The following is a 288358-nucleotide window of genomic DNA, read 5'->3' on the forward strand; positions in this document are numbered from 1 at the left end:
TAAAATGCATATAACACAATATTCTTTTAACTGTTGCCTTATGTAATATATGTACAGAAAGTAATTACTGATCTTTTTCATGAAATATAATGAACACGTGAATCTGTTTCTGGCGGTTTGTTTCCCCAATTGATCGCTGGAAAAGAAGGGCATTCTCATGAATTGCGTATAAATAACACGCGCGTTGCATTATCGTGAAATACGTACGCCAAAGTTCGATTTTGCGTGCATAAATACGCCTATTTTTGCGTGCATATGATACGCCAATTTAGCGCGCGTGCATTAACCGGCAATTTGTCTTATTAACCTGTCCCCTAACTCAAACCTTAAACCTAATGTTTGCGTGCATATTATAACCTCTACCCAAACCCTAAACCTAACAGTATTATTTGAATGATTTCAGCGTTTCCTCTTCATGTATGTTTCAAAATGGCTGCTCTCCAGCGAGGTGCACCCATATATTGGCGTATTTATGCACGCAAAATCGAACTTTGGCGTACGTATTTCACGATAATGCAACAGCGTGTTATTTATACGCAAATCGATGAGAACGGGAAAAGAGAGCATTTATTTCTCTTATTCCTGCTATGTCAGTAGGTCATATTCATTTTTCTCTGTAGTCAGTAAATGTGCAAAAGTTCGTCCTGTCCATCACTGTGTCAAGGTTCAGTGACGGGAAGGTGTTTCGATTTATTTCTAACTCTTCCTTCCTCTCTGTTGGACAAAAACAAGCACCCTGTTCTGGCACATGAGTACAGCAACCAGATATTATTTGTGATGCACAGCGTATAAATCACACCGCCCTGTAACATCCGCCTGTAATGACATTACTTATTTCGATTATATGCCGTATTCGCTCGTATGGTTAAAGTGTGAGTGTCTAATATGGGGGGGGGGGGGATGTGGGCGCACCTGGGGTGGCATCCCGGATGCAGACAACAGTAAGGATGGGACTGCCATTATCTGTTGGAGCAGGCAAGTGCATCAACATCCTCTTTCCTCCTGCCCCCTGCGAGGGGTCACACAAACAGAATGCCCTCAAACCAGTTTATTGTCATCTGGGGACCAGGGCTTTTTGGCTGCTGGAAATAGGAGCAGCCCTCCTCCACAGGGTCAGGTTGCCTTTAAACACCGTGGCGATTTAAACAGGCTGTTAACATTCCAGCCTTCTGGCTTTGTCCAAAGCGTTTAACACACGGTTGAAGCATCCAGTATCTTCATTTCTAAAGCTCGACTGCTGTGTCCTGTTTTTATCGACCTGTGCTCAAGATGCATATACTTGATATCCAGTGCATTCTTTCACATTCAATCACTACAAAGTCACTCCATTATTTATTGTCATGGGTTACTGAATGTTGAATTTTCAATACTGCACTAATGGTGTCTCATGGCCAGACTGTAGAACAGCAAGGCCATTTCTCTGACAAGGAAAGTGTTTCTCCCATTAGAATCGCTTACTTGAACTTGATGTTTTACTGTTAAATCTACTCGTTTTGCAAAACACAGCGGCCATTATTACTGAAATGTTAGTAAATATGCATTCCGTTTATTCAGTTGTACCTTGTTCTTGGCAGTGTTGTTTAGTTCCTGGTGATGAGTGACATGCTCTCATTTCCTTCTGATGAGCGGTAGAGCTGAGTAATGTGTTTCCTGACCCCAGGATGTGCAAGACGAAATCGTGGCACTTCAAGGTCTTGTCCTTGAGCTGGACTATAAAGAAACAGTGCTAGAGGAAACACATCGCTTTTCATGTGGACCACCTTGAAAAAGTTAATAATAATGATGATATTATGTTGATAACATTAACAATATAAAAACAAATTCGATATGTATTGCATATAATTTTACAAAAATATATATAGTTTTTAATTGGTTTACAAAAGCTCTGTTGATAGTTGAGACGTTTAGGGTCACTTACCAAAGTCTGAAATTGTCCTGGTTAATGTTTCATATTTATGTAATCATGACAACAAATGAATTTCTATTAATACAAAATAGAAATTGTATTACAAAAGGTTTTGAAATGCATGACTTGTACTAAATAATTAAGAAACCGCCGCTGCCAAAAAATGTCAGAATAGATGTGAACCCCTTAACTTTGCTTTAAAATGCATTTCAGGGTGAGACCTTAACAAGGACATTTCTACAAATTCCACAAAGGGTAACTACACTAAAGACGATCAATTGTTTTATTTATTTTGGATTGTTTTAGTTACAGTGTAATTGACAAAGTTACATTAGTGTTATTCCACAGTTTTCATGTGTTTACTATTATAAACATTAATAAAGAATGAGTAAGGGACCCTAAACATTTGAAGTTGGTTTTTATAGTGAGTGGTTTGCATGCTTTCAAATGAATGTTTCTACAGGACACTTTCATTCAAGGAGGATTTAATCAGCTTGTGACCCATCAGAGTACTAAATTTGTAACCCCTATTCCATGTAGTCTAGATCATATTTTCTTTTAGCTTGTGTAATTTTGTTCATGCTTTCCAGTGCTTTTATAAGAAATATCTGAACTCTTGGTTGCCGCTTGTCCAAGCAAATTAGCCATCCAGAACAAGCAGTTGTATAAACATAATTATTGGCATTTAGGTTCTGCAAATGAAACAAATACAACCCCAGCTGTCAGTCATGAAAACGCATTTGATTGTTGTTTTATGGGTGGCTGTGAAAAATCAGTTCATTAGTAAGTTGCGTAGTATTTGTACACTGTAAAACCTTGCTGTAGTTTTTGCAGCAGGTTTGCAAGTAACTTGCTGTAGATTTAATTACTACTTTTTTCCAATTAGTACTGTTTTAAATTACTTTAATCAAAATTAAAACACTTTGAATTTTGAGATTCAAAACGATCAAGAAGAGACTGGCATTAGCACAGCAACAATGCAAAAAATGAAATTCTTCCTAAGCATTTTACTCTTGTTTTCTGTAAAAATACAACTTCTTAAAATACGATACATTTACATAACAAGAAAAGTGACCCAGGATATTTAGTCTTGTTTTATGAAAGAAAAATATGTAAACTAGGTAAGTTTATGCTTAAAACAAAATTGTACATTAAATCTACAGTAAGTTACTGGCAAACCTGCTGCGAAATTACAGCAAAGTTTTAAAGTGTACATGCTCCAGGTAACACTATGATTTGAGAATCCCCCGCCCATCATAACATCATAAATGTTTCAAGAGCCAAATCAAACACAGAACATGCCTGGGATAACACACACACACATTCTGACTCTATTGCTGGAATTTTACTGCATGCTGTAGGTCTGATCGTTGAGCGTCCCTGGTTATGCTTTAGCACACGTCTGCTGTTTCATTTCATTACTGTTTCACATGGTCTCCTCTCTTTCAAAATGCTGTTATTTTTTAAAACATCATTTAAAGCAATTCAGTCCAACACTCCCCTGTGTGGTGTTTCAAATCTTTAAGGTGGGAGTAGTCTGATTACATTAGAATTTTTGGAATTTTCAGGTGGGATGTGAGCTTACAGTCTGTGCTCTGTTCGACACTGAGCATTTACCATTTATCACGCTTTGATAGATTTATAATTGGGTGTAATGGATACGAGGGCATATCCCAATAGAAAAAGCACAGACGAAGTTTCTTTATTATATCAATATCTTTAAGTGTAGACCTAATTGAATCCTCTTCTTCTTGGATATTTCTCCTCAGAAATGTCACAAACTGAGCTTAGAAATCAATTTCTCACAAAATGCACCCAAAAATCATAATCACGATTATTTTGGCCAATGAGATCCCGATTATTTAACACGATTACTCATTACCTTTTAAAACAACATAGAAACTTAAACTGGCCTTTTAAACTGTGTATTCAACTGAAAAATAAATGTAAAGAAATAGCACAGCTGAACAACTGTAGCCTAAGGGTTGCGCTTATAGGCTATATAAATATAAATAAATACGGTGGATTTATACCACAAGAAAGCAAAATGGAATGCGGCACAATAATTGTTTTACGTCGATTATTTTGTAGGCCAAAATTGACGACTACGATTAATTGTTTGACCTAATCTAGGTCCCTACACCGTCATACATATTTGAACAATTTCTCCGAGCAACTTGAGGAGAAACATCTGAGATACTGAAATGAAACACAACCGCGCAATCTCCTGAGCTATAAAAGAGCAATAATATTTGTTTGGGGGGGGGTTGAAGATTCAGTGTTTTGAGATCACAACAAACATCCTTCTGTAGATTCATCAGAAAGACCATTTATATTTAGACAGCCCCGAGGCGACATTTGGCATCGCAGAAAAGCCAAGGATGTCGTCTGTAGGAGCAGGAGTTATTAACAGAAAACATATGCCCGTTACAGTGGACACATGCTGTGTGTCAGTTTAAGGTTTCCAGCGCAGGGGGCTATATACATTTCACGCTATGTGACACTTCAGACTGCATTATCACGGAGGACACGGGCGTTTATGAACGAAAGGAGGCAGATGAGTGAGTCAGAGGAAAAGGAAATGATTGTAAATCCATTCAGAACTTCAGGATTGTCTTTTCAACAGGAAAACGAGCGTTTTATTCCCCTCGTCCTGTGGCACATCCTCTTTGGAGAGACTTGTCTGCGCTTCACCTGATTCTGCTCAAGTTCTTCTGCTCGTGTTATTAAATGACACCAGAAAACTAGGCAGTTTGTTAGAAGATCTAAAACCCCGGAGGACTGGAGACCTGGAAATGAAGAGAGATTTTACGCTTTTCTGTCGGATTTGGATTGGGATTCCCTTGTTCTCAGGTGAGAGCGCGTTTTCAAACTACAGTAGACACGCCGGTGAAAAGAACGCGGCGACGTCTAACGTTCACATTATAGAAGAACGTCACAGAAATAACAACGCGCTGTAAAGTGATAATCAACACAACTGTCATGACTGAAAGCGCGCGAAAACTTATTTTCTGTTACCGACAGAGCGCTGAAGATTCTGTTATTCAGTCGCTTTTCTGTTACACTGCGCACGTTGGGATTTTCTTCACTGCACTTTTTGAAAGTTTTCATAGTTTGTGGAGAAAGTTTTCGTCGAAAATTTCTGCCTGTGCTTCTTAATAAATATTTAGCTCAGTTTCTCCAGCAAAAAGCTTTTGGATGTATGTCTTAACGTTATTATTTTTTAATGTATTCACAATTTTTTTATAAAAGTTTGTCTGTTTGTATTGAATTGAGGTTATGCATAATTAATTTAATTAATTTGGTCTTTATGACTAACTTGAAATGCATTGCTGCATTTGATGGGCGAACATTATAATGAATGAGTTGTGATGTGTACCCTATTGTTTTCTTTTTACAAGTGGATATGTCACTAGAGGGAGCCTTGTCTTTATTCTTGCAATCGGGGTTAATTGATGTTATTAATGTGTTATTAGTGATTCAGAAATTTGAATAAATGCATTTATAAAGTTACACCGAGTGTCAAGAATGCGAGGAGAAAGAACCCAAGTGCAGGCAACGGCAGGTAAGGGGTTAACAGGGGTATTTTATTAAATAACTAAACAAACAAAAACACCCACGAGGGGGTAACGAGGACACGACTAATATAAATGAAAACACTGAAAAAAAAACACTTCCCTCGATGGGGCAAAACACTGACAGGACCAACAAAAACCAGGCAGGATAATAAACAGACGGGAAACAGGAACAATGTACAGGAACACGAAAACAGGCAGAATCTAAACTTACGAACACAACGAACAATGTGGTATCACAGGGCACAGGCATACAAGCACATACACAGTACAGAGAGCTTAAGACAATCCACTAGCACAGGACAAAGAAACAAGAGGGTATTTAAAGGGAAGACAAACGAGGGATAACGACACAGGGCAGGTGTGGGTAATCAAACACCAAGCAACAGGATAACAAGGAAACGAGAGGGGCGGGGCCAATGACGAGACACTGGAGAGAACGCATATTATTGTCAAAAGGACAATAATATGTTTCTCTCCACACATAACCAAAGACTTTGTCATGGCTCTGCTACAGGACCAAGAAAAACATGACTAAATGAAGCAGAGCCATGACACGTTATCTAGTTTAAATCTAAGGCAGATTTGTATGTAGCTATTTATCGAGTTGCATCTCATGAAGCATTGCAATAAGTTTAGTCAAAATTTTTTCTTAGTATAATATTCTTAATACTTGTTTAAGATGGAAAGATTTCTTTCTTTCTTTCTTTCTTTCTTTCTTTCTTTCTTTCTTTCTTTCTTTCTTTCTTTCTTTCTTTCTTTCTTTCTTTCTCTTCTCTCTCTCTCTCTCTCTCTCTCTCTCTCTCTCTCTCTCTCTCTCTCTCTCTCTCTCTCTCTCTCTCTCTCTCTCTCTCTCTCTCTCTCTCTCTCTCTCTCTCTCTCTCTCTCTCTCTCTCTCTCTCTCTCTCTCTCTCTCTCTCTCTCTCTCTCTCTCTCTCTCTCTCTCTCTCTTCTCTCTCTCTCTCTCTCTCTCTCTCTCTCTCTCTCTCTCTCTCTCTCTCTCTCTCTCTTCTCTTCTTCTTTCTTTCTTTCTTTCTTTCTTCCTTTCTTTCTCTCTCTCCCCCCCTCTCTCTCTCTCTCTTTGTTTCTTTCTTTCTCTCTCTCCCCCGCTCTCTCTCTCTCTCTCTTTGTTTCTTTCTTTCTCTCTTTCTCTCTCTCCCCCCTCTCTCTCTTTGTTTCTTTCTTTCTCTCTTTCTCTCTCTCCCCCCTCTCTCTCTCTATCTCTTTCTTTCTTTCTTTCTTTCTTTCTTTCTTTCTTTCTTTCTTCCTTTCTTTCTCTCTCTCCCCCCCTCTCTCTCTCTCTCTTTGTTTCTTTCTTTCTCTCTCTCCCCCGCTCTCTCTCTCTCTCTCTTTGTTTCTTTCTTTCTCTCTTTCTCTCTCTCCCCCCTCTCTCTTTCTTTCTTTCTTTCTTTCTTTCTTTCTTTCTTTCTTTCTTTCTTTCTTTCTTTCTTTCTAATGCAAATTCAGATATTTGTTTGAGTTTATTCTGCATGTCATTTCCTGGTGTTCTTCAGTATGGATATCCTGCACTGTGGTATTTCTTATGTACACAGTTTTATTCTAGCACCTTTGAAATCAGAACCTCGGTATGGGGTACAACATTCGCCAATCATAACAGTAAGAAAACCATATAAAACAACAAAAACACACTACTTATTTGCAAGAATTTCACTTTTTTTAGGGAATGCGCCTCGGAAGTGTTGCAGGTTTTCATTGCTGTGATTTCTGAACGTAGAGGAAGTGAAGAAGTTCAGTTAGGGCAGGTGTTGTTGAGTGAGATTCGAGGGTCAAACTCATTCCTTCAGTGTGTTGCCAGGTTGCACATCAAACAGCAGCACCTCATGAAGACTTTAGCAGAAGGATGGACCTTCTCAACGCTAGGAATCCGCAGCTATGAGAAAGCCACTTGTATATGTCTGCGTTAAAACATCATACAAATGAAAACCACATGGCAGCTCGGTGACCCTGAGTGTTTGCCTACTTTGTCATAACTAAAGCCGTGCCTGTGCTACAGTCCAAAACCTGTGGGTTATGTAGGCTGGCAGCCTTCCATGTGACTCTTTTTTTGTTTTGTCAATTTTTAAGCTAAAAAGTTGTTGTAGTGTAGTGGGGCTGTGTTTTAGAATGAATAACTCTTTATGTTAGCAACATGAATGATCAGGCAATTTGTTGTGGGTAGCCGTGCAATCAGTCTTCTAAGCAGGCCTGCAGTTTTCACCTGTTGAAGCTAAAAAAGATTTGAAATATCAGAGCGGTTGGCGTAGGCTCTTTTCATCTGGGTAATGCCATACAATATTGGCCGTAAAACCAATGTTGCAAATGACTGCAAATCTTGTTTGTTTGCTGTAAGCAGACAACACGACAGCTTAGAGAGTGAAAAGTGATTAGTGTCTACAGATCACATTGATTAAACCCCATTATAGTTTGGCAAAGCATATGTTTCATCATCAGCTCTGCAGAATGTTCCCAAAATGAAATATGACTGAAGCTTAATGTTGTAAAGGGTGTAATTGCAAATCCATATGAAAAAATGTCTAGCTCCCTTTGAAAAAAAGACGTACCGTCCTTACGTGCAGATCTCACTCATGGCAGTGTGTTTCAAATTACCATCCTGGTGATTAAAAACAGCTTAGGATGTACAGTGCTTATGTCTTGTATGTGCAAGTCTCAGTAAAGATCATTCTGTCTATTAGATGCTCCTGAGGCAAATCTTACCATTGCTGTTGCTCTTTGAGTTTCTTAGAGATTTGAACAAACCTCAAACCTCATGGACATCAAAGACATATAAAAAAACACCCTGGCAACCACTCAGAACACCTTAGCGACTGCCTAGAAACACCCCTAGCCACACCGCCTTCTAGAAAATATGTTGAACACATAGCAGTGGTTTATACTGGGAAAATTGTCAAACCATTTCCAATATAAATGTTTTTTATATAAATGTACAAACATTTTATATAATAGTCTTTATATAATGTTCTTAATAATAAGGATTTCAAAACTTTTAGCAATGATGACAATGCTTTTAAAAAACATCAGTTTTTGGTACATGGCTTGCTTAGCAGAAATCACTGAGACTTTCAGTCTGCAGGTTTGTGTTTAACGGGCTTGTCATCACTGTGTTTTTACTTTAAATGGAGACCCCTCATGAGGGACCTCAGAAGAGAAAAATGTGAAGCTTATTGGTTTAAGCACCCCGTAACTGGAATGATCTCCATGGCCTATGGCAATATTTCATGCTATACTGTGAGGCGTAACAAGTGTTAGGTTTCTCTGGTCAGTGATATGGCATGGCCTGTCGTCCGAGGTCAAGCTGGTTCATGGGAAACTGACTGTGTGTCTTTCAAATCCCAGTTTCAAATCCATGTCTCCTCCTTTTCACTTTTTTGTACAGATGCTACACTGCATCCTAACCACCGGGGACACCTTGTTTTTCGAACCGTAAGACAAACTTGCTGTTGAAGTATTGGTTGAACAAGCTGTCAGAGATGCTATACTGAAGGGTGATTCAGTGGTGGCAGAAAATGTGACGGCGCTGTGGAAAGAAGACAGTGTCCTGTTGGCAGGCTGCACAGGTACAGGAAAGACTTGTAGGGGACATGTAGGAAACCCACACAGATGTCACCCCCCGCCCCTCCTACAACATCCTGACCTCACCCCAAATCCCAGCCAGGAAATAGGAAGGCCACGAGTGGGCAGATATACATTCATGAAAGGACATGCAAGCGCATTTTTGGATCTCATCCTCTCCCGTCGGGTGACGGCGGAATCAAAGCGTGTCGCTGGCCTTGAGTCTGGAGAACAGAGGAACTGTATCCAGCTCTTTCGCTCTCACTCACATTTTAATGTGCATGCACATCCCCTCCCGAGGCTTGACAGACGTCCTCCGTGGGGAATCCAGCGATGCTGACTCCTCAGTCCAGGGAAGAGGTCTGTTCCGTGGCCTGACTGCCCTCCGGTTGTAGGCCGGACGCACGGCTATTTCAAGCCCCGTGGCCTACTGTCAGACGGGGTTGATGTGATCTGACCCTGTTAATGTCCGTTCTACCCGGAAAAAGAGCATTGATTTAGTGTATTTGATTCATGCAAAAAAAGTGAAAATGTGCTTCAAGTTGGCGTCTTATTACATTTGAAATGAAGATAATTAATTAAGGCAATATTTTTGTGGAATACAGATTGACTGTATTACTTCGAGATAGATGGATGGATGGAAAGGATGGGAAAATGAACATTTGGCTGTACACTCAATGCGATAGAAGAACCTTTTTTATCTAAATGGTTCCATAAAGAACCTTTAACAACTGAAGAACCTTTTTGTTTCACAAAAGGTTTTTTGTGGCGAAAAAAGGTTCTTCAGGTTATAAAAAAGTAAGATAGAGATGGTTCTTTGTGGAACTAAAAATGGTTCTTCTATGGCATCGCTGTGAGTGTATCCTACACTAAAGGAAATTGTGAAATGAAAAGTCGAGCAGGAAAACAGGAAATTTACTGGATGGGACCAAAGATACATTTGACTATCAAAGGCTCCGTGTTTCCGTTCACAGAGCAAAAGGGAAAGGTTTCTTACCACTTGACAACTTTTGAAGGCCTTATGTCACACTGTAATACGTCCCACAGCGACTAACAATTCAGCAGCTTTTCACATTTAAAAGGCAAGGTAATTCCTACAGATTTACAGAGAACCAGGAAAAAGCGTGGTTAAGATTTCCTGATTCCTTCACTCTTAAACTTTGCTGTAATTTCGCAGCAGGTTTGCCAGTAACTTACTGTAGATTTAATTTACAAGTTTGTTTTAAGCATAAACGTACCTAGTTTATATATTTTTCTTTCATAAAACAAGACTAAATATCTTGGGTCACCTTTCTTGTTATGTAAATGTATCGTAATTCAAGAAGTTTTAAATATTTTTACTTGAAAGCAAGACAAAAATGCTCAGGAAGAATGTCATTTTGCTGCATATGAGGAAAAACTCCAGTAATGTCATACTGTTTGTAGAGATTACTCCTCTGCAGTTTCAGAAGAGATAACAACTTCTCCAACAGTGCTTAGATTTCCCAGGATACCAAAACCGACAATCAAAATAAAGAGATTAAACTGTAGCTAAACCGAAACTTTTAGCAGAATATCTTCCGAAACCAAATATTGTATTCTGCAGAAATCTGCTATTTACAGTGATTTTATGACTATTCTTTTTAATTATTTGCTTTTATTCCTTTTTTATACAGTTTTGTAAAGTTGATATTAAATAAAACATGAGGTGAAACTGAGATCTCTGTTACTTCTCCTCAACTGTAAAAGCACAAACTCTGTGCTCACATTACAGAAGTAAGTGTCCTCTTGGTCTATATATTAGACACGATGTAGTTTACATTTGATAGGATCTGGCACAACTTTTACTGTAGTTTCTGTAATTATATTGACTGTTTTGGTTTGCTTTGTTTATAGTTAAGTTATACTTCATCCTAATTTATCATTTTTCGTCATAACCTTTTCTCTGTTATTTATTGTTGAATCAATTGCCCAAGAAAAGTCCCAGATCATTTCTCTGAAACTCAAATTTCTGGTTGAATGATCATTGAGTTGCTCAGGGAATATCATGTTCACTCCACCAGATCTGGTTCATAAGAACAGCAAAACTATCATCTTACAAGTTCCACGTTCCAAAAATCCACCTTAATTGACACAACCATTTTTATACTAGAATCCATATAAATATTTTGCCTCCTATGGTTCTTTCTACGTATCGTAATAGAAAACAGGACGGCAAAGAGGTTTTTGAATTACAAAGAAGCCGTACAGCACAGTACATGCCATCATTGGTTTCAGCCTATAAGCCCTTACCGGTTACGTATTACTGTAGTCATATATTACAGTGACAGCACTCCTCCCAGCCGCATACAGCATCTTTATGAAACAATGTATATTCATATGGAAATGATCTGTCATGCACAGCTTCACTGTATCATGCCAATTTAGCCCTGAATCTTTGGCTTACTTTGGATGATTTCAAAACGTTACCCTAATATCATCTAAGCCCGATGTAAGACTGTTGTCAAATACCTTCCACATACCTCAATGTAGTCCAACTGTGTCTACAGGCTGCGTTTTGGCACAAAAGACATTGAAACGAGTCAAACATCCTTCTAAATGTTTAGCCGTGTGCAGTGGAGAGTTGCGAGCCTGTGGAGCACAGTTCTGTGCGTTTTGATTGATGTTATTGGTTTTAGGCGGTATCATCTCATCTGGAGAGAATGAGATGATACGGGGCGGTTCACACTGTGATCCGCTTAATGTTTGTCATAAATCTTTATAAAGTCAGCATGCAGGCAACTCAATCGTTCGATTTCATAGTGAGCGATCCATGTGGAGATAGACCATCTCAATCCGCGAATAAGACAATTTGACATGTCTGGCAAAATGCCTGGGGTGGATTGTGCGCTTGTGCGTTTTAATCTGTCATTTTGTAAGCATCTCGTGTGCTTGGTAGAAATGTTTTACATGTAAATGTAAAATGTTACATGTACATTTATGCATATACAGTTTTACATTAAAATCACCTCGCAATGCGTGCGTGAAGACCGAGACTTTGCTTATTCAGCCATTTATTCACTTTAGTCATTAATGATATAATACTCTAAAAAAATGGTGCTATATAGCACTAAAAGTGGTTCTTTGCTCGTAATCATTGGGGAACCACTTTTAGTGCTATATAACACCATATCTTGGGGCTTCAGTGGTTCTTTGAGGTGACCGAGGTGCTATATAGCACCGTTTCTGTAGAAAGAATCTTTTAAGCCCCTGTATGGTTATTCAGCGATTCCGCTGAAGAACCTCTGATGAACCAAGATATGGTGTTATATAGCACTAAAAGTGGTTCCCCTATGATTACGAGCCAAGAACCACTCTTAGTGCTATATAGCACCATTTTTTTTAGAGTGTATATATAATCATATTTTTAAACTATGCCACAACTGTGCTCACAAAACTGGACTTAAGACTTAGTCTCAGTTTAGTAAACACTAATCCGATTGGCTGATTTTATCCAGCTGCCACGAGTAAGGGAATTGTATGCCTTCCCTGGTCGCCCTTTCCCTATTAGTTTAGTGACCACACGGACACTTGGCCATACCGCAGTTTATACCCCAGCATCATTTCACTTAAATGCCTGATGTCACTTTATGGACACCTTTTGGCAAACATTCTTTTTAAGATACTGTACTTAAAGTTTGGACATATTTGCTGTGCATGAATGAACTATTTTTTTAAGTACACAGTTTTTATTAAAATGCTTTTTTGTTATTGTTGCTAAAGACAATATCTTGTTGAATAGCTAAAGAAATAACATGCTCTATATTTTATTTTTTATATAAATATTTATTTTTTACTGTGCAGATGTTTTGGCCCAAAGCATTTATCAGTACAGTTCATCATATAATTGCACAGGCCACCCTGTAAAAGGCATACTGCTACACAATATGTACAAAAAGGGACAAACACATTGACCCAGAAATGTTATTTGACCCAACAAGGGGCTAAAACAACCCAGCATGGGCTACTTTATAACCCATAACAGTTTGGTTTACCAAGCCATGGGTTGAAAATAATCTAGCATTTTAATGATAAGCAAGCATAAAAGGCAAAGACACAGTAAGGCAAATCATTGAAATTACATGCCAAATTTGCATTGCTGATTGTTCAAAATTGTCTGTACTATCCCGGCAGTTAATATAAAATACAAAGTATATAAAAGTATTTATTTGTGCTGCCCATTCTTTATTTATTGGCAGTTCATTGTATACACTGGATGTTACGACTGAATATTACATTTACTATATCTAAATAAAGAAATTGCTTACATTGAAGAACAGACACAAGCCATGTTTGAAGACCACAGATAGTAGTGGAGTTAGTGCTTTTAACATGCCCAGTAAGCAACCACCTAGCAACCAATCTTGAACACCTTAGCAACCATATACCAGGCAACCACTGGCACCTGGCATTGGGTACTGCAGCTTCTGCACTCACAGAGAAAGTCAGAGAAAATATATTATTATGTCATTTTTTTATGAAATTTGTAACTGGTATTGTGAATTCATGTGTCACTACAGTATGTTGTGTTAAAGAATCAGAATCAGAAGGAGCTTTATTGCCAAGTATATTTACACACACAAGGAATTTGACTTGGCGACAGGAGCTTAGTGCAGAAGAGAGTGTACACATGATGCAAACATAGTGCAAATATACATTAAGATAAATAAAAACAATAATGCACTATATACAAAAAGTGAAAAAATAGAGACAAAAAACAACATATAATTTTTTTTAAGTGCACAGATGTGTTATTTACAGGTTTAACCTATTGTTTCTTACAATGTACAGTTTCCAGATGCTATGTGCAATGTGCAAGTGTGCAATGTGATGGACAGTGGGTAATAAGTGCTTTTAATTGGTCAGGCTGAGTATAGCCTGCAGGAAAAAACTGTTATTGTGTCTGGCTGTTCTGGTGGTCAGTGCTCTGTAGAGCCGGCCAGATGGCAACAGTTGGAAGAGGGAGTGAGCCGGGTGAGTGGGGTCCAAGATGATTTTCTTAGCCCTTTTTCTCTTTCTGGAGGTGTTAAGATCTTGGAGGTTCTCTCAGCAGGATTATTGGGTGAAGGGATACTTCACCCAAAAATGAAAATTCTGTCATCATTTACTCACCCCCAAGTTGTTCCACAACTGTATACATTTCTTTGTTCTGTTGAAGACGGAGAAAGATATTTGTGAGCAATTTTCAGTTCTGGAACATCATTCACTAATATGTATACCATAGTAGAAAAAAATGTTTTTTTTGTTCTGTTGAAAACAAGATGAGAGATTTTGATGCATTTAGGAAAACAAACAGTTCTGGGGCACCTTTGAGTACTCTTTATGGTGTCCCAGAACTGAAAATTGCTCACATTCTTCCAAATATCTTTCTATCTTTTCAGCAGAAAAAAGAAATGTATACAGATTTGGAACAACTTGAGTGAACGATGCCAGAATTTTCATTTTTGGGTGAAGTATCCCTTTAAGGATAGACGGTAAACATGATCATCATGATACATGCAGTAAACTGCCTGTTATCGCGACATTTCTCTATGTCTGTATATAGACACAGTATTCTGCAATTACTTTACATAAAATGTCTGATCTAATGAGACCACACCTTTAAAAGTTGTGGGATGAAATTTGTTTATGCTTTCTTGGAGAAATATTTAGAAGATAAGTCATGAATATGAGGGCATTGCATCAGACAAGCATTTACTGAAGTCAACTGTGTAAGACCGAAATACTGCAGTTTCAGTATTACAAAAAATGAAGTTATGAAGGTGTTAAAACATGTTTCATACAAATCCATTGACATAATAGATTTAAGAACGATTTGACTTAACTATATGTCCTTTGTATTAGACAGTTAAACGAAACTAATAAACACAATAATACATACAGTATTATTAATAAAGTGCTAGGGTATCACCCGATAGTTTCAGAAGTGCCTGGTCAACTGTGCTGGTTCCAGCAGCCTTGCTTCAATGGGAAATATCTTTATTAAGAGGAGTCAAGGGTCAAAGGTCTCAAGTCTTCTACAATTGAGATATGCGAAGAACGCAGTTGTTGTTTTTCTAATAAACCCACCATTCCTGAGGTCGTCACGGTGCGAGGTTTTGAGATGTGACTTGTACCAGCCATTGGTTGTGACTTGAATTTTAACATGCAAGAAAGGAGGAAGGAGACATATATATACCCTGAATCTACAGCTCAAGCAATCCTCAGATCTGCAGGTCTTAACCGAGGGTTTAGATCCACACATCTGCTGCTCATAAATCTATATTCATGTGAGATTGTCCTGGTACTTCACATTCATCCAACATACAGTTTGTTATTTTAATCCCGGTGGTATCAATAAATCCCTGAATCTTAAAATACTTGTGCAGAAAAGCCACCAGGATGTTGGTGTTGAACTGTAAACAGGTTATTGACTCCACATCAAATATTTATAAAATTCTATTGTGGTCTGTTCAGAGCGGATGTGTCTGAGACAGATGGGTTGTGCTCATGATGTGAACTGCTTCATAAATATTGTTTTTGATTGACGTGTTTAGGTGTTTAGGTGTATGGAGATGCAGGAAAATGTTTTTACTCTGCTAGTCTGAGAAGAAAGAGGAGATTCACATTTACTGTGTGTGGCTCAGGACACACACCATTAATCATAATGTAAGGTGAAATGTTTATAAAGTTGGTCATGTCTATTTCATTTAGGTAAAGTTTTTACTTGTTATTCATCAGTGAACGCTACTGTAATGGACATTTGATGTTTTGTTATTTAGAATCCTGTATCATATCCAGCTGAATGTTGCTTTGACAGGACACTCCTCATTTCCAAAGATCTGTCCTCCCTGTGTGGTTGTCATAGTAAAGTAAGACTTGTTAAAAGTGATTTGCAGTATATTTGCAGTGATTCTCGTGTATCTTCTTGTCATCGTCTGGTGTTAATACGCTCCAGGTGGATCTCGTAACTCCTTATGATCCGCGTCCTCTGACCACGTTCATACCATCAACATTCAGAGACCATTTAACATGTGCACACACAGTGACCTCATGACCCCTCTGTCCTGCTGTCAGCCAAACACAAACCAGATTAAGGACCTTTTAACGGGCTCAAGCTACTTCTAGTTGAAACGTAAAAAATCACGGGGCCCCGCACTAGACGCTAAATCACATCTGTTGATAGTCGTCTCCGCGATCCCATGGAACACCTGGCGATTTCAAGCCAATTCCTGGTTCTAAATCACAGCAAATATACATCTGAGGATCATGGGGGGAGTTAGACATCTCAACGGCTTTGCTTTCAGAGGGCAGAATATATTAAGGATACTGATGGATAAATACTGACAAAACGGACATCGTGAAAGCAATGTAAGTTGCTTTGGATAAAAGTGTGAAAAGGTGATGTTGATTTTCTCATTCTGTAGGTCTGGTGACTGGGTTTTCTATGAGTCCACCCGCCCTTGACGACACCAGAGACCAGATCGTGCTTGACGCAAACGACACCTTGACCATTACATGCAGGTACGAGCAAAGTATCTGTTGTTTTTCTCTTGAATGAGAACAGACCCGCGAGCTAGCAGAAGTACGGCTAGCTGGCATGAAATGCTATATTGGGCGGTCGAAATGTCCTGCAGCGTTTTGTACTGTAAAACTAAGTGGATTTTGTTCATTCATTTTTAATGCAGTTGTAATTATTTTGCCTGTCACTTTATGACCTCGTGTTAATTGAAAAATCACTGTATATGCAATATTTGTGCTTTCATTTTCCACATCGCTGGACCATTTAAAACAAAAAAGCGAACTACATAAAACCAGATGATTGAGAATGATGGTAAACTTACAAGATATGGTGGTATGATGTTCATTATACATTGATATAAATGTAAACCTAAAGGTTTGTCATGGATGTTCCATTACACAACAGTATTTGTTGAGTACAAGTACTGTATGAAATAAAGATGCAGAGACTTTCATTTTGAATGTAATAATTAGAAACGCATGTGGGTCTTTACAAAAACAAGAGACTGGATTTGGAAGTCAAGGGATTTAGAAATGAATGTGGGTTGAAGAAACAATCCAGCATATTTAGCTCTAATCCCCACATTTCTTTGGCAGGAATTCTCTGAATAAAACATACACCTTTGAGAGAAAATTGTGTTCTTGGGACCATCTCTCAGTGTGATCAATGGATTACACAAAGTCATGGCCGGTGTTCAAAAATCATTAAACATCTCGAGAAAGACATGAGTGTCATTGCTTTTGCATCTCAACACCTGTCTGTTCCAAGAAGCTCAAACAAAAGGGAGTCAAGGACATTATAGATGTGTGTTGAGCTATTCCAGTATAACAGCGTTGTTTGTGCTGTGGCCGTGAATGATTCCTGAAACGGTGCAACTTGTTGTACTTGTTAGATTACGATTTTTTAGATATTATAAAACAAGCAAAAAAAGTTACGGTAAAGGGAATATCTGTAATGTGATTATGTGACCCGCTCCACCAGGGGACAGCGGATTCTGGACTGGAGCTGGCCTGAAGAGTCTTTGAGTAAAGTGGACTTTACAGATCGCCAGGAGCAGCAGCCGCCCGCTGACACCCCGGGTGACAGAGCAGTGAGGGTGAAGGAGTGCCAGGGAGAGGCTGGGAAACCCTACTGCAAAACATTAATACTGCCCAACAGCGAGGCCGATGACTCAGGGTACTACCGCTGTTTCTACCAGGACATCAGAGCTGTCATCGATGGCACCACGGCTGCCAGCATATACGTCTTTGTGCGAGGTGAGAAGCGTATAGTCTTATTGTGAGTGTCATCATACGAGATCACCATCAATCCTCCGTACAATTGCACTTTAATGGCTGTATCACGGCATCTTACAGCAACAGTTTTTTATTGCTAGTGACCTCAAGCGTAAACAATTCTTCACTTTCAAAAGACACTAGTTGTTCCCTGTGGTTTTAGGCCACAGTTAACCTTTGAAAAAATAGATGTTATTTACGAGGGAAAACATTTCACTCACAAGAATCATTTATATCTTTGCAGCTAAACAGCAATGTACTTTCGCAATCCGCGGCTTCTTCCCCAGGCAAACCGAATCACAAATCCCTTTTTGATTTGATTCCTCTTAAAGAATGCTTGGCCGGGGAATTCTTGTCTAATGTTTCTCTTTTCTTTGGGGAGCCGACAAGATCATCCTAAACATTTCTTCAGAAGATCACAGAAGATTATACATGAACACGGTTAGAGCATGTTTGCTTTGCCCCTGCGACGGCCTGAGGTGAAGAAAGAGCGTCGTACTGAATAAACCAATGATAAGGAAGTTTTGAAGAGAGTTAAATCTGCTGAAATCTGAATAACAGAGAAAGGTCTTTCCTCCTGCCAAAGTTGCCTCGTATCATATTTAAAGCAAAATAGTCATCATTTCGATGGTTTAAGTATATTATCACCTCAGTCATGTGGATGAGTGTTTGTAACTGTAGTTTAATTGTCATTGATATTACATTTGGAAGTCAAGACTGGATTTGTATCACTAAATGAGCCTTTTCAGTCAAATGTTTTATTCGTCACTGGATAAGTTAAATCACTTTTCTGGGAAAAAAACGTTTTGGATCCGGGCCTATAAGTATAGTCCTGCTTTAAAGAATTGCTCATGTTTTCAAGCCTGCATTAAAGGAAGTTTAAAGAAATCCTAGAGAGAAAATCGTGATCTTTGATGGATTTCCATTGTATTTCATTCAGTCTCAGATGCTTCTCTTAAAATTGATTAGGAGAAATAAAATTGGAAACATTCACCATTAATGATCATTTGATAAAAAAAAGCCGCATAGCAATTTCGTTTTGTGTAAAAAGGCATCTCATGCGAGTGAGTACAGTAAATAATAGTGTCATTTTTGAGTGAACTATTCCTTTTAGACTCCAGATGGGAACTGTTTATCCTTGCAACACAATCCAGCTCATATTGGTAACCGTTTGGCTTTTAAACCGATTGATCAAACAGTCGCCTACAGTGGACAGCTTGCCTGGTGTTACTCTCCTTCTTTGACAGCAGTTTAGGAGCGTGGATGAAACGGAGCCAGGTCAGGTACGAACGTCCCGCTGACTTGCTCGCTCGTGTGAAATGTTGCCTGATTTCTACTGACAAACAGTTTTCACAAATCTTAGCGGGGGGCTGATCAGAAGCAGCTGAAATCACAGCTATAAATTAGCAGAGAGCGTAAAGCAGAATGGCACCTGGCTGCATGTGGCTTCAGTTAACCACTTACCGGTCCATATACCACCGCCTGTGGCCCCCAGGAGCCGTCGGCATTGAGCGCTCCGTTATGGCTACATATGCCTCAAAGCGCCTCCCGTCCTCTGCCGAAGAAAATCGGTTTCACTTCGCAAAAGTGATTTATCATGAAACACTGTAGCTTTGAGGATTTGCGTATTTTTCCTATTACATCTGTGTATGCAGAACACCACGGGACAGAAACGTAAACCTCAAGATACGAAGGATTTGTTTGGACTCCGAAAGCTTTGAGACGCGTGAGGAAAATTCACGCTCCTTTATAATGCTGCCTTTAGAGAAACAGCCATCACCAGGTGATGTTCAAATAAAAGCTCAGAAACAGCCTCGCGACCTCCTGTGGAAAGCAAGAGCCAGAGGTTTGTTTTAGCAGCCCCCCACATATGGATTCTGTCAAATACAAAAGTCTGTTATTACGTGGATTTAGGAACGGCGCTGAAGTTTTCCCCTTTTGGATTTTGCAGATCGACGACTGTTTATATTCAGTCAGAGAACTTAAGGTGGAATGTTGAGCCTTATGACCGCAGGATTTTAAATGAATAATCCGAGGTGAATACGATGACAGGGCCGCAAGCTTGAAATTGTCTGCATACTTGCATATGATTGTTTCTGGACATCCTGAACCCATACGATATGGGCAGCGGCGGACTGGGAAGCAAATTCGGCCCTGGATAATTCGGCCCACATCGGCCCTCCACCAATTCTGTTGACGGGGGGTGGGATGTTTGGGTGGCAACTGTTTGGGTGGCAACTGTGTGTTTCATGGCATCGGCCCTCCACTGATTCTGTCGACGGGGGGGGGGATGGGCTGGGGGGTTGGTGGGATGTGTTATATGTAACGTGTGCATTGCGTTACATGCATACGTGTCCGACTCGCTAGTGCCTTCGTGTTGCTTGCATTCGCGTTTATAATATGTCCGCCAGTCCTCCCCTGGTCATGGCCGTTCTGGACTTTGACAGAATGTCCTACTGGTCAGTCCGCCCCTGGATATGGGTCACTTGCCTCAAATACGACTCAAGCAGTTCCTAGCTTTGGTTGTCATAGAAACATTTTTAAACAAACCCTGCAGAAACAGGCGGGAGATGGATGACATGGGCTCCGCTGCTGTACTCCTATTGGTAGTCGCTCCCGAAAGTCGAGTTTGTGGAGTCGCTAAACACACCCACTTCCTGTCGGCAATGGTCTCTGTCGCTCGTGTCGCTAGGCCACCATCGAAATGAATGACATTGCTGGCGGTCTGAACGGGCTTTAGTAGTGCCTCGATGCCACAGAAACTTTCTCCCTAATGTTTTTTATGGTTTAATCTGCGCGCTAATCAGAAATTCCCATATCTCAGTTGGTAGAACATTGTGTTAAAAGCATAAAGATTACGGGTTTGATCCTATGGGAACACACATACTGATTAAAAAGTACACTTCGAATGCTTTGTACATCACTTATCCAAAGCATTTGCCAAATACATATACATAAAAGCTTATTTTGCGTATTAAATATTGGAAAATGGCGGGTAGGTGACCGCGTACAAAGTTCACACATTACGTACAGTATAACAAACCAACATTTTGATTTGTCAAAACGGTCAAAAGCCATTTGACGACTAAAGCAACAGTTAGAGGATAGAGCATGCTGCTTAATTTTAAAACATCAAATAATTATTACATCAATACAAATATGTATTAAAACTGTTTGAACATATTTGTCAGCATGCTTACTAACCAAGCCCGTGCAAAGTTATCAAATCTTTTAACTAATTTATATCAATTAATATAAATGATGTAAACCTAACTTTCGCATTAAATCTGAACAAGGACACCAGGTAGGAATGTGATGTAGCTCTGTGGAAAAAAGCTGTTTACAAACTCCACCCACATGAATCACGTTGGTAACATATAAATACAATTTTACCTACCCAAAAACAGAACTCCATGACAAATGTTGTTCAACAAAACTGTACATAATCAACATTTATTGAAGAAATTGCATTGCCTTGGGGCTGGTTTTACTTTGAAAATGTCTAACTGACCCGATGTCACATTTTTTTCCACACAGACCCAAACCATCCTTTCATCAGGACAAATGAGAACAGCATGGAGACCATCTTCATAACAGACTCTCAAACACACATTGAAGTGCCATGTCTGGTGTCAGATCCAGAGCTGAAAGTGTCTCTCTTCTCGGTAGGTCCAACAGTAGCTTATCTGATCCCTCTGCTAAACAGATTTGGTCTTGTATGTTTCTAGAAAATTCACTTGTATAGCTGCGGTTACAGTGGATACGTTTACTGGAGTTTCAGCAACTTTACCCAGGGAGACAGGTAGACGATCAGGGTCATGGGCAGGTCCCAAGGGCCAGTGTTGGGATCATTGTGTCATCGCAAGATTGCAACAACGGATGCGTCCCTCACAGGTTGTGGGGACAGTGATGGAAGACTGCTCAGCGAGAGCCTGCTCTCTTTGCAGACTGGTGCATCAGGATTTAGTTTCACACATTTTCACACATTACAGTTTGATTCAACTTTTCTTGCTTTGTGATGTAATTTTAGCACATTTCAGTAAGTTATGATGTAAGATTCCTGCAGAGAGAGAGAGATAAGATATTTAAATTCCTGAAAGTTATTTCCTGGCCAAACCCAGGCAGATAGGGTGTCTAAGGTTGTGTAATATATAAAAAATGTAATGAAAAAGAATGTTGTGAGAAGTGTTATCTCAAGGCAAAAACTGTCTGGTGTCATATCACAATCATCTGTCTGTATTCACGGCTGCCATTGATTTCAGATCAGTACATCGAGTTTTAACTTTTATCCCGGGAGGTTTGAATGTAGCCTATTTAATATTCTGTGCTTGAGCAGTTGGAATCGTCTCCAGTGCTGCTGGAAGGCGACGACATCACCTGGAATAACAAAAGAGGCTGGTCTGTTCCCAGACACATCCTTAAGAACACTTCCATCTTCATTGGCTTCTTCTGCTCCATCTCCGTCCAGAACAAAGACTACAGATCATCTATGTACCTTGTGCAGGCCACAGGTGAGATGTTACTCAGTTTTAATAAAATAAATGGGTTTTTTTTGCCTGACCTTTTTATGATGTCACCTCATCAGAATCAGAATCAGAATTTGCTTTATTAGACAAGTGTGTGCAAGCACACGAGGAATTTGTTGTGGTTTTTTATAAGCTCTTGGTACATAAAAAACATATACACATGACATGAGAAGAGGAAGAACAATAAGTAAGTAAAAAATAAATAGGTAGTACTAAGGAAAAGAAAAGAGAAAAAAATAATGTTGTATACAGTTGGAAGATCTATGTACAGATTTGTGCATTTACAGTATATACAGCTGTAAAAATAAAAACTATGCATATGTATTTACATACTCATCTGGTAAATGCTGTCAATAGCCAAAGAGATCTCCTTTGAATGTATTTGTGAAACCTTTTTAAAAATGTACAGATGGCTACAATAAATGGAAAAGATATCATAACAGTGGTTAGCTACTATTTGGGAAACATCAGGATGCTCTCGAGAGGTTTAAAATATAGAGTGTTTCATATTACTCAGGTAAAATGGGTTTCAAAGTGGTTTGTTTTAATGTGATTAGACATTCAAGCAACTTAAAAGTCCTCGGATCATTTACATCAAGGCATTTTAGAAAAGTCCCATGTCCAGTGACTGGAATGACAAACATCTAGCCAACCACAGTCAATGACAACACTGCAATCAACCTATCTCTGACCTTAGATTTTAATTTTAGGGACTAGAGTAACAGACTAGAGTATTCTTCTGGATATTTTTACTGTGTTGGTTTAAGACTGCGACTGGTTTTTGGTTTGTTATTCTAGGACCACCAAAGAATGAACCAGGAACACGTTTTACTAAAACACATTGAATGAATGCTCTCTCTGTGAGTTCACCCGTTCTGTTTTGTCATTACACTGCTAAGATCCTCGTTCTTTTTTGATAAAAACACAAAACATCTGCCAGTATCAACAGTCTATTTTTCTCTGAGGGTTAAAAGAAAACTGACATGATGCTTTTTAGAGCTATAGAGTGTGATTGTACGTACCAGCGGACCTCCTTAACAAATATTTGAGCATTACTTTTGTTACTTTATTAATGCTAGTAATTGTGAAATAGCATCTGTTGGATGTTTTTGGATGAATGAGATCATTGGTGAGTGTACTGAACACAAACACAGACGTCCAGACCACTTTTTTTTCATCTTTGTCCTGGAGAACCACAGCACTACACATTTGTCTCTGTTATCTCCTTGGAATTTGTATCTACAAGGTGTCTAATGTGTACGTGTTCTTACAAACTGCCAGTGATGGTTAGGTTTAGGGGTACAGATTCATTATTGTTTTTTATGATGTGGCTAAATCATATGGCCCCGGTTTCACAGAGAAGGCTTAAGACTAGTCCCAGACTAAAATGAATTTTGAGCTGTCTTAACTGAAACTAACTCGCCCTGACATATATTAGAATATGTCAGTGCCATTGTTTTATCTCAAGGTGCACATCAGTAATGCATTTTAATAAAAGCGACTTAAATAGCCTAAATTAACTAAGGCATAGTCCTGGCTTAAGCTTAAGTCTTGTCTATGAAACCGGGCCATGAATTTGTACGATCTAATTGTAGTATGGGTTGTGCTAATAATCATACAATTCACATCATACAAATTCACACATTAGCCACTTCGTAAAATAGTTAAGAATTCCAGTGAGATCAGGCTGAGCCTCCTAATAGCGATGCACTAAAAAGGAGCGCCTTAGCAACCACATAGCATCTCCCTGGCAACACCTTTGTATGCACAAACACCGCTCTACTTTCTACATATGCCCAAAAAATGATCTTCCAGAAGTGGCATAAAGTTATACGCAGTATGTCGGCAGCCCTAAAAGCTTAACACTCCATGTTTATAACACTCAACAGGGTTTAAGTTTTACGAGCTCAAGCTGTTTCCTGAGGACTCACCCGTGGAGCTCATGCAGGGGGAGGTTCTGGTGCTCAACTGCACGGCTCTGGTCGAGTTCAACGCCGCTGTGGAATTCAAGTGGGACTATCCGGGCCAAAAGGTAATGAGCGGACCAGCCTGTGTGATGTGCTTATCGATGTAATGAACTGCAAGACCTGTCCAATCCAGAATAAACAACCTTAATCTCATTAAAGAGGAGGTATTGGCCTATGGACAAATGACCGGTGGCTTTCGTGCGATTGCTTTCTGTAGTAATAAATCTGTGCAAATGCAAACCGTCATATTTATTATCCTCCCGCACATCTGTTTTTATCAGATCAGTGACTTCTAATCTGTTCAAGGCATTATTTACACTCTCCAATATTTCATTTCTGCACCAGTGTTAGTTAGTTTTATCTAGGTTTCTTGTATTATCTGAAGATTATGGGTGAAATGTGTCATTTTATCCAGAAATGCAATGTATTTTACATACATACATACATACATACATACATACATACATACATACATACATACATAAAATGATGAGCATTTGAAAACGAACTTTACTTTCATTTTAGTTAAGCAGCTCATTTCCACCACATCTTCTCATTACCATAATGTGTTTTCTTCAATGGTGAGATTCCCATTGTCGAAACTGTTCTGTATCAGGAAAAAAGGCTGGCGAGTTTTCAACCCGTGCGCAACGTCCTGGAAAAAAACACCATGGTGTCCAGCATCCTCACCATCCGTAACGTTCACGTGGGTGATACCGGTTACTACACCTGCTCTGCCGGGAGTGTGGAGATAACACGAGATCTCACTACTGTAGTCATAGTTCACGGTAGGTCACAGCGGATTAGTGCTACCTGTGCGTCTATAAAACTGCATATCTGAACGTCTGTCATGTAACAGCTGTTTGTACTCCACAGAAAAGCCGTTCATCAGTTTGGACTACAGGAATGGATCTGTTATAGAGGCTAAAGATGGCCAAATATCTGTCCGGCTCTCAGTGAAATTGTCAGCGTACCCTTTACCGGAAACTCAGTGGTAAATCAATGAAGAAAGATGCTATGATGCTATGGGCTTTTCTCAATGAATGCCACTGTAAAAAATCACTTTCTTACTTAGTATTTTTGTCTTTTTTACCTCCATTCAAGATTATTTTTCTTACCCCATTGGCAGATTTTTTGCTAGTTTTAAGCAAATATTCACTGAAATGTCATATTTTTTTGTCTAAAAACAAGACTTGTTTTCTTAGGTCATTTTACTCATCAAGAAAATGCATCTTGATTGACATTTCTATTGGTAAACAAGACAAAAATACTAAGTAAGAAAGTCATTTTTTGCAGTGGTTTGCTCAAGTAAAATAGGTTGCAAACACTATTTCATGTTGACTCTAAAATAAAGATTGTCTATATATATTTTAAATAATGGAGACAGTATTATTAGGTTGTGTGTGTGTGTGTGTGCAGGTATAAGAATGGGAAATTCATCAGCAGACGGCCGGAGTTCAGCAGATTTAAGGTCCTGCATCAGGCTCTGGAGATCAGAGATATGTGTAAGCAGGACGCTGGTGAATACACAGTGATAGTGAAAAACACAGCAGCTTCCCTGGAGAAAAGACTCAACTTTACCCTCATAGTTAATGGTAAAGCTCTAATTCTAATAGATTGTATATTTGTTTCATCCATTACTATCATGTCAGTAAACTTACTAGTGCATGCTAGCATATACAGTAGGTGGCCTCAAAGTTTACAGATATGGACTAAAAGACCATCGTCATGTGCAGTTCCTCCCCAGATCCACGAGAAGGAGGCAGCAGCGCCTACCAACCCCTACAGGAAGAGCAGTCGCCAGACCCTGACCTGCACCGCCACCGGCAACCCCCCGGCCACCATCACCTGGCAGTGGAGGCCGTGGAGCCCCTGCGGTCTCAACAGCACCCGCAGAACCCTGTAAGCGACGAATGACGGGTTCTGAGCTGCTCGGCAGTCTTTGTTCGGATGTTAAAAACATCAGCAGGATGTTCAGGCACTGATGGGATTTTGTGCTTGGCAACAGTACGGATTCAATGGGAATATTAGCTGTCAAATTATTATTGAATGTTAAATGTGATAGCTCACGGTTCACACGGAGTTCAGAGCGGATAATCTCTGTCCCTTTTGGCGATGTACCTGTGGTCACTCACTTGATGGAGATGCTACTTTCCCGTTTTTTTCAGTCGTGTTGTGTTTATTTTCTCGCGGCGCTGTGGCAGCGCTGAAGATAAGGCAGCTGGGGAGGGTGGAGAGGTTAGGGGCGCTGGGGATATTTATAGTGCTCTGTTAGCATGTAGAGTTTTGTGTCTGAAGAACAGGAAGATCAGACCGGTTTGAGTCTCGTCTATAGTCCGCTTTGGATGTACTGTGGATGGGTGTCACGTTCAGACGTACCGCAGTACGCACCAACAGCTGAAGTCTGCTGGGATACCTATTTTGTAGAAATAGCCAAACTATTGATGTGCCTATATAGCGTTTAAAGGTATGCTTCTGCCATTATATTTTTTGAGAGCCAGTTTGTGGCCTTTATTTGTATCCTCAGTTAGCTCTCATCACACACAGGAAGGTAGACACATCTGAAAGCTCTTCCTGGTGTAGGAACTGCCCACGTGTGCATCCTGATATTCCTCAACTCCCTGCCCGTTTACCTTTATTCCCACGCACATACATCATTTACGTTCTTAGATTTTTCAGCGTATTTTTTATTGAGAATAAAATGCTTCATCTACATATTATATTTTCAAAGTCTGACTTTCTACTGACGTTTGACAGGGGTCGAAGGGGCCAGCGAGATAAGATTCCCGTATGTCAAGACTGGATAGATTTGGATCCGGACCACACTGTCAATCCTATCGAGAGTATCGAAACTTTGACTGAGATGGTGGATGGGAAAGAAAAGGTTTGCCTTCCTGTTTTAATTCCTTCCTGCACATTTCCCATAAATGTCTGAATCAAATTTAAACCAAGTGCCCCCTGCTTGAACCCCGAGTGTTTTCATACCACACCAGACATCTGAAACGTGACATTTAGGGGCGGCAGGGTGCAAACGCGTTACAGTTTCCACTTTCGAAATATTTGACTCAATCTTGCAGTGCTCGCATCCTGGACGGAGAGGGAATAAACACACGACACTCTCTTCCTGTTTTATGTCGCACCTGTGAGGTCATATCCTGTGTGTGGCTCTGGAATGGAGTGATGGAGGGAAGAGAGAGTCTTGCTGTGATCCAAATGAAGCATCTGGATTTGCTGTTTTTCAGGCCGTAGGTCGTGTGGTGATTCAAAATGCCAACGTGTCCGCCATGTACAAGTGCTCAGCTGAGAACAAAGTGGGAAAAGATGAACGCTTGATCTATTTCTATGTAACAAGTGAGTGATCACCAACAATTGCTAGCAATGCCAGAGACATGGGTTCGATTCCTAGAGGGGGAACGGACTGAATTGATCTCAAAACGTTTTTGATAAAAGCATCTCCTCAAATGCGTAAACATAATAGAAACCTGCTAAAGATGACTCCAAACACTTGAGTAAATACAAAGCAATACCCTGGCAAAACCCGTGGCACACTGGCATAATGGCGGCAACGTCACATGTTTTCATTAATCAATAAAAAAATGTGATTCATTTTTCTTATCACATTTCTGTGTCTGCAAATCCTGATTTACGGTTACTGTTTGTTATTGGCTTAGCTATCCCAGAAGGCTTTGGTATCGAGATGGAGCCGTCAGAGGAACCGCTGGAGAAGGATATGGTGCGACTGAAGTGTAATGCAGACAACTACACGTATGAGAACCTGCAGTGGTACCGTCTGGACCCGCAGGCTGTTCCACCAGAGCTGGACTGTAAGAGTCTGCACCAGTACGCTGAGTCTCTGGGGGGGAAGCTCTCCTTCCAGACCTCCAGCAACAACTGGGTCCTAGAGCTCGCCATCGCCAACATCCAGCTCCAGGATGAGGGCAACTACGTGTGCGAGGTGCAGAACCGGCGCAGCGGGGAGAAACACTGTCACCGCAAGTACATCCCGGTCAAAGGTGAATGTCATTTAATAACACTTCTGTTACTGGCCAATTACCAAGTATTTTCTGGCCCAACAGTGGCGGTTAATCGGTCTTGGTCATTATGTATTGATCTGCTATGTGATATATCTCATTGGACCTAACCAAAATGAAAGGTCTTTTTCTCTTGCAGCGCTGGAGGCACCTCGCTACCGTCACAACCCCACCAATCAGACAGTGAACGTGAGCGAGTCGCTGCAGATGGAGTGTGATGTGGAGGGTACTCCGTCACCCCAGCTCTCCTGGTCCAAAGACAACCAGCCCCTCCAACATATATCAGGTTTGTTGATCGTGTCTGTCCTACAGCACAGTTAAAGGGATAGTTCACCCAAAAATGTCATCACTTACTCACCATCTCTTCATTTTAAACCTGTATGACTTTCTTTCTTCCGCAGAACACAAAAGGACATGTTTTGAAGAATGTTGGTAACCGAACAATGGCAGTACACATTCACTTCTATTGTATGGACACAAAACCAATGCATGTCGATGGGTACCGCCGTTGTTCATTCACCAACAACATTCTTTAAAATATCTTCTCTTGTGTTCTGCAGAAGAAAGAAGGTCATGAAGGTTTGAATTGACAATTTGGGGAGAACTATCCGTTTAATAGCGGTGTTTGCATCACTATCATTCAAACAGTACTTTATAGGGATGTAACACTATTATCGATATTGTGTTATCGCGATAGCAAAATTGTCTCAATATTAAGGTGGTCACGTCACTGTATGAAACGATAGGTCTTCCGGGCCTAACGTAGAGAATGTTAAAAAAAATAGATGTTACCTTTGGCAAGGTCCATCTGGTGCAATTGTTTTTTGGATTAAAATTAGTCATTTTAAATATTGCAACAAATATCGTACCATGGACTTTATATCGAAGTATTATCGTACAGTGAGATTTTGATATTGTTACATCCCTAGTACTTCAGGTTAGGGATTTGAACTGTGAACTCTCATGAATATTGAACTAAAGTCACAGATATTAAAGATTTGTTAGATTGATACAATAAAAAAAGTTGAACTGACTTACATTGAAGGAGCAGTCTGACTCATATCAGCTCTGGAATACCACAGAGACTTACAGAGCCTGAAAATGACATGACCAACTTACATGTTTCACATTCTTTCTGATGGTTGATCGTTTTACATACATCAGAACACACGCATGCACACACAGACACTAACATGTGCCTGTATCTTTGCGATCTGCATCCACCTAAAACTCTCACTATCGCTTCCGTTGCAATATGCACATATCTTCAGCCACCATCCATAAAGTGAGGCCTGGAGACCTTACGTTTCTAGTCAAACTGTACACTGTTTTTCTTTATTTTGATTCCCTCTTCATTTTTCTGCATGTTCTTCAGTCCCCCGTCGCATTAACACAATGGCCCCATCTAAAATGATCCCATTACAGTTTACATTATACACCACACAGCTGTCCCAGCCAAACCAGCACATATTTGAAAAGGAACACACATATTCACACACATACACACACTATTACTATCTGTCACACGCAAAATGTAATTCCAGGTCTGAAATATTCACACTAATGCACTCTCAATCTCCATGATGAATATGTTCATTACTATATTGCATGTAGAGGGAGTAAAACGACACACCTCGAGGGATGGATGTGGGTTGATAGCGGCTCATAAGTGAATTCACATGCAGTAAAATTCAAGCAGACCTCTGTGTGTGTGTGTGTGTGTGTGTGTGTGTGTGCGTGCGTGCGTGCGTGCGTGCGTGCGCATGTGTGTGTTGAGGGGTTATTATAAGGGGTGCAAATTCAGTTCAAGCGTTAGAGAATAGCAGGAGGTCTGCACAGAATTTGTGTTAACACTTTTGCTGAGCTAATTGTATTCATAGAGAAACCGCAGTCGATTTTAAAGCCTATAAAATGCACTGAAGTCGTGAATTACGTACGGTTTTCATCAACACTTGGCCATTAAATGTATCTGATGGTTGTTTTGAAGTGATGGTGGGCTGTTTCTCCTAGAGTCCAGAATAAAAAAGAGAGTTGTTTTTGTTTGAGTTCTAGCTGTCATCTTTTAGTAAATTAGACATGACGGATCAAGAGGCAGCAGATTTATTATAATGAGAGGACAAAAGCTCGGAAACAATTATGTCTTAAGATCTATTTTAAATGTGGCACCCTGTCATTGAAGCAGAAACAGTCCTGGTAAATATTTGACTTTTGATTATTAGTTTAGATAGCAAAGAACAAAACTCAAAAGTTTGAAAAATTGTTTCAAACAATAAATAAAAAAAATCCATCAAAAAAGTCGAAACTAAAGGCTGGAATACACTACAAGACGTTTGCTCAGATTTTCATTCTGGACTTGTTGCAGAATGTGCTACTCTGCAGACTTTGTGTGATGCCCTGTTTTTCTCTGCAAACTTTCAAAAAGTCTGCAAGTGTGAAGTGATGTCTAGTTTTTAGGGCTTTCAAACGATTAATCGCGATTAATCGCATCCAGAATAAAATTTTGTATTTACATATTATATGTCTGTGTATTGTGCATATTGATGTTGTACTTATAAACACTTACACATGCATGTAAACATATTAAGGAATTTTTATTATATTTACCAATATTTTAAATTATATATAAATGTTTGTTAATTTTATATGTACTATTTATTCTAAATATATGCATGTATGTGTATATGTTTTCATAAATACAAAATGAATATGCACAGTACACAGACATATATTACGTAAACACAAAACTTTATTCCGGATGCGATTAATCGCAATTAAACATTTAAAGTTTTAAACATTTAGTTTTTAAAAAATCTCTTCAGATTTTAAAAGTCGTGTAGTGTATTCCAGCCTTAAAACTATAACTTTAAAGACACAGAGGAACGATTTTTTCCAGTCAAAATCCATTTAAATTTCAAGAGCTTGTTGTGCATTTTCATTGTGAAACTTCAGCGCAGAATAAACGGACCTTACGGCTTCAGTATGTGAAGTGATGTAGTCAGAAATCCGGTTGTGTGATTGTGTGATTTTGTGGATGTGTGCAGGGATCCTCCTGCAGGACTCTAATCGGACTCTGAGCATTCAGCGAGTGAGAGAGGAGGACGCCGGTCTGTACACGTGCACCGCCTGCAACCAGAGGGGCTGTGTTCAATCCTCCGCCACTGTGTCTGTCATTGGTGAGCACATCTCTTTTGTGACAGGCCGTTGTGGTGTACAGTGTTCTCTTTATCATCTCTTATATTGTTAAATTTTAGATTTATGCCAGGGGTAGAACCACATGTAGGTTATAAGCTTATGCACACACACACATGCACGCACGCACACACACACACACACACGCACACACACACGCACGCACACACACACACACACACACACACACCATTGTTTTACTCCATTATGACACAAGGACATCTCATAGACCTCCACTGCTTTCATACCAGGCTAATGATGTTTTCTATCCCCTGCTTTTATCTCTTAAATAACCTTGTTACAGACCGTTATTAGACTGACATAATTAGATTTAAAATGAAACATGTTTAGTGTGCTCCTTAAGATTTTTTGTTACATTTGTGAGGACATTTTCAGAAATTTGGCCATCACAGGAACCCTCAAACCTGTACACAGACACCTGTTTCATATGTACCTCTAACTCTAGTCATTACAGACACATTTTTGACACTGGACTACAAAACCAGTCAGAAGTCGCATGAGTATATCTGTAGCAATAGCCAACAAAACATTGTATGGGTCAAAATGATCGATTTTTATTTTATGCCAAAAATCATTATGATATTAAATTAAAATCCTGTTCCATGAAGATATTTAGTAAAATTCCTAAAATATATAAAAACTTTATTTTTGTGAGTGGATGCAGCAAAATCGCTAACAAAAATGGCCGGAAACACGCCTACAAAAATCGCGAAAAAATATCTATGTAAAGTTTAGATTAGAATTTCAGCTTTCGGGTTCATCTACTCTCCACAACGTCATTACAGTGGTAAGTCAATAGAGAGCATTAAAACAAACCTATTTCTTCTTCGAAACGGCCTGCTACAGCGTCTCTGATATACAAACGTAAAGGTGAATTTCTCAATTTATTGATTTTTTTGCAACATCAGATTCCATATTTTTAAATCGTTGTATCTCGACCAAATATTGGCCTATCCTAACAAACCATACATCAAGATTTCAACCAACCATTTCAGATGCTGTATAAATCTCAATTTTGAAAAATTGACCTTTATGACTGGTTTTGTGGTCCAGGGTCACATTTGTACTGTTTTGGTGGTAATGTCATTTCTTTTAAACCTGACCATCACACACACACCTTTCCGTTGTTCATGCTCTATCTTCTCTATTCTCAGTTAATCTTAAAATCGGGTTGGATATTAGACAAATGACTATTATCACACTAAAGAAGTCGACATACGCTGCACTAGCTTATTATCCCCACCAAGATTTGCACCAGCTCACCAGAAGGACTGTTTCTCAGTACTGTAATAATGAATATAGTCGAATATTGTAATGAAGATAATGAGCGGTTCAGAACTGACATGTTGTGTGAATGGATTTTGTGATAAATATGGGGTTATACAGACAGTTTTAACACACACGGCATTTGTTTTCATCCGCCAGGTTCTGATGACAGGACCAGCGTAGAGATAGTCATTCTCATCGGCACGGGCGTCATCGCCATCTTCTTCTGGGTTCTTCTTCTCGTCATCTTTTGCAATGTTAAGCGGGTCAGTACAAACAGTTCGCCTTACACTCAACTCATGAATTTCACCCTTTTAGTCTCTGTAATAAATAATTCAGTCATTCAGGAAACTTCCGTCGCCTATACATCCGGTCGAAATGTCCGCAGGGCTCCAAAGTAATTATCTGCTTTTTTTCAAGCCACATTAGCATTCTAACTGTAAATTGAACGTGGCCAGCCAAGTCAGCATTTCTTCAAGACTCTTTCTACATTCAATCAGCGGTAGTCATTGTTTTGTTGTCCCGCAGGTGAACCCAGCTGATATCAAGACAGGTTATCTGTCAATCATCATGGACCCAGGGGAGGTGCCACTGGAGGATCAGTGTGAATACCTGCCCTATGACTCCAGCCAATGGGAGAGACCCCGAGACAGACTGTGTCTCGGTACTTTCACACACTGCACATTTAACTTTACTACAATACTAGACGTATTGTATTTGACTAACAATGAACTCTTTCTCCATGTTTGTAGGGAAGGTGCTCGGACACGGAGCGTTTGGAAAGGTGATTGAGGCCTCTATCAGTGCACATGACAAGAAAACCTGCTCTAACACGGTGGCCGTCAAGATGTTGAAAGGTACGTTCTCGTCTGTAAACCGCAGTCAGTGGACATCTTGATGCTTACATTCACTGGAACTGTTTTTGTGGTGTTTGGGACAGAGGGAGCTACCGCCAGCGAACACAAAGCGCTCATGTCAGAACTGAAAATCCTCATTCACATCGGAAACCACCTCAATGTCGTCAATCTGCTCGGAGCATGTACCAAACCAAATGGTGTGTGTGTACCAATCACTCTATTTCACATACAAAATGTAGAAAACAAAACAGGTAAACGTCTAAATATGTAGTTAACCCGGTTTCAGTGGGGTTTGCAGTTTACTTCTGATTTTCGGTGAATAAAGTGTGAGATTAAAAGATAAAATTTCATTTTCTGACCTCCGTCTAACCGTCTCTGATGTCTAGGTCCTCTGATGGTCATAGTGGAATACTGTAAATATGGAAATCTCTCCAACTTCCTGCGTGCCAAGAGGGAATTCTTCTTACCGTACAGGGTGAGAGAGAATATCTGACTGATTTAACATAACATGCAGTCATTCTTTATTCATATTTTATATGAAAACTAATGCAACTAGTGCCCATCTATTCTGGTTTCTTGTCGGTTGCCTTTTCTTTATTATTGAGTCCAAGTCGGTATATTTCAAACACATTTTTATTCAATGTCATTTTAGTTTTGCAATGAAAAAAAGCAATATGTTGGCACTCTTTTATTTATATCTGCATCTGAAGGATATTGGGATCATGAAAAACTATTTAGTCAAGTGACCCTAAACGTTGACCATTATTGTATATCCATCATGCAGCATTACACTGTAATCGGTTGTAACTAGGGATGCGGCCCGATACCAAGCTCATGTACTCATACTCGTAATGTATGGGAGGCAAATCCTGCCAAATTTAAATAAATTAATTAAACGATGAAAATGAAAACCAGATTAGCAATTTCATTATACACAACTGCGTGCACAATATGTGCCAAAATGAAAAATAAAATGAAATTATTTTCATTTTCATTTTTACACTGACAATGCGTTGTACCTGTCAAATTGAAAACGAAAATGCAATTGGTGATTTTACATTTCATTTTCACTAAAATCTCGAGGCAAGACTGCCAATATGAAAATGAAAAGGCAAATGTGAAAAAGAAATTGTAAAAACATTTTTTACAAAGGTTTTATTAATGTTCACGCAATAATACTGACACAATTCAAATTAAAATGTAAACTTTGATTTTCATTTTATTTTCTCTTCTCTTTTATTTCATTTTCGTTTTCATTTTATATTTCTTGTTCACAGTCATGCAAATTACATGTTAGGGTGTGGACGAGCGTCTGCATTACTGGGAATGCCCACAAAAACGCCATATCCGTTTATTCGAACGAACGTGTAGACCTTGTCAGGCGCTAATGTTCGGTTTGAGGTTGATAAGGTGTGTTCAACTTAACGCGCGTGGTGGGTACTTCATTCATTATGATTATGAGCCAATCGTTATACGAAGCGCTGCACTATGTTATGAATGCATGTTTTAAATGATGCGCCTGTTTAAATTCCTTGAAGTTCAGCTGTCATACCAAAAAAACATCTAATACCTACAACACTTATAAGTGCAGGCCTGTGTCATCGCGCCGTGGGACAAAAAAAACATTCGAATGAATTAATAGTGCTGTGCGTATTAGATGTTCCCTATCGAGAGCGGTCTCTCGACATTGCGGAAGCTTCCGCATATGGGAACTCCTCCCTTCTCACCTCTCCCGAAGTCTTATTGGATAACGCCAGTGAAACTGGCCAATTGTCGCGCTCGCAACCGAATGTAATTACTGGCGACCAGACAGTATAAATATAGTGCACAGCGACAATACCTCAGAATCTTCTCTTTCACGCTGCCATCGTTGATATCGTCAGAAGCTTCTTCATCCGATGGCCACCTTCTGTTGTCTTTGCGCGGGTCCCATGGACCCACAGGATACACATGAGCATTGCATCACCTGCCTGGGCCTAGCCCACGCTGAGGCGGCATTCGGAGAGTCTGATTGCGCGTACTGTGCTGACCCGCCGGCGCGTGTCTTGAGGACTCGCAGGAACGTTGCTCGAGGATTATTCGGGTCGAGGCCCACTGCCGCCAAAGGGCCGCTGGTGGGCCCACCCATGCCACGTGGTGGCGACGACGACGACCCGGCTCAGGGTCGCCGTCCTCTGCTGTCGCCTCGTTCCCCGGTCATTTTCACTGAGGAGAGCCTTCGTCCCCCTCGCCCGTTGCGGATGCCATTTCCTTCAGCCTCGACGAGGAAGACGACGACTTTATGTCCATCTCGGCCTCGGTGAAGGACTGGGCGGAGTCGGAGCGGGACCGCACCGACTCGGAGAGCACCCCAGACCTCCAGGAGGAGTTCATGAGGGTGCTGGAAAAGGCCGTTAAGGAGCTCGACCTTAGCTGGAGCGCCCCGGAGGAGCTAGCTAAAAGTAAGCTTGATTCCTGGTAGTGTCAAGTGGGCCACCGCCAGGCTGCACCGAAGAGGAGTACTCCTTTTTTCCCTGATGTGCACGAGCACGTGGTTAAGTCGTGGACGGCCCCTCAATCGGCGCGAGTCCACGCTGCCACACAGGCTATGTTCGCCCACGTGGACGGGGCGGAGGCCCATGGTTATACCCGCATGCCGCCCGTGGAGGAGACCCTCGCTGTACATCTGTGCCCCTCCTCCTCTTCGCTGAGCGCGGGACAAGGTCTGCCGTTGAAGCCGTGCAGGTTTACCGCCCACCTCGCCGACAAGGCGTACACCTCCGCCGGGGAGGCAGCCTCCACGCTGCACTCGATGGCGGTTCTACAGGTCTTTCAGGCGAAGATTCTGCAGGCGCTGGATGGGGGCGCCTTGGATGCGGACGCTGTGAAGGACCTGAGGGCGGCGACGGACTTCGCGCTGATGGCGACGAAGCGCACCGCACAGGCTATCGGCAGGTCAATGGGCTTCATGGTCGTCATTCACCGCCATTTGTGGCTGATGCTGGCGGACCTCAAGGAGGCTGACCGGAAGTCGCTGCTCAACGCTCCCATTACTCCCTCTGGTCTCTTCGGGGATGTCATGGAGTCCGTGTCGGAACGCTTCGCGGAGGCGCAGAAGCGCGCAAAAGCCATGAGCCACATGCTTCCTCGCCGTTCGTTGCAGCCGGCGCCGAGAGCGAGATCCTCGTCTGCTTCGCGCTCTTCCCACAGGCCGGCTAAGCAGCCCGCTGCCGCGGCTTCGGCTCCCCGAGACCCTGGGCCGGACGTCTGGCCTAAGCAGTGGTCTGCCCCAGCTAGGAAGAAGTACGGGCAGAAGAGAGGTCATCGAGGCAATAGCGGATCGTCTTCGGGTGCCAAGCCGCCTTCCTGACGGGTCTGCAGAGAGGAGGGGAGAGTTTGTGAGCGGACCGGTGCTCAAGCGGCGCCGTTTGCATCTTGTTTCCCCTGCTGTTGCGGGCGATTGTTGCAATGCTCAAAATTGTGTGTGTACATGTATTAAAAGCACTTACCTCCTCACAAAAGGAGCTCTCTCCCCTTCACTCACACCACACTGTGTCCCCTGCCCTGCCACGGTGCAGCGCGAAGCCACAGTTAGAATATGTTATAACCGTCATCCCCTCGCCCACGGTAGCTCCCGTGGGAGAGCGGCGGCCGGAGCCTCACGCGCTTCACATTCCCCCGCCAGTGCAATTAGCCTCGCGAGGGCAGAGCGCGTCTCCGGAATATCAGCAAGCTGTTGCCGTGCAACGCTCCGGTGCTGAGACAAGAGATTCACAGCGTGCTCGGGAAAAGAGCGATAGAGCGGGTTCCTCCAAGCGAGGTAGAGTGCGGTTTCTACAGCCGGTATTTTGTGGTGCCCAAGAGAGATGGCTGACTCCGTCCTATTTTGGATTTGAGACCCATCAACCGAGCACTTCACAAGAGGGCGTTCAGAATGATCACGCTAAAACAGATCCTGGCGCAAGTTCGTCCAGGGGACTGGTTTGCGTCCGTGGATCTGAAGGATGCATATTTTCACGTTCAGATAGCCCAGAGCCACCGGCGCTTCTTGTGGTTCGCGTTCGACGGAGCGGCGTACCAGTTTGCTGTGCTGCCGTTCGGACTGGCATTGGCTCCACACACGTTCTCGAAATGCGTGGACGCAGCGCTTTCCCCTCTCAGAGCGAGTGGTATGCACATTCTGAACTATCTGGACGACTGGCTGCTTCTAGCCCATTCATGAGATGTGCTTGTCAGTCATACGCAGACACTGCTTCGTCACTTGTCATCCCTGGGGCTGCAGGTGAACGTGCCGAAGAGCAAGCTTCTGCCGAGTCGATCCATAACATATCTAGGGGTATGTTTCTACTCAGTGGAGATGTGCGCCCGCCTCTCTCATGAGCGCTTGGAGTCCATCTACACCGCACTGCGCGCCTTCAGCCTGGACTGGTCCGTTCCACTGAGGGTATTTCAGAGACTTCTGGGACTGATGGCAGTCTGCCACCTGGGTCTTTTGCACATGCGTCCTCTGCAGCTGTGGCTAAAGACTCAAGTTTCGCGGAGAGCATGGTCCTTGGGTCGTGCGCACGTGAGGATAACTCACAGATGCCTCCGCGCTTTGGAACCGTGGCGCGACAGGAGCATGTTCAGCAAGGGGGTTCCCTTGGGGCTTGTGACAACGCGCATGGTGGTAACGACGGATGCGTCTTCCTCGGGCTGGGGTGCAGTGTGCGAAGGCAGGCCGGCGTTGGGTCTGTGGTCGCCGTCTCTGAGCAGTTGGCACATAAATTGGCTGGAGCTGATGGCGGTGTTCTTAGCTCTGCAGACTTTTCGGCCTCAGCTGATGCAGCGTCATGTATTGATTCACACCGACAACACGTCAGTGGTTTCGTACATCAATCGCCAAGGAGGGGTCCACTCCAGAGCCCTTTTCGAGCTGGCTGCGAGGCTGCTGCTGTGGGCAGACCAGCACCTGCTTTCCATCAGGGCAGCGCATATCCCCGGTCATTTGAACTGCGGAGCGGATATGCTCTCGAGGGGAGGTCTTTCCCAAGGGGAATGGAGATTTCACCCTGACTCAGTACGGATGATCTGGGATCGCTTCGGGAAGGCGGAGGTGGATCTGTTCGCGACGAGCGAGAATGCACACTGTCCGCTGTTCTTCTCGCTGCCGCGCTCCCCCAGGGACACGGACGCTCTGACGACGCGCTAGCCAGATGCCTGGCTTTACGCTTTTCCTCCGGTGAAGATTCTGCCCCTTGTGCTGGGCAAGATCAGAGAAGAAAGAGCGTCGGTGATCGTTTTGGGGCCGGCGACTGCAGCGTCACTCTACGGCCGAAGGCGGGTTATGTGCCTAAGTTCCTGTCTACCCCGTTCAGAGAGCAGGTTATTTCGTTGCCCGCTTTGTCTTCCGAGTCGTCTGCCTCGTGTGATGCTCAGAGGGCTGTGTGTCCGGTTAGAGCTTTGAGGGCTTACATTGATCGTACGGCCGGGTTTCGGCTGTCTGATCAGCTCTTCGTGTGCTACGGCGGGGGGACTAAAGGTCAGGCTGTCTCTAAACAGAGGCTCTCTCACTGGATGGTGGACGCTATCAACCTGGCGTATGAGAGTCAAGGGCAGGCCTGCCCTTTCGGCGTCAGGGCTCACTCAACTAGGGCTGTTGCCTCTTCGTGGGCTTGGGCTAGAGGCGTTTATTATTAAGGACATCTGTTGTGCGGCTGGCTGGTCTTCACAGAACACCTTCGCCAGAATCTACAGGTTGGATGTATCCTCATTAGCCTCGCATGTCCTCTCGGTGAGTACGGACAGCTCAATGTTACCTAGTTGCTGATCTCCTATATTGTGCAGTTGTTACCGTGTTACTGTTAACTCTGTGCTTGGTGTTACTGGACTTGCATTATATCTGCCCGGATTTCCACGCTGACTTTTACTATTGTGGTGTCTGCCCTGTCTCAGCGCAGCCCGCTCATTTCTTTGGCTGAGATATGCAAATTTTGTAGAAGACTGTTCTTGCAGCTCATTGGTCTGTCTCATCCAATCAGCTGCGGGCTCTTCAAGGCGACTTCGCGATTGGTTCATCTGTGTGCTTAACACTGGTGAGTGTATGCGGTCGGTTACGGCTGTCTTGCTACTCTTACGGCGGGATTGTATACAGTTCCCATATGCGGAAGCTTCCGCAATGTCAAGAGACCGCTCTCGATAGGGAACGTCTCCGGTTACTATTGTAACCTTGGTTCCCTGAGAAGCGGGAATGAGACATTGCGCTAGCCGCCGTGTTCGTCGCGTGTCAGCGTTGGAGGCGTTCTTTCGCAGATTCTGAGGTATTGTCGCTGTGCACTGTATTTATACTGTCTGGTCGCCAGTAATTACATTCGGTTGCGAGCGCGACAATTGGCCATTCACTGGCGTTATCCAGACTTCAGGAGAGGTGAGAAGGGAGGAGTTCCCATATGCGGAAGCTTCCGCAATGTCTCGTTCCCGCTTCTCAGGGAACCGAGGTTACGATAGTAACCGGAGACGTTTTTAGCGGGGTAAAGTTAGTTTTGTTTTCGATATTCCCGACACATTCAGCGATTAAACGCCAATACCTCCACAACGACTTGCCCTTCTAATATCTTAATAATCTTACCGCTAATAGGACAAAGCTGATAATGTTTCACAACCTTCTTTTATATTGTTTTCGCTCGATATGACAAACACTGACCCACTAAAGCCGTCGCAATGTGCATTAACAGCTGAACTTCAAGGAATTTAAACAGGCGCATCATTTAAAACATGCATTCATAACATAGTGCAGCACTTCGTATAACGATTGGCTCATAATCATAATGAATGAAGTACGCGGGGCTGATTTAAACACATATGAGCCGCTCTCGTGATACCACAAGCAAATTGGTCTGCGCACCGCGCGTGAAGTTTAACACACCTTATCAACCTCAAACCGAACATTACGATGGATTCTATTGTGCTGAGAATGATCGCTTTGTTTATGTTTTCTTAAAAGCAGTCACAGTGTAATGATGATAGCGTGCTCGGGTGCGGATGGTACTGTACAGTGTAAGAGCAGGTCAGCGGCGGAGTGGGGACAATCGTGCTCCGGCATGTTTCAGGGCACGCTAGAGATACAGGCTCTCCAATGCTTTAGTTTGTTCGTCTGTTAACTTATCAGAGATGCAGAACACCACACAACCACTTTTCGGTATTGCACCAGGCACAGTCATCGTCATCATTACAAAGCGCTAAGGCCAAGCGCCTGACAACGTCTACATGTTCGTTCGAATAAACGGATATGACTTTTTGTGGGCGTTCCCAGTAATGCAGACGCTCGTCCACACCCAATAATTAACATGTAATTTGCATGACTGTGAAAAAGAAAATGAAAACGAAAATGAAATAAAAGAGAAGAGAAAATAAAATGAAAATCAAAGTTTACATTTTAATTTGAATTGTGTCAGTATTATTGCGTGAACATTAATAAAACCTTTGTAAAAAATGTTTTTACAATTTCTTTTTCACATTTGCCTTTTCATTTTCATATTGGCAGTCTTGCCTCGAGAGTTTAGTGAAAATGAACCAATCAAATCACCAATTGCATTTTCTTTTTCAATTTGACAGGTACAACGCATTGTCAGTGTAAAAATGAAAATGAAAATAATTTCATTTTATTTTTCATTTTGGCACATATTGTGCACGCAGTTGTGTATAATGAAATTGCTAATCTGGTTTTCATTTTCATCGTTTAATTTATTTATTTAAATTTGGCAGGATTTGCCTCCCATAAATGACACACCGATACCAAAGACCGATACCTCACGTGACATACATAGAGCCCTGGAACGGACGGAATCGAGGAATCCAGGCATTTCCTAACAAGAAATTAGCGCTGAACAGCTAACAGCTAACGTAACAGTTAACGAAATATTCAGATACTGTTTAAATATGTATTCTGCTTGTTTTGCGTTACCGTGTGTGAAAGAGTGGTGCGGTTGCGTGTATTGAACGCATTGTGCTTGTGAAGCTTTCAGCGCCAGCGTTTCACTGCACGAGGACACGAACACGTAAACAAACACCATTTGCGGCGATCCGTCAAAATAAAAGTCCGGTTAACTTAAACGCTATTTGCGGCGTCCCGTCAAAATAAAAGTCCGGTTGACTTGAACAAGTTATAATACACTCACATTTTACCACACCACCCCCCTTAAATTTTTTATAATTTGACCACAGAGTATATTGTTTACTTTAGTAAACTGAAGTAAATGTGCTAGTAAAATTGTGCTACTTATCATAAAAAATAGAACTTGATTAAAAATAGTACTTAAATTTAAGTAGACCTAAAAACAAAAGAAAATGTACCAGTAAGATACTGGTTTATTAACATTATTGTACATTATACAGGCATCGGTTATAGGTATCGGTATGTACCAGAAAAAAATATCGGTACTCGTACTCTGTCTTTAAAAAATGGTATCGGTGCATCCCTAGTTGTAACTCATGTATGATACTTGTTTGGTTTATATTAACGTGAGCTTGTGTTGGTCGGCAGGATCGTTCTCCTAAAACTCAGAGTCAGATGCGGCGAATGATAGAAGCGGGTCAGGTCGACCAGCGTGGACATCAACCATCCACCTCCTCCAACATTACCCCCCCGATGCAGTCTCGGGGTAAGAGCTCTCCATCACTGGAGAAACGTAAGCAGATTCATGAAGTGAAATTCACAGAAACATTTCAACTGTAACATTTGTAACATGTACTGTATATTCACATCACCTCTGTTCCATTACAAAGGAACACAAACTGCTTATTTCATGGACTTGTAAACATTACATCAGCACAACATCATTTAGAGAGGTGAACATTTAGCGGGGTTTGCTTAGACAAACTTTTGTCTGTGCTTGTATGGACGTAAATGATACCTGGGAATTGTTGAGATATATAATATATATACGTATAGATATATAATGATATACTATATAGCTGAGTAATATTTGTGTTTTCTCTGACCGCAGTGGATGATCTGTGGAAGACTCCGCTCACTATAGAGGATCTGATATGCTACAGCTTTCAGGTTGCACGAGGGATGGAGTTCCTGGTGTCTCGAAAGGTTCGATTATAAATGTGTGACCTGTATCTCAATAACTCAACCTCTCTGATGAATCCTCGGTGATGTTTTAGGGCTGTGCTTCATGCTGATTATGTCACGATGAAGCAATGTATTATGTCAGATTTACTGCTTTCCTGTGAAATACAACACTGATGTGGATTATTGTCTGATTGTGGCAGTGTATCCATCGAGACCTGGCGGCCCGAAACATCCTCCTGTCTGAGAATAACGTGGTGAAGATCTGTGACTTTGGTTTGGCACGCGACATCTACAAAGATCCTGACTATGTGCGCAAAGGAAATGTAAGAATTCAATTTTGAGTTACTGAACTAAAGGTTTATATACTGTGAACCGTTTTGCCAGTAAACTGCTTACCTACTAACAGTAAACTAATGACATTATGATGTTAAACATGAGTCGTTTGTTGTTGTCTAACATTTTTACAGAGCACTATTTTATACATTTCTTAAATATATTAATTATATTATATCTATATTATATCAATAAAAACATGTATGGCCTTCATGTTATAAAGATATCAGCAAACAAATCAAAATAGTGAATAAAATGATTCTAAACAAAATAGTGATGAAGAAGTTTATTTGTGAAAGTCAAAAAGAGAAAATAATATTGGTTGACATGGTTATGTTTATGCATCTCTGATCATGGCTAAAGTATGATGTGTTATCTGTAGGCCAGACTGCCTCTGAAGTGGATGGCTCCAGAGAGCATCTTTGACAAGGTTTACACCAGTCAGAGTGACGTGTGGTCATTTGGAGTGTTGCTCTGGGAGATTTTCTCTTTAGGTAAAATATCTTCATCAGTTTGTGGCAGCATTAAACACAGAAATGACACATTTTTGATGTAAATGTGTCACCTTCTGTCAGGTGCATCTCCATACCCGGGCCTTCAGATTGATGAAGACTTTTGCAAACGACTCAAAGATGGTACCAGGATGAGGTCACCAGATAATGCTTCCCCTGAGATGTGAGTGTTTGCCTTTTGATCTGATGTGATCTGACTCTGAGCTGGTCTGATGTGTATTATATGCTGGTCTGATATGTAATGTGATACATGCTAATTTGTAATGTGATGTGTCTAAAGTGTGATATATGATGACTTGATGTGTGATATGTGTAATATGTGATACATGATGGTCTGATGTAATGTGTGAAATATGATGGCCTGATGTGATGTGTGATATGCGATGGTCTAATGTGGTGTGTGATATACTGTGGTCTGCTGTGATGTGTGATATATACGATGGCCTGAGGTGATGAGTGGTATACAATGGTCTGATGTGATGTGTGATATGTGAAACAGTATATGATGATCTCATGTGATGTGTGATATAGGATGGCCTGATGTGATGTGTGATATATGATGATCTGATGTGATGTGTGATATAGGATGGCCTGATGTGATGTGTGATATAAGATGATCTCATGTGATGTGTGAAATACAATGGCCTGATGTGTGATATATGATGATCTCATGTCATGTGTGATATATGATGGCATGATGTGATGTGTGATATATGATAATCTTACGTGATGTGTGATATACGATGGCCTGATGTGATGTGTGATATATGATGGCCTGATGTGATGTGTGATATATGATGGCCTGATGTGATGTGTGATATACGATGGCCTGATGTGATGTGTGATATACGATGGCCTGATGTGATGTGTGATATACAATGGCCTGATGTGTGATATATAATGATCTCATGTGATGTGTGATATATGATGTGATGTGTGATATACGATGATATCATGTGATGTGTGATATACGATGGCCTGGTGTGATGTGTGATATATAATGATCTCATGTGATGTGTGATATACGATGATATCATGTGATGTGTGATATACGATGATATCATGTGATCTGTGATATATGATGTGATGTGTGATATATGATGATATCATGTGATGTGTGATATACGATAATCTTATGTGATGTGTGATATATGATGGCCTGATGTGATGTGTGATATACGATGGTCTGATGTGATGTGTGATATATGATGGTCTGATGTGTGATATATGATGGCCTGATGTGTGATATATGATGGTCTGATGTGATGTGTGATATACGATGGTCTGATGTGATGTGTGATATATGAGGGTCTGATGTGATGTGTGATATACGATGGTCTGATGTGATGTGTGATATACGATGGTCTGATGTGATGTGTGATATATGATGGTCTGATGTGATGTGTGATATACGATGGATCGTATATCACACATCACATCAGACGCTCGTATATCACACATCACATCAGGCCATCATACAGCAGACCATCATATATCACACATGACATCAGGCCATCATATATCACACTTAACAGCAGACCACAGTATATCACACATCACATCAGACTATCATATATCACACATCACATCAGACCATCGTATATCACACATCACATCAGGCCATCATATATCACATCAGACCATCATATATCACACATCACATGAGATCATCATATATCAAATATGACATCAGGCCATCATATATCACACATCACAGCAGACCATAGTATATCACACATCACATCAGACCATCATATATCACACATCACATCAGACCATCGTATATCACACATCACATCAGACCATCATATATCACACATCACATCAGACCATCGTATATCACACATCACATCAGACCATCATATATCACACATCACATCAGACCATCGTATATCACACATCACATCAGACCATCATATATCACACATCACATCAGACCATCGTATATCACACATCACATCAGACCATCATATATCACACATCACATCAGACCATCGTATATCACACATCACATCAGACCATCATATATCACACATCACATCAGACCATCGTATATCACACATCACATCAGACCATCATATATCACACATCACATCAGACCATCGTATATCACACATCACATCAGACCATCATATATCACACATCACATCAGACCATCATATATCACATCACATCAGGCCATCATACAGCAGACCATCATATATCACACATGACATCAGGCCATCATATATCACACATCACAGCAGACCACAGTATATCACACATCACATGAGATCATCATATATCACACATCACATCAGACCATCATATCACACATCACATATCACACATGACATCAGGCCATCATATATCACACATCACATGAGATCATCATATATCACACATCACATCAGACCATCATATATCACACATCAGACCATCGTATATCACACATCACATCAAACCATCGTATATCACACATCACATCAGACGCTCGTATATCACACATCACATCAGGCCATCATACAGCAGACCATCATATATCACACATGACATCAGGCCATCATATATCACACTTAACAGCAGACCACAGTATATCACACATCACATCAGACTATCATATATCACACATCACATCAGACCATCGTATATCACACATCACATCAGGCCATCATATATCACATCAGACCATCATATATCACACATCACATGAGATCATCATATATCAAATATGACATCAGGCCATCATATATCACACATCACAGCAGACCATCGTATATCACACATCACATCAGGCCATCATATATCACACATCACATCAGACCATCATATATCACATCACATCAGGCCATCATACAGCAGACCATCATATATCACACATGACATCAGGCCATCATATATCACACATCACAGCAGACCACAGTATATCACACATCACATCAGACTATCATATATCACACATCACATCAGACCATCGTATATCACACATCACATCAGGCCATCATATATCACACATCACATCAGACCATCATATATCACACATCACATCAGACCATCGTATATCACACATCACATCAGACCATCATATATCACACATCACATCAGACCATCATATATCACACATCACATCAGACCATCGTATATCACACATCACATCAGACCATCATATATCACACATCACATCAGACCATCATATATCACACATCACATCAGACCATCGTATATCACACATCACATCAGACCATCATATATCACACATCACATCAGACCATCATATATCACACATCACATCAGACCATCGTATATCACACATCACATCAGACCATCATATATCACACATCACATCAGACCATCATATATCACACATCACATCAGACCATCGTATATCACACATCACATCAGACCATCATATATCACACATCACATCAGACCATCATATATCACACATCACATCAGACCATCGTATATCACACATCACATCAGACCATCATATATCACACATCACATCAGACCATCATATATCACACATCACATCAGACCATCGTATATCACACATCACATCAGACCATCATATATCACACATCACATCAGACCATCATATATCACACATCACATCAGACCATCGTATATCACACATCACATCAGACCATCATATATCACACATCACATCAGACCATCATATATCACACATCACATCAGACCATCGTATATCACACATCACATCAGACCATCANTGTGATATATGATGGCCTGATGTGATGTGTGACATATGATGGTCTGATGTGATATACGATGGTCTGATGTGATGTGTGATATACGATGATCTGATGTGATGTGCGAGATACGATGGTCTGATGTGATGTGGGATATACGATGGTCTTATGTGATGTGTAATATGTGATATATGATGGTATGATGTGTGATATTTAATGGTCTGATGTGATATATGATGTGATCTGTGTGATATGTCTGATGTGATGTATGTCTGATCTGTGATGATCTGATGCGTGATAAACAATGGTCTGATATGTGATGTATGATGATCTGATGTGTGATATTTGATGATATTTTGTGTGATATAGAATGGTGTAAGATAATATGTGATATATATAATGATTTGATGTGGGATACTGTATATGTTGGTCTGACATGATAAGTGATGGCCTCATGATATATGATGTACAGTATGATGGTATGATCTGATGTGTGATATCTGATGATATGATGTGTGATATTTGTTGTTCTCATGATATCTGATATACAGTATGATGGTCTGAGGGGATGTGATATATGATGTGTGATATTTGATGATATGATCTGATGATATGTGATATACTTTATGGTGGTCTAATGTGATGTGTGATATTTGATGATCTAATCATATGTATCATATGTACTGGTAGATATGGGATCATGTTGGCCTGCTGGCAAGGCGAACCCAGGGAAAGACCCACATTTCCAGCTCTGGTGGAAATACTCGGAGATCTGCTGCAGGAAAACAGTCTGCCTGTGAGAAATAAGAGAGCACATGATGACAAGAAATTAACTGAGATTCTTTTCTGGTCATATTGTAAGGATATTTTAGCGTATAACAGTCTCTTTCTGTAAACTAGGAATTGCCCCTGAATCTGTCTGAGAGCTCAGAGGATGATGGCTTCTCACAAGCTTCATCAAGACCGCCATCACAAGAGGAGATCAGACTTGCCTGTAACACATTGTCCACAGGGTACACACACTTTTTATTTATTTTACCAGTAGGATTCTCACATTTACTTATTTTTAAGCCAATAATAATTACAGATGACTATCCATATGTTAATGTATGTGTTTTATAGCTCGTAAATAAAGTGTTTTCAGAGAAAAAACAATGCTACATTAAAATTCAATTCAATTTTATTTATATAGCGCTTTTCACAATGTGCATTGTTCCAAAGCAGCTTTACAGGAGCAAGTAAGAAAAACACAGAAAGGTAAAACACAGCACAGTGCATGGTGTTTATAGACCAAGCAAGATCATTATAATAAATAAATGAATAAATAAATGCAGTCTCCCGGTGAGCAAGCCAACACTGCACTGCTCTGCTGTGGCGGGGAAAACAATACATTAACTGTATAATTCACCGTTGTCAAATACATGGGCTTATAAACTTAAAATGAAAAACAATTGCAGTGCTTTGGTGGTTGATGTCAAAGGCTGTGTAGTCAAATTAGGCAGGTGCTTAATATGGACATCATCATTTTTTGGGGAGACAGGTATACATACATCTTTGAAAATTGCAATGTAAACTCTTGCATGCATATGCTTATGTTTGGCAGATATTACAACTGTGTGCCGTTTGCTGGGTGTATCATGGTCGGACCCTCCAATACGTGTCACTCTCGAGTGAAGACTTTTGAGGAACTTCCTCTGGAAATAACATCACACAAGACACATCATGTATGGCTAACAAACTTTCACAAAACACAGTATTTGTCCTCGCATTAAAATATTGACATGAATTTTGTTTCAAACCTTTATTTGTCCCTGCAGGACAGCCAGACAGACAGCGGGATGGTTCTGGCATCAGACGAATTGGAGAGATTTGAGCACAAGCACAGAGGCATATTGAAAAAGTAGGTGAAATTGAAAATAAAAAATCACTTCAACTAAAATGTAGCATAGTTAATTCTGTAGTGTCACTTTGAACGTTTTATAATTGAAAGCCTTTACAATGCATCTCTTGCGTGTGTGTTTAGTCCATCAGCAGGCCGCAGTACAGAACGGCTCATCAGTTCTCCGTCTGTGAGCAGCAGTGGCAGCATCAGCACGTTACGTCCAGCGTTCTTCAGCCAACTCTCCGGCCAGACCTTCTACAACAATGAATACGGCCAGCTGTCAGAGGAGGGCGTCTGTGACTTTTTCTCCTCAGATCAGGCTGTTTATGACGGAGCCTTCCTGGCAACGTCCAACCTGTAACGCCACTGATTGGCCGTTATATACAACTTGACCCCGCCCCCTTTACAAACTGAACTGATGTCTGTTTTTCTAAAGTTCTCTCAATAGCCACTGAGTGGCGCCATTACATCATTTTCATACCAAAAAGTATTTTATCATCTTAAGTTACATTTATCTTTATATATAAAGAGTAAACTGTTTTATTTGTACAAAAATAGAGGAAAATTGTAGGAAAATAAAACAATATATCTTGTAACGAGACTCATTTCTTATTTTACAAGTGACAAAAAAACTTTTAAAAAACTGGGTTTTTGTTAAATTAACATTTTAAATTGATATTTAAGCTATATTTCACACGGTGTACAGTATTTTAATCTTTTACCTAAAATATGGCCTAAACACAGCTTTTCACCCTTTATTTTTTTAAATATATCAAAACATTGTTAAATAATCAAAAGACAATAACCCTAAAGTGTAGGTTTTTGTTAACCTGATACTGGATTTATTTCAGAGGCTTCGTTCACTTAATGGTAAAATTGTGTTAAACGATACTTAAAACAATAAACAACACAATTACAAAAACAAAGGAAAAACAAGCAGGTTGTTGGTGTGGTGTCACCTGCTAACAGAGTAAACAAACATGAAAAGAGTGGTAACCCACAGTAGTGATTTTATTGTAATGCTGCTAAGACTAACAGAGACTTAAATGAGTTTTAACTGAAAGAATAACTGTACAAAGAATATGATTTTCAATCAAATTCAGATTTCAATAGAGAAACTGCTGAAATGTAGGTTGCGGTTGCATGTTGTCGCTGTAGTGATGATAAACATCTGTTGCCATGTAAACTGTAATACTCGCTCGCATCAACACATCCCGTATCTGAAACTGAAAACACTCAGTGTAACCCGTGTAACAGGTTCAACCAGATTCATCAAATACTCAAAAACTGATCCGAAATAAACACTTGATAGGGAGATTAAACATTATGTCAACTTACTTTCCAAAACAAAAGGTTAACAATTAAACAATAAAGACAGAGGAAGTAAAAAAAACATTAAAAAAAACCTTCATTCAAGACTGTTTTGGTAGAAAAACACAGAACATTCCCAGAATATCCCTTTAACTGAATACCAAGTAAAACTACATAAACTAAAGTATACATATAAAAAACAAACATAAGAGCGCAAGAAAAACAAATGTACCATGGAAAGAAACGAAACCCAGCTCATCGAGTTACCATAAATCCACTACATGATTAAATCTGAATGATTACAAGCCCATCATACACCGCTTTAAAAACCAACAGATGAATCCTATGAAAACATGTCCTGCTCAAAAAACCTAATTGTTCATTGCTTATGGGCTAAAAGACATGACCTGGAGTTCCTGTTGATAGTTGATTCATTTTAACAAGAGATGAAGAAAACCCTTGTTTCCTATGAAGGCACATATCACATCAGTTATCTAAATACTAATAATTGGTATTTCCATGTCATGTAAAATAACGATTAGTTGTAAAAAGCCCAGAGAAACTGGTTGGAGAATTGATTGTGAAATTTCATCATTCTAAAGTGACATAATTTTCCTCGTATAACACTATACACCGTTCCTTTAAACCTCTCTGCTCGCGTGCACGGGAACGAGGAAACCCTGAAGTCCTTCATATGAGCAGAAAAGTAGGTCGTTTCCACATAAACACTGCCTCATGTTTGTGAATGAAATGTGTCAGACAAGCAGAGAAATCACCTACATCTCAAATAAAATCCTGGTCATTTACTGTTGTAAAAGCAGGGTGTAGTGAACGGGGACAGAGGTTTGGCTGGAATAAATAAAACACACGGTAGATCTTGAGTCAAACTCATGACATTTTCCCGATCTGGATTTTTTTCCAGGCTTCCGATGCTGTAAATATGCAGGAGTCAATGATGCCCGCTACCGTAAATGTGCCGCCGATAATAGCGCAAATCTGACCATGGAAGTAAAAAACAGCGTCAATACAAAATACAGAGAGAGAGAGAGAGAGAGAGAGAGAGAGAGAGAGAGAGAGAGAGAGAGAGAGAGAGAGAGAGAGAGAGAGAGAGAGAGAGAGAGAGAGAGAGAGAGAGAGAGAGAGAGAGAGAGAGAGAGAGAGAGAGAGAGAGAGAGAGAGAGAGAGAGAGAGAGAGAGAGAGAGAGAGAGAGAGAGAGAGAGAGAGAGAGAGAGAGAGAGAGAGAGAGAGAGAGAGAGAGAGAGAGAGAGAGAGAGAGAGAGAGAGAGAGAGAGAGAGAGAGAGAGAGAGAGTGAGAGAGAGAGAGAGAGGAGAGAGAGAGAGAGAGAGAGAGAGAGAGAGAGAGAGAGAGAGAGAGAGAGAGAGAGAGAGAGAGAGAGAGAGAGAGAGAGAGAGAGAGAGAGAGAGAGAGAGAGAGAGAGACTCACAGTAGTAATGAAGCGGTAGAGCGGCTGTCTCCTCTCAGTGTACTTCACTGTGATGGGACTGAGGTCATAGCGAAACCAGATAGCAGGGATGATACGTCCTGTATGGCTATACGCCACATACTCCTAGTAAACAACAAAATACCGTGGAAAGATTTCATTCGCATGTCAGATAGCATCGTGCAGATCCATGAACACGAATATTACCCACAACTCACTGTGAGAGGGCAGAGTTGAATGAAATCGCACTTGTATTAACAAATCAACTACAGTAAACATTGCATAAGAAATAATGAATGAAGAACAGCTGAAATGCAAGGAGGTGTAATTTCATGTGTGATTGTTAACAATCACAGTGTTGTGTTGGCAACATTTCTTATATCTGAAATTTGTATAAGCCATAAATCACTTGCTGGTTATATCGACAATTTTATGCAACAGATATCAGTGATATTAAACATCCTACAGCCTTTCAAGGTCATCATGATGAGTCGAGTCTCAGAGTCTTATGTTTTGTCATTTTGAAATGTTGTTGTTCGTTTTTGATTGTCCCACAGTATGAACATTCTGCAAAACTTCTGCTTTTGTGCTTCAGAGACCAAAAAACAACACACAGATCTGTAAGGTCATGACGCCAGTGTTTTTCCTCTGTACCTTTTACACCTGTGCATGGGAACATCCCCACTGCGAACGGTCGGTCAGTCACGTACACACACAATGCCTGCAGCTGTCACTGCAAAAGCCGGCCAAGGGGTTTGCAGATGTGATAAACGCTTGATGGCACTTAATAAAGGCCATCACCTCACCGGGCACATTTAGAAGACACTTAAATTTAGATTCTCACCAGAGTTTCACATTACCTTGTTTGCCACGGTGTACTGGTAAGAAAATCTCTGCTTTCCTGACAGATCCTCGTAAACCGTTGGGACGATCTTGAGAATGTAATCGTGGGAGGCCAAACCTGACAAGAGACATTTGCATTCAGATTTAATGTCTGTAATAGAGCAGTTTGATGGGTGCAAGTGACGCATTTCCTTTCTCCAGTTACTTATTCTATTAATGGGCTGTTTTGTAACACAATCTGTGTGACTTACGTTCTCATTTGCTTAGACGGCTGTACGTGTCGCCGTTTGGTGTCTCTTAACAGCACGTGTTGACAAACGGACAAGCACACATAATGTGTTCAGGAGTACTGCACTTCTAAGAATAATGACACGCGATATTTACTAAAGATGCTAAGGCAAACATCACTATTGCTCTCAATGAGGGTTAATGATTGATATCAACCCCTGGGGTAAATTTGACATCTTTATTAATTTTAGGAGCATTTTTTAACATGCTCTAAAGAACTGAATGTCACTAGGATTCAGCTCTTTTTTATTCACCATCTATTAACCACCTGGGTCATTCTCACGAAACCACTGAAACATCATGGATTTCAATTATAAAACATATACTTCGGACGGTAACACACAAAAATTATCATAATAAACATAATTGTGTTCTCTATGTTGCACAAAGAATCATCTTAACACAGGAATGTATTTTATTGCATTTCTCTACTGAAATTCTCATTACCGTAATGCGTCCTACTTGTCTGAATGTTGCAAAAAAAAACTATTTGATATTTTTTGATGGTTAAACAAACATTGACATAATATTCATGTATAATGAAATAGTGGAAAAAAAGAAGTGTCCATGACTGATATTCTCATGCTCCGTAACATTTTTAAAGGATTGTTTACACACACAAAGACATTTTTACATTAAGTTCAATTTTATGTAAAGAAACGCATGTGGCTAACAGGTTAACAGATTACTTTATATTTTTCTAGTTAAATCTTAATATTCTCTTGTCACAGTGTGTACACAACTTTTTCCATTCTCATTACCGATACAGGTAATTTTCCACCTTTAAAAATATTACATGTATAATTTTTTACGAAAATATACTTCATTAATGTCTTATTATGTACGATTACTAAAACTTGCATAGGCATCATGGCTTCGCTTTCTTTTAGCAAAACATGCTATTGGATTGGATTGGTTTTAAATGGTTACGGTAATGAGAATTTTAACATTGTTTAGTAAAACATGTTCAAAATTGTGCTAAACTGTCAGTGAAAGTTTTCAAATGAATACTTTTAAACATGTCATACCTTGTTTTTAATGAATAAAAAGGGAATTTGTTGATGCGAGGTCTAATGTTCGACACTAAATGTAAAGACCTACCATTGGACTCCAGTTTGTTGGCTCCACCCAAAGCATTAAAAGCACCCTGGACATTCTGCACCTGTAATGGATGCCATTCATAACATTACTGTGATACACAACACATAAGAGAAATGTAACTGAATGTATTTCTTATTGACTGCATGATAAAAAGCACAACCTGCAGCTTCTCCCCGAAGGCCAGTTTGTGGATGAAGTGTGTCATATCAGGATTCTGAGGCTGAGCGGTGGCGCTGTGTGTCGACACGTGAAAGTTTCCAGGAACCTACATGAAATGGTCCAGCCCAGGGTAAATGATCAAATGTGATAAGCAACCTCAACTTTACATCCTCCAAAACTGTACGAAAACAATCATATTACCAACTTCAAGTCATTTAAAGGTACAAATAAACACTGTGATTTCATGACGCTTTTAACGCTGCATCTGGTAAGCTCATTCAACACAGATTTCCCGCATGGCCTCTTTTGTCTTTAAGATGAGCAGTATAGCTTACTTTATTAATACTGAATTCTCCTTCAAAGCGGCAGCCGTAACCATTGTTGAGGGGCACCTTCATTGAATTTTCAATGTGTCCCACTTCATGACGGCCCATCTCATCTTGAATGTCCAAACCCACCACTGTTTACGTAACGTATAGACAGAGAAATAGAGAGACAGACAAACAATATAAGTTACAAAGAGTACATTAATATATGACATTCTGTAATCCATTTAAGATATATCAACAAGGGCTGTGGTTTATTTGGTGGGATTAAGTCAAAAACACTGATAAACGGCATTGCTGCGGACTGTAGGCCAGTGACAGGCTTAGGACTTGATATGTAAATCCAACAAAAAATATAATCTTTTGCTCTTCATGGTTTTTTCATTAAATCCAATTCATTTGATTCATTAATTAGCATATCCTGACTTGGCTTTATTTCTTGTTGGTTGACAACCATAATAATACTAAACATAACAAATTATGACAGTGTTTAGATTGACCCTTTTGTCATTCTTAACACATTTTCCACCATAAAACACAAATAAAAAGATCTTCCTGACACACATACATTCCTAAAATATATGCATCCAATATATATTACACTTTATCTCGCTTCTCTTGCACACCACAGAAAACGTTATGCTATATATATATATATATATATATATATATATATATACTGTATATACTGTATATATACACACATATATATTATCTACTGTATACATATAAAAGTCATATTCGCTGGTATTATTTTAAACCATCAGATAAAGGCACTGAGAAACCTCAAATGAGTAAATGAAATCATTCATGTCGTCTGTTATTTTTTTAGAGTTCTCTAGTGTACTTGAGACAAAATGACAAACTACATGTTCGTTTAGAGTTAATGTGGGAATGGAAACACTGAATTGCCCGTTAAAATGCAATCCGATGTGCGCAGAACACTAAAAGTCTTGCGTTGCTTTCCATGCGAGCTCAGAAAGCAAAGCGTGTCTTCCACATTTTCCACATAATCACACGACGAGTGTCGAAAAGTGACGCCACTGCAAAGGTCATTTGAAAGGAAACGATGTGAATGTCTCCATAAATCACACGTTTAGCAGCATGGAAAAGACCATTTTCCTAATGAAATGATTTTAGAGCTCAGGTGATGACGTGCATCATCAATTATTATTTAATACAGAATTAACTTAAAGTCTGAATGATGCCGTGCAAATCCATTACCAAAGCCAGTCCAATGTCTGAAGACATTTATACACGGCTTGAACGGAGATAATTTCACCAAACCCTTAAATGTTTCTAATTTCTGAACATTGGAGGGGGACACAATCCATCATGTAAGACCCTAGTTGCAGTGAAGTCCGCGTGGGCGAGCACCAGCTTTTTTCAGAAAATGCAAAAACGCTCTGCTTGTGCCTGTAAAGACAGTTTGACATTGCAGTAAATGAGGTCACTATGAGTGAGCTTGTCTTCGTGACTCATAACGCAAGCTCAACAGTGATCTTATTAAAAATAATAATAATCGCCATGACCTCTGTTTTCCTTTCTCGCCCATGAGAGCTGCCCAAGATGTTCCTCTCGACGTAGTTTGGCTCTTGTGTAATGTGTGTGAAAGTTACAAATGTCTTTGCAAAGTTTCGGGATCAGCCTGTAGTGACATCAGAGGTGACCACACACTTCCTCTGGGTGCGCTGTTGTGCAGTCACACAATCTCTTGGCAAATCTTTTAATAAGGCCCAAAAACGTATTATTGGATTCATAAAATCTCAGAGCCAAAGATATACTGTAGCTGATGTGCGTTCATCTCAATCCCAGTATTTTTCAGCCCCTTTTAAAATGTAGAATTTTGGCGTTACCAAAAAGTCAAATCTTGTGAGCGTCTGCTTGGTGGTAGAGATCGAGTATGACTGGAAGTGAAGTCTTTTTCTAATCTTCCCTTAAGAAACACCACCCGATGTGTGTCTCAAACCGAGACTTTCAGTGATGGTAAGTGGTGCTTTTGTGTAGGAGGTTATTATTGTGCATCGTTTCCTTTCATAATCTAAAACGCACATGTGGGGAAGCTCACCAGTAACCCTTAAAAACATGTTACACACGTCAACACTCGCCGATTTTATGCATGTGGATGGAAAATCATTGATAGGTGTATTTATGTATTTTATGTATATACTCACAATCACAGTGTAAGTTTGGCAAACTGATGTTTACACTCACATCTATCTTCCCACCACTGTCCTTATCAGGGTCATCGACATACAGTTCATTTACTCTGTAAACGCAAACAAAAACACATTAAAAATGTAAAATTGACATGTATTAACAAGCATTAGCCGTCTGTAAAGGTCATCTGCCTTCTAAGTAAATGCGCCAAGTCTGACATCAAAACACCAAAGTTGCAGTAACGTGCCATTTTTGCTTTTTCACTTCCCATGTTAGAAGAAGTTGACTTGATAGAAGTTGACAAATAGGCAGTAATGTGTTAATGCCACGTGAAACCCATTTTGTCACCGAGGCTACAACAGTGCGACTGCGATCGGGTCATGAAGTCATCCATCTCTAACGCAGATTTCTGTTTTTAATGAGGTGCAGGTTTAGCTATTCAAAAACAAGTAAATTCCTCACAGAATTTGAGATCCATGCCACCACTGATCTGCGTGCATGTTGAAATATGAAGGCTCGTGCGCATGACATGTTTGGTTACTGTGGTTTAAAGTGTGCCTTAGGTACTTATCTTCAAACACATCTACAGTTTACACCGATGTAGTACATGAGAGCGTCAACACATACATTTCTGTGGCTATGAATCCCGTCAGCTCTGAGAGAAACAGGAACATCATGAAGATGCAGCAGCATATCGAAACTGAGGAGACAAAAACAGGTCAAGACGACGTTAGTGAGCGCTTCAAACCTTTGCCATGACAACAGATGACCTATCACCACATAGAGACGTGGGTTCCCGTTTATGACTCATGTAACAACCCTGCTGAAAATAAACAACACAAATTCTCTCCATCAATCGTTTGCCCTTAAAACCATTGAAGAATACCTTTACATAGCCTTTGGATCTTATTCCAATAGGTTTTATGGTGTTCAATTGGTTCACACGACACAAATAGAACACAACACATTACCAGAACTAGAGACCATTATAGTTTCCATTAAAACCAATTATACACATGAATTTCTGTCATTTCTTTTTATTTACAAATTAAAGGTGACATTTGTTTCAGCACGTGCGTTGAAAATAACAAAAAAGAGCATGTTCAAGCAAACATTTAGCTATGACGTCATTGTTTCGTTGCCATCTGACTATGCAAATGAATTTAACAGTGTGCTGTATTTCGTTTACAGTCAAATAATCGTTAGGTAAGATCATTCGACAGGCCGATGACTGTGCATAGCTTTTATCATGCAGGTTAGCGTAATCGCTGCAGTTGACCATGTGACCGAATGAGTCAAAAAAAAAAAAACAGGGCCAGCATCAGAAGCTAGTGCATATTTACATAGAGACGGTCTCCAGTGACTCTGTGGTCACATGACTTCGTGGTTGACACGTCATACTCCGACTTGCAGTTCGTTCCGGTTTACAAAGCTAATGTTTAACAGAACACAAACAATGAGGCGTGTCGCTATGACACATAGTTTAAAGCTTCAGGTTCAAGAAGGGTTAGATCACTTCTTCCACTTATTGGAGATTATACTGGGAAGAATTATGAACACTTACATTAATAGAGTTCAATGTAAATGACTCAAATATAAACGACTGAACCTTTTGATCGACTACAGTCAGCTGTTAACCGCACGACAAAACGTAAAAACACTGGTAGTTTATAGCAGACCGCTTTAATCTTGGAAAGAAAATAAGCTCAGCTCAATTATTTACATTTTCTTTATCTCTTTCTTCTTACCTCTAAAAGAAAGTTATAAACACAGACTTGACGAAATCAGAAAGATACTGTTGTTATTATTATGAAGGTCTGGTCCATATCAGGGTGTGGCTCTCTTTCATGTATTTTATGTCCCAAGGGTTCATTTTTATTAACAATCATTTTTTTAATATTTTCCCCATTGCGATAATGAGGTCTGTTCTGCCATGCCATCCCTCATTTGTTCTACGGTTCAGAAGTCTTTTACGTTCGGATTTTACCATTTTACACTCCTAAAATCCATCATAAAATCCACAGAACTATAACAATACACTCATATGAAACATTTTAGTCTTATTATTAATTCTGTAATACAAATGTGTAAGTTTACAACACATTTCCTCTAAAGGAATGACGACGTAATCACCAAACCCGTTTAAAAGCAAAATATTAGCTAGGCAAGTGTTTATGGTTGGATTTAGCAAACATGACTAAACGTGAGGTAAGTCACTCAAGACCAAAAAAAAAAAACACTACGTTTCATGCCATCGTGAGTCAAGCGGCAACACCTATAACATTACAAACATCCATTCTTCCGTGTCACGAGGGCTGGAATCCCAAAGACAACGCTAATGAAACTAAAACGGAAATCGCACATGGCAGAACGTTCATGTAAAAACCCAGCGTCAGATGAGGGTTTATGATGAGACATAGACACCGGCACTTACTGAAAGCTCCAGTATATGTGGGCTGGGTGAGGTCTTTGGGCACTTTCCTGTAGATATCGAACCTGGAAAAAAAGAAAGAAGGAAAAGAGGGGAAAAGGTAAATATTGTGTTCTCCTGGGAAGAGGACTTGTGAAAGCACATTCTGTTCCCAGCGCAGTGTAAGGAATGACAGGGGAGCTGAGGAATGTGAAGTATGGCCGTGCTCCATGAAACACCAGTCCAGACGCAACAATCTGGAGAAAACACACACACACGCTCCACATCCGCTAGGATTCCTGCTTCACGATCACAACATCGGAATGCCACTCCACATGTCTTCATACAATGAGCGCTGAGTGAATTCCCATCAATCAGAGCAAACAATGACCATTTCAGAATGACACCTACATTAACGGATTTAAATGGACCTCGTATAGAATTTTAGAGAAACTCGAGGGTTACGTCACTGGATTTTGAAGCTCTTATGAGGTATTAAGGAAGTTACGTTTTCTATTCGTTAAAGGGACAGTTCACCCAATATTATACATATTCTGTCATCATTTATTCACCCTCATGATATTTCATACGTGTTTGACTAGGTTCTGCAGAATACAATAGAAGATATTTCGAAGAACGTTGATAACCAAACAATATTGAACCCCATTGTGTTGACACAAAACCACCGAGACATTTCTCAAAATATCTTCTTTTGGGTTCCTCTGATTCTTCTTTTGGGTTCCTCTGAAAAAATGTTTATAAAACATCTAGTCTTTTATATATTTTATATAGTAGATGAAGTGTCGAGTTTTTGCAAACTGTCAGAGCGCTTATTCCCATGAAAGATGAGTGGAAAACAACAACACGTGACTTATTTGAGCAGACGCCAAGAATGAAACTCCAAGTCCATGAGTAACAAAACCTCTTTAGGAATAAATCCCGTCCCTGGCTTTTTAAGGAGCTCTCAAACTGTGCAGCTCCAAAGCCAAACTATCCACCTCACAGTTGTAAACTTGCCCTTTTTCGGCTTTGAAAGTTTCCTTCAGTGCTCCGGTCCAGCCCTTCGTGGCCTCTGCCCTCCAAAAGCACTCACATCTGTGAACATTTCTGACAGTGGAATGACCCAAGCTGACGCAGTACAGCCGGGGCGGGGCTGACTTCCTGTTACATCAAACGCCCTGTGGTGTTTCTCTACCACCAGACCCCTCCCCTCCTCCCATTACAGGAACCATACAGTTCACGGTGTTCTGACAGATGAGCTCGCAGGATGTGGAAGGCAACTCAGAAGGACACACTGTCCTCCAAGCACTGACCACCCGAGATGATGCCATAACTGACTGTGAGAGATTGCAACAGGTCAGGGACCGGAAAACAGACTCATAAGCGGCATCAATGGAGTTTTAAAAAAAAGTGACGAGAGACAGAATTGCACATCAAAATCTCTCCTTTCCAGGTATAAAAGAAACTTGGTTTCGAAAAGTCAACCAATGTGTGACCGATGACTATATGCTTTTAACAAATCAGTCTCTGAATAAGTATAATTGTCTTCTCAAAAGGCTTCAGCGCGTTTTAAAATGGTCCAGAAAATCAAACATAGTTCACTTCTTAAAATCTGTCGGTTCAAATATTAGAACTAAAAACATCAATGACTTCACCAAGTAACTGCTGGCTAAGAAATAAATTATTATGATCTTACCATTTTCATCTGAATTCAAATTCATACAGATTCATTTCTAAAACATGAACCATTTCCAACAATATATTTATTTTGTTAAAGAATTGAGAACAGTCAAGATTTTATTGAGGCATATGACGCTATAAAATAAACCTAAATTTTAAAAAAGCGAACGCTAATATATTTAACATTATATATGTTGACGCAGGTCTCGTGTCAGCACATCAGCCAACAGGATTAAACAGTAAAACAATCTTACCTTTTTTTATATATCATCATAATATTGTTGTTACACAAATAATCTTTATGATAACAATTTTGTATGTGTACGGGAGAGACAAACAGTTAATAAAAGCAACAGCTTTTCAGACAATAAACATTTTAATCTCTTGTCTTGTAAAAACACACGTTGTCACCTCATACACGCCCAAGTTCTTATCTACATCTAGTATTGCCTTCATCGTAGATGACTGGAACAAACAATGACAAACGCAGAGGACACAGCTGATTTGTTGCAAGCTTTAGGCAGAAGTGTACAACATTTTTTGGCATGTTGCACAAGTGGGAGACGATTCACACGTGCCCCGAGCTGTTAAAGAGTACACTGCGTATTTCTCTCAGATAGTTCCCGCTTTACAACAGTAACAAACAATCCAGACTGTTCTGAGTCACGGCTGTGAATCCACCACACGTACGGCACAAATGTGATAATGATCTGAAACAACACTTCAATTAACTAATAATAACCCAGCTACTATCAAGTAACGGCTATTTCATAGAACATGCAGGAATTGTTTGGATTATTTTGGTCAAGAAATGAAACCAGACACATACACAAGTCAAACAGCACAGACAAGGAGCAATTACAATAAAGCGCAAAACAGCATCACTCTCGGGACGCCCGGGACTGTCTTAATAAAATGACTGCTGTAATTGTGTGTTAAACTGCAGGACGTTTTTGAGTCTGGGCTCGGGTAAACTGCACTGTTCTCGTCAAGTCTAAGTACTCTTTGTGTTTGTTTTTCATAGGAAATTATGGGCCGTGTTTCCCTTTCCAGCGTTTCCCATACAATGCATTTACTTGGGCGGTCTTCCCAGGTATATTTATGGCCGCCCAGGTATATTTGGCGTTGTAGCGAGGAAGGCGGGACGAGAGCCGTGGGGCAGGAAGGCGGGGCCGGTGGCGTGAGTGATAATGAGTATCAGCTGTATGCGCACCGGTCCCGCATGCCTCACGGGGAACTAGGGAGCATAAGAGGACGAGCGACGGGACTGCCGACGAGAGAGGACCGGGCCCGGAAATGTTAAGTTTTATTTATGTTTGTGTGGCCGGCAGTCGACCGTGAGGTGGCTGCCGGCCTTTTACTTCCGTGTTATTGTATGTTTATTTTTTATTAAAGTTTATTGTTTAAATGTTCGCCGGTTCCCGCCTACTTCCTTCCCTACATTGAACTTTGCTACAGGCGTCAAAAAAAATTATCCATCTGTGCTAATGACTGTATCTGTGATCGAATAACTAGTGGATAAACAGCGCTTATGTGTCTTCTCGCCTTCCTGACTTGTTGTTGAGTTAGAGCATGGATCATGAGATATTGATCTCACGTTTGAAGCAGTGGGTGGGCATCAGGGGCATAGCACTGGAGTGGTTCAGGTCGTACTTGACTGATCGAACTTTCTGTGTCAGCCTTGGTGACTGTGTATCCTCCTCTGCTCCTCTCTCGTGTGGGGTACCACAGGGCTCAGTTCTTGGCCCTCTCCTTTTCTCTCTCTATTTGCTCCCACTTGGTTCTATACTTAGGAAGCACGGCATTTCATTCCACTGTTATGCAGATGAGTCAGATGTGCCTCTTAAAAAGAAAGATGCATACTCTGTCAGACTGCTACTTAAGTGTCTCGACGACATGAAGGCCTGGATGGCTCTGAACTTTTTAAATTTCAATGATGAAAAGACGGAAGTGATGGTTTTTGGTGGCACCACTGGGACCCCCCTGTAGATCTGGGTTCCTTGGCCCAGTATATTAAACCTAGCATCAAAAACCTAGGGGTTAAAGTGGACCCTGAGCTTAAGTTTAGTGGTCAGAACAAGGCGGTTGTCAAATCAAGCTTCTTCCACTTGAGGCAGCTGGCTAAAATAAAGCCAATACTGTCATTTTGAAATGGTAATCCACGCCTTTGTTACCACTAGGCTGGATTACTGTAATGCACTTTATGTGGAGGTAAGTGGGTCCTCCATCGCCCGTCTCCAGTTGGTACAGAATGCTGCTGCATGTCTTTTAACTGGCACATGTAAACATGAGCACATTTCCCCCATTTTGGCCTCACTCCATGGATGCCTATTCAATTTAGGATCCATTTTAAAATGATTTTATTTGCTTTTAAAGCCCTGAATGGTCTTGCCCCGCCCTACCTCTCTGAGCTTCTACGCCCTTATATACCCACCCGCTCTCTCAGGTCAGATGATCAGCTGCTCCTGAGTGTGCCTAAAACTAAGCGGAAGCTCAGAGGGGACCGTGCCTTTGCTGTGACGGCTCCTAAATTATGGAATGATCTGCCTCTGCACGTTAAACAGGCCTCTTCTTTGTCTGTTTTTAAATCCCGTCTTAAAACCCATCTCTTCGCTGTGGTCTTTGACACCTTTTAAGATGTTGACTTTATTTACTCCAGTTATTTTTTATTTTTTATTGCGCGGTTATTGCGCGGTTATTTTTTTTTTGTCTTTTAAATTTTATTGTTGTATTATATATGTAATTGTGCACCTCGTGTGAGCTGTTATGTTTTTATTACGATGTCTTATTTATTCTTCTGTACAGCACTTTGGTCAGCTTTGGTTGTTTTAAAGCGCTTAACAAATAAAGTTGGATTGGATTGGATGTGAGCTTTTTCAGAGTAACTTACCCAACACTGCCAACAGTAAGACTTTATGACGCAATATTACCATTTCCACAGTTCTACATCTACCGCTTCTGGGAATGGACAGTTTAGATTGAGATTTTAACATGATCAGTTTCCCAAACATTTGCTTATAATTTTGTGTAATATTTGTCACTTTTCTTCTCATTCTGAACCAAACACAATTTTATGTTTCTAATATTTTTGTTGAGGCAGTGAATATCTTAAATGGCCAATTCAAGTACCTTTAAAGCCTTATATAACCAAAAGGCCTAAACCTCACAGTGATCAAAACAACCTCAGATCTTTCTGACAAGATCAAAGTTCAAAGACAGGAAATATGCTGGCACTAAAACACCTGAAATTCGCTCACACAATCAGTACAGTCTACAGATATTTCACGTATGATTCCTGGCTCTCCAGTATTCTTCATTATGATTGGTCAATCGCATCCTTCTACAGTTCAACACAGGTGTGTGCTAGATGTGCTAGTTTCTTACTCTTAATGTATATTACTCTGCACTCTCTTCTCATACATTACAATAACAACTTCAATATTCCACATCTATTTATTTAGTTTTTTGGTAACTGCGCAATAAGGGGGATCATTTATAGTGATTTACCGCAAAGAAACACTGGTCCTTTTACCTACATACACTATTTTGAAGTCGGGCTAGAACAGTGATTCGACCTATAATCGATTAATTACCCAACAGACGCGGCACAACATTGCAACACATTAGGAAAAAATGTTCTTTATAGTATATCCATATATTTATTTATATGCTTATGTTATATTCGTGTTTTTAATTTATTACAGCTTGCCAGGACTGATTGGGACCAAACCTGTAAATAACATGGAAGAGATTCCTGCATCTGTCGATGTAATCAGTTATAAGGTTGACGTGTTGTTCCAACTCGATTTTGAAGGGATTAAAAACTGTTAGGGAAAACAGTGCTTGATGTGCTGTATACTATTTACACTCATACCAGAATTTGCATGAGGATTGTGAAACATATCAACATTAAACTACAGAATAATAATTACACATTGATAAAACACTGCAAAACAGAAACAGATGTGGTCTGGTACAGCATAACACTTTTATACTACTTTCCTGGTATGAAATATAGACAACCAGACAGTAGTAGACAATCACTCCAGGTTACCTGAACAGATCAATTACATTCATTTTAACTACAGATCTCATTTGTGAGATATCTTTCCAGATTCAGTGCGGAAAAGCACAACTCACTGCTACTGATAATAACCTAATAATATCAGCACTTGTAAGTAGACTTCAGACAGGTGGACAACGTCCTGTTTAAACAGGAAAACCCTGTCAATGATAAACAAGATAACATTTCAATCTGAACCTGTTCTTTGTTGACAACACTGGTCTTTCCAACAGCAGTAGGTAATTTAAGGAATGTTATTTTAACATTCTGTTGGTCCTGTTTTATATTTGACTAACGTAACTGTGATCAGTGTGGGTTTAAAACAGGATTAAGACCGTTTGCTTAAAGATGGAGGACACACTTGCGTTACATCTGTGAAGGACTGGATTGCTAATAAAATGGGCATGCATATACACTTGTAGCATGTATCAGACAAGTTGACAGCACCCTGTTCGATTTCTCAACGGCCAATTCACAACTATTTATAATTTAATAAGAGAAGTATTACGTTAGGTTTGCAAAACGTTTTGTCATAAAGGGAATGGATGTACAGTACAAACAGAGTAAAAAAGTCGTCCTTTTTAAGTACAGTAAAGTTAGTTAAAGTACTATTTGTCTCAACCCCCCCCCCGTGTAATGTAGTCTACTTCAGCACAATAGGTTGTGGACACAGTCATTTTGTGTATTATATTAGCTGGTGGTCGTGTTTCATTCATGCAAACCAAACGCAAGCAAAGACCGAGCGCTTTAAAGCTATAGGCTACTCACCTGCGCACATCGAAAGTCATTGTCACGACACGAATTAAAACAAAAGTAGGACTAATAAGCAGCAACTCTTGAGTTCAGTGAGTCTTCAATCCTGCCGGCTGTTCACACCGGACGTGACGTCCGCTAAGGACGCTTTGCACACTTCTATTGGTCGGCTGAGAGCGTGTTTCCGGTTGTGAAATCTCTTACGTGTTGTCCGTTGCAGTTACCATTTTCCTGGTTTCGCTTCCATCTAAGTGGTTAAAAAATAACAAAATGCTTATTACAGCGTAAAAGTTTTGGGGTTTATTTTTTTTCAAAAAGTTTATTTATGTGTAATCTATAAATAAATAGACGTGAACATTTTGGAATTTTCTAGAATTGTCTTTCAATATCCCAAAAGGGCTCATGTGACACCCCTTTTCATCTCTCTCCACTGGCTACCGACTGAAGCTCGTATCAGATTCAAGTCACTAATGCTTGCCTACAGGACTATCACTGGATGTGCACCGGCATACTTTCACACCCTCCTACACTCCTACACCCCATCAATATCAAGAACCCTGCGTTCGAACCCGTGTATTGCCTTCTCATAAGGGCAGTAAATCGCTTTCCCGCTCATTCTACTTCACAATATTCTTCCTAACTCAGTCCAGTCAACCACATCTCTCACAACATTAAAAAAACGACTTAAAACCCATCTCTTCTGTGAATCCTTGACAGGCAAATGAAAAAAAAACACACCCTCTCTTTCTCTCAACAGGTATTGTTTTGGCTTTTGTGGAAACTAGTTACTTGGAATTAGCATCTATTGTATTATTGCTCCTGTATGACATATCGCTTTATTGCTCCCCGAACTCTCTGTAAGTCGCTTTGGATAAAAGCGTCTGCTAAATGACTAAATGTAAATGTACACGGCCTCTTGATCTATCTATCTCTAATGTTAATAATTAGTTGAAAAGTTTTATAGTGGTGGCATACTGTGTAAAAGCAATAAATAAAAATGGACCATAGCTCTTTTACAGTTACCATAGTTTAACTATGGTATTTAATAAAACCATATGGTAACCACAAATGTATAATGGTCTGAATACAATAATCATAGTTTAACCATGATATTTGTAGTAAAGCTATGATAATAAAATGGTGATTCTGCCAAAATCATGGTTACACTTATGATAAAACAATGGTTATAGAAAACTGGTGATACTTATGAAACAGGGATGGCTCAATCCGAAATATTGTTCAAGAGACTAGTCAGTATGATCTAATGTGGGGGTATGCCAAAATTGCCCACTGGGTTTCCACACATTTTGACCAGTCCGTTTTCAAATAGCTAGATTTATGTTGTTACACTTCTCAGTTCTGTTGGTACAAATTCCAAACATGAATACTACTACTACTACTAAATAATAATAATAATAATAATAATAAGACAAATACCAGGATAAATGTATTTTTTTTAAACATTTGCCTTACAACACAGAAAGTCTTGTTTGAATGCATTACGTAATGTATTTCACTATGTCATAAATGGGTGGAGTCAACAAAGTTTATCACTACAAAATTACTATAAATGATACATGGAAAACAGAAAAGGGTTTACTGAGTATTTCCCAGGCTCAACAGCTGTTGTCCCAAGGCACCTCTGTCCGTAAAGGGGCTGTGATGAAAGTTTTGTATTCTGGTTGTATTTACTATACCAAGGAAATGCCTCATTTATCACACTCTTTCACTTCCCTTTATGAAATTGAGGGCATGCACGTGTGAGTAATTCCTATAATATACGTTTTAAAAATATTTTTTTTCATTATCACAGGGGACAACCAAGTTCATTCTGGGATCGGTGACAAGGGGAACCCACTAAACTGTAGGTCTGCAATCATAGCATCCTGGAAAGAATGGGGGTCATTATTCTACCAAAAAATCCCTTAAACATTAAAACTGTGAAACTTTATGAAGACTAAATTTTTTTTTTTTTTTTTGTTTAGTACAAGTATATCAACTTTTAAAATGTTAGTAAACAATAGCAATCATTTAGCACATAAATGGCACACATTGTTCTCTGTGGGGCATTACACTTGTGGTTTGCCTTTTTGTCCTGACTCATCAGTGTTTTTAACAGTAAAATCCACCCCACTGGCTGCTCTCATTTTGTTTCAGTCTCTGTTCTGTCAAACAGGACCAAAAATGATTCCTCCACTGCCCTGATTGTCCTGTCTGACTCAAGTTTCAGAAATGCAGTGCTGACGTCATGACCCAAATAGAATATGTTTTGTTTCTTTTAAGTAGTGTGGTTGTCAGATGTCACACAAATAACTTATTATTATAAACTAGATATTTGCTAAAATGTATATTGTATTGTTGTACATATTATATTTACGTACTAAGCACTTAAAGCAATTTTCTTCAGTTTAGGAGGTTTAAGACAGGCTACTCATATCTGCTTCTCCAGCAATGTGTGTTAGCATTGCATTAACTAAGGCTACTGAATATGAAAATAATTACAGACATTTAAATTCAGTTGTAGCCTACATGTGCAATGTGTTCACACTCTTATGGAATTTGAACCGCACACTGAACTACAGTTTCATACGTGATAATGCATTGTTAACTGAGGACTGCGACTTCAAAACACACCTTAATCCAAACAAATAAACATTTACTTTCACTGTGAAAACAATAAAAAACCAACAGATAGACACAAGAGAAATGAACAAACAAAATGTGGGATTATACTGTTTTATAGAAAATGATAAAATACACATCACCCATGGGTCATATATACCGGAGCTGGTTTTGTTTTTCAGACGGATGGAAATTTACCAGACCGCCAAGTTTCTATACAGTAATTAACTTTTATGGTTCGCCTTTGCTCTCGCGGCTTTGCACACTATGTACTCCTGTACAATAAAAACAAAGTATAAACTTTTATGAGTGTCGTGACAGCTCCACCAATGATCATCTTGTTATTTATCCGAGGAAAGCGAATAAAAACATATCATAAAATAATAAGACCGTGGAAAAATTCTAAACATTTTTTGATTTTAAACAACTTCTGTTAGTAAAAAAAGAAATGATTACATATAAAGTCGATAAAATCCCAAAAGAGAATTTTCAATAGTGTTTTTAAAACAACAGCAAGATTAAATGTAAAATGGCGTTTTAATGTGACATATTCTGAGAACCCTCCCTAGTAATCTCACGTGTGAATTTTGAAGAGTTTCAGATGTGATCTCAAAGACTGCGATAAAATATGTCAACTCTAACATCATTAAATCTTATTCATTAATAAAAATGTCGGACGAAAAAAAAACGAATTTACAAAAAAAAAAAACATAATAACAAACATTATTGTGACAGCACTCGAATTCTGGATAACCCTCTCGCGGTTTCGTAGGTTTCAGATTATGCTCCTTGCTTGGTCGAGATCCGACCGGCTTCACACATATGACGTAGGTGCGAATGCACACTGGACGCCCGCCAAAAGGGGCGGGAAGTGTGACATCACGCCGTATACATATAACCGACACCGAGCGCTTGCAGTCAGAAGAAGAGCAAGAGTTTTTACAGCGTAACGTACTGTCATTCGGAAACAAAAGATTAAGAATTAAACGGACTGTAACGGGATCATAAGATATAAGGAACAGCGGTGAGACGCGAACAGCAGTAAAGTTCGTCACTTTATGTATTTAAATCTATCGTTCTCTACTATGGTCATTATGGAAGTGTCCACCATTGACTGCGCCTCGCTTCGGGATCTGCTGGACGGAGACGATCCGGGCTGTCTTATTTTGGACTGTCGCTCTTTTTTCTCCTTCAACACGTCTCATATATCGGGCTCCAGTAATGTGCGCTTCAGTACGATAGTGCGCCGGAGGGCCAGAGGTGGGCTGGGATTGGAACACATTGTGCCAAACGAGGACACCAGGAACAGACTTTTGTCCGGGGAATACCAGAGTGTCGTGTTCATGGATGACCGGAGTCCAGATATCAAAGAAGTGAAGAAAGATGGGACTTTGACTCTTGCCGTGAACGCTTTGTGTCGCAATCCGTGTGGAGCAAGCGTGTTCTTTCTTAAAGGTACGAGGATGTCTCAATAACTTTGTCTGTTGACTTTGTATTGTATAGTGGTGGTTACCCCCGTAACAACCACATGAAGCAAAGTACATTATGTCTAGGCTAACTACATGTATTGTGTGAGTGTGAATTCAGTCATTGTGAATGGCCGTGTTTAATAGCCCGTCTGCCACCAAATGTTTTCCTCAGCTGTTGTGAAGTGTGTGTGTCTGAACGGTTGTTTCAGCTGACGCCTGTAAATTCCAGCGTTACTAAAAATAACGACTTCTGTTTTACGCTTTAGGTGGATTTGACACGTTTTCCTCCGAGTTTCCTGACATGTGTACTAAGCCAGTTCTTCCACAAGACTTGAGTTTACCTCTGAGCTCAAGCTGTCGTCCCAACACGGCTGAGACCTCGTGTACGACCCCTCTGTATGATCAGGTAAGATCTACAACCTCTGCAGGTGCTTTTTTACTATAAAAGAAGTCGTTTGTTTACATAAATTTGAACAGAACCTGTCTGTTTTGCTTTCAGGGTGGTCCTGTAGAAATCTTGCCCTTCCTGTATTTAGGCAGTGCCTACCATGCCTCCAGAAAAGACATGCTGGACATGATGGGAATCACGGCCCTTATAAACGTCTCTTCCAACTGCCCCAACCACTTTGAAGACCACTACCAGTACAAAAGTATTCCTGTTGAGGACAACCACAAGGCCAATATCAGCTCCTGGTTCAACGAAGCCATCGAATTTATCGGTGAGTGTCTTTTTTTCCGGGGCTTTTTTGATCCCTTGTTATGAAACGAGGGAACAGATGTTACCATACGAGGGGCTTTGGCAGGCAAGCCGGCTCTTGGCCCAACCCCCATTCAAATGAAGCCCGAATTGAATTTTTCAAAAGTTCCCTCCAAAACGACCAGCTGTACGGCCCAAGCCACCGAGGCTTACGTCATCCTCTCATCCTGTTTAAAGAGGTGCCCCCTTTTCAAATAACACCAAGCCGTGACCTGATCTTCTTTTCACGAGGCAACTGGCTCTGTTTGAATGCTTTGCCTCCTTTGTTTGGCCTGAACAAAAGGCAGTGTCTCTAGCTCTTTGGTTGCCCCCCTATCAGAACAGTGCTCTTAGCAGGGGTGCCGCAACCCCCCATTGTGTATTCAAGACTGTTGGGGGAGGGGGGATATTTCCTCTCTTCCTCGCACCCCTGCCTGATTGAACTGTTTTCCTGTTTCCCTAATGAGACGACTGCCTTCATTAGCAACACTGGAATAACATTTGCATTTGAATGTGTGGTTAGAGAATCAATACAATTGAGCTGAAATGTTCTTAGGGTCTGTGACGGACGTTTAACCAATATGCTCTTGTTTCACACAGATTCGGTACGGAATAAAGGTGGACGCGTCTTCGTTCATTGTCAAGCTGGGATCTCACGCTCCGCCACCATCTGTTTGGCTTACCTGATGCGCACCAACCGCGTGAGGCTCGAAGAGGCCTTCGAGTTTGTCAAACAGCGGCGCAGCATCATCTCGCCCAACTTCAGCTTCATGGGGCAGCTCTTGCAGTTCGAATCCCAGGTGCTGGCCTCGTCCACGTGCTCCTCGGAAGCCGGGAGCCCCGCCATTGGCAAAGGCACCACAGTGTTCAACTTCCCAGTTTCCATCCCTGTCCACACGGCGGCTAGTCCTCTTTCCTTCCTGCAGAGTCCCATCACTACCTCGCCGTCCTGCTGAGATAAAGCAGTCAGTTTTATTTATGTGCAGACTATATGATCCCCGGGGTGATCTTTTCAGTATTAGACTTTGGAACTTTTGGTTCCTTTGTTGCTATAGTTATTCCACACTTGCTCGCTATGTTGGAGCACCAGCTCCCGCAGACATTTTTAACATGTGACATTTTAACCCAGTGGTCCATACTTGATTAAACCGAAGACTCAAAGTGACAAGACCTAGTGAAACACTCAATTGTCCATCAACGAGTCTTTGTGTATGTGTGTTTTTATTCTAATTTTTAATGTTTGTGAGCGTCTGACCTTGTTAAAGTTGATAATCAGAAGTTGTTTTGTTTTTATTTGCTAGAATTGAAAGAAACCCCACGTCTTTCAGGTTACTCAGGGATTGTTTTTTTTTTTAACGTTGATGTCATTAGATTTACAGGTGCTAATCTCGACGAATATTCCTGGTTTCTTTTATCTGTTTGAACAATGAATGTAGTTAACACAAGTCTGTGTGAGCTCTGCCTTAAGACAGTGGAACTTTAAATGATCATTCTCGAGCCTTTCACAAAGCAATCCATTTCATCAAGACGTTTGTTCTTCTGTAAACAAACGAGGAATACCTCATGTGTCTGTACTGTTGTCAGTCCACTAAGAGTCCTCCCACAAGCACTACTAACAGGAGCGGCTTTTATGGGATTGTTTTTGATATGTGACTATTTATTGACTAAAGTAATATATTTCTTATGCTATATTTTTTCATGTTTGTGATACCGGATACCGACAAATAAACTTTTCATACATAATTCAATCGTATGTGCTGTTGATGTGGTAAACATTGCATTGCAACAAATGCAAACTAGAAAAGCATAACAAACCAGAAAAGATACCAACAGGCATGGACTTGAATAAGGATTATTGCTCCCAATATCTCCACTGACCTCAACGTCGAAATGTCAGACATCGTATTTTTAGCAGCATCTGTTTTTAAACCCTGATGTCAGAAAATATATCAACACTTTCACCGACACATTGTTTCATTTACGAAAAATGACTTTGTTAAATATAAAAAAGAATATAAAAAATATATAAACACAAAAAACATACTCCACTAACAACTTCCAACCTAACTGACACATCCAAGACTAATCCCACATAATTTTTCTAATCGTAAAACTCGTGATTTTGTGACATTCAAATCCGCAACACTCCCAAGGTCATCTACACTGTTAAGCCCTGGCCTGGAGTAAAGCAAACACATGACAGAAACAAAAGACCCAAAGCAAAAATGAGTTGGAGAAATGTACAATAAAGATTGGCATGTGATGAGCCCAAGAGAAAAGTAGGAAATCAGTCTGCAAATAGAAGTGGTTTCAAACATGGTGTAATTATTCCAAAACCTGTGGTACTAATAACCATGATTATCAATATTGTGTTGATGTTGTAATTAATAAAGTGACAGTATTTGGTGTAGGTGTGGGGGTTTTACACCAACGGTTTCCATTGCATGTCTCTCTTTGCTTCCCTAAACTTACACTTTGAGTGCGATTCAAAAGCCAAAAAGAGGAAAGAAGTGTACAATTGACCGATAATGTAATTTGAACCATAACTAACTGCACAGAAAAAAATGATTCTTTAAACTAACTTAATTTAATTATGGATAGTGGTTCCACACAAAAGAAATATGTACTCAAATACTTAATGTATGATTAACTTAACTGAACTGAGTAAATTTAAACAAACATGTCCAAATAATGTCCAAATAACTTGAATCAATTAAGTTCATCAAATATCCCCGTTTCATCATTTTTATAAAAGATGTATAAAATAACATTTTATTACAACTTTTACTCTCCCTATTCATCCCCGTGCAAAGCATGATGGGAAGTGGAAATCCTGTTTCTAGTTTCTATAACGCTACTTTAATACAACTAAAGTAATTTATGTTGTGTTAACTTCATTTTTTGAAGTAAATTGAACAAGCATCAAATATTATTTTGATCTACTTGATTGAAACATGTACATTTAAAATGTAAACATTTAGTTAAGCCAAAACATTACTGCTTTTAGTCCGTTTAACAAAATGCTATTGTGTTTACATAAAACCTAATATAATGGTGTTCAAACAAAATGAATTGTTTAAATAAAGTGAACAGTATCGTAAAATCATTTTTTTAGTGTGTCTTACAGTTAATAGATATTACTGCCCTACAATCATAGATGAAGGAAAAATATTACACACACCATTTTGAGACATAAATCACTGATGTAAATATGAGCCTTCGAATCAAATGACATCATCTTTCTATGTAGAAACTGATTACAATCTTACAGACAATCATTTTAATATCTTAATATGCATCCCATTAAAAGTTTGACACACACAGCGCTTATGCACTACTAATATAACAGTCTGGTTACAAATAGTAATGAATTGACAAACGTAGGCACAGTTTGACTCTGGATGACCTGAAGATGATAGCAAGAATAGTTTTGGTGTATGTCCTGTATAGGACTAGTTGAAGTCAGTTACAGTAATCTAAACCACACTGTAAACGTTTTTGCTGTAGTTATGCAGCTAGTTGCCAGTAACTTACTGTAGATTTATATTTATCTAATTTATTGGCAACAGTTTGTTCAAAGATAAATTAATATTAAACATTAACAAGTCTTTATCTTTACAGAAAAAACGATAAAATAACAGCCTCATGCAAAGCATTCTGGGAACCAGAAATCCATATAAACCTTTTTCTGTTTTTTTTCTAATTTTGGTTCCCAGAATGCTTTGCATGAGGCTGTTTTTTATAGTTTTTTTCTGTAAGGATAAAGACTTGTTAATATTTAATGATAATTTATTTTTGAACAAACTGTTGCCAGTAAATTTCATAAATGTAAATCTACAGTAAGTTACTGGCAAACTGCTGCGAGTAATACTGTAATTTCTACAGAAATCTTTTACAGTGCAGGCTTGGATATTTTAGAATAGGTTTCATCCAGTTATTAGGTTTTTCCGTACAGGGCCCAGATTTGTTTACCAAACACTGCACCAAAATCGAATATGATACAAAGGTAACAAAATGTCCTTAAAATTAAGCCTTGAATATATTAATTAGTATTGTAATATGTGTTAATTAGTCTTGTATTTTCATTTTCTTCTCCCGCTATTGCATCTGTGGGATTTTATAGAACTGTACATAGGAAAGTTGATATTGACCAAATGATATTCGACATGATATTTTGACATTCTTCCTCTCTTTCCTTGACTCGTAGCAATTCAAATGCATGTGGTTGTGTTGTCTTTTTCTGTCATAAACATTTTACATTTTTGGAAAAACCTGACATACTGAATTGAACATAAATATGAAAATCATTACCAGATGAAGCAAAATTACCAGAAGTCATATAAATAACAAAGTTGAATTTGAGGACACACAGCCGTAAAATAAATTAAAGCATTTTCTACCTCACAGTTAATGCGTGTCTATTCATTTTGCACATTGTTTGTTGCATTTTATCAACAAAGCAGACCTGACTAGCCTACTAATTTTGGAGACTTAATAAGGACATCATTTATGCTATGATTCTAAAAGTGCTTAAGGGGCATGTCGGTTCTCGACAGATGAGCATCTTTATGCAAACACAGCTGACTGCATCGGCTTTCATTGTTAGAAGTTGAACTCAGGCCCGTGTGAACATTTAAATGATCGCTGGGAAAATATCTGAACAATCCCCTTTTCACACTGACCCGACCACATGTTAGGGCATTCTGACCCGTGTTCGCGTGTGCGTCGGAATCCTACGCTGGGAATGCCGTGTGATCGCACTGCAGTGTGTTCAATTGTCACCGCACGGGGGTCTCAATGAGATCATTTAAACGCTGTCAGACGGCAGAAGGGCTGATCAGAAGACCACGGGCTCCGCCGGACCCCCTCAGAGGGGACAATAGGAGCAGCTGCAAGGCGTTTGGGAAAAGTGTGATGACTATAGGCCACTCAGCATCGGGCCAAGGACAGGGTGTTCTGCGCCCTCATCCTTTGTAGCACGTAAGATGGCAGAGCAGTGTGTTTTCACGAGACTCAATCACGGTGGCTTCATAATTAGCACAACATTGGCATACCCGCCTTGAATGAAAGGCAGTTCTGCTTTTAATGCCTCAGTGGGTCTGGGCACAAACACATGTGTCTGTAGACTTTGAATGCGAAGGATTTGGGTGGAAAGTCACAGACATGACTTTCTTTGTCAACACCAGGATTTAGGTCAAAATGTGAAAATATAATGGAGCGTGTGTATTGAATGTGCTTTAACCGGCCCGTATTTTTATGATTTTCATTGATTTTTGTATTGTTCACTTCTATAGTCCTTAGTGGGACAACAAAATGGGTCACTGTATGAAAAGTCTATTTAAAGTAGATTCTTTTGTATGTCATTGTGTAAACTAAATTAATAAATGTGAATATATATAGTGAGATGTAATTCAGTGATTTAACTTGTTTACTCATAAAATCCTGCTGATTTGGGTGGCATATGCTCTCTCTGCGGCCCAGACTGATCTTTTGTGGCTGTGAAAAAAGGGGGGTCTGCTTGTTGTTGTCCATTAAGTCTTTCATTGGGAGAAAGCAGCGGACACCCCCCCCCCTTCATAGATTGATCTCCCAGGAAATTAGCCTTCTGTGTAGTGCTCCTCTCACACTTTTCTTCAGGCACATGCAAAAAATGTGTAACTTAAGGCCCGGTTTCACAGACACAGTTTAGCTTAAGCCAGGACTATGCCATAAATGCCCGAAGAAGATCTTCAGATCGAAACGTTGCCTTGTTTAATACATTTTTCTTGTAAATAAAGGGAGAATTACAGTGTGCAGATCTTCTCTATTATCAGAACATATTTTTTGGTCTAGCACCTTACTAAACCACTTTGGATGTGCGTACTTCGTTCTCTACTCTAAGTCATAGTTGTCACAACATAGTCAAGTTTACCTAATGAACAACAGAGCAAAATATTTTTGTTGGCTGAACATAAATAGAGAATATAGATTGTTTTTTTAAAAAATAGACAAATTTATTTGTCTTTTACTACAATTGTACATGTTTTCTGCCTCAAACAGACCAAAACTTTGATCAAATAACTGTTTAAATAGTTTTTGTTGAGTGCGTTTGAACCGGTTTTGCTGTTGTATCATGCACTTACGCCTCAACATTGAACACACAAACCTAACCATGGTAACAAAAACCATCAATCATTAAAAAAAACTGAACAAAACTTTCTGACGCATTTTGGCCAAACACTTGAGAATCTAAGTCCAGTCAACAAAATAATCTTTGTTAAAGACATGTTTAGGCTAATTTTGTTCAGTATATGCAAAACAATCATTTGACTCCTTTAACAAAAAATTATATGTTCAAGTTACTTTTTTATCTTTGTAGGGAGAACACTTTGCAAGTTGGATTTTTTACAGTGAGTTAATCTGCCCATGTGTGTTATTTAAAGCAGTTTAGGGTGCTGCTCTGATATCATGGCTGATATGACATGATGATTCACACACCACACTCTTTCTTTACTCTCTAATGTTAATGTCCATACACCTTCCAAGATCTACATAAAACAAATAATTTGGAAACATACATTAAAATATATATTCAAAATTTACCTTAATATTGCTTATAAAAGAGCTGTTTGATCTTTTCAAGGTAACACACTTGTTTTATGTTGTTTTATTTTATCATACATTTGTAAACAAATTCATAGCAACATACTCTGAATGTGTTTATAGTTTTTATAGTATCACATATTTGCAATTGTTCGATATTAATAGTTAGTAGTTATATAAAGGATGCTCATTTACTACATAATATGATATTTTTTTTCAGAGAGAGAATGATTTTAATGTTTTTAAAATACTAAAATCGTGTATGAAACTATGAATAAAGAGCGCCCTCTGGTGATTTTTCAGGTTACATCTCAGAATACCTTCCCTATTTTTATAGGGGTTGACTGTGTTTAATTATTATTTACTAAAATTATCTTTTTGTTTTAAAATGTCTTAAAAGTTTGTTTATATGATTTCACCTTAAGTAGAATCAGATTCATATAATAGCAATAGGTGAACAAACTTTTAAAACCCAAATTAATATATAACTTCAGATGTTGGAAGGTAAGTCACGTGTATGAATAATACAGCAGTGTGAGGAGTAAAGAGCACATCTGCCAGTAAGGTTTGATTAATTATTCACCTTATCCAGTTCATAAATGTATTTTTAAAACGGTTGCAGACATGTGCTTTATAAAAAAGCTTTCATTTGTCATTAAAAAAATCTAACATTATAGGCTGGATGTGCATTTATGTTAATTGGAATATGTTATTAATAGAAATAAACTTTGTGAAAAATATGTCCAACCTTTATCATAATAAATGCCTACAAGTGGAATCAAGGGCATTTTTTTTTTATTTGAACTGAAAGGGCACTGCCAAAGCAAACAATGGCAAGATCAAAAGAATTCAGAGAGAAGATTGCTGATGAAAGGAAAATGTTATATTACAATTTCAAAGAAGACAACTCTGTAGTAAATCTCTCCATGGATCAGAAGGGCATCTATACAAGAAGAAAATGTCAAACCAGACCAGATCATTTCACCAAAATTCAAAGACATATTTTCAAGAGCAACAGGTTGGCAAAATCCTAATTTGATGTTGCCCCACGGCCAGAGGTGGGTAGCAGAGGTGGACAGTAACGAAGTAAATTTGCCTGAGTAGGCTACTGTACTTAAGTACACTTTTTGAGTATCTGTACTTTACTTGAGTATTATTTTTTCTGAGTACTTGTACTTTAACTTCACTACATTTGAAAGACAAATATCATACTTTTTACTCCACTACATTTATAAAAAGGTCCAAAAGTAGAAAATGGTTTCTATGCAGCGGGGTTTCCTGTGTGCGCAATTTATCTGGCTTGCGATCTGCCAGGACCTTTTATTGTTGCCAAGTATTTCAGTTTTTCTAAACTTGCGGTTTTCCGGCAAGCTTTGAATAGCCATTTGGCAGATTTTTTTAACGCAAATCTGGCAACTCTGGGATCTTCCCCGCTAAACTAATGTAAACGTTGGCGCTGCTACACCATTGATAGCGCTCTAAAAAGGCAAATAGACCATTAAAAGACGAAAAAGGCACATGTTAAAGTGTGGTGTAATCATCTGTGGGTTACAATCAGTCAAAGATCGTAGAAACATTGTCATGAAAATGATCGGCATAACGGCTAAACGGTAAATAAGCATCACATAGGCTACACCTTGAGCTACGTGTGCGTGTTAACTTCTGATCTGCTGCTATATAATTTAAAGCGATTTGGAAAATGAATGATGTTTTTACTGAAGTAACTATAGTTGAAGTATTCCTGTTGAAATAAAAACAATAGAACCCTGCTTCAAAATACAACAGAAAATGTAATGGATTTAATGGTTATAATGGGAATTGTACTATGGATACTTGTTGTCTACTTGTATGTGATGGATTCTATTGGTGGGATGGTAAATCCTATTGGAATAAAACCCAAAAACACACTACAAAGAGGAATTTAATTTAAAAATCTCATTCTAATTAAAAAAATTCATTGTTTTTTTTCAGCAGGGATGGTATTTGCAGTAAAACCACAGTATCCACAAATTTACCATTTTCTAAATATAGGAACCATACTCCAATTAATAATCTTTAGTAAAACCACAGCAACTAAAAATACCATAGTTTCATTATACTAGCTATAGTTTATGTTTGTAGTTAAATTATGGTAATACAAATGGTAATAAATCCAACAAACACGTGGCTTCTACACTTTACAAGAACCTTACTACTTACTGGTAAATTGCTGCTAAAACTGGTAAAGGGAATATACAAAATAAAAGATCACTGCTCATAAATACATATAGGCCTAGGGGGCTAATGATGATAATTAGGCTAAATGATCATACAGGATTATATCTAAACTAAACATATGTGTGCTAAACATATAAAGCTCTTAAAGGAGTTGCTCACTGCAAAATTTGCCCCCATTGACTTTCCATGGTAGGAATAAAAATGACTATGGAAAGTCAATGGGGGCAAATTTTGAAGTGAACTACTCCTTTAATACAACTGATACTGTGCGCTACTCAGTGTATTCAGTAGGTTGCTTCAGAGGCATAAGGTATACGACAATAAAACAATGCACAACTGACATAAAGGAAATGTACTTTTAATACTTGAGTACTTTTAAAAGCACGTACTTCTGTACTTTTACTCAAGTAAGAATCTGTCTTTACAACTTTTACTTGTAGTGGAGTAATATTTGACCAGTAGTATCTGTACTTTCACTCAAGTAAGGAAGTTGTGTACTTCTCTCCTGATTTTTAGGGCAACACCATGTTGACCATGGGACAACATTTAAATCAACCAATCAGATATCAGAAATAAGTTTACAATTTATTTTAAGTTTAATCTTACAACCAGGGTTAGGTGCTTCCAGACCAGGGCTAGTCAACTGGCGGCCCGCCAATCATCTTTACGTGGCCCGCCTTAACATTTCAAATAATTGGAGAGACTTTAAGAATGGTGCTTTAAGAACTGCGCATCCTCAGACGCCACGCCTTTGAAAGTCCAAAACGCTGCTACATTCAATACGAAAGCAATTCCCGCGGCTCGATTGGAGTTAGGGCGTTTTCACACATAAGGGTTTGTTTCGAAACCTGGTGCGTTTTCTCTCTTTGTTCGATTCGTTTACGCATATGTGAACACGGCAATCGCGCTAGGATCCGCCCTAAAACAATCGCTCCGAGACCGCCTGAACAAGGTGGTCTCGACCCGATTGCAAACGAACTCTGGAGCGGTTCGGTAGACGTGTGAAAGCCATCCGACCCAACGGACCAACGAACCAGACTGTATCACAATGTATGATGGGTAATTATGTAAAGTTGCGTGACGCGAAAGGGATTGTTTTGCTAATGGCTCCCTGTAACAATGTTCAAAGTAAGGAAGGAAGGAGGCGGGAACCGGCGAACGTTAAACCAAACTTTTAATAAAATAAACAAACAACAAAACGAAAGTAAAGTGCTGACAGCTCCCTCACAGTCGACTGAAAGCCACACAAACACAATAAAACATAACATAAAATCCAGGCCTGGTTCTCTCTCGTCCTTCTCCTCCATTTATGCTTCCCGAGCTCCGCCGTGAGAGACGCGAGACAACGCGCAGCTGACGCTCATTATCACCCGCGTTACCGGCCGGAAAATAAACAGATGCACTCTGACCAATCGAATGAGAGTTTACTCGCACGTGACTTTTATTAACAAAGTTTGGTCCGTTTGGAAATATTGCCTTGTGAATGCGAACCGAACTAAAATAAAATTAAATATTGTAGCGATTTAACCCCCAGTTTCGGAACAAAGCAATCGATACACAGGTGTGAAAACGCCCACCGGTCTGTTCTAGAAACTTAATGTTATTTGCAATGTTGTAATCGGCAATCCACAGCCACAGGCAGTCGGTTTGCGCACGCGATAGATCGCGTTACAAAACGCGTCTTGTGCACTCGAAAGTAACTGCAGGAAGAGTACAGATAAGGAAAAAACGATGTTGTTTTTATTACTGCATTCATTATGTATGATTTAAACAGCTATAGTTACTAAAACAGCTGTTCATCTTCCTCCAGAACGTGCACTTCAAACAGAGGCGTATTAAGACCTCATGGTGCCCCTGGGCAACAGCCCCAGAGGTGCCCCCCATCAACCCACCTACCCACACGCAAGAATCCACTCATTAAAACATTTATATATTCAAAGATTTTATAAGAATGAAACTCAGCTATTTACAATATACTCTTTTACAAGAATTACACATTAACATGACACGTTTGTAGAATAGAACACAAAAAACAACTCTTTTCCATTAAGTATTTTTAACAGTTAGGCCTACTGTAGTTAAGGGGCACCTGCTTTCTGTTGTACTGTTACATTTCAGGTTTTGATGTAGTGAAAAAAATCACGAGTTGTGTCGAAAAAGTGCGGAGGACAGAACCATTTTTATCTGAAGTGGGGGTATACCCGCACATGGTGCCACGCCTATTTACCGCAGATGCGTGACTTAAGTCTTAAAAACCAAGTGCTTATGTACATTTATATTAAAAAAATTGTATTGCGGGTTTATTTGGTGCCCCTAAAGTCTTGGTACCCCTGGGCACTCGCCCAATTGCCCATATGGTTAATCCGCCTCTGACTTCAAAGGATCTGCCCTTATACGTAAGTGCGTGGGGCACATGAATGCGATTGGCATTCACCCGAAGATTCGATAATAGCGTTCAGTTTCTTGCACAGACCGATTGATTCGCTTTATTAGACGTCAGTTTAACCTCAAGGGGCAGGCATTACTTTTGTGCTGAATGTATTAGCGTTTTTGACTTTTTAAAATTAGACTTTCATTAATTTAATATAATAAAAACATCTTCTTGAAAAAAAAAACAATACCACCCACATCTTGGAAGTACTGGGGGACTGGTTGTGAGTAAATTAACAGCAATTTCAATCACCGTATTAGGGAATATAAAATACAATTAAAAAGACAATATCCCTTTTAATTAAATACCATGAATAGGTATATACTGGATGCAATATTTGTGTGCATGCTTTAATATATGACCTGTAAGTAACAGTAACAAAAACAGTATAAAAGGAACAGAATGCAACAAATAACGGAAAGACAAAATAACAAGAAATTATGATATGGGAAAAAACTGGCCCATCCTATTCATACGTTTGGAATCCAGCCCTCAAAGAAGACCCCTGTTCTAGACCATTGTTTTTCACTCATCATTTCCCTCTGATTTTAGGGGTAAGTTAGGGTTAGGGTTGGGGTTTGTTGTGGGTTTAGGTTTTGTTTATAAAAATGTTGTCCTTAGGTCAACAAAATATGTTGCCCTGAGGACATCAACCACTTCAGGTCGAGCGTTATTATATATAAGAGTTGGTATATGTTGTTGCAAATCAAGTTGTTGATCTATACTTGACATGTGTGAAAAACATAAGGGCATTAAATAATGATATGATAGGCTACTATTGTGATACTTTTTTTATAAATTATATATTTATGTGCCACTTTAAATGTTTTCGATTCATTTCATTTGAAATTTTCACTTTCGTTGCTGCCTTGGACTCCAGACATACTACAAAAAATATGATAAAGTTAGGTTGTCGAAATGAATTAACAAATCGCATCTCAGATTAAATTTGGATAGCAACATAGACCCCAAATTCTGGAAAAAAACGGTAAAACTTTTAGTCTTTGGGATAAATGTGTTAAATAAACGTCTACCTAATCTTGACGCTTAAAACACAGTCGTATTTGTCACCTACGCAAGTTGTTTTTGCCAGCACACAGCGCGGCAAGACCGTTGGAAAGTTCATAGATGGGAGGTGTGGCGGACTCCACGTGGCGCTGCGAAAATCGATCAACGTATGGCATCATATTAGCGCGAGAGCGATTCGAGACATACCCTCTCGCGGTACTGTGATATCATACGCTGGTCAGTCTGGGCAGCACCGAGTGAAGTTGCGCACATGTCTTTTGACTCTCCCCAAAACTGCGATTGGACAGCTCGCGGGAGATAAAGCGTGCACGTGTTGGGTGTTTTTATATTTCAAATGGAATTTAGGCGGGGTTTTCAGTTCGCTGCAGTCTTTCTCGAGGTCACCGCTTTTCGAAATGGATCAGACGTATTAATGTTTGTCATTTTACATTATCTGTCATTTTAATGTAAGTTATAATATTAGCTTCAATGGGGAATAACGAATCCTCCTCACTGTTTTTCTCTGAAGCGGCAGTCAAGAGGAGACTTAAGTGTCAAAACACTGTTCTGCAAGGTAAGCCCGTTATGTGCCAAATAATACTAAATAAGTTATTCATATAACTAGTCATATTTATACACAATGTGGGCCCATGACGTATTTATTAAATGCCATTGCGTTACATGTCATTCTGTCAATGTCAGAGCTTTTCTCAGAGCAAACTTTAGTTTGTATTTTTGTTCTTTTAACAACTTTTTGGTGGACGTAAAGTCACTTTACATATGTGTCCAGTAGCAGTCACAGCAAGTTCTTCATGTGGTAACTTTGGACATGTCTCACTAAACAATACAAGCAGATATGTCCAAAAGCCTCTTTCCTGATATGCTGTGTGAAGTATGTTTGAGATATAACGTTAGTTCTTTCAAATAAATGCCACTTTGTTTGTTTGTACGCACTTTGAAGTGTCAAAGTACTTTTTGAACTGCCGTTGTACAGAAAATAAATGATGCTAATAATAAATCTAATAACATATAGCCTATATGTCGGAGCTGTAGTCCAGCGGTTGGTTTAGCGCTCCAGACACGTATGTATGAGCTGTTGGGTCCCGATCCCACATTCTGTCTCTACTCTCATGGTCCCGTCTGCCTCCATTGTCCTGTGCATATACAATTATATGAGCCCCCCAAAAAATTTTTTTAGTATATATTATCATATTAAAATTATGATTTAAGAAAAGGTTGCAGTTGGTTTTTTAAAAGGAAAAGGACTACTTTAATTTGCACAAAACTGTTTATAATAACTTTTTCAAGAACTCTTGTTGTTATATTTTTGGGAACGCCATGAGTGCACTGTTGCAGAGTTTAACAGGAAATGTAACTCCCACGATGAGAGAGGGGTGGCCACTGACTTCTGAGCTATGCAGAGTTGGCAAGGTTGTGGCTTTCCCAGGACCTTGATGAGAAAAGCAGAGAAGCTGGAATTATCCATAAATATAGAGTCCAAACATTGACACCATCGTATTAACAAATGCTGGCATCATGTTGCATGCTACGCTTATGTAAAATTTAGAGACAGTTACGCACTTGCATAATGTAACCAGCAGGCGGCAGCTAAAATCTTTCAACCTTGTAGTTGTTTGCATTGTGACAAGACAGTTTCCATCATAATTCTCATTATTTAAATAAGGCGTCTGAATGTGTAAATCTCATTAATCAATGGCAGTTCTCATAATACATGGATTTTTTAATCCCCACAAATCATACAATAAGTTTTACCATGATAAACATTGTAATTAAGTCATGCTTTTATTTTATTTGATCATAACAGTAATGAAAGGGAGCTGGTTTTGCACTATGAGAATTGGAAACGAGATTTAGGACTGTCATGATGTCATAACGAAAAAGCTTTAAAAATTATAATAAATAGATTTAACTTTTCTTATGCAAATATAGCCAAATGTTTCTCTCACATGGGGTGAAATTTAGTCTACAGAATCTCACACGACCAAAATTTTTATTTTTTATTTTCACTTTTTTAAATTGATTATAAAACTAACACTCATGCATATTGTAGTGCTTATGAAGCCTGTTTCCTATGTCCTCTCCAACTTTATAAAACTTCCTGTTGACAGCCGCAGGTGCTGGCGATCTAACATACAATTCTCTGGAATATCATTATGCTGTAGCATTAAGATTTGTGCTCTGCTCACAGAAAATGACAAACTTGTTCATTAGAAGAGGGTGCCCCAATACTTTTGTCCATATAGTGTATGTAGTTTGTCTGCTATCCATCATCCACTCAGTCACAGCTGACTGCAAGAAAAAAAAAACTATGATTCAAGACACTGTTTATACAGATTTATTGCATATCTGAGGGAATATATATATATATATATAAACTGTACTTGGAGGGACAATTATGCAAAATGTTAGATTGTTCAAACAAACAACTGAAATAAATCACCCAAGGCTTTGGCAAGCTTTCCTTTAAAGCTTCACACAGGAGACAGTGACCTAACAAACAGATCTGGATTCTAACAACCATTGTATGATAGCCAAGCAAACAGACACATTGTGCAGTAAGGATTAACACACATCCTAGAGCATGTCCAAGGGCCAAAAAAGTGTAGTAAAGTGACTGATGGAGACCAGAAGTTTGTTGTAGACAACACAATGTGGGCAACATCAAGAAACAATGCAGTGACATAATCGTTCGATTATTAAAAACGTCTATTGGCAAGTGTACTACAAATGTTTTTCAGAGTCTCGGAGTCAGTCATGTTCTGTTCTAATATAATTCATCAAGGCATCTCTGTAAACGAGTACAAAGTCAAGCATATGGTGGCACGTCTTACTTACATTTAGTTAATAATGCAAAAAGATCCTTTGGGATATGAGATACCCTTACACAGAGGAAGTTCCCATATTTACGGCATCTTAAAATAGCCTCTGTGCACGGCGCTTGGCGTGTATCAGTGTCCCGCTCAGCAGCGAGGGGCCCCGAGTTTTCCCACACATGGCTGAAACTGATGTCATGATGAGCAGGGAAAACCAGCATGAGCCGAAGGGAAAAGAAGGGCACAGACGCACAGAAGACGGGACAGGGCAGAGGAGCAAAAGGTGACCAGAAACTCTGAAACAAAAGGCTTGTTTCCTGTCATCATTTAACCAGTCTGCAGGGGAAATCATTACATAATGTAAAAGAATCAGTGACCCTTCCATTAACATCTTTTCTGCCTTTAATCTTTGCCGTTTTGTCAGTGAAAATGGGTGGACTTCGAACATTATCTTGGTGTTAAGATTTAGGAATTAAAATATGAGATTACATTGATATAACAGTACTGTCATTTAAGATTTTGATCATACTGGCCACCCCAAAGGTTTAAAGCTAATGTCCCTCAGAACAGTCAAACATCTACGTGACTAGCATGACTTGGAAGCCATGTTCTAAAATGGAGAAAACAGAGTACTGTATCTAAAACGATCCTTCCTCTCCCTTTTTGTGTCCGTTTGTAAAAAATCCCCTTCACAATACATTTGTGTTAGGGAGGCTGCCAAAACAAGCAGATTGAATCGCAAGAAAACAAGCAAGTTATCTGCAGACTTCCACTGCAGCACATGCCGCAGCTGTTTCTGCGAGTCAGCGACAGCGATGCACCTTGGAAACCACCAAAACAGTAACGCTGACATGCACAGTCCTTTTGTTGGCTACTTGTGTTCACCTCTCCAGGAGGCATGTTCTACAAATGGAGAGGCCTTACATGTATTTGTAAGTCTATGCTGAAGGTGGCCATTTTTAGCTAAAGAGTACTTTAGCTTTCCTGTGGCTCAGTGGTTAGAGCATTGCGTTAGCAACGCCAAGGTCATGGGTTCGATCCCATGGGATTGCACATGCTTAGAAACCAATGTATAGTACAATGCAATGTAAGTCGCTATGGATACAAGCGTCTGCTAAATGCGTAAATGGAATGTTTACAGAGAGTGTTTGATACCATTAAGGTGCTATTATTAAGGTTTACGTTTAGCTGGCTCTTATTCGTTCCGTTTGTTTCAGTGGTTTTGGGCTTCATGCATCCATGCCGATACGTGTCAGTATAAAGTTTCTTTTATAAACTACTGCCGCTTTCTATGAGAGCTGCTTGTTTGTCTTTTGCTTTGTCCAGTTTTCATGATTTGATAGACCATATTAAAGGAGGACGACACACCCCCATTCCCTACCATTGTAGAAAAATGAAACCAAAATGTCAGCGAAACAAAAAAAAACAGTATTTTTACGTTTTAATTTGGCGTGATTCTGTTCGTGTACATAGAGAGGGTGGGGTTATGACCTATACTGCAGCCAGCCACCAGGAGGCGATCAAATTGATTTGCCTTCACGTTTTATGCTGTGTGCAGCAAGCCTGATTTGAATGAAATCGCAAACGGTGGCGAGGAACCCAAAACTCTAATCGAGAAAAAAAACCTCAGGAGAACCCAGGCCCAACCAGGGGATTCCAGTTCCCCTCTGGCAAAAGCTGCTGCCTCTGCACAAGCTCCAGAGAACTTGCACAACAAGGCTAAATAAAATAAATAAACTTAATAATAAAATAAATTATAGTTTAAGATTATCATTAATAATCTAATAGCATTTGAAATTTTGTGGTGAAGACATGTCAAGAGACCGCGTCCTTCTTTATCCAGCTCTATCATCTCAGCTCTTGTCAGGTCCCCACTTCCCATTCTCCGCTCTACCATCAGGTCAGGCCATGAACTGCATCCTGCTCGCTGTGGTAACCTTGGAACAATGAGACAAGACTGGCTGAGAGTAGAGTACTGTTCTGTACTCTTTGATGCAACAAGTACATCAGTTGTGTTTTTGGTTCCGGTTGATCTAACTAATGCAGCCTAAACCCTCTGAAGATTTATATTATGGAAGAGTAGTGTATGCAAGATTAAAAAGATGCGTCTTTAGTCTAGATTTAAACTGACAGAGTGTGTCTGCCTCCCGGACAGTGCAGGGAAGACTATTCCAAAGTTTAGGCGCTAGATAGGAAAAGGATCTACCACCTGCACTTGATTTTGAAATTCTAGGTATTACCAACTGACAGGACGCCTGAGAGCGTAATGCACGTGAAGGACTGTAATACAAAAGGAGTTCATTCAAGTACTGAGGAGCTAAACCATGTAAGGCTTTATAGGTAATAAGCAAGATTTTAAAGTTAACGCGATGCTTTATAGGTAACCAGTGCAAGGTTGACAGAACCGGGCTAATATGTTCATACTTTTTTGTACGTGTAAGAACTCGAGCTGCCGCGTTTTGGACCAATTGGAGTTTTTGTAATAAGCCTGCAGGGCAACCACCTAACAGTGCATTACAGTAATCTAGTCTTGATGTCATGAATGCATGAATTAACTTCTCTGCATCTGAGATTGACAGCATATGACGTAGTTTAGATATATTCTTAAGATGGAAAAACGCAATTTTACAGGTGTTGGCGACGTGGCTCTCAAATGACAGATTACTATCGAATAGAACGCCAAGATTCTTTGCTGACGACGAGGGTTTTATGGAACATCCGTCAATAGTTAAACAGTATTCTTGGTTGTTACTTATAGCAGTTTTCGGTCCAATAAGTAACACTTCCGTTTTGTCCGAGTTCAGTAATAAAAAGTTGTTACTCATCCAGTTTTTTATATCGACTATGCATTCCATTATTCGATGGAACTGCTGTGTTTCATGAGGCTTCGAGGAAATATAAAGTTGAGTATCATCAGCATAACAGTGAAAGCTAACTCCGTGTCGCTTTATTATATCTCCTAGAGGTAGCATGTATAATGCGAAGAGCAGAGGCCCTAAGACTGAGCCCTGTGGTACACCGTACTGGACTTGCGATTTGCGTGACACCTCATTGTTCTATGGGTATGCATTAACTTTCAGTAAATGCACACCTATGAAGGTGTTCCAGGTCTGTTGACCGCATTACAGTTCCAAATCACTTCGCAAGTTTAAATAACAGAAAGGTTATAGTGTAGCCTACAGGCCATTACCTCACACAGCACCCTGCTCTTGAGCTGACATTGTCAATCTTTACTGTTAATGGAAACGTGCGCACAGTTTCGTTTCAATAAACAAAGCATTTCAAAAACAATATAGAAATACATATACTGAAATCGAATACATAAAATAACTAAATAGAAAAACAACAGGGTTTTGGCGCGATAAAGGACCAGATTTTGTATATTGAAGCGATCGCAATGCCAAAGTGGCCCAAATATATGTTGCACGGTATAGAGAGTAACTCAAATCTCACAATGTGGATTACACATGTGGTGACAGACGACTCGAAGACTTTGTAAATATAACTATAATTGAATTCACAGCAGTTGAATGATTTAATAAAAATCAAACTGAATATGGGATTCTACTAACGTTACTTCTGTTCATCATACTCGTCCTTGACAGCTGCTGGACTTGCTAAATTTTTTATTATATGTTCTGCAATATATACTTCACGAAAGATGTCAGATGTTAAGGCAACTCTCAAAGGTAAGCGCATTATTGTTGCTGCTGTTCTTTTTTTGTTCTGTTGTATGTATCAATGAATTGCACATTTTTGGCTGTGTGAATGAAGTTAATGAACGAGTGGAAAATGCCTACTCAGCTTTCTGAATCCGATTAATTATAGTGGGCACTTTTTGCACAAAATGTGTTTTTTTGAGGGTTAAAGTCATTGGTTAATTTCTTGATTGTCGCTTTGAAGTGGTTTCTGGACATATTAGTCATATTTTCTAACTCTCTTTAATGCTATGTTTGATCCGTTTGACCTGTTTTCCTGGTTTAATTATATTTTTCATCTTGTCATAGTTCGTTTTAAGGATATAAAATTGTCATTATCATCGTTGATTGACATTGCAATACATTTCTATCACATTATTTTGGCAGTTAAAATTTGGGCTGGTTTTTGTTGGAGTGAGCACTGAGCGGGTTTTATTGAGCCTTTGAGCTGGAAATTGTCCACCCAATCTGGCAACACTGGCTCAAGACTCTGAGTCCGTGCAGTCTTCGGATGCTTGAAATGAGATGCGCAAGAAAGTAGTCCTACCATCAACAGCATTTTAAAGACGATAACATGACAAACGTTGAAATTAAACATTTGAACAATGTCCTGTGGTGTGGTAACTGTGGTATAAGTGGAATAATTGACTCCGGTCCGTTCAATTATTCGAAAGTTAATGCACACCCGCTTCGCATCGTGGCCACATTACCACCTCGGGGTGTGCATTAACTTCTGAATAATTGAACGGCCCGTCGTCAATTATTCCTTATATATATTCACAGCTGCACAATTTAACACTTATTATTTTAACACAAAGGGTACTGATTGATCTATATGCTTTTATACTTAATAATGTCTGGGAATTGTTTAATCCCCTAAATGTCCAAACAGCCCTTACCCTTCTTCTGTAATGTCCCCGTCTGACATTGGTCTGAGAATCTATTAGTCCTGCCTCTGTCATGGATCGGGGTGAGAGACACGGACAGAGGACCCAAGTACAGACGGGAGGTAAGGGGTTAAACATACTTTAATATAATAAAACAAGGACAAAACAAAAACCCACGACGGGGAACATAACAAAACATGGCAACAGGAACAAGGACTAACTAGAGTAAGATAATAACAACACTTGACATTATTCACAATAAACTAGACTGACTACAACACAGTAACTCACCACAATGACACAAACACAACAATGATCCAGCACAAGACAGAGGAGGCAGGGGCATTAAATAAGGGGACAAATCAAGAGGGAACAGGTGTGGGGCATGAAACCAATAACAAGCAATTAAGGAGATGAAAGGGTGGGAACAGAGACGCGACACCGGAGAGTGGAAGGCCAACAGGGCCAAAACGCCTCTCTCCACGTAAAACAAGAGGTTCTGTCATGATTCTGCCACTAGGTCAAGAAAAGCAAGACAAGTTGGGGCAGAACCATGACAGAAGCCCCTCCTTAAGGAGTGGCATCCTGACACTCCCTAAGGAACAAACAAGACTAGACAGACTGTGACAAAAACCATAACTATACAAGACATGACCAAAAAATGTCATACGTAAAAAAAAGTCCAAACAAAGACATGGCACTGGCTCGAAGGCCAGCTGGACAGGACATGGCGCCGGCTGGAAGGCCGGCTGGACAGTACATGGCGCCAGCTGGAAGGCCGGATGGACAGGACATGGTGCCGGCTGGAAGGCCGGCTGGACTGGACATGGCGCCGGCTGGAAGGCTGGCTGGACTGGACATGGTGCCGGCTGGGAGGCCGGCAGGACAGTACATGGCGCCGGCTAGAAGGCCGGCTGGACAATACAATGGCGCCGGCTGGACTGGACATTGCACCGGCTGGATGGCTGGCTGGACAGTACATGGCGCCGGCTGGAAGGCCGGCTGGACAGTACGTGGCTGGGAGACCGGCTATCACCGGCTGGGCAGGCCTGGATGTCGACGAGACGGGGCGGGAAGTCGGTGCCTGGGCAGCGCTCTCTGGCAGCTGGGCAGCAAACAAGGACACCGGCTGGATTGCCGGCGGGACAGGAACAACACATAGACAAGGTGTCGATTCGACAGGCCTGGGTACCAGCTGGGATGCCGGCAGGGATCTGTGGCGGGAACAGGACACCGGCGGTCTCGACCCTGGAGGGAAACCCGAAGACCTCAACCCTGGAAGGGAGCCCGGTGGTCTCGATCCCGGACGGGGTTCCGGCGGCCTCGACCCTGGAAGGGAGCCCGGCGGGCCCCCACTCTGGACTAGAGCCCGGTGGCCTCAACCCTGGAAGGGAGTCCGGTGGCTTCGACCCTGGAGGGGAGCCCGGTGGCTTCGACCCTGGAGGGGAGCCCGGCGGCATCGACCCCTCCCGCTGAGATCCCTCTGTCTGCTGGGTCCGACGTTGGCTGGATCATTCTGTCATGGATTGGGGTGAGAGACACGGACAGAGGACCCAAGTGCAGACGGGAGGTAAGGGATTAAACAATACTTTAAAATAATAAAACAAGGACAAAACAAAAACCCACGATGGGGAACATAACAAAACATGGAAACAGGAACAAGAACTAACTAGACTAAGATAATAACAACACTTGACATTAATCACAATAAACTAGACTGACTACAGCACAGTAACTCACCACAATGACACAAACACAACAATGATCCAGCACAAGACAGAGGACACAGGGGCATTAAATAAGGGGACAAATCAAGAGGGAACAGGTGTGGGGCATGAAACCAATAACAAGCAATTAAGGAGACGAAAGGGTGGGAACAGAGATGACACCGGAGAGTGGAAGGCCAACAGGGCCAAAACACCTCTCTCCACGTAAAAAGCAAGACAAGATGGGGCAGAACCGTGACAGCCTCAATTAGAGATGCACCGATTGCAATTTTCTTTGCCGATTCTGATTTCCGATTTTATTACAAGTGAAACCTGCCGATTCCGATTTTCTATCCACAAACTATAATTGACAGTATACTGTAAATAAAACCATATTAACTTTTCTTCAATACACATTTTTTTTATTTTCATTGAATAAATGATTGAACATTACAATTTCCCCAAATTTCCCTAAATGCAGTTCTCCAAGCTGCATTAAATTACAGAATCTTCTCTTTCCCAAACAACTCTTAAATTGAACAACTCTGTGACTGAAAAGAAGTACAAATAATAAAATATAACTAAACATGTCACTTAATTTACCTTTTTCATTTTTGTACTCATCTCACAAAAGTCTAATAACAATAAAATACTTCAACTTTATTCTCGTCTGTTTCCATTTATGAAACTAACATTGCTTTATTTCATTTTTTCTGAAATGTAAAATAAATAGTCTTATCTTGTGTGTAGGATTGAAAGAAGTGGGTTGATTTTTGCTGCAACTTCAATAAAAAAGTTAAAAAATCTTATGAGTGAATTCTACTCTAAAGATGTATATGTATTTGCAGTTTTGACTGTTAGTAAAGAACTCAATCAGATATATATCACATATATTGGTTGATTTATTCATTGTTTTATATTTTGGATTTTAAAAAAAGTAGAATTCGTGTTGAATGTCATTTTACCTAGGTGAAATGACCACAGTTTTAACGTAAGACAAGGAATCAGGTTGAATGGAATTTACGTTTGTTTTACACAGAGTGAACGACTTCAACATGAGTTTAGCATGTGTCAGAGTTTAGCATGATGCTAATAGCATCACTGTTGGCATACATACCCCATGCAGACGGAGCAGCGAGAGATGAACTACATGATGCGTGTGCACGCGCGTGCAGTCAGCGGATACGAGAGATGCGCGTCATTCAGCAGAGACTCGCGGTCCGGTGGACCCACATGCGAGTATAAACGAGCCGTGAAAGACAGGCTGTGCGCGGTCCACGGTCACACTAGACTTTCAGAAAGTAAAATTTCTACCAGAAAACCAGAAAAAACTTTGAAAAATGATGGGTTTTATTTAGACATTATGAATTCTGACAATTGCACTGTTGTTGTTATTTTACAGCTGTAAATGGGACACAATACTATTATTTTCAGGGTTTCCTTCACCTGAAAAGGTCATGCTATGAAGCATGGATCTTCTATTGGTCAAACATTATCACGTGATATAAATTTGCAGGTCAGAATTTACCAAACTAGCTTTACTGGTTTTTGCAACTGCTACTGTTATTAAAATTGTACACAACCTTGTAATTTACACATGTATCTGACATGCACACTACCGTCATGGCACTGAACTGTGGTGGTGCTGTTGCTATGGAGACCATCACAGCCATTGTATTTTGACGTTAAACAGATTGTACACATCACCAGAAACTTTTAATATAAAAAACAGGGATTAACCGTTTCAGTTTAGATGTTTTCATATTCCATTCCAACTATTTAGGCATGTGTATTTTGGTAAGCAGGGGTAAAATGGATCTCTGTTGTGGAGTCACGGTTCTTAAACACTGAGATTTTTGATATATAAGCAGAGTCAGACATAAGCAGAATGGAGTCACTCACACGCTCTATGGTAGGATCACCAGTCATACATCCTTCATGTCTGAGACCCAAGGTCAGCAAAACAACTTTGTAATCGGTGCTTTACCCCAAAATACCTTGAAATGTCTCTATCCCTAATCCCATGGAGAGAGCCCTTGCCCACCTCCCTTAAGGGCCTCTGTGGTGACAGCTCTTAGGGTGTTGTTAACCTTGTGCAGGAGAGGTGACACAAGGCCCCCAGAGGCCAGTTTGGGGTTGCTTTAAAGGGTATTAAAATAGCATTCAAAGACAGCAGGACAGGACAGTTGTGTTATCTGAAGCTTTTGAGACAGTTTTATGTGATTGACTGATTGCTCCTTGAAGGCAAATACAGAGAGAATGAGGAGGAGCTGCCTTCTTCCCTCAGGCTATCGGGGCCATCAACCAGAACTCTCCTGCGTAACACACACTCATATGACAATAGGACTGTTTTTGCACACACATATGCAGTGCTCGAATTGAATCAAGTCTTAAGGGGGTCCCCACCATAAGACTCTTTTTTGGTGGGGTTATTCTCGCAATATACAATTTATACAAAATACACAATATATTTGATCAACAGAATAATTCTAGCATTATTTACCAATGTAGTATTTACTATTTTCCCTAAAAACAACTGTATGATTGATGCTTTGTGATAATAATGGTTGTTCCTAAAGACTTGTTTAAATGCAAGAAACTTGTTTATTAGATATTAAAAATATAAATTGTGACAAGACCGGCTGTCAGTCTGTGTGTTAGTGTTGTGGGGATTTTTTTAACGGTTTCAGTGCAGTTTACATCCATACAGGTTACGTCCAGTAGGTGGCGGCAAGGGACTGTTATGAGTGAGTCTGTCAGTCAGCAGAATATTCAACCATTTCAGTCCAAAAGTCTGCTTTATTCAGGAATTAACTATGGCTATCAATATGTCAATCATAGCTATTTCAAGAGTGAATTCCGCATTAATATGCTGATGTAATTCCCGAAACTTTGCAGCGTGTATGTGGCCGCTGGTCTTAGCAGCATGAAAAACAAGTTTTATACAATTCTGAATGGATTATATATAGCACAGAAACCGCAAAACAAGCACTCCCTTTATAATTACTAAAAAGCTGTCACTCATCTTCATCCAGATCTCTAGCACCCCAGAACCAGACCTAATAATAATTTACGCAAGGAATACAAAAGCCCTGACATGGAGTTGATAAATATAGTGGAAAGATATATATAGAGAAAATTACCCCTCAAAAAAGTAGAAGCTTCCTCTTACAGACCTGAGAAAAATAAACCTCCAGTGGAGGTTTATTATTCTCCATTTTTTAGCTGACGTTAGCTTCACTGGAGCGACGCCAATCAAGCAGTCATGTCAACTATGTCCTGCGCGCTTAGTGGTCTTCCCCACTCCCCTACACTATTTATATATAGTTTGTATATAGTTTAACCTTCTTTCCTTTCCTATCTCTTTTCAATTCTTATTCGGACAGTCAAAAAAGCATTTCACTGCATGTCGTACTATGTATGGTTGTATGTGACGAATAAACTTTGAACTTGACTGATATGTCAGGGCTCGACATAAAGGACTGCCTAATGGCTTGGGGCCAGCTGTCACATGCCCGATCGGGCCAGTGCTGTATCGTCATGGAATTTTATCATTTGTATGTTTTTAAGACTTCCCTATTTAAATATTCCCAAGAAGATGCAAAAGAGGACTGGATTCGGTTCTCACGTGCTGTTTGAGATATGCGCACAGCCGGAATGCCGCATCAGACAACGAGCAAAATACTGAATTGAGTTCTCTTTCACATCTTCTTACTCTTAATCCAACATATCGACACAAAATTATACCAAAATGCCAATATTACCAAGTATCCTTGTAAAAAGTAATCAGTTACTGTATCTCACAGAAAGATGTCTTTTCATGGGACAACACTGAAGAAATGACACTTTGCTATGTATAGTAGAAGTAGTGAGTGTACAGCTTGTATAAAAGTGTAAATTTGCTGTCCCCTCAAAATAACTCAACACACAGCCATTAATATCTAAACCGCTGGCAACAAAAGTGAGTACTAAGTGAAAATGTCCAAATTGGTCCCAAAGTGTCAATTTTTTGTGTGGCCACCATTATTTTCCAGCACTGCCTTAACTCTCTTGGGCATGGAGTTCACTAGAGCTTCACAGGTTGCCACTGGAGTCCTCTTCCACTCCTCCATGACGACATCACGGAGCTGGTGGATGTTAGAGACCTTGCGCTCCTCCTCCGCCTTCCGTTTGAGGATGCCCCATAGGGGTGGGAATCTTTTGGTACCTCACGATTCGATTCATATCGATTCTTGGGGTCACGATTCGATTAAAAATCGATTCACGATTTTTCAATTATTAATAACGATTCTTTCTCAAAATTAGATGTGATATATGTTTAGCCCCTTAACTGGCACCGTCCCGTACTTAAAGATTTTGTATGTGAATTCTTATCTTATTGTGACAAGCATTATATCATTGGAAAGTCTCTAGAAAACATATTTCAACTCCGTTTTATAGAATAATATGTGTAGGAAGAGTAATTGTTTCTTTTTTTAAAAGAGTGCTTAAAAATGTTTATGTCCTTTCCCTTCTCACAGTATAGTTTCATACAAATTTATTGTTTTTATTTTGTTTCTGTGCTTGTGTATTTTTTCATTGTGTCTGTTAATTGGAAAAGTAAAAAAAAGCATCTCAATGTCTGGTCAAATTTCAGATCAAGTATTAAAACCAATGGAAAGCATATGGGTGTCATGCTTGTTGTTTTGGTTTTTGGTTGTTTAAGTTTTCTTTTCTCATGTGCTGGTTTTCTCCACTGTTTCCCCATTAGACTACTCACCAGGCTGATTTGCTCATTACCCACACCTGGTTATTGTTTCCCCACGCAGCTATTTAACCTGCCCCTTTTCTTTCAGTCCCCGCGGCGATGTATTGTTTGTTACTCGTGTCTGGATCTCTAGCTGTGTGTGCTTCTCTACATTTTCTTCCAGAACACGGAGAATCAGATTTAATCTCCATACTTACGGACAGTGGGGACTATTCATAAGTGCTGGCTTTGGACTCTTCACTGGCTCGGCTTTTCCTCGCCATAGCTCGCTCCCTTTCCAGACTAGGATTACACACGGACTTTTGTTTGCTTACTGCGCTGTGTCCAGGAATTCTCTGACACTTTTGTTTGCTTGGTTTACCATGTACCAATAAACGCTATTTTTGATTCTCTCCCGCATCTGAGTCATATATATACCGTGACAGAACATCGCTGCCAAAGATTGATTCAGCGGGAGACCAAGACCTTCGCCATGCGGTCGCCCAACAGGGAATTCTACTGGGTTGTCAGCAACAGGACGTTGAGGAAGCTCGACAGGGCATCACTACTCTTTCCCAGCAATTAGCGACCATCGCTCAGCACCTCGACCAACTGCGGTCGGCTCAACCGAGCGCATCTGCCAGTACGGTGCCACAGGCGGCGGAGACACCCACTCTTCGCTAGACAGAACCACGCCTCGCCCCTCCGGCTTCCTACACCGGCGATCCAACCTCATGCTGTGCCTTCCTCTCACAATGCTCTCTCACCTTCACACTGCAACCCTCCTGTTTTCCCACCGAGCGCTCGAAGGTAGCCTTTGTGGTCATGTATCTGACGAGCGTCACCAGGGAATGGGGGACAGCAGTTTAGGACAGCAACCAGACCTGCTGCAACTCTTTTCACACGTTCTCTCAGGAATTACAAAGGCGTTTGACCGGTCAGCGCTTAGAGCTGGCCAGAAGCTGGAATATTCCCGTGGTTCCCCTAACTCATACCATCATGGCCAAGACTCTCTGCGATACCCCCCTCACTAATATCACGTCCACCACTGGACCTTTGCTACTCACCACTTCTGGCAACCACACTGAAACTATTTGTTTCCACCTCATCCACTCTCCCTCCACTCCAGTGGTATTGGGCAATACTTGGCTCGCCAGGCACAACCCCCACATTGACTGGAGGACTCATGAGGAATGGAGTGTTTGCTCTGCTAATTGTTTGACTTCTGCTTTTTCACCATTGTCTTCTGCTCCTTTGTTAAAGGAGATCCCCATTAATCTCACGGGGGTTCCTGCAGTCTATCATTATCTGGGAGCGGTATTTAGTAAGTCTCGAGCATCGTCTCTTCCTCCTAACCGCCCGTACGACTGTGACATAGAACTGTTACCTGGCGCTTCTCTACCTAAGGGGCGCCTTTACTCACTCTCCGGTCCAGAGAGGGAAGCCATGGAGAGGTATGTGGCCGATTCTCTTTTGGCTGGTATAATCCGTCCCTCCTCCTCTCCTGCTGGGGCGTGGTTTTTCTTTGTGGAGAAGAAAGATGGTTCCCTTCGTCCCTGCATAGATTATCGGGGTCTGAATGACATCACGGTCAAGAATAGCCATCCCTTGCCATTGATGTCTTCAGCCTTCGAACTCTTGCAGGGGGCTACCATCTTTACGAAGCTTGACCTACGCAATGCTTATCACCTGGTCAGGATTAGAGAGGGGGACGACGGCCACTTCGAGTATCTTGTGATGCCTTTTGGCCTATCGAATGCCCCGGAGGTCTTCCAAAGACTCGTCAATGACGTGCTCAGGGACATGGTCGATCGTTTCGTTTTTGTCTATCTCGACGACATTTTGATCTTTTCCCGCAACGAACACCATCATGTCCAGCACGTCAGGCGGGTCTTAAAGAGGCTACTTGAGAATCGCCTATATGCCAAGGTGGAGAAGTGCGAGTTTCATGCACACTCGGTTCCGTTCCTGGGGTTTATCCTGTCACCAGAGGGCGTGTGAATGGATCCAGCCAAGGTAGATGCGGTTGCGAATTGGCCCACCCCAGAGAGTCATAAAGCGGTCCAACGATTCCTGGGGTCTGCCAATTTCTACCGGCGGTTCATTCAGGGTTTTAGCCAAATCGCTCTCCCTCTGTCCAGCCTCACCTCCACTTTGAGACATTTTAGTTGTTCACAACAGGCTCAGGAGGCTTTTTCCAAATTAAAGAGACTTTTTACGTCTGCACCCATTCTGATTAATCCTGATCCGTCTCGCCAGTTCATAGTGGAGGTGGATGCTTCTGAGGCAGGGGTGGGGGCGATTTTGTCCCAACGTTCTCCCTCTGACGACAAGGCACATCCTTGCGTGTTCTTCTCCCACCAACTCGCCCCATCGGAGCGGAATTACGACGTCGGCAATAAGGAGTTGTTGGCCGTGAAACTCTCGCTGGAGGAATGGCGTCACTGGCTGGAGGGGTCCAAAGTCCCGTTTTTGGTTTGGACCGACCATAAGAATTTGGAATATATCCGCTCCGTAAAACGATTAAATTCTCGGCAGGTCCGTTGGGGCTCTTTTTTTTGGTCGTTTCAATTTTGTGATCTCTTACCGTCCGGGGAGCAAGAACGGGAAACCGGACGCGCTCTCGCAGCTGTTCGAAGTCCAGACCGCCTCCCCGGGGCCCATGGTGCCTTCCGACCTTCTGGTCACTGCGGTCTCTTGGGAGGTGGAGTCTAAGGTCCGCGAGGCACTCGACGGCGTTACACCTCTGGCCGGTTGCCCAGAAGGGTTACTTTTTGTTCTGCGGTCGGTTCGAACCAGCGTCCTCCAGTGGGGTCATTCCTCCAGTCTTGCTTGTCACCCTGGAGCTACTCGTACCCTCTTGCTAGTCAGACAGCGGTTTTGGTGGCCGTCTATAGCGCGGGACTCGCAGGACTCTCGGTCGCTTGTTGTTTTGGTTTTTGGTTGTTTTAGTTTTCTTTTCTCATTTGCTGGTTTTCTCCCCTGTTTCCCCGTTAGGCTACTCATGAGGCTGATTTGCTCATTACCCACACCTGGTTATTTTTTTGCCACGCCGCTATTTAACCTTCCCTTTTCTTTCAGTTCCTGCGGCGATGTATTGTTTGTTACTCGTGTCTGGATCTCTAGCTGTGTGAGCTTCTCTACATTTTCTTCCAGAACACGGAGAATCGGATTTAATCTCCATACTTACGGACAGTGGGGACTATTCATAAGTGCTGGCTTTGGACTCTTCACTGGCTCTGCTTTTCCTCGCCATAGCTCGCTCCCTTTCCAGACTAGGATTACAAACGGACTTTTGTTTGCTTACTGAGCTATGTCCAGGAATTCCCTGACACTTTTGTTTGCTTGGTTTACCGTGTACCAATAAACGCTATTTTTGATTCTCTCCCGCATCTGAGTCATATATATACCGTGACAATGGGCCACCTAGTGGATTTTTGCAATATTGGAGCTAAAAAACTGAGAGGGGTATCTGCAGGTCGGAGAACTGGGCGTACCGAAAGGTGGGGGCGTGCCAAAAGGTAGGGGAGTGCCGAAAGGTCTTTTCAATTGGACACGAAAGCTGCCTGTTCAACATCAGCTTAAATGCTATTGGCCTACATCTAAAGACACTTTTTCACTGTGCTGTTTTTGTATCGAAGATTTTAAATATGAAACCAAGAATCTGCAGTTGATTTATAAAGATACTAGTGCCTACTTTAAAATTGGGCCCTATGCGAATCTAATGTGTGAGTTCTCTGTAATCACCGGGCTGTTAGTGCCGCCAAGAACAGCTTGATGGCAGCAAATACACCTCAAATTGGCCGCTGCCTCTAATATCACTTAAGTGGTAATAGGATTATTAGCCTAGTTTTGGTTACGTTTCATAATGGTCAATCATTGGTCTGATGAATCTATTAGTTTCGAGACTAATCATTTTGACTGAGGTCAGTCAGAGTTTCATAACTATACACAGCCTGGCTGTATGTATTTATTAGTTAAACGTAGTCTTGGAGCATTGCCTGTGTACTTTTGACTGAATTGTTTTTCCCTGTGTTTTGTATTTGATTAAAAATGAAAATAATCACATTTACCTTAACTAAAAAGTAACACCTGCTACTTAAAAAGTAGCAGGTGTTAATGTCATATTGCGTTTTATTGCAAATGTAAAATGAAGGTACAGGGCATAGGCGCCGATCCTGTGGGTGCTCCGGGGCTAAAGCACCCACGGAAATTGCCGAGCACCCACGGAAAAACGGCATGTGTTTCTCAATCAATTTTAACCAATCAAAATGCTTTTAAAAATAGGGTGCCTCTCTGATTGGTTGATCTTACGAGTCGTAATTCAGATAGAGTGGTTGTCCTTGCAAACAGCAGTGGACATTGTTAATCATTGCAAGAATGTCAGTTTGTCTTTAAATTTCGTGTACAAATGGACAGGTTCGTGATTAAAAGAAAAACTTCAATTGACCCTAGCGTCTCTTCAGTAAGTAGCAGTGTTGCTATTTCTTCAAGTGAACAGCCGTTGTCGTCGACATCATCAAGTAATGACAGCAGAAGTAACGTTAAAGGCGGGAGGCAGAAGCAGTCTCGAACATATCAAGAAAACTGGAAAAAAAACATTTCCCTGGATAGCATACAATGCTATCAAAAACAAGGTATTTTGTGTGAAGTGAACATTTAAGTGAAAATGTTTAGTGTGCATTATTTATACAATACAAAATTTACAGAAGCTGTTAAAATGTTTTACACTTTCTTGTGTATGCTCTGCTGTAAAGTAAGTAGCCTAATATACAGAATGAATTGTTCGTTGTGAGTTTGAAAATATTTTAAGTTATAATTTGCTTATGAAAGAATACATATTTGGTGACGGTGGTTGGGGCCTGTGGGGGTGGGGTTTGGTTTCGGCGATGTGAGCACCCACTGGCGAAAAAAGAAATCGGCGCCTATGGTACAGGGGATGCACATATTGGATTTGAACTATTTAGAAATAACTGATATTTAAGGCGATAAGTGTCACAATCAAATGTGAATTACAAATATTATTTAAAGGGTGGTACAATGTCTCTAAAATAAAACTTACAACTGCACTAGCGTTTTACACGTTCAAAATAATTGACTTTCCTTGGTGTCATGATAGAATAACAACATGTCATACTGTAAAAGATATTTCTACCATTTTAGTACAACTATGATTTAGTATATGTAAACAAAAACATGCAGAAAAGACTGAAATACTCATAAAACATAACGACAGCTGCTTCTAGATGAGTGAGAGCTATTTACTTAGGCCTACCTTCTGTAATTTTTTATTAAGCAATTTAGCAAAAACACAGACTTCTCTTATACATTTACATTTATGCATTTGGCAGACGCTTTTATCCAAAGTGACTTACATTGCATTATCCTATACATTTATACCAACCCACAACCTTGCATTGTTAACGCAATGCTCTTATCACTGAGCTACAGGAAAGCTGATAAAATTTTGTTTCGTTTTTAAGGGCTTATGATCACAAATTCACAATTTGAAACCTTAGCATTACACACCTTATTGCGATCTTCCTGTTTAAAAGAAATGACGTATGTGTGTGGTTAACACTGATTGGTCAACAGAGGTGGGTAGAGTAGCCAAAATCTTTACTCAAGTAAAAGTACAAGTAACTAGAGAAATTGTTACAAAAGCAAAAGTCACTATTTTAAAAATTACTTAAGTGAAAGTAAAAAAGTATGCAATGAAAAAACTACTCAAGTAGCTAGTTACTTAGTTACTTTGTATCTGATTATATAGGCCTACTACATAAAGTTAATATTAACGCCAATATTTTAATATTACATTTTAATCAATATTTTTAATTATCATAAGCAGATATCTTTGCAATATCCTAGAGAGACTAAAGAATAGACAAACACAGAAGAGACAAGCATTTCTGTAAATTTAATCTAGTCCTGATGTCAATGTAGTTTACACAACTTATTTAGAATAATAGACCATGTCAAACTAAAGCATGAACTAAACTCAGAGCATTTCCTAAGATGATCTAGAACATCTGCAGTGCTCTCTTAAATGAAATACACATTTTTGAACAAAGCTCATGTTTTTTCGTGTTGTGTCACGTGTGTGTTGTGAAACGCTCTTACTTGTAAACAAACAGTAAACAGTGAACCACACGCCCATCAACAAGTTTTCTTCCTTCTGTTCTTCAAATGTATATTTCTGCAAGCCCACGTCTCTGTGTCTGACAGGTAACGCGCATGTTGCTGTGTCTGACGAACAGGTCGCGCGGGTGCGCGCATATGGCGGGCATTTATCATTGCTGGCAAACAATATGACACATTTGCAGTTTTGATTGTATAGATATATCCACTTCATCCAACGCTCTTTGTGTTCTGCGTGTTTTTAAGTTTCGCGCTACGAGGAGTGAGTAATCCTGCTTCAGATGATTCAGATCGTGCTGCGAACTGAACAAATTATTTGAACTGATTCATTAGCCTATTCAAATGGTTTTGCCCATTGTTCAATTAATGCTTTCAAAAGAATCGACTCAAAAGAATCGATCACTCGGGAATGCCCGTAAAAAGAGACGACAACCTTGAAATAAACAACGCGTTTTAAAAAGCATATTTTAAAATGAAGGAACGTCAAGCAATGTAAGTTATGTAACGAAGTAAAGGTACCGATTTTCTATTAGAAATTTACTCAAGTAAGAGTAAAAGTACACACTTTTAATTTTACTTAAAAAGTACATATTTTCCAAAATGTTACTTAAGTAAATGTAACAAAGTAAATGTAGCGCGTTACTACCCACCTCTGTTGGTCAACTAAGTTGGGCAGAAAGTGCACCTTTGACCAATGAAAAACCTTTCGGCACGCCCATTTCTCCGACCTGCAGAGACCCCTACTTGAAAAAACTCACAGACACATCAAAATTTGATGTATCAAGACCAAACTTGACACAACAATTGGTGATCCTTGAGACGTTGACTTATGAAATTTTCGGGCTGATCCGTAATTATTTTAAATGTATTTTTTTATAAAAGAAAAACAAAGCTTTTATAGTTTTTTATTACAATAAACATAGCAAAATCACTTACATTTTTTTGTGATTTCTTTTTTTTTAGCAATAATTTCCTAATTTTCTTCTTTCAAAAAAGAATTCATGAGTTACAGCCATTTTAGTGCCAACAGTGGGTTTTCACGTGTAGGCTCAAAAAGGGCTGCACCAGTGAAGAGGTTAGATTTTATTCCATTTTGCTGGAATGATGGCATTCGATGTGAGTCTTGACGTTTAGTGTTCTGAAATTACTTCACCTATCACTTTACAAAGCTTGCATATTGCATACGTCTTGTCAAGCTCCTTCTTACCCTAGAGTTGATAAAATCCGAAGTATTTCCAAAAACTTGTCCTTGCTAAAAATGGGACAGGGTGTATTTATTTTAGCCCCGCCATCGCTGTTGCTGAGCTTAAGGTGTGCGGTCTCTCGACTGTCCGGGTGCCGCACCGCTCTCGCAAAAAAGTTCCGCCGTTTTTGTTTCCGACAACATCACCAATTGTTATTTTAACTAGAAAATCGATTTTTGGAAATCTGTGAATCGATAATAATCGCTAGAGGACTGAATCGCAATTCATATGTGAATCGATTTTTTCACCCACCACTAATGCCCCACAGATGCTCAATAGGGTTTAGGTCTTCACCTTTACCCTCAGCTTCTTTAGCAAGGCAGTGGTTGTCTTGGAGGTGTGTTTGGGGTCGTTATCATGTTGGAATACTGCCCTGTGGCCCAGTCTCTGAAGGGAGGGGATCATGCTCTGCTTCAGTATGTCACAGTACATGTTGGCATTCATGGTTCCCTCAATGAACTGTAGCTCCCCAGTGCTGGCAGCACTCATGCAGCCCCAGACCATGACACTCCCACCACCATGCTTGACTGTAGGCAAGACACACTTGTCTTTGTACTGCTCACCTGGTTGCCACCACACACGCTTGACTCCATCTGAACCAAATAAGTTTATCTTGGTCTCATCAGACCACAGGACATGGTTCCAGTAACCCATGTCCTTAGTCTGCTTGTCTTCAGCAAACTGTTTGCGAGCTTTCTTGTGCATCATCTTTAGAAGAGGCTTCCCTCTGGGACGACAACCATGCAGACCAATTTGATGCGGTGTGCGGCGTATGGTCTGAGCACTGACAGGCTGACCCCCCACCCCTTCAACCTCTGCAGCAATGCTGGCAGCACTCATCTGTCTATTTCCCAAAGACAACCTCTGGATATGACGCTGAGCACGTGCACTCAACTTCTTTGGTCGACCATGGTTGAGGCCTGTTCTGAGTGGAATCTGTCCTGTTAAACCACTGTATGGTCTTGGCCACTGTGCTGCAGCTCAGTTTCAGGGTCTTGGCAATCTTCTTATAGGCTAAGCCATCTTTATGTAGAGCAACAATTCTTTTTTTCAGATTCTCAGAGAGTTCTTTGCCATGAGGTGCCATGTTGAACTTTCAGTGACCAGTATGAGAGAGTGAGAGCGATAACACCAAATTTAAACACCTGCTCCTCATTCACACCTGAGACCTTGTAACACTAACAAATCACATGACACCGGGGGAGGGAAAATGGCTAATTGGGCCCAATTTGGACATTTTCACTTAGGGGTGTACTCACTTTTGTTGCCAGCGGTTTAGACATTAATGGCTGTGTGTTGAGTTATTTTGAGGGGACAGCAAATTTACACTGTTATACAAGCTGTACACTCACTACTTTACATTGTAGCAAAGTTTCATTTCTTCAGTGTTGTCACATGAAAAGAAGATATAATAAAATATTTACAATAATGTGATGGGTGTACTCAATTCTGTGAGAATGTATGTCTAAGACCTGATTCACATCAAAAAACGCATGTGGAAACAAAACGCGTGTTTTACATTATATTAGAATGACTGACATGTGATGTTATTGGTGTTACTGACATGAATTGTGATTGTTGTCTCTGACGTGTTATGTGATAGTGATTGACCAACATGTTATGTAAATTTGTTACTGACGTGTTATGTGATTGACTGGCATGTTATGTTGTTATTGACATGTGATTGTGGTTAACTGACATGTTATGTGATTGTTGTTACTGGCATGTTACATGATTGTTGTTATTGACAGGCTACACGATTGTTGTTACTGACATGTTACGCGAATGTTGTTACTGACATGTTATTTAATTGACTGACATGTGATGTCATTGCTGTTACTGACATGTGATAGGGATTGACTGACATGTAATGTGATTGTCGTCACTGACGTGTTATGTGATTGACTGACGTGTTATGTGATTGACTGGCATGTTATGTTGTCATTACTGACATGTCGTTATGTTTAACTAACATGTTATGCATTTGTTGTTACTGGCATGTTACATGATTGTTGTTATTGACAGGTTACACGATTGTTGTTACTGACATGTTACGCGAATGTTGTTACTGACATGTTATTTAATTGACTGACATATGATGTCATTGCTGTTACTGACATGTGATAGGGATTGACTGACATGTAATGTGATTGTTGTCACTGACGTGTTATGTGATTGACTGGCATGTTATGTTGTCGTTACTGACATGTCGTTGTGGTTAACTAACTTGTTATGCATTTGTTGTTACTGACATGTTACATGATTTTTGTTAGTGACATGTTACGTAATTGACCGACATGTAATGTGATTGTTGTTACTGAGCTGTTTTCTGATTGCGGTTGACAGACATGCAACGAAATTTCGACTGCCAAAAATGTTTGCCTGATAATGGCATTATCGGTTTTTAGCTGAAAAAAATAAAGGCTGAAAATGTAAGCCAAAAATATCTGGAAACCCGTCTCTCAATCTCAACGATTTTACTCTCACTCTAGCCATTATTAAATGGCGATCATGTCACTAACATGTCATAACAACGAAAAAAAACCCAAATCAAAACATTTCCCCTAGTTAATGAAGCAGCCTTGCATAAACATGTGATGTGATGTTTTTATTATTTATGCTTTTATTTATTATTTATATATTTTTATCAATTTAAATAGAACAAATTGAATTCAGTTTAAAATGAAATGCATCTAACAGCCAGACATGCGGTTTACAATTAACATTATAACGCAGTGCTGTTTGCTTTATTTTCATTAGTTGCACCATCCTCTAGGCTTAAAAGACAATGATGGTTTAAAGAAAACTGGTGATCAATAAAGTCTTGTAGTTTTTTCCTTTAACTGAAATAATGACTTAATTAAGCCCTCGTAATCAGCCATCTAGCAATCAGACATAACGTCCTCATAACTACCTGGTTAACAACCACCCGAAACACTGTAGGATCGTGAGAGGGACATTTGCAGGGCCAAGCAGCATTCAACCAGATTTTTTTTTAGCAAACTTTGAAGTAAGTCTTTTTAAATAGCCTCTGGTCACATATACTGTTGCAAACATGGTTAATAGGTCTCCCTTAAATCTCAGCAGAATCAAATTCACCTCTCATTAATCTCAAATTCACATGGCTCCCATTAAATCTTACGATGTGTAAGCCCTATTTAGAACACAGGCTACATTCCATTGGTTTTCAAAAGCAGAAATCTCTGGAATAACAGCATTGTGCCATGTCAATAGGAGAGAGACCTACGTGTCATTCAGGAGGACCGATTTTTTTCACTTTGTAAATAACCCCTTTGCAAAATGAAAGATACTTTGAAATTGAATCGCTGTATTTGACTTTTAAGAACAATTTACAACCTGCAGTTGCACTTTTCCAGCTGCTAAACCTAACACCAATAAAGAAAATTGAGTTGAAACTTATAAATTGGCAGAAACTATCATTACAAGTTATATAGATAAAACTGTTTTTAAAGTTGTTAATGATAGAAACTGTGCGGCTTCCACAGAGCTTTGTGACCTGTTTTGCACTTAGACTGTCATTCACACTGGTTCCCACGTTTAACTGGCCTTTGACCTCAAGAGATCATGTTATTAGTTCCCGTGCGAGACAGTCTCTGAGACCAAATAAAACCACAGTGATGAACTCCTGTTGTTGCACAGCACTAACGCTCCACATCTACAACACAGCCAATATGTGTGCTTCGTAGGAGTTTGATCAACAGAAAGTTTTCTTTTTTGCAGATCTTGGTGAAAAGTCAGTGCAATCAAACATTTGTGTCTGGGATCCATATGTGCATACTAACTACCTCATGCTGATTTCTTGTACTCACGACATTTTGAAGTCACTAACAGTGCTCTCATGTAGCTTGCATACTCCTTTATAACAATAAACAGCGAGAGGCCACGCATTGCTATTCCTAAGTGTCACGCAGTGGAGTGCCTCTAACTGCTGTACAATCTGTGTATCACTGAAACCCAGTAAGTTGGCAATGGCTTTGAATGTGGCTTATCCAATTACAGTTGTTCTATAATTGTCCATTTGTTGTCAAGGTAAATTGGTTATGTAACTTCACGAGGTGGCCAACCACAGGCTGTTCTAGCTGATTCAGGTCAGTTACATATTCCACAACATGTAATAAGATGTCTCTCTGTCTTTTTCCGTGTACAGTAAATGTCTCTTACTGAGTCACTGAAATATTCTAGTGGTATTTGACCCTTGTTGATCACTGGGGTTTGTCCAGCAGGTTGACCTCTGTTGTCAAGGTTCACGCTATCTTGTGCCTGTTTATGTGTTACAGCACTTCAGAGAACATGACACTGAACAACCTTCCACTGCTTGTCAAATGTATTGTCTGATACTCCAGATACACTTAACCTGAAATTTAAGACTTTAAAGACTTTGATGTTTGAGGTCAGTTTCTTACCTTGTTTGTTGTATTTAGAACTCAGTATAACTATGTACTTAAATGTGTATTTTAGCTCAATTTGAATGTATTACTGATACGAGCTTTATAAAAACTTGCAAATTTAGCATCTTGCAGTTATGGAGTAGCATTGAAGTTGGTTGTCCAAGTGCAGGATTGGTTAATAGAAACAGTCGTTTTTCGCCCATCAGATAGGTATGGGTATTCTATACTTGATTGACTGTATTTAGAAGAAAACCAAGGGAGATGCATTAGGAGCGAAATACAAAGAGGTGAATAGAAATGTTTGCATGTTTAACTACAAAGCACAGAAAACAAAGTGGCGCTTTTTAGATCTAGGCTTTAGGATGTTGTGATTTATCTAAAGGTCATATCATGAAAGTCTTAGACCATTTCCCAAATTAGGCTGTAAATTTTAATGATGTGATCTGGTTAATGTGAAACTTTTCATTAAAAAAATACCTTATTTGATGTTTACCACTAAACAAAGCCCACAGCAACACTGTTTTGAATTAATTGTGCTGACATTGTGTCTTCACATACACACATCGCACTTACATGGCATACGGTCACTCATATAATACCTTTAGTGTTTCGCTTATTATTTTACTACGCCACTGCCCCAAAGTAACTACTCAACCACATGCGACTCTAGCCTGGGAGAACATGTGTGATTTCATGCGATGAGAAACATGACATGAATCTACCCTGACAGCTGTAAGATCCCCAATAACAGGCTGAAACCAGCTATGCTTAAAATAGTTGTATAAGCAGCATGCATTTTTTTGGTGTCAGACAATCAAAGGATTGTCTTGCTAGAGCATGTGTCCACTCATCTATCCATATTTATAAAGGTCAAAAGGCCATAGTGAGATAAAGGGGTTCTTAAAGGGGATTATTTACTGTAGTATCTGCTAAAAGTCCACAACGTCCCAGAATGTCCCACAGAGATTTCAATGGATAGTCCCAAAATAAACATTCTCTCATCATTTTTTCACCCCAAGTTTCTTCTGCAGAACATCCCTTTAACATGGTCAATATCACATATTTGCTTACAATTGATTAGTGACCTAGAAATGCGAAATGATTATAAATCATGATTCTAGGCTTTGCACATGCATTTAATGGTGACGTTGTGTCCGCTTAGACATGACTCATTTTGTCATTAGATCCGTGATTTGGGGTTTGGACAAGATTCCCCTGCTGCTCAGACAACCACATGCATTATTCCCAGTTGGCCATCTGCTTAGCATTTCTCCAGCGTCTTTGAATCTTGACGGGAATTATGCTAACGTAACACTTCACAGCCCTAGAAGCAGTCCACCGCATGGCAGCAATTCTGAAACCATAGTCCAAGTCTCACCACACAGTGTGAAAGCATCATCTGTCAAAGAACACAATGCTTCTACGCTGACTTAAGAGCTGTGTTCTCTCTGTGCCATTTCTCTGCACTTTTAAACATATTCCTAATGCTCATGCAAATTTCCTTGCCAAACCCAGTCCTATATTTACCTATTCCAATACGGTCTTGCAAAAATGTAATGCCATGCATGGTCCTTTTGTCAAGTCCCATCGTTCTGATGGCCATCCCTGACCGTGCCGACGGTTTACAGAAATCAAACTGACACATTTGCGTTAGCCGTTCCCAGAGGATAGGTCTGCAGAGCCTTACATTATAATTTCATTAAGGAAACCGAGAAATATATGCAGTGTTTGTTTGTTCTTAGTAAGCCTTGTAAATAATGAGGAAATGAAGGCACGAATGTGCTTGAGATTGAATTACACAATGTCTGATACAAATATTTCTAAACTTGTTTCATCCCAAAACCTTAAAAAAGAATACCATTTTGCCCAAGGTAATAATGAAATAATGAAAAAGAACTACATATACTCTACAAATTCAAGGTTTTTCCAAAAAGCCATTTTTGTTGCATATGCAGACGCTTTAGGTATTTATTGATGAAAATAGATATCATTTTTTCCAAACAAAGAGCTTGTATTCATGTGTTATACTGTTTACAGTGCAAATAGTCTCCGCATCATACATTCTTCCTGTGTAAACCACAGTTGCTGTCGTCTTTTCTTCTACAACTATGACGGACATGTTAAAGAATGTCATTGTCCATTCACTGTCCATTCAGAAGGGTCATGTTTTCTTCTTTGAATATTAAATATATTAAGCTGCATTGCTGGGTAGATTGCTTTGTTTTATAAATCTGCCATTTTACAACACATTCCTACATAGATCTTTTTCATAGTTCATTGTCTTTAATGGAAAAGGCCAAAGAATTCCTATTGCATCAACCGAAGCTAAAAGGCAATCCTAAATGATTGGACATTTTCACATGCACGGCTATGAAATGAACATGCTACCATCTGAACGGTCACAGCAGGTGACACATTGTGTATAATGTGAGGATGAACTCATTGGAGTAGATTTGGGCAGATTTGATAGACGTTGGTTGGCCGGCAGCCAGCAATCATGGGCTGGGTCTGTTTGGACAGAGCTCCTCAGAGACAGCTACAGTTCATAAGACAGGAAGCAGCTTGCTGAAGGATCCCAGCGGTCAAGGTTGTGAAGAAAGAGGATGGGGGCTGGGCCGGACAGGGGATTTCCTCATAAGGGCTTGTGTCATATTCAAAAATACCCACAATTATTCCAAATGGTTTACTGTAGTCATGACATATGAAGCTAATGGTTCACTTTTAATGATTTGTTTTGTCTTTAATGCCTCGAGAAAGTCTACTTTTTTACAATTTACATGTTATTGTAATTAACTAAAAAATAAAACTATAAAATACGAAATCACAATAGTCTTCTGATTTAAGCAAACAATCTGTTTTCCTGTAGTAATTTGCATTTTTACCTTATTTAGTTGCAACATATAACACACTTTCAAAATGTACCATGGTACACATAGGTACCACATGAAGGGTATTTTAGGGTATTTTAGAGTATCATGTTAATACACAGGAATGTAGTAAATATGCAGTACCATAGTGTCATGGTGGTACAGCGACAGAAAAATTATAGTAGTGTGGTAAACATGTTTTTAAACAAGACCAGAAGGAATTTGTGGTTCTACTATGTTTTTACTACAAATAAAACCATTAAAATTATGGCTACCATGGTTACATTAAAATGAAATAAGCATGGTTACATTTCAATAAAGACTATAGTTTTGTATTGCTTGCTTCATATGGGTAGTATTGTGAGTTTTCTCGAAGAAAGCTGTCTACGCTGCAAAATCCAGTTTGTGGCATCGCGTCACATAATTTCATTCTTGTTATAACACAATAAAGGGCGCGCACACCGGTGGACGCGTTCTTGCGTACTGGATGCGCGGTTTTAATTGTGGCTATAGGAACACTTGCGTCGGGAGAGCGTCTGTAGCTGTCTCGCTGCTTTTTCTTTCAGCGACATCAGCGTTGCGTTTATAACTTTCGCTCCGTGACGTCCAGCTGTTTGTAAACGAGAGACTCCGCGCTAGGCACTACTATTTTCACATCCCGCGCGCCCGGCTCCGGGTGCGTTCTAGCTGTTCGCATCGCGAGTGTAGATGCGTTTTACGTTGAGCGCGTGCGGGGAGGGTTCAGCTGGCCAATGCGCCAATATACGCTAACGGCTTAAAGAGCCGCTTCAGTGTGCATGATAGGATGAAGACACCGCAACTGTCGGACAATTCGTTAACACGTAGAGATCTCACACAGCTACAACTGCGAGAATAGTCGGAACGTCTGATAATAAATGGACAGACCAGCAGCTTTCGCGATTCACTTGTCACCGAGCTGGAGGAATTATTGGAAGTAATGGGGAATACAACACCCAAACCATTATTAGGTAGGATAAAGCTTGTTTGTGCATAGCTGATTTGTCCGATAACATAAATTGTTTTATGGCATTGCATACAAATGGTTTCATGTCTTTATGTACAGTGCGGACACTGTCATGCTTTATTATGCGTCCGCGTCTGAACTATATTGGGCTTCAGCGCGCGCTGCGTAGGAGTGAGAACATGACGGGTGATGTTCAAGTTGATCGGAGATCCTGCAATGATGAAAGATATTCTGCTCATTAGGCATAATTTAACCCGTAATGGTTAAATTTTCGTTTTGTGTTCATGTTGAGTTGTGTTGGGCAAATAAGGCATAGTGAACATTTGTAGAGGAAAGCAAGCACTGCATGTGTGGAGTCTTCTTTGGGTTTGGATATTCCTTATTTGGCTGTATTTACGCTTTAGGTCAGCCAAACACATGATTCTATTCTGTAATAATAGACAGATTTATTAGCCCTGATGAAAGAGTTAATGCAGATGATTAACTGTAAGTGCTACAGAAGATGAAGGGCCATCCATGGGAAAAGCTATAGCTTAGTGCATCTAACAGTGCATCTTATTTGTTCTTCATGCATCTCTATCTCCAGACTGGCCTCAAGCACACCATATGGATACATCATTTCCATTCAGAGCCTAGATTTATCCTGCTGGTTTGATGTTCACAGTTTGATGTTTCACAGCCTGCTGAATATTGGAGCATAATATGTGTTTCAGAGCAGTGAAGATCATTGACCTGTCGTGAATATTCTTTGTTTTGGTATTTACAAATCAAGCTCTATCTGGTATCCATTATAGGATCCTATCTCATTGTGTGCTTAGTCCCCACCCTCCAGTAACCAGTTCTGCCCACAGCAATCACATTGAACTGCCTCTGTTCTGTCATGGGACTTTATAAATGCACAACTTACATGACTGCATTTAAAGTAAGTAGATACGTTTGACAGCATGCTAAGAGGCATTGAAGAAAGTCTATTTAAAGGTTTCTTTAAGAATGTACGAATCTAATGTCTTAGCATTCAGCTCTAGACACAACCAGTTTACTCTTTCAGCTTTAGAAAGCCATGGTGATGATAGGGCGTGTCATTGAATGGATAGTGTTGGAACAGGTAACACTACATTTTTCAAACACTTCTGAAACATGAATACATTTGTTATGTGCGTCACACGTGTGTTGTGGACATCTCTGACCTGAAGGATGGAAAGTTATGGACGGTGTGCTCTGAGGCTTTATTGAAATGTCTTTATTGAAATAACTCAATACATAAACAATCACAACCATCAATGCTTAACACAGATGTGGGTTGCAATACATTTATACTGTTATAAAATGAGAGACAACTAATATAATGATGGTATAATAGATTTTTTAATATATATATATATATATATATATATATATATTGGGGGGGGTTAGATGTATAAATTATTTTGTTTTACGTTAACATGGATTGTGACAGTGATAGACTCAATTGTTAGCCAGATAGAAAATCTTTTGGAGAGTTTCAAAAAGGCCAAATAGATGCTGACTGTTTTGTTGTGAAATTATTGTGTACAGCATTTGTGGAACTTTAACGTGTCATTATTAAGTTTGTATATTTAATGTTCTATGAAATTTGAACCATAATATTTAAATGTAATAGTTATACATACTGTATGTGTGTGAGTGTAGCAGTGTTGTGGTACTTGGCTAATTTAATTCGTCACATAGTTGTTTAATATAATTTCTTTTACTGTATAACCTTGAGAGATTTTCTGTCGTTTACAGCTTAATTTGGAAGGATAGTGAAGAGAGGACAGGGAAACAGTATTCGGGAAAGGAGCACAAGCGTGGACTCAAACTTGGGTCGCCCAAAGAATGTGCCCACTTGGCTATTGGCGCCAACAGCTTAAGAGATTCTTCAAGCTGTAAAAGTATTCATTCAGATTTGATCTATAAGTTTCATCTCACATGATCTGCTGTTGTTCTTGTAGGCGGTGTGTTTGTTGTTCTTTGCTGATGTCCAGTGGCTCAGGCTACAGGCAGCAGTCATTGTTTGGGAACGTGTGGTGAACAACTGTTGCATGGACAGAGCTGTGAACTCGTGTGTGTGTGTGTGTGTGCTGGAGATAGGAGTCAAGTGACCAGACAGTTGTATTGTCATTAGCCTGATTGGATGGTGCAGGCCTATATTTGGAACCAATGAAAAAGCCAGTGGAGTTTATGGCTCTCATCTCTCCTTGAGCCTGTACACAAATCAGCAGAGAGCTCCTTTAATCACACCCTATGAAGAGGTGACTGTAGTATTTTATGACTTCTGCCTTACATCTGTTTATGAAAAAGACTCTTAGACTGCAGCCCTGCTATTCTGGACCGGCCACAAACTCTAATGCAGTTGAGTGCTATGGAAAGTAAAAGGTGAGCATGAATGGAAACTGGTTAAATGGCTCTCACATCCATGTTGGTGTGTCTTTATCCTTCATGAAACGAGTATTTTCATTTCAATGAAGCTAATATCAAAATGACAGTACGTACGCCCAGAACATATACCAACATTCTGACAAAATAAAACAACAGATGCTGTAGATGTTTTTTTGTGTATTATACCATGGTCTGTTTGAATACTCGATTCTGATTGGCTGAAGGTGTGCATTAAACGGTTTAATGCGAGGGTAGTTCCAGTCAGTTTGATCAATGTTTGAAATTAACTGACAAAAATAACTGTCATTTTTACCTGTCTGATCAAAAATGCCACATTAAACCTCAACAACAGCTTTAACTTGGCAAATGACCATGGTATAGCCGTGCATTAAATGGTTTTAATGCACTTCTCCGCTGTGCATTAAAATCCTTTAATGCACGGCTAGCCATGGATTATCCCTTACTTATGTGTCATTTGCTGTAAGTCACTAGTTTTTCATCAAATCGCTGCTTCATTTAATGTAGGAGGAAATGCGAAGATAAAACAAAACAAAATGTCGCAACTGTACGAGGTTTTATAATTTAATTGGTTTGTTCTGCATAATGGACAGGTAAAGATATTATAATGTTGATATATTTAATCCCACAATACGGCAATGTGCAAACAAATCACATTCCTAATAAAAGAAATGTGTGTTTATCAAAATGGAGATACATATTTTTATTATGATGTATTATATAATCCTAAAATAGGAAAATAGGCTTCACTTTGCAAATTACAATTTTCTGTTTGGGTTTTATTTTTCCAAGGTGCAGCACGTGAGATTCATCCAGTTTGATTATGGCTGTGCTAGATCAGGTTTAGGTTGTTTGCTTGTGAATTGCTATTTCAGACACATTCGTCTCTCATTTCAAGCGGTGAAGAAACAGCACAAAAGATTTACTGCTGTTGATGTGGTCTGCTTTGATGCCGGCAGGTCTGTCAACACTGTCAGCATCATATTATTTACTTTTGCTGTTTTTATACTGCTTATTATATACCGCTTCCTGGAATAATGCCTTTTCAGTGCCCTTGAGAGATGAATATAGTAACAAACAGGGCCTTTCAAAGAGCATCATGGATGCAAGAAAATCTGGCCTTTGGTACAAAGGAGTTAACATCACATACCTTCTACATTTGAACAGTGTTTTTACATCATAACATGTCTTTAAGATCATTTTTACTTGCATCACATGTCTCAGATTTTCAATGTGGTCTTACTTTTTTCTAATAATAAATGACTTGCCACGTGAATCATATTTGCTGTTTGTATGCATTACAAGATCGTTTTGATGTTTCTGATGTGTTGTGATATTTTACTCCAACAGATGCCAGTCGACAGCACCGCCCAGTGGCCAGCAGGCAGTACTGCACTATTACCAACAGTGGAGCGGAGCGCCGCACAGCTGCCCCACCGATCAGCATCGATACGCCCCGTTTTCACCCCCACGCCAAGGGCAAGAACATTCGGCTTGACGCCCAACTGCGACGGGCCACACGGAAGAACAGCTTCTGCAATGGCATCACCTTCAGCCAGCGACCCGTGCGCTTGTACGAGAAGGTGCGTTTGCGCCTCTCGGGAATTCACACGGGCTGGAGTGGGGCTCTTCGCTTCGGTTTTACCAGCTTAGACCCCAGCGAGCTTGCCCTGGTGGACATCCCCAAGTATGCTTGTCCCGACCTGGTGACACGGCCTGGAAACTGGGCCAAGGCGCTTCCCGAGAGGCTGGCCATGCGGGACAATGTTCTGGCCTTCTGGGCTGACCGCCACGGCCGGGTCTTCTACAGCATCAACGACGGGGAGCCCATTCTCTTCCACTGTGGTCTGAGTGTTGCCTGCCCACTCTGGGCAATCATTGATATCTATGGAATCACACAAGAGGTTACACTGCTGGGTAAGTCCTCAGATCAGAGAGTCCTCAACTGGTCTGGTCACAATATGAAACTTTGCACATTACTTGTTTTATGGTGAACTGTTCATCTCATCTGAACTATTCATTCAGTCTACCCTCGCTAGTCTACTTGTTGGTTGTTGGGCGGTTAGTTGACTTCAATCTTGCATCTTCATGGCGTCTTTGATCGTGCACGGAGCGCCTTCATAAATTTTTCAGGGAGGCCCCACAGATTTGCGTCATGTCGCAGCTTTTCATAAACTTTAGCAGCTCCAAGTGATGAGGTCAGAGATGAGTCATCTGGCATTTGTTAATCTCACTCTGACACTCTAGCTTTCCTCTAGATAATGGCGAGGGTAGATTCATTCTACGATAGGTATAGACGGTCGTAAGAAGATGGTAAATCTTGTTCTGTCGCGAGATCACCAACTGCTGCTGGCGTGGTAACGGTGAGGGCTTGCCATCCAGACACAAGCCTTTGCAAGCCTGCGAGATACATACCTCATAATGTGGTAAAGTGCAGTGTACTGTACACTCGGGCTTGACTGAAAGGACTAGCAGATAGCCTAAAAAGAGCTCATTTAGCAGGGATTAGATAGTGGCCTCACAGTTTTGTTGGAACTACGTCCAAGGGGCCTTGCGACATACCAAAGGGCCGAATGCCAAAGGAACAGTCATCACGAGCAAGGTGCCACCCTGACCAACTGATTCTACTGAATCTCACACGCTAGATGATCCCCATAGCTCAGGCCAAAGAATTATTCCTCTCTCTCTAAGCTTTCCTACAGCCTTCCTCTTCCCATTACTCAAGGACTTTGTTTACCTTCTGTCTGATGAGATCACTGACCATGTTTGGTCAATGCTGCCGTGTATTTCGCAGAGAAAGACTGCCAGCCCTCCAGAACAGTTGACCAGATCCAGACCTATACACATGTTTTGTCTGGGTTGTCAGTCAGGTTGTTTGGATCGTGAGGATGGACGGACAGATTCATTGATTGTTGATGAGAAATCGCTTTTTTGGGAGCAGACCTTTAGAATGATTTCCTTTATTTGCTTTTTGAACGTTGCTGGTAAATTAGGCTAAATGGCATTAGCATTAGTAAACAAAAATGATCAATTCTGTCTCAAAATAAAAATGTGATTGTCATCATTTATTTTCCTTCATGTGGTTCAAAACCCGTATATGACTCATTTTTCAGTGAAACACTAAAGGTGATATTTGGAGAAATGTCTATGTGGTTTTGTTTTCATACAGTGGAAGTCAAAGGGGTTCAATGTTATTATTTCTTCAAAATACCTTCTTTTGTGTTCTGCAGAAGAAAGAAAGTCAAACAAAATTTTTTAAACAAATTACATTTACATGTATGCATTTGGGAGACGCTTTTATACAAAACGACTTACATTGCATTATACTATACATTTGTTTCTAATTATGTGAAAATTACAACCTTATTGTAAACTGTTACCCAATTAGTACAATTTGTATCCGATTTCTTTCCAGATCCAAAAGTCGATCAAACTTTATCTTTAGAAATTGATGTCTTTGCCTTTTATCCAGATATATTTAATTGTAATTAAATGTCATTTAAAATATGAGTCTTGTGCAGTTGTGTTTGGGGTGTGAACTGAAACACCTCTTTGGGAAGAATTTATGGAGGTTGCGCATGCACAAAGTTTATTGAGTCAGTGCCAGGAGAATCGCTGCTGAGGTCAAAAACCACAAAAGATTAACAAAATATGAATAACTGATCAAACTCAACCCCTTTTCCTGTGAGCGTCTAGTTCCTTCATGCATTTGTTTTTTGTATTAGAATTAGGGATGCACATTAATTGAACCTGAGGGGGCATTTAAAGCAAATGTTTGCAAATATGCTCTCCGGACATCACTTTCGGTCACTACAACAGTAGTTTTGTTGTTTACACTCTTATCCAAAAAACAGATCTGCATCACAAGTTAGATTTGGGATGTGTTTGTGAAGGCACCCTTCCATGCATTTTTGTTATTAGAGCAGAATAATGGGATTCATTTGTTTATCACAGTCACTGAGCTCTCTTTTTTCTCTCAGAGAGCACGTTTGCTGAGAGCGTGGCCACGGGGTGTCTGAGTACCGCTCGACTCAGCGCCTATCTTCCCCAGAGCAACCACGACTCGGCCAATTACAGCAACAACCAGCTAGAGACCAACCAGGCCGCCGCCGCCAAGTTCGCCACACTGCAACTCAGCAGCTACAACCAGCTCAACCCGTGCTGCTCCGCGTCTTCTACGGCTTCATCATCCAACGCCTCCACCACCCAGAGAGCAGCCAGAGGGCTGTCCTCACCCCTCGACAACGACCTGCATTTTCATCCTGTCCGAGGTCCGGACGTCGTGCTCTCCAACGACCGCACGGTGGCGTGCACACACTTTCTGGACAGCAGCAGGACGTTGATGTTCAGCGACAGGCCCGTCCGGGTGGGCGAGACGCTGTACATGGAGGTGGGCCATCTCGGCTTGCCGTACTTTGGGGCACTTCTGTTCGGTATGACCTCGTGCGATCCAGGCACCCTCAATGCTGGCGAGCTTCCAGCCGACCCGGAAGTTCTTCTGGACCGTAAGGAGTACTGGGTGGTGTACAGGGGCTTTCCTGTGCCGACGGCGGGCGACGTGCTCAGCTTTACCCTTCTGGCCAACGGCGAGGTACATCACGGGGTTAACGGAGGGGCACGTGGCCGTCTGTTGTGCGTGGACTCCTCTCAAGTTCTGTGGGCTTTCTTCACGCTGCATGGGGCCGTGAACCGACTCAGGATATTAGGTAAAAAACAAACCATTATAATTCTGCTGTGTTATTGAACCACTATGTTGTTCTTGTTACATGCTACATGGGAAAGGGAATAAACTGTTATTGTGTGGTAAAAGTGTGTAAAATTGTCTTTACACTAGCAAATGTTATTTTTTAGAGTTTGAAGTTATAGTTATGTCACCAAAGTTTGTCCAACCATTTGATTGTTAGTGTATGTTTTGTTAAATCATATATCAAGTTACTTTAAGAACGTAATCAGGTTCATATGATTTGTATAAATATTTTCGAGAATGTATGCTTTACTTATCAATTCAGATTTGTTGCTTTTCAAAATAAAGCTCTTTTCAAAATTTGCATTGTTGCAAAGAAGATTGCAAAAAAGAAACATTGTAGGACAAACCTGAGACAAATAAAAAACATAAATATAGAAAAAATGGCATGCATGGTATTAGCATTAATAACTGTGGAAAATGTATTTAAATGTCTTAATAGTCGGACTGTCAGACATATTATGAAATTATTAAAATAAATTACAACATTTACCACCACAACGACCCAAATGTGTATGAGACAAAGAAAGTGAGAGCTAGCTATATTTCAACATAAGGTTGGAAAAATAGATCACACCCAGGGTAAGAAATATATTTCAGTGGACGACCTACAAATCCTTAGGGCTTCAGGATGACACTTGTGTTCCAAAATAAGTCTCTTTTTATGCCTGTAATTTCTTCAATTGGTGTATGCTTTCTTTTTTCAACGTATGTATCATTTGAGGCGTATGCTCTTTATCAAAAGGAGTGTGATATTTTGGAATGTAGTCTGCTATGATGTATTCAATTTTTTTTCAGATAATAATAATGTTCAGTGGTAAGTCAAGATCTTCAGTTAGGAATCAGTGATAAATATAATGTCATTTGAAAGTAATACAGGCAGATGAATAATGTTTATTACTGTTTGTGTCCAAAAGGAACAATTCAGTCCAGCCCATCCAGCTGCTCATCGGCATCTCAGGGATCAACACCTGATGACAGTGACTCTGACCTGGCCTTCAGTGTCAACAGATCCTCATCGGCCTCTGAATCTTCTCTAGGTGAGTCTTAATAAGCACAGGCTCCGTTCGATCAGCAGAATTTCAGAGTACTGATATTGTGTCTGGCAGAAACAGCTCTTAAAGGAACAGTGCACCCAAAAATCGACTCATACACTCCCTTAAACTCCCTCATATCGTTCCCACGATACCTTGAAGGATCTCTAATCGATTAGTTTTTATTTAAAAATATATATTTATGAATTTTCCAGTATTGCATGAATATTGACCATTTTCAATTTCATTTTTAATGTAGGTCTACTATGATGACATGTGGATGTGTTTTATTAAGAATCATTATCTGAATAATATTTTAATTATTATAAATCGATTCATATTGTAGAAGAGATTGTGTGATAATGTTGGATGTGTCTTTTCAGTGACGGCCCCCAGCTCGCCTCTCAGTCCACCGGTCTCACCAACCCTCTCCTCAACAGACGCACCCCTGAGCAACAAGATCAATGAGTGTACAGTGTGCTTTGATCATGAGGTGGATACCGTCATCTACACATGTGGACACATGTGTCTGTGTAATGACTGCGGGCTGAGGCTCAAGAGACAGATTAATTCTTGCTGCCCCATCTGTCGCAGACCCATAAAGGACGTTATCAAAACGTACAGGCCATGAAAGGACTATATTGTGCAAACTTGTATTTAAGAACTTGCGTATGTAGCTTGGATTTGTGTAGCAGCAAGCTCTTTCCGTAATTCTCTCACCTCATATTCAAACACGGATAATCTAAGACTAAATGTTAAATGAAGACATGACTGATGGGAAAAGATTAAATATTTTAGTGCCTTTTGTAGTGTTCCTAAAGCAGCACTTATTGAATTAGACAATCATATCTGGAATGTTTTGTATGGGTGTGAATTAAGAAATTAAAGTTATTCTCAGAGGGAAAAATGTGTAACACCGTAATAAACAGGGCTACAAATGGGATTTTATATATTATATTAAAGAAATATGTATTGTTTGACCTTCTAATTGCTGTGTATATTTGTATAATGACTGTTGATTTTGACCATTCATTGCACTTATCAGCACAAAATAGAGATTCCTTCTCAGATTTCTACATGCAGGACTACGTTTAACAAAGAACAAAAAAAATCTTGTCTGTATAATAGAGTGGTGTGGTATTTTAAGTTCCTTTTATTCTTTCATTTTGGCTCTGAAAAATGTGTCAAACAATGGCATTTTCTAGTAAACATTTTGTCCAATGAACTGCTAAAAAATTATTTACCTTAAGAAACTGCACACATGACAAAACAGTCGAATCATTGTGAAGAGTGAAACATTGTAACTATTCACTTCCAGCATTCGCTCACCCGAAAAAGGGGCCTGAAAAGAAGTCAGAGCTGCATCTTCAGATGAAGGTGCTTGACAATTCACTGCAGGCATGACAGACTCACAAACATGGCACAAAACTCACTGACTGTTGTGATGAAAGGAATCGTCAGAATCATGTTTCCATTTGAGATCTGGACAAACACACTTATTGCAAACAGAAATGGTTAGTCATTGGTTTGAGCCTAGAAAAACAAATTTTCGTAACTGAATTTCTTATTTCTTTACCAAGATCTTGCCTTTATTTCTTAAACATTAAGTGCCAAAAATGTCATCAGTCTTATAATATAGCTGACAAACTTAAATTAGATCATCAACTAAAGACCCAATGGCTGACCACAATCCAGTGTTTTAAACCGGGAATTTCAGGTACTGTGCATCACAAGGTCCTATCTCATTCTCACTATGATACACTGGCATGCATCAGGGTTCAGTGCTGGGTCCACATGCAATCTCAGTTTCCACAGGGCTTTTACAATCAATTACCCGAATTTTTTTTGCGTTTGGTCTAAAGATGACGACAATTATAAACACTTTACAGTCCAGTGCTTGGAGGAGCAAAAACGAGCTTCTGCTGACATGGCAGTGGTCCTTCCCACAATACAAATCAAAATAATTTTCCTATATCTCCTTACTGGACATCACATCAATTGCATGAGGCAAGTCAATAAACATCATTGCACAAATAATGTTTTGGGAAATATACGTGATATAATGAACTGTAAGTAAATAACTACTCTGATAACAAGAGGGTAAGATGTAACACTACTTTTATATCAAGTAATAAGATTTCAATGTTATACCCAACACTTAACAGCCCTTCTGTTTTTGACTTAATGACAATACATAATTCTCAAACCTTATATGGAATAATTTACCTCACAGCCTCATATTCCCCTTATGGTCTCATAAGAGGTGCACTTATGCCCAGAACAAACATCCAATGACAGTGAACGACTGTAAAGCTGTTGTATGTCACGACTCCAGCAGATGGACCCCAAATGGGCAATTCGTGTGTCATCTCTCTCCTCCCTATAAAACAGTAAAAGATGTTGACTGTCGGGTTTCATAAAACCACTTGTCATGTCTCTTAGAGGAAACCATTTGAACCACATTATGTGTTTTTAGAGGATACCTCAGAGTTAAAATTGTAGATAAGAGCACAAATGTGATATTACCGTATTTTGAGACACAGTGAGCATTCATTGTCGTATAAGACTCCATCAGTTCCTCACACAGGATTATATATCTTACTGCAGAAGAGCAGTCGGCAAGCAAAGCAGTTAGGCTGTTGACAGATACAAACCTTCAGTAATATGAACACTCATCAGGTGGGTTAAATGATTTATATCGCCATGTACAGAACTCACTGGTATAGGCTCATCTAGATCGATAACTGCTCTTGCCATGGCTGTATAGAGAAATGTAGTCAAACTGTCAATTCATACTGTACACACAATACTTTATATGATGTGCTTACAAAAAAGGTGCTTACAAAATGTAAAAACAAATTGTGGGGAAAAGTGTACACACTGTAAAAAGTAATAACTGAATCTACTTAAGAGGATCTTGTAAATTTAACTGATTTTGTAAACTTTGTTGACTTTACTTGATTATGTTGTGTTAAATGAACTTTTAGGTGGATTCGAGGGTTAAACTAAACAATTTAAGTACACTGTACTTTAGAGCATCGAGTGAGTCTTACTAAAGACCTGTTTACCGAATATGGTGCCAAAGGTGTTATTAAAAATAATACATTCCATAGTGAATACAACTAATATATATATATATATATATTACGCACGCACGCAAATGTATGTTCTGATTCTTGTCTTTCTCACAACCAACAACGAATTATCTTAAATAACAACCAATAGTATATAAGCTTATTGCAAGCCCATAATGATCGATATACGTCATCCTCCATTGTATCAGAGTTTGAATTTTATAGGGCCTCTGTAATTAAGTTCCAGCATTAAGTTCCAGCATAGAACGAAACTTAATATGCGTTCATGTATTGTACTCTTTTTGTAACGTATTCAACACATTTTTGATCTCACGTGGCGCAAAGCGCAAAGCGAAAGTGCACATGCTAGCACAGGTAACCGCCGTAGCCGATGGAAGACAGCGAGGCAGAGCCGAAGAACTTCACGTCTTCAGGATCTGACAGCACAATTAGGTATAGTGGTGACCTTCTCATGAATCTCATTCTAATCGTGTATTTAGTCGTCATTGTATTGAGCATAATAAATTAAGTAAAAAGGGATTACGCGGATAGATGAAGAGGCGCTAGTTTTCCGTCTAGTAACTTAACGTTAACGTTACTCTCTAACCGCCATTTGAGACCAGTGACTAACAAACTAAATTACAAACGTCGATTTTCACCGAATATTTGATTTTATGTACAGTTTGTAAACTATCCTAATCCGTTGGAAGTGTGTGGGGCATCAATATTGATATGTAAAAACCGCGCATCTTACTTTGCACGTGATGCTATTTACGAATTATGATTGTTCCATTAATAAGTAATTATTCATTGTAATTATTTTTTCCTGTTTTGTTTTTTAAATTCTGACGACAGATGTTGAAACACTACAGTAGAAAATAACTGATGGAGAGGGAACCTGCTGTGAAGGATACAGTGGAAAGGTGGCCAGCACTCTTTATGGAGTGTCAGGTTAGTAAATATTCTTGTATTGTATTGGGTTCATATTGTATCATTAACTTGTTATATAGAAATAAAAGAGCATAAAATGTAATTCATACTTTTACATTTCAGTGAAAAGTGAATGCTTAATTGCGGGATTGTCACGTATTACACTCTTATATCTGTCAAAGACCTACAAACCGAATTATTTCTAGAACTGGACCGTTGACATCTCAGAGCCAAAGGGGGAGACATTGGCTCTAAACTTAAGAAGATTCTGCAACAGAATTTCAACATTCAACATTGAAAATAATGTAAGCTCCACAGACTCCCAAGTTCTTTGCATTTGCAAGTGTTGTTTGCTCTGTGTTGTGTGTATGCTATTAAATAATAATTTTTAAAATAATTTTTCAGAAATCTGACATCATTGGGAGATGAACAGCAGTTCTTGATGGCCTTCCACTCCTCCTTGGAGAAGACCCCACTGATTTTTACAAGACATGTATTGTAAGTAGTTTTGTCTGTTTTGTTCTGGTATTATGGGGCTTTGGCACTGCAGGAACGATTTCATAGTTCCGGGAAGATTTGGCAGAAGTACCTTCTTTTTGTTGTTCGCACCGCAGGAACCGGCCGGAATTTTAGTTTGGAGGAACACTTTAGCTCCTTCTCCTAGGCAGTATCTAAACCTGCAGGATGTGAACGATCCGTAACTTAAGCAAACGCTGACAGGCCAAACTTCTGTTGTTGGTTGTTTGTCGTTGTTCAACGGACGCGCTTAAATGACATCGCTGTCGACCGGCTTACGTCACTAAATAGTACCTTTTGCGGTTGCGAATGCGATTGAGGGAAAACTTAGTTCACGAAACTTTGCCTTTAGTAATGCAAATAGTTCTTGAACCAAATATTCCGGACACAGAAACAAAGAATGGAATAAGGAAAAGAGAAATATAAATGAATTATTTAGAAGGGAAGAAAAAAATAGATAAGGCTTTAAGAAAATTAACGTAGAAGACTAAAGAAAAGATGGAATTAGGCTAGAAATTTAGACAAAAGATTAAAGACACAACTAAGATGGGAAAAAATAAGTCAAAGAAAGAACAGAAAAGAGGAGGAAAGTAAAAGAAAAGTAGGACAAAAGAAGGTTAGAAATGACAGACAGAAAGAAAATGAAGTCAAATGTGTTATGGAGAATTAAAACCCACTAGAAATCATGCAGAACAAAATGTAAACGTTTAATCAATTATTTTTAGAAATGCTATTTAGATCACTTTTCAAGTGTCAAATTAGCAGTTTCAGAAGAGGTTTAATTTGTATAGCTGGCCTTCAATTTCTATGATCTTTTTGTATATTTAACCCCTTAACATGCACCAGGCCCATGGGCAGGCCAGAAGGGATCCAACAGAGTTTTGAGGTTTCATCACAAGCTTTTTTAAATACTTTATATATTGGTTAAATATTTGCAAAACCCACATGCAGACGTTAAACATGACTAATGATTTATGGAAAAAAAATGAAAATGAACAAGTTTGGAGATTCCAGGTTTCTGTCGGACAGTGACGATATGTTGTCTTAAAATATGTTGTTAATTATTTTGACTAAATTTTTGTTATGTCATCTTTAGGACTATGATGATGAAGGCAATTCAAGCGGCATATTGACATTGAACCCTAAGGACTGTGAAACCATACCTAACTCGCTGAACCTTGACGCCACATCCACTGCCATCTTTTTGGAAGGTACAAGTCTAATGGAAGAAATCTTACCCAAGCCATGTGCCTCCTTTTTGGGCTCTTTTATGCTCTGAATTTAGAGTACCCTCCAGTAATGAAGAACAACTTTGATTTCATCCAGGCGGTGATTTTGTCACTCGGGCACAAGTCTCTGAAACTTAAAATACTATCTCTGAAACATATTCTAATGCAGTAACGTCACTTTTCTCCAATTCTACATTTAACGTTTTGTGAAAAGTTAAAGATGTGAAAAAGTTACATTGATCTTTTATCTTTCCAGAGTGCAATACAGTATGTGCATTTATCTCAGAATTGTTGACTGATGTCAGGACTTGAATGAACATTTTTGTTAATGTTTTATAGAAATAAATGACTTTGTTGTTGTGCCAACGATCTGTTGTCTGTCTTTGTATTAACAACTTAGAGGTTTGAGTACAACGTACTTGAGAAAGTTAAGGTAATCAGTTTCCACACGTTTTTCTAGTAATTTCAACTAGTAGACATGTTGAAATAACTCTTTTATTTAAGTTCTCTGTGTTAAGCTTAACTTAAATCTGTAAGTTAGCTGAACTTGTTTTACTGAGTTTCCTTTACTCAAGTTTTCAGGTAATTTTTGCAAATACAGAAGTTAACTATACAAAGTTGTTGTAAGTTTAATCAACTTAAAAATTATGAATGAATTTACTTGAAAATTCTGAGGTAATCAGTTTCCACAGGTTTTCTAAGTAAACTCAACTCATTACTTTTTACAGTGCACTTGCTATGTCGTTATAAGTGGTTGATTTAAACTCACCGACTGAAAAGAGCAGCAGAATAATACTTGCCATCGTGATTCTGAAATGATCGATATCAATGCTTTCTTTTGACCCAGATGTGACTGTGAGGTCCTTTTACCTCATTTTGTCCCACCCCCAGATATGTAGAAGTAAAAGTGGGTGTTTCAAAAAGAATATCTCTTTCCTACATGTATACATAAATTTGAGGTAAGTTTAAGGGTTAGGAGTGTAAACATTTTATTATTCATTTTAATATAACAGCCTGACTACAATCCTAGATGTTTCTTTATTTATTCTCAATGCTAATATACACATTCTTGTGAATACCATCATTTACTCCCTTTCATAATTTTCTTCTTTTTTGGTCTAGTACAATGTGATACCTGTCATCTATCATGCTAATTGACTAAATGTCTCAGTAAAGTCTGTTCATTCCCTAAACAAGTTGATGCCCCAGTAGCTTATTTGGAAAATCTTTTTTAAGTAAAGAGGTTTAGAGGTTTTACAAAAAACACAATAAATGCATATTGTGTTCAGTTGTGACTTTAATTAAGAAAATTTTCTTTTCATTGTATTTTACAGTTCACAATATACTTTATGTTATGGCATGAACAGTACTCATAAACTACTAAAAACGGTGTGTGTGTTGGTTACATTTCTTAAATATAATATATTTTCATTTACAGGCACCAATACAATTGTGTGAAAGGAAAACAGAGTTTGCAAAAAAAATGTGCCAACACTGATCATGCAGATGCTCTGGTTAATGTGACAATTTTTATTTAGAGGTTACATATTCAGACGATACATGAATGGACGTCCAGTTAAAGACTGAGAGTGTGTCACCATGAATTATGGTCTCTTGTGATGTCTGATTCAACATTCGCCTAGATTCATGATTTTGATTTTAGTTTTTGATTCCCTAATAATGAAGAAAAAAAGAATAATAATAATAACATTAAAGCATTTGGCAAAATCAAAAAGTGACAGATCTTGTGACACATGATCAAAATTTACTTTATTTAAAACATTAGTATTTAAATATATTTTAAAGGCAGGAAGTTTGGCAAAACTTACTTGATAGCACTACACATCATACATTCATTTCCATATGTGATTCCATTGGTTCCACACACAGGGTCATAGTTCATTGGGCAGAAATCATAGGAGTACTTCCAGCAATTTGGCTGGAAGCAAAAAAAATAAAGTAACACATTTTCTATTTAAAGCGGGAGCGGGAAAACTGATCTCAGATCAGCAATTCTGTTCATTTACTTACCGCTCTTGCTCCTTCTGATATGGCCACTGTTTGAGTCATAAAAACAAGGTGAATTTTCATGTTATGACTGGCAAAAGTAAACACCTGTATTGCAGTTTAGTGAGTCAATAAATGCTGTACTGCATGCATATGTTTTTACCAGCAGAGGGCACAACAATCATGTTCACTCATGAAAAAGTCATTCCCATCTGGTTTATTATATCCTCAATACAATAATACAACAATTTACAATAATAGACTGTCATTTTTTTATAATCTACTAAAATCTAAAATCAAACAAACAATATTTCATGTCATTGCATTAGAACATTAAACAAGTGGCAATTAAACACTGAAGGATTTTACTTGCCTATATCTTTACCTTCATCTGCAATTTTATCACTTAAACTCTAACAAAAATCTATTTTTTAGTTTTCCTTGAAAACAATGCTGTTTTATAAGCCTTTAGAAATACAATCTTTGTTACATGATATCCATTTCACTTTCATATGGTCTAACTTTAGCGGATATGGAGTAGAGACTATAAAAACAAGTCAACGGTAAGTATGTTCACTACACTGTTGAGAAAAAAACAGGAAATGCTGGTTAGGTATGTTTTGAAGCACGGTAGCTGGTTTGAGCTGGTTTAAGCTGGCCATGTGCTGGTCCTAAACTGGTCCCAAGCAACTGGCTCCTAGATCAGGACCAGCTCATGACCAGCTCAGGACCATCTTAAACCAGCTCATGACAAGCTAAGGACCAGCAAATGACCATCTTAAACCAGCTCAAACCAGCTACCTTGCTTCAAAACAAACCTAACCAGCATATGCTGTTTCCTTCAACAGGGTATGAATTCACACTGATCCTCAATGTTGCAGAGAATCAATGTAAATCAATGTTACTTATAAAACCATTATACTCACGCAGAACACAGAAAAGGAGAACGGCAGCTCGTGCAAACATTGTTCCAACCTGCGACACAAGACAGCTGATGTGATATGACTGAATCAAGCAATGGCTTCTGGATTATTTATTGACAGGTCCCTCCCAATGTTTCATCACCCCATACACACCCAGAAAGTCCCTATTTACCGAGTTCTTTATTTCAAAGATTTGCGTAAGTGTGCGTACATACGTGTTATGTTTAATGAATCACTTCCGTTGTCGTGTTTCTCATGTCTCTTTAACAAATATGAAAAATGAATGGGTGGCAATGTTTGTTTCACTTGCAGTTATTTACAGTATTTAAGTAAAAGAGTGTGTAATCCTATTGATTTAGTGATCTAATGTACGCTGGATCCATGCATGCTTTGATGGATTATTCCTTTGATTTGTCTTATAAAGCTCAAAGTTCAAAGTACTGAGCATCATAAATCATGATTCGACTTGATCTATTTTATTATTTGATTACAAAAATCTAGGTGTAGTGTGCAACAATTCAAAATATTAGTAAATGAAATTTAATCAAGAAGGTTTGTGATCATGTAATCCATTCTATCAATGCAAGAGGAGGTCCGTCTATCTGCCCCTCACCACCGCCTCACTCATGGCTGGCTCATTCAGTATCACAGACGAGGAGGGTGAGCACTCTGGGTTTGGGCTAAATCCCAGAGCCGTCCTTTCAGACAGCATGGACCCAAATTGGATGGGTTCAGCAATCTTCTCATTTGGATTGAGATCTGGGCTTTGACTAGGACATTCCAAGACATTTAAATGTTTCCCCTTAAAGTCCCAGTGAAATTAAAAATGACAATTCTTATTTTTTCATGAAATATTGCAGCGTTTATAGTAAATAGCTTATCAATGTTGGTCATATTCTTTTTAAAATTCATGTACCCTCACATTCTTCGGTTAAAATGCACTTCCGCCCTGAAATGACTATCCAGGCCGGAGCATCCGTTAACTCCTCCCCTTCAACTGCCAGTTTCATTTCAAAATCTATGCAACGGCTGTTTTTACACATCCAATCATTTCGCAGTGACAAATGCAAGTCACGGCCACTAATTTTCTCCTTTGAAATTCCTTTTCACTTGGAAATGTGTCAGAATACTGAAGTAAAAATGATCGCAACTTCTGATTCACGGGGACTTTAAATCACTCAAATGTTGCTGTAGCAGTATGCTTGAAGGTGAGCCTCAGTCCCATTATCAAATCTCTGCCAGAGTGGAACAGGTTTCCCTCAAGAATTTCCCTGTGTTTAGCACCATCCATTATTCCTTCATTTCTGACCCGTTTCCCAGTCCCTTCAGATGAAAACATCCTCACAGCATGATGCTGCCACCACTATACTGCACTGTGGGGCAGGGTGGGTGATGGGGTGATGGGAGGTGTTGGGTTTTCACCAGAGGGTGAGTAAAACATAGGGTAATTTTGCTGGTCTTTATGGTGCTGCTTGCTTGGTGGTGCTGTAGAGTTTTAGGGCCTTCCAGAACAAGATCATGTGATACTTGGAGTGCACACAGGTAGTCTTTATTTAACTAATTATGTGATTTATAAAGGCGTTTAATGGTTTGAGGTGTTAAAGCCCCGGTCACATTCCAGTTTGAGTATTTGTTGTATGCAGCTGCAAAAATGGGCGGGAATCAGAATGTAAGGAAACTAGTGCAAGAATGGAGAAGGGTCACGCCTTGAGGACAGAAACGTCACGCCGTGATGAATCCATCTGGCCGCACGTCTTCACATGATGCGAACAGGTCAGAGTTCACCAAACTTGAACTTTGGAATGCAGCGGCATGCGCAACTTTGCAGTAGAAGCTTGCGTTTCCGGTCTGTCGCATTCGCATGCGTATGAATGGAAGTCAATGGAGCAAAAAGACAGGTGTTACCGTACCTTTAATCTCCCTAATTAACACACTAACCAGCTGATGATTTGAATCAGCTGTTCTATATAGGAAGACATCTAAAACATTCTGGGAGGGAGGGGAGGCCCGAGGACCAGGGTTGGGAACGACTGGATTATTGAATGGCTCATTGTTCTCCTACGGCCCGACAAAGTGATAGAGCAAGACCCAGGCCTTTTATGATCAAACTCCCTAACTTTCAGGATAAAACGAAAAGTTAGGGGAGTCCGGGCAGGCTTACTGGAAGACTTGGGAGGGTTAGGCTTGACAGTGGGAAAACGGGGAAGGGCAGAGAGCGACAGCCCTTTGGGACCTGGGCAAGGCAAAAGAAAACAGCTGAGGCAGGATGGGTCCAGGGATGACAGGGAAACATGACGTTGAATAAAAACAGGTGGGCCAGGGCCTTGAGAGGGACCAGGGCTCCCTGGGCAAGGAATTGAGTCTTGCAATTCTGCAGGCTTTAGGCTCAGGGGCGGGCTGTGGCTCTGGAATGGACTCAGGGGCGGACTGTGGCTCTGGAACGGGCTCAGGGGCGGACTGTGGCTCTGGAATGGACTCAGGAGCGGACTGTGGCTGTGGAACGGACTCTGGAGAGGTCTATGGTAGAGCTGTAATTGGGCCTTAAAAGTTAGGCCTGACAGTTCCTGAGCCCTACAGAATTCGGCCCGAGCCCAACAAGTACATTTTGATTGACAGCTTTTTAAAAGCCCGAACCCGTTTACAGCCCGACATTAGGCTATTCAAATGTGCGCACGCACACAGCTTTTGTCAAGAATGAGTAATTTATACATGTTTTAACAATTTATTAATGACTAACGTAGGCTATAGGCCACTTGGAAGTTGGAACAAAGAAATAAAATAAGTCCTCTGTAACATCGTAACATCTCACATATCCCACTGGCTCATTATTCTCATTATGCACATGGTCAAAACTTTTCCACACCTCAGACTTTGCTTTAGTTGCTGGTGCAACCAAAACGTAATCGCCAGAGGCAAGCCTCCGTTTCACCTCCTCAGCATCCATTTTCGCATCTTTCTCGCGCTAATCGGAACGCATCACATGACCGCTCATTTACCGCGCAAGCCCGAGCCCGGCCCGAGCCCGTGTAAAATGATAGAAATTAAGCCCGAACCCGACCAAACCCGTCGGGTCACGTCGGGTCCGTCAGGTTCGGGCAAAGATCTTCAGCTCTAGTCTATGGCTCTGGAACGGACTCTGGAGCGGTCTATGGCTCTGGAACGGACTCAGTACACTCAAAAGCAGGGGACCTGGCTAAAGACCCTGGCTGAAATTCCTTGTCTGAATGTACACAATTAAAGATTATATTCTGATTCTGAAAAAAACACTTTTTCAAGCCACCATATGTTCTCATGTTATATTCATGCATGTTATATTCATGTCTCATGGTATGTTGTGTACCTTTTCTATGTTTTACAAGGAGTCTTGTCTTTTACAATTACTTGTGTCACAAAGCACCACTTATTTGTTATGTTTAAATGATTGAAAATGACATGATCCTCAGATACAAACACAAATTTTTCCATCTACAATGTAATAAAATATATTATTCTTGCTTTATAGTCATATCAGGCTTTGTTTGGAGTCTTTGTGGTTGTTCATAATCACAATGAGCTTATTTTGTAGAACACACAGATAGTAAGGTTGATTTTCTGCTATGTTCAGATTTAATATGACATCATTGTGCTGTAAAACGATTGGTCCGTTCAGTGGGAGTAATGCAGTGTTTTGACTGTCTATCTAGTGTTTCTTTACTGGTACTTAGTGTTCTGCCTATTTGAACAATATGGTGTGATAAAAGATTAGCAAAGCATAGCAAACAGCTGACATTTGATGAAAACAGCACTGCAAAACATCTTAAATGTGGAATATTGTGATTTTTGGGAAGACCGCACATTCTAAACACTGACATACTGTACATATTACTAAGAAAGATGAGGACATGTACATCTATTGTTTGATCCTTAAACTTATCACAGGACATCTCATCTTTCACAACACTTTGAAAACTGCTTTTTAAAACAGTCGTTATTAAAATGACTGCTTATTACATGCACAATGTTTGCATAACGTAAAACCTGATATATTCTCATCAATGTAATTTGCTTCATAAACAAGTACACTATATGAACAAAAGTAGGCTATTGGGATGCCCTCTTATGAACAGGTTGGACATTACTTTAGCCATTTTCGTAGCACAAATCTTAATACTACAGCATATAATAATTTTCTGTGCTTCTAATTTTGAAGTTTTAACAGTTTAGGCAGGGCCTATGGTTAAAAAAGAAATGATTGCTTCAGTCTATAGTGTGGAGGAACTTGACTGGTCTGCATAAAGCCCAGAGTTAAACACCTTTGAGGGGCACAGTCAATTCAGAACAGAAAAAGACCCTTCCAGAACTGTTGCAACAGATGTGGAAACAAAATTCTTTAATATGGTGTTGTACATAAATGATGAAAGAATTTTAATTTTTGCGTTAACAATACCTTTTAAATAGTGTTAAACAGTAACAAATACAGTTGGGCTCAAGGCCCTTTCCCCCAAACACAATTGTGTACAAACACCTCAATGCCCAGTTTGAGTGTACACAACATTTATACATCAGGCCCCAATTACGCTAATCGTGTTTACCATGCACTTCAACTTTTTTCAATGATTAAAGACTATAGTCAACTTGCTTAAACAATAATACAATTTAAAACAGAATTCAAGCTAGTAGGCACTTCTTACTAGATTAAAATTGGTCACGTTGACAAATCTCACCACTGCCCCATATCTAGTTCACCCCCGCACCCAATTCTTGTTCACCACCCACACCAATTCGAAGGACTTTTACCCCACACTTTCCAAAATAAAGAAACCAGAGAGCAATGACTCTTATATATGGCTTTATTTAAGATTAGATTAGATCCATGTTTTAAAAACAAAACATGACAGACATACAATGTCAAAATCAAACAAAACAGTTGTTAATATTAAAACCAATTATTTTGTTGTAAAACAAAAACAGAGACACGCATGTGCCACCCTCTCATGCCATGTCCCAGAGAGAAACAGGTGGACTTTTGTCTCAGCATTCACCATTCCTCGAGATCAATATGTTGACCTTTAGTTCCCTATGACAACACAGAGGAAAAACAAAATGATTCAGTCTGTATTTATTGTACTGCTCACACAGTCAGCCGCATGACATTTAAGATACATTGCATTCCCATTTTACAGAACTTACACATTATCAAGACACAATGAGCATTCATTGGAATACGTGACTCCATCGGTCCCACACACAGGGTTATATTCTCGTGTGCACATGGGGAGGTTGTAAAGAGAGCAGTTAGGCTGTAAACAGATGCACAAATACAAATAACTGTTACATAACCATAAAGAATCTGATGGGTGATACTACATCAAGCCGATTTATTATATTAAAAAGTGTAGGTTTTTGAAGGTTGATTATCATTGGTTTAATCATTTTCTAAACTACATATCATGATTAGGCTGTGGCTATTGTGATGAGAGCATAGTAAACTTGTGGTTACTATGGTTAGGGTTTTACAAAAAAGAAAAAAAAAACACACGGTAGAAAATGATCATCCACCTACCTCTTTAGATCCATCAGGGATGACAGCGGTGGCGGCCAAAGCTAGAAACATACAAGTGTAATGTCAATACATACGTAAACTTTTAACATCTAAAATATTTGAATGACTGTATGCTACTGTAACGTTATACAAATGATTTCGATAAGTATCAGACTTAACGTTAGCTAAAACTCACCTGCCAAGCAAAATAACAGAACAATCCGTGCCAGCATGATGTCTGACTGTAGCGATGGTCTTACTGCGTGATAAATGAATGCCTTTCACGTGTGTGCAAGTCTTTTATCTCGCTTTTATTCCCACCCACACAGCCTTTTCAAATCTACAAAGAGCTAATTCATGCAGCGCTGCGCAAACCGATCGGCGAATGACATCAGGGAACATTGCGAGCTACCGTCGAAGCTGTTCTTTAGAAAAACTCTCGCGGAACTGGGATGTCATACGCGTGTTAGTCTGCGCAGCGCCGCATAAAGTCGAAATCACCAGTTTGGTTCATGATTATTAATTACGTACAGTGACGTTTCCGTGTTAGGATTTAGTGTTTGGTTGACATAGAGATGTTAATAAGTGGGTGGTAATCAGAAATTATTTTCCAAACATTATTTTTGAATGAAGGAATTTGACTTATTTGAATAATTATTAAAATAAAATTATACCTTTGGTATCGTTTGGAGTGGGACAAAGGAGTGATTGTGTGAGTTTCGTGTTGCAACGCACACCCACATACACACCACTTAAAACACACAATATGTATTATAAAATTACATTAACATATATTCAGGGAAGATAATAATATTAAAACAAGTAAAAAATCAAATACATACGTAGTAAAGCTCACAAATGCGTACACTCTTGATGGATTACTTATTCAGATAATCTATTATATTATTTTTGTGCAGTCTTAACTCAGTCAATAAAATCAAAAAGTTGGGTTTCTCATTAGCAAACTTGCATTTTTGAATGCCAATTATTGACTTTTGGTCAAAGGTATAAACAATTAATTACTAAATTCTATCTAAGAGTACATTTGCCCACAAGAGAGAACAGAATACTTTCATTATTAAATTTATACTTCAATAATTATACTTTTAGGTACAATGCTAAAAAATTCAAGTCGGTTTTATCAAAGTTATTACAGAAAATGCAGTTTAGGTTTATTTATTTATTTTAGTAATGATTAGCTGGGTAAAATCGGTTGACTCTTATTTTGAAAATGGGGACTTGTCGCCATTGCTGCGGTTTCTTTGTTGTTCACACTCACAGCTGAAAAAGTCAAGGGAGATACGAAGATGAGTGATCTTCAGTTTCAAACGCAAGAATACGCAACATATACCGTTTTATAATTCCTCAGGTCATCAGGTGGATGTGGAGGTATGTGTTGTGTCGTGGCATCCGAAAAAGAAACAGTTAAAGTGAGAAGCTCTCTGCCACTGGAATAACTATAGCCTAAACTATATTTGACGGTCTTCTGATGTTAATAGGTATTGTTGTCATAAAAACGAAGAGCATGTGTCAGACTCAGTCACTAAACATATTCATGTTGTCTCTGTATGGGATAACTGTAAACACAGATTTTACCATCCCAGCTAAAGGACATAAGACACCCCAGCGCTATAAATTTCCTCTTTTCATATTAAGTCTTATATACTAACTAACAGTTACCCTTCATAATTTTACGGGCTCTGAAATGTTTCTTATGATCTTAAAAATCTTTTGATATGATGCTTAAATGTTTGATATAATTTTTGGAGACTTGAAGAGTAATTGTGCCAACGTAATATATATTTAATTCGAAAATGTATTTTATTTTAAAATGTTTTAAGATGAAAACGGCCAAAAGAGCTCTGAATAGATGGGAACTCCTTCAGTACTGTTTGAAAAGCATCTCAGGTTGAGACCTCAGGAAGCTGCTTGATTACATGTACAACTATTTTTAATAATAGCTTCAAAGTTACATTTGTGTTACTTCTTAGTTTTCATGAGTTTACTATTATTCAAAAATGTGAAACGTATCAATGAAGAATAATTGACTCTAAACCTTTGAATTGTAAATGCACTAAATGTAGAGGACAGATGTTCCTGGAGGGCCATGTCCTGTCACTGTGAAACACACCTGAACCAGCTGATCGAGGTGTTCAGAATTATAGGCAGTTGTGTAATAAAAGGACACAGCCCTCCGGGATCGGCACTGAATACAGTAATGGAAATAGATGATTAACTCTGCTATTATGTATCTCCCTGTCCTCCTCCATTCAGTGTTTAACAACACTAATATCATTATATTAAAGTATCCGTGAGTAATGGTAAATATTTAAGCTCCCATTTTTCATAGTAATACTTTATGCAGTTTTTAAGCACCTGTTCCTCTTTGTCATACTTCAATAATTTTCCATACATTATTTTTCAGGATTGAATCAGGATGGACCAAGCAACACGAGATAAGCTATCCGAACTAGTTGAGGAGCTGACAACCTCCGGAGAGCCACAGCTTAATCAGGAGAAAATGAAGGAAGTGAAGAAAATTTGCAAGTATGAAGGCATTCACAGATCAAAGCTTTAAACGCATTGTTTTCTGTTCACACACTGTTGCAAGAGTAACGTTTTAAAGAAAACGCTTCAAAGAAAAGTTCATGCAAAACAACAGTTTTTGTATTTTGTGGAACACATTTTGAGAAATGGCTCAGTGGTTTTGAGTCCATACATTAAAAGTCAACGCGGGTCCATGTTGTTTGGTTTTCTACATTCTTCAAAATATATTCTTTTGTGTTCTTCAGAAGAAAGAAAGTTAGACAGGTTTGGAATATGGCTTTCAAACAATAACTTTTTTGTAATATACTAAATATTGTTTTTGCATAATAATATACAGTAGATCATGTAATGTTATAAGTACGTGTGTGTGTTTTCTTTTCGCATTTTTTTCTATATGCCCATGACTAGTTGTAGTTAAATTGTAACAGTTAATGCTTTGCATTACAGAGTTTCTAATGACTACATCGATCATTTCTACCACTTGATTATGACCCAGCTGAATCAGGAACATGCAGAAATTCGTCTCTCGGCCTTCCAGATGGTCAGCGAGCTGTTCAGCCGGTCACATCATTTCAGAATCCTCCTCATCACAAACCTTCAGGAATTCTTGGAACTAACAGTAGAAACGGATGTTGAGCAGCCTCTGCCTCCACCAAAAGAGGTGGCGAGGAAACTCAGGACTCTGGCCATCCAGACTGTGCAGTCGTGGCACGCTGCATATGGAGAGGCGTATAAGAAACTGTCTCTGGGATATAATTTCCTCAAACAGATTAAAAAGGTGCAGATCAGGCTCTACCTGTTCTGTGACTATCCTAATAAATTACACCAGTTTTCACCTTTATAGCTCGCATCACCTTGCCGGTTATATAATTCTTAAAATTCTTTATTTTAAGATTTTAAGGTCTGTTTAGATGTCCCTCCAGAATAGGCCTCTCAAATTCAAAGGACTTGTATTTTTCTTTAAACCTTAAACTTGTGACATAAGACTTCTTCCGAGTAAAGCATTGTTTGATCTTTTAAAAATGTTTAGTGAATGACAATGTTTATAAACTTAGTGTCTGTTATTGTCTGTGTTTATCGGTCTAGTCATGGAAGATCTAATTTAAAAAGAATCATGTTGATTTTTCACCAGGTAGATTTTCATGATGTTGAATCAAGAACTCTTGCAGAGAGGAAGAGACAAGAGGAGAAACAGAAGAGACTGGAAAGAATTTATAAAGAAAAGCTTGAAAGAGCCAAACTGGAGATGGAAGGTAAACTGTTTTTAACTGACTCATCTAGCTGTGATAAGGCAACATGGATCTGCTGATCCAAGGTGTATCATTTTTATTCTTAAAGCATTTTTATGCTTTATTTGTTAGACAGACATCATCACAGATAATAATATAATATAATGTTATATTAGATTCTTTAATCATGATTGTTTCAGGAATTTATTTAAGATGAGCAGTGTTTTAAAGGTCAGTTTCCAGGATGTAAATCAAATAAAAGTGGAAAAGCTAATCTTATAAATGGCTAATTTATTATAATAAATGTAACATTGCTAAATTGTTTACCTCCATAAATCAGTCATTTTAATTTATAACATCTGGACTTCAAAGGCCTTGCTCAGAGCAATGAATGATGTGCTGGAATAGTTTAAAATGGGAAAATAAGTTGGTAAAACGCTTAAGAGATCAAACAGTGTTTATATTCCGCAACGAGTCACAAGGTGCTCTGTTTTATTGTTTGTATATTGATGTGTCAACTGCAGCCCTGTATGTACTTTAGACTGCTGTGGCTCTCAGTCACCTGGATTACACACAAAAAAATTGAGTTTATTGAGTTATTTTTTAACTCTGAATAATGCATAGGCTTCAGGTTTGGACTATTTTAAACTGTTTTGGAAGATAAAGTTCAGAAAAAGATGAAAGTTTGAAAATAAGTGTATATGTAATACATCTGTGAAACCCTTCTTGTCCTGTTGTTAAAGGTCCAGCGTGTAGTTTTTTGGAGGATCTTTTGACAGAAATGCAATAAAATATATATAATAAAGACCTTACATAAATGCAGCGTTATGTTTTTATTATCTGAGAGTGAGCTATTTCTATCTACATACACCGCGGGTCCCCTTACATTAATTCATCATGTTGGTTCTACAGTATCCCTAAACGGACAAACTACAGAATGCGTTTCGTAAACACATTATCTCCTTCGGCAAAGAAGCGAAAACATGACGACATCTCAGTTCTGTGTCAGCTTCTGTAGTGCTTCAAAAGGGAGGGGTGGAGTGAGCCGTTGCTTTCAAGTCGCAACGTCACCACTAGATGCCGCTAAAATCTCCACATTGCTCCTTTAACTTTTGTTTTTATGTCTCCTCTATGAAGAAATGACAGCTGGCATTGAGGAAACGTTGACTGAGATGAACAACTGCATAAAACTGCTTGTGACAGACGACTTAAACCTGTTTAATGAGGAACCATCAACAGTTACTTCCTCCAGTGGATCTGAGGACACATCTGAGCAGCCATGCTGCAGTAAAGACCTCAGTCATGAACAGAGCAAAGAAACCACACAGAAGAAGAGTGACAAAGAGGAAAAAGACGAGTGTAGCTATGACAGCGACATGGAGGAAGTTCCCGATGAAAATGTGTTTCTGCGCAGCACTGGTTTAATGTCTCATAAATATCAGCTGGAGCTCAGTGTTGCTACAGGTACATCTTCATTATTAGTTGTGGTTTTTCCTCCAGCATAACTATGTAAGCGCAGTGCAGATTTGTGAAAAACCTGAATCTTGTGTGTAGATTTAAACATGAGGGAGACCGAAGAGAACGAGGCGCTGGTGAACACTGTAAGGGATCTTCAAAGACTCATCACAACCAGACACCTGCCACTGGTTCAGTCCTGGATCCAGGTACACCTCTCTTCAGCAAACTTTAAAAAAAAGTGTCCCCAAAATTTTAAATCAAGTTAAAGGGTTAGTTCAACCAAAAATGAAAATTTTGTCATCATTTACTCACCCTCATTTTGTTCCAAGCTTGTATTGCTTTCTTTGTTATGCTGAACACAAAGGAAGATATTTGGAAGAATGTCAGAAACCAAACAGATCTCATCCCTCATTGACTCCCATAGTATTTATTTTCCCTACTATAGCAGTAAATAGGGGATGAAATCTGTTTGGTTACTGACATTCTTCCAAATACCTTCCTTTGAATTCAGCAGAACAAAGAAAGTCATACAGGTTCGGAACAATCTGAGGGTGAGTAAATGATGACAGAATTTTCATTTTTGGTTGAACTATCCATTTAAAGTCAAATTTCTGTGGAGCAACTGAGCATCTTAGACAATCTGCAAAATAGATGACACGATTTGTCAACCCTTTAATGTGTGCAGAATATATTATACATGTATTTCATGGGACCGCATCCAACAATGAACTCGTTTAGCTGCTTTATATGTGGAATTTGCTTTCAGGTTTTTACAAAGGTTGGTGTTGAGGAAGAACTGATGCGTAGAGCCACGGAGTTGAAGAAGTCACTGGAGAATACTTTGAGAAAACAAGAGCACCTTCACATAGACTACAAGAACAGAGAAAGGAGAGTGGTGAGTTTACTATCAGTTGCAAACTGTCACCAAAAGAGGGCGCCATTTCCTAATTCTTCACATATTACCATTCAGTGTAAGCGGCTTGTTGGAAAGAGGACTGTTTGCGCTACAGAAACGTGCAATACGAGGCTGAAAATCGCCGAGGACGCTAGTTGTATAGCGCACACGTTTGAGATTACAGTGTTTATGATATTTGGTCCAACTCTGAAGACAAGCATCTTCTCGTTGGCACGCGCAGGGAGGTGCGGCTCACGCGTTAATGGAGATTTGCTCACTGTAAGGTGGAATGAGACACGGCGAGCAGTTAGGAGACACATCATGACATACGATATCCGTTTTAACTCGGTGAAAAGAACAGGCAGGTTAGAGAGAAAAGAGGGCCGTGACATTGACAAAGCGCTTTACTGCACGCCAGGGAGCTTTATCACTCTCGCCGATGATTTTCAATGTGAAAAGTCAGTGCTGTGTGATAAAGAAACAACTAAAAGGCCTTTATCATAATTAGTTTTTCCCTTTTAGCCTTAAACGCATTCCATTACTTTATTCCCCGTATCATTGCTCTGACATGGGCGGAATTGCTTTCGACTCCAGAAACTCCTGCCGATTGGAGAGCTGAAAACATGTGTGGTGTAAAATGACTTTTTATACAGTAATTTCTTGGTTTGCTTTTATTGTCTGAGTATTTCAGCATGGTTACAAGTTTTAGCTATGGATGTAACTGAACACACGACTGGTTAATTTAAAGGGGTCAAATGACAGGGCTAAAACGAATATTATCGTTTCTTTTAGATGTAATGCAATGTGTATAGACGATTTAACATGCCTTGCATGTTTGTATCTCCTCTTTGCCCCGCCTCTCTGAAACGCGCAGATTTTTGACAAAGCTCATGGCTCTGAAAAGCGAGGTGTGCTGTGATTGGCCAGTTAACCAGTGCGTAGTGATCGGTCGAATACTGCAAGCGTGTGACGGAAATGTAACGCCTCTTACCATATTTGGAACATCCGGTTCTAAAGCAATTGTACTGACAGGTACGCCCATCTTAATTGGGTATACATTTGGGCGGTCTTAGTCAAATCATACCACCAACTGATGTAGATTTGTGGGGGTGTGGTTACACGAGGCGTTTCAGGCAGGTCCGGGTGAGCATTCGCTTTTAGATAGAATGCATCTTTTTTTCCCACACTTTAATTTGTGCAATTTTACCTGTCTAATACATGCATGGGCAACTTATAACACACCAAAGACACAGAAAAACACGTGTTCTCGCCATATGACCCCTTTAAGTTTTCTCCACATGGCAAACTTCAGGAGCTGAAGACGTTTATAAAAAATGTCAGTATGAAATCAGTGTGAGAGATCAATTAGTTACCTCGAGCTTTAAACTTTGAAACGTCAGTTATATTATATTAAACGTATTTACCCTTATACAGATTTAAATAATGTGGATTTAAAACTCATTTATGGCCGTCTATAATCAGTGGTCACTGAGATTTCAAAATACAAGTTTCAGTTTGCTTGGAAAAACTTAAGTATTTAAGTAATAAAACATTTTAGGAATCAAACAGAATTTCATAGGGACCTGCCCCAGGAAGCCCAGAGCATGTCCTCATCTCAAAGAGACCTTTATTCTGTACTGCGGTCAGCTAGCCCTCTAGGCCATACACCTGAGTTATTGGCTTGCCGTAATAATTTGCAAGACCTTCCTCGTAAGAGAGAAGATTAGCATATAAATAGCAGATGCACAGAGCGCCATCACAGCTGAGTACGTTTAATTTTTGGTTTATAAGATTAAATGGATTTTTAAATGCATAGCCATCAAACTTGGCCAAAGACAAATGAAGTGTATGGCCGGTTTGTCCGAGGCTGCCTCCCCGGCTCATTTTTTAAAAGGATAACAGACTTGCTTAAGGAGTGTGCCTGGCCGACGCTTCCCTGGGCACAAAGTAATTGAGATTGCTTACAGAGTTAATTAGACCCCACGAAATATATTGGAGGGCGCGAAGGCGCTTTAGCACTGCTGGAATGTGTTTTCCGACGTAAGTAAGGGACGTTTAACCGGAAGCTCATTATCTGGACTCCTCTCAGGTTGGGGGACTGAGGCCACAGCGTGATCGATAGAGTTCACCGGGAATAACCTACCTACAGGAGTGCATCACCTATTATATTTCAAATTATTCTGATATGGGCTCAAGACAGCAGTCTGAGAAGTTTGAGGCAATACTGATTGTATTTTTAATTATAATATTGAATAAGTTATGTATTTTAACAAATTTGCACAATGTTGTACTGAAACCACCTGAAATGTCCCAAAAAAGAGCCACTAGCTACATTATGTTAATTAAACAGTTTTTTGCTGAATTAAATAGACTGATTATGTTAACCAAACCAAATCAATTTAAAAAAAATTGTGTTTCTGATTGTATAATAAATGTAGTTGTATATTGATGCTTTTATTATTATTGAATAGTTTTTAGAATAATATTTTCAACTAATTAACATATTAATACTAATTACTATGTTTATATTCAATTTAGTAGTTTACAACTACTAGGATGTGCCAAATTCCCAGCATCTTCTGTGTCGTTCCCTGAAAACATTTCTGTAGTATTTTACTCAACTTTTGTAATAGATTTTGTTTTCTAGACGCACAAAGCCAAAGAACAGAAATGTTTTAAATGCAAAGGAGACACTTGGAGGTAGGCTCAATATGTCAACAACACTCGTGTCAGCAAAAAAAATCCTCCATACAGAGACTCATTTTCAGCGTGTACACACACACTCCAGTCGAAGAATTATAATTCTGCCATTGCTAGCTGACAGTGCTGATTCTATCAACTGAATTAAAGTGAATTCAAAGTAAAATAATGTTTACTGCGCTACACTTTCTATTGTGTAAGAAATATTTTCTGGTCTTTAATCTATCAACAGAGGCTTAACTGCTTTGGTGTAAATAAAGAGTGCACATATATAAACAAAATAATGATCTGGTTTGTGGCTGTTGGCAACACAAAATAAATGCAGAAAAAGAATGATTTTGTTTGCATTGAGCTCCAGATTGCAAGTTCTGTAAACGGCACCTAAAATTCATCGTACAGAATGACAATTTTGTATGGTGTTGGATGACAAGTTTCTAATGTTCGCGGCTGAAGTGCAAGACCACGAATGTGCATTTTTCTTAATGCACTCCAAATAGGGTCAGTTTTGATCAGATGTTGACATTAAACTATGCTTCTTTTGTTTTACTGATGTTAGATAAAAACTATAAGACCTGATCATTTGAAGTTTAGGATTATTTCCTCTTCCCATCCACATAACAGCACAGATATTATTGTGTTTACTGTGAGAGGAGAATCTAGTTTCTGAACCAGCGCCACCAGAGCACATAATTGAGACCTCATCCAAAGACAGTTTATACCTCAATCCTGAACTGTCAACATCGCCGGCCTGCAACCATAAAAAAATCAAAATAAAAAAGGAAAGCAAAGCGCGCTCGGGTCTTTAGTAGGCCTCGGTTATATTGAGGTAATCACGGAGACAATTAGACGGAATAAATGGAAAAGGCACGCTAGAGAAGCACACTTTTATCAGTGCCCTCGAAAAGGAAGGGCACACAGATTATGTATACCGTTTTATGAAAACGACCCCCATATTTAAAAACTGGCATTCTGTTATGCATTGTAGCGCGAGAGGCGGTTAAGCACCTTTTGCGTAAATTAAAAGGCATAAATTCTGTTTAGCGCTAATGCAGACGTCTCCGCAGCCTGAACGCCCTCGTCTGAGGAGCGGGGGTTGTAAAAAGAGCCTTGAGTTGCTTTTCACCTTTCATAAATTCCAGGCTGGGGATTTCTGTACCTAAAAAAAGTCATTTGCAGCCCGGTGGCTCATTGCTATTCTCCGTAGATTGATGGTGGTCATTTACCCGGCAGTGGAAGTTAAGTGCCGCTGTCATTCCTGAGGAGCGTAATTGGGAGGCTCCACAGGTCAGTGCTGGTGACAGGTTTCTCTTTTGATTAGTGTTCGAGTGATAAGAAAACTTACAGCGCCGGTGATGGATGAGCAGGTGCACAATGAAACTCACCTGCCTGCCTAAACCATGAGCCGGCCTCCATTCGTCTCCGGCACTTAAAGACACCTGCAGCTGGATTACACTGCGCGCTTGCTTTCCAGAGTTTTCAGATGAACGCTGATTTGATCAAACCCACTAGACCGAGTCTGTTCAGCTTCAGATATTCTTCAGAAAATGTTCAAATATCTTTTTTGCGGTATCGTTCATTCGTAAAAAGAATCGATGATATCATCAAAAATGCACAATACTTCAAGTGAACCGGAAGTCGACTTCCATATTGTGTTGTTTTCCGAGTGGAAATGGAAAATCAAATCATAAAAATAGAGGGTGTGACTTGTTTATTTACTGTGAATTGATTGGACGTACAGTATTTGACGAGTGTGTTTTATTCAGAAATGGAACTGGCAACAGACTGACAGTAAGTGGGAAGGGGATTAACGGACGTTTTGCTTAAGCCGTCAAACTGATGTCATCAGGGAAGAATCACCAATCCAGAGCCAAAGTGCATTTTCAGGTTTTGATTAAATATTACAGACATTTTTTTTGGATTGCACAGATTGTTGTAATTGTTCACTATAAAGTCGGGCTGTCAAACAATTCATCGTGATTAATCGCATCCAGAATAAAAGTTTGTGTTGACATAATACAGGTCTGTGTACTGTGACTATTCGTTTTCTATTTATAAGAACATACACATACATATATTTAAGAAAAATATATAAACATTAATATATAATTTAAATTATTGATAAATATAAATAAATGCATGTCAATATTTCCTAAATATGTATACATGTGTTAAAAAATACAAAATGAATAAGCACAGAACATTTATTCTGGATGTGATTAATCGCGATTAATCGTATGACAGCCCTACTATAAAGCTAGTTAACTGTTAAAAGGAGCAATCCTTACGTTTTTGGTTACAATTAACACATTTTTTTAGTGCAGTAAACAGAAACGGTAAGCTTACATAAGCTTATAATATTGATTTAGCCTATGTAGAGATAAGTATGTCGCGTAACCTGGAGTTTCAAACAGAGATGGCAATAGAGAGGCAATACTCAAGGATTGCAACTTTAACAATTTCTTTAAACTCTTGCCGAAGGTTTTAGCAATAACAGAGACACAATAGATCAGGCTCCATGACTTCAGAAGTCTTCTAGTCAAGGTTCTTAAAGCCTGCATCGGGTCGCCTCTAAGAGGATTTGATCTGTGTCTGGTGTTGAGTTGATCTCTTTATAGTGATTGTAACCACTGAATTTAAGACTAAGAGTCATTATCACCTCATACGCTCCTCTCTTTTGTAGAGCAACCTGCTCAAAGATGTTATCGATAACATATCTAGCTTAGAGCCGGACATCCAATATTAGATCTGTCTTCAAACTGTTAGTTAAAGATCCTGATATGATTTTCTGCCTCCTTGTGTTCAATCGGAGAAATGCTGCTTAACATAACAAGCACTATTTTAAACAGACCCAGTTAGCAAAGACAATAGACTACAAGTAGAAAAAAATTGGATGTGGTCAACTGGAAATTCTATTAAGAGTTTGAATTCAAATGTTAAGAGTCCCACATTAGAGTTCGCTGTAAATCTCGGGAATATCCCGAGGCCACTGTGAATATCCCATCCGAGTGTTAATCAACTGGAGAGAATTGCAGACGTCTTTTTAAACCGCCAGCAAACAAACACTGTGTTGCAAAGAGTCAAACAAAAATAACAGACAATTTTCCCATCAGTAGTTTCATTGAATGAAATGTAAAATGCAATTGTTGATTATGTCTGTAAAACAAAGCAAGAGAAAGTCTCACGGTTCGGTTTTCCCTCACACCATGCAAACTTAAGGTTACAAATCTTATTTTCGTATCATGACTGCAATTACAAACTGTATTTTTCCAAACTAGATGAGAGCTCCTGAGGAGGAAGAGGAGGAGGACGACGATTTTGAAGAGGTGCCGGAGAAGGAGGGCTACGAACCACATATTCCCGAGCATCTGCGGGTCGAGTACGGTGAGTTTGTTCAGGTGCAGATAACAGAGGGGACCCCCGTAATCCAAATGATCTCTCGTGGAATATCGGCACACGGTTGTCTCAAAGCAGAGATGAGCCACGGAGTCTCCCGGGAAGCCTCTGTTTGTTTTGAGTTGTGGATTTGAAAGCGACAGGGTTTAAGAGCCGTATTACGAGTAGAAAGACGAGTTCAGTTCAGATGCACAAAGGGAAGTGTGTGAAAAGGTGTAAATTAGGAAATGTTAGTGCTTAAAAAAAAAAAGTTTTACTTGGTGCCAGAAATGACAAATATACTAATTATAAATATATAATTTTCTAGGCTCATTAGGCAAAATATATTTTCTCTTCTTTTCATTTATTTGCATAATTTTTTTCTTTCGATTTTGAGGTGAAATAGGGTCTGGCCATTTTTCCCAGGAGTCACCCATCATTTCAGAATGACCGAAATAATCATCTCCATCTTTGTAAAAACAGCTGCACATTTAATGAACTCTGGGAACAAATCACTGTAAGCCTTCCTTAAATCAATTATAACCCGGAGCCGCCAAAAGAAATCTGTTTTGACAGCTGAGTGTTTGTACATGCGGAAGATTCTTGTCCATCTGTGCAAGGACAGCTCTATTGACAAGAAGCCACAGGCCAAAGACAGAGGTCAGACGATAGGTCAATTACCACATTATATTTGACCTCAAATCCCGTCCAATTTTGAATTTACCGTCGTGAAATAATCGATTGCAAGGTGTCCTTTGGACGTGGATTTTTTTTCTTCATTCATTTGCTCTCGCCATCTCTAAGGAGAAGATTCATTAGGATATCATTTCGACGACTGCTGTGAGCCAAGCTGCTTTCTGCAGTAAAGTATGTAATGATCAGAGCGCCGGCCATGCCAAATTAACAATGCAACGGTGTTAATGAGCTCCCATTAGCTCCCAGTTGTAATTTACAGCGCTCACCTGCCTCAGCGCGTTCATTCACAAACCAAACCATCTGCTAATCTGAGACTAGACCTTGTCTTAATCTCACACCATAACAATATTTTACACAAAGTACTTTTTTCGGTTTATTATTGGTAGAGGGGCATGCTCGTGGGCACACAGGGCATTGCTGTTCTCTTGAGGAGGTGTGCCAAGTACGTGGATATTTGGGTGCTGTAAGGTTTTTTTTTTTGCGTTTTGGGTGGTTACCAGGGTTCTGCATCTGCAGAGATTCTTTGGTTGCATATTCTTTTGACTTGGACTCTTTTCATACACTTCATGGTCGACCAGGTAAAAATCACTTCACTTCTGCATCATAGCCCGCATCACTTTCCGATGCAATGATTGTAAAAAAAATGGTTGCCTTCAATTTTTGAGTTAATGGGCTCTATGCATGCGTGACCTCCGCATTCCACAATAAGTACCCTAGGCAGTTTCCGGTTGTGGAGACTTAAGCAGCGGGTATACTTCACTTTCCGCGTCCGTGTCTGTCTCGCGCACAAATGCGTCCGCACAGCTTCTTGAGCATACTCAATCGTAGATACACGTGGATAGACGAGTTCGACACATGCGCAGTACGTCACCGAGTCGACTCGGCTGATTCAACATTTTTTCATGCATGCGCTGTTGTATGCGTCCCGTCCGCGGACCCTCCTGATGATGAAAATTATGTCAAGCGGGCAGTGCGCGGACGGCCGGACTATACTTTTGCCTTTAAAGCAGAGAGAAATGGGAAAATTGTTACATTTTGCGGAGGCTGTACATTGTGACACACAGCAGTGTTATATAGAAGTGCAGTTCTGCCGTATTTGAAATGATACTTTCATAAATTAACATTTCGTTATAACATTCAAATACGGTAGAACGCCACTTCTAAATACCATGGCTGTGTGCCGCAAATTACATAATCTGCTAAATTTAACTATTTTTTTATTTTTCTATTTATCTTTGCTTTAAATCTCCCCAACCGGAAACTGCCTTGGGTTCTTCATGTGAAACGCGGAAGTCACGCATGCATAGAGCCCATTGAATGATAACTCAACGAATCTGATGCAAATTAGTTTTTTTTAATTGAATTAACTCAAATTTCTAAGGCAACCAGGTAACTTACTTTTTGAAGTTGAATCAACAAAAAGAAAAAAATGTACAGTGTCCGTACCAGTTTTTAAGGGTTAAGGGTTTTGTCAAGCCTCCAACCCCAGGGATGAGCACAACAGAAACGGTGATGAATATTTTCGCAAGCACCACTAATCATCTCATAACACAGTGAATCATATCTGAGAGGCTAGTTCGAGCAATGTGCTTTTCATTTCTTTGCTGTTGAATCAAAGGTGAAAAGCCGTTTTCTGTTGTACAAGCAGAAGAACGCAGATTGGAAATGGAAATTGCGCATTAAGAGCGCGACCACTGGCAATCTAATTTAAATACTCCCAAAACGGGACGCATAAAATATCCATCTGATTTACTGCCAGGTTAACTCCATCATTTCGAATTTATCAATCGGGGCAAGTTAGTATCAGCACTTTCATTTAATATTACATCAAGCTGTCAAAGGAGCCCAGCTCATCTGTAGCTAATCTTTCCTTTTCTCCATTCAGAATCACACCGGCTCTCTCATCCAGAGAGAAACGCTTTCATTCGGTCCGTTCCTCTCTCTCTCTCTCGCCGTGCCTTTCACCATCAAGCTTTTTTCTATCCCTTTATCCCAGCGTTCCTGTCAGGACGTTATCTCTCTGAAAATTTACATTTTAATTACAAGGCCTGCTGAACTCAGGAAAATCAATAACGCCACCATTGGCAGCTCCACTCGGTGTCTACTGCTGGGCCTCTCTATTTCCTCTTATTGATTTATCTCTTTAGCACCTGCAACTTTATTGCTTCAGACAAATAGCTACCATTTGGTCAATTTGAACAGAAAAAGAAAGGATTTGGTCGTATTTCTTGATTCCGCACACTTGAGCGCAGCTATGATGCACTCACTCATTGAAAGGAATTGAACCCGGATTAACTGTTTACACCAGAAAGATGGAGAGCGTAAGAATCCGGCCATACGTTTTTTTCCCCCTTTTCCCTGTCTCAAACCCACCCTGTCTTCTTGTTGGTTTATTGTTGGACATTTCATCTTTTTTGGTATAATTGAAAAACTGCAAACTAAGAGAAACGGGTCATGATTTCATGTAGATAAAAGTAGATATATTGAAATTAGATACAGTGGTGTCCAAAGGTCTGAGGATGCAAAAAAAACGTACATTTAAAATTTGAAAATGTTTCTTTTCCTGTTCTGTTTGTTCTTAGCTCACATGCTGCAGTATCACGTTTTAAATTTGGGTGACTTCCGATTGGTTGTCAACTGTTTCTTTATTGTTATACTGTAGGTGTGGTGTGGACACCACTATTCTCATAAATTTAGGGTGATTTTCAAACCTTTTATCTGTGAAATGATTGTTCTTTGTGTGAATGGGCCTTTATACTTTTGGGTGTATGTTGAACAGAATTTGGAGCAGATGTGGTCGCAGTAACTGCGGTGTGTATCTGTGTGCACTGCAGCTGTAGGAGGTTCAGTGGTCAGGTGTCTGTTAATCCAGGAATTTCATTTCCCCTTTGATGCCGGGCAGATTTAGAGCGAGTCTTAGATCTTTGTGCCACTCTTAAGACCACCCATGCTTGAAGTTTTAACAAAGTTTAAATCAGATTTGTATAAATAATGGCACTCAACGGAAAAAGTGTTTTGAATTTACATGTATGCAGTGATGCAAGTGAGGTAATATCGATTTCTTTATGGCCTTCCTCTTGTTTACTCAAAGGTCTTGATGACGTTCCTTCAACCTCGGCCACTGTGGCCAAACCAAAGTCATCACAGCCTGCAGTGAGGCGTTCTGCACCTGTCGAGTCCATCAGCCTTTCTCGACTGAAGAGGAAGATGCGTGATGAAGAGGAGGATCCCACCTGTGCTGCTGCCACGATGCGTGTGCTCAGACAGAAGCATCATTTAAGGTGCCGCCATCACTGCACTGGTTTATATGGGATGTGACTGTAGATTCAGCCTTGCCGACTACCTGACCATTTTAAATTGTATTATCAATGATATCGCTTGACTGCCTTGTGGGGATTTGGCAAAGCATGTTTGTTATAGATTTTAGCTCAATTAATGTTGTTTCAGCAAATTCGTATTTGCTTTTTTTATGATATTTCATAAAACATATCATTTTGGTTGAAACGGCATTGTCAAACATCAATAATGCTAATCCTAAACACCATATATGATATGTACTGACATCATATCTGATGGCCTTTCGAATGCTTTCACTGTATTAGTTTAAACATGAGTCCTATGTGACAGTTAAAAGCAGTTTTTGATCATTGTATTTTTAGGATCAGTAGATTTAACTGTGTCCTGGTCGTTTCAGCGTGTCTGGGGGTTCAGCTGAACCTGCGGCGGGCAGCAGTGATCAGGGGGACAGGAACAAAGAAGAAGCCCCCATTGTTCCATTTGGTGTGGATCTTTATTATTGGGGAGAGGAGCAGCCCACTGCTGGCAAGATCATCAAGTACAGTCATATTCATAAGAAACATCCGAGCATATGTGTTTATGGCTGAAATATTCCCTTCTGAGGTTACGTGTGTTTGTGTCAGGGGTGCTTGTTGCAGTGTTTGTGTGTCATGTGAAGTGGCCACTAGAGAGCACCATTGTCTGCGACTTCAAATCAATTCAATTACTGAGGATGATACAGCTCCATCTCTAGCTATACAAGCAGAGTTCCCACACTATTGGACAACCTTTAGGCATTGGGGATTTAAAATGTTACATTTCTTTCTTGTCTCATTTACATTTTTTTACCTTTTTCTTATTTACATTTGAAATTTCTATAATGAAATTACTTGGAAGTTACTCTCAACTTTAAAATCCACCGCAGTTTCCACGAAAGGATTTTTGGAAATTTTTTTGTGGTAATCACAAATGAATGATAAATTCATGAAATTCATTGTTCAAGAGTTGATCAGCTCCCTGTCCTCACTGGTTTCAGATACACATCCCAGCACCGGTTCTGGGTTCCTCATGAAGTGGAGGAGGAGTTGGACAACAAGGAACTGTCTGAACAGATGAAGTCCAGGTACATCACCTTCGCTGGCACCTTCAAACCTGTGGAGCACAAGTGCCGAGCGCCGATGGCGAATGGATCTCTGTGTGAACGTCAAGATAGAGTAAAGGTAAAAAAAAGAAAGCAACATTACCATGATATTAAACAGAATAGATGTCTACTTTTGGCCCGTAATGCTGCATGTAAACCGATGCTTTGTATTGTCATTGTGTTGAATGTCTGTACTAGAAGCTTCCAACACCAAAGAAAATTCCTTGTGTGTGCAAGCACACTTGGCAATAAAGCTCTTCTGATTCTGATGCTGATTGAATAAAGCACTGCATTTCTTTGCGGTGTAATTTTAGTGCCCATTCCACGGATGCATAATCCCGCGGGATGAGCTGGGCAGGCCGATTAACCCTGAAGATGCACTCCGGTTGGAGAAGGAAAAGAGAAAACGCGAAGAGGAGCAGCCAGGTTTGACAGTTTATGCAAAGCAGTTTAACGTCGCTGTCAGACCTAGATGTTCACAATATAGCAGTTCTTGCCACACATTTAAAGCAATGTTTACACCGCGAACCCTCATGGTGCTGTTCTCCATACCTTAAAAGCACAGTAACCATAAGTTTGCAAACGGGAGCCAAACGGTAACTTTGTGTAGGGAACAAATAAATGTAGTTAACTTAAAGGGATAGTTCACCAAAAAATGAAAATTCTGTCATCATTTACTCACCTTCGAGTTGTTCCAAATCTGTATGAATGTCTTTGTTCTGATGAACACAGAGAAAGATATTTGGAAGAATGCTCAGTGTTTGCACTACCATTACCTTAGGGGGGTGCCCCGCCCCTCCAACGGCACCTCCCGCCCCCTTGAAGGTCAAGTTAATTAAATGTTTTATGTTGCGTTAGATCACAAGAGAAGTCATTTAAGGTTATCTTTCCTATATAACATGTCTATACCTTGTTCTCGTATTAAACAAACTAAATAGCATTATGGTATTTATCTTATTTACATGGCGGCATGTCATTTCTACACACACAGACACGTGCGCGCACATACACAGGTAAGGACACTTTCACCAGCGGACAGAGAGCGCGTGTGGGAAAACATGTCGCGTCAACCACCTGAAAAGCAGATAAAAAATTGCGTTTTTAAAAACTCCCGGGGTGGTGAAAATACGCATGCCCTGCCCCTGACAAGCAACAGTCCAGTTATCACTGGATGACAGGTTTTCACCCAGCTTATCCTTCCTTCCATCCGGACCGCGAGACATAATGAACCATTAAAAAAATCTTTCTGTGGTTTAAATTGAGCAGCGCGTGAACATAACTGAGATGTACACATCACGCGCACTCAGGGACATTTATGTTGATTATATTTTGCTGCTATATCATCTAATATCTTTATTTAGCGCCAAACGCGCTTCATTTTAACCCTTTCCGCTCTGTGAGCGCTGCTTCTCCAGCCAAAGACACGTCGCATGTAAAGACCTGCAGACACCAAGAGCAGGTAAATGTACACTTTTTCTGTAAGGCTTAAGTAAACGAAAATGCAGCAGTAATAAAGTATTTTTAGCTGTCAGTCAGTTTACTGTTTGCTATATAGGTTTGCCAAACCAATTTGCCCCCCATTGACTCCCATAGTAGGACAAAATACAATGGTAGTCAAAAGTGCCCCAGAACGGTTTACTATTTACATTCTTCAAAATGTCTTCTTTTGTGTTCAACACAACACAAGAGTGTTTTTTCCTACTATGGGAGTCAATGGGGGGCAATATCTGTTTGGTTACAAGCATTCTTCCAAATATCTTTCTCTGTGTTCATCAGAACAGTGTGCAATGAAGGATCTTATTGAAGGAAAAATTGCTTTGTTAACGGATAGTTCATTTTGGGACTTATTAATTGGTAAATATTTTTGTTTTTAACTTGGATGGCACAAGGATGAGACGATTGAGAGAATTTTCATTAAAGCACATGGAATAGGCCAAATCCTACGCATCCGTGACCCGCGGTTCCTTTCTTAAGCACACTGAGTGGACAACAGACCAATCGGGAGGAAGGATGGGGGGACTGATGGAATCCCATCCAAGTCATCATCAATACACAGATAATAGGACAGAGTGCATCTCACTCAGTCTCGCCGCTTTCACTTTTCTCCGTCTCTTTCTTTTCTCGCAGAGTCGGGTGCTAAAAGCCAATTAAGTAGCGTCTCGCTGCTGTCACTGGAGCGGCGGATGTGCTTTCTTTGGCCACAGTTTACTTGTTAACAAACAGTTATCTGAGGTAACTGACTTCAGGCACCCGCTGACCACTGGCTTGTGAAATAGCATCTTTTGTAACTAAGTAAGCTATCGATCCCCTCCGACTCCATCACGCCCTCTGCCCGTCGACATGCCGGTTGTCACGGTGACCACGAGACACTCCACCCACGCTCCGGTACTGCCAGCATGTGCGTGCCGGCCTTCAGTTCCCTGACTGAATACTTGCTCCCCCGCTGGGCCATTGATTTCTGTGTCAGCCCTTCTAAAAAGACTTCCAAGATGCTCATGTCCACTATGGCTTTACTATAGTAACCATAGCTTTTTGGGTTCATTTGAAGTATAATCATAAGAAAACAAATTTACCATGTCTCACTATACTAGGAACTGCAGTTTAACCAGTTTAACTTTGTATATAATGTGCAGTAACCGTGGTTTTTGGTGGATTGATTACCATTTGTATTACCTAAAGTACATACTTTGTGTACATACTTTATATACACTTTCAAAGGGGTGATTCTCAACGTTGTGCTTTAATGCACTGGGTAGAAGTTTCAGATTTGTGTTGCAACTTTTTTGGCCCGATTCACAAGCGTAAGCTTATTTGAATGAATTTATCAGTTCATGTTGTGGCCTTGTGAAGAGACCTTCAACTGGTGGATGAAAAATACAAAAATGAATTAAAAATACATACATTGATGCATCACAGCAGCCTCTCAAAACGTCATTGCATTGTGATGTCATCTTGTGCACGTTCAGAACACTCACGCGTGCTTAAGAGAATTTTTTTAATCTATTTTGTGCTACAGCCTTAAGGGTACTGGGGGGCAAACATTTATATTTCATTGGCCAAACATTTGCTCACTTGTGTCTTTGGTCTTAGAGTTGGTGTTTGCCTTCCTAATTTAATAAGAGTATGGAGTGGTGTTAACGTCTCATGATAGCATCATTTTGCCTTTGAATGGATTTTCAAAAGACGTGACTGCAGCTGTCTACTGTGATGCTGGTGTGCGTATGCATGCGACCTCGTCCCCCTCAGACGCGAACCGATGACAGAGTAGTGAGCCCTTCTGCAGGGCTTAAGTTAAATGCAGACCCCCCCATCATCTTCACTGCGGGATGGAGCTCCTGAAGCCTGGACTTTATACAGGGATGGATGGCCGCACTCGTGTAACTGGGCCTTTCACCTCCATAAATCCTTATAGGGAACACCGACTCCCTCATATTAATTTGAAAGGCGTTTGAAAAAGCTGTTTGTTGCATGCATGCGTTTCACTACAGACTGATGAACCGCAGTGCTCCATGCAATTAAACACTTTTGAGATTGTAAATAATTTAACAGCGACCATTTTGTCATTGCAAGATGTGCATGTATCAAATTGCCTAATATAAAGTACTGTAGATGATTTAAGTTTGGGGTCTTTTTGAGACCGCACAAGATTCACACAGCGCACCATTTGGCAAAATTAGCAACTCTCGAGGGCGACCAGTACTGCTACTTTACATTTAAACATTTAACAAATCAAACCGGGCTTCAAATTTTCATGGTGTGCTGTTGATGTTGTGCTGAAAACATAGATAAATAAGAAAACAAGTTCATCCAAAAATGACACTCACCCTCATGTCAGTCCAAATATGTAGGACTTACTTGTGCAGAACACAAAAGAAGATATTTTGAAGAACTGATCAACACTAACCCCATTGATTTTAATGGAATGAACACATTCAAGTGTTCACATTTTAGTGATTGAGACATTTCTCACATACGTGAACTATTCCTTTAAGACTGTCTAGTTAAGCTTGATTTCAAGTCGCTTATCTACATTTTTCTCCAAAAAGTATAACATATTATTAAAATTGCACACACAACATTCCAAATTCACAGCATCACGTGTTAAGTGAAATTTCGTTTGAAGGTTGATCGATGCCCTGATCTTGTTTTTGACATGTTGTCATCACAGTATGACATGCCCCTTTTAAAGAAATATGCTCAATTCTTTGCACATTCATGTCTGGATCACTAAACGCTTCTCTCGTTGGCTCAGATTGGCGAGACCCAGAACTCATGAGAGAGATTGAGGCAGCGACTGGAGAAGATCTGGGCTCCTCAAAGACATACGGCAAGGGCAAGAAGGGCAACAAAGGAAAGTCGAAGAAAAAGTACCCAAACCTTACAGACTTGAAGCAAAGTGCCAACACTTCTCGCTCCAGGCTAGAGAAGAAAGTCTTCAACAAGTAAGTAATTGTACACTACAACAAATCTGAATTTATTATTTTTTCAGTTATTTAAAATTTTGTAGTGTATTGTGTTGTGTTTAGTGTTAATGGCAATGTCCTTTAAATGAACTGATAACGTTTCCATTATGTTTTTTTACAGTGTAGATGTTTATTATTAAAACTGGAAGTCTGGTGTTTTTAAGTATCTGGTGTGAACTGAAGAGTGACCATATGCATTTATCGGCAGTTTAGTAAATGAAGACTTTGAATCTTATTTCTGTGGTTTCCTTATAGGAGCTCTATGAGACGAGTTACGGACGTCATGAACAAGATGGACAAGAGGAAACATGAGAAATTTGCAAATCAGTTCAACTATGCACTGAATTTAAGAATACAGCCATAACCCTATAGGCCAGTGTTTACACAGTCAATAAAGTGCAGCTCTCAGCATCAAAACAACACTATGCCTTAAATCAAGTCATTTGAAAAGCATTTGATATAAACTCTGTACATTTATACAATTTATAATAATGGGTAATTTATTTGTGGTTTTATTTTTGTATGGTCTGCATAGAAAATAAGGACTGTTAAACAGTTAATTTTAAGTGATATTTTAAATAACACCATGTATTTGTTTTTCTTTTTTCACAATTTGTCATATTTCCTCTGATTGTATTATTTATTTTCAAACCCTTTTTTATGTCAATGAATGTTTAATGTCATATTTAAATAAGCTGTGATGGCACAATTGAAAGGTATAGTAAAATTACTTGCTGGTTTTAGGACATACTGTAACTTTGTCTTTTATTATATGAATTTAATCTAAATTTCATTTTCAATGAAATTTCCTGAAATATAAAGATATTTAGAGCTGATTTTTTTAGTATTGAGGGGTAGAATATTCTTATTTTTCTGAGGTTTTGCATGATCCTCAAATAACAACAGCTTCAGTGTAGGCTTGTAGTGGTGTCTCTTTATTAGTCAGATGAATAGTAACTACGTAACTGCTCATTAATATTAATATTTTAGTTTGTAGAAATAAAGTATTATTTACATGATGAGTAAAACCAATCAAACAAAAATGATTAACTGTTGTATTTTAGAGACAGAATGATCAGGATAATGAAATGCATTTTTGATAGAAGGGGGTGATTATTGTTGAACAGAATATTGGACAATCTATTAGCAATAGTGTAGAATGTTGTTGTATTTTAAGAAGGCAATATCACCATAAAAAATCGCGGTAACACTTCAGAATTATTAGCATGCCTATTATTGGCATATTGGTTGTTTATTAGTACTTATACAGCACATATTCTGCCTGACCATACTCTACATCCCTAATCCTACCCAATACCTAAACCTAACAACTACTAACTATTAATAAGCAACAAATGAAGAGTTTATTAAGGAAAAAGTCGTAGTTAATGGTTTGTTAAAAGCGAGATTTGCCCCTTATACTGAAGTGTGACCAAATTCGCAATTAACGGATGGCTAAATGTTGCCAATATTAACAAAAGATTTCCAAATTTATAGAAATAATTCTGTATGTCAGGACAGCAGTCCATAGCTTGTAATCTGTCAAATGTTTTTGAAATATTTTCGTATGTCGTAATAGTTCCTCGACATCACATGCTGCTATAAAGCCGACCTTTATTAAATACACAATCTCTCCATTGTAATTATGTTTTCTTATTGCTATTAAGGAAATTGTAATAAGTAGAATGAAACTAATATAGGCTAGTGTAAACACTTGAAATATTTTTTAAATCGTTTGAATGTATTTAAATGTCTCTGTAGGCTTTACGAAACTGTATCAAACAAGGTCATTTAAAATGCAAGAAGCGAATAAGAATGTAAAATGCACATGTTTAACACTAAATTTAAAATAAAACAACCCCCCCACCCAAAAAAACTGTTCAACGTCAATGCTGCGTAAAAAATATTTTCGCCATTTAGTATAAACACTGTAATAAAGGAGCAAAATGGTGAGCATGCGTTGACAAGTAGTGGCATTAGCAATATGTAGAAAATCGTTTTGCAGCATATTTTATTAGCAACTTTTTAGTCAATCAATTTTAAAAGAGCTATGTTGAACATTTACATTATTGTCCTTTTTCGTGTGTGAGTGCGAGCAGTTGTCCAAACCATTAGCCTATGTTCATTTTATTAACAAACCATTTTATTTACAAACCTTTATTTTTATTGACAAAAAATGTCTAAATTGTAAAGCGTAATTGAAATATTGCAGTACTTCAGGAAGACAGCTGACTGACAGCGTTATTGGATATTTAAGCAACTACCAATAATCCGATTTAATGAGGGAATGATCTCTCTTTAAATCTCTAAACATCAATTCATACTAATTTACATTTAAAAATTCAAATAGAGGTTGTTGTTGTTTTCTTAAAATTTCGATTTGCTTTATAATTTAAATTGCATTAAATTATCTTTCCATTATTATCTTTCTGTTAACAAGTTAATTGAAAATATAGTTGGTCATAGGGACGTTTATCCAAAAAATTGAAACGACACACTAACAAGCAAAGTCCTTTGTACAGTATAATTATTTCCACCAAACGGAAAATATAGTACAGGCTAGTAAACGATGACCAAAATAACACATGTTCGAAATTCGATAGATAACATCGAATATTAAGCGCAAGATCATTTAAACCAAATGCGCCTTTTCCGTTGTATTGTGTCAGCCGAAATTTGCCATCTGATCTTTATTATCTGTCATTCCACCTTTTTATTAAAACAATTAAATTATAGCATCGTCTATATGTAACTTTTGAAATAAATAAAATAGACCACAGTAAAAAGGAAGGGAATTCATTTAAACCTTTCATTGCTCATAATTTTAAATTGAAGAAACTCGGTTCTTTGTTTTAATGCATAATCGGTTTTATTCCCTACAACAATTGCATTTGCATTCAGTTAATGTCTAAACACATATTCATTATACCTGAATATATACAGTTTGACCTAGAAATATACACATTTTATCAAAAACGAAGCAAATCGAAATAAAATCTAATTGTTGGCAGGTCATCATATTGCCGAACATGAGGGGAAATTACTCGTAAACACAAATCTCGGGTTGCCACAGTGCAGCAAGGCTGAAATATATTTTAGCTCTTCAAGACGAACCTATCAAATGTCTTTGCAAGTCTGCAAACGCCATAGTGCTTCAAGTTACAAGAGTTCCTGTGCCCTGTTGGACTGGACAGTGTTGTACAGAAGAACATTGTTCTGTTCTTATAAGTGCGGCGCGTAAAACGTTGGCGCTCCGTAAGTCTGAGAGCCCAGCATGAAGGGTGACAGAACCGCGTGACCCGGTAGAAAGGGTAATTGGGCGGTGCAGACGAGTCCTCCGGGCGTGTGACCCGGATAGCTGGTGTGCATGGACAGATGGCTCATTGGGGGAGACGAGCTGAGAGGACTCAGACCCCCCAAACCGTTGCCCTGGCAATTCGTTCCCCCTCCGCTCCCGCTGGTCGGTGCGCTCGTGTCCGCGCCCGGGTTCTGTTTCTTCCACTTGGTCCGGCGGTTCTGAAACCATATTTTCACCTGGGTCTCTGTCAAACTCAACGACAGGGCCAGATTGAGCCGTTCGCACACTGATAGGTAGCGCGTTGACTTGAACTTGTTCTCAAGAGCCACCAGCTGCTCGTACGTGAATGCAGTCCGGGCTCTTCTGGGTTTGCCAGACTTTGAATCCGAGCCGGAGCGCTTCCGTTTAGGTTTGATGGGATGACTCTGACCATTGGACTGTTGAGTCTGCTGCCCTTCTGGGCTTTTGTTCATGGAATCGTCATCCTCGTGCTGTCCGAATTCGGCGTCGTTGTTTCCAGTCAGGGCGCCGCTTTCCTCGCTGCACAAATCATCCTGTAGCTCACTGTCTGACTGATTCCCACGAGTGAAATCATTCTCACATTCATCCGATCGGTACACGAACCCGTCCTCTGTAGAAACACAAAACACTCAGCGTTACACATATCCATCAACAAAATGCGCATTTGCGACAAAGACAAAGTTGACATCACATCAAAACCAACATTAATTGACGTGGGTGATAATTTACCATCATTTGATTACGACGCAATTCAATTAAATAACAAGTAGGCTACATCTTAATTTTAAGAATTAAAAATAGTTTTGAAATGGTTAGCTTACTTTTTTATTTGCATTGTCTAAACATTTTTTAGGATTGTTTTGAATAAGCTTAAATCCTAAATAGAAACACGTTGGCAACATATTTTATTGTTTGTATCTTTTTTGTATTTTTTTCCCGCTCGTTCCTTTTCCTGTTTGTATAAAGTAAGGACTGCATAGATAACGTTTCTTTTGGCGTGTCAATTCGTCTTGACATTTTAAATCATTGCATGGCCGCCGAATCGATAATTCTCAATTTACTCCTTCGTTTAAAGCGGCTGTTAAAAACAGCACAAACCTTATCAAATTATTGCAGCCTGCAATTACTGTTTATTGAGAATTGCTTTTGCTCGTTGCCTCCAATCAATCATAGAGGGTGACACATATTTGTCCTTGCGAGATAAGATGATGCTTACGAAGACGGTCCTTTCTGTTTAGACTTAAGACAACGCGCATGAATATCTAAAGAAAAAAAAACAATTCGACATATTCGATTGTGTTTTATTTAACGTAAATTGCCGCGTAAAGACGCTGATAATGGGCAGGATCTGCCCCAGACCGATCGATATCCTATTATAGAAATGAGTATATCTCTTTCAGGCAGCTTGCAAACTCCCTCTTAACATCTAAATTATAGGACCAAAATTCAGATAATTACAAGATTAAAACCTATTATACTTATTAGGGGAGATATCGATGGGTATTTGGGCAGCAAATCTATCGTTTCAAAAATATGTCTTAAACTTTGAAATGATCATGTCTTATGTTTGTACGTCTCAGAAATGACGGGAAAAGTTTTGAAATGTTTTAACTTCATTAAGTATTTTATTTAGTAAATTTATTTAGTAAATGTATGAAGATTTGGACGACTTTAAATCACTTTTAGTTCATTCTTTTTTGAAGGAACTTTAGACCAAACTCTTTTTTGGGGAAGTTGAAGGCTGCATTTGTTATAAACGGATCTTTGTGTTGGGTTTTGTTGTATTTAGAGACCAACTTTTTCCAAACATTAACATCTTTCAGGTTACAATATGTCTTATGTAAATATGAGTAGATGTTCTAACGTATCAAGCGGTTTAAAACTCCAATCGTGTTGTTACCAAACTGTTTTACTTTACCCGATCCTTTACTTTAGTTTGTGTAACATGCGTTGATTTTCAGATTTAAATATTCATATTAAATAATACTTTTGACTACGACAACAAAAAACATTAGATGTTGCCAAAATAAAGCACAGTTTTAAGATATTTCACAAAACATTTCACATGGTTCCTCCAAACATTTTTTATTTATTTATTTGTTTAAATTATTAAGCATGCGTTTTAACCCGGAATAATTCTGAAACTGTATTGAATAATTTGAATTGAATATAAAAACTAATTTGTCAGCAGGTCCTTTAAAATACAAAAAGCTGCAATGTGTTTAAAACTTTTGTGAGAATCAGATGCCAGTTTTACAGTAAGCACATAAATTAAACACTTTTTTTATTTACACTTCAACCAAAACTCACGAAAAAGTGAATGGATTTTAGGTGTTAATCCGTTGACGATAAATATATAACAAAGCAATAAAAAATGCTTCTTACTTAAAATTGTCGATGTTTTTTTACAGTCGAAGTCCTCTGGATAAGACTTGTGCTCGACTGTATGACCGGAGTCTTCGCTTCCTCTGTTTTCATCACCAAACGCGAACTCGCACCCTGTCCTGTTAGTCGGTTGCTTCTTACTTGTAAATTTATTGGGGTCCAAAATGTCCAGAACTGAGAACGAGGTGGTCCGGTGGACAGTTGCAGGAGCGCCCGCGGGCGCGGGTTCGTGTCTCGGCGAGGTGTCTCGACTCTCCGCCGGTAGCGCGTCCCTCCCACCGGCGCAGGAAAACACCGGCAATTCGCCGGCAGCGAGGCGCTTCTCGTCCATGCCGTCCTGCGCGGCGACCACGATCACGCCGGTCGCGGGAGGTACGATGGAGTCGCCAACCTGCACCTTATCCCTGTTCATAGTTCTCCAGAGGGCAGCTTTTTACTTTTACCTTTCTTTATTCAATAGCAGACATTGTGGCAAAAACGCATACGAATAAGTGCAGTCAGCTTTTAAGGAGCCCGTTGGATGCTGCGCATTAGCCGGTCACCGTTCAGCGCCGCGGTCGGGAGTCGATCCGGTCCGTATCTGGATGATGATGATGATGGTGATGTCCCCCGTGCTCAGGTCCTTTTTGGATTTGAACCATCCCCTCAGGACACCCCAGGGTTTATGTCTCTCTCACACACACACGCACACGGCTGGCTGGCTCCCCCTCCTCCCCAGTTACACGGCTCTGATCATTGCCAAAACTTAGACACAAGCCATGGCTTATTTATGCATTCATATTCTACTGTGAGTGGTAATTGGCTACAAATTAATCCCATGCCTCTAATAGCCTATTATCTCCGTCTGAGACTGTGAGGAGCCCAGAGGAGAGTGAACGATGATGTGGCTTCTGATATACACAGCTGTCAACTCACACCCAACGTGAGAGCACTGGACTGGAAACGCACTAAATAGGCTTATTTTTCCTTACTTTCTCGCGCCCTCCTCCCCAGACTGGGCTAAGGTTAAAATAATGATTGTTCCCAGAGAAATTAAGGAGAAAATGGGGCTCTTAAAAGCGGCCGTGGAGTGGTAGAGTTTTTGCAATGCTCACATTACAAAAACAGAAACATTTACAACATACTAAAACGGATTTGTTAAGTGTGTTCATGTTCATTTCCCTTCCACCCAAATATCAGTGCATTTTTTGCATTTATAACAGGAGAGAAAAAACTAACAAACTGGCAGTATTTTACAGTCGTGTACATTTTTGTGAACCTGTAATAACCTTGAGTGCAGAAGTCTAATGGTGTCATTTACGGGCAAACCCACCACAGACTTGGGACAAAAATTGAATTTTCTTTTGTCTGTTTTGATTGACACAAGAACAAGGCCAGTCCTGGGCAATTATTGAGTGCAATGATCCTTTGGAAGGAGAAATTAAAAGTTGCACAAAATAATGGGTAAAACAATCAGCTGATAGGATGAACATGATTATCCCTTCATGACTGAGCTCATGGGAGTCACCACATCTCCCTGTTTAATAACACTGCAACATTACAGACGACCACATTTGACATTCAAATAATAGTCATTCAGACATGCACACCAAATTTACGTGCATTCCTGTACAGACCCAACATTTGTGTAAGACCCCCTGTGAACAGGTATAATGCTATAATCTCCGTGCACCTAACACAAACCTAAAGTTCACGGCTTGTTAAATGAGCACTTATGTATGGTGGTTAAACTGAAGTCAACCTGAGCCCCTCCTAAGCATGAAAAACACATTTGGTTTGTTTTAAACAACTACTGTAATTGAATAATGTACATTTTGCAGTGCAAAGCCTCACATTTGCTCCTTGATTATGTCCTCAACAGACTTCAGATACGTCTATCCGTAAAGACACAATTCATTTGGATTTTTAGCAGCTGATTGGGGAATTGCTGTTGTAATTAGAAGGGTTTCCCAGTTGCTCATTGAACGATTTTGCCAATTGAATCATATTATGCATGATCATTTGTATGCAAATGATTCTATTCACAGACATCTCAGTCTACAGCCCACCAAACATCGTACCAGCTTTCGCAACGCTTCAACATACATCAGGAGAAAATCACTGCCAATAACATATTCATTATTTACAATTTAATAAGGAAAACGTGCCCCAAACCATATTACCAGTTACATATTATTTGATACGTGTGTTTCAGAAAGACCCTGCATGGGCATGATGTAGCAAAAACGATATTTAAGACTCGACATGGGTTTATAAAGCAATTTCAATAATGAGAATCAGAGATATTTACAGCATTAAAAGGAAAGTGCAGCCAAAAATGAAAGTTCTTTTGTCACATACTCATTCTCAAAGAAAAAAATCTCAATGTTGCCCCATTGACTTCCGTTGGACACAATACCACTGAGACATTTGTCAAAATATCTACCTTAGTGTATCATGAGGGCAAATAAGTGATGACAGAACTTCTCTTTTGGGGTGAACCATCCCTTATTCCAGCACTGATGTTACCCAGCTCCACTTGTGCTGTAATGCTGTTTTTGCAGGGACAAAACAAATTTCTTTGTCATGTCACACAGAATAAAATACTGTGCCGTTATAGCATCGTGGGAGAAAAGACAGTTTTAGCCGGAGAGTCAGAAGCAATCTAATGATTTTAAATGAGCATGGAGTAGTAAAAGCCTGACAATTCTCCATCACAACAGCAGATGATGGTTAAAACGACCAGAAATCAATATTCCGACCGGGTGTCTCCCACTGATAAGAAGTGCCGAGACAATGTTGACTATTAAACTCGACAGCTTGAGATATTACACTATTACTTATGCTATTTTTAATAATCTATAATATTTGGGCTATAATTAATTAATTCTACGGATCAGATAATATCTGGGTCTGAGATGAGGTCGAAGGGGTCTATTAAGACTGGTAATGAGAAAGGAGAATTACAATCGTAGTGCCGAGAGCTTGTGAACAGACAAATATACACTCGGCTCTTTTAAACACACAGCCGAGGAGAAGAGAAAGAGGGCTGGGGAGGGGCGTTACGAATAAGACAGAGAAAAACATGCAAATGATAAGACATGTTTATAAGGTTATTCTGTGAATAAAGGTGCATTTCTGTTTTAAAAAGCTCAAAGGTTCAGTCGATGATAATGAGTGCAAAATCTCTCTTTAGAAACTGTTATTGTTTTTATTGTAACAAAGTTTATTAAACGCCATTCCAGTTAAAGTGACCAAAAGTATCCTCGTAACTGTATGATTTCTAGACTTCTTAAAGTGCAGTTTGTACACTACAAAGTAGACAGCGTGCAGTATGAATAAAGCAATTGGTGCAATGTAAAATGTTAAAATAGGCCAGAGGGGGGCGTGCTTCTCTTTGAACTTGAAATATTCAGGAATACAAAGTTAGAATGTATAAACAAGAGGAGTTTGTGATGATCCTGCTCATTGCAACTTCTATTCTGGAACTTAAATATTTAAAGGTTATTTCCAAAATTACACAGAAAAGGATATTACAAAATTCTAAAGCTGAAATTATCAGCTTTATTTTAGTATTTTATTTCATCAAATGAATAATATTAAACTACTGATTTTAATTTGAGCTATAAGCAAATCATTTCAGATTTTGATGCACTTGAAAAACCGGAACATAAGATTTCATCCCAAAAATGTCATTCTCATATTATGCTGTGATGTGCTGCCAACACTTTACACTGTAACTGAAAACAAATTAAAATAACAATTTAAAGGAATTAAGAAAAAAGTAAAATGTCATTATAGCGTTATACAGATTTTTTGAAAATGTGCTTAGTTGTCATTTAAATGAAGACCATTTACATTTTTTTGATATTGGGGTAAAATGTTACTTGGACATGTTTTCATCTTATCAACCAAAGTAATTCATGTACTATTATTTCTCTATCTCTCTACTAGCTCTCTTGTGGTCAGACAAAAGGAAACAACTAAGTGAAACGTGCGCTCGGGGCAATAAACTGAAGTTCTGGCATTAGGTTAGAGGCCTTTCTTGTTGTGTCACGTGGAGGTTATGGGGCTTCGGTCAATATGCAATACGGCCGTTTGGCTCCCTGATAAACCGACCCTGGTGAATGAGGCAGGGGATGTATTGATGACGTTCTGAATTTTTCTTACCTTCGCAGGCCTCTTTTTCCTGCCCACGTTGAGAGAGCGTTTGGGGGGATTTATGCAAGCTCTGTGTGGCATCTTGCAGATGGAGCTTTAAATTGTGCATTACAACAGACAGAAGTTGTTTAAATGCATTGAAACCAAGAGTCCCATAAGCTAAATTAACAGACAGAACGCCGGTTGTAAATCCACCACATGTACACACTTATATTGTAGAGAGGAGAGAGAAAGGCATTCTGGGGCTATTGGAAGTTCAATCACTTGATCAATCAGTCATTATTTATGCGATCATGCATCTTTCCAGTGCAGCATGATCCTATGATGAACACTTACCGTGATTGATCAATAAAACAATATAAAAGAGTAACAATGTCATAAACTGCACATGTTGTTGATGCATTTATGTACATTATGTGATGTTCGTTGCTCTATCTACCTTGGCTTATATTTGTGCTGCTTTAAGGGGTAAACACTGCATGAATGCATTGTTTTTAAAGTAATTATCGCTCATTCTTTGAGAATTACTGGCACACAGTGCAGTGAGAGAGCTGTAAATGAAATATAGCTGTTGCTCAGATACTGTACATTTGATTCAGGCTGATCTCACAGGAATGTATGACTATTTTACAAGGTACATTTGTACAGTGTCAAGCGTACAACAACGTAGGATTATTCAGAAAAAGCAATAACGAAGCCCCACACCTAAACGTAACCATCGCTGTCACCGAATTGAACCGAATGAGATTGTACTGTCATGAGATTATGTTTCATGGCGATTACAGTTAGAATATTGAAAACCTGAGCACAAACTGAGACATTGTTGAGATCAGACACATGTGAGATTCCCGCGTCTTTCTGTGAAACTTTATGCTTCAGTTTTTCATTTCAAGTGAGAACATTTGTAATGAAGATCTCATTCCTCATTCTTCGTTCCTGAAGATGTTCTTAGAAACACATCATGTTAATAAATACAACCTCTGAAAAAAAAAAAAAATTGAATTTCTAAATCCAGTATATCTAGCCACTATCCATATATTTTACTAACATTCCAGACAGATGGAATATCTTCAGGCCATGAGTGGAGAGGTGAAACATTTACAAAATGTCTCACCTTAAAGAGGCAGATTATTATCACCTTCAATTCTAGAGATATCTACGTGTCATCACGGACAGAAAGATAGAGCCTAAAAGATGTTTCTTTTTCCGAACGGATAAAATCTGGACTGCGGCAAAGAGAAACAGAACAACAAAAAAATAAGCTGCCTTCACAGTTTTGGTAGCTTCTAATAATTGGTTCCTTCTTTTATTGTCCCTGCCAGCTGAAACTATCATTAATCCTTCTTTTATTTGGCTAGAGTGATACAACCAGTAAAGTATGGCTTTACTGTGGCAGCAAAGTGACATTTGATGTTCACGGACTGTTTCACTTTAAAAGCAGTGAAACAGATCTATAACTTGAGGTGTATAGAGAGACCAGTAAATAAAACGCATACAAGATTACAAAACTACGAAACCGACAACAGCTGCTTACATGACGCTGTATGGCAGGCTGTTAAATTCATGTTTGAATGATCATTAGCAGTGCAATGTTCTAATCTCTATTCACAAATGCTTCCCCAGTTCACGTCAAATTTAATCAAGCTTTAGAACAGCTCTATCCATTAAGTCTGGATTAATAAGACAAGATGTTCCACTCTGATGCATTTATATAATATTCACAACTTACAGCGTCTCCTGTGGAAAATATACAGTAAACTTACAAGGCAAGCTAAACATTGCTGTTTTGTTGCCTGTCATGCAGCAAAGATGTCACATACTACCAAAAGTGTTAAATGCTCTCTCATCTGTAAGTCACTAATTAAATAGATGTAAACGTAATGTAATATACAGCCTCGGAAACCATTCCACATTTCAAATCAGCATTTCTAGATGTATTGTGGTCATTCCAGTCCAGTGTCTGTTGAATTTCAACAAAATCAAACCTCAGGAGTGACATAAAGTCATCCAACAGCAATGTGAAAGACTGACAGCATGACAAGACACATGAAAACTGTGATTTATCACATAAAAAAATATTTTTTAACTTTGCCTAAATACTGTACATGTACACATACTATTGCTTAAAAGTCAATCTGAACTTTACATTACATCTGAACAATAATTTTATTGTAAATTTGGCTGAAATATTGTTAGTAGTTCAAAGATAGAATATTTTACCCAAACACCTATAAATAATAAATCAGAAAAATGGTCTCTGAATTTTTCCCACAGCTGTATATATATTACACATAAAATAAATAATAAATAAGCATAAATAAATGCTTTAATAAAACAAATACTTGTGGTCTTCGATGCTAATTAGTCAATATTTTAAAAAGTCCATATTATTATTATTATCATTATAATTATAATTATTATTATTATTAGTAGTAGTAGTCATATTATTATTAACATTATTATTATTATTAATCATTCGCTTTTTGTGGGACCATTTTAAAAAGAAACAAGACGACAACATTGTCCCTGCTGAAGGGCGTTGTTAGACATAATTCACAAAATAGCACAGCCTTTCAAACTGTATTATTTAAATAACCATTTAAAAGTACCAACCCTAGCTATTAAGACAAAGTATTATCAAAAATGAAAAGAAATTGAAATAGATGCAGTAACATCCCAATATATCTGTGTTGATGACTCTAGGCTGGCAATTACCGGCTCTACTGGTCTGCACATATTTTCATGGCCATTGTTAATGAAGACAATGCTCATTGAAAGCCTAATTAACAATTAGCATAAACATAATTAGCGAGTGGTGACATTTCACTTGCTACATTGTTGAAATAATTTTTAGAAATTGCCCTCAGAGAAATACTGTCACGCTTGCATAATGGCTGCACTTTGTCAAAGCATGCGAGTGACTGCCGTTGCTGTTCAGAGGCAGGAAGCTTTGTTTTAACATGATCACCACTGGCATTTCACAGCTCATACAAGAAGACATACGGTAAAATGTACAGTGGTGTACAAACCCTCTGATCAAAAAAGGTCTCTTGCTGACGATGATGTGTTTCATTCTCACTGCAAAAAATGACATTCTTACTAAGTGTCTTTGTCTTGTTTTGTAGTACAAATATCTAAATATTCTCAAATACAATTACTTGACAAGAAAAGTGGCTTAAGATATTTGGTCTTGTTTCATGAAAAATAATATAAGAATGAAGTAAGTTTATGCTAAAAACAAGCACAAAAATCTGTCCATGGGGTGAGAAAAATAAACTTGAATTAGGTACTTATTGACTGAGAAAACAGTCAAACTAAATTCAAGTTAACCATCATCATAACCAGAATTGGTGTAGTGGTAGAAATAGAATATTAAATAGAGAAAAATCTTAAATAGAGAACTATTTGTTCGTGTCAGTCAGCACGACATTCAATCTAACGTATTTTAATACACAGTATCTTTCATATGTATAAATATATATCAACGCAATCTGATAGGAATTCATACCTATTTTACAAGGTGTCTCATTTGTGTGAATTTCTGTTTCCTAAGATCGCATTCTTGTGTTTTGTAATGATTTGACTTTGGCCCTGTGCACGAATCAATAGATTCCCAATTTTGTGCTTAAGACACAAACTGCCTTGAGACTGTTAGCACTGTTAGTGTGTCTGCATTTACGCAAAGTCAAAAATCCGCCGCGGAAAGAGCGTTTTCCTCCAATGGCGAGAGGAGATTACCTGACAGTCAACATTCAAGCATTGACAAAATCTGTATCTGCCAGAGGTAAACTGTTTGTCTTGGAGGTATAAGACATTTAGACAAGACACATTTGCTTCAGGAAGACAGAGTACAATGGGACAGTTCTGTAGTCTTCTTTGTGACACAAGATAAGTGAGTACAAGAGGATTAGAGGTCTGAAGAACAGATCTGTTTGTCTGTCACCGGAGGATCTGATTCATTCTCCATCTGCACTCTGCTCTACCATCACTATATGAAACAGAGTCTGATAGACACTTAAAGTACAATACAAAACAAAAATCTGTGTTTTGTTTGCAATAAAACTAGCCTACGCCAACATCTGCATATGAAGTTCAACATTAAATGCGTCAACAAAACAACGTTCATGCAAATGCGAGCGTCAGATGGATCTAACTACAGGCAAATATAGCCGTCACCGTGAATGAGAGTTTATTGCTGGTGACATGATCTTTATCTCAGTCAATGAGACCGCTGCCCTGCTGCATCTGTTTATCAAACATTACCTCCACTTCAATGAGAATCTCAGAGAATCATGAACATCGTAATGAGAAGACCAGACTTGATGTAATGTTTGATTGACAAACTATGATATGCGACGTGCCATTCTGCCCCACGATAAGTCGATGGAAATGTTTCGCCACCATCCAATTTAGCCACCAAACAATCTCTGAGTGTCCACCGGAGAATTCGAGAGAGACATTTGGGCAAGTAGATCTGTGCAAAAACGCTATTCAGACCCTGAACCGCCAATCCATTTCAGCCTTCTGTAGGTGGTCTGAAAGTGTTTGCGCAGGCAGGAAAACTCAGTCCCATCTTAAGGCCACTGGCAAATTTCTAATTTCCGTTTGGTGGGCGAGCTGTCTAATTGCTATTTAGCTTCGCCAGTCAAGTAATTCAGGCCAATGTCTTAAAAGCAGCCACTAGTAGTTAAGCCTGTATGCCAAAGGCTCCGCTGAACAATAGTGACATCTCATCAGGGCCTCAGGCTCCTGGACAGGAGTGCGAATCAGGTCCCTCTTCTCTTGAATGGGCAAGCAATCTTCAGAAAATTAAGTCTGAAAAGGCAGGGAAGAGCTGTACGATTCATCACGACAGACTCTGTCAGGCGCGGGGCTATTAGAGGATCTGCCGCCGCTCGGCTGCCATGTTGTCATCTGTGCAACAGCTGCATCAGCGGACTGATGTGCATAGCACGAACAGGAAGGACAGCTCGTGTTGAGCTTCATACAAACGCTGATGTCTCATTTGTCAAGCGTGGTACTGTTTCGCGAAAATCTCTCGCTGGCGTTTTTGCTAACTAACTGATGGAAAATTAGACATCTGACGAATCGTGCTGCATGCTCGCAGAAACTTTGCAACTGATGCGTACTTCTGAGGACAGTGTGATGAAAGTGAACTTCCTTCAAATTCATCACAAAACACCATTCTGTAAGAATGTGGCCAGCTTATTTGAATTAACAGATTTACTAGAAACTTGAACGTTAGCCTTGTCTAAAACTTCCAGTAAGCACGTTAAGGCGTTATAATTTCAAATAAGCACAGTTGGGGTCAGTTGGAGGATCGTTGTGTTAATGGAGCAAGCGTTGCGGGTACGATTCCTAGGGAACACACAAGCTGACAGAATGTATACTTTCGAATGCCCTTTCTCATTCAACATGCATATCGTCGCTGTCGGGCGGAATCCTCGCATCTCCAAAACCATTATTTTTCAGGAAATTAAAAAAACTGCATATTTTTTGAGTTATTAAACATTGTTTCGTTAAAGTTGGTATTATACCTTATATTGCTATCATATACTGTTGTGTACCAACATTAACACAACATTTCCCCAAAACCATGTTTAATCGGAGATACAAGGTTTATGATTTGGGAGCAGGGAGATACGAGATTACGCTGTCATTGATAAGAATGGTACGGACACAGACGTCGCTGCTGCCAGCAGTGTTCATCAAAGTCTGCGGTCGCGTTGAGCCTTTTGACAAGAGACGAGGCTTTAAGAGCTAATGAAAGCTAATGATTGTGGTTACATACATCTTCCTAAACTCTATTTTAAACGTTAGAGCTATGAGTGATGCAATACCAAAATAAAACGTTAAACAGTCTGCACGCAAATAAAGTCAGCGGTCGCGTTGAGCCTCCTGACAAGAGAAAAGGCTTCAATCGTTAACCAAAGCTAACGACTGTGGTTACATACATCTTCCTAAACTCTATTTTAAAGGTTTAAGAACTATAAGTGATGTAATACAAAAAACGATGAGCTGACTAGGCTGTCTAATAGGCGGAAATTAGCCGAATCTGCTCGCAAACTTACCTTCGTGGCTCACGGGCTTCCTTCTGCACCGAAGCATTACAGCTATCGATTTTTAACAAAACAGACCTACTCAAATGTATCTAACCTAACTATTTTCACTTGTTATTGTCTAAAAAACGTTCAATCAGGAGACGTAATGCCGAGAAGCTCCAGCGGAGTGAAGAAGAGGTGGAGTTACGAGACTTCTCAGACAGTTGAAGTGTCCAATGGAGTTAAGAGATTTGCTCTCAAACTATTTTCAACACTTTAGACTGGTTAATAATTTGTAAAAATAACAGACCCACATGGGGACTGACCAATAGCATCGATTTGTGAAAAAATATGAAATTGACCAAATTTGGACATAGGAGGTTTCCGCCCGACAGCGACGATATGTAGCCGTTGGATATTACATCACGTGGTGATGCAATGTTTTTTTGTTCATACATCATTTACATTTACGCATTTGGCAGATGCTTTTATCCAAAGCTACATACATTGCATTATACTATACATTTGTTCCCGAGTATGTGCAATCCCAGGAATCGAACCCATGACCTTGGCGTTGTCAGCGCCATGCTCTAACCCAGTGTTTCCCAACCCTGGTCCTCGGGGCACACCTTCCAGAATGTTTTAGATCTCTCCCTATATAAAACACCTGAATCAACTCATCAATCAGGTGTTTCATACAGGGAGAGAACTAAAACATTCTGGAAGGTGTGCCCCGAGGACCAGAGTTGGGAAACACTGCTCTAACCACTAAAGCCACTGGTCTAACACTGATCTATGGATTTAGATGTGCCTGCGCTGTTGTTTTTGTTATTGTTATTTTAAGGCTGTATTGTACAAAATGGAATTGTTTTCTTTAACTAAAAAAAATTGTTCTTTTATTGCTCACAAGTCAGAGTTCACCAAACTTGAACTTTGAAAGGCAGAAAGTTTGCCAGACGGTCTCCAGTATGAATAAAATCATTGGTACCAAAAGTCTAGCGTGAGCATAAGTCTCCTTGGATAAAAGCATGTAAATCACTTACAGTGCAGTTATTGTAATAACTGATGGGTTGGTAGGCAGTCAAAATATTGTTTTTGTTAAGTCTTGGAAAGAGTAGCAAGTGCTCTTAGTCAAGGTTGGCCTAACCTTGCCCATCCTCGCTGGGTTAACTGGATGCTGGATTGTTGATAAAGCTATCTCACCTCTGGCTAATTGTGCCGAGTGAAAATTTAAAAAACATAAATACATGTAATGGAACGTAATGGAAAGACAAATATCGCAATGGTCTATGGCGCGCTATGAGAACTGGATGAGGACTGCTTAACAATAAAAAGAACCTTGGCTTAGCTTGCCGGGTTAAAGAGGCCCTGGGAGGAAGAACCTATTGATTTTAATTACACTGAACAGCCCTTGGGGACACAAGGACTTTGGCTGTTTATTTAGCCATTGCCTCTCGCTGTGATTGTACAGGCCGAGATAAAATCAGTCTCCTAATTATTACCATAATAAGCTAGCGAAAGGCTCCAGGCCTTGTCTTTTCTATTTAAAGACAATTACGAGGAGATAGAGAAATAAAGCCATCACCCAGACCTTACGAAGCTGTTTACTATAGAAATTTTTGAATGATTATTATTTTTTAAAGCCCATAAAATTTCCAAGATATATTTTATTTCACAGCATCAATTCACATGTACCGTTTTATCAATTCGTATATTTGTGGGCTACTCGTATACAAACACACCAAGGCTGCTATACACCACCGACAATGTGGTTGAAACAGTAGAGATGAACAAAGTTAGTTGCTCGAGACCTCATGTCATGGAGAGCTCTTGCGGAGTATATCAAGATTTCTGTGCCCGGTGACTGGACAAGGTTTATTCCATGAAGGTTCAATTAGATCCAGTTCTGATAATAGGACCAAGGTTAGATGGCAGGTGAGATTGTACTTTGGAGAAGGCTGAGCAAGATTAGTTGAGTCTGGACAAAGCTAATGCTTGTCCTCCTAACACCTGCTGAAGCACAAAGACATTCGATGTGGCATCAGAAATGGCACGATGAGCACATCTAGAGGGTGAAACTAAAAGATGTAGTGATGAGGACTGTGTTACATGGGTGCAAAACTCTCACACCGCATTGAAAATATGAGATTGTTATGGAATTAAACCTGGAAAACACAGACCGTTTTAGGATTTTGAGAAATGTAAAGAATAAACCGTTAGAAATGAATTGTTTATAAAAATAATTGTAGCTTAAAGTGACTGCCAAAGACGTAAATGTAAATATATATTATTTCTGCTAGTATGTTTGTGACATTGTAAACTTAGTAAAAAAAATCTGATTTCTTTGCTTCTATTGAGACCAACATTATGCTGAGATAACAAGCATCATGAGGTCATCCTAAAATACCAAATCTTGTTTTCCTTTAACATATCCTACGTCCCATATACAACAACATGTTTGTTATTTTCCTTAAATGCGGCCCTGGTCTAAGACTTACTAAGTTCGCACCTTCACCGGGAGCAGATAATACCTTTGACTGGTAGCAGCAGTCAAATGTTATTTCACTGTCGTTTTTTAAAGCTAGAGGGTGTTCACTTTTAAATGTAACTATTGGTCTTAATAAGCTTATTAAGGGTCCTTTTCAGGAGGACAGCATCTTAAATTCACCATTTTGCTATTTATTGCTAAATAATTTATCTAAAATAATATGGAATTATCATTTTTCATTTGAAGGTCTATGCATGCAATTTAGCGGCATCTAGTGGTGAGGTTGTGAATTGCGACCAACGGCTCGCTCCACCCCTCCCTTTAGAAGCACTACCGCGGTGGCTGACACAGAACTAAGATGTCATCAAGTTTTCATTTCTTTGCCGAAGGAGATAACATATTTACGAAACGCGCTCTATAGAGCAGTTTGCCCATTTAGGGCTGCTGTAGAACCAACATGGAGAATTCCATGTAAGGGGACCCGCCGTGTATGTGTATGTAGATAGAAATAACTCATTCTAAGATAACAAATACATGACGCTTCATTATGAAAGCTCTTTATACACCTCTGAACATATAGTTATGTATATTATATTGCATTTCTGTCAATAGATCCTCCAAAAAATTACACACAGCACCGTCAAGTTGGCATTAAGTTTTTTTTTTCATATTGTGACATTTTTGTGTAAAACAGCTTCAAAAAGGAGGGATTTGATTGGACTCACCTTAGTGCCAAGATATGTGGTTCTCAAACTGGGGGCCGTGGCCTCCCGAGGGGCCCCAAGATGGTTCCAGGGGGCCACAGATTTTGTGCCATTTTAGAAATATAGATATTTATCATACATTTTGTGCAATCAAACATCAGAAAAACAACACCACCAACCAAAAGAATTGATGTTTTATCATTGTTTAACTGAATATTTTCTTGGTTTAATTAAAATTTTAAGTTTAAGATTATAAGTCTTTATTTGGGGGGCCGCAATGCAATGCACTCTACACAAAGGGGGTCTTACAACAAAAAAGTTTGAGAACCACTGGTTTAGAGGGAGAGGTTCATGTTTTTGATGAAAGATTATGAGGGCAAATTAATAAAAAAATTAACCGCACATATAAAACATTTATAATAAACGTATAATAATTTTTAAAAATTATTTTATTATTAATTGTAAATTTTGTCTGTTAAGATGTCATGGTGACTTATATATATATATACACACACAACACATCGTGTAATGTAGGACTTGTGCAGTGGCTTTTGGATTTTATGGAATTCTGGCCCTGCGTGGAATAGATTATTTCAGGACTGCAGCACGTAACCTTTAAATTCGGCAGCAGCAATAGCATTCCCCTGACAGGCTGGAAACGCGGTCCCTCAGTTTTCCTCAGCCACCATGCCTAACAGAGTGAAATTGACCTGTATTAAGAGCCCCTCACTCCAGCTAAATTATTTGATCATAGTCCCTGACAGCTGTTTGGGTCGGTAATTGCTTGTTTATAGGGGGAGCGGGGAGCTGGTCAATGGTGGGCTGTGGGACAGGTGCGTGGGGCCGGCAGACAGGTCCCAAACCGACGCTGGCCGTCTGAGATAAGGCACTCAGCTGAGTTGGTGGCTGTATCTCACCGCCGTGAGCTTGGTAATCTGCCTCTTTTTGCCATCGGCATCCTACCCTACCCAGCGCGTCCAGACATACACACACGAAGATTCAGCCCAAAACTGGGTTTTCTGTCCGTACATCTGAAATGTACCTTGCAGAATTGTATTATTTTCCACGTGTCCAGTAATTCTTAAATGTCAATTTCATGGCAGTCTGTTGGGGAGATTAGGATTACATGGAGCGGTCAGACAGAGCAGCCAAGTATTTTTCTGTGTCTGAGTAGAAATAGTTTTGTGTTTTTCGAGACAACAAGACTAATGCTGTGTTCCATCCAAACATGTGGGATATTTCTGCTCGATAACCATTAAAGCATTCTGCGATGCTCGAAAGATGTAAGTCTACCATTAGCTTTGCAGGTGTTTGGCTGCCAAAGATGCTCCGTAAATCCCTTTGGATGAAAGCCTACATGTAAACGTAAATGGTTGACACAAGCTTTTGTTTAGCTGGTGTACAACTAAACAGAAACTGTTAAAGAGCTTTTTCGAACAAGTTCATTAGTAATTTGAGTCGATTTTTCCATTTTAATTGCAAATTTGTGTTCAATTGATCAGCAGCATCTTTCTGATGAAGCTGGTTGCCCTGCTGGTTAAGATAGTTAGGAAGCAAGGTAGTGCTAGCATTCCCCTATAGACACCAGTATCCCAAAACATAAATGACAGCAGGTTCACATACCCCCCGATTTGTCATTTTCTCAGTTACTAATTTTAAAGTTGAGCACAAGGATGCCAGGGTTGATGGGCTTGACTGCCGTACCTCGCATTAGTGGCATGAGAAATCTATAAACCTGAACATACATCGGGTATCCAGATTGACACATTCACCCTTCGTGTGTTTGCCTGAGCGTGAAGCAGGCCGGCCCCCTGCGGAAACTCTCTGGCGGAGAGCGGTGGTTTTGGGCAGAGCAGTCAAGGAAGGCAAGCAATACCTGCACAATCTTCCGTGCACCTCTAAACCGAAAGCATGCACCTGCCCCATCATTCACAAACACTACATGGTATGCAACGCATGCAGATAGCGCTGGCTTTCTGCTCCCTGACATCAATAACAGCAGGTTATCGGTTTGGTGGTCTTGACGCCCTCACTGGGGTCCCTGTAAACAGCCGGATTGTATCCATGTGTTTCTGGTTAACAGGGACCCTCCCTACCCCTCCTCTGTAGCACTGCACTTATAGTAGCACCGTGGGCAATTTATCTAAATCTCCCCTCTCCTTAAACAGTTTTATCAAAACTGGCGGTCGGGCGGCAGGCGTATGGCGGTGGCCTCAATCCTAAATGCAGCAGCGCTGATTTTAATTTTGGAAAGATTAATGTGCCTTCCCATCCTAATGCTGCAGGTCTCAGTTATCTGGCTTGATGTCTATCAGCTAATTCCTACAGTTGGTTTGGAAACGACCCACATTTGTCTGCGCTCGGGGGTGGAAAACACAAACCACAACAAGACACGTCGGGCTGAGCGGAGGAAAAAAGGAATCTAACCATTTTACCAAATTTCCTCTAAATTAGAAACTGTCTGCCCCGCTTGGGCCATACACTTAAGAATCTGAGCAGGAACCTTTTTCATTACAGAGACAAACATCCCACTGGGACTTGAGCAAAAACTGCATTCGCCATCGAGAAAAACACATAGGAAGCAACGCTTTAAACTAGGTTTAAAGAAGGGATTTGGAATTATTTTAACTGTACTATAACTAGTGTTTTAGCGCACATACGTTTTTTTTTACTTTTGGCTAGATACATAGAGTAACATTGCAACATATGGATAAACCTTTCACACACATTTTTTGAAAAATGTTGCGATACATAGAATACTGAATTCATAGCATGATTTTGTTTTTATTTTGGTCAAACATAAACAAACATCAGTAATCGAGCAAGTACATCCGTTCAAAACTGTCTCTTTGGCATACCCCGATTTATAACATTTGATGTCATTGAACACACACGTGGTGACAAGCATGTAAAGTAACGGATTCACGGATTTATGTTTTATATACTGTATTTTGCCTTTTATTTGGCCCCTATACAAGTGAAGTAAAGGTTTCATGGCCCTTTTGGTTTCCTAATAGTTAACTTACGGTTCAAGTTCAAGCCTGGCTGAATCATACAGGTAGACCATATGCAATCCATTTTAATTATAATACACTGTTAGTTGCACAGTCAAGAGTAAAATTAAAATGGCAATCACAATTAGAAAATTGCAGAGTCAATTACAACACATTAGCCAGAGTTAGCAGCAGGCGAGAAAAAAATCCCTTTTTTTCATTTGGTTTTTATTAACTTAAAAAAAAGCAGAGCGACTCACAAGCTACGGCCGCATAAGTAATGCTACAATTATTGTAATTGGAATGTTTAATTTAGCTTCGACTACAGCTGCGTGTGGAATATGGCACGAGTGAATGACACAGCGCTCTCTCCATAGATGGGTTCTCTTTACGGAGGTCTAAAGCACCTTGCCGTGTGAAGGTTAATAATATGTCTGTGATGTATAAGTGTTGGCATGCTCTCTTGGTCTTTTCTCTTTGTTTCTGAAAAGCGCTTTATGTTCACTGCACCGCCTGGGTGCATTATGCTGACTGCAGACTGTACCCTGGAGAATAAGCGGCTCTGATTGCAATTGTTCTCTATTATCATTGGATGGACTTTGCATTTTCACTGTCTGAAATGAATGTGTAGTGGCGCGGGTGTTTTGTGATGGTGCTGGTGTACAGCGAGCGGGGAGGTGGGGGTCAAACGCATTCTTTTATTTGCCACATAATAAAATTACCACGCTTACACGGCGGCCTCTGCATTCTAAGATGTTTAATTCCCTAAACATGAAGAATTAATTACACATCTGCATTTAAAAGGATTTCTCAGGCACGCTGAGAACTTTAAAGGCCTACAGCGAGCATGTTGCATTGATATTACCAACAAAAGAAGAGCCGTGTAATAGCTTTTCTTTTTTCAAGAGGAATGAAACTTTAATCTCGCAGCAAATTTACTTGGATATGGCTGTAAAAGGGCATGCTTGGCTGGTTTCTTTTAGTTCAGCTTCTGAACTGGAAAGCCCAACATGAGAGAAATCTGATAGTTTCACAGGAGTGATGTGGTCAGTGGTCAGAGGAGGACCTTGCGCCCTGCTGATGGCCTGCAGTGACCTCAGAACGAAGAGACCCTGCTGCCACCGGACCCCAACAGACACACACTGACTGCACTGTGACAAAGAAACAAATCCCTCCATGTTATAATGCATCTTCAGTTTGGACTATATATAGCAACATAGACGTTTTAGGTTTATTTTGGTCAACTTCCTTACATGTATTAAATGTGTGTTCTATGACCATAACAAATTAGGTAGCTTGTTGAGGGGAAACAATGTGGAAAAAGAACAGATCTAAGTGGACCAAAGCCATCTGTCAACCTTCAATTTTTCCAGTGCCGGTATTTAAAAAAGCATCACTTTTCAAAATAAATATATAAAAAATATTTCACTAAACAGTATCTCATTATACAGTATACTGTAGATGGTTTCAGCGACAACAACATAAACGAACGTTATGTGGCCCAAACTTAATTTCTGGTAGACCTCTGCAAACAATCAATAAATATTGAGCAGTTTTCATTTAATGTAATACAATTAATATAAGAGATGCACCGATATATCGGCCAATAATCTGTATCGGTCAATAGTTTAAAAAAAGCAGATGATCAGGGCCAATATATCCTATCAACCAAAAAATGACAGGAAAATGCAATGAATTTGTGCTCTGTATATAGAAAATGTTAAGACACATCACCAGTGTTCAATATTAAAGATATCACCCTGAATAATCGGCATCGGTGGAGAAATTTAGTGTCAGTGCATCTGTGATTAAAATACAATTAAACCTTAATATAAATTAAATTGTTAACTTCGGGCCAGTGGTGAACTTCGGGCCAAACGTGTGTGTCCGATGAAACTAATTTAAGCTAAAACTAAGAACTCAGTTTTATATACCACAAGAGAACTGCAACATGATCAAGTTTGAGATTTTCAGACATTCAAAAGTAATAAAGCCTAAAATACATTCAGGCCTCTAACAAAGGTTGGTCTAATAGACTGGGTTTGCAATTATCCATTTAGCAAAAGTAATAAATTACTCGGCTAAAAGCTCCTACACTACACTATATACCACCAAACCCTGATAACAGTTCACGTGAGGGAATGAACTTCAGCTTTTGTTAAAACATTATGATTTATGTACTGTTAATATATTGTATCTATATGCAGTTTGTGAAAATGTGAGCTAGATCACATTGTGCAGCAGACATTCTTTGGACGTTTTCACACATAAGGGTTTGTTTCGGAACCTGGTGCGTTTTCTCTCTTGGTTCGGTTCGTTTAGGCATATGTGAACACGGCAATCGCGCTAGGATCCGATCCCCAAAACAATCGCTCAGGTGGTCTCGGCCCGATTGCAAACGAACTCTGGAGCGGTTCGCTAGACGTGTGAAAGCCATCCGACTCAACGAACCAGACTGTATCACAATGTACAGTATGATGGGTAATTACGTAAAGTTGCGTGACGCAAAAGGGATTGTTTTGCTAATGGCTCCCTGTAACAATGTTCAAAGTAAGGAAGAAAGGAGGCGGGAACCGGCGAACGTTAAACCAAACTTTTAATAAAATAAACAAACAACAAAATGTAAGTAAAGTGCTGACAGCTCCCTCACAGTCGACTGCCGGCCACACAAACACAATAAAACATAACATAAAATCCAGGCCTGGTTCTCTCTTGTCCTTCTCCTCCTTTCATGCTTCCCGAGCTCCGCTGTGAGAGATGCGAGACCGGTGCAACGCGCAGCTGACGGCGCTCATTATCACTCGCGTTACCGGCCGGAAAATAAACAGATGCACTCTGACCAATCGAAGGAGAGTTTACTCACACGTGACTTTTTTTTAACAAAGTTTGGTCCGTTTGGAAATATTGCCTCGTGAATGCGAACCAAACTAAAATAAATTTCAATATTGTAGCGATTTAACCCCCGGTTTCGGAACAAAGCAATCGATCCACAGGTGTGAAAACGCCGGGGGTCCATGGTGGAACTGCAAGGGGTCCGCTAATTACTGTTTACTCACAGGCAAATTTTTGTTAAAAATGTAACGCATGGGTACAGAAATATTACAACCAATGTTCTCTTTAAGCTGCGCACGTGCGCGGCTGCGCGGACTCATTGAAGCTCCCGCGCATTGCAATTTTAACCTGCGTGCGTGCAGACAAATACATCCACTCAGGCAGCGGAAGCAAGCAATGGAAGAAACGTTACATCTGTATCATAAAAACCGGTAGGGTTAGAATCAGTGCACTCTGTCTCCCTTCCGATAAAACTACGCATGAAAGGAGTTCCGTGCAAATAAAGTGCATTAGGGCTGAAACGATTCCTCGAGTAACTCGAGTTATTCGAATACAAAAAATCATCGAGGCAATTTTTGTTGCCTCGAAGCCTCGTTTAATCCATTTAACTACAGTACACAAGGAGCACTGCGTTTCCCCACGGACCGTTATTACTGACGCACAGCCCGTTAAACTCTATTCATGTTATAGGGCTCTCAAGTCTCATGCATTCACCGTGAGACACGCATTTTAGTCTGTTCACACGCTCACACGTATATCTCATGCTGATAAATAACTGATAGCTTATAGGGCTGTGACGGTTGCCGTAACAACCGCACCACCGCGATGGTAAAGTGTCATGAAGGTGGCGAACTGCCACCGGCGGAAGTGCACGTCACTCTGACAAATATAGGTGTAATAAATATGAGAGTTGCGATAACGATTGCTAGTTGTAGCCTTTCGGTTGTGGGTGGTTTTATTTAAAAGATTTTAAATTAACAGAAATTATTGGCATACGTGTCCGTTGGTGCGTTCGAGCGCAGGCCTGCACGGCAAAACCCAGGTTATTCTGCTGCGGGTTTTTCAATGGATCTTGTTGTGAAATGAACAGATACGTAAAATCAAAACTGGCTATGACCCGCTTGCTTAGTGTCGGAGCGCGCGCAGGTTTTGCCGCAGTTGCGGAGAGACATCTATTCATTTGCGCTCCTGTGCACATCTTCTGAACGCGCATTTAGTGCAGCTGTACACATTTTAATCTGGACAATGTCAACAAGTAAGTTTCACATCAACGAGTCGGAAAAAGTAAAGTTTTTATGGCAATCTGAATAGGAAAGCCAATGTAGGTTTAAACAGTTTGTTTCAAATGGAATTGTTAAGGACTGTAAGGGTTAATACGCCACTGACTGAAGTTACTGCAACAAGAGCTTTTTTATTTAGTATTTAGCTTTCTTATATCAATTAAGTTTTCATTATTTACTGATGTTTATTTAAGTGTTTTATATGCTGTAGTGTGCCGTTTCTCTGATGGATTTGCGCGTTAAACATTGACGGATGTTTCATCCTCATTTATTTCAGATATCATATTTCAATTATTTAACAATTTCAAGTATTTAAATAAGGTCTATATTTCTCTTCCACTCGTCATGTGGTTGCTACACGCAAATATAATAATATAAATATTATTTATATAAATAATATATATTTCTCAACCACAGCACCACCGCGGTCGATTTGTCTATTACCACCGCGGTGGTAAAAAACTGCCACAGCCCTAATAGCTTATTGAAATGGTGAACTGATATTTTACTTAGTTTTAGTCTATTTTACGAGTGAAACTTGTTTTCCGGCTGCATTGAGTCCATCAAACTAGATGCGGACTAGTGGACACCGAATCCTGTTATTTACACATGTCATCTGTCTGTTCTGCGTGTCTGAGTGAATGAACTGCACAGTTTAACGTGCTACACGCGTGATGCTCATGAATTTGCGTCTGCGCTGAATGAGGACATGAACTTCACCTCCAGAGTTGCGCTGAGAGTTTATTTCACAAACATGTTATTGTTTGAGTGAAGAAACAGACATACTAAAAAATAAGCGTCTTCTGACAACCTGCCAAAATATAAGTCATAGGCTATTGTTTGAAATTATTAGTTCCATTTTTATTCATGTTTCTTATTTATATATTTGTATTATATTGCATTTTGAATTTAATATGGCAATGGAATGTACTAAATGGGTTAAGTTTTCGCAGATATTAATGTATGCTATTTCAGCAATAAAAACTAATTGTTCTAAAAAGGAAACAATTAGTTGTTTTACTCATTTTAAGAGACCTGTCTTATTTTCTCTTGTATATTTAGTATTGCTTTTTAATAAAGAAAAAGTACTTATTATCCGAATACCCGATTAATCGATGCAAAATCAGTAGAATACTCGATTAGTAAAAGAATCGATAGCTGCAGCCCTAGAGTGCATTCTCATATGTTTCTGAACTTCTGTTCAAATTTGTTAAAGCTGTAAAGCACTAATTTGACAGCCAAATCACACCACACCGCTTCTGCATTGTACTGTAAACTCTGACAGAACTATCTTACGTGTTTAAAATCAATGAAACGCGCACCGTGTAGTACTGTTGGTGCACGTCAAACAAGTTGCCCTGAAAATATCGCGGACTCGTTGCATCATGTTGCTCTCCTTAGTCTGATATGACGCTCTCCAGAAAAAAACTTGTGTTCATTTTCGTGTAACAGCTGCGACAATGCTGAGCCAGTGGCGCCCCCAAGGGGAGGCCAGGGCGGGCTGCGGTCCCCCCCAAAAAAAGTCACTGGCCCCCATTGTTCCCCCAACCAGAATGAGATTTTTTAAATATATATTTTTATATTAGAATAATAGTATTAATATTTATTAATTAAAATGTACATTATCGAAGCACTATGTAAAAAAAACTTGTATAATGTGTTATGTAGAATACGATCTCAACCCCTTCTCTCTCGTTTAACATGCGAAACCGCGACTAATATGCGCACGGCAGCCGCAGTACCAAGCACGTGACGTCATGTTTGCTCCTGTTCAGTCAGGACGCATGAAAGGGGTAGAGGGTTGGAGACGAAACTCACAAACTAGTAAGTAAAACGTGGTTTATTGTATGATAAAACTTATTGTATCAAACTCTAATACGATTTGGCTAACTGAGATTAATCTAGTCGCTAAGGCATTGGATTTGAATTTTTCTGCTGCTCATACTCGCAATTTGATCGATCACTATACGTGTTTGGTTAATACATTACTCCATCAGCTGATCTTTAAATTGTTGGATTTGCAGTTTTTGGCACCTATTACTATCATATTTTTTTATAGTCAAATATATGTAGAACAGTTAGTGAATTAGCATGTATCGATCAAACACTGAAAATATTAGTAAATTAAATTATAAATTAAATCGTAAGACTAGTAATAACTTTATATGATCCCAGTAGTATTAATGGCAATGCCAAAACTCTTAACCATTAGATTCAGGCATAATACATTTTTTTAAATGTGCCACCCTAAGATTTGTACTGGCCCCTTTGTGCCACCCCATAAAAAAAATCCTGGGGGCGCCACTGTGCTGAGCCACGAGAAAGACAACGGAGCTCAGAATTATAAAATAGCGGTGTGTTCTGCAACACACAGAGAAGCGGAAGAAAAAAAAGAATGACACTTAATAAAACGGCCTGATTTTACAACAGAATATAAAATCTGCACTAATTTCTTTCGCATCCAGAGACAACCCCTACCTCCACTAGAATAGTCTTTGTGCCATTAACCAGGGTAAGTCATCTCATTGAATCCTCAATAAAAACTAAGGTTCAAATAAATGTTAAATTGTCCATCTCACAGTAAAATGAAAATGTTTGATGCTGCAAATCCCTTAAAATAATCAAGCAATCTATATTAAAAACAAAAATAATACACAGAAAAGTATTTAGCCTATGTGCAACAATAACATAATAGTGCTAATGTAATGTCTTAACATTATATTGCTGTGAGGGTTGTTTCTATTTAAATAGCTCCGTTTACACATTTAGTATAAGGGGGTCCCTGCTCCATGCATCTCTCATCTAAGGGGTCCTTGCCCCGAAAAACGTTGAAGACCCCTGGTCTAAATACATACAAAAACAATGTGGGTCATTCTCAGGTTTGTGTCGTCTGATTTACTAGTGATTTAGATATAGGCCTATATATATATTGATATTCTGAGGATATGCAGTGTTTTTACTTATTCTGTTTGTGAAAAGGCTGTTGAAAAAAGCGAGAGATTGTAAAACTGACCCTTGTGTTCAATTACTGCATTCAATTGTGATTCTATGAAGAAAGGCTCGACGCGAGAGAAAATCCATACAGCAGAACAACAGACTCAATCTTCTGTCTTCACTAGACAGGCCCTAAACCAGCCTGCTTAGTGAGATAATAAATTGACCTTAAAGGAGGAGCTTTCATAACAAACAAATTTTAGGGTCTTCATATCACATTAAGAATGAGTCCAGCTAAATCTCATTAAATCGGCGCTTCCCGGTGTCGGGGGACGCCAGCTAATGGCTGGAAGTTGGAAGAGCTGCAGTCAATTGACCCGGGGGCAAATCACTTGACCCTGACTCCCCAACACTCGCTGTCATGTAAGAGACCTCTGAAATGGTGCCATGCACATGCAATACATTTATGTAAACTCACGCTCATCGACCTGGTGCACGAGGCCTTCAGACAGACCGCAAATACAGCTGTAAGAAAACAGCTCTGTCAGTACAACCAAAATCTGAAAGATCCTAAAGCACATCCTATTAATGACTGTGAAAACCACATCTCGCTCTTTTAAACATCTGTAGGCAGGTTTGTGCTGCAGCGAGTGAGCGTCTATATAGGTCAAAGCATGCGATATTAATACCATGTTCCAGGCTTTATATTGAAGCGATCAAAGGCGATATAAGGACGTATTACATGTTGGTATTAATATTATGCTGCAGAAGTCAAGCGTCAGGGTGAGATTAATCCAGCCCTGACTGTGTATCAGGGGCCACCGGTGTCCAAACTCAACGGGGGCCAGCTGACCCCTGCCGCCTCCATACTGAAGATGATGCTCGGTAAAACACACTGTGCTAAGAAGAAGAGAGATTAAACTGAAGAAGAAAAATAATAATAACACCAGGAACAAACCTCTAACCCAAATGGCTTATTTAAGTAGAGGTGTGCTAATAATTTCTAAATGATCAGATACAGTAAGGTCCAAACTAGGGCTGTCAAACGATTAATCGCAATTCATCATATCCAGAATAAAAGTTTGTGTTTATTAATTGTATTATTTATAAACACAAAAACACACACATACATATTTATATATTTAATAAATAATTTGATGTATTAATTTATATTATATCAATAATTGAAACTATATATAAATGTTTATTAATTTTTATATATATATATATTTTTTAATATATGCATGTGTGTGTTTATAAATACAAACTTAATATGCACACGTCAGAGTCGATATCCTCATCGCCAGTCCTACGACACGTGGCGCGGTTGCGTATCGGGGGACCAATTGGTCAATTCCCGAACCCACCCCCTTCTCTCTTTCCCACTTCACTTCCTGTCCTCTTTCTCACTAAACTGTCCAAATAAAGGCAAAAATAAATCTTCTTAAAAAAAATATGCACAGTACACAAACATATATTATGCAAACACAAACTTTTATTCTGGAAGCAATTAATCGTGCTTAATTGTTTGACATCCCTAGTTCAAACAACTTTCAACTTGGGAAATTTAGGTCTTTCCCCTATTATTAAATATTTATCGAAAATTTTGTGTTTTATAAAACTCTAGTCAGCTTTTGCTGTATTTCCTGTAAGCTTTTTGGTTTTGTTATTATTCTCTTTTAGAATATGTTAGAATAAAACCATATTCCCTAACATGCTGTAGTTTGCCTTTTTGACAAACATTTTTTTTCATATAAATACCTTAAAAGCTTACTTTTCTGACCATTTTGTACCATACACCTCACATTTTGATGGAGCAAATATTACACAAAAAAGCAAATATTACACAACACAGACTTGACTTTACAGCACAGTCTGGTGCCCTCTAGTGGCACATGTCAATGTCAAGACCCTTCACTCACTAAAGCATTTGCCGTTCATAAACTTTGGATATCATAGACTTTTATTAGCTATTTTTTTCTGAGCTGGAATTTGACTGGTTTATAATATTCTTGACAGTAAAAAAACCTTTCAGCAAACACCATAACAGAGGAGTCCCAAAGCTGTCCCAAACTTATTAAAGATATCTTGTATATTATGAGGCACACAGCTGTCAGATGACACAAATCCTGCATCATCTGTTTCACTGTAATTAATCGTAAAGCAATGTAGACAGAGGCTAAGCAGACATTTAAGCATTGCTATTAATAGAAAACTAAACACAGGTGTTAAAACTATTGGCTCAGTGTCAGACGACACACCCACAGACTGTTTACCATCTGTTTGGTGCATATTATCCACAAAAATGGCAAGAGCTTTCTAAATCTGGCAAATGATTGGTTTGTGAAACTTGAGACATCCTTAAAACGAACATATTCATACTAAAAGCAAAAGCAAAAGCAAACTTTTGAATTTGATTTCATGGGGACTAACTGATCTGCTCTCAGACATGCAATGAAATTATAGATTAGAATGTAAATATAATCATGACAAGTATTTTATTATTTGACAAAATACGATGCTGATTGGATCTATTTCATGATGGGTAGTAATTGAAAATAAAAGCTTGTTGCTCAATGTAGGGCCGGTGCCAGGCTTCCTCATGCCTGGCAGAGAGACATTAGTGTGCCATAATCAGAGCTAATCATGCAATAATGATGGCTGCCCGAAACAGAGGGAAGTCCTATCAATTATCCTGACACAGCGAGCCCCTGCTGAAAGCTCAAGGGCCGCGCTGCTGAAGCACACACTCATTAGCTGATTGTCACAACAGAGAGATTCACATCTTCACGTTCTTCACACTGAGATACGCTGTCTGAGGTTAAAGTGCTGCTCTGGTTTTGATGTCCATGGACTGAAGGGGCCAGTTAAAAGGAGAGCAAATGGACTCTTGTGTCTTCTGCATCTCAGATATTTCTCTTAAGAAAGAGCCAGAAATCTCACGAACGTCCATCAGAGTTTCAGAAAAGAACAGTGTCACAAACTGAACTCAAATCCACATACCTACACAATATACATTCATTTTACACCTACATACTCACACATGCATTTTAACAACTGTCTCATTTCATTCATAAGCAGTTTTCAGAGAAACATCTGAGACTAAGTTAATCCTGAAAGGGATACAGTCACCCAAAAATGAAAATACTTTCATCACTTGTCATTTCAAACCTTTCTTTTTTCCGCAGAACACAAAAGAAGATTGTTGTTAACCGCCACCCAATGCAATAGAAGTGAATGGGTGCCGGCCCTGTTCGGTTAACAACTTTCTTCAAAATATCTTCTTTTGCGTTCTCCAGAAGAAAGAAAGTCATACAGGTTTAAAATGACAAAAGGGTGAGTAAATAATGACATAAAATGTACCTTTTTGGGTGGACTATCACTTTAAATAAGAACATTTATCAAATCTCCTGAGCAAAGAAAGAGCAAACGCTGAGCAATAAAATGATCCCCAAACGTCAATATAGCATCCCATGGAATGATTCTACACCTTTTATGAAATATGAATTTATTCGTCCATACTAATAATATGTAGTGTACACAGAATGGAACTCCACGGCTCAGATGTTGCTCTTTCACACCTCAGTTTTATTTAACGGAATGTTCTGAACGGTTAATAAAAATGTGATATGTGTTGGCATAAAGTAAGAAAACATTTAAAATGACTGCCGATAGCATAGCTCAAATGATTTATTCTTAACGTTCATGTTAACTTTGACTTCAAATTTGAGCATTTTGAGACATTACTGAGCTAACCTCTACTGGAAACATACTGTATGCAGTCGTTTGGTCAAGAAACGCAAGTGCACAAAAATCGTAATTAGCTCTCTGTTAATTCTCACAAAAAAAACAGAATGTCTCTTCGCTGTAAAAACATAAACACACTCATGCCGAGCAAGCGCTCAGCACACAAAGACACACACAGGGTGGCTGTCTCCAGCATGTGCAATCCCTCACGCAGCGCCGGGCCGTGCGATAGCTCTTTCGTGAATCACTGAACCCGTGTGTTCCAGTGGCCCGGCACCGCCAGTCCCCCTGCCAGTAGATACAGGCTATTTAAATGCTCCATTGGAGAGAGATTAAAGTTTATGCAAGGTCACTGGGGATGTGATAATTATAATCACAGGTTTTTGGCTCTGCAATGACAGCCATTTGTTATTTTCACTTGAGTAATTCCCGCAGCCCAAGGATGTTGACAAGCGTGCACTGATTTAGTGGCCTGCAGTCCCCTCTTCCCTCTGGAGCCCCCCCTCCTCAAACTGCCCGAGCTCAAACAGACCAAAGCCAGAGACTGACACTCCCTGTGGGACCACGGCGTCGCTCAGCCCCCCTAGCAGAGGGGTAAGATCCCATTCACTGGTGACTACAGCGAACAAAACCTAAAGCCCAGCCTATGAAAGACATATTCAAACTGTAATCGTAAACAGCGCCACAACTTAAATTCTGACATGGCTCAGTTGCATACTCTGTGACTTGTCTTGTCTTTGGACGAAGCCATGTTCAAGCTATTTGTGGTGTGTTGTCTATAAGCATCTATTACCATTGCTCAAAACAGCAAATAATGAAGAGAAATGTTCACCCCCAACCCTCAACATGGTGGTGGCATGTTTTGCATATCACCACACACGTATTGTGTACAAATGTTGTCAAGAATCTATTTCATTCCCAAATTTATAAATAGCATAATCTCTTAGTCCAAACAGTTCTTGTAACTTGTAACTGGTAAAGCATTGCATTAGCGGCATTCCTGACATTCTAATCAGATTTGATGGACGAAATCGTCACCAATGCAAACAAATGCTCGCTTTCAAGGTCTACGACTTCTCGGCCACTGTAGCATGTTTCTCAGCCAACAAATGGAGGACTACATGTTTGCCGACCAGCAGAAGGAGAAAGAGAGAGAATTGAAGAAAAAAGCTCCGCTCATTAGGCATTCCACTCCAATGGCCTTAATCCCAATTGGATTTGTGAGAAATCTGAAGGCAATGCAATTGTGCAATTTGCACACAAAGTGGTCCGAATTGATCTAAAATAAACCTTCAACTTTAAATGTGCAAAAAAGACTAGCAGATAATTACATCATTTAGGAAATTGATCGTCTAGGAGTCAATGCGCGGGGCTTTCGGAAACTGAAGATAAATGGCAACGGTGGCCGTTTTAAGGGAGCCATTGACGTTGACGATGGCCAAAGAGAGATTAAATATTTTAAACAGCACAAAAAAGGTGAGGAGGAAAATCAAAGCGCTTCGGGGCGACAATGGAAGACAGAATTAGGGCCAACAAAAGATTTCATTAAGCCAAACAAGGCTTAACTACAAAATCAATATGTCATAATTAAAGCTAGAGCCATGCCTTTAGAGCAAAGAAAGAGAGGAGTTCAAAAGGACTTATTTGGCCTAAATGATGGTCAGGGTTATTAAGATCAGACGATACAAGTATTTCCTGCACAAAAGACACTACTTAATACATACTATATATTTTCTTTTCTAGCTCCTTAGAGACCGGCTCTTACTTTCAGAGTATCTTAAATAATTTGCTGTGGATATATCTGTGCGACACGATTGAGCAAAGGATTACAAGGAAGACAATACAGCTCACTGAAAAACGCAGAAAGATGGCAGTCGCTTTCAGCTAGCCATCAATATTTATTATATTTTGTTAGAAAGGCAAAAAACGTAACTACATATTAACGTTTTCTGGTGTTGTTATGCGGTTGCTATGGTGTTACTCTACAGTTGCTATGTGGGAAATTCTGGGTGGTCACTAGGGTGTTGCTAGGTGGCTGCAAGATTGTTCTGTGTTTTCAACCACCACCCAACCTCCCCCAACTCTTAAGGATATTCTTTATGATAGTTTGTAGATATACTGTAAGTACCTTCTTTAACGTATGCACATTTTTTTTCCATGTGCTATCCTCCAAAATTACAGTATGTTGCGAGACAGCTCACCGCCTCTCAATAAGTCCCAAGATTTTAGATTTGATCATTTTTATTGGTAGTTTAATGTCACCGTGAAATTAAAATGCACAATTCTTGTTTTGATGTAATATTGCAGTGTTTATTACAAATGAGGGTGGGTCATTTTTTTAGTTCATGTATGTACTGTACTGACTGTCCAGGCTTTCAACTTCCAACAATCCAATCCATTCCTAAAAGACCAAATCAAGTAGCGCCTCACATTTCTTTTCAATCCAGAAGCTGTTAAACTCAGATATACTGTACAGTTGAAAGAAACATATGTTTCATGCCGACTTTGAAGCTGTAATCCATAACTTTAGAGGGTACTTTACGAACTTATCTTTATGTGGCCAATGAAGTCAAATGCAGTCAAACTGAAGTCAAATTATGCCAAACTGACATTTTCTCTGAAGCTCAAATCGCTGTGAATGGTTATAGGTTTTCCATTGTGAATCAGAGTAGGAAGACCATTTTAAACACAGATTCGCTCAATAAATGAATTTTGTTTCTTTTAAACAAAAATAGTATGGATTGCAGCTTTAAGCGGTGCAGGGCAAGTTATGTGCCGGAGTTTAATGGGGTTTGTTTAAATCACTATCCGTATAAGCAATAGTAATAGTATGCTTGGCTAACGCCACATTAGCCTCTCCAAAGGTTTTGATTCAAATGCATTCTAGGTAATAATATTGGGCTGATATCCACATTGCTCATGGCATCGCTGAGCAGACATGCTAAACGCAATCACTTTTTAGCAGCTTTCAAAGGATCCTGTCACTCTGGACTCATTAGCCACAAATGGTATTTCACAAGCAGCGCTCGGATCGGTCTCCATGATGTCGGCTTTTTAGGGCTCATCTGCGTAGAAAAAGGTCATAATTTGCGTGGATACGTTCGAGGTGAGCCGAGCTTGGGGCGGGGGGTTAATACATTACACTTGAATGGGAGTACAGAATACCTGCATACACATCTGACAAATGAACATTTGTTCTGGTTCATCTGAATTTTATGAATACAGCTCTACAATCCATCAGAAAGGCTTTGTTCGCCGCGTCCCAGTTCTCATCTTCAAAGCTGTTCATTAATCTATATTTGTGGGAGTAAGTTTCTCCTAGAATGACCCGTTTCATTCTGTCATTAAATACCTTTCTGTGCGGAGGCAGAACCAGGATCTTCAGCATAAGTATGGATATTTCCGCTGGGCTTTACTGTATGTTTGACAGGTCGCTGTGAGGTCATACGAGAAGCCCTCAGGCTGTGAGAATAGTCAATACACAACCGCGTCTATACAATCGGTGTTTTATCTTTCCATTTCCATTAATTAGCTGTTATCAATTAATAGACTTGTAAATCTGAAAAACCTTTAAAAAAAATCAATTTTTAGAGTTTGGCCTAGGGGGCTGTGTATATGTTTTTCTTTAGAAAGAATCTTACAGGAAAGTCAATACAATTAAGAATTGCACCAAAGCTAAAGTATTTCATGCTTCATATTTTTATATTATCAAATGCTACGGGAGTCAATAAACATGTATTATCGTCAAGTACTTTAGTGTAGATTTAATATGGGAAGAAATCCTTAACTGTAATAAAGTGAGATTTTTGTATAAACTTGGAGGTACGTGTATGACCCACGCAGACATCTGATCTCACATCACAGCTCCCTTTTAGTGTGAAATAATCTCATGGATCCCAGTGTAATCCCAGATTGACTGGACGATATTGAGATCAGATCTCTTTGTGGGAAAATGTTTTGTAAAAAAAAACTGTAAGGCCAAAATCATACTTATTATAGGGAATAGCAAAGAATATTGATATTGATATTTCCCGTGGACACACTTAAGCACAATATATTCATTTAGAGAATTTAGAATGTTGGTGTTGATTGTTGGAATGTGTTGGATCAGTGGGAATTAGCCTTTAAAGGTTCTCTAAAGAACCACACAGCCCAATAAAGAGGGAACGTTTAGGAAGCTTTATTTTTATAAGGGGGTAAAGGCTTAAAACTCAGTACTCAGTATGATTGACTGCCTATCGACCAATAATATGTACTGTATAGCTTGAATGAACTGTACAGAATGTGCATCTTCCAAATGCAGAAATCAAATTAAATACATTTTGTTTAAAGTCCTGTTAGTCCAGTTATTAGTGGTCAAGCAGTTTTATCACTCAATTCAAGTGGGTGTTTTTAGGATTCAATTATTGAACGTTACACTGTAGAAATTATGTACGTAATGTAAAGCGGGTGAGGAAGAGGGCTTTTATTAATGTAGGGGCTGGTTGGCTGAAGGCGAGGCATGAGGGGGTGTATCTCTCACAGAAATAACAAACGAGCCCGCTCTACTGATAAGAGGAGCTGGTCGCTGGCTGCATGATGATAGTGGACCTCCACTGCATCTATCTAATTTTCAGGGGTCAGCTTTGCCCTGCTGCCCACGCGCCACTGAAATAAATAGAACTCCCCGTCATTACCGCAACAGAGCTCGCTACACTCCTCTGCCAATACCCGGCTGAATAGTGTTTCTTTTACAAAACCTTGTCATTAAATACTATAAAAATGTTCCATAACAAAATCAGAATAGGGCTAATTGTATTTTTACAATAATGTAAAAGATTTAAAAGGATAGTCCACCCAAAAACGAACATTTTGTCATCATTTACTCACCCTCAAGTTGTTCCAAATCTGTATAAAATTATTTATTTGGATGAACACAAAGAAAGATATTTGAAAGATTACCATAGTAGAAAAAATAAAATGATAGTCAAAGGTGCCCCGGACCTGTTTGCTTTCCTTCATTTCTTCATCTACTTTTGTGTTCAACAAAACAAAAAAATGATATATTTTTTCTGCTATGGTAGTCAATGGTGCCCCAGAACTGTCAGAAGCGGACATTCTTACAAATATCCTTTTTTTTATTTCAAAACGTTTCTTTTATACAGGTTCGGAACACTGTGAGTAATCCATTAAATAATATTTTTTTATTTTGGGTGGAGTATCCCTTTAAATATTGAGAGGCACTTATCTCAGGACTGTCAGTTCTGTCAGTTGTTTCTTAACTATCTTAAGAATTTCTGTAATTTTTCTTAACAGGATAAAATGTTTTAGGTGAGACAAATAATTTAAAACCAATAGCATCATAGTCAACACGTCATCAAATGCATTCCTACGACTGTTTGTATTGCGTTTTTTCACCCGAAATGTGACCTCCTGGAGAATGATGAGCGGAAGTGTAACAAGTTGAAGGTGATATTGAGGACTAAACATACAGAAAAACTTTCAATTGAGAGTCGATTTTGGAGACAAGACATTTCATATGAAACATAAGATTACAGAAAGAAAACAATATAGAACACCTGGAATATTGCTTTAGAAATGGACAGTTGTTCATATAAGAAAACTACCGCCAATTGTGACTTGTATTCATATTTGACGGCATACAGCGGGGAGCATGAATAAATGGTCCATGTTCACTTTATAATTAGACATTATAATGCTCACTATTTTGTGCATCTGAGACAACATATTCAGCTGACCCACCATCCCGAAAGCTTTTATTTAGTGGGTCTATAAATCGCAGCTATTCTGATGGCAGGCGCGGAGTGAGCAAGCGAGAAAAGCTAATGTCATTATCTCAACACCAAGATGGAGCTGGGATTAGCGGCCAATGTAAATGAGATATGAGAAGGGTCCGGCATTAGCAGCCGCCTTTCTTCAGCGGAATAGCTTCAGCAAATAGAGGGAGATAAGAAAATCCCTGTAATTACACGGAGACACATTGGTCAATTCAGAGCCGTAAGTACCTGAGCTCTGTAGCCTCTAAGTGGGAGGGGAAAAGAGAGAGCGGAAAGTGTTATCCTCCGCAATATTAAGTGATTCTGTAGGATCAATAGAAATACATTGAGCCAAATGTAAAGATGAGCACCGGACGCGGGGGTGTCTTTGTGCCCTGGTATCGCTCCATCATTTTTTGGTAATATCATTTCTGAATTAAATTTTACGGCTCATTACTTTCCAGCGCCGACTGTCTATAATGGAATCTCAAATGGGCAAGGGAAGTCTTTGTGCCCGGGGACGGCGCTGTTAAAATGTTATTTATTTCTAATTGTTGGAATATAAAACGGTAGTTTATCGCTTTTGATATTTACATGGCAAAAGTCAATCACCATTGGCCCAAACATTGGTAGCAAACTCTAAAGATATAAAAGGACTCACGCTTCAGTGATCCGGATCAAAAGGGTCCGACCTTGTTATGACAATCTCAGTACTGTGATTTTTTTTACATCTGCACTAAAAACTGGGTTTTTGGACAAACATGAAATGCTTTGCGTGAGCCTGCAGCAATACAGATAAAGGGTCCACGTTTTTGTGGCATTGTAAATAATAGCTGTTGTAGGGGCTGAGCACCAAACTGAATCAGCTGTTATAGTGTAAAGTAGCTTCAGCTTTACAGTTCCCTCGCACAGTGATTTTGGCTTTAGACGACTGGGCCTGCAGCAGCATCACTTACTGGATCACGCTGGTCAGTCATCCAGAAAGTGCAGCGAGCTTTCTCTTTTCAGAAATGACTTTGTGAACAAGAGAGCCCGGCGAATCCCTTTAGATTCATTTTCTTTCAAGTCCGTCTTATGGAGTTAAAATTGAAGCCATTCTACGGGCGTGATAACCTTTTCTAGATCCAGCCCAGCTCAACAGGGTGGAATGAACGGTTGTAAAGGAACTCTATTAGGATGACAATTCATGTTTTAACTCTGTAGCACAGAGTTTTGAATTAAGGGTGAGCAAGTAGACTGTTTCAAAGATGATGTTAAGAACGGAATCGAACAAAAGGTATCAATACAAATGATGGTCTATCTGATTCCGTGCATCATATACAGTTTATCAAGCAACACTCACTATTGCAGTTTTTTTACTTTTCCATCGCTAAAATAGTGAATTACTATTTTAATAACTATTTTTATTGTGTTATTGTAATGCGTTGATTTCTCATTTAAATAAAAAACGGAAGGCTGTAAAAGTACTGTTGTTTTTCCGTTATTTATGTGTGAGAAAAGAGGCTTCATGTTAGATCAGTTAGAAATGCTGGATAAATGTGTCTATCTGCGCATGTGGTGAAATCCAAACCCCCCCAACCACTTTCCGATGGACTCTCAGGTCCTTGGTTGTCACAAGGTCACTGGGAAGGTTTTAATTGCTGTGGGCTGTTATGTGCTTTCATGGGGTTTGCCATGATAAATTACTCATTGGTTGAAAAGCAAGTCTATATAAACAAGCTTATCTCGTCTCCTCTGTAATGAAAAATGAGTTGTGAGTATCATTGTTAATCACAGTAATTGTTAATGTTAGGAGGGCTGGATTTCCAAGTCTTCTCATTATTGATCAAATTTCTTTTTACATTAAAAGCCTGCTGATTCGCCGACACGTCCTACTTCCCAGTAATTCCTCTAATTAGTTATTTTTAGCCTATGCGCCTCTCATACCAGCTCTGAGAGATAAAGCGAATTACTTGTCGGACGGGTCGCACTTCACAGTGTTGATGTGCCGTGGTTGTATGGGGCATGAATTTACCGTGACTGTAGGATGAATGCAGGGTCTCACCTCTCCTTCAGTTCAAGATTACCACCTTCATTCCCAATCTGCAAGCAGGGACAATGGAGTAAGCTAATTAACTTTAGCCATTTAATATCTGCAGATTACAGAGTGTTTTTTGTTCACAAACACGTTGTCTATGTGGTTTTTGGAGGCCATTAATGTCTGGTTAGGTGCTAGCTTTATGAAATTATTGGTCCAAGTTCATCAAATATAGCTAAACATTTCTTTGGGATCAAACTCATGACCTTTGCGTTGCTAACTAAGGGAGCTACAGGAACAAGTCCTGTAGATCTTTTACTAAACAAAAAATGCTAATGGCTTGCAGGCCTCTAAAGACTAGTTCATCATATGAAAAAAATGTTTTTGCATATCACAAATGAGCAATCAAACTTGTTCCAGCATAAAAGTAAAGCTAATATTTCAACATTTCATGCCACAAGAATCACAATTACATTGTTAATTAATTATCCGGCTAGCAGTTAAAACAAGCCGTGGGGTGCGGCACAGTTGGCGCTTTGATGTTACGCAGTGGCAAGTAATTAACCTTTCCTCAGCAATTGGATTTGCTACAAGATCATCACCGTGTTGATGAAATAATTAATATAAATTCCATCCCTCCATTGTGTTGACATTGTTAATTACTTGTCAGTAATAAGCCACCGCTGACTGCACTCCTCTGAACCGTTTGGCGCTCAAGGCGAGATGAGCCGACTCTTGGGAAACTCTGTGTGCGGTACACTTCACGTGACAGCGGCACCTGCACTCATAATTAATTATCTTCTCACCCGAGATTGTTTCAGATCACAAACTCGCCCATCTAATGAGATGGCTTCTCCAATTATCCTGAGCGGAGAGCCAATGCCCACTTGTCAATAAATCAGGGAAAGCGATGGAAGCTCATTGAGGCTACATTTCAGAAATTATCCTATTTACAGACATGCCAATAAGGCACATTACTGCTCTGAACACTCTTAAACACATTTTTTCATGTTTCCCCTTAGTGGTAATTGGTTAAGAGGGTTCAAGAGCAATTTCTGGGATAGGGAGGGGACAATGCGGATTGGCTGGTTCAGAGGGCCTTTATTAAAGGATCTAATGAGAAAAGAGTGAATGCTGGTGAATTGCTCAGATTGAAAGGTGTTTAGTAGAGCCCTGCGCGGGACTGTTTTCTTAAACCCGCACCCGCCCGCTGAATGTATGACCAGGACAGCCCGCTCCCGCAACCTGCGTGTTCCACTCCCGCCCGTGCCCGCAATGTTTGTGTCCACTCCCGCCCGCCCCCACTGACTTTATCTCACAGCTTGTGAAAAATGTACACAAATACTCAATATTCGTTCCGGTTAAAATCCAGAATAACAGACTTTAAACATGATTGCGTTTAAATAAGATGAAGTAACCAATGCTGTGGATGTGGCAGAGCATCTCTCATATCAAATGTACCATATTTAGCGGCTACGTTAACAAAGTGCTGAACTATGTCAACAAAGCCTTTCCCGGCAACGAAGTCATACGGTCTAATGTCTTTACAGCAAAGTGCGGCACATTTTTCTGTAGTTTCTTGCTTAACGTGAGCAGCAAGTGCTTTATGGGGGAAGGAGAGTTTGCTTTGACCACAGAAAACTGTGCAGGTATGTCGCCTCAGGGCAGAGGTGCCAGATTTATGTCCGTTGTAAACGAACACTTTTGCACATTTATCGCAACTTACGAAGTTTAACTCTTTCCCATTTTTTTCAGTGACAATTGAGAATTGTTTCCAGATGTCTGACTTGCCTTGCTTTGCTTTTGTCAAGTAAACAGCCGCTTTAATTTTCTTCTCAACTTCTTGTGTTGACTCGCCAAATTCCACCTTTCCCCGCGGGTCTCCCGCGAAATTTTCTGACCGCCCACTCCCTCCCGCAGCAAAGGTAAAACCTCCTGCTCCCGCGAGATTTACGTTGGGTCCCGCGGGAGCCCAAACCCAATGCAGCCCTCTAGTGTGTTTAGTTCAGGGAATCAAGGTGTCAGGTTAACATGGCCAGTAATTGTAGCCCCTGCTGGTAGATTCATGTACTACTCTATTTTGTAGGCAAAATGCAACTTTTTGCTTTGATGGCAATTTAAAACTGTAATTTAATTTATATTTAAAACAATTTAAAACACTTTGTGTGAACAGTCCCCTTAAGTGACACCTTTTAAAAGTTGACTTCTTAATTGTGGACACAGCTGAACAAGTTATTTTCGCACTGAGCAATAGTCTCTTTGGTCCAAGGCATTCAAAACATAAATCCCTGGACTTGAAATGATTCAAACCCAACAGAACTTTCAGAACAGGAATTAAGTGCCCATTCCATTATTGTAATTAAAGATAAGTTCCTCTTTGTCTAAGTCTATGCTTAGGTTACTAATCTGAATTCAATACATCCATATGTTGCTGGTGAAAGGCTAATATGCGAACAGGGAAAATATTGAAACCCACTGCATTTAATTTGGTTCTGATCAATTCAGATTGACCGCACTTAACATGCAAATGCCTCTCAGGTCAAATTTACCCTCTACTTATTTGCCAGTTAGGAACAGTTGAGAGTTGACATTTTTACTGTCTTTTGGGATACACATGCTGACACAAATGTTTTAAGATTACCAAACATTTCTAAGCAGCAGTTAAGACAATCTGTCAGTAGCAGTACAGTAAATATTTTGGGTGGGCCCCCCCTGGAGGAACAATGAGTAGCCTATACTGTAGAGCAGTGGTTCTCAAACTGGGGGCCCCAAGATGGATCCAGGGGGGTCACAGATGTCATGGCATTTTATTAAATATTGAAATTGATCAAACATCAGAAAAATAAGACCACCAGCCAAAATAATTGATGTTCAAGTTCCTAAATAAGTGAACCATGTCTATTATGCCAAACCCCCACTTTCCTATCATTATTGTTCATACATTAGGTGTGATGATGGGGAACTCCCAAAATTTCACCCGTCTTTGTCTATTTTACCACGGCAGTATAAATAAAAGATTGGTTTACAGCCTGAAGTGCAGGTTGCAGAAACAATAGAGGATTGTTAATGATGTAAGCAGAAGGCCTTTGGCTGAAGGCAGAGACAGGTTCCAAAAAAATCTATAAAAATGTTACATCCATGTCGACTTCTTGATATTTTTCCAATTACGCATTTCCACACTGCTGCTCTGTAAACCAGTTTGTTAAAGCTCTAACAGATGAACACTCACCAGTGCCTGATCGGGAGTGACTGGAACAATCGCAGTGTTTTACAAGGTAAGCGTTTTAAAATTGATTTGTTAAACAGCATTTTTAAAGACACACCATACAGGCATTTTTGCACTGCTGGACCGTGAGACTGAGACGGCCGTAATTACAGGGTGCGCCTGTGAATAATTTCAAAATATGCGACTCATTTTGACATCACTAAAAGGCGGCAACACTCTCTGTTTCCCACTGAGATGCATCAAGGAAACTTCACATCTTTAATTTGCACATTAGCGTCTCTCTGGAATAGTGGGAGTGTATTTAACACTAAAAACATGTAATGGAAAGATAATGCAACCCATCACATTTCAAATGACTAATAATATCCCACCCGTGGAGACAATACAGACTCAAAAGCACTGGTTAAGTGCCACATGGTGAGCTTGCCTGAACTGTGCCCTAAATACACTTTATAAATGTATATGTGACATGTATCTGATTTTAATTGTGGCCTAATGAAGCTCCTACAGTAAGTATTTACTAAATCTTTGGTATCATTTAATAAAATAGCAATCACTTTTATTTATTTTTTGAGGTTTTGGAATTGAATTGTTTCTCGCCAGTTCCCTCACAAAGATTCTTCTGAAATTGCTTTGAAGAAATAAAAACAAAAACAATTGTTGAAACGCATGAAGAGTATGGAGATGTGCGTACAACGTTTATATATTATAATCTGGATTTGGGAAAATGAAGATGATTGCAGAAATCTGAGCTCAGTTTGTGAGATCTTCTCTTCTGAATCTCTAATGGAAGAGCAGAATCTGTGAGACTTTTTCTCAGAAGAAATAACTGAAGAAAAAACTTTCCATTCGCTCTCCATCGAATCGCATTGATGCAGTTGTTCTTTCTTATGGGGCATTTGTGCAAATACCTGGGGTATGCTATATCCAAGTTCATTTCATAACTATACTCTTACTGTATGTCAACAATTGTTTTATTTAAGTCTATGTTTAATTTCAAGGAACTCTAGGAGAAGCATCTGAATCAAAGTTGAAATGAATACTTGCTGAGCCGAGCTATGAAAGCGTGTAAAACTGTCCCCTGGGTTTCGCTGCGTAATAAAAGAACATCGGGGGTCCCTCAGAAAAATTTGGTCTGTAACGATGTTATTCAACCAAATATCATGGTCAAAGCTTTCCCGCCAAAACGAGACGGCGAATGCAACGGAGAATAGATGAGCAAAGGGGCATAAACAAAGCCGAGAATGACAAACCCAAAACAAATCTCGAACCCGTGCAAGGGCATTCCTGCTCGGCCCTCGCCTGATCCAGAGAGGTGAGGCGTCCCTGTGTTTATGGGGAAAAGGGATGGTTTAAAGGATGAAATTGAACGGATTAGCATGAGCCGCTCGAGTTTTGATTGCCTCTGACTGAAAATATTTGAAAGCCACCAGGGGCCCCTCAGATGTTATGATATGGTCAATTCAGACCCCTGTGTGTTTTGCTACAGGCTCCGGTTATAGAAATTGAATTGATATTTTGTAAACTTCATTTGCGGATAATATGATCTGACAGGGACAAATGCACAGGCGAATTGTTTTCAAACCGACTCCAAATGAAACTTATTACGGGGGTAAATGTGTATTTCTTTGTCTTGGCTCCTCTCCCGCGGCATCGTCCGCTCCTCTCTCTCTTAGACCCTGAATATGTATCCATTTTCAGGGTAATTGAATTGATACTGTCATGTGTGGGGGCCAACAGATTCACGCAGCAGGGCGGATGGCCTGAGTGATTGAATCGAAAACAGGGAGAAAAAATTTCCTTCGCTACCGGCCCTCTAGGTCACAGTGCCATCATAAGATAGACACACCTCACTGTTTTCTGATTACACCGACGGCCCCAATTGTCTTTCCAATAATCTGCCCCTCTGATATAATGCAGACTTTTCCAATTCCGCCAGCTCCGGCCAGACCTCAGATGTGTTACATATTAATTTCCTTCCCCGTAAAATTTGCTCAGCTTTAGTTCAAATTCAGTTAGCCGGATTGATGAAAGTGGCAAAAGGATACGACGTTTACTGATTCTCTCTTTTCACCTTTGATTAGCTCCACTTGTGAATTATTCCTTTGCTGTCAGTCTGCTATTTAGCAGCTGGGTGGGCCGGTCTCGGAGCTGCGGCCTGCCTGCCGGCAGAGAGAAAATAAGGCAGTTCGCAATCTCTGGCCAGAGACCGCCGGAGCCTGTGCTTAAAAAAACCCTGAGATAATACTGCATCCTTAAAGTCTGAGACTTTTTTCATTTACAGATGGAAATAAACACATTTAAATAGACAGATTAAACAATCCGATTCCAATTGATTTCTATAGCACTTTACACAATTTTGCATATAGATAACATAGGGAAAATTATGATATACATACAATACAACACAAATGAATTATTTTACATTAAATTACTGTCATTTTATTCAAAAGCTCTATAAAGCACATCCATCGTAAAGTAATCCAAACGATTACAGTGAGCTCATAGATATATTTCGAAACTATGGCCCTGTTTATACCTGGTATTCAGATGTGTTTTGGTCGATCGGATCGGAGAAATCAGGACAGAAGTGGACGAAAGAGACACGTACCTGTTTACACCTGGTATTATAATCTGTCTCTTTAGTCCACTTTCGACCACTTCTGTCCTGATTTCTTTGAGGGGAGGGTTTATGGGTGTCAAATACAAGGGCTTTTCTGATATTTTGATCGAATGGAATAAATTAGCGCATGCAAAGTACGTTATGAACGCGACCGGAGAAGGCAAAAAAAACCACCCACTGTAAAAGAAAAAACACCTGTAAAAACTGCTAGGGTACAAGAAATATTTTGTAAATAAAATAGACTGTAAATAAATCCCATTGAAAAAAAAAATTCCGGCAGCTGGGGCGCCAAAAATATATATTTTTTTCATGTAAAATTACATGTTTTCCCAGTTTTTCTAGTAAATTTGCAGTATTTTTCTGTAATTTGACGTTTTTTGACCGTATTTCATAAGTTATGTGAAAAAAACTGTAAAATTGTGTACAATAACGGGGGTTTATAGTGTTTTTATTTCTGTTCTGTGAGTGTGTGTGTTAGAAAGCTGGAATGGTGAGAAAACATTGCACTTGATAAGTTTTTTTATATTTAAACCAAACTTTTAGGTGTTCATACTTATGCTAAATAATGCTAGCATCACGTAAAACCACCCATACAGGCTAAAACATGTTAGCATTATGATAGTTTCATGGTTAATATGCTTTATTGTTCTAATATTCTGGTCTACGTTGTATCACTCACATTTTCTTAACAAAACATTTTTAAGAAAATAAAGCATTAGCAATATTTGCAGGAAAAAAGCCTCAAAATTATGATAATTTAATTTCAATGTCATGCGACTGACATCTTTGGCCATTTGATTAAAAATAGTTAATCAAACTAAATGACAGTAATAAATGAATGAAATAAACAGTCTTATTTAAACCATTGTAAACAGGAACAGTTTACAGCAAAGGATGGTTAAAAAAACAAAATGCCAATATTTTAATGCAAACGCGCACAGGAACTGGAAATCCCAAAGCATGGCGTGTGCAATCCCAGTAAAAACACAGGCTTTGGTGCTTTTAGCATTCATTCTTTAGGCTGCTTTGTTAGTGAGTAAACATCAGCCTAATTGCCTATCTCATGTTAAATTATTTTTTATGGACATTTAGAGGGCATGTAATTGCCATGGTAATAAACATTGACTTCTGTCTCCAGACATGACTGGAATCCTCTCTATAAAAATCATCTGTGATGGCAAACTGCCAACCTCCCTTGATGTTGGTGAGCAGTTTGTCATAAAATGCTAATTGCTTATTGACTGAGACCCTATATGGAGATAAGAAGGCAGGGTACACAGCGGCATAAAGCTGCAGATATCACGGATCGTTTGAAGGCGAGATGGGCTGAAAGAAGCACTTGAAAGTCTGCTCGTAGCTCATTTTAACATATCTATCAGAGCAGAGTGTCACTTAGGCCTTCAGGCTAGGACCTTTCATCTCACGTGAACAATTCATGTTTTCATAAAGTTAAAGGTATATACTGGGTTCCAGCAAAAGCATCGATTAAACCCTTTCAATAAAAGCTTTTGAACAGAAACTGTCTTTAAGCATATTGCTATCAAACCGGAACCCTGAATTTCGGAATAAAATGAACGTTGAAGTGATATTATGACCTGTACCTGTACTTTAACAGATTATACAGAGAAATTTGACAGAATACATGGTATGTTGTGTGGTTTCGTTTGACCAATCAACATCCAGGACCAAAACTCTACTATTTTTATAAATGTGTGTAATGTATTTCACTCCACACAGAACTGTATATTCAATAAAAAGTGTTGATTTGTTTTACAGAGCTATATTAAATACGTTCACAGTAAAGCATTTGGCAGAGGCTTTTATCTCAAATGTCTTACAGTGCATTCAAGTTAAACTTTTATATACAGTAAAAAATATGTCGCAATATGTTACGTTTGTAATAATAATGATAAGTAGTCTCATGATAACTGTGATCCATTCTAAAGACTACATTATCTAGAGCTATTCTACCTAATGGGAGACTAAAGAGCCTTTAATGATAATGCTCTCTAATTTCCACTATATTACAATATATTAAGTAAAAATATCCAAGTGAGCCTGCACGTAAGCTAAGTGAACTACTAATGGCTTTATCGGCCACGGGTCTCTAACATTAAAGAGGAAAATATTTGACTGGGCCCTTTCAACGGTCTGAACAAAGAGCCGATAGGTGAAGGTCTTACTGATAAGCAGAGTTCTCTGTGAAAGTATTGATTTTACATTGTGTTTTTCACAAACTTGTTTTGTTGATATGCTAAGCAGAAGGGCTGATTAAGGTGCTGTTATATAGAGCAAGCCTTAGGGGCCGTTTGTGTGATAATGTTTAAAAACAGAAACTAAAGCGGAAAACTTTTTATGCATTTTGACTGTTCATTTACAGGAAAATGGCGGTTTGGGGGACTGAAAATGCGAATTTTTGAAAACGGTTTAAAAGTGCAAGTTTTAAAAACCTCTTACCATATTCGGAACATCAGGTTCCAAAACAATTGTACTGACAGGTACGCCCACCGGGCGGTCTTAGTCTAATCATACCACAAACTAACGTGGATTTGTGGGGGTGTGGTTACACAAGGCGTTTCAGGCAGGTCTGGGTGAGCATTCGCTTTGAGAATGCAACTTTGGTTCCGAAACTTTAATTTTTTCAATTTTACGTGTCTAATACATGCATTGGCAACTTCTAACACACCAAAGACACAGAAAAACACGTGTTCACGCCATATGACCCCTTTGAAAATCGCGTTTGGCTTAAAGGTTGGTATGCACATGTGCGTATGCATATGGCGCAAAGTGTTTCTTTATAAAGTGATATCCACTGGCCTGGCATGCATAATACAGCATACTGTTAAACCTCAACATTTTCCTTTTCCTAATAAAAGATCAAATATTATTTCTACATTTATTATTTTTAGCTTGCCTCTAGGGATGTAACGATTCACCGTGAGCCGGTTGAAAATCGGTTATAATGAGCGACGATTCAAATCGGTTGAGGCTTGAACTGAATCGCAATACATTTTTTGAACAGCAGGGGCCGCTATTTTCACTGCAAACCTAAACGTGGATGCTGATATTTCTTAAATGCAAAAAAATCCAAGAAAAGCACAGACAGTATTAGTTTGTTTATATTAAAGAGACTTTTTCTATTATTAATTTGTTATAAAATTGCAGTTTAGTTTTGTTATTTGAAATAAAACATTATTTTATCATACAAAGAAAGTTTTGTTATTTGAAATAAAACATTATTTTATCATACAAAGAAACGTGAAGCATTTAAGAAATAATGCAAGGGACGTTGTTCATTTCTAATTTGTTTCAACTCATTTTTTCAAAATAAATCGTGAGTAATCGTGAATAAATCGCATCGTGAGATCAGAATCGTGAACCGCATCGCATCGTGAGCTAAGTGAATCGTTACATCCCTACTTGCCTCATTATTGAAAAAAGGCGTTTGCTGACAACAGTAACGTGGCAGTTTGAATGCGACATTATTTCACCCGGAACACATTTTTGTAGGGGCTGGTATTTTCCCTGTAAATGCAATCTTGTTTACTAACATTAAGTTGCGGTCAGCATGTCGATGTCTGACAAACATTTGTCTTCAAGTTGGACAAACTACAATGAAGAATGGAGAAGGCTCTTTAACCTGGACCTAAATGCTGATCTAAACCTACTTGGTGACTTTTCATTATCATGTGAGAAAATTAGCTGTTTTGTGGACAGGCAAAAGGATACTCCACCCAAAAATGAAAATGAATTGACCCCCCAACCTAACCCTAAGACAAAGAAAGATACTTGTAAGAATGTTAGCAACTGATTTACCTGGGACATCATTGACTACTGTAGTAAGAAACAATTAAAATGGTAGTCAACGGTGCCCCAGGACTGTTTGTTTTCCTAAATTCTTCAAAATATCAAATTTTGTGTTCAACAGAATATATATTTTTTTCTACTATGGTAGTCAATGATGTCCCAGAAATGTCAGTTGCTAACATTCTTCCAAATATCTTTCTTTGTGAAATTTATACAGGTTTGGAACAACTTGAGGGTGAGTAAATCATTGTTTTTGGTGGCGTATGCTTTAAGGTTTAATTTTGGTGTCTCAGCCCTCCTCCACAGATCCTGCCACAGATCTGACGGTGTGTGCATTTTTGCGCTCACCCCTTAAAACACTTGATCAATGAATCAATTTTGAACATTTGAACAGAGTTTAGCTCTAACCTGCCTGAACACACCTGTCTGCTAGGTTTCTACTTTGCCTATCGGACCTTGATTCGCTGGTTCAGGTGTGTTTGTTTAGGGATGGAATGAGCTTGGGGACCCCTGCCGTAGGGGGTTCGTTCAATTTACTATCCCCAAGTTTGATCAACAGTAATAGCGATGTTAGACTAAGCAGGGCTGTCCAATGCTACGAAAAAACGGTCTGTGCTAAGACTCAATTTAGTAGTGTAGCACGTGTGCGATACAGTTTGGTAGGTGCATTAGACCGAGCCGCTTGTTTGTGTGAAGTGCGTTTTGTCATTGTGCTTGTTCCTGTGTGAGGTTAACTAATGTCGCACCACTAGTTATTTTCGTTTTTATTTAGTTTTTGCAATTAAAACTTGATTTCCGGCTGCATCGAGTCCATTGATCTTAAAGGTCTAATCAGACGAGCACTTTCAATAAGATGGTATGATTTATTAGGGTCTTCATGAAATGTCTGGAACATATTTTGCTTAAAAACACTCAATGGCTGTGTAAACAAAACCCTTCTTGCCTCGTCAAAAACAGCTATGCTCACAGCAACCCGTTTTGGTGCATCTCTCTTTAAATGATAATGAGTTACAGCGAACTCCACCCCCCTTCTGTCCGGCGTGTCAACACAACACACGTGCAGTGGCAATGCTTTAGCTAAATGATATTTCCTGAATTCCTCTGCAGTTAGTTTCGTCTTAAACGTCTCAAATCATTCGTCCGGAGACAAAAAAATCAGTCACAGCAAACAGCTAATGCGCTTACGTTGTGCGTGTATGCTTACCTAAAATCCACGGAATCCACTGCAGATCTCAGCGGAATTACATGGATTTTAGCGCTTGTCATTGACAAGTTATAACGTTACACACACCACGTGAGAGCTAGTTTGCTGTGACAGATTTTTCATCCTAAGCACGACTGATTTGTGACGTTTAAAACTAAACTAACCCCAGTGTTCGCCCCTGTTCATTAACAAAACAAACCTCAGCTAAACATATTAACGCACATAATGTATTGACATTCATACAGCTAAACTCCAAGTGTCCATCTGCACGTATGTACAGTAAGTTTAACAATAGCTTTGAATGTTCTATTTAGCCCGTGACTGACTTTACTCCCTTCGCTATCATATGCTAACGTTATCCTCCTATATATACGGTACACTTACGTCAATTCAGACTGTTGATAAATATTACTTACATCGGCAGTTTTGTCTCGTTCAGTCGGTCTCGATTCCTCTTGAGGAACAACTTTGAAGCTAATCCTGCTTGTACTGTCCCAGGTTGAAAAAGCACTCCGGTTTGAAGTGATTCGCACAAACAAGCAGGTTTTTACTTATGGTTTCTGATGGATTTCCACAAAAAATAAAATAAATCCACTGCTGTCTCTTCCTAGGTTTGGACTCTGTGCAGCGACTACATTGCATGTTGTCCACGAACTTTAGCCATGGCGTCACGTACGCCGCTGTCGCTTGTGAAAACAACAATGGCGGAGCGCAGTGGGTGGAACTGTGTAGATTAAGGGGCGGTAACATTATAATAAAATCCGATTTAGACTTCACAATCGGAGCGAAATATGAACGGCTCGAATTCTCACATGCTTGCAGGGAAAGGCACACCAAAACAAACTTACTGGGTTATTATTTTTCACGTTATCTGGGTTGCTAGATACACCGGGGACCCGATTATAGCACTTAAACACAGAAAAAGTGGGGTTTTCATCTATGTCTCCTTTAAGAACTGGTTGATCTGTGCGATGTGGGATAACATGCAAGGAATCACGAAAGCGGAATGCTACTATTTAAATATGTCCTCTGCTTGTTCTGCGTGTCTATGAATGAATGAGTTGCAAACTTTAACATGTTACAAGCGTGACACTCGTGGATTTGTCTGCATCTTACTATACAAGGACATGAGCAGCACATGAACTTCATCCACAGAGCTATTCTGAGTTTATTTTACGAGTGTTCCACTGTTTGAGTGAATCTACCTTGAAGCGTCCTCGCAAAAACCCGTCAAAATAAAAGTCTGATTAATTTCAACCATATGACAAAATATTTACTTGTAGTAAATTCATAAACTGTAAAACACCATAGTATACTTTAATATTTACTATAGTAAGGTTCAAATATTCTATAGTACACAAGAATTTTACTCCAGTTTAATGTAGTAAATACTACAGTATACCACAGTGTTTTTATGGACAAATGTATTTACTACTGTATAGTAAAGCACTGAAAATAAAGAACTCCGAAAAATTAAAAAGGAAAAAACGAATTTTTGAAAAACTAAAAATTATTATTATTTATCCATTTGTATAACGTTAATGTCCTTTTCAGTTACCTGTCTATTTATGTGATGACCTGCACTTGTGTTTTTTTAAAGGTGATAACAGACGTATACTTGTGTTTCAACTGTTTGACCTGTGCTACAAAACTTTAAACCTCTGTATCACCAGTGCTATGTGCAAAAAAAGTTAACGTACAGTACTGCTAAGCAAACAATAATAAGAGTTAGATGGTAAAATGTGAATTGTCCATTAAAAATTGTCACGGCTTTTCATTGCTCAGATGATTGTGTCTAAAGCTTCTATGCAAATATGTGTTTAGAGCGATGCATCCACATGTAACACAATGCATGTAAAAGTGAACAGTGCTGTGGTCGGTAGATTAATAGCAAACTTTCTTTACTCTCTGGCGGAAGATCAGAAAGCAGCGAGCACTTACAGGAAGAGATAACGTTAAAACCACAGAGATATAAAAGCTCAGAGGCTATGAGGCCATTATTTCTGCTTCATAACTTCAGAATTATTTTTCTGAAAAGGGCCGAGCTTCACAGATAATTAAAAAAAAATCACAGTGCAGATCCAATTTGAGATTATTCTACATGAAGAATATCAGTGTAAAGATGAAAAATAAATTATCTATGTGTGTGTTTTTGTGGGCCTGGAAGCCGACGGTACTGTGCATCATCTCTTACGTGCACACAATGTGCATACAATTCATTTGTGTGTATTTGCAAACCAACACGATGCAAGGAGCTGAATTCATGAGGTATATGCGGGAGCATGCAGTTCATGTATTTTAAGCATTTGTGGTATATGTCCTACAATGAAAACATCCATTTTCTCATTTAGTCAATAAATGTTGAATAAATGCCATATAGTTTGCAATTATGTGTTACATAAGATATTTCTATGACCAGTTTTCTTTTTGAGATGAACAACTCTGTCCTGAAAATAAGGCAAAGAACTACACCAATCAAGAAAAAATAATTAGTAGTTATTGCAGTTTTTTACACTCTGAACATGGTCAGGCCCGGATTAAGAATTCAGGGGCCCCTGGGCACAAGTGTCTTGTAGACCCCCCCATACGCACGTACGCACAATAAAGTTTTGAAATAGCCTACAGGGTACTACGTGTAGACAACACCTCTATCTTATACAGGATTACATTGCCAAGTTACAAACTATGATCACATCCTGAAGGACAATATCAACACCTGTACACATCCTCCATCATACAAGATTTACAACACAACAATGCTTTTCTGGACCAGTAGCAACAATATCAAGACATTTCCCTGCATAATGTAACTCACTGGCATTTGCAAGCACACACTGCCTCAGCTCTACCTATTAATTCAGTTCTATTAGGTTCTTCCATAATTCACACACAAACACGCCGGATTCACAAAACTGTTCTTAAGAGAAAATATAAGAACTTTATTAAGATAAATTATAGGACGTTCTTAAGAATATTCTTAAGTAATATTTTCTTATAAACATTTTAATTTGTCTAAGAATAAAAGGGCAGACTTTGTCATTGATTATACAAGAGTAATTTGTCCTTTGGTTAAACGTTATTTGTGACTCACGTTCTTGTGTAAGCGTGTGTGTTAAACGGCATTAACGAATATTATAGGTATACTTACACGAGTCTGTGTAAGTAAACATTTTGCAAAGCACTCTGGATTTTCTAATAACGAAGGCTAAAAATCGGTAAAGTAAGGCAGTTAGACCTGATCAACGTTATATCAAAATTCATTATTGGCGAAGAAACACCACCAAATACATGTAAAAAACTTACCTTTTGAGTTTTTAAAGACAGCCGTGAGGGTATTCTAGCCTATGGATTATATTTACAACAATAACGCCGTTTTCATTTACATATTTTCAGTTTAGTGATTTAGCGCGACATTTAACAAATCACCATAAAAAGCGGCGATTTTGGCTATATTCTTTCATACAGCCTCTGTCTAGGTAACCATATGCATATTTACAGACGAAATGTGTTCATATTTATACATTCAAACAGTCGATAACAGTGACAGGTTGTTGGAAACGCTGTTTTGTACTCATTTCATTCAGGAGTCACCTGTGGAATGTGCTGCTTCTTCCTGTCGCTCACTGAGATCTCTGCGCGGGTAAAAGGAGACATTGCGCTCGCGGGACAGCACTGGTGACATTTTCCCACTGAATGAAAGCTTTATGGTCGCTGGATATTTCGCTTTGTGCTTCTCCTGAACAAAAGCTGCTAAAGAGCTTGTAAAAGTTACTATATCAAGAGACAGACTTGCGTACGTTAGAAACACTGTTTTGTGTGCGCACTTGCGTGTGTGCGGGCCAGACAGGCACTCTGCAGAATTAATATAGCGAAAACATGGTTATGTTACATTTTCTCCCCCCTTCTTGGATCCCAAGCGCGCATGGGCCCCTGGGCCGGTGCCCATAATGCCCATTGGATAATCCGGCCCTGAACATGGTTGAGTCAAACCAATCGCGTGCACACATATTGTCGCTTTCTTTCCGAAAACGTTTTTCAAGTAATGGAATAAAAACACTGTACTTTTCAAATGATCAAATACTGTGTTTTCAAAGTTGACAAGCACTTTTTAATACTTTTTATTGGTAAGATATTTGCAAAAATCCAGTGATAAACATAAAGGGTGACTAATAATAATCCTTTATGGCAAAAAATAAAAATCATGTAATTTGGAGATACAAGGTTTCAGAAGGACAGCAGTGATATGCTTTACATAAAAAATAATACAAAACACACTTGAAAATTTTTACCATTTAAACAGAGATGCATTTCTAAATTATTTTCATCATAAATCAAACCAGTGTTGGGTGTAACTAGTTACTGTAATTTAGTTACTTTTCCCTTGAAAAAGTAAAGTAAGTGATTACTCTTATTTTTTCTGTAATATAATTACAGTTACTTCTGATGTAATTGAACTAAATACTGTGTAATATATTCAATAGTGGAAATGACATCAAAATTATAAGTCTAACTTTAAAATGTAGGCTTTAATGTATCCTTCTCACATTTGTAATACTTTGGTTTGTTAATAAGAATAATTTATGCAGTTATTTATCATTTATTTGAATTAATTAAATAAGCCGTTTCATGTCTATCCTCGAATCAATTCTAATCAAGGTTGATGTAGGACATAGAAAGTAATTAGTAATAAGTAATTAAATACTTTTTGGAGTGAGTAATTTGTAATTTACCCAACTTACCCAACACTGAACCAAACCAATTAGCATTTGGCCTGAAATGGATGTGTAAAAATCAGAGTTCTTGTTTCTTTGGCACGATTCCACCTGTCCAAATAAAGGCTGTCGGTATTTATAGTTATCCAGATTGAATTGATCTTTAAAAAGTGTCTACAGTTGGCATAAACATACAGATCCAAAATGAGTCTCATGGGATAATGGGTCACTTGCAAATATGTAGGTCAATGTACACGTAAAGCCCCAGGGCAGAGGCATTCGATATATACAAGCATGTAATTGTGTCTCTGTTTGACAACGATCAAATCATTACACAATACAGCCTTTAAAAGCATTACAGCATTTGCGTTCATTTTATTCTGGTCTCGGCGTGGTCTCCTGTTGTGCTTATGGCTCAGTGCCACCCGCTTGTGGCACCTCTTCTATAATGCTAAGAAAAGCCTTGCCAAAGTAAGAGAAATGAGATTCCTTTTTTCCATTTATATAATGTTGATAGCAAGTAAAAAGAGAAAACATTCTCCAAAGATAGAAGATACACGCTGGGGCCGATAAGGGAGCCCCGGGCCAGGACACGGTGGCGCTGTAACTATTTCATCTTCCATGGTAACTTAAACAGCAGACAAAAGCCTTCACACTCCAGGGCCCACTGCCAGCATGCCAAGATTGACTGGGATTGTAATAATTCATAGACTCTGGGGTTTCACTCTCCAGAGGTGAGCGGCTGCATTAAGCTCTGATGAAATGGCCACTTGGCTCCAGTGTCGAGCATCGGCCTCCGTGTGCCGCGTGTGGTCAGTTCAGCCAGGCCGTGACCTGAGGCTGAACAGAAGCTGTGGGTGTTGCGTCGCCCGTTTGCCTCTGTGGGAGAAAAGCCCACTTAACGCATGAAGCTGTGCGACTCGGGCATGGCATCGGAAAAGGCGTGCCAAATTTGGCCGAAGACTTCAGCTGCCCATCGTGTGTGTGACAAGAGCAAGCGCCACTAAACATTTTTCAGTGAGGTAAAACCAATTCAATAAATACTGTAAACAGAATGAGGACATCGGGACGTACAGAGAATTGTAAAAATTATAAATAAAAACCGTACTTCATAGTTTCTCTGTGCTCACATTTGCTGGTACTTTAAAGCAGATGTATTCTCTATTAAAAGCCTAACTTTTTAAGGACCATTAAGATGTTTTACATTAAGACATTTTCATGAAAATTAAGCAAATTTCTTCTGTAAATGATTTGGACGTTTTACTTTGGTGTCATTTTGTAATTATTCTTAATTAGTCTTAATGGGGATTCTAATTAGATTTTTTTAGATTTTAAATTCACTTTATTGCAGTATCAAAAAATAACCCTGCATATCAATAGAAGCTATTTCTTTACATACCTTTAGATCTAAAAGTTCATGCTTAAAATAAGCTATAAATTCTTGAATTTTTAAAAGTATGAATTTCTCTTTTTTTATTTTATTGTTTAAGTGCATATTAAAACATAAACTGCCACCCCAACATTTTGGATTCAGTGTTATTTAAAAATGTGGAAAATACTAATAATTAATAGAAAGAATAATGAAATAATAAACAAAGATCACATCCCGTCCATTTTAAACTGTTAAAACCTTTGATGTGCACCACACCTCCTGTTTCCAAAATCTTTCAATATGCCAGTCAGTTCAGCAACACTAAGAAAAAAATATCTTTTTTTAAGGTAAAATGTTTCTCATCATGATTTTGTTTTTCTGTCACAGTGTCAAAAATGCATCCATAGACCCTCCTTCTCCTTTAGCTTGCGTAAAGAGATGGAGCACTTATATAAAAAACGTTATGGCACGAATGTGGGTAATGAGGGAAAATGAGAAAACCTTTAACATAAAATTGTAAACCCAGGGACCATTGAAGACATAGCGTCTGCCTGTCCACTAACCTTCCCAGAATCCCCCACCTTATCATCATTAGCTACTGGATACGGATACAAAATAAGTAGTCCTTACAGTGGGCCATTAAAGTGTCATTTGGGCAACTGTGCATGAAGCTTGCGATAACACACATTGCTGATGCAGATCCAAGTTTTTGAATCATAGCCTCATATCAGCACATTTAAATCACGCCACACACTAAAGCAGTCAAGGGTTTCATTAAAGAATGAGTCACTCTGCGTGAGAAATACTTCAAAATGGGAGGAAGGATGTCAAAAAACATAAACAACCTATTGAGACATCCATGCACAAATGCGTCTTTCGTTTTTGCATATGTGTGTTCTGTTCATCCAACTAATGGAAGACAGAGGAGTGTTTTTTTGCAGTTCTGTTCGGGTGACACTAGTAGAAATAACACACTGCATATTTAAAAGATGTGACTGGCTACATATCTAACGGTCCTTTAAAAAGCAGTTGTTTTGCTTTGAGCATTGCTTTGGCATGAAATATCATACCGTAAGTAAATGCCCGACGCTTAAGGTGTGAGTGTAGATTTCTTCTGCCTATTTCAAATGCAGGCCGCAGCGGTCAGAGCACCACCTTTGATTGTTCTTTATCATTTAAGAGCAAGACAAATATGACATCCCCCCCACTCGCATAAACCAGAGATACAGATTATGAATAGTGTCGTCTGGCTTAATAAACTGCTGGGGCTGACACAATCTGCACCATGTTGTGACCCACTCTACATCTGTTAGAGCCATACATTCACCGCGGGTTCGTCCACACGCCAATGCATTAAATACATCAGAGTGCCGAGATAGGATCGCTTATAGCGCTCCTTCCTGATGTGTTGCCTGTCGGCATGGTAACGTCTCCCCGCTTCCCACTAGCGAGTTTTTTAAACTCACTAAATCAGTCCTTGAAAGAAATACATACATTTTTTGCCGATAACCCCCTTTCCAGAGAGTATTCATTGAAATGATATAATAACTGACACGGAAGAGGCCGACAGTGCAAAAAAAGCGATTTGATAAATAAAAGTATTTGCAAGTTCCTTTTTTGGCTTGAGCTTTTATGATGGGACGAAAGGCAGAGCAAAATTGAATGCCCAAAAAAAACTCTAAGCCCGTGTCTCTAAAAAGAAATTCAATTAAATGGGATTTTAGCGTTCTGAATGCATGAGAGTCTTTGCGCTGCTGATAAGGGCTTCAATCAAGCTAAGACCACCTTTATGCCGGCGAACGATCTGTTCCCTTTAAACGTGTAATCCTTACTCACAGCACAATATGGATAGCTGAAATATCAATGCTCTGGAGAACCAATTTAAACATATTGAATCAAGTGAGGAGGACAGTCGGGGATGAACTTCCTGTGGCTTTAGAGAACAGCCGCGCAACGTCCATCAATGAAAAGAGCTGAAGCTTTCATAATGGCCCATGTCCCACTACCACCAAACAGTCTGTATTATAGTCCTCAATAGTGTATTTTGTATTGTCCTTCATTTTCCAAAGCAGCCACTAGTTAAGAAAAACTAGAAATTGTGGGATTAGAAGACCCCAACAAATGCCTCTGAGGATCGATCACTCAGGTAATGCAGGCTTTCACAATGTTAAGGGGCCCACAAAAGGAACTCACAATGAGTTTTTATGATAATTTTACAGACATAGCAATGCAGTCTGGACAGTGTAGGTGTTGGATATTGTTTTTGTCATCCATGTTTGCATTAACAAGATTATCATTCACAAATACCATGTCAATGTTGTAATGACCGGTGGGAAACCAGATTTTCTGTTGTGTTTGACTTTGAGCATGAGCTAATTATATTTATGGTAAATTGGTAAAAAATCCCAATGATGTGATAAAAACAGCGTTAATTCCATTCATCGACGTTTTCAGAGCAACAACATAAACAAACCTTATTGCGCATGCACGCTTTTGTGACCCAAACTTAAATTCTGGTATACATCCGATGCAAAGAATAGAGTCCCTCTAGATTATTTCTGATAACAAGCAAAAAAAAGTAATTTACATTACAGCATGTTAAAAGTATGGCTAGCCAGTATTTTTGGGGTTACCAGTAGAAGAACCTTTACTTGGCTAAACTTGAATGCGACAAAGTTACACAACCCAAATAGTTTATTTAATCAAATTAATATACAATAATATTCAACAGATTGTTTATTTAATGCAATTATTATACAGTAAAATATCAATATAAATTATTAGTAATATACTGTAAATTAAATAGTTATATTATTAGCCACTTGCCAGACTGATCTACAAACACAGACCAGAAGTTACCTTCGGGCCCGGTGCGTGTGTCCGATGGAACCGTCTATAACTACATAGACCACATTTCCTAGCATCCTGTGTATAGCAGAACCAAAATGCTACAATTCGTAAGCTTATTTACAATACAAACAAAAAATTACTTTGGCTTATCCCTATTGAGTCTTTGTCTAATCCTGCAACCAACTTTTGAACAGCAAAGTTTGTGTAACAATACAAGACGGTCCTTCAAAAAAAGGACCCTATAGGTCATTTTGTACAAGCAGCTTATTACGACCAACAGTTAGGTTTTAAGGATGAGCGCCCTCTAGGGCCAGCATCTTATATGACCTATGCTTACAGGCAGGGTATTACATTGCTTAAATACTTCTCAACCATACAAAACGCAATACACGAGTGAAAGTAGGCTATAGTCACAGGTATTAATTGCAGAAATTGACCAAAAACAAGGTATAAAAGTATTACAAAATAACTTGAGTTGCAAACCTTGTGAACTAAAGCCATAAGATAATGTTATACAAAGAACTCTAAGTCCGTAAACGTAATGGCGCAATCGGTCACTGCCATTTCACAATCACAACTGATATTTAAAGTCCCCGTAAACCGGAAGTTGCGATCGTTTTACTTCCGTATTTTGACGCATTTTCGAGTGAAATGGAATTTCGAATAAGAAATATAGTGGGCGTGGCTGTCGTATTTCTCTGCGATTTGATTGGATGTATAAAAACAGCCATTGCATTTTGAAATGGAACTGGCAGCAGACTGACTGTTGAAGGGGAGGAGTTAACGGATGCTCCGCTCAAGCTGTCTAATATACGTCATTTAAGATGGATACTCACTACAGGACAGAAGTGCATTTTGAGATTTTAACTGAAGATTATGAGGGCACATGAATTAAAAAAAAGAGAATGACCCACATTAATAAACTATTTACAAAATCGCTGCAGTATTTCCTGAAAAATAGGCATTGTCATTTTTTATTTCACAGAGACTTTAAAGTCTTAATCCTTCATCTTAATATGACTCCCAGTTCTGTTGAAATAAACACAATGTAAGCCTATGGGAGAAGAGCAATGTTTGACTTAAATCATATGCCAAAAAATCACAAACTCAGACCACCAAGACAATAAAAGGAGATCTAAAGGCCACTGTAATTGCTTTAATAACAGTTTATGGAGAGTGTCCACTCTCGATCCGTGTAATAAAATTTAAATTAGGCTGGAAAATGGAAAATGCAAGACACGAGAAACCCAGAATATAGAATGTATAAATATTAGGTAAAACTTAAACTAACATAATAATCAAGCAGATTCTCATTTCTAGAGACTTTTCTAGATTTTTTTAAAAATAGACTGGGCCATTTATGTAAGGACGGCCGTGTGTTAGGGATAGCATCAAGAAGTACTTTGTACACCTCTAAATTACCCATCGCACACGAGTAATTGAATGCCCGAGATTAGGGTTAATTAATAAATTACAGGGACACACACAATGAACAGTCATTAATGTTGCCTCCAGTTGATACTTAAATGTTTTAACGGCTTGAGCGGGCGCGTATTATGCCATGGCTTTATACAATCTCAAATTATTAATTAAAGAAAACCGATTAAATTATTTGCTCCATTATGTACTTTCGGGATTGGGAGAGCATTGCCGAGCGTCGCTCCTCCACCTTTTTAGCAGGCAGGATTTAAGTGCCTATTTGAAATCAATTTCTCTAATAATGATCCTAATGAGCTCATCAATTAAGTCTGCCATAATGGGATGTTAGTGGTGCCTGTGGTTATCCCTTTAACTCTGTCACTAATTTCCATGCTTCATCTATCAAAGATGATTGGCTAATACTGTGTCGGCCTGTTAGGGCTGATATGAAGATGGGAGAGGACAGGACGGCGAGTCGAAAACCTTCGGCAGGCTACGAGAGCGGATAACAATGACGCCTCTCCGCATACTCAACGTTCGGAGTGCGTCGGCGCCTTTCTTCTTTTTAGCGTTCGGTACGCGAGAGAGCGTGCGTGTTGGGGGCGGGCCTCGTAGATTGGCCTGTCCTGCACACATCATTTGAAACGCCTTATGTAAATGAGCCCGATAATGGATTTCAACATCTCGCTCTTATTTACATAAGCAAGCTTTTCGATGGTCGTTCCACATCAGGGATCCCATTATTTGGCTTCTTTCAGGGACGTTTATGAGCTGTGCCCTTTTTTCTGACCCTCCCATTTCACACGGTCCCTAAAGCCCAGGCCTGTGATGACAGTGACGAGCTCACACTCTTCATGTAGACGTGATGTATGCCTCTGCTCTTAGACATCTCGGTGACACACAGCGCTTGTTTGAACCCGGAGTTCCACTCAAATAAACACAAACGAAAAGACAGGTTAGGGTGAATTCATGTCAATCTGCAATTTACTGCCACCCCCAACTCATGAAAATACAGAACATGTTCGTGAAGGAGCAATATCCCAGATTATCCTAATTATACCAAATTACTCATCACACACTAATATTCTATTTGTAAAATTTGTAACACGCTCAATTTTACCAGATCATCTGTATTTACTTCTGACTGTACTATAAATTACAACAGCCACTTTGACCAAAAAGTTAACAAACAAACTAGAAAACTGGTACAAAAAGCAAAAGTGAATCCAAGCAAAAAATAGAATTCTTACTAATATCACATCTTAATGATGCATTAAATTGTGTTCATTTATAAATGGTTTTCCTATGCATGCAGGACCGTCTGAAACAAACCTTTCTCAAACGTCCCCTCACATTTGAATTTGATGCAAGACACAATTCTGAACAATCACAACACAATAAAGATATTTAGTAATGTAGCGATAGATATTTTCAATTCTATATGCACTGATATAAAAATTAGTTCAGTTTTTCTGATTTTAAAATGTACTCTTTATAGGTAAAATGATTTTTTATTCTGTAAACTATACTTACAATATTTCTCCCAACGAAAATGTTGTTTCTATATTTCAGAAAATGAAAACTAGAGAAACAGGTGAAAATAACAGAAAAGATTCTTTGTATTTTTGCAGACCTTAAAAGTTCATATTCACTTTTAAGCAATACAACAGTAACATACATGTATTTAGGAAAGTTCATTTTTTATCTGATAACCTCGGTTTTATCACAGTTTTCATGTAGTTCATACTATATTAATTTCTTACATGAAAAAAGGAAAACTTAAATTATTTGAGCATTTCATATTTGGATATTTTACAGCTGCCTTCACTCATAGCTATAGTAAAATATTAACTTCTTGATTAGATTTATTCATTTTGCTTCAAGGGTTTATAACATTTATATTCAGGGGTTTGTACATTTATATTCAGTGTATGAACGAGGTAAGTATGTGAAAATGGTACAAACATCCCAAAATGTATAATTATGCATATGTATATGATTTATATTGCAAAATTACCCATGACAGCGCAGAATGATTCATTGATGCAGGGCTTTGTGTGATTAATTGATTTATCACAAATTTTATTGAACTCATTAATTATCTCATGGTAAACTAGATAAGTTGTGCAAATTCCAACTGAGCAAGGGCTAAATTATATTAGCACAGAAAACTAAATCTAATTGTTCCTTTTATAAAGATCACAGGTTCACATTAGAGGATTCTTTGAACTACTGTCATTGTAACATTAACCCAGCAGCATTCTACATTCTACAAATCATCAATACTGTTTTGCTACTGAGCAAACTGGTTTTATATTTGTATAACTTCATTTTATTTCTTTCCTTTTTCTATCCAGAACATCTTTAACATCAAGTTAATACAAAAATGTTTCATTTGATCATAACAGGAAATGTTAAATCACCTATTATGGCACTTCTATGGAGGCATTTTCATAATATTGCTAAACAAATGATATTTTGTAAATGCATTGGCAGATATATTTCTGAGACAAGTGTTGAATTAAGAGAAATGTTAAAAGCAGAACTTTGGATGTTCCTGTCGCCATCCCAGCACGTAAGTGGGGCTGTGCGTAATGAAATGCAAAACCTGTGCAGCTAACAATCGGAGGCTTGTGTAGCAGCTTAGCCTGTTGGTCCGAGGCCATTCGTCATAATCAGCGGCACTTTTCTCATTAGTAAAAAGCCATTACTCGTCGACTTTATCAGCCACCCACCGTTATCGGCACGGCAGCAGCAATCCTTGCGTGCAGCGCAGGGGAGAAAAGGTGTCCCTGCGTGCTTTAATAAGGCAAGTGTTTCAGAAGTCCTCGGTCAGGTGTCACTTCATGCAAAGAGTTAGCCGCACTGAGTCAATTCTCACCCACCGCCGCAACAAGCTTACAAATTGAGGAGAAAACGTTCACAGCGAGCGGCTATTAAGCACAGAGCAACGCGCCATAGAGCTCTTCTTTTCTGCTCAGGTCTGTGTAGTTAGTATTTAGAGGCCCAAAAATGGAGCTCATTGTTGGGCTGTCAAGAAGATAAGTGAGGGTCCCAGCACGACACCTTTGGGACGACGCCACTTAAACATTTTGGAATTTAATCTGACAAGCATTAGCACCGAGTTAAATGATGGGAGAAAAAATGGGATTTTAGCCCCTAGTGTCGAGCGACACATATATTAATGACGCCACAGATTAAAGGTTCTTAATCTGTTAATCTGTTTTCATTTGCTTATTCGGTTTACATTTTGGCACTTGTGTTTACTTTGCAAGGGTGTGATTTATGCCCCAAGATGGATCCACAGATTTTATGCCATTTTATGAAATTTAGAAATGCATCATAAATTTGAGCCAATCAAACATCAGAGAAATAAGACCCCCAACCAAAAGAATTGATGTTCCAGCATTGTATAACTGAATATTTTTTTGGTTTAAGTCAAATTCAAAGTTTAAGATTATAATTCTTTATTTGGGGGGCCGCAAAGCGATGCACTCTACACAAAGGGGGCCTTACGACGAAAATGTTTGAGAACTGCTGATTTATGGTATAATTGTTTGTTTCACAAACAATAATAAGCAACAGATCTTTTAACGTTTCACTGTCCATAGAAAACTCCTAATAACACTGCCTCATCTCAGGGAATAGTTACTATCGGTACTATAGGTGGCTAATGTGAATTATTCAAAATAAGATCAGTGGCACGAAAGCAGGCCGTCCTAAAAATAAATCATACTAATTCAGTTTACTAAAACGTAAAGCAGTTACGAATCGCCGTGAGACCCGCACATACATAGTTATATGTCTGACAACAATGATTTTGATTTGCAATTGACATCATGTGATCTCATGGAATCAGGTAGCTTCATCACACAAAGCCTCTGTACTAACAGGATAAAGGCGAACGTGGCATGATGCTCAGCAGGTACATCTAAGAAGCGCTGGGCTATTTCTGTATAACACACGCACTCGTGCAGTGCGGCACTCAGAGGTCATCACCGCTTGGCCGGCCGGTTTGTAGGCATGTAATTAATACTGTAGCGTTAACATTTCAGCGGCAGCCACGCTGCTGAGTTAGTTAATCACCAGGGGAACCAGTGCTATGAAATGACTCTCCACTTTTACGAATGGCTCCCCATCTCCCCTCTTAATCTGTATTTTACGAGTGAGAAACTTTGCATTATGCAAATCGGTGGATGGGAACAGGTGACATTTCAGCAGAGAACATGAGCAACAGCCCAGTTTGGTCTGGGACGCTGATTTAGACATTAGTATCTGTCATCGCTGAGCGGCCAAGCCTTGATCTGCATGGCAGAGAAAAAGAATCTGTATAATCTAGCAGTTTTAAGGTGGAACCTGAATGTGAATGTGATTTGGTTAAGAATTTGTGCGTACCTGCATGTGTCCTAGCTGTCAAAAACACGTTAGTACAGAGGACGATAACTGTTTAGCTTTCCTTTATCTTGAAATATCTAACACCTCGTGAAGTTTAAAGTTGGCTCGGCAAGTTTCCTAAAAACCACTATTCACACAAAACAAACAGATAGTTCTGTCCTCCCAATTCACACCGCTGGTCGAATCAATGTTTTGAAAGTGCTACAGAGCCCCAGTGTCCAACAGAGATCAATATGGCTACACGTTTTAGAAGACCAAAACGTTTGTTGTCTTGTTTTGCATCTTTGCCTGTGACGCAGAAAAAATGCAGGAATATTTATTTTGTAACACACCGAAAAACATTGAACGATAAAGAAAAAAAGAATGTTGAGGCCACTACTGCTTTAAACGTTACGTAAAACCAGTTAGCGTCCCCCAACCTCAAAGTAAAAGGAGAATGCCTTTTTTCTATCACGGACGCGAAGACGGTCCGTTCTACCTTAAATGAGAGCCCGAATGCAAGCCTGACTGCCCATGGCTAATGTTTGCATCCAATAAAGAACAAATCAGCACCCAACTTGGCTCATCTTATCATGCAGTCATAACTGATGATCAAAGAAGTCATAAAGATCCCATTTAATCTTTCGCCTATCTATCACGCTGATGTCTTCATCGTCTTTGTGCAGCCGTAATATCAGCCCATTATGAAAGCAAAATAGATCTGGCGTGCATACAAGGCGAATGAAGTGCTCACTTTGACGTGACAGCGTGATCAGTGAGAACGGTAATCCGGGCGAATAAAAAAGATCTCAATTATTCGGCGGGCGTAATGTGGGAGAGCAGCTTCGCACGCGCGCACATCTGCTTCCATATATTGTGACACACGCTGATAAAACATCCTTGCCAATTTACAGTCTCTCTGCTTGACTAATCCCCAACAGCTCTGAGCACCTCTAATCACTCCATCAGAGAGAAAGAGAGAAGAGCTTCGCAAATGCAGAGCTGTTCAATTGCCACCCAAATGAGAGGGATATTGGAAGACTGTCCTAAATTTAAATTACATTTGTAAATGAGGCAAGCTCTTTTAATACGGAGGCATTAGGGAGTTTTATCTCGCCGGCCGCAAATATAAAGAGACATTACGGGGCCTTTACTCGACGGATCAGGTAAATTACAACGGAGCCAGCCGAGAGGATGCGAAGTACGCGTGGACACCGCTACTGTAAAAACATTTTTTTTAGTATTATGAAAATCTCTGCGGGGGGGTCTCGCACCCCTCTGATGAAAACATGTAATATAAACAAAACTTTCTGCCAATTTTAGTCCTACAAGACCTGATTATTACCTTTATTATACTTTCTTTGTTTTAAAATCCTAAAACTATTTTTTAAATAGAAAGAAGAAAATCACAGATTTTCAATGCGGCCTGTATGCCAGCCAGCGACAACCCGAAAACAAAATCAAATATCACAATTCAATAAATCCAGCTATAAGCAGTACAATACTCTGAGTGTTAATTACCAGCGGCAAACGAGAGTCAGTCGTATTTTATAATGACTCCCGCTGGCTCGGGAACGTCCCCTCACGCAACTATCATTACCCCAATTATCATAAATTTCCCCGCGCACCAATTAACAATATGGGAGGGCAGTGCTGCGTGTACGTGAAGTGTTATAATTGAGCCGCGCTCTTTTGTTAATTAGCTGTTCTGACTCTTTGCTTTTTATGCTGCTGGTCTACTCATTAACAGAGTCATTTAATTCAATTAGTACCTTAATTAGATGAACAGCCATGTTCTGATGTTGCAAGTCTTGTTGGAGGAGCGCAGCGTGATTAGCAAAGACAAACACGGCATGCAAATCATGGATGCCACAGCTGGAGGTGGACCGGAGAAGTGGAGTTGAGCCAAATCAGCCAGAGAAAGACAGACACACACACAAACACACGCACACACACACACACACACACACACACACACACACACACACACACACACACACACACACACACACAAAAGCTACACATAGGTGGGCTGACAAAACAAAACCACAAGAATGAAAAAAGCGTCTATTGTAGGTGCTTTAAATATTTACAATTGATTTTCTTTTTAACGACCGTGTTTAATAAGTTAGGTACTGCCCAGAGGAAACTTGTATTGTTTGTGAGCTATTATTGGATGCTAGTTGACGTACCATTAAGTAAAGATACAGAGGAGAAAGTTCTAAAATTCTTGATTTACAGATGGTTCTCGGGATATCTAAACTCTGTTGGAGACTTTGGCTCCGTCCAAATACCCCCACTTGCGGTCTTGGCCACTTGAGAGCGCGTGCACGATAGGACTGTGCAATTAATCAAAAATAATTGTAATGGTCAATTTTGGCCTTCAACAATTACAAAACCATAATAATCGACGTAAAATGATTATTGTGCCGCATTCCATTTTGCAAGGATCATCTTTTTTCTTGTGGTATAAATCCACAGCGCACCCCCCTCTTTTACAGTTGTTCAGCTGTGCTATTTCTTTACATTTATTTTTCAGTTGAACACAGTTTAAAAGCCTTTAAAAAAAAGTTTTTTTTATTTTTCTATGTTGTTTTAAAACTTAGTGAGTAATCGTGTTAAATAATCGGGATCTCAATATTGGCCAAAATAATCGTGATTATGATTTTTTTTTCATAATCGAGCAGCCCTAGTGCTAGACAGGAAGTAAGAGCGCAAGTCTGTCCAATGTCTTAAAAACGCCAAAGTGCAGTGCCCTTAACGCACACTAAACCCACACTATCTTGAATGCCGCTTCCGCGCGGTATTCAGGGCTAAGTGTATCCCATCATCACGTTATGGATATATCATGAGACTTTTTGCCCAGGTCTCGCGAGATGTTGCGGAAAGCTTCACAAGTTATACAACTACTTTTAAAGGTTATATCTATTTATTCTGTTTGGCTAACATGTGTTTTTCTTTTGTCTTTGCTTTTTTGGGTACAGCTGCTTTGATACAATACAAATAAAGCACTATAAAAATAAATCTGACTTTAATTGACTATATAATTAGATATTACATATCATTTCGTAGTAAAACGTAGTGTTACACATTTTATTGGTGAAAACTCCAGAGTTATGTATTTTGTAAAACTGCTTTTTATCACATAATTAGAAACACCACATTAATTAACGTTATAGGTTTGCACTTGGTAAGTGTGTCCCATCGGGTTAGAAATACTACATGCTCACTTGGGATCTTCATGCCCACTAGAACACTTGGGCCAAAAACAGGAAATACGTTAGCAAAGTAGTCAAGTGGTCAAGTGCAATGACCGCAAGTGGGGGTATTTGGACGCAGCCACAGTCTAAGACTAGTCTAAGCAGTTTATGCAACTGGCCCCTCATTTCCATAGGCTGTCTTAAATTATTTTTATAAATACAAATATTCCATTATTTCATAATGCACCAGTCTATGCTCACATGAACACAAGCAAACTAACAGAAACAAATCTATTGTATTCCAGCAAAAAAAAAAGATTACGTCTCCTGAATATTAATTGGAAAGATGGGCATTTATTACAAAGTGGTGCCGCTTGGCGTTGTAGCCCCGTGGCGAGAGTGACATGTGAGATTAAGAGTGTGGGATTGGAGCGGAGGAAGCGTACTCACACATCCCTGTTGACTTCGATAAGAAAGACCATTCGATGACATGGAGGGACAAACTCAATTAACTATAATGGAGAGAGGCCATTCCAGCCCTCTGCTGACGGATGGCTACAAAATTCAGTTTTCTTGCTCGGAGAGATCTTAAAACCTGCTGAAAAGACACGACACAACAGAGACAAGCTGAATCAAAGGCTATCGATGAGAAATATCCTAATCTGTGGATTAAATGCCTCGCGGCCACAGTTTAATTTGAAGTGGAATACGAACCCTCTCCACGGAGTAACTCGGACCGTATCGGTGAGCGAAGGGATAAAAAGAGCGGGCTGGATAAAGGAGGCAGGTCAAGCTGAAAAAACACTAAAGCACTTTGGAGAGTCCTCACTGATCAACGATGTGAACTGGTTCATCAGCGACAAACTTCATGTGCTTAAAAACACGACTTCGACATTACCATTACAACAAAACATATGAAAAGATGCTTTCATCCTGAGCACCATATTCGAACTACACGTTTTGTGCTTTCCCTTGGAATTAAACCAATGACCTTGGGGTTGCTGGCACCATGCTCTGGCACTTAAGCTATGGGAAAACAATGTCCATTTCACTTCATTGCACTTCTTTTATTTTAAAGGTCAATGCATCTCAACGGAAGATTACTCTGAAATAAATGAGAATGCAATAATGGATCAATGTGTAACTCATAGCGCAGCAGTGTCTGGGAAAGACTGAAATGGCAACACTGAATACTGAAGAAAAATATGTGCTTACTTAAAGCCACAATATGGAATATTTGGACCGCTAGATGGCGCACTTTCGAAACAACAACAAAAGGCGAAGCTAAATGACGTTATGTGGGAGAATGGAATTATGGGACATTTCGTTTTCACCATCCAGAGGCGTATGGAGATCACCCATCCTGTTCACGGACGAGGTAATGAATTAGCTTGCAAGAAACGAGGAATGTAATTCTACGTTAGCCCGCGACTGATATTGGACTTTGTCCATTGATTTGGTAGCGTAATGCTACACAGTTTTCCTGTTTAAAACAGTCATACAGTCGTCGTTTATAAAGTAAATTGGAACGAACCCACAGCATTTACAAGTAACGTTATTGGCTACATATTTTTGTGCGACATATACTGTATTTCATAGGGTAACTGCATTCATAACTATTCAAATAATCTGTGCATGATTATTTCGTATACAATAAAAAAAATGTGCTTTCCTGTCTATTAAAACACATGCGAGAGCGGAGTCTCTGTCGAGCCCAAGTTGGTCGCGAAGCTCTCTCCATTTAGAAAACGCCACACCGATATTAATCCTTGTTTTATTTCTTCGTTTGTCCATAAACCTGCTTGCCTCATTTGGCCTACGTTTACACTTTTTTTGGGGTTCCTTCACTCGCCAAAGAGTAATCGTGATCCATAATAACAGAACAACAGATGCTGCGTCCCAGATGCTGTATAACCACTTCCGCATTTGCATGTTGCCATAGTTTCTACAACCGGAAACTGAGGGTAGTGCGGAGCAGCGGATATTAAGTCACTGATATGCGACAAATACAAGGGAGACAAGGGACGGGCCATTATTTTTAATAGGAATTTGTCTGGATTTGCACATTCTTGGGAACATTTGGGATAATGTAAGTACACAACTGCATGAAATATATCACACTGTGCAAGTGATTTTTGGATATTTCGTAACAAAATTTTTCCATATTGTGGCTTTAAGAATACATATTTATCTGAAAGTGATATATATACAATATACGAAGAGTTTGGTTCCAAAATGACATGACTCCGTTTTTAAACTTTGTTTAAACTTTTAAACTTTAAATGTTTTTTTATTGTGCATTCCAATTAATATCAATGAAACTGCATTTGGTTTGTTTTGATTTATATATAATATAACTCCAAAATAATAACAAAAAATTGTTCATGGTCCAAATCTTTGGAAGTTTAATGTTTTATAGGCTTCTGATGTTTTCTGAAATCTGCCCCCGGTTCACATGCGGTTTACCTGTACTGTAAGAAAATATGTCTTTAAATTCAGTTCTTTAAGAGCTCTTTATTCTGGAGGTTTAAACTTTCTTTTAATGACCTTGACTTTTAAACTTCTCTTACTTTATTAGATTATTGCAACTGAAGCATCAACCATTCACCACGATTTTTTTTGTTAATGCTCAAGATATTTTTTCAAGAAAGTTTTTTTTTCAGATAAAGCTGGATTTTTTAATGAAATTACTGATTTCAACAAATATCCTGCTAATCTTGTTGGCTTGTAAAGTGTTTAAATCCCACAGCTTGCGCCTTAAGTGAAAAGCTCTGTCATTTGTGTGCCTACATGACAACTCAAAGTGTGAATTAAACCCCGGGTCAATTTAGAGCATGTAACTGATTTATTACCCATAATCCCATTCACAAAGCAAAGCAGGTCAGATAGGTGGAGAGAGCAGATTTATGTTCAAGTTTGTGTCAAAGCCACTGGCACACATCTTGATCATTTTAAATCCTGGTTAAATCTTTAACCAGGTAACCAGATGGAACAGTCAGCTGCCGTCTCCCACTCGAAATAAACCAGGTATAGCCCTGTAAATCGGGATATTGTGTCTCTTTCCCTAAATCAAAAACTCTTGAATTAACTACAAGAAATGAAAGGGAAGATTCAATAGAAGTCAAAGTAAAAACTAGACATTTTATTGTTCTGTATGATGTTGTGATATACTGTACTGTACAGTATTACTATAATAAGTAATATTTCACCCAGACAACAATAAATGGTTATATGACTTGGTGTAAAATGTGTGTTGTGGTGCTACATGTGATGTATACATAACATGCTTTCAACATAACAAATGGCCTTTCAAGGACAATAAAAACTGTACAGATTTCATGCAGACTACAATAAAGCAATACTTTAGATATAGAGTATCTCTAAAGGGTAGTGCACAATTTAACGTGAGATTTATCTATCCTGCAAATTGTGTAAATTTCCTCTAGATTATTTAAAGTATGTTCAACCACTTGCAAAAACATAGGCAGCGGTATATGGTGGTTGCTAGGGTGTTGCTATGCGGTTTCTAGGGTGTCTTAGGCAGTTGCTTACAAGTCATCACGAATCTCTGTGATGTTCAAACAAAACATGTTCAAACATGATCATTGTTCTTTAACTTTAGTTGCATTACGGCACTTCTTTAAAATGACTTCACACACTTACGGGTGAGCTGTCTGACCGGTTAACAGCTGTGAAACGTCTCACTTGAATTAATTAGTGTAATAATCAAGTTAATGGAGAGACATAAATGGTGCTCTGTGTGTCTAAGTGCTTAAATTACACAGCTTTAGTGATCTTTAAATACAATCCAAGAAGTGATGAACCTTGAGATTGTTTGCTCTTAATTTGGAAGACCTCCAACAGCCATTTGAACAAGTCTTGCTCTAAATGATAGGCGTGGATTTGCCAAGATTTCATAGCAGATTTTGTGCTTTGGTTGAGGCACATCACGAAGGCATAAACAGGTAGACGTTTCTCCCTGCGCTGGATTGAAACAATAACATTTCTTTGTGTCACATGACTTCTCACCCGCCTTGCAAGAAAACCAAACACAGGGCCATTGATGTCCCATACACTACCAACAAACAAATCAGGCCCATTATTGACAACCCCAGTGGAATGATTACAAGAAAGAAAGGATCTCCACGACACCACCGCCGCGACAACCGTCCCGAACGAAAAAGGCTGACTGTCAAAACAGCGAAACAATAGAGTGGGCTTGTAAGTATCCTGCTTGTATCAACTGATAAATGGGCCGCTCTTTAAGGAACTTATCTCTTTAAGACTCGCAGCATGAGGAATGGCATCATTTGTACTGTTTGCCTGGCTGGACGAGTCAAGCTGGATCCATTTAAAAGATAGTGAGATACTGTCGACAGCAATAGACAGGGTAATTGCAGAGCCACTACTGTGGTATAAATTACATCACTCCGAATGGCAGAGGGGCCCGCGAAGAGCGGAAAAAAAATCTGACAATTCACTCCACCTGCCACCCGACCATCGCTTATCGCTGCTTAACAGAGAAAAAAGAGGCAGGTGAAAAAAATTAGGTATTGATCAAATTAACAGTTTTAGCAATCTGTTTAAGATGGGCGGGGGCCACGGAGATGGAACAATTAAATTCTCGAGACAGTATAAGTTCTGTGGATAACTCACAACCTCCAGAGAAACAACTAGCCGCTAACAACCCAAACATATAGCTCTGCAAACCTGAAAAATAACAAAGGCTGATTTAACGACAATGCTAATAACCTAAGTAGCAATCTTTGTCATGAATGTATCATATGGTATATTGAAATAATTACATATGAGTGCCAGTGGAGCTTCTGCGTTCAAAAACGCATTGTTAAAAGCGTCTTTGATGGGTCTAATTGGTAGAGATTTGTGTTAGCAGTCTAGATGCTGTTGCTTCAAATGCCAGAGAACCCAAACTGATGTATAATGTATTCCTTGAATTTACTGTGAGTCTCTTTGGATGGTTTTGCTACAGTAACCACCGGTTATCCCGCAGTATTTGTGTTTGTAGTCAAATAAACAATGGTGAACAATCCACCAGTTCGTAGTACTCACACTCTAGTTGTTCAAAACCTATATCAATTTCTTGGTTTGGTTGAACACAGAGAAAGATATTTGGACTAACACTTGTAACCAAACAGTTCTTGGACCCCACTGATTCCCATAGTAGTTAAAATGACACTGGTAGTTAAAAGTGCCCCAGAACTGTTTGTTGTTCTGCATTCTTCAAAATATCTTCGTTTCTTGTTTAAAAAGTATAAAGTAATTTTTTCTACTATGGTAGTCAATGGGGTCCAAGAACTGTTTGTTTATGAGCATTCTTCCAAATATCTTCCTCTGTGTACATCAGAACAAAGAAATGTATACAGATTTGGAACAACTCGATGGTGAGTAAATGATGACAGAATTTGTATTTTTGGGTGAACTATCAGGCAAACAATAAGAAATATGTGCAGATCTGTTCAAACTTGTATAAGGAATAGTAATGTTTACCACTAACAGGACTTGCAACTCTTATCATTATATTCCGAAAGCGTCTGGTTGAAACCAAGATTAACCCTGAACTGGAATATCAAATAGAAAGTCCCAGTTGTGTCTGACCTTAGTGGAAGACAGATAAAACATAGTAGGCTATTATTTTTCCACCCCATAAAATAATAAGTAAAAGCCAGCAATTAGTAATGAGCCATAAATCTAAATATTCTGATGTATATTTTGGAACGTGAATTGTTGTTGCCATTTATATGCATCTGTGGACATCCTTCATTCGGATGAGCTATATAACACTTTCCATTTTCAACATTTTCCCTGCCATTGTTCCGAAGAGAGGCGCTCATCTCCTGCTGAGAGGCTAAGGGCAGATTTGTGTTCTGCATGGTGGTTTTATGCATCACCTGCTTGATTTCAATTTACATGTATGTCCTGGGTTACAACTATATTCATTTGGCTGGGGCAGTTAAATCAATGGCGTACTGTGTAACCTTCACTATCAAGACAAGCGACACATTATGACGTATTAAAATGGGCCCTTGTGGCACAGGGCAAAGGTAAATAAAAGGCTTGTTTTCAATTCTTGTAATGTGTTTTGACCTGAGCTCTTTGGGAGACCAGCACAAATCTGCTAAAGATAACTGTTTATCTGCTAAACCAAATACAGTACTGTCAAGCGATTTTTATAGCAAACAGTAAGGTAGATTGTTCAGTGTACCCAAAATGAAAATGAAGTTGTTGTTTCTTTACCCTCATGCTGCTGAAGATGATAAAAAACCCATCCCATGAAGTCATATTAATGAGATGTGTGAATATTATTTGTAAGTGCAATTGTGGTAACTTCAGCAGATCTGTAACAATACATAATAGGAAATGCACACAAAGAACAAAGAAAAAAAGCTGTGTATGATTTGAGTCCGTAAGAAAGCCAAGCCAGCAAAGCTATATTTCAAACGATGATATAAATCAAACGTTTTTAGATCTCCGTCGGTTCATTCACACTCATTTGTCACGATGAAAACAGCAGTGCACCTTATCACAGTTTGTCCGTCCTAACCATTTCAGGACCGGTCATTTCTCAAAAAAAAAGATTTTTCTAAATGCAATAATATCTTTTGAAGATAGGATGCCTTTCCTTTAATGCATAATGTCTTCCACAAAAACTAAACAACTCTCAGATCTGCGTTGTAAAAGGTCTATCTCCCTGGCTGGCTGAACTGCTTTAATTCCCAGACACCTTATAGTGATGTCTTCAATTTCCAGGGCTTTTGATAAAATCGTGCGCTCTCTCGTGTATTGGGATTGAGTACCTGCTATGGATGCCGTTTAATGAAGTGTCATAGTTTCAGCGCCTGGTGTTTGACATAACCTCATTCAATGCTCTTGTGATAAATGTGAGCCTGGCAATCATAAAATATATAGCTATAATTGAGTTAATATGATTTAAAATACTAACCATTTGTACTATCGGATTGTGCTGTCATTTGCCTTCCGCAGGTAAGCTGCCGACAACACCGGGTATGAGTGTTTTAATATCGCGCTCCTGTCGTAAAACATATCTTTTTTTTAATAACATTTAAACATTAAATAGATCTTTTGCAGTTTCGAAACTGTGCCTTTCAAAATGTTGAACATTATTTGTTCCTAAATAATCAATATTGATATTTATCTTTAAAAATTTGACTGTTTGAAGATGATCATTCATATTGTGAATCTCTACGAAAACTATGATGCATGCAGGCTAAAAGGGATATTTCACAATTTACAAAAAATAAATAATACATAACACAACCACCTTGTGGTCAAATACAAGTTTTGAATGACGTGAGAGTGAATAAATGATGACAGAAATTTGATTATAACTATCTCTTGAAGTTTGTGTCTTGTGCAAGGCATTGTGCGAGTAAATAAAATACACATTGTATTTCACATAATATTTTTCATGTTTTCATGACACCGCTGAGTGTTTGGTGGCACTTTGGCCATCAGAGAAAAAGCGCTTGATTTCATCTGACAGCTCAAGAGAATCACTTTCCTGTCCTAAACCCCCCTTAACACAGCCTGATCTCTCCTTGTTTATTTTGTAGCTGCTAGATGACCATTGTGCGATCCTCTTTTGTTGTGGAGGTACTAAAGGATATCTCGCAGGTCATATCATTCTGGGGAGGTTGATGACTCGGTTAGATCTCCATCACCCTCCACTCAGGCGGAGAATGTGTCCCTATAGCAGATGAACACTGTTAGATGGTGATGGGATAGAGAACAGGTGACAGGCCCCTGCCAGCCGTTTCCTGGTGAGAAACCTCTATTAGTCCCCCGTTACCTCTTCGCGTGTGTTTGCATTGCTACAGTAGGGTGTAAGTAATGATTCTGTCAGGTTAACTTGAAAAGGCCGCTATGCCAATGCATCTCATCATGTATCTTGAGGTGATATGATACATATACATAACCGGGGCTGTTAAGATTCCTTTATACATGTATATTTGACCTGCACGTGTGAAGCATCTGCATGCTCCATTCTGAAAGACTAGATGGATGGGATTGAAGATTCAAATCTGTATTGTTACATCCAACATCCTGAACCATAAGATGCAGGGCTAAACGTGCAACTTGAACATTGTTGTGTTTGCTTGATTAAACGAGCCCATAACAATCTGGACTCTGAATATGACTTGGATTTATCTTTCATTTTGAACCTGTTTTATGTTGTACCTTCTCCCGAGATTCATTGCGCGCCTGTAACGGCTGGATATTTTAAAATAAACACTTAAAGGGATAGTTCATCCAAAAATGAAAATTCTGTCATCATTTATGTAATTTCATACCTGTATAAATTACTTTGTTCTACTGAAAAAAGATATTTGGAAGAATGTTAGTAATTTTCAGCTCTGGGACATCATTGACTACCATAGAAACATTAAATAGTCAAAGGTGCCCCAGAACGGTTTGTTTTCATACATTCTGCAGAATATCTCGTTTTGTGTTAAACAGAACAAAAAAAATATATATATTTTTTGCTACTATGGAAGTGGATGATGTCCCAGAACTAAAAAGGACATTCTTCCAAATATCTTTCTATGTGTTCATCGCATCGGAACAAAGACATACAGGTTTGAAACCCGAGGGACAGTAAATGATGACAGAATTTTCATTTTTAGGTGAACCATCCCTTTAAAACTTTAGTTTAAAAAAGCATGTTATCTGCTCTTTTTTGCACATATGTGCTACAGAGGTTTGAAGTTTTGTACACTCTTAAAAATAAAGGTGCTTAAAAGGTTCTTCACAGCGATGCTATAGAAGAACCATTTTTGGTTCCACAAAGAACCATTCAGTCAAAGATTCTTTAATGAACCATCTCTTTAATACTTTTTTATAATCTAAAGAACCTTTTTTCGCCACAACCTTTTGTGAAACAGAAAGGTTCTTCAGATGTTAATCTGTAATCTATGGCATCAAAGAACCTTTTGAAGCACCTTTTTTTAAGAGTGTAGCACAGGCCTATGTAGCATATGTATAAAACGTCTATTATCATCTTTGAATACAACACGAGTGTCACGAATGTCGTGGCGGGAGAACCCAAAGGCAGGCAGACGTGAATGCGGGGGGGGTAACAGAAGACTTTTATTAACAAACATAAACAAAACAAAAACCCACGGTGGGGCAAAATACAAGAACAAGAAAAAACCGATAAACCAACACAGGACGAGGACTAACTAACACTATACTGAATAAAACACTAGACGAACTAAACTAAACTAAACACTTACTGGGACGATGAAACACGACAGGAACAGGTGACAAAGGATTCTTTGGACGAGAGACAAGACGAACTGGATACACCATGTACAGAAAACAATTCTCGAGCACAAGACAATGAAACATGAGGCATTATATAGGGGAATACAAACGAGGGATAATGACACAGGGCATGTGAGGGTAATGAAACACGGATGGGAAGCAATACATGAAACGAGAGGGGCGGGGCTAATGACGAGACACTGGAGAGAACGCATATTATTGTCAAAAGGACAATAATATGTTTCTCTCCACACATAACCAAAGACTTTGTCATGGCTCTGCCTCAGGACCAGGAAATCCAAGACTAGGTGAGGCAGAACCATGACAACGAGTGCACATCATCACATGAATAGGCAGGTAACCCTCAAAGGACATTCATGTTACATACTGTAAAGATGGATAAATAAGGGCCATATTATTTTTATTTTACCCAAGTTCTTTTTTCTGTTTTAATAAATAAAACAATATTGCTTTTCTACCTGATTATAGTAAATATTCAAGTATACAATTTACAACAATAATGCTATAATTTACTATAGTAAATACTATACTACACTTCAGTATTTTTTCAACTTTGCTTTCGAGTTAACCAGACTTTTATTTTGGCGAGTCGACGTTTCACTGTGTGTTTGACGATAGCTTTACTCAAACAAATTCTTGTGAAGTGAACTTTCACAGCAGCTCTGGAGATGAAGTTCATGTGTTCATACAGTGAGAGACAACAAAATCCATGAGTGTCAGTCGCATGCAGAACAGGCAGATGGCATATTTAACAAGTATGCATTCATTTTTTAAAATTTGCATTTAGGTTCAAAATGGACAAAAATGTCCATGTCCAAAAACGTTCATAAAAATATTAGATATCCATATTTTTCAAATTATCTTCTATATACTACATGTAAAGCCGTTTTTTATTTTTATGAGGCCTATTACAGTCTTGCATATGTTAGTAATTAACAACAACATTCATTTTAATGCATTGTTATTTTTTGAGCAGTGACAGATAAAAAAACTTGTAGAATGTCCATGTTCAAAAACAGTCATAAAAATATTTTATATTCATTTTTTTATACTTTTACTGACGTTGATTTTTTTAAGCAGAACCTTTCCAGATCATAACTACCAAACATTTCACAGCATTTCAGAGGTTTAACCTTTTAAATCCTAGTTTGTAATGCCATAATGCCACATATACTGTACAGTCTATTGTTTCTTAAAATTTGTAGTTTTTATGGGTTTCAATGAGGACATTTTTGTCCATCCCCACCTGAGTGTAACAATTGTGTGTACCTAGTGCAATAAACATTTACAAAAGCAAATTAGAACAAATTCTTAAAATTCAAACCTTTTGCAAAATTTATGCTGTTTGCATGAACATAGCTGAAATGACAAAAAAAATTGAAATGGACAAAAATGTCCATGCAAGCGCATAATGGTTTCCGCATCACAGAATTCATAGGGCTCTACATTTCGCCGCTGTCCTTCTCAAAACTTGTATCTCCATATTTCGTGATTTTTGCCATAAATCATTATTATTAGTCACCCTTTATGTTTGTCACTGGGTTTTGAAAATATCTAACCAATAAAAAGTATCTAAAAGTGCTTGTCAACTTTGACAACACCGTGTTGAATCATTTAAAAAGCACAGTGTTTTTTCCATTTCCTGAAAAACAGCCACATACTGTATATGGATATCCAAGGATTTGGAAGGACAGCGATGATATGTGGACTCAATACAGCCGAGTTTCAATCAGACTAGACCAGCAAGATTCATTTACTCCACTGTGTAAAGAGGATGCATCAGATTGGTATTTGTCCCGCTTGTGATTGGACATTGACGAACGTCACATTTTAGTCAAAGCTGAACATTTTTCAACTCTCTGTGACAGGATTAAATGGAAAATGCCCAGCGCTCCCATTGCAAACAATTGAAAAATATGCCGGTTCAAGAAAAAAGAGAGCACAAAAACATCTGCTTCCAGCAACCCTCCGCAAGTCAGGAGGATCGCAGACGCTAATGTATGGAATAAAGTATACATAAGGCTTTAAGGTCAGGGGTTTGTTCCAACCACTAGCCCAACGTGCCCAGCCATAGCATGCTTGAAAAGAAACAAGAGCAAGTGTACTCTGCAGCGTCGGCTCTAGGCTGAATTCATCTCAGCCGGGGGTGAATAATCCTGACAAGTTTATAAAGTGCTAAGGTGAAGAGGTTATACACTTTGTGTGCCGGTCGGCTGTAATTTAAAACAACTAGCCCCTCGATTTCTGCCTGCTTTTTTCCCCAACCTTCATGGGTCTCCCTGAGCGAAAGTTTTCAACAGGACATTACACACAAGAGCAGGCAGCAGATTGTGTGAGATTACGACAACATCCTGGAGCAGCGTCGGCTCTGTAATATCTCCATGTTTGCAGTCATGGCCTGTCACCCCAGCTGACCAGTGGAGACGCCCGGCGGGTCGCGCCCGTGCCTCAATCAACTTCAAGTGTTATTAAATAGTGACCTCCATGAGGAAAAGTACAATGTAATGATGGCTTAAACAAACACAATTTATCATCCTCCTCACGCTGACATTACTTTAGCCTACCAAACCCAGCCATGCGGCCAGACTTTGACCCCGTAAGAGGCTCCCACAATCCTCCGTCCACAAGGAGCTGGCTTCATTTCAGCGACGCTCTGTCTATTCACCCAGCTGGAAACAAGCACACGCTGCTTATTTATTAACTTCTTCCCAAATCCGATCCAGGCGCGCAGGCTCTTTTCTAAATGGGCAAGTAATCATGAAACTAATGGTCGTAAAGAAAATTTAAGAGTAGATGAAAGGAAGTGAGAGAAAGATTGTGAGAAAGATCCATATTTACATCTTTTTGTGGAAAGTTTGAGAAACTGAGCATTTTGCGACACTTGAGATTACTTGGGTGGTTTTTTTGTTCAAGAAAAAAACAAGAAAAACAAGAAAAAAACAAAAATCTAAAGCGAATTTAAAGCTACAGTTTGTAAAAAACCGCCGCTAGAGGGCGCGCGATCACAACAACAACAATGGCGTAGCTTGATGACGCTGTGAAGGAGCGTGGAATGATGGGATCTGTTGTCTTCAACTCCACCGCTGATGGCCATCATTGAGACGGGAACGAGAAATCATGTTAGCAGATCAGGTCAAGTTTTATAATTGTGGTCCATAAATAAGTGACTGCTCGAAACAAGTTAGTGGCTTGCTAGACGTGGCTAGACACTACTTCCGCATTTGTCACGACACTGTTGTCATGCGGTTTCTACGTCAGGTAAAGGCGGTAACAAAGGGGAACACGGATATGACGCCATTGACAGGCGACTGCACAGCCCCGTGTCACTGTTTAGAATGGCCATTTTCTCACGATTTACAAGTAGTTGGAAAAATTTGAGATATTGTAAGTACTCAGCTGAACAAAATATATAACACTAGCTTAGTGGGTTTTTGGATATTTTACTGCAAAATTATTACAAACTGCACCTTTAATCCCAATCTAAAGGAAAAACCTCATTTTTCTGTGACTATAAGGGTGTCATTGTGAAACGAGTCAGACAAAACTGAACATACTGAATGGCGACTAGTCACAAAACACACTAGAAACAACGAGATTTAAATGTACTGTAATTGGATGGGATTTCCATTATGAACAGGAGTTATGTGACGTACGATAGCTTTAAAACAATCGAAATATTGATAGTTTTCAATAACAAATGTATAGTTTCATTTATTCACAGATCAGGCTGTATGGTTTATTTTTATGATTGATAAATGTGCTTATTGAAAACCCCCATTCAATGGCATTACAAAGCAAGCAAAGAGCCGTTATTTAATATAACTCAGATTGTGTTCGGTTGAAAAGTCATATTCCTATTCCTTCAAACTCTCCTGGCTTACATGCCATAGTCCCGACATGCCAAAAAGTAATCACACAAACTTTTGTTACTTTTACTGAAGTTTTATAACTTTACATAACTATGATCCTTATAGGTATAAAAAGTTTGCTTTATCATTTAACCAATAAATGCATTGAATCGGTCAGACCCATCAAACAGGTCATTCGGGAAATGATGTGCCAAGTGGATTTTTATGAGGGTATTTTCCAATGTAGTATACGCTGCAGGTCAATGCTAAGCCGAAGTTGCTTGACACTTCATCTATGGTGCTATGATTTTTTATAAACACTATTGACTTGGCCTTTATTGATTGGAGTGAATGTATCACACAAATCATTTTGCACCAAATCAATAAAGAAATCTTGTGGAAAATTTATATTAAAAGACCTTTGTTTGCTTAAGTGACTTTCAGACAGGCCATATTGAATGCTTTGCTGATTAATTGAATTAGTTTAAATTTGGGCATGGCATGCCCATTAAACAATGCATTCTTAAATCATGCGCTGCCGCATATGATTGAAATGAGATTTTCAACACAACCTGAGAGCTGTTAAATAAATCAGATATGCATTTTACACAGTAAAGTAAAGGTCCATAACTCTCATGAAGGGACATCTTTCAATCTTTGGGTTCAACACTTACTCGTGGCTATTTGCCTGCAGTAATGCCAAGCGCTTTCTTTTTATTAACATTTCAGAGTATACTATAGCATACGTACCATCTGCCACAAATCAGTAAAGAAAAAGAAAACCTTACTTTACTTAAATACACAATTTTTACTCCAAAAAACTAGACTTGGTCAAAAGGACAATTTTCCTTTAATTCAGTGTAACTGGTGAAAATGTCTGGGTCAGTGGTCTTAAAAGCAGACATCTCACTTCGGCTGTCACTGAAGGACTGCTGAAGGAGGCCACTTTTATTTTTTATAACTATCAGTTGATCATTGCTGTTTAATTATGTCGGGTGGATTTCGGAGTAGATAACATGCTGTTATCTCCTGGCGAGAAGGCTAGAAAGGATATCAAAAAGATAAGTCCCATTCCCGAACACTGTTCAAATATTGTAATGTTCTTTTGTCTTTCAAGCTATTTAATAATTTACCATTTTAATGCAGAAGAACACACAAAGAGAGGAAAAATAATGTGTTGATAGGACGTCATTTGAAATATTTCTGCATATCCAAAAACAACAGGAACATTTCCCCTTTAAACAGGTAAAGTCAATAATGAAATAATGGGGGGACGGGGCTTGGGGGGGGGGTGAGCAAGAGGAGAGGCTCATAGCCATAATAATAGCCCAGGGGGATTAAGAGATCACTTGAGTCAAGAGGTGTGTTAAATGCCATAAAATGCAGAAATGATGAGGCTAGATATACCTTGCGCAGCACCCGATGCATAATAGAGATACACCCCTAACACGCTAACCAAACACACGTGCTTAAGTGGCAATGTGACATTGAGTATAGAGGTCATTCCTGCTGTGAACTACATTCTAACCATGCAGCTAATAAAGTTAAACATCTTCATGTTAAAGAAATATGCTCTGGTTATGCGCAGCCACTTAAAGTTTGCAGATATTATCCATACACTTAAAGCTGCAATCTGTAAAAAAACGAACAAAAATCTATTATTGAGCAGGTACATAAAAAGTCAGTGTTCCAAACTGCTTACCCGATTCACAACGGTAAGCTTACAATAATGATTTATAATTGAGCTGTCGGGTCGGAAAACGTAAAGATGAGCGTGTAAAGTAAAGTGCAATTTTATGTTTCATACAGAGATGGCGATAGAGAGGCAAAATGACCAGAATTCAAATTAAGCACTCAAGTTTGTCATTACTCAGTATGGGTTTGAAGCTGCCAGATCATTTTGATATTTAATCATGCTTGACGTTTCAGTGTTGTCACTGATTGCTGTTATTTTACTAAACATGATCAAATGTGGGACAAACTGATGATGATGAATCATAACTAAATTCAACAAATCCACTACAGACTTACTGTTGCTGCGGTTTTCACTTACAAAATGATGTCTCAGAACTGGCTTCCTGTTGGAAAAAAAGAAATATCAGAGATATTTTTTACTTAAATGTTCACTTCAGTGACATTGCGTGAAATTAAAGTTACTAATCTGATTTTCGTGTAATGTAATATTTTATCTAGCCCATAAGAAAGAAAAATAACAGCTGGAGGGCAAGTAGAAACTTCTCATCTGCATCTCAGAAATCTCACAGATTTCATCTCAACAATGTCACCAGCTGAGCTCAGAAGTCTGCTATCAAAAGTCTAAAATATATTAAAGATCTTATGAAACATGTCTCTTTAAATTTACCCAAATCTTTTACCTCTGCAATCTACATATACTATACTCTTAATGTATTTCACCAATTGTCACATTTGTTTCTGTTTTAGGAGAAACACAACAAAGAACTTCATCGAATCTCCTGAGCTACAGTATAAAATGAATCAAGACTTCATATGATGAAAACTTGATATGTGTTTAAAACATATTTCATGTATTATGCATTTCCCTGTTACAACGAACATATGAAATGATGAAACAGAAATATAACTCACCTGAACATTCTGCAGCGAACACATCATCGTCACATCCGCCAGGAAAATCAGTCTTATGCGGAAATAAACATTGATTTGTTAGTGCAGCCAAAATAAATATTTCCTGGCTTCTCAAGTACACAAATAATGCCACTGTAACCATTTCCAATATTCCGCTGAGAACACAATCAGATAGAGAGCAAGAAAAGGAAAGCACAACACATGGGGGAAATGGGATGCTCCATTAGTAGCGGATTTATTCAATCAGCTGCTTCACCTCTTAATTAAAGGAACTAATTATGCTATCGGAAGACTCCTGGCTGGTAGCTCCAAAAGTGCTCGGGCTGGCACGCCGCGCTGAAGGTGATGACCTTGTGATAACCCGTGTGTTCATCAGTCAAATTACTGTCCCCGGTAATGGTAATGCCAAAGCACTGGAACACTGGGGCCAAGTAATCTGTATTCAAATGACATGCTACCAAACAGTAAGGTGTGCTCTGCGGCCATAACTCAGGCACGCCGCGCACCACGGAGGGAGCTCGACCCCCTCCCTGCCGATCCGACATTATCGTACATTTCCCAGGTGTGAGACGGGCCTTCTGGAGAGCCAATGATATTGGAAAAATGAACCACGAGTCTCCCGCGCAACCTTAATGGTCAATTTAAATGAATTAATTGCGAGGGGGGGGGTCGCCGTGTGTAGCCCTCCTGCACTGAGCCATACACACTGAGTGGGTTAAGTTTGCACATACTTAGCAAGCAAATTTTTTGTAAGCTGGTGCTGGTTAACTTTGAAAGTTAGAATGGTTTGTGCTTGGCATATTTGCACTTTTTATAAAAACATGTGGAATGGCACAAATGTAACTATGGGAATTATGAATGTAAATGTAAAACCCAAATAAATCAAAACTATGTTATATTTGATCATCTTCATTTTTTTGTGTAGATATTGCAGATATGTTTTTTGAGGTCTCACATTGAGATGCTCTTGAAACAGCATTGAATCTACTCTTTCTGGCTACTCTTTCTTCATAATTCCATCCACAGCCCATCCCTTTTAAAAGTAATTTTATTAAAGACAGTCTTAGTTTTGTAATGAAAGAACAAATATTTTCAATGTATCACACATTTAAGCATACAGATTAAAACGTTTGTAAAACCAGGAGAAACATTTCAGTCAAACGACTGAACTTTAGATTACATTTAAAGCAAACCAGATTGATAAATAGGACTTATTCTTGGATACATTGGGTTTGCATACTGGTCTCTTCTATATTCATGTTTATGCATTAGATCATTCATGTTCATTTAATATTCTTGTTCACTTTTATGAATAGTTTTTTTTTGTCTTAACTGAAAATAACTTGCCCTGACATATCATTAAATATGTCAGTGCCATTGTTTTGTTTCAAGATGCACATCACTAATGTTTTTTTTCTACGGCATTTTAATAAAAGAGACTTAAACAGCCTAAATTAACCAAGGCATAGTCCTGGCTTAGGCTAAATCTTGTGTATGAAAACAAAAAGGCATCTTTTCTAAATGGGTAACTTATGCAAATTACATTTCAAACAAGTTTCGCTGCATTTATGTTACAGCCAAAAGTAAGAGAACCCTCAAACAAATGTAATGAAATCCTACAAACAATGACAATCAGAACAACACTTACAGCTGTGTTTAAAAAACTCCTGACTCTGGTCCGGAATTCTCCACAATGCATTTTCCAGATAAACACCATCAAAACAGTCAACAGTTAGCCTATATCGTGAACGCAGCCTGATCTATGATGTTTTGTCGCCACCTGCCGGTCACTGCCGATCGCAGGTTACTGCAGGTGCAACTGCGTTGAAATCCATCAATTTCTCACCATTTTTACCCAGTAATATAAATAACCTAGAGCTGGGAATAAATAGAAAAATGTATGTTCTTTATTAATATAACCATATCTTGTTTGTTTTTTCTTTTTTTCAGTTTATTTCTTGTTCGTTTTGCCTTCAAATCATTAAAGGGGTAGGTTTATGGGTTTACATTTTTTGAACTTTAGTTAACCAGGAACTCAGCAGCTCGTTTTCATAATTATGAATACAGAGGTGTAGAATACAGATGAAATGTGTGAATATAAAGCGTTATTTGAAACTCGAAACATTTTGTTAAGCACCCAAAAAAATATAATCAAGACTTCAAATAATCACCCCTCAAATTCAGTTTCAGTCCGCTTTGGAAGTTTGTTGAGGCCCTAGCTGCCTGGTTGAGAGAGACACTGATCTACAGTGGTTGTAAACACTTTTTGACCGTTTTCTTAATTTATATCTGTGTCAGGACGTTTTATATCTAATTATTCAAAATAATTGTAATAATTATTATATTAAAATATTATAACTATTCACTGCTCTTACTGATGCCAAAAAGGTTATTCTGAAAATGTGGTTGGATCCATCTACCCCAGTGATGTTTACTTGGATGTCCTACTTGTTGGACATCGCTCTTCTGGAGTATTACAGCTAAAATACATGGCACCACCGGAAAGGCAATACAATTTGGTTGGACCTCATTGAAATTCTTTCAAACCTTTTGAAATCATGATCTTAATAGCTTTGGTTATAGTTATATATATATATTTTATTTTATAACCCTTATTGTTACATTTATGTATATTTGTATGGGCGGATCTTGGGCTTTGTTGTAACTAGTTTTACATTTAATATGTTCAATAAATAATCACAAAAAATGTCATTTCCGTTAACTCACTCATGTAAAACGAATTTCATAGCAAAATAGACTGACTGAACAACTTTTCAGTCAATTAGAAGGCTCTGGCCAGATAACACTAATATTTTGTTGGCAATTTTTAAATGCAGAAGATTAATCACATGGCCTACAAAACTTGTAAGATCAATACCACAATGAAAAAATAACTGTTAGCTATTGTGTCCTGCACTGAAATATATCCAACACATTATTATAAATCTTATATTATTTTCACTGTTTATTAAAAGACAACTTTTTATTCCCTAACAATGTTTCTGAAAATACAAACAGTAGATCTTCACATCCCAGAGGATTTCCTCAGTGTTATTATAAAACACTGTAAATGATGGTGGCCACCTAGTTGCATATCTTAAATGTGTAGAAAATATACTAGTTTTACAATCAAGTTCAAAGAGTAGTTTTGATCCACAGTTGGTTGTATTGTCTCAAAAAATATGTTTGATTTAAACAAATAAAAAAAAGACTTTTGCCTGTTTAGGATTTTAGCCCTTACAGATCCAGTGATATTCGTCAAAAGACCTTCTTTGATCAGAAAACGTGGTGCACAGTCCAATTTGAGCTCCATTCACTGTCTTCCACATTTCCAAAAATAATACTTGTGAGCCGAACTCACAGCAGTGTCTGAAGGGCTCCATGGCCGCAGGAGGTCAGGGACAGTTCGTCCACCTGATGAAAGATGCGCACAGACAGCAGTTTGTGATGGCTGTACTGCTCTGAGCGAATGAGCTCTTGAATCAGATCAAAGTCTTGGTGAGCAAAGAGCTTGGCTTGATACGACTGAAAATGCACATAATAAAACAGTTAATTTTAAAGATCGTTCAAAATGTACTGAGCCAAAAATATATTTCACATTAACCTAAACTTGATCTTCTGCTTGAGGATGTGCTCCATCCAGGCATCCATAAAGCATGCATGGACTCAGCGATCCAATGAAATGCAAAACTTTGAAGCTCGTTATCTCAGAAGTGCTCAGAATGCAGATAGAACCTTATCATTCCAACGTGACAAATTATTTACCTGCAAAACAAGTCACCATTTCCTACTCTTAAGTTCCATATCAATATCATTTTGACTAAAATGCTACACAAAGCTAATGTATGGTCTTCCAAACTATAGACAGCTTTTCCTAGGCTTCCTATAGACCAGAGATTTTTATGTATCCCTGAATTCTGTTATGTTTTTGTCTAAAGTGCTTGTATTATGGCTCTCAAAATCTTTATTCTAAAATTGTACAAATCTTTATCTTTACATCTTTGTAAGGATTTTATTTTATTAAATTTGGGGGGGGCGGTGAAAAATCCAACCAGTTCAGCATGACAGGTGACCAAATGAATTTAAAGGACCAAAGGGTCAAAGAAGCCACTGTTATGCTTTACAGAAACTGTCATGCTTTACTCATCACCCAGAAGGCAGAGGACTGGACAGTGCAGCAGACCAATGTAAAAAATTATTCTGTTTCGTATAGTATGTTTCACGAAATTAGTTGAGTAAACTTTACTTAATACAATAGTGTTCTTGTTTTTTTAACCAAATTTTAAGTTAAAATTATAGAAAAAAAATCTCTGAATTCTAAATGCACGAATTATTGAGTGAATTCAACTTTAAAATTTTATCATGTTCAACCCACTTAAACTTGTATAAAGGATCTTTACTTAATTATTTTGTGGTAGGACTACATGAATTCTTTTAGTTAATTTCACTAACTGAGCAGTGAATTTAGAGTTCCCAGCATGCGACAGCATAGGAGAGTCATTTTTGTGAAAAAGAATGCTATTTTATGTGCTTTACAATAAAATGAAAGACTTGATAGTGTTTATTGTTCAGTTGTTTTTAATATTTAGAAGAGATTCTGTTTGTATTTTTGAGTTTTGTGGTTACCATCTTTCAGAAGAGTGGTGCTTGGGCTTAGGTCATGGGAGAGCTCATGATGTGAGTTTTTTTCATTCAGTGAACAATAATGGTGCTAATGTAGTACTGAGACAACTCTCAGCTTGCTTGTACATCCTATATGTTGCAAACAATAATAAATGTTCAACCGATGTTAAAAAAGATCAAGAAGTTAACTCCAATGCTCAAATGAGTATTTCTTCTTGATTTTTTTAAGTTTATCATGTGACACGTGCTTGAATAATTAAGATAATTTTACTTGATTTATTCATGGAATATTGCATTAAAAATAAGCTTTAAAGTACTTAAAAAAAATTAAGTCATTTTTTTAGTTAATATCCGTGTCATTTTTTACAGTACAACACTCCCAGATGAATTTCCCTAAGGTTCTTAGATCCTAGCCAGACAGAGACAAGCGCATAACAGTCAAAAGAACAGTTCACTCAAAATGCATGTTCATAAATAAAAATCAAGAAAAATAAATACTACACTCACTATGCAGTTATGGGGGTGCTAAACGTTTCCTGTGAATAATGAATTTTATTCAGTCAGGGAGGTAAGCATATGTTGACATAAAACCTTAACCACCTTTTTTTGTTTTGACTTGTTCTTCCAAAAGACATTTGGTCCTTCTATTTGCGCCTAAATAAATTTTTCTTTGCTTAATTCCACACCTGAGAGTGTTTGTGTGTGGATAATAGTTTTGATGGGAGACCAGACCTTAGGCACATCTGTTCAGTCTGCTGGGTTTTAGGTGCCCTACGTTCTAAAACCGCAGTTTTTTGTGTGGATCTTACAGGGATCTGCAGAGCTTGTAACAGACCTATATACAAAACGATAATTTGTTAAGTTGTGTCCGGTCTGGAGGGGCCAAAAATGAAAGCAGTCTATATTTTGGATGAATGGTTTACAAGAAACTGATGTCCGCATGTTGCTATACCTTTTTAAAAATGTGGTCTCAAATGTTTATTGCTTTACTGTGAAATGGAAACAGCTGAAACACTGTCTTTCAACTCTCTTTACTAATTTCAGATGTTTTTTCAGAAGGTATTAATACAATTTACTTCAAACTGGGGTAAAAGAAAACCACCTTTTACTTATTTTGGAGCAAAAGCAGAAATATCAAGATATACATTCTCAACATTTATTTACTATTTCCCTTTTTGTAAAGTGGATTTAAAAGTACAGTGTCCATCTCATTGAGTGTCATTAAAATGTCAGATCGCCATAATACACTTTAATACAAGGTGAAATGATTGACTATTATTTGGTCTTTATAGTTTCATTTTTATTCAAAATAGTTAGCATAAAATACAAATGAACAATGATCAAAAGGCAAATTAAAAAAATGCACTTAAAACCACAAACAACTTATAACAGCAGAAATTTGAAGTGAACAAATAAACTGATAAATACAAAAGAATATCACCAACCGTCAAATAGATTAGCATCATACAAATTAAAGTCCAAAATATACATTTACATTTTCTTTTGCAAAGGCCTAAAAAGTGTGGGTTTAAAGAACATGTTGAATTCTGTGATCATGGCAAAACCCTGCCTCATTACAGACACGCCAAAACCTGTTTCCGTTATTTCACAATAATAATCAAACAAACGGTGAGACAAACAGTGGAATAAAACAGCTTTCTAATAGAGCCTGGAGATGTCGGTGTGCTCATGCCATTTCAGCATCCTCAGTTTTCATCATCTTTTTAGGAGTGCCTGTGAACGAATCCTGCAACACAAGAGGATCATGGTTGATTGTGCACAACTTATTCATAAATATAAATCCTATCATTTATATGTTTCTGAACACGCTTCATGTAGGTACATTACCTCTTGCAAAGACAATGACGCTCCATTGGATACTGGATAGTGGGATGCAGTCTCTGTATCTGCTGAACACTCCACATCAAAGTCAAAATCCATAATTTCACCAAGATCAATTTCCTCTCTGTTAAAAACAGTCGCATATGAGTTCATATTTTATACATATCAAGATCTGAGATGAAAGTCATCTGAATGCATTACGGAAAGTGTTGGTTTAAGGACCTAATCAACATTTATTTTTTGAACGTTTCACCACTTTTTGCTTTCTATTTTTCTATACAGCGAGTAATTAAGTAGTATTTCATGTAGCCTCCTTATTAAAATCAAGTTACTGAAGCTTCATTTGAGCATTTTCGACACTTACATCTGCTGTAGTTCACTTCCCTCTTCTGCAGGGGGATCCCAAGCGTGCAGACTGACCCGCCAGAGTTTAATCTGCTGATCCCAGGAACGTCGGCTGTATTTTTTGAACTTGTTTGGAGTCCTTGGATGAACACCTGACTCTCTCATATGCCTAAAATTTTAACAATGGGATTATCTAATGTGCCTATTAGTCGCAAACCAAAAAGATGATTAATAATCAACAATAATGAACTAGGTTTATTTTTTTAGTGTACTTAAGACCTAAAACATATTTTCATCAATTTGCATTGCTTTCTTTTCCTTTCAGACCACACAATCTCTCGGTCTTGCTGAGCTCACATATTCCTACTTACTTGGGAACTTCTTTGATGTATCTGTCATAGGCGAGAGTGTTTTTCCCATAGATGATCTGTTTCTGTCTTCTCAGGAGCGTCGTCTCATCTGTTTCTATGTCACCTTTAGCAGGAGAGTCTTTGGAATCTCTGGAGTCTGAACTGGAAAGTAAGAAATACATGGTTAATCACTAAAAAAGTACTTTGGTTGAGTTTAAGTTAGCATAGCACCATATCATTTACACTGTTTTTGCAATATTGTATTTTTGTATGGTTTTTTGTATGAGGCTCTCAGGACCCTCAAATCTGTAATGTCTTTTGTAAACACCTTTTGTACACTAAAGTAAACTCCATTAAGTAGCATAGTCCTTAATGCACTTTACACAACTTTTTTATCATACATGCAAAAGCTTCAAGAGAATAACTAGACATCACTAGCTGAGTAAGACAACGTTACCATTGTCATGACTTTCTGTGTGATATGTTTTTTATAATACTGTTTCACATGTTAAATAAAGCAGTGGTGCTCAACTCCACTGAATTATACTTTTTGTATGTCTCCCATATCTGACAGTACATGTATAGTATCTCTCTGTTATTGAGGTGATGATTTCAATCAGGTGTATTACATAAGAAAAAACATACAGTACTACATTTACAGGATATACTCAATTATATAAAACAATTCAACGACTTGCTGCACAAACCTTCCAGATGAGATTTTCCTGTCTCTTTGGGGAAAATCTGATGCAAGAATTCTTCTTCTATATCTGAAAAGGAGGGACCTCCAATTAACATTTCATCAAGTCTATCAATGTTGTGTGCATTTATTTAAAAAACACTGTAGTCTTTACTGTCAATATTTTACAGAATTTAATTACATATGCCCCTTAAAGGTGCCTTGAATTAAAACCACAATTTTAACCCGAGCTTTTGTTATATAAGACGGAATCGTATTCACACGAACATCATATGCAAGTGTCAGAACTGAAAACGCTCTTGTTACTGTTGACACCAGGCCCAGCGAACGCCAGGTTCTGGAATGCACCTATCTAGGTTGAACACAGCCTCCACAGAAAGAATATCAATGACTACTCCTCTAGCCCCGCCCACTGGTTCGCGCATGACAGAACTGAAGTAACAAGTGGCGCGGAACCAGATAGAGCGAGCATATAGAATTTCTTTTGTGCCAATAAAAATGAACGCAAACATTTAAAAAACGAACAAAAATATACAATGAGAAAGACAAAAAAACACTTTGATAATGAAAACAATAAACTCAGTTGCAAGAATGTGACATGATTTTCAAATAAACTGCCATTTTTCTTAACAATTTTCTAAGTTTCGTTTTTGCAAATAATAGTTTTGAATTCGCTGCTAGATTTTTCATTTGCGCTTTCCGAGTTTTCGTTTACGCTTCACAATTTTTCGTTCGCCTTTCTGGCACAAATCTCACGTGTGGGCGGGACTTATGGCCACTTTACTCTCATTGGTTAGTGCGATTTGGATTGACAGCTCCCTGACCAGGAAGTCGATACTGAAGACAGTGCAGCGGATTAGAGAGCAATCTGTTTGCGGTTTTCTGTATTGTACTGTTTTAGTGTTTGTACTTAAATTGTTAGTATATTAGCAGGGTTGCCAACATTAACGCACTTAAAAGTAGGACACGCTTCCAGGCTCTATCATGCCTTAACAACAAGCCAACGTCGAGTAAAGACAGGATAGATAGCCATATTCACATGCAACTTTACGTGGGTTTAGAGGCCGTCAAGACAGCAGACTATAATTTATAATTACAATGATATCAGGAAAACGAGATGCCTAGTGAGTTTTGAGGAGATATACAATAAAGTGTTATGCTTCCAGTTCATATTTCTGATTTATAGATTATAATCGTGGTGGCATTTTATGTATTGTTTCTATCTTTAAATGTTTGTTTATAGTTTAAGAAGTCTCTCTTCTGCTTTTCCTTTACTTGTTTTACGTAGGTGTGTAAATACATAATGAAATTGTTGTTTGCAAGAGGCAGACTAAATTAATAAAACACTCTAAAGGCCGCTAATTGTGTCACCTTAGGAATTTGTTTTGTTGTAGCGTTTAAAAAACATAAATGTCATTTGAATGTATTGGTAGTGTTTTATGAGGTGTACTTTCTGTGAATGTAAAGAAAGGGGTATAATACTGTACATTCACCATGAGTTTAAAAAGAATGATACAGTACATAACTTATAAGTGGACTTAATTCTTTAAAAGTAGACCGTATGCAAGAGCGACATCGTCATCCTCCTCCTCAGCTGGACACAAGTCACCCTCAGGTACGTTTATGTAACCGAGATAATAAAATCGCTTAAAGTTTCTCTGTACAGTAACTATGCAGCAATGTTTGCATTTAGCACGTTAATTCCTCACAACCCAATAATCTGTAACGTGTCTTTATTGGATGTTATAATGCAAGTTGTTCGTTCCTTTTTAAGAAAATAATCTTAATAGTCCATAAAATAATACCTGACAAAAAATATAAAGCACACAATGAACGCGCTTAGTAAAGACAGAATTGCTACTGTACAGGAATAAAACTTTGTGATTTTCTTTTTTATCTGAATTACATTCATTTATCTGAGGCTGAGGAGGACGCTTGGATCCACACCGCGCATGACTTACAAACTTTAAATACCAATTACTAGAATACTAACTAAATAAGAAAGTAGTTTTAAGTACAAACAATAAAGATAACAGCATGCAGATCTCTAAGATTCGTTGCAGTATCGACTTCCTTGTCAGGGAGGTATCAATCAAAAACTCACTAGCCAATCAGCGTAAAGCGGCCATAAGTCCCGCCTACATGTGAGATTTGTGCCAGAAAGGCGAACAAAAAATTGAGAAGCGTAAACGAAAACTCGGAAAGCGCAAATGAAAAATCTAGCAGCGAATTCAAAACTATTATTTGCAAAAACGATACTTAGAAAATTGTTAAGAAAAATAGCAGTTTATTTGAAAATCATGTCACATTCTTGCAATTGAGTTTATTGTTTTCATTATCAAAGTGTTTTTTTTCTTTCTCATTGTATATTTTTGTTAGTTTTTTAAAAAGTTTGCGTTCATTATTATTGGCACAAAAGGAATCCCATACGAGCAAGCAATAAACAAACATGCAGTTAAAGATAGCTAAATATTGTGCCATCCCTGGTTGTGGAAGAACACAGTCGCTGCATAACCTTCCTTCGGATTCCGATATTAGGAATGCGGGGTTAACGTTTATTTTTAAAGACGTTCCAGCTCACGTGGGAAAAACATGGAGTGTTTGATCGTTTCATTTCTCTGAGGATTCCTTCGTGAACAAGTCACAGGTCGACGCTGGATTTGCGGAGAGACTAAAATTAAAAAGCAGTGCTGTGCCGTCAATATTGAATCCAATAGGAATGGCGCAGCAATCTATGCGAGTAAAACATTTTTGTACCATGCCTCACTATTGCTTTTTTATAGATCGCATGATATGCCCACGGGATTAAGTTAGTATTACCTGGGGACCTCTAACTTTAGTCATTTGTAATAATTGCAGAGGTTGTCTGTGATCTTAATCCCTTGCGAATCAGCATCTCTGTGATTTAACGGGCTCATATATCATTTTTCAAAGTTTTATCCACCGTTTGCGAATAATGGAGGCTGTTTTGAAGTGTTTTGGTATTATTTCGGGTGCTGGGTCATATTCATAAATTACCGGGAGTCTCCCATTTGTTTATTTATCATGGAAACTCTCGTAACATTTGAGACCCGCGGTGATGATCTGTCTGGTTCGCGATCACCGGTCTCAAATGCTGACAGGTAAGGTCATATATCATTACTTAAACACGATACAACTATAGGCTATACAAACTATACGCAAAGCCATCCAGGAAATAAGTCAGTAAATTTGAGTAAAATCATCCCGTGCGAATGCGTCACATGAAATACTGATGTGGGGGGGTCATTTATAAATCACATGAGGTCCCCAGATAATGCTAATCTCGTGCGAATAGTGCTAATATGTAACCTAACGTTACGTCTCTAACCAAATCCACAGAAGGTTCCAACTAAGTTTACTACGCAAACTGCTATCCAATCATAGCAGTGGGCGTTCACTTCCAAGTCTTCATGGCGGAACGCCCATTCAAACCGTTTTCAGAGCCGGGTAGAAAATAGCATATTACTTATTGATTTTGATGTTTTTGAATGTAAAAACCACGCGAACGTCATAAGTAGACCTCATACTACAGTATAAAACAATAAACAATCCCAAGAGAGGCAACTGACCGATGCATGTCACGGTGGACATTTGAGCGCATTTCCTCAGCCTCCACCTCATCACCCCAGTTTTTTACTCTGGACACAGGCCCTTCACTCTCTGGGGTTGTGAAACTGAACAAGAAAAACGACATGATTATGCCACTCGTGTTACCACTACACATCACTTCACATGTTCAGAGTAAGTAAAAAAACAACTCAATTTAGTCAAATTGCAAATTAAGTACTAATGCTTGAGAAATGTTATAAAACTTGATGTCAATTAATTAACACAGATAAACATTAAAGAACAATTTCAGTTCTCTCTCTTAATAAATAAATCGAAGTTCATGTTAAACCTGATAGGAAAAAACTCACCTTTCTGGTCTCTGTGAACATCTCTGATCTTTGTTCTCCTCTTCATTAGGGTGAGATCTTCTCAGACTACCATCTGCACCGCGTTTCCTACAGCTGGACCATCTTGAGGGGCCTTTGTTCCTGTTGGACATGTTGACAAGCATTTCAAACTAAAGAAACCAAGCTAAACATTTTATACTAAATACGTGCATTATACATTTGAATATAAATATTCACGATCAAGCAGCTATAAGTCATTTTATTAGGTTTCAAAAGAATTTTTAATTGTAATCCAAACCAGACACAAAATAACCTGCCGTCAACAGATGCATTCAAGACATTTACGGCAAAAATCACAAAATGGCTAACTTACAAAACATAAATCGAGAAAGACGGTAGCGCTTTGGTAAAGTCTGGACTCTTTTGGCGCTTTTGGACTCGTGATGTGAACACAATACGACTGGCGGGAGATTCTCCGTTGCATTCAATAGCAACAAAGCAACATTTCTAAGACCTAACGTTAGCTTGAATGTATGAACAGAACTGAAATTAGATTAGGAGGACTTGAACAATGTTGTTTAATCGACACAAATCTGACAGAATTGTGTAACGTTACTATTTAAGGCTATTATTTGTGTGTGCTGCTATGCTAGCATACCAAGGTTAGCCGACGACGAATTAGTCATAAAACATAAACAAAACAAACATCCACACAACATTAAACTATTCTCAAATCTTACCTGTTCTCGTCGTGTTTGGCATCATTTTCACTTGTGTATTTTTGATGTGTCGACATTGCTCAAGTGGAAAATTCAACACCGCACTACCAACAAACTCTCGGGTTTGTATTAAACCGCGCCAATGTCCCACTCTGTACGTCAACATTCAGGTCACATGACGCATGAGGGGTGGGACTACTGACGCCACTTTTTTACGGATCCGCCCACATCTGCTGATCTTCACATTATCAGTTTAAATTCAATAAAAAAATAAACAGTTAATAATGCTTTAATAATGAGATTAAACATAATGGGACTGGACGTGACCAAGCTAATGTTTTTAATCCTCTGGGACTCACTTTTGACCGAAAAATTGTAAAAAATCGTAGCTTTATCGGAATGAGATGACACTTGGTGACTTTTGTAGCATTAGCTATGTGAACACAAATAAATTATGGACATGATACGTATGTTAAAGGGTCACAAAAAAGTCACACTTGGCTCCTTCGCGGTCAAAAATGGGCATAGGACATAGGAAATTAATGAGAAATATGAAAAAATATGAAGTCACAGAATCTTTTGGTGGTACAAACTACAGCCACAAACAAATATCAGCGACTGTGCTGAAAAAATGTTTTGATGTTTTTAATTATAAATGAAAAGTAACAAAAAGGATTTCCATGTGTTCCATTTCTAACAAAATTTCAATGTTTGATTGTAATGAAAAACCTGGTACTTATCAAACCAAAAATATCTAAAAGTTGACAAATAGTTGACAAAAGTTAAAATTTAAAATTGTCTAAATGTACGTTCAAATCCACAAACCCTAAATCATATCTGAACAACTGGAATTCACAAGCTACTCCATAGAGAGTTACTGGAGCCTACTTCCACCATTACACATGCCATTACACACGTTTTTCCTTTTTTGACCACCAGATGGCACTAATCACACAAAAAAAGAATTTTAACAGCCTGGTCTCTGTTTTTACCTTTATACCTGTAATAATTTAATAATTGAAAAATTGTTTAAAAAATATTTTTGTTTTCAGTGGTGAAAAAAAGGTGATAATTGTTGCATAAATATGAATTTGTACCATAAAATTCTATCAAAATGCGAAAGAAAAAAACATTGAACAATATATATTACATTAATTTTCCTGAAAAAAAAGAAGTTAGATTTCAAGGCTTCGGGAAGGAGCCAAGTGTGATCCCTAAACGAGGCCCAGAGGGTTTATGGTAATATTGAATCAGATTTAAAACGCTTGTCATTCATGAAAATCTATTCAATTGTTGTTGTGTAGGTATCCAAAAAGTTATATAAAAGTGAGAAATTGTTGTTTTATCAGTTGAACATATATAATCTACACTTCTACTGTAATAATTTTGTAATCAATCAGGTTAAAAGGTTTGATGTTAAAAATAACAACAAGAACTAGATAGGACATTTTCTAAAGAAACTGTGAGTGATGATTTCGTGGCAAACCGCGGAACTCGGCACTAGGGTGATGACACTTTAAGTACTAATGAATCTAACCAACCCCCATGACTCTAAGATGTTCTGATACAGAGATATAGGTGTTGCTAAATGGTTGCTAGGATAACCTGTTTGGTTGCTATGGGCGTGGCTTGGCATCTGCAATTGATAATACTCTAACCTATGAGTGAATCGAACCCCCCCGTGTCTCTACGAAGTTCCTATGCAGAGATATAGGTTTTGCTAAATGGTTGCTAGGCTAACCTGTTTGGTTGCTATGGGCGTGGCTTAGAAACTGCCAATTGATGATGCTCGAAGCTATGAGTGTAACGAACCAACCCCCGTCTCTCTACGATGTTCCCATGCAGAGATATAGGTATTGCTAAACAGTTGCCAGGCTGACATGTTTTGTTGCTATGGGCGTGGCTTCGAAGCTTCATGATGATCCTGGGACACTGATTGGTTGCCTGAGTAAAACGAGCCCACCCCCTTGTCTCTATGACACTGTGTTGCAAAGATATCCATCTGAACCTTTTATAATGGGAGTCTATGGGATTGGTTGCTAGGTTGCTGTAAATGGTTGCTATGGGCGTGGCTTAATAGCTTCAAGATGATCCTGGGACACTGATTGGTTGCCTGAGTAAAACAAGCCCACCCCCTTGTCTCTACGACACTGTGTTGCAAAGATATCCACATGGACTTTTTATAATGGGAGTCTATGGGATTGGTTGCTAGGTTGCTGTAAACGGTTGCCATGGGCGTGGCTTTATAACTTCATAGTGATCATGTGACTCTGATTGGTAGCCTGAGTAAAATGAGCCCACCCCCTTGTCTCTAAGTGGTTGTACTGCGAAGATATTCAACACGGGACGTTTTACGCCTTATATGGGCATGCTTCCTGTGATTGGGAAATTTTGGGAGGTTCTTACACCCCAGGGGTACAACTTACACCCCATTGTGAGTGATGTTCTTACAGAGCCTGATAGCCTCTTCAAATCGTCCGCTATCCGTTTTTTTCTTCGATCTCCTCGCTCGGAGCTACGACCCGTCAAAGTTGGGCGCAATGTTAAATCAATGGGATTTTTTGGGTGGTTTTTCGCCTCCCCCCATCGCCCCTCCCCACCCGATCGCTTATAAAAGTCATAGCACACCATTCCCGAATAGGCCCGTCGATGTGATGTATTCATTCATGGGTCTATGTCAAAAGCTGCGGGACAAGTAGCGTGCCAAACTTTTGGTGGAACAAGAATAATTATAAGATGTATGTTCGAATAACAATAGTTATGCTTTTTCAAAGCATCACTAACAAATCATCACTTTGAAATTAAGATGTAGGGCCTACATTTCATACAGGGTCTGACATTTTTGTCAAAATTGAATTATTCACATATTCTTATGTGATTTTTTATTTCCGTGGTGTACATTTTTGCACTTTTTTAAACAAAAACTCAAACGGAATGCATATATCTCAAAACTCCTCAGAACGCAAATGGAACCTTATAATTCCAAGTAGATGAAATCACTGCAGTGTAAAGTAATGAAGGAAATCAACACAACTGAACATAGCCTACTTAGATAACCAACTAAGCAAAGGAAAATAAAATTATGGCGATATTGAATATATTGCATATTTGAGGGGCAGAGAAGAGAAGACAATCAGTTCAAAACTGTATCATAAACATATTAATTGACATGCTTTAGCATGTACATGACTCTGCTCACTGTCCACTCTATAACAGGGGTTCCTCAAAGTCTACATTCAAAGGTCTAAATCCAAATTCTTATCTAAGTGAAGGGTCCGGAACAATTGGTTATTATAAAACCTGTTTTTAATAAACATGCTTATAACTTTATATAACAAATAAACTTATTTTAACAAACTTTCCATACAACAAAAAAATTAAGTGACTTTTGCATTCAAAACACATTAATAACAAGTGCACAAGTGGCAAAACAATGAATTAAAGTGTCAGCATTTTTTAGTGTCACATTTAATAGTGGTGTTTGACATTTCCACTCTTGACAACTCCAGCTGTCTTGTAACAAATCAAACAGAATAGCTTTGTGCTGGATTGGGGACAAAATGAACACATACCTCTATGTCCCGTCATCTTTGAAAACTCTATTTTCTTCGTTAAGGCTAAATAGATGATTTACACGTTTAACATGTGTTCTTTAAACTAGGAAAGGCGCATTTATTATCCATCACACATACAATAAATGCACTTGAAATACGAAATGGAGGCAGGTCCGGATTGAATCCTCTCTGGGTACGGTTCCGGACGGTAGTCCGGACTTTGAGAAGTTCTGCTCTATAATATAGAGTTTTTGTAATGTGACAAAAGCAACACAGTGCAAGTGATCATAAGGCAAATCTTGATGTGTGTGATGCCTATTAATATGAACCATAATCTCTAATGAATTTAGTGATGCTAAAACACACAGTTCTTAAGTTCTGAAGGTTAAGGGTCTCTCGCAAAGTGTACACAATACAGTATACTGTATATGCCAGTAATTTCAACACTCTTTCTGGTTCTCGAATCTGATTGGCTTAGAGTCATGCGATATTCACTCCACCACTAATATTCACTCCACCACTAAGTCGCACTTATGAAACTGAAAGTAAAACATACGTACATTTGGCAGTGTCTCTTAGAGCAAGACACGGCATTTAGGAATCACTTTAAAAGTGATCGTTTTTAAACAAGGGTCTTGAGACGCATTTCACATAACAGAAATTGCTGTGTCAACTTGCTACTGTTACAATAGATGGCGGTATACACATAAACACGTTGGTATAAAACTGTATAAATGCAATATTGCTCTTGCAGTCGCTGCTCTGGCCTATTTACAGCCATGCTGATATAGAGCCATACTATACTTGAGCGATATTGCATTAAAATATACTATCATCTATTATACAACATTTTTGACAAAAAGCCACTGAGAGAAAATTGAGTATCCAGAGAGAAAATTGTGTCAAGACCCAGTGATGTGACATTTACAAGTTCCATTACCAGTTGTGTCAGAACTCTAGTAAAACAGATTGGACTGTGTTCTATCAGAAAAATGTGGTGTTTTGTGGTCAGCCTCACATCTCTTCCTGTCCTTTCAGCCCTCCTCAGCTTCATCACAGCATCTTGAATGTTCATTCTGAGAAGATCCAGAACCATAGCCTTCACTTGAAACTGTTTGGTAAACAATGTACCGTCTTGCCCTTTTGGCTCTTGGCTTGACATCACAAAAGTTTGAAAATTGGCCATGTATAACTTATATGAATCTATTGCTTTGTCAGCCTTTTCCAGGTCAGCCAATGCTTGAGCAATATAGCCAGCATCTTTCTTAGCAATAGTTGCCAATGCACGATTATACTGTGGGATAATCTCTCCACAATCGCCATCCTCCACTGCTTTGGTGTACATCTCCATGCTCTCTGCAAGGTGTCCATTCTGACGAAGTTTGTTTCCAGACCTGATGTAATAGTAGACCATAGAGGAGGGGGTTTGTTCACTCAAAAGTTTTTCCATTGCATTTAACATGTCCACCATCAACTGCTGCTTCAATGTGTCAATGGATTTTTCCTCACTGAAATTCATCATGAGCCACAGACCCCAGCACTCATGAAGAGAGGACACAATGACATCACGCTGCTCAGAAAAATAATTTTTCTCATAAATGTTGTCTAGAACGTCAAGGTAGACGGAGAAAAGCTCTTCCTTTTTTGTAATTTTTGCAATGTCTTCTTCTAGAAAATGCGAGAGTCTGAAATTTACCACAATATTTCTGGCAACTTTTGCCTGATCCAGATTACTTGTCACGAATGCGAATGAATTCAGGGTTAATAGGGCTGTTAGGGCAGAGATCATATTCTTATGGTGTAGAGAACTGGGGTTTTCTTGGTAGCAACTAAGAGCTTTCTCAAACAGACTCTCTGTAACACAACACAAGATAGTTGCTAGACCATCCAGACAGCTAAATAAGCTGTTGAAAGATGTGTTTAAGCCCATTATTAGTTTGACAGATTCAGAGAAATGACTGCAGCACATTATGAGTTGAGCGGATCCTGGACTCCCTTGGCGTCCAGTTCGCCCAAAGGCTTGCTGTTCTACACGGACATTCAGGGCAAGAAGGTTTGCACAACAAACAGACCTCCTGCTTTATTAACGCTCTCACAGACCTTTAAATCTGTACCTCGACCTGCAAGATTAGTTGCAATAATGACATCACCCTCTTGAACTGTTCTATCTACTATCGTAGAGTTATCCATGTTGTTGTTTACATAGAGCTTTAGTTTTCCGTTGAAGGTGGTGTCGACAAGAGCACTGTGCAAAACCATTGCACGATTGATTGTTTCACAGATAACCAGTGCTGCTCTTGGGCCTCGATAGACTGTGGAGGACACTTGTTCCTTGACAGCTTTGCAGACCTTCTGGACCCATTCCTCCTCTTCGGGATTACCAATCCTTCCAATTCATAAAGTTTCCTACGTTTAAATGAGGGAATTTGACAAGTTTCAATCCCATCGTAGAGCTTCTTCAGCATGTCTAGCTCTGTTTGGTCCCCCAAGGTACCTGTAATCCCAAAAATGTGGTTGTTGTATCTCTTGAATAATCCCACATTAGACATGAAATTTGTTATTAGACTCATGTTGGACAGCTTAGTTTGGTGTTTCATCTCAAGGAACTGCTGAAGTCCATCCCCCCATACCATGTTGTTCTGCACGACACCAGTACACATGTAATCTACAGGAACAACTCCATCTCCATGAAGGATGTATTCATGGCCAAGAACTATTTTTGTGGCCTTCAGAGCATTTTCTATCCAAGTTTGAAGTTTGCCATCAATAAGGTCATGGAGGCCTGGGATACAAGACCCATTTTGTTTTTTTGCAGACAGATGTCTTTTCTTGAAAATCCTCACCAATGAACCTATAAGGTCCTCCTCAAAGTACACAACGGCATTGTCCAGATTCTAGGAAAAGAAAAGATATTTCTTGTCTCGTATTTGTACCTGACAAACTGATCTCATTCTGTTTTTGTACATTTCCATCAGGCCCTTGGAGGTACAATTTAAAGACATATTGAGGGAAGTTTTCCGCAAATATGGATAAAAATGCCTCCATCTGTTTAACACTTGCGTTTTCTAGCTGTTCCAACATATTCTTTAGATTTTCCTGCTTCTGTATAGAGGATGTTGTAGGAAGAATTCCAGCATTCACAGCCAATTGCACTAAACTGAGGTGATCAATTTTATCGCTTTCAGGGAAGCTTTCAATCAAAATCTTAGAGAACTGCTGAATGGGACCTAAAATCTCTCCAGTGTCCAAGCGTTTTAGCTGGCTGACAGTATGCCAGATTTCAGCCAGTATTCCATTCAATTGTTCCATGAGAGGCACCTCAGTGTTTAAGAAGACCACCTCAAGACCTTTGTCCAACATGAGAGAGTCCACTTCATCCACTATCACACAATGAAACTCTCTCTCAGGTCTCACATCCAATCTATGAAAGCACTGTCTCAGATAATCGCCTGCAAAACTCTCAGTCGTACCATAAACCACCTGGCATTCATAACACTTCTTTAGGTCCTTGTCTTTAGATTTGTTGGTGTTGACATCAACAGTGATTTTCAGTTCCTTATAAAAGCCGGACCATTCCTTTGCATCTTTTTCAGCAAGTACAGGAGAGCTTGAGATGACGTCTGGAGTTTTTCCTTCCAATGCCTGATATGCAGCAAACATGGCCACAATGCAAGACTTTCCCTTTCCTGTTCCAACCTGAACAAGGTGACTCGACTTAGAAAGAACAAGAAGGCACCAGCTCACCATCTGAGTCAGTCGAGGAATCATTTTCTTTGTCTTTTGAACTGCTTCGCAAAGCGTAAACAACTTTTTCTTTATTTCTTTTAAGTGTGTTAAGGTGGAACATGACAGACGTTCGGACACAAATGAAACAATGTCTTTGACTTCAGCCATAACTTGTTTATCAATATTTGTTTGTTCACATATTTCACAAATGATCTCGTCGAGTGTTCTCGCGTCATTATTTTCAATAATGTCTTTAATTTTGGCATCAACATGATCCACAAACTGATCACCATTCGGATAAGTAAAATCTGATGCTTTGATTTTGTAAATCTCCACTTTATAAAGGATTTTCATTATCCATGTGTCGAAATCCTCCTTTCTGTCATCAAACTGTTTCACAAGGGCTATGAACAATTTAACAACATCATCCCTTTCCCATTGTCCATTTTTAAGCAAGGAAAGCAGTCTTGATGACAGCAGCGTTCCTGAGTTCATTTTGTAAACACTAGTCATGATGCAGCATGTCTGTCTGTAATGAAAAAAAGGCACATCCACATCAATTAAATTCTTATTTATTTGTATAGTGCTGTTCACAATGCATAGACAACTGTGCAAAAGTCTTAGGCACATTAGTATTTTCACCGCAAAAAAATAATTTTAAGACAGTTATTTACATATTTTGATATAGTGTGTCAGTAATAAATATCAGATTATATTTTTAACCATTCCTTTTGCCGTTAAATATGAAATAATCCAGTGAGATTTTGGAATGCACAAGAAGTGTGACCATATGAATAAAACTTCTCAAAAATGCTCTTAAGAGTGTCAAAAAATTCTTAGTAAGAAGACTTTTTTAAGAGTAGGAGACTTTTATAAAGAAGCTAAAAACAACTTTCAGTAAAGTTTAAGAGTGATTCTTAAATTCTGATTTAAATGTTGTAAATTAAGGACTGCACTGATTTAAACACAAAATGGCCACCCTTGACCCCTGAATCTGCCAAAAGGGAGCCTGCAAAAGGTTAAGTCACAGCAGCATGGCACCATTTATTCATGAATAAATTAAGACATTACTTAATTCAGACTTTACATTATTATTGTATTTTTTATTATTAATATATACAGTACAGCTGCAATTCATAACTTAACATAAACCAAAATTTAATTATTGGGCAAGTACATAAACTTTTTAAAGTTTAAAAATTTCTGCCTGATTTACAACGGTAACCTTATAATAGTGATAAATATATTGAGCTGTACGTTGACTTCAACCCATATGAAGATAGATAGATAAAGTAACCTGCAATTTCATTTTTCAAACAGAGATGGCGACAGAGATGCAAAAAGTTAAAAATTGCAGTTTCAAAATTTAATTTTTCTGTATGGGCCAAGATATTACAAATATGTATCCATTTAACAGTAAATTTAAATAATTAAGCTGCTGAATCACATCCTGTTACACTCACATATATATATAAGGAAAATACCAAAGCTGCAAATCCTTAAAAAATGGATTTAACATTTTTATATATTATTATATTATTTCATTAACTCCCTGTCATCATATCATTCCAACACATTGTTTCTTTGTTGTAAAATCCATGGTATCTGTCACTGTACTGCCATCTTGTTACTCTTAACTAGGTTAGGAGACCTCTACAGCTCTCTTAAATCATTTAGGAGCTGAGACCTAGTCTTAACACTTATGAACCTTTATGAATCACTCCAATTCTTAAGTGTTAGAATAAGAGTAAAATTACTTAATTAGCATTTTGACAGACTTAAAAGTAAAATTTTACTCCTAGTGACTTTAAACATCTCTGTGTAGAGCACCGGCTGTTGTCACACTTCTTGTGCATACAAAAATCTCAGTGGATTATTACAGATAATGGCAAAATAAATATTTAAAATTGTAAAATAATATTTACTACTGACACACTACAGCAAAATATATAAATAGGCTTAAAACCATTTTATTGGGATGAAAATACTAACTCAACTCAACTTTATTTATATAGCGCGTTTTACAATTTTCATTGTTACTAAGCAGCTGTACATAAGACATATTGACTATAAGCAAAACAATTAAAGTTGTACCTGCAAAAACAAGAAAAAGTTGAAAACACAGAAGACAGACATACCCACATACAAAACACTCCACACACACAATATGCACACGTACTAACACACATAGACATAGATACACACACAAACACACACACACGCTCAGTGAGAGCACACATTTAAGATAAAGGAGAGAGAAGCACAGGTCAAATATAACAGACTATAAATTCCTATATGCAATATTAATTAAGTAAAACTTTAAAATTCTAAACGTGCCTAAGACTTTTGCACAGTACTGTAGTTTCAAAGTAGCTTTATAGGAAATGCATGTTTTAATGTTAAAGGGTTAAATTTAACGTTTGCTGAACGCACTTGCATAAACAAACAAAATGCTAAAAATAATAATTGAATTACAGTATTAGACATTGCTACGCCTTTAACACAAGGAGAATTATAAGTATTTAAAAGTGTATTCTCGAAGTTTTTCCAAACCTTCTTCCAAACTTTTAATATACAATACTTACAAACTGTTGTGGAGTTGTCACAGAAAGCCTCATCTGTGTGAAACGGCTGAAAGAAGATATGAGTTACATAGATGAATGAAAATGAAGAGGACGCCTCTGGAATTTCCTGTAACATCATTTCAACCGGTCACATGATTTGAAGGAATCTGAGGTGTGTGGTTTTATTTATTTACATTTCGTGCACATCCAGATATAATACATAACTTGTACTGAGAACACCAGCTCTCCTGGTGTTGTGTATTTTCAAGGCGACACAAATTTTGGTAACAAAGGTAGAAAATACTTTACGTTGACAGCATGTCATTTCAAGTCTGTCCTATTAGCATTAGCAACCATGGACCAACATAACTGCAGTTAACTGCATTACTCCTTATTTTAAAAAAAGATTCACTGCTTTGATCACAGGAACATATACAGGTAGTAGATAATGAATTTGAATAAAATATACGAATGTGACGGAGTTACTGATGTGACATTTGCATTCAAAATGTGATATTTTTCTAAACCCCTGAAAAAAGTGAGAACCAGAAAATCAACAATTGAAACATCTCCTTTACAGAAAAACTCTTGTGTTTCTAAAGTCATATTTGTGACAAAAGTATTTATCACATATAAACATACATTTACTGTATTCTCTGGAATCACCAAAGCAATCTAAACCCTTCACTAAAAATTGCAACAGCAAGGCACTTGTACACACGATGGAATGGCAGCTATACAGCATAGTAAAAAAGCAATACATTTCAAATGCATTTCTTTTCATAAAAAGTATATATGTGTGTTCACATTTACTGACATATTGCTCAAGGCTTACTGCTATAAAACTATAATTAAACTTCAATTGAGATATTACTTGTACACAATGCACATTTCTTACTATTTAGCCCAAAATGTTTTATTACTAAATATTTGCAATATGTACCTGAAGTATACCTGAACTTGTTCCACTATACTTCAGTATCTGGAGTTGGACATCTGCACTACTTATATACAATTATAGTTAATCAAGTAGCCAATTTAACAGACTTTAAGAATAGCAATTTAGTATACCAGTTTTTAAAATTACAGCAGCATTATGGACAATCATGCAGTAAAAAATGAAAAAAAAATCTAAAAACAAATATTGACATGAGCGATCAGTATGGTGAAAACCATTGGTAAGGTTGACATTCACATGGTAATGGACAGTTACTTTCACTTTCAAGCGTTTTGGTAAGTACCTAAAATACACATTATCTGCCACATATTTGCTTACGGTTCAGGTTATGCAGGACTGGTGGAAATTCCTTTAAAAAAAATTTGCCAGCCTTTTATTCAAATCGAAGTAAGGAAACCAAAGCAAAGCAAATCAACTCATAAGGCATAATACAAGACGACTTCAGCAATGTTAGCCCATACCCCTAAAAGGGAAAAGCTCAGTCAATTTTTAAAGAGCATTTCTAGTGCAATCAAGACAATTAAAGAAATAAAAAAATTGGAACCTACTTTTCCTCAAAGCTTATTTTGTTTTTCAAGCAATACATAACTCAAAAAGATCATGTTTTAGATCACCATGTTGCCCTCTGCAACATGAAAATGTTTTGTCTAAAAAAAACCCAGGAACTAGGGATATAACGATTCACCGTGAGCCGGTTGGAAATCGGTTACGATTCAAATCGGTTGAGGTGTGAACTGAATCGCAATACATTTTTTGAACGGCAGGGGCCGCTATTTTCACTGCAAATCTAAACGTGGACATGCTGATATTTCTTAAATGCAAAAAATCCAAGAATAGCTCAGACAGTATTAGTTTGTTTATATTAAAGAGACTATTTCTATTTTTAATTTGTTATAAAATTGCAGTTTAGTTTTACTTGAAATAAAACATTTTATTATACAAAGAAACGTGAAGCTTTTAAGAAATAATGCAAGGGAAGTTGTTCATTTCTAATTTGTTTCAACTCATTTTGTAAAAATAAAATCGTGAGTAAATCGTCAATAAATCGCATCGTGAGATCAGAATCGTGACTCGCATCGTGAGCTGAGTGAATCGTTACATCCCTACCAGGAACACAAACAATACTCAAGAGAGCTCACATAGCATATTCACCTACATAAATCCCATAATACACATGAGTTTTGCATTCAATTTTAATACAATGCTTTAAGCTTTACAGAAAAAGCGCCAACATTTTATAATGCCGTACAAGCAAAAATTTGAGTTTCTTGCTAGACAATATACAGTTTGAATGTCTTCAAAAACAACAATATTATAACATGTACGGTTCCACAAAAGCATTATAGTATCATTGTAACGTTGTCTCTACTAAATTGCTGGAAAGCATTTTCATTTTCATTTCCTTTTAACGCCTTTCCTAGAACAGGACAAGAAATGGAGACAATTAGATAAAACTTGACAAATGCACAACATTATTCAACAAATAAAAACTGTAGCAGGCTTCTTTGTCAGATTTTTGCAAACCATGTTATCAAAAATCAGTGCCAACCCTGCATATGCTATTCCAAGACATAAAAACATCACAACAGAGAAACGCTTCTGCTATGATGGTATCAACTTGGATTAGCAATCTTAAAATACTAATGTTACCTGCACTAAAATGATGCCAGTGGTCCGTTCGACTGGTTCCTTCATTCATATACTGCTCCGCCTGCAGGTAAAATTATAAATTAGAAGAAACCACTTAAAAAAAATAAAAAAAAAGATTCTCAGTTATCAAACTGCGATCAGTCAACAAACAAGTCCCCACATTTCATGTAAGAATGCCATGTTGATTATGTTCATCCCACCACAGCAAATCAGTTTCTCAAGAAGCATCGGTTAACATCCCTACCATAAAGAAAAAGGCCTGATGTCCTGGAAAACCTCTGGACAGGACCTAGGAATAAAAAAAACAATCAGAACAAACATTAGTAAATATAACAGGAGACCAGTTAAATGGCACTCAATAAAATGACACGATTATTAAAGTACAGAAAAAGTTAAATATAAAAATATAGAATACAGATTTCTAAAAAGTTAACTGCTTACGATTGAACAGAAGCAGTCATTTGGATCAAGACGGTGTAGGATCTTGTGAGACCGAACATATAACAAAGATTAATTAATTTCATCCTTAACTTTGAAACAATTTTAAACTACTTGACAAGACTGTTTGCCTCCAGACTAGGACTGCCCCATTTTGTGAGCACAATCCACTCTCAGAAAGCATGGCATCACCAATGCTAGCATCAGGAATGACTAAAACAGCCAAACCTGATGGAGCAAAACGGTGCCTTACTCTTCCAGCAGAGTAACACTAGTGCAGACACGTGTCAGGCCTGCTCAGCTGACTGCCGCTGGATTCATCAATATAGAAAAGAAAATAAGCCACTTACATCACGCTCGCGTTTTATAGCAGCTCAGGAGTCTTCGTTTGGAGTTCATGCATTCACATTCATTCAGCCACCTAAAAATACAAGACATATCTTTAACACGTGCTGATGTCGCACATGCGCGAACATGCTCTCAAACATTGCCTTTTATTTAAAACACTGACAACCAATGGGCTAACGTATAATTCATAGAAAACCTACAAGTGTACGTTTACCTTCCTGTGGCCACATGCTTGTTTTCATACACGTCCCGATCACGACACTCCGGCGCACCATCGCGAAACAAGAGAACGGGTAAGGATACGATGGGTTTTTATAGAGCGGCTGCTGCGCACACCAGCGAAGAAGAGACCAGTGGCGGTCACGTGGTAATAGACACGCCCATAGACAAATATGTCCATGGACATGCCTATTAATTCGGAGCTGTGCAGATTGATCAATGTATGACATTGAAGTGCCGCGAGAGCGAGTTAAGAGCGCTCTGTTCTGTATATGCTCGACCCACTCTCGCGGTATTTTATGTCATACTTTGATCAGTATACGCAGCCGGAGATATTCTCAGTGCCGCATGAAATCACACCTCCTGCTTAATGCTAAAAACAGTTTTCGAAATGTATGAAATATATGTTGCACTCGTGCCTACATGAATCTACATTTTACATAAAGAGATGGAAGTCACAGGCAGAGTTCTGATAGGATTGGTGCTTTTAAAAGCATCTTTAATAAGAACTTTGAAACCTGCACGTTTGGACGATGGCTCTAAACATCTACAGTAGTGGCCAAACATGATGTCAGAATATATTAGCACACTATTTGCTTTTATTACAATTAAATAATTAAAGTATAGATTGCCTACAATGTAGCCCGTTGTTAATATTTGTAGATCCTCAGCATTCATCCTGCTAGTGCTGGACTTCATTGGATTGGATTTACGACGATGATTAGGTTTCCCAAAAGGTGTTTTGGGGGATTTAATTGAGGGGACAGAAAAGGGGTTGTTTGGGTATATCGTGTTACAAAATACATGTTCGACCTGATCCTCTTTTTTATTAAAATATCAAAGCAAAATACAAAGATGACATGCATGTTTATAATTTTGCATACTACACAAAATGTGTTCGAAGACATCAGAATAGAGGAAAAGAAGCGTTAACAATAATTTGCTAAAGACTGAATAAATAAAAGAAAAACAAGAGAAGTATCAAGTCATTGCAAACTATTAAGTCGTTCTGCTTGCTTTTCCATTTAAGTGGTGTTGAGATATACAGTAGATACATAATATCTTGCTTGCTATTAACATTGAGACTTTCAGTTGACAGGTCCAAAATAAATGATAGACTTGGTGCTCTGTGAACTTCACGAAATGAACATCATCGATCAGTTTCGTTTTTATATTTGGCTACTTCATGAAATGTTTGACAGAATAAAATTCTCCAACAGATCCTCGGCAACACTCTGTTCCACAATGGTCCGTTTTAAAGTGACAGCAACTAACATCTGCTGCAGATGCATGTCACAACATCCCCTTAAGTGTTTAACTCTGTCTCGCATGCGTTTTCATTTTTTATCGAAACGATGCCTTCGTCTTCTGCTATACCATCATCTGAGGCAAGTTTGTCTAACTTCGACTCATCGTACCACAGAACACGGCTCCAGTCTTCCAAACTCCAATCTGTATGTTCTTTGGCAAAGGCCAGGGGCATTTTGCTGTTGACAGAACTAATTAATTGTTTCTTTACTGCCAAACAGCCCTCCAATCCGTCCTCTTGTAAACGTCGTCTTGCGGTGCGACATGAAATAGGTGGTTCCTCGCCTTTGCACATTTCATCCAGGATTTTGGAAGCTGTTTTGAAGGCGCCACACATTGATGTGATTTTCATTCTCCTGTCAAAACGCTCACTAGTCTTCCTTGGGCGGCCACAACGCTTTGCATTCTGCACGGTACCGGTCTCACGGTGCTTTGCAATAATCCTGCGGACGGTGCGATCATTCAAATCCAGCAAACGAGCAATGTCAGAAGCAGATTTGCCAGATTGAGCCATTTTGACAATGTCCTCCTTGGTTGCAGAAGACAGCTCTTTCCTTTTGGCCATTGTTGTTATGTGTATAAATGGTCACTAGGTGGCATTAAATTGCAAGTTAAAGAAGTTAAAGAGATAAACATCACCAGTTGATCCAGATTGTTCGGTTTTCGTTGATAACACGGGCCACGACCGTTTTTACGATAAACAACATAATAATAAGGCCAACATAGTAATTTCTAGCAATGATATGCAGCGAATGAGTAGGTTAGTATGACAACAGAATTAAGAATGTTAATTTTACAACTGAATCCTAACTACTGTATATGCTACAACATGGATACAAAATCTTCAGTTACTCTTGAATTGCTACTATTTAATAAAGAATGAGGAAGCCAATCTTCATAGATCACTTAATTGGACACAACCATATTCGATTTTTATTAATAGGCCTACTGGAGGTGTGAACTACAAAGCTGATAACAGTTACATTGCTTAACTGAAGTGGTTGCTTAAGTGGTTTCCACAAAACCATTTACAACCATAAGAAATGCTAGAAACGACCTGGCAACTCAGCACCAGAAAACCTATCAACAGCGCAAACTGATCGCGAGGAGCGATAGACACTCGGTTTTCCTCGTGACGACATTTCAATGAAGCGATATGGCCATAAGAGGGCGCCACATCCCAAAGCAAAGGCTGCCTCTTAGGGAAACCAACATGGCTGTGATACGGTAACCATAATTTAACCCTTTCAACCTGGACATCTATTCAAACGGCCATTTCTTGAGTGCATGGATTTTGCACGTCAATCACTACAGGGGACACTATAGGGTTGTTGCTAGAAGGGATACAGTGCATCATCTGTACCTCTTCAGATGTCTACTTAAGTGGACATCTAGGGAAATATCAGACAACCAGTGTTAATTAATATGTGGAAAGGAAAGTAATCCTGACTGAGATTGTGATAATCTATGTATAAAGGGGTTGGCTTTGGTATTTGTAGTTAAAACATAATAGCTGTGGTCTCAATGTAATAAACATAGTTTAACCACTTTATTTGTAGTAAAGTTAGGCCAATAATTAATCTACCAAAAGCCATTATTCCACTTAAAAAAATGAAATGGGCACAACAAAATGAATGAGTTGACAGATTGATGCAAGATAAATGTGAAACCCATTGAAAGGTAACTAAAGGGATTTTCAGGGACCAATGCTGAAATGTTATGTAACATAATGAGTGAATTAAGCTCAGACATCTGCTTAAAAAAAACAGAATTATAGACCAATAAGTGAATGGTAAAGAGTTAAAAAAAAAGTTTAAATGGATACAGGTAGCTATTGCTGTAAACACTAAACTTAAGTTAAGGAGTGTGAAAAAGTCAAAATGGTATGAAGACTGTAGGTCACAAACCAGTGATTCATTTGAAGGCAGAAAAGAAAATTCCCACACCATGATGACATTGACTTCCACTCCTCAAACACATTGAATGACATCTCGACACACTGATACACAGACGGCACTAGTTTATTGCTTTTCCCAAGAGTTCTTGGCGTCAATATGTCCTATAAAAAGACCTTTCCCACTGAGACCCCAACACCAGCATCTTCCCCCATTCCCTCTCCCACTGTTCAGCACTGGATTCTTGACCATTTCTGAAGCATCACCATGGCAACGTTTATAAGTTGGGAGTGAATGTGTCAAGAGAAGCGCATGAGGGTATATACAATAGAAAACAATGAGCTTATAATGAGGACGGCGAAACAGCAGTTTCAGGACCTTGAAAATAAGCCAGCAGTTCATCGGCGAAAAAGCATTTTAGCAAGGTTATTGTTGATGAGATTATAGATATAACTTACTTTAAGATATTTACTAAAAAGTACCAAAAATAACATTTTTCCAAAATATAGTCATTAAATGTCACAAATCTTGTACTGTGTAGGCCAAACTATATTTGCAGAATAAGTACAACCAAGAAACTTCAACCCTTATATGGTATTTCCTCCCAACTGCACGTCAGGGTATTTGAACCCCCTTAATCTCACATATGATGTCTAAATATGTTTGGGCGAGGATTTAAAGGTGCACTTCCACAACCAACAGAACATTTATAACCATATCAAAAAGTTAAACTAATATTTTTAAGATTTTAAAAATAATCAACTGGAAGTTTGTTTACATCTTGAGAAGTGGTCAATATCTTTGTATTGCTTTTGTACTGACAGAAAGGTTCACAATATATCAGCTTTTATTTATTAATTCTCAGTTTACAAATACAAATATTACAAAAGGGCAACTATTTTTACAAATGTTAATTTAACATTTCATAGATACAAAACACACATCAGTACAGCAGATTACTATACAGACAATTTTTAACAGAATAAAATCTCTTTCATTTGTAAAGTGCATTAAAGTTTAAAATGACAACAAATTTACTTTGTAAATATAATCATTTATTATGCTAGATCCCAAAGAACAAATTTCGCATCATTGTGTACCAAACTGAAGTGCAGTCAATGTGACTGTATCAGTCCAAGAAGTTAAGGCCCATTACAACACAGTTTCATGTTCACTTTTCAGTCATTTAGTGAAGTCTCTCTGACTATGGCAGATTCAAAATTAAATAGATGCCCTGATATAGAGGTAACATTCTAACATGGCGAGGCAAACACTTATTGAAGGAAGGTTGTCAGAAATTGCATCAAACTTGCCTTCTGAGGTGCGCTGTTACCTGCACAGAGCACAATATAGTGTTCAGAGGTAGAGCATGAAGCTAAAACAGTGCTGAATGAGTCTTAATGTCTGATCCTTTACACTGTCCATTCTGAATAGATAGTATGAATGCCTCCTTTATTTAGTGGCATTTTGGAAGGAGACCTAGAGAATTTGCATCCACCTAAAGGAAATCCACAGATTTTCTACAACACATTCCTTCTTCACTTCTTATTATTATAAAAATCCATAAACAATGTCAAGCCACTGCTCCTTAGAAAGTAAGAATCAAATATTATCTCCACATGGGTTGGGGGGCAGGTCTGGGAGTTTTAGGGCCGGGTCTCTTGGCAGTCTTGGCCTTGGCTGCATTGACGACAGCAGTGCGAATCGTCTTGGCGGTCGTAGCAGCAGTCGGGCTATGTAAAGTGTTGGGAGTCTGGGGGTCAGAGATGGGCGCGTAGCGTTTGGACACGCGCAACGGTGAGCCCCTTACAAACTGCTCGTGGCTTTTGCTCTTCACCGCTTCTGAAGCGTTACGCTTTTGCTTTGTGTCAGACTGGACGTTCGTTTTTGGTTGCACTCCGGCGTTGTGTTTAAGTTCATTCTGGATGCTGGTGACTTGCGTTGATCGTACTGATGCGGAACGTGAAGGATAAGGGCGCGATCCGTGACTAGCTGACAAACTGTTGGAAGGAATTGGCTCCGCCTTAGTGCGCACCCTTGGAATCCCACTGCTGTTGGAGGGTCCTCCGCGGGGTGCCAGAGATCTTTTAGTTGGCCCTCGAGTCGGCGTCTTCACCAGAGGGGAATCCTCCTTAGCGTGCAGTGAGCTAGCGCCATCCCTCTCTTCAGCTTCCCGCTCTTTCTTCCATTTGGAACAGTGATTGGTGGCTGGCCGCACCACAGCTGGTGAAAGGCTTTCATATGAGCGTAGGCCTCTCACCAGGGTATGGCACTCCAGCACCTCTCCTACTCGTGGGTAAACATGCTCTCTTTCTGGGCTACGTGGCTCAAGATTTTCCATCAGAGATGGACTCGTTTCAGCAGGAGATGAGCTCAACCAGGTCTCTCCCACTAGGCTAGAGTCTGTTCTGGCTTTTGTCGGTGGCATTATATCTGACTGAGCCACTGTGTCGTTTACACTTCTTTTGTGAAGGACATTCACTTTGTCCTTCTTCTCAGTATCCTCAGGTGCATCTGTCACTATCTGTGCCAGCCTTTCAGAGGCATCTTGAACCCGTTTCTCAACTTTCAAAACTCTGTTAGGGGATAGTCCTGTGAGAGGCAAGACATTCACTGCCTCCTGCTGTTGTGACGTGATACCGCTTTCTGCAAGCACAACTAAAGCACCATCACATGGGACTCTCCTCGTATTCAACCTAGAGTGGCTTTTCATAGTATCCGGTGTGGCCGCTGGAACCTGTTGAAGTCCACATGCTGAATCTGTGCTTAAACACTGACCTTCTTTTTCAGACATTCTCTGTCCAGTTTCGGCTGTATTGGTGTCGTTCTGTAGCGATTGTGTTTTAAGCACGGAGTCTCTCGGAGGCTGTTGGTTGTCAGACTTCATATTTCTGCGCAGGCTTCGACGGCCTCCCGTGTATCTTAGGCTTTTCTGAAGAGCGTGTTCCAGGTCGTCCGATTCCCGCTCCACCTCCAGTCCGGTGCACAGGGCCAGAGAGCGTCGCTTTTCCACGTTCTCACGCTCGCGAGCCGCACGCCGCTGCTCCTGCAGCTCTCGTTCTGTGTTCTCCTGATAGCAAACAAACACGATTCAGATCATCTTTAGTATTGTTCTAGTAGCGCATATATTAAAGAGTGTTCATTTAGAATCTAAAAAAAATCCTGAGATCTTATTTTTTCCAACTACAGGTTCTTTGAATCATTTCTATACCCTTTTAAATGACCACTCAACATCACTAGTGTACAGTATATTAATACTAGTGTCATCAGTGGTGCTCACCCGCACAGCTCTCTGGAATCGTTGGCAGAAGCAGTGGAAGGTGTGGCAGGCTTCCTCCAGTTTGAAGGATTTCTCATCTTCACATAAAAACTCCATGAGGGCTTTACTGGTCTTCTGTAAGCTCTCCACCTCATCTTGAGCCTCCTGAAGCCTCACATCTACAACCTGAATAAAACGGGGTTGACATGCTGAACTTTAACATCAGCATCTGGGAATATTAATACTGATGCGCATGTACCTCCAGAAAAGATCTCGTCTGCTGCTCGATCTCGGCGTCCGACTGAGCTTTGACTCTGAGATCTGCGACTCGACTCTGCAGTCGTGATAAATCCTCTTCTACAGACGCCTCCGATAACCTAATCAGACAAAAAGTTGAATGAAAAATTACGATTATTTGTGCAGTGAAAAGAACTGCAAAACAATATTAATGCTCATAAGACCATTTTTTAAGACCAAAATTTGACCTGTAACAGGCTGCATTAGATTCATCTGGACATATTCTGACCTTGATGCTGGACTGACGTGAGTCAAGTGGCTGTTAAACATTAAAAGGTCTTTATTCTTCTTCACAACCTCCTGTGGAAAAGTCACTCATGTTGATAATTTATTACAGTTCGTTTTCATTTTTTTGTGCTAATCTTTGTTTATAAACTTGAAATAATAACATTTTTCAGCTGAACAAAGTCAGAGTTATACAGTATTAAATATATGCCACATATTCACATAAACAGACATCCCACCGAAAATGTAAATATCACTGGTTCTCGCGTGTCCTGTGACTATTCGTCGTATGCGTGATGCAATATCTGCAATGCCGGGACGTCTACTCTGTTCACGTGAATACGCGACCCTGTTCAATGGCATTACAAAGCTTGGAAGAGCCAGGATATATTATTCAATTCAACTCAGATTGTGTTGGGCTGAGAAAAGGAAGTCATGTACGATCGCAAAAGGGTCAGTAAATTATGGAGTATTTTTATACTTTCCAAGGAACTATTCCTTTAACAACCACTGCTGGTATTAAAAGTGAGGCTATGGTCATGTGATATTTGAGAGATGCGATTACTGGCAGGCAGCACTTACCATGGCAACAAAATGGAGGAGATTCATGCCTGGTTTGTTGGCTTTGGTGTCGGCCAGTTTGAGTAAAGAGGAAATCCTGAATCCAGCAGCATTCCCTGCATAACCTCCCTAAGAACACGAGAAAGGTCAGACGGACTCCGAAGGAAAAGATTTTGCAAACGAATTGTGCTTAAAACCAAAATGGCCCGTTTAGTGAGTGTAAGTGCACAAAAAGCAGGCGAAACTACTTACAGCGTTCATGTAGTTTCCCGCCTTGAGCACCAAACGCAGGATATATTGAAGCTCGGTGCAGCTCAGCAGCTCTGCACGAAGAACACATGAACGTCAACCACATCACATGAGGTTCCACTTATTCCATTAAATATCAGATCTGAAATTCCAGGCCCTCGTGCAAAGAACAGTATCTGTTTTGCGGCTCACATGTGAAGTTGATTTAGGAAGAAAGCTAAAGTTTTCAGAGCTACGACAGGTCCAAACAAATCTAGTGAAAGGAAGGACACTGGCCCCCTGCTGACTGTTTACCTCCAGCAGCCTCCCCCAGACATCTGGCCGCAGCACAGAGGGAGGTCACCGCCAGGTCAAACTCCTGCTGGAGCATCATGACGTCCAGACGCATGCGAAAGCTGGCCGGGTCAGATGATGATGATGATGATGAGAGAAAAACAGATGATTAATCAGCAGCCAGTGAAACATCATTATGCGTTTGTTACAGGAATAGAGAACAGATTTGATGTGCCGCACCGTCAATATGGCAAAGGTTAAAAGACAGAAAGGCTGTGCTGATTAGGCAATGAACAAAAGAGAGTTTAGACTCAAATTGTTACCTGGGTAACTCCACCAGTAAGAGTACGAAGAGATCTGCTTCTGGCAGTAAACTACGGTCTCCGTTGAACTTCTTTAATCTGGCCTCCTGGATGCAAGAAGATTTTGAGGTTTTGTAATAGGTGTTGTAATAGGTGTTTTACCCCAAGATTGCTTGGGGTAAATCATGTTAAACAGTCTCTAACATGAATCAGACTGAATTGTGTCAGCGATCACATGATACCTCATCTTTATCAGGCAGAAGTTTGCAGAGCTCTGACAGTTTCTCTGCCCCGTAACGCTCGCCGGATCCCCGCCTCACATCCTCCAAAATATCACAGGCAGCACTGAAGGAGCAAACAATTTGCGAAAATCAATTTCTACATGACAGCAGAGCTCAGCTTCTCCAACCCATCTGAAGTACTGTAGGAATAAAGCCGATCCCACAACTTTACTCTAAAAGGCTCAAATTATGCTCAATCCTGAAGTTTTTACTTTTATAACGCTTTGTAAAAGTAAACTTCTGTGGTTAAACTTTCAGAACAGTGTACAGTTTTGTCCTTACAAAATAAGGGTTGTCAATTTGCGGCATCGACAACCGAAAAATGAAAAAAAAACAGCTTGCACATTCTGTGTCCAAGCACAAAAACGCGTAAACCAATGAACAAGTGACATTTTTAGTCATAGGAATAAACAGTTTTTAAGTGTAATGCACCGCAACAGCCAAGTGACCTTTCCCAAATGACAGTTTGGGAACCACACACTGTGAGAGCTGGAGTCGAAAAGCGGAGAAGTCAATGGACGGACCGCCCACTACGCCTATATGATAAATATTCCCAACGAGTAATTACAGAAACAATTTATTAAAGTATCTCTGTCCCCACCACTTTTCAAAACAAAGTTATGCCACTGTTAAGATCCAAGCTAGCTACATCCCATTTCAATCCAGTTGAACCTTGCTCCTTCAGTCAGAAAAAAAAGAAGTTGTCAGGCACACAGCTGCCGCATTTCCCCTGGATTTAAAAGAGGTCTGCAAGACCACACTGGTTTATTTTGTTGTTATTTTATGACCTGTAACTATGAATGCTAAAGATTAGTGGAGAGATATGTAGTTCAACATGAAATAATGAATTAGGTACCAGAAAGTCTGGCTTTATAACTCACTGCGCACAATTCAAAAGTGTTGGCTTATGTAAGCTTAGAGCAAACAAGGAGGCGTGTACAGAAACGTGTAATGATTTCGCCTCATGTTCTGACAGTTATTAGTCTCACTTGAGAGCTTTTCAAACTGAAAGGAGACCTACTGTACCTATGCATGTTTAGACATGAAAACAATGTCCTTTCTTTAATAAGACAAAAAACACTGCATTCAAGAGACAGGGAGACAAATGGCAAACAATGGCTTACAGCGTATGACTTCCATTTCTTTAAAACTGTCTGAATCAAAATACATACATTTCATCTCACCGCCAATTTGGACAGGTTGCCACAGAGGCTTTTAAAGGTTCAGTCGGAGGGACAGCAGGTGTGACCTGTGACCACCTTCACTGACCGTCATCAAAAGCCAGCTGTTCTGATTGGACGACATCATCTAAGCACTTGTCGTCTGCCCCCAGGGCCCTTTTCATTAACACATTCATGCTTCAGCTGAGGGCAATCGACAGCTCGCAAACAAGCAGCCTGCTGCTACTGCCAGTCTGAAGTGTTAAGACCCTCTCTCCGTACCTCAACACACCTTCATTTCCTCTTTCTAACAAATGGCACCATATCACTGCCCTCACATGCAAATTTTGGCCTCATAATCTGAGAGGAAATTGCACTGAATCCAATGTTTCTATTTTAAATGACAGATAAAGACATCTGTACAGCAATTTAATTAATTCATTTATCTTTAATATTATTATTTTTTACTTATATGCTGTCAGCTGCAGCATCAAACATAATCACAAAACTTTCACAGCCCCCAGAATATATATATTATATTTATTTATTTATGTACAGTATGTATGTATGTATATTGTTTGTGGCTCTTTTTCTAAAGGATCAGTTTAGGCACCCAAACGATACCCAGCCCTGTCGTTAACGTTTAAAAAGTAACTGTCATTTAATTACACTTTTTTTCTCAATAACTGTAACAGATTACAGTTCAAATTTATTTTGTAATTAAATTACGTAACGCATGTAACAAGTTAGCCTACTTCTGGTCATAAATGACAGGAAAGCAATGGCAGGGAAAGAGTTAATGTACACAATAGTTTAAATGATATGATCACTTATTAACTTTTTAGACAAAGTACACATTTCAGATAACATTATGTTGCATTACATTCTGAAATTAATACTTCTAATAATTGGCAAAGATGGCACATCTCAACCCATCACCAACCCCACAAGTTAATCAAGTTAAAATATATCCATCTCTGTAAAATAAGATGGGCTATTATAAACAGCCTGACCTAACAATTACTCATCCAATAGCATGTGTTCAAGTAGGGATTGTGTTTACCCGACTAAAGGAAGATGTTTGTTTTTTTTGCTTTGAAAACTAAATTTTTTCAATTCTGTTTTTTAATTCCAGTGACCCAAAACTAAACCAAAAACTTACATTTTCAATTGCCGTAGGAATATTCCGACATTCATGCTGCGTTTGGAGTCAAGCAGTGAAACCTACAAAAAAATGGTATTAATATGATTTTTTGGGCCAGAAATCCGGTACTATTTTGTTTATTTGTAACAAAATGCGACATTTCATTTTTGTGGTAAATATCTTACTTTGTCAACGGTAATCTCCTGGGGAGACCCGCAACGCAGCAAACTTTGCCGAAAGCTGTTGGCCCTGTCTAGCTTGCCGCCCTCTTTCTGCCCAAAGAGCTCATCCAGAGAGTTCAGATCAATTGGCACCTCCTTGTCTTCATCCAACGAACCGCTCCACACGCTCCTGCGACCCTCCACGCGCTCTCTGGGGATCTGCTCCCAGTTGAGTTTACGGAGCCTGTTTTTACGGCCGGAGTCCACACGGGTCAGACCGCTGGCTGGAGCAGGAGGGGGTGGCGGAGGGATTTGGGGTGGAGGAGGGGGAATAAGGGGCGGTGGAACGGGGACAGCTGTCATGACTCTCACTTCCTGTTTCTGGGTGCCAGAACGGTCAAGCTATGTTCCATATAAAAAGTTGTTATGTTCCAAAAAGGTGAATAAACACAGATGAAAAGTCCAGGAGGTTGACGCCGTCCATCCGCATTCGAGGCTCACTCTGAGGCTGTTGTTATGTTCATGATGTTTATCTGTTGGGGGAAACAAGACCATTAGTTGTAGGAAACAACAGTGACAAACACAACACAAGGCCAGTTGGCAAGATAAATCAAGCAGTACCCAGAACTGTGACCTCCTTCAAAGCGATTTGAAAACTATCCTAATCTGTTTTAAATCTAGAGTAATCTTGACCCTCCAGTAAAACTTCAGAACAAGTCCACATTAGATGTTCGTTACCTACTGCATACAACATCGGGTAATAAGATGACATCATGGTATTCAACCTCACTTGCGTGCTTTCAGCACACAAGCTCTGATCAACAAATGAGTTGTTTACGGCCATCACACAACCAAAAGCGAGCCTATGGGCTTCAGGCACCTGGCAACTCTTGTCCCCCAATTAACACAAGGGTGTCTGTAATGAGTATATGTGCTTCATCTCGCTATTTGTGCTGCTGCCAGTGAGGTTGAAACTCCTCTTGGTTTAACCCGAGGTTATACTTGCTAAGGGTTCAAGGTGTTGCGAGTTTCCAGCACGTGAATGGGCTCAGCCGCTCCACATGTGCTCCATGTATCTACACACCCACAGTTTCACCCTGCAGTTCATTCATGTGAATGAGGCCACAGGACAATGATGGAGAAAATCAGAGCAGATTAGCGACTGGCAGAGCAAGAGCAAAACCAGCAGCCAAAACCATCCACACGCTGCGACTGGGATCAGTGTAGCGAATGTACTTTTAAATATTGATTATTATTTGAGATTTTTTTCAATTATTTTTACTGTCAGATTTGTGGTTGACCATATGCATGCTCAGATGCTGCCCACATGAAAAGTTCTATAGTACCCCTACTGTTTACTATAGCAAACTGCAGTAAATCGATGTAATTATTGACAATTATATGACAGCACAGTGTAGTTACTACTGTATACTTAATTTAATATTTAATATAGTAAGTTTCAAAAACAATGGAGTAGGAATTTTACTTCAGTTCAGAGGGAAAGCATCTAATAAACAAGGCAGATAGCCTACCTTCAAAAGGCAAGCGAGTATACAACAGTATACAGTACAAAGGGAGGGACACAAGACCTGCTTTACGTCCAAAGAACGAACAGCGTTTTAAGTAAAACTTTCGTTACGCGTTTTTAAAAACGTGACGCATGGAACGCCTGCCGCAAGTGAACGGGCTGTTATATTCTCTCCAAAGCCACCTGAGCGCGCTGTAAATGCACAAGAACAAAACAGACAACGAAAACGCCAAGACGTAAAATTAACATAGTAACGTTAACTCATGCATTTTAGCAACATAATGAAATGTTACGGACGATGTGTCCCTGCAGAGAACCAAAGGAAGAAAACAACATTCACTTATTAAAATAAAAAAGGAAACCAAGTACTCCACTAACATGAGCATTAGGTGCGTAAAATAATAGTCACTAGGCCAGGGTAAAGGCAGAAATTAAGAAAACCGATATTGGGTAAAAAGAGGCACCTTGTGTCCGCCTCTGAAAATGTGCTGTGCCCATTAATCTAAAAGGACGATTGACTTCTTAAATCTTAAAAGGATAAGATATGGTAAAGGGTGTCAGTTCTGACAAATGCACCGTTACGAGTAAATAAAAACAGAAATTAAACCACAATCCATAGAAATATAGTAAACGTCTTTCCGTATAGCGCAGCAATAAAATGTGAATCAGAAATAAAACAGTACTTACATTTTGTTTCGTAGAAGAAATCAAAAGTTTAAATAAGTTTCCGGTAAGCTGTGAGAATTTCTCACGAGTTTCTCTATATGAAGATGATAAACATCCGAGAGCGTCACAGTACAGTACAAACTCAGTTCATAGCAGCAAAACTCCCAAACTTTTGAGCGCTCCCGACACGCGCATGCGCACAACACAGACGCGCTCATTACGTTATTATGTTCCCACAGGAGAATGTACCAATCCTACTACGGTCAAGGTTTTGCTCATAAATATTATACAGGCACAATGCGATGCGCAACCCGTTACCAGATCGGCGAAAAGCCGTTGCGGGAGCGATTGGAAAACACAGCAACGCACGTATCTTTTGATTTTTCAAGAATACGACGTTAAGGTCTGACTGTCAAACGTCCTCGTAAAGGTTGAAGGAGAGGTGATATGGTTGTAAAATACAATGCATGATCTAGTTACACTACAGAATGAGAAAGAAAGCTTCACCCAAGGTAAAAATCGTGTGAGATATGATTCCTCATAACCCTGGCCTGGAAAACAACACCAGTCTTAAAGGGATATAGTTCACCCAAAAACAATCTGTCATCATATCACCCTCATGTCATTTCAAACTTGTATAAATGTTTTTGTTCTGATGAACACAGATAAAGATATTTGGAAGAATGTCAGCAAATTTCAGTTCTGGGACGTCATCCCCTACCATAGTAGGAAAAAATGTATTATTTTGTTCTGTTGAACACAAAATTAGATATTTTGAAGAATTTAGGAAAACAAACAGTTCTGGGGCACATTTGAGTACCATTTAATTTTTCCTACTATGTCAGTCAATGATGTCCCAGAACTGAAAATTACTAACATTCTTGCAAATATATTTCTCTGTGTTCATCATAACAAAGTAATTCATACAGGTATGAAATTACATGAAGGTGAGTAAATGATGACAGAATTTTCAGTTTTGGGTGAACTATCTACTAGGATACATTTTACAAAATTGAGATTTTACATCACCTGAAATCTGAATAAATAAGCTTTCCATTGATGTATGGTTTGTTAGGATTGGCTGAGATCTGAAATCTGAGGGTGCAAGAAATCAAAATATTGAGAAAATCGCCTTTAAAGTTGTTCAAATGAAGTCCTTAGCATAGCATACTACTAACAAAAATAAAGTTTTGATATATGTACGGTAGGGAATTTACAAAATATCTTCATGGAACATGATCTTTACCTAATATCCTAATGATTTTGGGCATAAAAGAAAAATGGATAATTTTGACGCATTCAATGTATTTTTGGCTATTACTAAAAAATGTCCCCGTGCTACTTAAGACTGGTGGTCCAGGGTCACATATCAAACGAAATGCAAAAGTGATCGAGTTGTCATCCACTATGAACTTTCATGACAAGCCTCTGATCTTCTTCTTCAGTTTGTTATCAAGGTAGTAAAACCCGTGGCTGTAATCTTCCCATGCATTGTGAAGGGCTTTGATCACTTCTGGTGATGAGAACCCAAGATGAAGTGAGCAGAGCATCAGTCATGGGAAACAACATGAGCGGCTTTGGAGATTAAGCCAGCCCCTGAAAGGAAAACAGTGGAAAAAGAGAATCCCCAAAATGAGGTGAAACTGGGAAACAGGAGGCTATCAGGTGACCGTGTGAGTGTTGAGTCCCTTCGCCTTGACACCATTCTAGCTTTGCTCTCAGGTGAAGCCAAGCTTACAGAATGCTGAAAGGCAGTGCTCAACAGGAGCCTGTAGATCCCTCAGCACTGTGGCCAGTTTCCATAAAGCAAGTCAGACAACTTTTTTGTCAGAACAGTTGTGCTTCTGGAAACATTGCTATCAATTATTTTTGTTCATAGTTTATAGAAATGGAAAAGTTTCCATTTGCTCTACATTCAGTCTCATTGATGTCTAGTGGAAAAAATGTCCAACTGTGTTTGTAAATATCCAATTGTCTTAATACTAATTACAAATAAATATTTTATTGCTGTGATCTCAAATATTTCAGCAGATCCAGTATATACTGTAGTTAGTGTGATGTGCACTCTACTGTCACTTCCTGGTAGACTGATAAATCTGTGACTCCTGGTCGTGTAGCATCCATCCAGTCAAATTTGAAAATACCTAAGACATTTTCCTGTGCAATATGTACCAGACAGTCTGTGAATGGTCTTTGGGTGTGCCATCTGAATTTGACACTATAACTGCACAAACAAGTCTTTTTTGTTGTACTTGCCAAGTAGACCATGTTTTGGCCTTCTTCACCTAATAAAAAAAATCAGGAAAAAAAACTCTATTTAAAGCAAGAGCTCGTTGCCACGGTCAGTGCTAGCTTTCATTTTGTGTTAATACACGGTGAAAACAAATGTGAAGCTGTTTGGAACAGTGTGTGTTCTTACTGTTGGCATTGTTTGAGGAGTGGGCTAGTCATATGTATAGATAGACACACCTGCATTTGATCACACACAGAGGCTCCTGGAGTTTAATGGGACCCAGGTGGCCCCGCAGAAGCCTGGGCCGGCATTCATGCAAAAAGGAGACAAAGAACCAGCAAGAACGGGTTTACAATCCAACAGGTGATTAAGAATAGACAGTGGAGGAACGAGAAGGACATGAGTGAGGTTTGCCAAGAAGCAGCTTGGAGAAATTCCGAAAAAAAGATGTTTACTGATCAAATGAAATGTCGCTAATCTAGATCTAATCATTGAAAAGATATCGGAGACCTGCAAAGTCAGCCATCCCCTCAAGTTTATCTGCCTTTTTCATACTCAACTGTTTGAATGAGCTGTTCTTGGCATGAAGACTGGGGACTGGTAGCTGATAAAGAAAGAGTTCCTATTCTTCTCTATATATTGTGAGGGCATTGTATCCCACATTTCCCACATTATAAAGCGGCGCACTATGAATACTTGAACCCATTGTGAGGTTTTTAGTGTATTGCCAAAGCAAGTATGTGCTTGTTTCTCCCAGTGCAATAACAATTATTATATTGAAATATTACAAGCCTTAGGATGTCGTTAAGTCAACTGCTGAGATATATATGACAGATATATTTAACTTTGCTCAGTTTTTTTTTACAACTTGAAGGCTCTTTGATGCAACAACACAGACTAATGTGAATGGATGTGCATGGGAGCTGAGGCTGTTCATGTGCGGACAGGACACACACTATTTGTGTTTTCACATCTGGTGAAATAAGATGCTTCCAACTCTGGGAAACGTAATGAAAAGGGCCGTCGCTGTTCACACACCTGTTCAATCTCTCTATTACTTTGTACCTAGTCTCACGTAGCAAACTTTTCACCACTTTCTTTGGCCAAGGCCCGCCCAAGAGGCCATATGACTGACAGTAAAGCAACCAATCACGTTTCGTTTTGTGCAGGGTCATGTTTAGATGTCCCCACAGTAACAGTACATTCACGAACATGTCAAAAGTTAACAGCAACAAAATGATTATAAGTTTATGCCGTGAACCTCGCATAATTTTAAGAATTAAGCATTTAGTCGATCGTGATGAATTCTTATAGCAACCGTTGTAAACACGACAGCTTACTCCTTAGATCAGACGGCTTTGTGTTGTTTCTAGGCGGACCGTTAAAGAACGCGGCACGCATGTCTCCCGGAAATCCTGTGAAATTCAACCAATCAGACGACGACTTCGAACGTGCTGAAGTGTTTCCAGAAAAGTGTGCCTTATGCATCAGACGTTTAGCCAGCGGTCCGTGGGCGTGACGTCTGAGGCTGAGACTACTAGTACTTTGTATCAGACCGTGTATGTTTCATTCCACCCACGTATCACAATTACTTATCGCATCATTCTAATTACACCTATCAAAGCCAGTAAAGACGTGTAAAACTAGATTTGTACAGGTTCTGGCAACAAGCAGCGACGCCTTGCAAATCTCAGTATGATAAAGTTTGTCAGTGGTTCCTATAGGTGCATTGCTACTGTTGGTGGTTGCTCAGGTGTCCTGGGTGGTCTCTGCGGAGTGTTGCTTGTTGTTTTTTCCGCATAAGGTTTTTTATAATCTAATGGTTTCTTTAATCCAGTAGGTTTCTTGATAACTAAACACAGTGGACAGCCAATGAGTAAATAAGAGGCTTATTCTCACCTATTTTTATAGAAACTTTGAAAAATGCTCCTTGTGTGGCAACAGTGATCACACGGTTAATATTCAAAGACTAGAGCCTCGTAAAGGAAGTCTTTTAATGTGTCTGACAAAGCGAGGTTGACACACAAAGGGACATGACTAAAGAGGCGATGTATAGGCCTATAGCAGGGACCCTCGGGGACCTTAAAAGGGTGATCATGTATGGAAAGTCATTTGCATTTCTAGACTGTCTTTTTCACTCTCAACTAAAACAATCCCTCAACTCTATAGAGCAATTAGCAATTCTTTTCATTTTTGTCAGTTTTACTTAAGATCTTTATTGAGTATTTTGTAATGTATGTTAATTTTTAGTCATTATTCACTTGCATAGAACCTTTTAATAATGATTCTGAAAATAGTTAACATGTTATTTTGGTAAATGTATTAATAATTATTACAAGGTGCTCCGGAATACATCATTCCCAACATTTCAAGGTGTATTATTTTCAGATGTCAAAGATCATGTGCTTTTTTATGTTATTAAGTTTTTATTGTTTTAGTTAGCTGTAGTTAACTAACACAATAAAAGTGTTCATTAGTATTACTTATTCAAAACAAAATTCTGCAGTTTGATTGATATTAATTGTAATGCATAATCAAAAAACATGATTTCTGAAATATGAGTTATCTGTTTTTTTGCAAATGAATTCTTCATATTTAGATCAAATTGCATTTTTGTGTTGTGTTGCCTTAAAGCTGCTAGGAAACGTTTTGTATTTGACACTAAATGATTTCAAATCAATACTGTGTTTTTAATAATTTACTTATGTGGCAAGCAGCTGTGTAATAAGTGGGATACTGTTCTTTCAGCCGGTGGCTATCGCTTCTCGTCAGGGTCCTGATCACCCATGTCATAACAACTAACTGGCTTTACATAATCCCCTAATTAATAATAAAAAAAAATATATATGCAACATATCGATTACTTTTTTAATAGATTATTTCATAACTCAGATTGTGTGAAGAAATTATGTCATACGTCTAAATTATGGGGTGATCTATTCAGTGAAGACATAACTTCATGTCTAGCATATTTGAGATTTTAAAATTCTTCTCTGTCCTTCAGGAATTTGAATCCAAATATTCTGTACCACATTACTGCCCATACAATTGAACAACAACAACAACAACAAGTTCATAATTTTAGAGGTGGGAATCAGTGTACGTGATTTGTGTGGTGTAAACCCCTATTACTCCTGCTATCACACTCACTGTTTATTCAGGCAAAACACTCATTCATTCATGTGTCCTCTCTGCCGCATCCATGTCAACCTCATTACACCCCTCTCCCACTTCTGCTATGCCAGCTGATGATGTCATCCACACGGCTGGCAAGATGCCTGGTATAGCAGGGTATATGTAGGGGTGGGGGGATAAACGTCCTTACTATAGTGCTCCCAGCAGAAAGCACATCTCTCCCAGCTCAACACTACTTGAAGACGCTTTTTACCTCACCCCAACTCTGGTGGGTCTTCTGTTTTTAAAACTGAATGGGAGACATGCCGAGTCTGGGATGCTTATTGGAGGGACTGCGCTTGGGATTAACCCTCTATTTTTTCACCCCTGCCTCCAGTGTCCTCGGATCTCCAGGCCTATCCCGTGCCTTCTATTCATCGGTACAAAACTGTTGCATAACAATGCAGCCTACTGATTTAACCTAGATGCTGGTTAAACAAGACTGGTGTATGCTGGTTCAAGAATATTTAGAAACATCACCTTTAATAAGAATAAAACTGAATCCCCCCCAAAAAAACACAGGAAATGAATAGGTTACTTAACCTGATGTCATTCCATAGTCGTATACAGGTTTTGAATGACGTGAATTGGTGAAAATATTTGTAGGTCTTGTTTGCACTGTTTGGGGCCTTGACCTCAAATGACCTCAAACCTTGGCCAACATGTCTTGATGTGCCAAACTTGAACATGCACTTGCAAGAATAAAATTTAAAAATAAATGATAAACAAAACATTTCATTATGTGTGTTACCTGAATAAGTAGCATCAGCGACAGCCCTGGGTGTGTGTTTACATAAAATTGTTTTGCCTTTGTGCAAGCATGAATGCTTAACCTCACCCACAAAATGAGCTGCAGTGTGTTTGGCAAGAACAGAGATTTTTCAAAGCACAAAGGAAGGGCTGGCCAATAAAGGGTGGCCAGCAAGGCGATGAGAGGCAACTCAATATGTGATTGCCAAGTTGTTTTGTCAGGCTAAGCACACAGAAGAGGCTAAGAAAATGCAGCCGCTGGTGAAGACAACAATATCAACACTCATTAGCATTATTAGCAACCAATAACCATGGTCCTGCCTAACTTTTGATGTCGAGTTTGTTTGACCTCTTGTGGTGAGAAATGAGGAGATCTTAACACGAAACACTGAGCCAAAGAAAACACTTGTCCACTATCAGTGTGTTTTTGACCACTCCACTTGACCTTTCATTCCATACTGAGAGGAACATTTTATTGCCAACACGTTGCATTCATATAACCAATCAAAAATGCATAGAAAACAAATAAAAATAGAAAAAAAATGGGACAATTGGTAACTGTGTTAAAGCTAATAAGGAAGGTCAGATAATTTCATGCTAAAATAATTTTATGAAGAATGTATTAGTTAAGATTGCTTTTGCCTGCAGACTTTGGCATAGGCCTATTGCAAAATCGGAACTTTTTGAAAAGCATAAAAAGCTTTACGCAGGTGTTTTGCTAAAATGCCACATGCTAAAGTGTCATGAAACGCTCGGGAGTACCCAATTGCAGGCAGCGTAAACAAAAAGGTATTTATTATTCAAGAAACACAAAACAAAGACCCACAATGGGGTATAACAGGACAAGCAGAGTAAAGACAGGACGTAGACTAACTATCAATAAACTAAAAATAAACAAAACAAGATCTTTGACAACAGGAGCACGAGTATATGAAACAGGTAAGCATACTCTAGGTACTATACACAGCACACACAGGGTGCTATACAAAGTAATACAAACACAATAACCGAGTACAGGACAATGGAACATGAGGACTTTTTAAAGGGAAGGAAATCAAGAAGGGACAGGTGCGGGGCATGAACTAATTAACAATCAATAACGAGGGATACAAGAGGGTGGGGGCAAAGACTAGACCTGGAGAGAGCATGTGGAAGGCCAAGTGGGCCAAAATGCTTCTCTCCACATTAAACAGGGGATCCTGCCGTGATTCTGCCACAAGATCAAGAAAGACATGACAAGATGAGGCAGAATTATGACAAAAGTGATTCTAAATTTCGCTCAACACCGAGGGATTTCAGGTCAAAATACACCAG

General features: G+C 39.0%; 10 protein-coding genes, 3 long non-coding RNA genes and 1 other non-coding gene across 22 annotated transcripts; 5 read left to right on the forward strand and 9 right to left on the reverse strand.

Moving 5' to 3' along the window:
• The first annotated feature begins 4579 nt into the window (after positions 1 to 4579).
• On the forward strand, positions 4580 to 49824 carry flt4 (fms related receptor tyrosine kinase 4). Of its 5 annotated transcripts, none has more exons than XM_057349340.1 (30): positions 4580 to 4759; positions 16476 to 16572; positions 17552 to 17826; positions 21382 to 21509; positions 22178 to 22355; positions 24260 to 24402; positions 24954 to 25125; positions 25214 to 25331; positions 25757 to 25932; positions 26074 to 26239; positions 27095 to 27221; positions 27580 to 27688; positions 28009 to 28350; positions 28508 to 28654; positions 31410 to 31541; positions 33004 to 33110; positions 33373 to 33508; positions 33597 to 33701; positions 33785 to 33898; positions 34088 to 34176; positions 42202 to 42346; positions 42665 to 42759; positions 42939 to 43061; positions 43454 to 43565; positions 43647 to 43746; positions 47966 to 48071; positions 48176 to 48288; positions 48879 to 48999; positions 49093 to 49175; positions 49299 to 49824. In XM_057349340.1, exons 1-30 carry the CDS (start codon positions 4702 to 4704, stop codon positions 49516 to 49518), a joined length of 4137 nt encoding a protein of 1378 aa, XP_057205323.1. In that variant the 5' UTR covers positions 4580 to 4701; the 3' UTR covers positions 49519 to 49824. The 5 variants fall into 5 exon arrangements, with proteins under 5 accessions (XP_057205323.1, XP_057205325.1, XP_057205324.1 ...); XM_057349342.1 differs by having other exon boundaries at positions 42202 to 42319; XM_057349341.1 differs by having other exon boundaries at positions 22181 to 22355.
• A 164-nt stretch (positions 49825 to 49988) lies between these two features.
• On the reverse strand, positions 49989 to 65837 carry ergic1 (endoplasmic reticulum-golgi intermediate compartment 1). Of its 2 annotated transcripts, XM_057349346.1 has the most exons (10): positions 65710 to 65837; positions 59223 to 59284; positions 57416 to 57488; positions 56803 to 56897; positions 54638 to 54762; positions 54304 to 54408; positions 54144 to 54204; positions 52772 to 52872; positions 51915 to 52037; positions 49989 to 51464 (listed from the first exon to the last, which is right to left on the reverse strand). In XM_057349346.1, the coding sequence occupies exons 1-10, from the start codon at positions 65727 to 65729 to the stop codon at positions 51357 to 51359; spliced, it is 873 nt and encodes a 290-aa protein (XP_057205329.1). In that variant the 5' UTR covers positions 65730 to 65837; the 3' UTR covers positions 49989 to 51356. The 2 variants fall into 2 exon arrangements, with proteins under 2 accessions (XP_057205329.1, XP_057205328.1); XM_057349345.1 differs by lacking the exon at positions 65710 to 65837 and having other exon boundaries at positions 59223 to 60250.
• A 3391-nt stretch (positions 65838 to 69228) lies between these two features.
• Positions 69229 to 72264, forward strand: dusp1 (dual specificity phosphatase 1). Its single transcript, XM_057350108.1, has 4 exons — positions 69229 to 69771; positions 70052 to 70191; positions 70285 to 70504; positions 71122 to 72264. Exons 1-4 carry the CDS (start codon positions 69375 to 69377, stop codon positions 71475 to 71477), a joined length of 1113 nt encoding a protein of 370 aa, XP_057206091.1. The 5' UTR covers positions 69229 to 69374; the 3' UTR covers positions 71478 to 72264.
• Positions 72265 to 83125: 10861 nt separating this feature from the next.
• Positions 83126 to 122459, forward strand: neurl1b (neuralized E3 ubiquitin protein ligase 1B). Of its 2 annotated transcripts, none has more exons than XM_057349968.1 (5): positions 83126 to 83333; positions 116019 to 116585; positions 118649 to 119374; positions 120330 to 120452; positions 120830 to 122459. In XM_057349968.1, exons 1-5 carry the CDS (start codon positions 83249 to 83251, stop codon positions 121075 to 121077), a joined length of 1749 nt encoding a protein of 582 aa, XP_057205951.1. In that variant the 5' UTR covers positions 83126 to 83248; the 3' UTR covers positions 121078 to 122459. The 2 variants fall into 2 exon arrangements, with proteins under 2 accessions (XP_057205951.1, XP_057205952.1); XM_057349969.1 differs by lacking the exon at positions 83126 to 83333 and adding an exon at positions 111749 to 112257 and having other exon boundaries at positions 120830 to 122456.
• A 79-nt stretch (positions 122460 to 122538) lies between these two features.
• On the reverse strand, positions 122539 to 125405 carry LOC130564084 (uncharacterized). Its single transcript, XR_008964193.1, has 3 exons — positions 125040 to 125405; positions 123165 to 123205; positions 122539 to 123082 (listed from the first exon to the last, which is right to left on the reverse strand). It is a non-coding gene; the product is annotated as an uncharacterized LOC130564084 (long non-coding RNA).
• LOC130564083 (uncharacterized) lies at positions 124638 to 126494 on the forward strand. Its single transcript, XR_008964192.1, has 3 exons — positions 124638 to 124755; positions 124856 to 124948; positions 126063 to 126494. It is a non-coding gene; the product is annotated as an uncharacterized LOC130564083 (long non-coding RNA).
• A 1610-nt stretch (positions 126495 to 128104) lies between these two features.
• On the reverse strand, positions 128105 to 129208 carry LOC130563929 (uncharacterized). The gene is made up of 3 exons (XR_008964177.1): positions 129129 to 129208; positions 128227 to 128310; positions 128105 to 128134 (listed from the first exon to the last, which is right to left on the reverse strand). It is a non-coding gene; the product is annotated as an uncharacterized LOC130563929 (long non-coding RNA).
• A 4728-nt stretch (positions 129209 to 133936) lies between these two features.
• On the reverse strand, positions 133937 to 134993 carry LOC130564053 (trypsin inhibitor ClTI-1-like). Its single transcript, XM_057349931.1, has 4 exons — positions 134843 to 134993; positions 134668 to 134708; positions 134295 to 134404; positions 133937 to 134181 (listed from the first exon to the last, which is right to left on the reverse strand). The coding sequence occupies exons 1-4, from the start codon at positions 134877 to 134879 to the stop codon at positions 134136 to 134138; spliced, it is 234 nt and encodes a 77-aa protein (XP_057205914.1). The 5' UTR covers positions 134880 to 134993; the 3' UTR covers positions 133937 to 134135.
• Positions 134994 to 135885: 892 nt separating this feature from the next.
• On the forward strand, positions 135886 to 157680 carry uvssa (UV-stimulated scaffold protein A). 2 transcript variants are annotated; one of them, XM_057350066.1, is made up of 15 exons: positions 135886 to 136035; positions 136731 to 136861; positions 137072 to 137193; positions 137641 to 137971; positions 138326 to 138446; positions 139560 to 139886; positions 139977 to 140086; positions 140647 to 140775; positions 146751 to 146856; positions 150635 to 150824; positions 151238 to 151378; positions 151856 to 152039; positions 152275 to 152386; positions 156213 to 156402; positions 156679 to 157680. In XM_057350066.1, the coding sequence occupies exons 3-15, from the start codon at positions 137084 to 137086 to the stop codon at positions 156785 to 156787; spliced, it is 2160 nt and encodes a 719-aa protein (XP_057206049.1). In that variant the 5' UTR covers positions 135886 to 136035; positions 136731 to 136861; positions 137072 to 137083; the 3' UTR covers positions 156788 to 157680. The 2 variants fall into 2 exon arrangements, with proteins under 2 accessions (XP_057206049.1, XP_057206048.1); XM_057350065.1 differs by lacking the exon at positions 136731 to 136861 and having other exon boundaries at positions 156679 to 157679.
• A 1783-nt stretch (positions 157681 to 159463) lies between these two features.
• nkx1.2lb (NK1 transcription factor related 2-like,b) lies at positions 159464 to 162732 on the reverse strand. The gene is made up of 2 exons (XM_057350040.1): positions 162128 to 162732; positions 159464 to 160352 (listed from the first exon to the last, which is right to left on the reverse strand). Exons 1-2 carry the CDS (start codon positions 162537 to 162539, stop codon positions 159646 to 159648), a joined length of 1119 nt encoding a protein of 372 aa, XP_057206023.1. The 5' UTR covers positions 162540 to 162732; the 3' UTR covers positions 159464 to 159645.
• An 84802-nt stretch (positions 162733 to 247534) lies between these two features.
• Positions 247535 to 254272, reverse strand: slbp (stem-loop binding protein). The gene is made up of 8 exons (XM_057349628.1): positions 254143 to 254272; positions 253424 to 253543; positions 253076 to 253180; positions 249493 to 249555; positions 248807 to 248947; positions 248455 to 248604; positions 248097 to 248214; positions 247535 to 247995 (listed from the first exon to the last, which is right to left on the reverse strand). The coding sequence occupies exons 1-8, from the start codon at positions 254196 to 254198 to the stop codon at positions 247936 to 247938; spliced, it is 813 nt and encodes a 270-aa protein (XP_057205611.1). The 5' UTR covers positions 254199 to 254272; the 3' UTR covers positions 247535 to 247935.
• A 3236-nt stretch (positions 254273 to 257508) lies between these two features.
• LOC130564288 (protein translocase subunit SecA 2-like) lies at positions 257509 to 267694 on the reverse strand. Of its 2 annotated transcripts, XM_057350250.1 has the most exons (7): positions 267574 to 267694; positions 267362 to 267432; positions 267015 to 267056; positions 266818 to 266862; positions 266574 to 266634; positions 263987 to 266340; positions 257509 to 261930 (listed from the first exon to the last, which is right to left on the reverse strand). In XM_057350250.1, exon 7 carries the CDS (start codon positions 261912 to 261914, stop codon positions 260541 to 260543), a length of 1374 nt encoding a protein of 457 aa, XP_057206233.1. In that variant the 5' UTR covers positions 261915 to 261930; positions 263987 to 266340; positions 266574 to 266634; positions 266818 to 266862; positions 267015 to 267056; positions 267362 to 267432; positions 267574 to 267694; the 3' UTR covers positions 257509 to 260540. The 2 variants fall into 2 exon arrangements, with proteins under 2 accessions (XP_057206233.1, XP_057206234.1); XM_057350251.1 differs by lacking the exon at positions 267015 to 267056.
• Positions 267134 to 267327, reverse strand: LOC130564299 (small nucleolar RNA SNORA74). Its single transcript, XR_008964227.1, has one exon. It is a non-coding gene; the product is annotated as a small nucleolar RNA SNORA74 (small nucleolar RNA).
• Positions 267695 to 271639: 3945 nt separating the features above from the next.
• On the reverse strand, positions 271640 to 281043 carry fhdc2 (FH2 domain containing 2). The gene is made up of 12 exons (XM_057349509.1): positions 280909 to 281043; positions 278718 to 279226; positions 278551 to 278612; positions 276190 to 276292; positions 275969 to 276054; positions 275667 to 275767; positions 275376 to 275446; positions 275145 to 275252; positions 274567 to 274637; positions 274300 to 274417; positions 274062 to 274226; positions 271640 to 273851 (listed from the first exon to the last, which is right to left on the reverse strand). The coding sequence occupies exons 2-12, from the start codon at positions 279054 to 279056 to the stop codon at positions 272391 to 272393; spliced, it is 2685 nt and encodes an 894-aa protein (XP_057205492.1). The 5' UTR covers positions 279057 to 279226; positions 280909 to 281043; the 3' UTR covers positions 271640 to 272390.
• Between the last annotated feature and the right edge of the window lie 7315 nt (positions 281044 to 288358).

Source organism: Triplophysa rosa, linkage group LG13 (genome assembly GCF_024868665.1).
Source record: "Triplophysa rosa linkage group LG13, Trosa_1v2, whole genome shotgun sequence".
NCBI classification, from domain to species: Eukaryota; Metazoa; Chordata; class Actinopteri; order Cypriniformes; family Nemacheilidae; genus Triplophysa; species Triplophysa rosa.

Excerpts from the sequence above, each read along its gene's own strand:
- flt4 (XM_057349340.1), top strand. The coding sequence starts at position 4,702 with ATGAAGAGAGATTTTACGCTTTTCTGTCGGATTTGGATTGGGATTCCC. Across the intron at positions 28,351-28,507 it reads CAAGTACATCCCGGTCAAAG|CGCTGGAGGCACCTCGCTAC; the intron begins GTGAATGTCATT and ends TTTCTCTTGCAG. Across the intron at positions 31,542-33,003 it reads CGCCACTGTGTCTGTCATTG|GTTCTGATGACAGGACCAGC; the intron begins GTGAGCACATCT and ends TTCATCCGCCAG.
- ergic1 (XM_057349345.1), bottom strand. The coding sequence starts at position 59,430 with ATGGAGCACGGCCATACTTCACATTCCTCAGCTCCCCTGTCATTCCTT. Across the intron at positions 52,038-52,771 it reads AGTACACCGTGGCAAACAAG|GAGTATGTGGCGTATAGCCA; the intron begins GTAATGTGAAAC and ends GTTGTTTACTAG. Across the intron at positions 51,465-51,914 it reads TCTACCGCTTCATTACTACT|ATTTGCGCTATTATCGGCGG; the intron begins GTGAGTCTCTCT and ends TTCCATGGTCAG.
- dusp1 (XM_057350108.1), top strand. The coding sequence starts at position 69,375 with ATGTATTTAAATCTATCGTTCTCTACTATGGTCATTATGGAAGTGTCC. Across the intron at positions 69,772-70,051 it reads AAGCGTGTTCTTTCTTAAAG|GTGGATTTGACACGTTTTCC; the intron begins GTACGAGGATGT and ends TTTACGCTTTAG. Across the intron at positions 70,192-70,284 it reads CGACCCCTCTGTATGATCAG|GGTGGTCCTGTAGAAATCTT; the intron begins GTAAGATCTACA and ends TTTTGCTTTCAG.
- neurl1b (XM_057349968.1), top strand. The coding sequence starts at position 83,249 with ATGGGGAATAACGAATCCTCCTCACTGTTTTTCTCTGAAGCGGCAGTC. Across the intron at positions 83,334-116,018 it reads TCAAAACACTGTTCTGCAAG|ATGCCAGTCGACAGCACCGC; the intron begins GTAAGCCCGTTA and ends TTACTCCAACAG. Across the intron at positions 119,375-120,329 it reads GAACCGACTCAGGATATTAG|GAACAATTCAGTCCAGCCCA; the intron begins GTAAAAAACAAA and ends TGTGTCCAAAAG.
- LOC130564053 (XM_057349931.1), bottom strand. The coding sequence starts at position 134,879 with ATGCTGGCACGGATTGTTCTGTTATTTTGCTTGGCAG. Across the intron at positions 134,709-134,842 it reads TCTGTTATTTTGCTTGGCAG|CTTTGGCCGCCACCGCTGTC; the intron begins GTGAGTTTTAGC and ends GTATGTTTCTAG. Across the intron at positions 134,182-134,294 it reads TCATTGTGTCTTGATAATGT|GGAACTAAAGGTCAACATAT; the intron begins GTAAGTTCTGTA and ends GTGTTGTCATAG.
- uvssa (XM_057350066.1), top strand. The coding sequence starts at position 137,084 with ATGGACCAAGCAACACGAGATAAGCTATCCGAACTAGTTGAGGAGCTG. Across the intron at positions 137,194-137,640 it reads GAAGTGAAGAAAATTTGCAA|AGTTTCTAATGACTACATCG; the intron begins GTATGAAGGCAT and ends TTTGCATTACAG. Across the intron at positions 152,040-152,274 it reads AACGTCAAGATAGAGTAAAG|TGCCCATTCCACGGATGCAT; the intron begins GTAAAAAAAAGA and ends GTGTAATTTTAG.
- nkx1.2lb (XM_057350040.1), bottom strand. The coding sequence starts at position 162,539 with ATGAACAGGGATAAGGTGCAGGTTGGCGACTCCATCGTACCTCCCGCG. Across the intron at positions 160,353-162,127 it reads AAAAACATCGACAATTTTAA|AGGACGGGTTCGTGTACCGA; the intron begins GTAAGAAGCATT and ends GTGTTTCTACAG.
- slbp (XM_057349628.1), bottom strand. The coding sequence starts at position 254,198 with ATGTCGACACATCAAAAATACACAAGTGAAAATGATGCCAAACACGAC. Across the intron at positions 253,181-253,423 it reads TGTTCACAGAGACCAGAAAG|TTTCACAACCCCAGAGAGTG; the intron begins GTGAGTTTTTTC and ends TTTCTTGTTCAG. Across the intron at positions 248,605-248,806 it reads TACATCAAAGAAGTTCCCAA|GCATATGAGAGAGTCAGGTG; the intron begins GTAAGTAGGAAT and ends TTAAAATTTTAG.
- LOC130564288 (XM_057350251.1), bottom strand. The coding sequence starts at position 261,914 with ATGACTAGTGTTTACAAAATGAACTCAGGAACGCTGCTGTCATCAAGA.
- fhdc2 (XM_057349509.1), bottom strand. The coding sequence starts at position 279,056 with ATGACAGCTGTCCCCGTTCCACCGCCCCTTATTCCCCCTCCTCCACCC. Across the intron at positions 275,768-275,968 it reads TTACTGGTGGAGTTACCCAG|CTTTCGCATGCGTCTGGACG; the intron begins GTAACAATTTGA and ends TGACCCGGCCAG. Across the intron at positions 275,253-275,375 it reads CGGGAAACTACATGAACGCT|GGAGGTTATGCAGGGAATGC; the intron begins GTAAGTAGTTTC and ends TCGTGTTCTTAG.